The following is a 270,272-nucleotide window of genomic DNA, read 5'->3' on the forward strand; positions in this document are numbered from 1 at the left end:
ATATTTTACACTGAGCTTTAGCGAGGTGTAAAATGTAGTCAAATATAATGCCTACCCATGTTAAAATGAGCATAGAGCATGACATGAAGGAATTATTTCGATTCTAACATGACAAATACAAATTTATGGGTCGAAGCATACCAAAATACCATAAGACTGTTTGGCTGTTCCCGTTTCCTCCCGGAGGAGTTTGTATATTACATTTCATATTTGATAAATTTAAAAACTACGACCAAGATAAATATATATGTTATTTGATAAAAATGTATAATAAAAGTTTATGCTTGCTGCTTAAATGTAAATATTTAAAAGGATAACGATAGAAATAACGTTAATATAAAAAGTCTTTGCGCATGTGTCAAACATATTTTATGTGCTCATTAGAACACGGCTTTGTTAACAAAGCTTAATAAGGACGTCATATTAGAATAGATCATAAAATATATCCGTACACTAAATATAGTTGACCTATGGCATATAGTACTAGATAAAAAGACCAAAACTCAAAAACTTAACTTTGACCACTCAACCATGAAAATGAGGTCAAGGTCAGATGACATATGCCCGCTAGACATGTACACCTTACAATCATTCCATACAACAAATATAGTATCGATTGCATAAAGAATAAGAAAAACAGACCAAAACACAATAACTTAACTTTAACCACTGAACCATGAAAATGAGGTCACGGTCAGATGACACCTGCCAGTTGGACATGTACACCTTACAGTCCTTCCATACACCGAATATACTAGCCCTATTGCTTATAGTATCTGAGATATGGACTTGACCACCAAAACTTAACCTTGTTCACTGATCCATGAAATGAGGTCGAGATCAAGTGAAAACTGTCTGATGGGCATGAAGACCTTGCAAAGTACGTACATACCAAATATGATTATCCTATTATGTACTTATAATAAGAGAGAATTCAAAATTTACAAAAAATCTGAACTTTTTTTTCAAGTGGTCACTGAAAATTGAAAATGAGGTCAAGGACATTTGACATGTGACTGACAGAAACTTCGTAACATGAGGCATCTATATACAAAGTATGAAGCATCCAGGTCTTCTACCTTCTAAAATATAAAGCTTTTAAAAGCTAGCTAATGCTGCCGCTGCCGTAGCCGCCGGATCACTATCCCTATGTCGAGCTTTCTGCAACAAAAGTTGCAGGCTGGACAAAAACTATTAACTGCCATCTGGAATATAAAATGCCAGTTTGTCTCTAGCATTATATGTACTTGTATGTGTCTTCTGATCAGATAAAACATATCAATATATACATGAAACATGTATATGTATTGCCACTGCAGTCAATGAAGTGGCCTGAATAGAAACAATGATGTCTTACTCCATGCCAATTTTAACAGTTATATAAGTTATTTTACCTGAACTAGAAACAAAACTCTAAATTATACTGAAGTTGAGGTGCATTGACTCACTTGAATTTGTGTTCCAAACATAACTTGCAAATCCCCAAATACTTATCCTGAAAAAGACACATCTTCTTATTAACAATAATATGTGTCATTAAGAAGCCATACTCTGTGTATACTGGCATATTTCCATACTGCGGATTTATTTATTTTGGTGTGTACCAATTTCTGTGGATTGAGGAAAACTTGAATATTCATGAGTATTTAAATTCATGGTTTTGGCAAAGTTTGCATACATCCTTTTAGAAAATTTGTACCTTGTTGAACATTTAAATTTGTTGTTTCCTTGTAGAACATTTGTTTCCCTTGTTCCCACAAATCCATGAAAATTGGTATCCAACGAATATTAATGAATCCACAGTATTTAGCAAAACTGAATTAAGCCCACTTATTGTTACTTTAACTTGAACCAAAACCTAAACCAGATACATGACAAACAAATAGAAACAGACAGACCAAAAACATACTGCTCCTCTTCTATGGTAAGATGGGATGTAAACATATTTACTAATGTATTGACTATTGTTTTTACTGTGAGTCATGTGATCTCAACAGAAATATTTATGTCCTGCTCAATGCTCATGTCACATATAGACATAACAGACACTACCTTGCAAAATATGTCAAATATCTCAGTGGCTGGTGGTAAGCTATTCCCTACAAGCTTTTGTAAAGTGATCAATATCTGTGAAAACTGGGACATCCTATCAGGGTCTTGTTGTATCTCCTTCTTATCTGTAATTAAAATTTATAGATTTTATTAATAAACTAGAGGCTCTCAAGAGCCTGTATTGCTCACCTGATTCTACTTGGGTTTTTGAAATCATATAAAAAGATAAAATTTGGCTACAGAGTAACAACACTTGGCCAGCACTTCATTAAGAACAGGACATTTATGCTAAATTTGCTTTCATTCAATTCAGTGGTTCTCTGAAAGAAGTCATTTGTATGCATTTCCCATAGGGTCCTATGTTAAACTAAGTCCCCTGCTGGTGGCCATCTTGGATGATGGATCTGCTACAAAGTAACAACACATGGTCAGCACCTCATATGGAACATGCATGCCATGTTTGGTTTTATTTCATTCAGTGGTTCTCTAAAAGAAGTCATTTGTATGCATTTCCCATAGGGTCCTATGTTAAACTAAGTCCCCCACTGGCAGCCATCTTGGATGATGGATTGGCTACAAAGTAACAACACTTGGTCAGCACCTTATAGGGAACATTCATGCCATGTTTGGTTTAATTCCATTCAGTGGTTCTCTAAAAGAAGTCATTTGTATGCATTTCCCATTGGGTCCAATGTTAAGCTGAGTCCCCTGATGGCCACCATCTTGGATGATGGATCGACTACAAAGTAACAACACTTGGTCAGCACCTTATAAGGAACATTCATGCCATGTTTGGTTTAATTCCATTCAGTGGTTCTCTAAAAGAAGCCATTTGTATGCATTTCCCATAGGGTCCTATGTTAAAAAAAAGTCCCCTGCTGGCGACCATCTTGGATGATGGATCTGCTACAAAATAACAACACTTGGTCAGCACCTCATAGAGAACATTCATGCCATGTATGGTTTTATTCCATTTAGTGGTTTTCTAAAAGAAGTGTTTTGTATGCAGGGTCCTATGTTAAACTAAGTCCCCTGCTGGCGGCCATCTTGGATGATCGATCTGCTACAAAGTAACACCACTTGGTCAGCACCTTATAAGGAACATGCATGCGATGTTTGGTTTTATTCCATTCAGTGGTTCTCTCAAAGAAGTCATTTGTATGCATTTCCCATAGGGTCCTATGTTAAACTAAGTCCCCCGCTGGCGGCCATCTTGGATGATGGATCGGCTACAAAGTAACAACACTTGGTCAGCACCTCATAAGGAACATTCATGCCATGTTTGGTCTTATTCCATTCAGGGGTTCTCTAGAAGAAGTTCAAAATGTAAAAAGTTAACAATGACGATGACGCTGGACGAGGCATGCCAAGTGGTGAGAAAAGCTCACTTGTCCCTTCGTGCCAGGTGAGCTAAAAAATGAAATTGGGAGACTGGGGGATTCTTATATATGCATGCAACTGTAATTTGCATGTAAATCGAACCCAGTGGAACATCAATCAAAAAAGTCCTTAGTTCGGAGTGAAACTGATCTGGATGCACCAGTCTTAAGAAGGTCATGTGCACCAAAAACCTGAAATTTTTCAATTTTATCACTTTTTGACTTCAAATGGACCTGCAACCAGGCATAGTCGTTTCCAATTCTTATTTCAACAATGAACACACTCAGTAGTTATATGCCCTCGTGTTCACACTAATAGTAAATGTTTTAGGCCTCACAACTTTGTGTGTCAGACCTCAAAGGTAGCACAACCCTAAAAAAAAAACCTGGTTGTGTCCGATATCAATTTTTCAAGTTCGTATTTGATCTCAAACTGAACATTAAAACTGAGAAATATGACAATAAATCAAAAAGTGTAAGATTGAGAAAACATACATACACTTCGAAATAAATGATATAATCTTGACCTCCAAATGTATAAAGGTCACTAAAGGCTTTTTTTTAGCCAAATAATGGTGTTTATGGGTACGGCTGTAATATTACGGCCCCTGCATGGAAAGGGTTAATTTCTTTGAGAGTATGACAAAAATGTTTTGTTTTTTTGTAATTTTTTTTATCAAGAATAAACTTATATGTGAAAAGTTCTATATGATACTAGAATCCCATTTCTAAATATGGCAAGGTTTGGTACCAAATAAATCTGAGAAAAATAAAACACATGTATAATTATACAACACTGTATGCAAAAAATATAGTTTGCTGCTAAGTATATAAAAATACGACTGGAACTAAAGTCTATATATATCAGTTTCAGTGTTTGTTATTTCAAAAAAAGTTTTTAATTATATTTATCAAATGATTTGATAAATATAATTTAATATTCCAATTTTTTTTTTCATGGAGGATACATAAAGGCAAATATATTTTTCAACTTACGAGTTTTAAAATCTAAAAAAAATCTTTTCCAAGTATCCTTAGAGCTATCAGGTTTTCCAAAATCTCTTTGCTGGAAAGTAAAACAAATTTGCAATGAAAACAAAGATAAATTGTAATATTTTCTTCTATACAAACAAATTTTGTTCCTATAAGTTAGGTTTGTACCTACATAAAAATAAGACCTGTCTGAATTTGCTTACAAGATTTAAATCATCATTAGATTTGTAAGAACAGTCAGCAGGTCATTCCTTTTTTTGCTGGATATTGAAATTTAAAGTAAAAAAAAAAAGCTTACATTAAAGCCTCTTGATGAACAAAAGCAGACGAATCTTTAAATAGTTCTCACGGTTATCAATCTGCAAAGTTTTGGCCATGTAATTTCAGAGTACATGTATATGTATTTTGAAAATTGACTATCTAGATTGAAGGTTGTCATGCTTTTTCTTTGTTTAAAACAAACATTTTTTTTAAAAGGACCTACATTACATTTATCAGTACTACTGTGCATATTGCTGTGTGTCTGTTCATTTTACATTGGCTAGATGTATTAGGGGGGGTCTCTCAAAACACACACATTTTTGTGTCTGTCCCAAGTCAGGAATGGAGCCTTAGGCCTTTGTTAGTTTTATATCATTTTTTAATTTTAGTTTTTTGATATACATGTTTTGGGGTTATGCGTGACATCCATTTTCATTGAACTAGTACATATTAAGTTTATGGATCTGCTGAAGCCTGTGCAATAGCAGGCCCGAGAACACAGTTATTTCGTAGTGCATTTCTTTTAGACAATAAATTCAATTTAAAGAAATCACACCTGCTCTTTCTCCAAAAGATTTTTACAGTGTAGTGTACTACCAGTGAGACAAATAATATCAAAATTATAGAAACTTCTACCAGCTCTAACTCAAAATATTGACAATTCTGTGTTAAGGGGAGTAAAATTCAGTTTGACAGCTTCAGAAGTGATAAAATTTGACCTTTTTGCAATGGACCACTTAACATAAAGATTCAGTACCCAAATTTTTTTAACATGTAATCACATCCCCCTTCTTAATATTTCATGCATTTAATATCAAGAAAAAAATTGGGAAAGTGTATTGAATAAAAAATGCATGATACACTGGACTATATTAGTAGACACCGAAAACCGAAGGACGATAATTTTTTCCATGGCTAATAGGACAGAAAGACTTGATCAATCATTATAAAACTTTTCATAACCTAAGCTTAGGCAATTATGAGATAGTTTCATGGCCTTATGGCATATATTAGAGAAATTAGGGTCATTTTAGTATTGACATTTGGATGTTTATTTTTGACGTATAAATTATATATTTTCAACTGTCAAGATTTTGGCCTAAAAATATGAAATTTTGCAAACATTTGCTTTTTAAATGCTCTTGAATATAATAAATTAAGTATTAAAAGCATCTGAACACTTATTTTATTTATAAGATGTATTGTAATTATTCAAAAGTCAAATTTATATGAGCCTAAGCCTGAAAATAGAGATTTTCCAATTTAGGGATGCCTTTTATAAATATGCATTTTTCTCAGCCAAATTGAAGTTTTTGAAGTTTTTTAAGCCTAAATTATTCTTTCATATATATTAAATGTAATTTAATTGTATAGAAAAGTTACAAAAAGCATACCACATGAGTGTAAAATGGTCTTGGACCATGTAGTACTGAGAATTATTTAGAGTTGTTTTAGGTGGTAGCCCATATTGACATGTAAAAATGCACACAGAAGATATCAGAAATGAAAATGTGTTACTTTTTGGTCATTTCTATGTAAAGGTGTTATAATCCAAGAAGTCTAATTGCAAAAGAACTCTTGCATTCAAATTTTTTGAGAGACAATATGGTCTGATGGCCATTTTTTTCACTTTTCAATGGAAAACTTGCATTTAGTTTTAGTCTCAATAGGCATAAATTTGGACCACTTACTATAATACAGAAAAAAAATATATGGTAACCTATGAAAGGAGTAAGGTGTACCGAATATAGTAAAGTGCTTTTTTTACAGATTTAGTGAAATATTTGTGATGGACTACAGATTTGATGTACAAAGCTCTTCACATTTTCCATACATCAATTAGGCCGTTTAACCAGGGATATGCTGCACTTTTTCTGTGATAATCTATATTTCTCTATATTCAGAGTAAAAAAATGGCTATTTAAATTTGATTTAAGCATAGGAACACAAATATCAGGAACAAAAAAGCTGTCAGATAGAAAGTCAGCATGCCTCTTAGGCATAAAATGTAAACTGCATTAAAATGCTCATTATAGCCGTAGAATGCCAAAATGGCACATTTTAAAGAATTTCTGTAAACCAAAGATGTAAATCCTTTACTTTGATTGAGTTTGACAAATTGAAACCAGCAAGTCATTCAGGAAACTTGCCAAAATACAAAATCTAGATTTCAGGAATCCATCTCTTAGGCCCGAGAACACAGTTATTTTGTAGTGCATTTCTTTTAGACAATAAATTCATTTTAAAAAAATCGCACCTGCTCTTTCTCAAAAAGATTTTTACAGTGTAGTGTACTACCAGTGAGACAAATAATATCAAAACTATAGAAACTTCTACCAGCTCTAACTCAAAATATTGACAATTCTGTGTTAAGGGGGTGTAAAATTCAGTTTGACAGCTTCAGACGTGATAAAATTTGACCTTTTTGCACTGGACCAAATCACCACTTAACATAAAGATTCAGTACCCAATTTTTTTTACATGTAATTACATCCCCCTACTTAATAGTTTATGCATTTAATATCAAGAAATAAATTGGGAAAGTGTATTAAATAAAACATGCAAGATACACACTGTTTATACAAGGGACTATATTCGTAGACAACGAAAACCGAAGGACAATAACTGTGTCCTTGGACCAGCATATTTATTCTATATATCAAATAAATCAAATTCATAAGGTTTTTGTCACCACTAAAAAAATGATGTTTAACAAAAATCAATTTCGATTGGGTATTTAGATATTGTAGTCAATATTCAATTTTATTTGAAATCCCAGCACAAGAAGATGTACAATTTTCAGAATGTCTAGCTTTTGCAGCAAATTTGACATCAGGGAATTAATTTTAAAAAGCATATTACACCTATAGTATACACCAATTTTATTACAATCCTAACAAAGAAAGATGTTTCTCAAAATGTGTGATATATATACGGTAAACAAAAACTCAGTTTTTCTGCCTCAGAAAGCTTGTCCATTTTTACATAAATTGTTGTGGTCAACAACAAACAGTTCAAAATTTTATCAGCTTCTGAGTCATTTTTTTTAGGGATTTTTTGTTCATAAAAAAAATATTCTTCGTCATCTAGCGTCCTTGAGGCCCTAATAATTTATCAAGAAATATAAGCATTCCCAAATCAGCATGATGATCACTTCATAAAAGTTTGGAGTTTTTAGAGAAAAATGTGAAAATTTTAAATCACTCCTTGGTTTTTGCCAAGAAAGTGTGGATCTTATAACATGCAGAAGTCTGTTAATAATAAACATGTATCATCAGGGCTTTAGATAATTTGTTACTGGAAAATGTTTGGCAAGTTTTATTTTGCATGTTTTAGTTAGAATTACCTTGTGTTTAATGATAAGTCTTAACATCAACATTACACTATCCACTGGAATATTAGGAGATACATGCTGTAGGTAGCTACATTCTTCTTTGTGTACAGTCCAATCTTCTCTCTGTTATTAAATGTATATAAAACTATACATGTAGAACAATCATTTAAATCGAATGCTATAATAAAATGGACATTTAGAACAATATAGAAACAAGAAGTTTGAATTGTTTAAAATTTGCCATTTGGGGGCCATTTACTTTTTAGCTGACTATGCAGTATGGGTAACTCCTGGTTGAAGGCTGTTGGTGAACTGTAGTTGTTTATTTTTGTGTGATTTAGACACTTGTGGACAGTTGTCTCATTGGTATTCACAACACATCTTCTTATTTCATATATGAGAGCACATACATGTACATTGTAAAATTAAAATGTTCCATGTAATCCAATTTTCCAAGGAAAATTACTCCTGTAGTTTGTAAAAATAACTCATTAGTTGATCAGCATTGATTTTTTTTTAAATATTTTCAGACATTACTGATGAAATGTTGTATTTAAAAATGTGACAAGAAATGTCAGCATTGAAGCAGGCACCAACAAAATAGAGATTTCATCAGTGGAAATATTGTTTATATAAAAATACACTAAAATTCTCACCTGACATGAGACACTACAGTATTTCAACACACCACATTTAGAACATTTCTTTAAAGCATCACAGCTGAAATTTTAAAAAAATTAAGTGAAATTACTGAATATTAGTATGTTACTAAAAACAAGAAGATGTTAATTAGAGTTATATATAATTACTATCAGACACATAAAGTTGGTTAGAACATAAAGATATAAAAAAAAGACTTTTAATATGGAATGAAAGCTATAACTATTTTTACTTGCTTGGCTAAAAATGTTGGTAAAAGTTTGTGTTTTTACAATGCTTACATCTCTAGGGTTTTTTTTCCCATAAATATAATTCATCTTTGCAAAACGTATTTTTAAAAACAAATATATATATTTGTAGGATACTTTACTATAGACAAATGATAGACATGATAGATAATTTAGCTGATCTGTAAAAATAACATCTCTATGCCTTACATGTATATATCATGTACTGTAGTACGCAGCTAGATTAAATCTGAAGTGGAAAGGTAACACCCGGCCATCGAAAGCTTCATTTTTATGAAGCCTAGGTGGTCGTGTGGTCTAGTGGGACGGCTACAGTGCAGGCAATTTGGTGTCACGATATCTCAGTAGCATGGGTTCTAATCCTGGCGAGGAAAGAACAAAAAATGTGTGAACGCAAATTCACAGATCTAACATTGTTGGGTTGATGTTTAGACGAGTTGTATATATAAATATATATATATGTATATCAATCAGTCTAAAAATTTGCACAACGGTACTGATATAAGATGTTGTTATACTTTGACTGATATTAGGTGTAAAATAGATCAGTAACAATACAGGTAAGTTTTGGTCTATTGATTTCAATCCAAAATCCTGAATCTCATAATATAAACAAAACAATTTAATTCAATATACGTGACTGTGTATATTAACATTAAAATATGAGTGAAAAACAAAACTATTAGGATTTCTAATTGATGCTGTTTGGATGATGTACATTTAGTTCCTTTATCATGTTTATCCAAAAACTCTCCCGAACCTGTCGCTGGGCATCACTCCAGTGAATGTTCTGTTCAATCACTAGAATTTTCATGTGGTTAAAGTCATCAAGTTTGTGACCCAACTGTCTGAAATGCTGAGAAAATGGGAGAAGTGGCTTTTTAGAGATATCACTCCTTTGGCCATTGAGGCGTTTGTGGAAGGGCTGCTTTGACTCACCAACATAATGGAGGCCACAAACCGAACATTCTAGTATGTAAATAACATTCATACTTTTGCAGGTAATATTGCAAAATATCTTATAGTTATTTTCGGTTGCCTAACTGTGAAATGTTGATGAATGCTGCATCTGTAGGCAGCTTTTGCAGCATTTTTCTTCACATGAAAGATATATTCTCCTCAAGTACTTCTATTATCTGACACTTCAGCGGCACCAGCAGGTTCCACAGACTATTAAATTGCTTAAAAGCTACAATGGGAGGCTCTGGAAAAATCTTGGATAGTTCGGAATTCTCAACTGTTTTCCAATGCTCACAAATGACATCAAAGCTGTTTTTGAGAGTCGGGTGGTAAGTAAGAACACATGGAGTCCTTTTATTTTTATTTTTAACTTTATATTTCATTAGTTCACTCCTAGGAATTGATTCAGCTTTCTGAAAACTTTTATTGATATTTCTGTGTTTGTAGCCCCTTTTCAACAAGCGAGTTTCAAGTTGACGTAGTTGTCTTTTAGTTGTTTCTGTGTTGGAACATATTCACTTGACTCTTCATGCCTGACTGTACAGGATGCTCTTGGTTATAAGATTAGCAGGATGGCAACTTTTAGGGAACAAATATTGATGAGTGTCAGTAGGTATAGAATAAAATCTGTAGATATGAAGCCATCTGTGAGCAAACTTGAAGTATTCAGGAAGGTGATTTTGGATTTAAATTTCTCATGAGTAAATTTGTTACTTGGACTTGTATGTTGTTGGCATGAGTGATAAAAGTATCTAAATCCTTGTCGCTTTAATTCCATTTCATATTTATATAAGAAGTTTAATCCTAAATGAGAGATGATATTAGCAGTGTTTTAATTATTAATGTGATAACAGTATTTGAAATCATTTGAATACCATCTTTTATCAGAATGGGAAAACTGTTCAAAACACCGTTATCTTTTCTAAGAGCACAGCTCATAGTTTTAAGAATTAGTTATATATAAAGTTTAATTATGAGGAAGTAAAGTAGTTTTCAACTTATAAAAGTTAGCCAATTTAATCCACATGTATGAGGATAGTAATGCTCTTTTACTGTCAGGCGTCAAACGGTCATTTTCTGCTACCGTTAGAGTCAAATTGGTTTAAATTTTACAGTGATTCGTTAAAATATTCTTATTGTGATTCGTCAGAGGTCTCATATAACATGTATAATATTAGTTTTACAGCAACATTTTTGGAAAAAAACACCTAACAGAAATTCCACTGGAAACTTTGTTATAAACAATGTCATATTAATATATGTTCCTGTTGGAACAAATATTCTATACCATTTATTCCATTAGGAACATTTACTGTAATATTTATTCCAGTGGAAATGATATTCCAGAATATTGTTTCCATATTATGAAGGAACTTCTATTCCATGACAGAATGGGAAACAAGTTATTGTAACTTATATTAATCCCTTTCCACTTTGCAGGTGAGAGTGCTGCGCCTTGTAGTCATTGGTAGTGGTATAAGCCTGCTCTTTTTGGAAATCTACAAGGGTGTCTTTTAAGTGCAAGAGATATGGGTCTCTTTAAACATGGGTCATCCATTCATCTTGATTCGTCCCCTTCTGACGGACTATCATTTCCTCAAGACCATACTCACAAATGGTGTCAAGGGAGAGCCGAAACTTTAGTCCCTTAATTTTCATCCAGGAAAGGTAATCAAACCAGGAACCCTTGTGCTAGTAGTCTGATGCACTAATCACTATACCATGCTACCACCATTACTAAATGGAGAAGGAATGTATAGACCTCATAACGACATGTAACTATTGTAAGACATGCACAGCTTCTTTTACCTTTTTAAACAAGAACTACAGTTTATTGTTCGGTTACTTTGACTTAAAGTGTGAACATATGGCTTTGCAGACATAACAACATCACCGAGTTGAGTTGCCATTTTAAATATCGTTGCTTTTACCGCCACCTGATCTGTAATACAGTCACACTTGACAATAATCATGCACAACGCATTGCAGACGAATTTAATCGCTTACATCGTTGAAAAATTATAACATAAGTAAAAAAAATGACGGGCAAGACTTTCTTATTTTAAGCTTGCTTATGTCTATATCTTCGAATTGTGTTTGTTATTTTTAATCTTATATTTCAAACTGTGTTCAAATGGCTTTCATTTTTTTACTACAAAAGTATGATCACCTTAAATCAAACATTTTTTATCGTGCTCATAAGGAACAGAGAGTTAGATTGCCAATTTTGTCGTTACCGTTCCCTACTTTTTAGGCCCCTTTGTTTTGGACTACAGAAAATTCATAATTGATGTGATTGTTGGTCTGGTTGTCTTGAACAGAGTCGAAATGAATCACTTACTTGAACAGAAACGCCAACAAGTCCCTTATGGGGATGTGTGGAATAAGCCTTTTATTTATCTTGGACTAACTTATTGCAATGCTCATTTAAATAAATCCTTTTCGAAAAACCTAATTTTAGCATTGCACATTCTGTCTGATAAACTTCAAAATAACCTCTATGTCGGAGACCCATTATTTGACATTTATCAAGGAACATCAGAAGTACTAATGAAATCAAATGGAGATGTTAGATCTATTGTAGATGAAGGTCAAAGAAGAGCAGTAGAAAAACTAAATGAATATGTCATCAACATAGAGGAGGGTAGGTTACAGTCTTTAAATCCGTAAATAAGATCAGAGACATGTTAAACAAGATCACATGATTTCAACCATACAACTATCTCAACTTTTTATAACTAACATAAACTGATAAAAGAGTTTCCACAATTGATATGTGGTCAATCAGCATATACATATGTATACATAAAAAAGGAAGATGTGGTATGATTGCCAATGAGACAACTCTTCACAAAAGACTGAAATGACACAGAAATCAGCAACTATAGGTCACTATATGGCCTTCAACAATGAGCAATGCCCATACCGCATACATGTAGTCAGCTATAAAGTGCCTCAAAATGTAAAGGCATTCATCATACATCATTCATGTCATTGAAGAATTGGTTATTACATGTATTTCATATGTCTGTGTAAAACATATAGTTTGTTTACATTGTTATTCAGGTTGTACAGGAAATAGTTGAATGTGAAAGTCGTCTTATTATACTATAAAGTAAAACCTGTATTTAAAAAAAGACAAATGTGGCTCCTGGCCATGGTCAATTAGACATCTTTATGACTTATCATGCTGATCATTTTGGCCAAAAAGTTTGTTACATGTACATTTACTTCTGAACCTAAAATATTTTTCTAATCTTTATTGAAATTTGTGTTACAAATTGGTGACAACCACCAATTGGGAAATCATTCCCCAAATAAGTAACTATCCCTGATTATGATAAAAAAAAAAAACTAAAACAGAACAAATATTGCAGTGTCAGGTGATTATCCTGGTTTTTTTCCTGAGTTAATTGTATGTATTCGAGAAAAGTCAAACACTTTCAATAAGTAGAGCATGGCGAAATATTTTTTATGATGAATTCATGCTACAAAATGATACATTTACCAATCAAGGTGGGTGGTGGTGGGGGGCATATAATAGAATAGAATAGAATATTTTTATTTCCCAAATTACAGGGCCCATAAAGGGCATAAAATCAGATACAATTGATTTACATAATTAGTATACGTAACAACAGCAATATTAATAGAGGCATATACATATATAATTGGAATATAAGCATTGGTCAGAATCAAGCTAAAAACCACGTATATTGTGAATAAAAGAATAATAAAATTACATTATGAATGTATATGTATTTATTCTCAAATTATTTACTTGACTTAGGGTCAGTGTTCATGCCTAATCAAGCATGAACACTGACACAAAACAGTCACAAATATAACAACCCAGTTTTTCCATAAGAGTAACATTTTCTTGAAGAATTTAGAAGATTTATTTAAATTCATAAAATTATAACAATCGAATACATGTACATGTACATCCAAACTACTATATATCCAAACTACTACTATACCCAACACCCAAGTACCACTAAAATGACTAATTGGTGAACTATTTGATGTATTACAATAATGATTGGCCTTTAGTCTTTGGCTATAGATATGCAAAATATATTACTTGCAAACTTTAATTTACTTATTTTTCAGGTAAAAAACATGTACAATGTCTTGGTGAATTGGATCATCAAGATAAAGAAACTATTCAAACAGTTTTAGCATGTCATCTTTTTGCTCCTCTGTTATCTGATGGTAAAGCATTTGTTGATCATACAAATGGGAACTTCAAGGTCACTTCTCAGGAAGCTACTAATGGTGATAATGATATTTCCAGATCTAGGACAGAAAGCAGTGTATTAGAGGTTAATTGTCCATTCTGTAAACAGACTAGCATAAAAGCAGACAACACTAATTTTGGTAAATACAATGTACATGTATATATAAATATATATAACAAGTCAAAAAGGGTACAACATCACCATAAAATAACTATAAAATATACAAATATTAGATATTTCGGATAACAGATATCCTTCTTCAATAATAGCACGATGTCAAATGAATCATGTCAATTCAAATTGAGACTCTATCAAAATCTTGATTTATACATATATATAATGTTTTTTATTAGACTTTTTAATTTAAATTTTTCAGAGGATGATTTTTATTATAGTATTTGCACCTACATATGTATACTGGATGTATTTCTATAAAATTTAGAATTTAATACATGTACATGTACATCTAAGTTGTGTATACCTGTTCTATAATTTGTCAAATATTTAATGTAGTATAAATGTCTGAACATATTCTCTTCATATTTATCAAAGAGTAACAAATAAAAGATATGAAGAAATTACAAGTTAATGAAAAATTTCATTCCAATATTATTTAAAGGTGATTTTCAGTCATTGCCAGAATTTGCCGCTCAAATTAATTTGATATGGTGATGGTCTCTATCAGGTGTTATGGGACTTTGCCCATTTAGTATAGAACTTTAACTGCACCTTGTGAATGCATCTCTTGAATAAATCAATAAAGCTCCATGTTCTGTGAATTTTGAAAGATGGATCAATCCCTATATATTTCAGTTCACATAAAACCAAGTTTCAAGTGGATGAGACCACAACTTGCCTTAGACTATAACTTAAATGTGGAACAGAATGGACTAGTGGAACAAGGGATGGACATTGATTTATTTTAAATGGATTTATAGAGTAAAGTCCTTTTTCTAATCAGATTTTCTGCTACGCACTGTAAGGTATAACAATCACAAACTGTTCAAAAGAGGCATTGGTTACATTTTTTTGTACATAAACAGTTTGTTGTTGTTATACCATTCAATGCATAGGAAAGTCATTTTCTTCGTTTGATAATTTTACATTTCTGGTTACAGGATGTGAAGATTTGTGGCATGGAACAGCAGACATTGTCATTGAAGGAAATAATGGTTCTTTTCGGGAAATAGTTAAAATTATAACTGAAGATGTTGAAGAAGATGAAGATGGACCAGAATCAAAAAGATCAAAATTGATGGAAGAAGATAATCTTGAAGACATAAAACCTGAAATTGACAATTCAGTGACCACTGACCTTCTTGAGACTAATATATATGTACAAGTAATAAGTCAGACAATTTTAAATTCATTTTTGACAGTGAAACTGAACAAAGACTGTAGAAATTGTTTTATCCCATCTTTTTTTGTATCTTCAAAAAATCTGTATATAAATTTTTATAACGTTGAAAAAGATATACTACTTGTTCAGGATCAACCAATGACAATCTTTGATAAAAATGGGCATGTAGACTATTGGGCAATTCTATCTGTGTGGATGGCTCTTAATTTTGAAAAATTTCCATGCAAGTTTCATGGAGATGATTCTAAAAAGTCTGGTTTCCAAAATTGGCTGCAAAAACATGGTGTTCTTCAAAAATATAAAAGTGATATAACGAGTAAATTAACTTCTACAAAGAAGCCAAGACATGAAACAAGTAATAGCATTGTGAATCCTATGAGAGTTGCTGAACTTTTCTTGAAATTAATTCAGGATGAAAATATTGAAAACAAGTGAGGAATAAAATCAAAAAACAGACTCAATTTTATTATGGTGATATTTTGCTTTAAATTGCTACAGCAGTCCACAGTTATTTTGACAGGCCTGTAAAATTAGTATGGTCACAAATAACCAACTTGGAAGGCTTGACAAAATTATATATCTTTGTGCGGAACATCAATATTGTAATAAAATACAGATCTCAAAGAACATTTTATTGCTTTTATTTTCAAATAAAAAACAACAAAAGAGACAGTTGGTTCTGTGCTACTTTTATTATACAAATAAAGTTAAAAAGAACATGTGGTATGATACCAATAAGACAATTCTTCACAAGAGACCAAATGACTCAAAAATTCACAACTATAGTTCATGGTAGGGCATTCAACAATGTGCAAACAAAAGACAAATGTAAAAAAATATGAACGAGAAACCTAACAGCCTTATTTATGTACAACATAACAATAAAAAACAAATATATAACAGCAACAAATGTCAACCACTAAATTTATAAAAGGCTACCGATTTGCGACTTGCACATACAATGTGGCAGGGTTAAAGTTATTAGAAGAGGCCAACCCTCCCCTAACCTGGGAGAGTTATGTTATTGTCACTACAATATCTCCACCATGAAATGAAAATGTAAACACCTTTAGGTCACCATACAGCCTTTAAAAGAGGGGGTTAAAGATACCAGAGGAACATTCAAACTCATAGATCAAAAATGAACTGAGCCATGGCTAAAAAAGAAAACGACAAACAGAAAAACAATAATACACAAAACACAACATAGAAAACTAAAGAGTAAGCTACATAAACCCCACTAAATACTGAGGGGTGATCTTAGGTGCTCAGGAAGAGTAAGAAGATCCTGGTCCATATAAGGCACCCATTGTGTTTTTCATGTTATTACAAACCTCAATAAATAGTCCTATCGGTAGATTACATACATGGAAAGGGAATGGTATTGTAGTAAAATCATTAGGAACAAAACTGATATCAGTTGTGAAACCTTTATTCTATAATGGTCATCAAACTGGTGATGTTGTCCTTAAAATTTACGAAGGGGTGATTTTAACTTCACCATTTGGAACTCTTTGGCTTAATAGCTTCCTTGTGGTTAGTAATCTTCTATCAAGGAATCATAGGGAATATCATATCAGTTTGTAGATACATGTATATACTCAGTATGCAGGCGATGCTGGAATGTTGCTACATAGAAACGGAAAGTTGTTGGAAACTGAAATCATCTTTTTTGTTTTAAAGTTTTGTTTTGAACCTACCTCCATTGTCAATTTCAAGACTAATCTGTATCTGTTGTATCTCTAGTTTGATGGGATAAATGATAAACAAAGTCACCAAATTCTGAATTATTTAGTGAGAGAAACCTGTTTAAAGGTACCACTTAAGGGAGAGCAAAAATGTGGTCTTTTAATACAGGTTCAATTTATATGAAATGTTCTGAGGGAATACAAATTAATGGTTTTATGAGATGTTTTTGCTTAATTCAGGTGGTCTCTTAAGCAGGTTTGACTGTACTTAGCGAAAGGTGAAGTCTGTTTCAGATGTTTTGTTTGAATCAGAGTGATTTTTTACAATGTAGGATCTGTCCCTCTCTAAGATTCTTGTATCTACGTTGGCCATTATTTTTTTATGAAACGAATCAATATCAACTCGCTCAATTTGTCTAAGATTTTTTTGTTGCAGAAAGCTCGACATAGGGATAGTGATCCGGCAGCGGCGGCGGCGTTAGTTAACTTCTTAAAAGGTTTGTATTTTAGAAGGTGAAAGACCTGGATGCTTCATACTTTGTATATGGATGCCTCATGTTACGGAGTTTCTGTCAGTCACATGTCCAATGTCATTGACCTCATTTTCATGGTTCAGTGACCTCTTGAAAAAAAGTTCAGAATTTTTGTAATATTGAATTCTCTCTTATTATAAGTAATAGGATAACTATATATGGTATGTGCATACCTTGCAAGGTCCTCATGCCCGTCAGACAGTTTCACTTGACCTCGACCTCATTTCCTGAGCAGTGAACAAGGTTAAGTTTTGGTGGTCAAGTCCATATCTCAGATACTTTAAGCAATATGGCTAGTATATTTGGTGTATGGAAGGACTGTAAGGTGTACATGTCCAACTGGCAGGTGTCATCTGACCTTGACCTCATTTTCATGGTTCAGTGGTTATAGTTAAATTTTTGTGTTTTGGTCTGTTTTTCTTATACTTTATGCAATAGGTTTTATTTGACCATGACCTCGATTTCACGGTTCATTGCACAGTGTTAAGTTTTTGTGTTTTGGTCTATTTTTCTTAAACTATAATTAAGTAATAGGTCAACTATATTTGTTGTATGGAAGCATTGTTAGCTGTACATGTCTGCCTGGCATGGTTCATCTGACGTTGACCTCATTTTCATGATTCATTGGTCTTTGTTACGCTATCTTGGTTATTGTTAAGTTTATGTGACAGTTGTAATAAAGCTTTATTCTTAGGACTATCAACATAATCTCAATGATTAGTAAAGAAGGCGAGACATTTCAGTGTGTGCACTCTTGTTTAATACTATTGCAAGATGAAAGCGTTATAGATTGTAAGTACTAATTTACGCCTACTGTAGAATAGGCAGTTTCACAATAACTTTCAAGCCCGGCTTTGAATGCTGATAATATTGATGTTAATAATTTAGATTGAAGATTCATAGAGTACTTGAAATACCCAATAATGTCTGCAAGGGCACTTATTTAGTTTAGGTAGTCAATACAGTGATGGAAGATCCAGTTAAAAGATGAGCAAAACTTATATTGATTTCGGTAGACTAGAACCCTTTAAAATACCACTGTCGGATATTGTTGGTATTTTCATGGTCAGAGAAACTAGACAAAACACTAACAAGTTTAATCATTGTCAACGCACCTTAGGGATTATTCGATAGACCTACTACTTATTCGTGATGAGAAACTGATCTTTAATGTACTGTTAAATAATAAACGATCAAATAAGGTTAAGATCAGGTGAAACATGTTAGCTGGACATGTAAACATTGAAATGATCCTATAGACTAAACAATATTGAAAGACATAAATGTTTGTCATGATGGATGCCAACTGACTTCCTTTTCATGGTTCATCAGTAAAAATAAAGTTATTATAATTTGTAAATATGAAGTTAACAGTGGTATACCGATATTGAAATCGTGTAAATCGATTAATTAAAAGGTAATAATTTGTCAAAAAGTAAAATCACAAAAATACTGAACTTAGAGGAAAATCAATTTGGAAAGTCCATAATCACATGGCAATATCAAATAACAAAACGCATCAAAAACGAATGGACAAGAACTGTCATTTTCCTGACTTGGTACAGGCAGTTTCAAATGTAGAAAATGATGGATTAAACCTGGTTCTATAGTGCTAACCCTCTCACTTCAATGACAGTCTCATCAAATTCCGGGATATGTACATTGACTCGTGTTCACCGATTTAACTCAAATTCTCCTATTGATTTTATAACATTCTAAAATGTGTTTTCAAATTAAATGAGTCTAAAATACACAATTAAAAATGCACAGACTCGATAACATATATCAGCATTTTGTGTGAATGTCTAGATGTCATTTAAATAATCATCAAGATAACCCTCAAAGTTTGTCGATGTTCACATAACCCAATATAAACCTAAATATATATAGATAGTAAATTCATGCATGTGGACTTTTTGAGTTCTGTTTGATTATACCACAGCTTATTACATGTTATATGTTAAATATAAGAGTAATATTTTTTTTTATCTGTTACAGTATAAGAATTATTCTTGTTAGATCGAAGCAGTTAACGGGCCACTAGCTACGAGATATGCACAATTATCGCTATTATCTGTATTTTTCCTTTGATGTTTTTTTGTGATAATTTTCATATCACTCGTGTAGAGTGAGAATGAAAAATATCGCTAGTTTCTAAGGTCCTTAGCAACAGCGTATTAATGTAAATCATGCGCTAGAGTGTTGGCCAATCAGAAAAGATTAGTCGGAACTATACAAAAAAATGTAATCTGATGACTGCGCGCTTAAATGTCAACAACGCAAGATGATTTCCCTTTTTAATATTTTACCGTGAATTTCGCCGTTAAATAATTTATTGGAAGTTAATAAAAGTAATCAAATCATGTTTTTAACAAATAAAAAATGTCCTTTTTTACATATGTCTTCTTCAATTAGACAAATCATCGTAGGTCTGTCTGCATGTACATTTCTTCATGCATGTATATTTCTTCGTCTGCTTTGAAAATACATTATATATTCAACCGTTCGCTCCATTTTGATACGTAGAAACACTAAATTACAGCTTATCAACAGTGAAAATGGTCTTTGCCATATTTGAACACGCCGGATGGTCAGATGAGATATCTTTTTTCAAATGAATGAACTACCTGAGCGACTACATATTTATATCAAATAAGATTCCGCCAAAAAAAATAGTACCACAAAAGAAAATACATTATCATCGTATAAGATACTTTTTTTTACTGAAATTTAAATTGAGTGATATTCGAAAATACAAATAATAGCGATAAAAAGATTATTTATGTTTTTTTTAAACTCGATGCATTTTCTCATTCTAATCTCATCTCAGGGCTCCGCCCTTCGATGAGACGAGAATGAGAAAATGCATCTCGTTTAAAAAAACATAAATAATCTATAAATATATAAATTTGTTTGTTGCAATCATTAATAACAGTGAAATAATTAAATTAAAATCCACTTTTAGCCGTCAGTTTGGTTCAATTTTGTCCACAAAAAAAGGAAACATCGGTGATAAATTATTCACTTGCAATATTTCGACCTCATTGAATCTGTACTAGTGTTTATGTGACCTTTAATTCAATTCATTGGCTAGTGATTGTTTATGCAGGCATATGTTGTGTTCAGCGATTAAAAGGAAAATGTAAACAAAGGTGAACCATTTTGTTGACTGAATCATTGGATCCAAACAAAATATTCTTATACATTTTTGTACTTATAAAAACGATAATTAGATATAGGAAGATGTGGTGTGAGTGCCAATTAGACAACTCTTCATCCAAATATCATTTATAAAAGTAAACCATAATAGGTCAATGTACGGCCTTCAACACGGTAACCTATTTGTTAACCTATAACATGAAGTGACGTTAAAGTCAAATAGACCTAGAAAAATCTAATTGCATAAGGTCGCTTTCTATTTATGTTTATGTTTATATCGGGTTATGTTGTCACGGAATAGAACTTCCTTCATAATATAAGTTTCAAATGGAAAAACTATTCTGGAATATTATTTCCACAGGAATAACTATTACAGTAGATGTTCCTAACGGAATAAATAGTATAGAATAATTGTTCCGACAGGTATTATGACATCGTTTATAATAAAGCTTCCACTGGAACTTCTGTTAGGTGGAACAAATATACGCTGACAATGTGACCGTCGGTAGTCTCCGGAGGTCACTTCGATATTTAATTAGATTACGTTTGGGCTTTATTTATACACATGAAATACTGATATATACGTATTATTGAGTACATGCATTGATAACTGTTATGTGTATCTTCAAATTTATTGTAATTTTGAAATAAGTTTTAGTATGTTATAAATCAAATTTGAGAATTTAGGTCACATAGGTGAACATAAATTTGATAGTCAATGACCCTTTAACGAAATGGATTACCTTAGCTGTATTTGGCAAACTTTTTTGGACTTTTGGTTTCTCAATGCTTTTCAACTTTGTACTTGTTTGGTTTTATAAATATTTTGATATGAGCGTCACTGATGAGTCTTATGTAGACAAAACGCGCGTCTGGCGTATTAAATTATAATCCTGATACCTTTAATAACTATTAGGAATTTTAGTCCTCAATTCACTTCAACTTCGTAATTCATTTGGACTTTTTAACTCTTTTTGGATTCAAGCGTCTCTGATGAGTCTTTTGTAGACGAAACGCGCGTCTGGCGTATATACTAAATTTAGTCCTGGTATCTATGATGAGTTTTATTACCTTGTTTTCTTTCAATATTGACTATAATTCTTGTTTATCTAAATGCAACATATACATACGTTACCTCTAGCTAATAGGTTAAATTGAAGGTCACATACATATGGATTAAAAGAGATATAGTTCATTTTCATCATTTTTATCAGCAATGCTTCTTTTGACAAATTGAACTAACCTGGCTGCTACAGCCACTAATTGATCCATTTTATCCTTTTTTTTTAATAATTGAACAAAACATAATCATAATATTTTAAATCACGTAGCTAATGTCATTTTGGCATATCAAGGTAACAAACAAAATGTCCTGTACCGTACCAAGTCAGGAATATCACAGTTGTTACCACATAGTCCGTTTCTATGTATATTAACGTTTGCGTTTGTATCAGTTCAGTGTTTCTGTTGTTCCGCTGTTTTCCTCTGATAGTTGATGTATTTCACTTGGTTTGATTTGCTACCCGACTTTGTTTCAGTTAAATCGATGTATGACCATTAAACAACGGTATACTGCTTTTGCCTCCATTTAAACTTCATGAAAATGTCACAATATGTAACATTACAGATAATATCTAAGATTGCGAGAGAAAACAAAATAGTGGGATAAGACAGTCAACCAATTTGTGTTGATGATCGTATACGCAAATTTTAAGTATTTATTGTTTATTTCAGTCGTTTTCCGCATTACTCTGTTGGAACAGATTTTTGTAAGGATCGTACCCTTGCTATAAATGAAGTTTGTTTGATTAACCATGAACACGAACGATCATTACGTAATGTGTTAACGCAATACGGAGCAGCAGATGGTTTGTACTGCTGAAAAATGTGAAGTATTACGACGCTAGATTAAAACTGACGAGGAAAGGCGCACAGCCACCGAAAACTTTATTATTGTATATCCCAGGTGGTCGTGTGGTATAGCGCTACGGATACAGTGCAGGCGGTTTTGGATTTTAATAAGCGTAATCTATGTATTATTAGTAAATTTGCAAGTCATAGATTTCGTTACAAATTACTTAAAACCTTTAAATTATCGATATATATATCCCGTCTAGCGGGACGGCTGCAGTGCACGCGATTTTGTGTCACGATATCGCAGTAGCAGGGGTTCGAATCCCGGCGAGGGAAGAACAAAACGTTTGCGAAAGCGAATTTACAGATCTAACATTGTTGGGTTGATGTTTAGACGAGTTGTTTATATATACATGCATTTCAATATGGTTAAGGACACTTGTTAAAGAATATTTCAACACTATTAGTAACTTGTTTTTGTTCGAAGCGCACATATAGTAGATGTTTGAAGGCATGACCTTTGGTATGATATATCACACACATTGTTATAAGTCAAATATGTCACAATTCAAAATGCAAAAAAAAACACATTTCATAATTCAAATATCTCATCATATCATATAAAGCTATATTTATACATCACAAACCAAAAAAAAAAGACACACAGTACATATCAGAGAGTACTCGCAGTTAACGACAGTTCAAAGCCAATATCAGCTGATAAAAAAAACATATTATGTAAGACTAAAATAACAATCAGTACACATCCAACATGCAATGGATAAAGACGTCAATTAGCAGTCAGAGAAAAACATGGCATTGACCTGCGCAATGGCACAATATATGTATCCATAGATTGTAGTACCGTGAATTGGCATATGTGTACACAAATTATATCATAGTAAGGTTTAAATTGATACCAATAAATGCAATATTCAAAGATCTAATTACAGTGTTGAATTGATAACCTTTTAGATTACGTTTATTTAAAGGATTAATAAGTTTACACGGATTGTATATAAAGTTCTGAACTCGGTAAAACATCACCGTAATAGTTATATTGGATGTGATATTCCGTTTGAATATATATAGAGCCCAGGTGGTCGTGTGGTCTAGCGGAACGGCTGCAGTGCAGGCGATTTGGTGTCACGATATCACAGTAGCATGGGTTCGAATCCCGGCGAGAGAAGAACCAAAAATTTGCGAAAGCAAATTTACAGATCTAACATTGTTGGGTTGATGTTTAGACGAGTTGTATATATATTAATTTAAAGGTTTTAAGTAATTTGTAACGAAATCTATGACTTGAAAATTTACTAATAATACATAAATTACGCTTATTGAAATCCAAAACCTCACCACAGACATGTGACAGGCGTGTACAGACATGAAAGTCATATTTCTCAAGTAAATAAGCGTAATTAAATATAGACTTTGTAAAACTTTTATAAAAACCAATACTTCCTTATTCTGTACTACACCATATTTACATATTGTTCAGGCACGAATTTAAAAGGTTTTTATGGATTTTAAAATTCTTTTTGATGTTTAACCAATACTGTTCGAGTGTTTTATTTGAATTTCAGGTTTTTTCAGGGTTTTTTTCACGTAAGTCAGTTAAATTTAATGATAGATGTATTTGATTGTACGTATGAATGAATCTTTAAATACCTTTTTGAAAGAATTAGAAAGTTTTCTTTTATTACATCAAGGTTAGTTTATCTAATGTGTATTTGATTTGATCAATTTTAGAAATTATTAGGAAGTAGAAAAATTCCACTAAAGGTAATGTCTTTCTATCAGTTATTATGTTAATCATTATCTTCCAAAAGCTGAAATTCTAATATTAGATTAATTTCTTTTTAATAATATATATAATAGGATAACTAATCTATCGAGATGCTCGTAAAGACGTTTGTTTTAAAATGTTATTGTTATTTTGTTCAAGAGTCAGTGTAATCAAATGTGTGTAATCTGAATTGATTCACTACTTATATTCGAGGAAAACATTTCAAGCAACCCAGTTTCTGTGTTTGCTTAACATTTGAAAGTAGTGATCTAATATGCATTCACGAATTCATTCTAAAAACTAAAAATGTGGCCATAGTCAACGCTTTTAAAACAATGTGAAATTACTAAAAAAAAGAAGAAGCATTGATTACATATGATAATTTTTTTTTGCTATGATCATGAAAACATGATTACGAGTACTATCTTCAAGTTTTCTTTTAATACTACCCTGTGCACTTCATTGTGGAAACTTGTGCCATCATGAATGGTATTTCATTTTGAAATGAAGGCTTATGTCAGAATGACGCGAGATTGCCATAAGCCAATCAAAATAACGTATTATAATGAAACATATATCAAATGTAATTATTGCAATTTCATTTGTATGAATCAGGGATGGGGTAATTAAAAATGTAATGCATTCCAATTTTCAATTTGATTGAATTAAATGTGTAATTGAGCGGTGTTTTTTTAATTACATGTAATGGTAATTTAATTAATTACAATGTAAAACCACGTAATGGCGTTTACGATAAGGAGCTATGTTTAATTATATAAATTGTTAAATTATATTTATTTTTCAAATATTGATATCACATACATGAGGTCTTTAATTTATTCTGAAGTTTTTGTATTATTTATTTTGACCTACAGAAATTTTTTCTTAATAGTCTTATAATTCTTTTAAAAAATTGAGAATCATATATTAGTGTTGTTCAGTTTTTAAAAAAATCTTTGACTACATAGATTTTTTAAGTAATTAACCACCTTGTTAAACAGAAGCAAAAAATGTGTGAAAATATTTCTCACTTCATTTAGAATTTAAAATCACTTAACACAAATATTTTGTCAAATTAGTATATACAAAAGGTTTATAGAAATAAAAATTAACAGCTGTAAAAACACACAACAATTAATCATATTAAAATGTCTAGGGAAAATGCCATTATTACATTTTTTTTTATCTAATTAGCATAATATTGCTAATATTTAGACATTATATACATATTTTTGTAAGAGCATAAGTTCTTTTTATGTCAAAAATTGTTCAAATTCGACTAGTGAAAAGTAAAATAACAAAAATACTGAACTTAGAGGAAAATCAATTCGGAAAGTACATAATCACATGGCAAAATCAAATATCAAAACGCATCAAAAACGAATGGACAAGAACTGTCATATTCCTATCTTGGTACAGACATTTTCAAATGTAGAAAACGGTGGATTAAACCTGGTTCTATAGCGCTAACCCTCTCACTTTAATGACAGTCTCATCAACGATAAAACATGATTAATGACAATCTGATTTTTGCTTTTATTTGAAGCTGAACCTACTATTATAACACAACTATCAGATACTGTTATAGTAGTCTCTGTGATAAGGTGGTGATATATGTCGTCTACTACGGCTAAATTCGAAACTACGGTTAAATACGAAACTACGTTAAAATAACGCAGTTAAATATGTGGAGATTCAGATTATCCGATAAATCGGTAGTGACCAATCTCTGTGTTATAGTAGTCTCAGTTTTAAGTTATAACTTTATATTGAAGTAAAGTTTTTTTTTATTGCATTGATTGCAATCTAATTTACTGTGATAGACATGATATTAAGGGTACAAATCAAATCGGCTCCTGGTCAAATCGGCACCCAAAGAAAAATTCAAATCGGCACGCATTCCAAGTCAATTCGGCATTCAATAATATTTTATATAATATACATATAGAAATAAGTCTTAAAATGTATATATGATCTCTCAATTTTAAATTATTTGTTTAGATTGGATATATTCATTTATTACATCGTTTTTCTTCAAAAACGTAGCAAAACAATGGAGCCCTCACCCAAGCTGTTGTTCTAATTGTGAAAAAAATAGAACAATAAAAGGGAAAATAATGGGTCCCTTTCATCAATAATCATGGTAAAACTTAATGCCCTTTGTTACAGCCGGGGCATAAAAAAATGGAGAAAAAGACAGTATATAACCAATGTTAAATGAAAATGACTAAAAAAAATTATTAAAAAATAAAATTTTTATTCAATATATATCATCATATAATTTCAAATACAAAGTTATTCAACCCTCAAAAAATGTAAATAAGTCAATACAACTTAGATAACCCTTTCTCCATTTTCCTTTTTTTGCTTAAAATATCGAAAACAAAACATATAGTAAACATATCTAATATAGGTGCCGAAATGACTATATTTGGTGCCGATTTGACCAGGTGCCGATTTAACCAGGTGCCGATTTGACTATAATTCGATAGTAACAGTATAATTATAGATTAACAGTATTTTATTTTATCTTTATTATTATTTACTTTTCAATATTGTGACAAGCACACTTTTGAATACTAAAAAAACCCTCACATTTTTCATTAATCTATAATTTCTTTATTTATATTAATATAAAATAGAAAAAGATGAATACTTTTAGCTAGAGATAATTTGGATGGGGGTTCTGTGTATTCACATTATTTGCACAACTCTCCTTACTGATGCCATATTTTGGAATTTCCGTGACCTAAATGGTTCGCGAAAATTAATATTTTTATATATAGTATAGTAATCATGTGTAATTTAAGGTTTATGTACCCTTCTGTAGCCATTATTGTACGAACTTTTCAAACTTCAATTGTATCAAAACTACAATATAATGAATAATAGAGATATGCCATTTTGTATATATTCCAAGGGGAAACTTGATGCAAAGCAGTATTTTTTACTGTTTTATTGCATTTAATAGAAAAAGAGAACCTTGTGGCAAATAAATAAAGATTTTTATAACCTTTAGGCTAATATGGCCGTATTTAGACCCCAACGTTTACTCTGAGTACAGACTAACCTATGCACCTGCAACAGTTTTAAGTGTTGACAGGAACTAGATATATAACTTTTAAATGCATTTTATGTTTTAGAAAATTATAAACTTTTCTAGATTTTGCTATCCAGTTTTTTTCGTTCCTGCAGAAGGTGCAAAAATTAACTAAGTAGTGTTAACGATTGAGAAGCTCCCCTCATATAATCAATGTTGTGAGTAGTATTGATTTAAATGGACAATAGATGGACAATAGACACCTGTAAACAATAGGTGATTTAAACTGAGTGGACCGTATCAAATGAAAATCGGGTGTTTGTTAATTTTGTTATCTTCTGCAGACTGAAAAAATCCAGGTAAGTTTTTAATTTTCTGAAATGTATACTTCATATAACTTTATATATTTAGTTCCTGCCATGCCTTAAAACTTTCCTGGATGTACCAGTTTGTCTTTACTCATAGTAATTTTTGAGGTGTAAACACGGCCATACTTTTCAATTCCTAATGACGAATCTTAAATGACTTCATTTTTGAGATGTCAAAATACAATATCTGCCACACTAGCTCCTATCAAAAGGCTATTTAGAATTGCTGTCAAAGTGTTCAGACCAGGTGAGAGATGCAGACTAAATGACAAAACATTAAAACTACCAATGCTTATGAAAAAATGCAATTTTTAAAGTATACTCATCTGTTGTTATAACATGCATACAATAACAGTATACCGAATTGTCTGTTAAAAATGAATTCACAATATTCCGAAAACGAGAAAACTTCAATACGGAAAGCTCGCAATAAAATGACAAAATCAAAGGTCAAACACATCAAATGAATCGATAACAACTGCCATATTCCTGACTTGTTCAGGAATTTACTTCTGTAGAAAATAGTTGATTAAACCTGGTTTTATAACCAGCTTAACATCTCACTTGTATGACAGTCGCAGTATTAGATAATACACAGTACTGGATTAATAATAAGGAAAACGTTAGAGTAAATCAGTGCTAAAGTCTAAAAAAAAAATCTTTCCGTTTCTAAGTGATCATTTAAGACAAAAATTCATTTACTAATGACTGTTTTTTAAGAGATTTTTTTTCTAATTTGTATTTTTTCATGAATTAGTCATTTTCATATTTTATTAAAAGATCATGTACCCGTCTTTTTGTAGTTTAAACATAAAACGAATTGTTCAGAAACCTTATCGAATTAAGAATTGTGTATGATGGTTCTCTTTTATAGCGTTGTATTTTTGATGTTGCTGTATTTCTTACAATTTTGATCGCAGCTTTGAACCAGATCACATTTATTTTACACCTGTGAAAGTAGCGGAAGTATCTGAGGGGACATTGAAAGTCGAAGAAAAACTAACAAAGTCATTGCCAAAAAATCCACGAAAATCGACTAGAAGACACACAAGTCCTCGAAATCCTGCATAGATAACTAAGAATTGAGCAACGCGAGTCTCACAAAACACAATGGATGCACTTTGCTGATTTGAAATAGTGAGTTGTTGATGCCCAAATGTGGCACGCGTCGTGGTTCTTATGTAAGTGCAAGTCCGGAAAGATGTCTCATGAAGAATAAATGCACGTGTTTTGTTGCATTGTGTTCAAAATAACAAAAGAAACCAAGAGCCTGTTATTCAGTGGTTGTCGTTTGTTTATGTGTTACATATTTTTATTTTTTTTCAATTTGTTTTTTATATAACATAAGGCCGTTAGTTTTCTCGTTTGAATTGTTTTATATTTCGGTGCCATAGCACATTGTAGAAGGTCGTACGGTGACCTCTAGTTGTTAATTTCTATTTCAGTTGATGTCTCTTAAGGCGAGTTGTCTCGTTGGCAATCATTTCACATATTCTTTTTTATATTCAAGGGAAAGTCAAAACTGAAAATCCCTTAGTTAAAGTAAACTGGGAAGAATGTTCGCATGCTTTGGTTTTATCATTTTTAACTCGTTACCTGTATAAAAAGGGTTAAACTTTCGACATAAAACCGATGTGTATAACATAACAAATATCGACAATATCGTTAAACATCGTCAATATGTCATCCCCAAAATATTAGCACAATTGGTTTGATGTGACAGATATATTGCAAACTATTATGAAATTTTACAGGAAACATGCTGATTCTTATCTTGTTTATAATCGGTGCAGTTGGTATGTATTACATATAGTATCTTGTGTTGTTTAGAGAAATCGTGTTTATTGTTTCTATATATTTTGAGTAATTTGTTTTTAATTGTTTGTATCGATCTGAAGAGTAAATAAAATTTAGAATGAAAATGTGGAATATGTCAAAGAGACAACAACCTAACAAACGAGCATATAACAGCCAAAGGCAACTAGTTAGTCTTCAAAAAGTAAAATAACAAAAATACTTTCAAAAAAACACATTGAGAAAATCCCACACCCGAAAGGCAGGCTTCAGTTGAGGCCCCTAAATGAAAAAAAGCTGTTGTCATACTAAACTCAAAAACATGTAAAAGAACGAAAATTAAAATATACAAGACTAAGGCCGTGTTCACATTAACCTAAACTCGGTGTTGTGTTAGTGTAACTCACACATAACCTAACATAATTACGTTCCCATTGATAAAACTCAATGTTTACATGTAGTTTAAATCATGTTTTGTCTACATGCAGTCGATAGTCGATGTAGGCCTTGTGTAGGTTAAGTGTACACTAAACTAGACATTCAGAATTTAAATTTTCCCCATGTATATTTAAAAAAGAAACGATTTTTATATAAAATTGATACTTATAACACTTATTAATAAAATTCTTTACAGAAATATTTGTTTAAACTTGATATATTTATTTGTTATAAAAACACTTTACGTAGCCTATTAAAACCTTATCAAGACTCATCCATCATCATTGCCGAACACATTTGAAAAGGTCTCCAAATCAACGGGACGTACACACTGACAGAAATATTTGCCACTGGTCTTTACTCAAACAACGATTCACTCATCAATGCATTACTGAAAAAGGATGAGGTTAATTGTTTTCTTTATGTAGTATCACAGATCCGTTAAAATACAATTAGAAATAAAAAAAAAAAAACATACCCCCTCCCCCACTTTACCAAATTTCCCTTGGAGAAAATAATACCATTTGAAACAAACAGAAAAGATAGAAATGTAGTGATCCTTAACATCGCCATTCTTCGTCTGTAAGCACGCTGATGCAGCCTACGTTTATATGCGTAATCCAGACATCTTTTAAAAACTACTGCAAATCATCCAAAATGACTGTCTTAACGGACAAATATGGCTGTATTTACATGCCAAAAATTCGAGTTCGAGTCAGATTTTTTTTCTCGCGTGATATTCAGTTATATTTTGTTTTTTATCGATCGTACTAATTCAATACTTCACTATAATTTATGGGAAATTTTGGATTCAGAATATTAGTTCATTCCGTAATGATCTGTATGACCCAATCTTTTTTAATCAAATTGTGGGAACATGAAATTTATCTTAAAAGGAACAATATCCATAGAAAAGTACTTTACAGACTGTCGGCATCCCAATGGGAACAAACTGTGCCCCTCTACTTGCTGACTTGTTTCTTTATTAGTATGAGGCTGACTTCATGCAGGAACTTCTTAGGAAGAAAGATAAGAAGTTAGCAATATCCTTTAACTCTACTTTCCGCTATATAGATGACGCTCTTTCACTAAACAATTCAAAATTTGGTGACAATGTGGATCGCATCTATCCCATTGAATTGGAGATAAAGGATACTTCAGATACATTTAAGTCGGCCTTATATCTTGACTTACATCTAGAAATTGAAAATGAGGGTCGGTTGAAGACAAAGCTTTACGACAAAAGAGATGATTTCAGCTTTCCAATTGTGAACTTTCCATTTCTAAGTAGCAACATTCCAGCAGCACCTGCATACGGGGTATATATCTCCCAATTGATACGATATTCCCGTGCTTACATTTCCTATCATGATTTTCTTGATAGAGGGTTACTGCTCACAAGGAAGCTATTAAACCAAGAGTTCCAAATGGTGAAGTTGAAATCATCCCTTCGTAAATTTTACGGACGCCATCACGAGTTTGTTGACCGTTATGGAATAACCGTTTCACAAATGATATCGGATATGTTCCTTGCGTCGTAACTACAATCCCCTTCCCTTTCATGAATTTGACCTACCGAATTAGACTTTTTACCGGAATTGTAATTACATAAGCAACACGACGGGTGCCGCATGTGGAGCAGGATCTGCTTACCCCTTACCCTTCCGGAGCACCTGAGATCACCCCTAGTTTTTGGTGGGGTTCGTGTTGTTTATTCTTTAGTTTTTTATGTTGTGTCATGTGTACTATTGTTTTTTCTGTTTGTCTTTTTCATTTTTAGCCATGGCGTTGTCAGTTTGTTTTAGATTTACGAGTTTGACTGTCCCTTTGGTATCTTTCGTCCCTCTTCTTTTACAACATACATAGAAACATTTCTAATAGTGTATCCCACTTTTTTCTCTTTTTTTCCAACTCTACTAAATTTAAGGAAGCGCAATAAAGGACACGAGTCTATCAATTAATCCAAGAGAAGCCAAATCCTTTTTAACCAGAACAAGACGAAGTGCCGACGATTGCACAGACGAAGTTTGGTGTGAAGCAAACAGAAAATATTGCACGGTAAATATTTTGTTAAACATTATAACTTTTACACATTTATTGCGAATGTATAAGTCTTTTTCGAATGTACGTGAAAATTGTCACAAACGAAAGTGTATATATCATTACATTGGAACGAACCTCGATGCATCAACAAAGAAAGATGTCTTAAAATGTTCATAATAAAATTAACGGTACCTATTTTCTTGCACCAGATAAAAATTCCGAGACCGTTCAAAATCTTATGCACACACTACATCCTACACTTATGAATACAGGTATGGAAGAAGATCCAGAACGCAATTTTTGTTTGTTTTGACCGCAGAGAATATTTTTCACAAAAAAATTTGCGAAAAAAACTACATTGCATAAATATTTCTCTCAACTTTTAAGAGCCCACTAGTAAGTCAAAATACTTGCGGCATTTTGTATACTTATATTATATAAAAACATAGTTAGTTCAAATAATTACAACTACATTGCTTTATCCGATTTTAGCAACACTTTGAGGAAGGTCGTGAAGATTATTGTCCACTGCGTTCTACGCATTGTGGGGACGGAACAACTTGTTACCTATCTCAACCTTGCTACAATCCACATCATCCTATAGAAACGGGTTGTACAGGTAAGATCACATTGACCAGATGTGTCTCCAAGACAAAGGTATCAGGATTATAATTTAGTACACCAGACGCGCGTTTCGTCTACATAAGACCCATCAGTGACGCTCATATCAAAATATTTATAAAGCCAAACAAGTACAAAGTTGAAGAGTATTGAGGATCCAAAATTCCCAAAAGTTGTGCCAAATATGGCTAAGGTAATCTATGTCTGGGATAAAACAAAAATCCTTAGTTTTTCGAAAAATTCAAAAGTTTAGTAAACAGGAAATTTATAAAAAAAAAATGACCACATTATTGATATTCATGTCAACACCGAAGTGTTGTCTACTGGGCTGGTGATATCCTCGGGGACGAAACGTCCACCAGCAGTGGCATCAGTGGTAAAAATAGTTATCAAAGGTGCCAGGATTATAATTTAGAACGCCAGACGCGCGTTTCTTCTCCATAAGACTCATCAGTGACGCTCATATCAAAATATTTATAAAGCCAAACAAGTACAAAGTTGAAGAGTATTGAGGATCCAGAATTCCCAAACGTTGTGCCAAATATGGCTAAGGTAATCTATGCCGGGGGGAAAAAATCCATAGTTTTTCGAAAAAAAATCAAAAGTTTAGTAAACAGGAAATTTATAAAAATGACCAGATTATTGATATTCATGTCAACACCAAAGTACTGACTACTGAGCTGGTGATACCCACGGGGCGAAACGTCCACCAGCAGTGGCATCAGTGGTGAAAATAGTTATCAAAGGTGCCAGGATTATAAGTTAGTACACCAGGCGCGCGTTTCGTCTACATAAGACTCATCAGTGACGCTCATATCAAATATTTATAAAGCCTAACAAGTACAAAGTTGAAGAGCATTGCGGATCTAAAATTCCCAAAAGTTGTGCCAAATATGGCTAAGATAATCTATGCCTGGGATAAAAAAAAATCTTTAGTTCTTCGAAAAATGCAAAAGTTTTGTAAACAGGAAATTTATTAAATATTGATATTCAGGTAAAAACGTCAAACCCTTAATTCCAAAATTTTTTTCATCCAAAAGGTTTAAATTAATAGGGATTGTTATTGATAGACAGCCAATATTATGAAGGTTAGTTTGTGTAGCGATCTACAAAATTAATATGATTTCATGTACGTCTCTCTGGATTTACATTTAGCTCAACTGGATCAAAGGGTCATGTTACCTATTGCTATCATTTTGAGTCCGTCGGGCGTCGTAAACTTTCCAAAGTTTTAAAATAATCAGTTCATAAAAAAAAATTCAACCAAAGGCGTTAGATTACCACTTACAAATGCCTTAAGGAATTACAAACTTTAATATCGATTTTAACTGAACTTTCGGCTCTCCCTTGACACCATTTGCGAGTATGGTCTTGATGAAACGATGATAGTCCGTCGGAAGGGACGATAAATGGCTGACCCGTGTTAAGAGAGATTTATATTTCTTGCACTTTATAGACACCCTTGCAGATTTCGAAAAAGAGCAGGCTAATGCCGGTACAATGCAGCACTCGTATCCGCAAAGTGGAAAGGGATTAATTCGTCATTGAATAAAATGTCAGGTGACTCTGACTGTTAACTGACAATAACTAGTTTTCGACCAAAAGTATTGCAAATAATTAAACATTATTTTAGTCTTTCATTTGAAAATTGACGTATCAAAAAATAATATTTATATTAGTACAGAAAAAAGCCAGCTATTCCGTTTGACGTATTTTTTTACAATCATTGCGTCAATTAATGCACAGGTTGGAAATACCCATCAAAGATACCAAGCTGAAATTGTGTACACCAAGTGCAAATTATGTTTAAACATGACTTATAAAAATGAAAATAACACTATGAGCACGTTAGGTAGTGTGAATCCTCTGTAAGGTACGTAAGTAAATGGCAAATAAAAATATTAGTAATTGACTTGATTGACTTCACTATTTTTGCAGAAGATCTTTGTATGTCATTTCCTTGTGAAAATGGTGGAAACTGCAGTGTTGTTAATGCAACCCATATATCGTATACGTGTGCATGTGTTCCTGGATATAACCAGTCAACAGACTGTGCTACTGGTAAGTTCAATAGTTCTACATATGAATCCCATTGAGATGTTGAATAAAATATATTTGAATACAAATTGTACTTGTTATATGTAGTTTACATTCATAGTTTTGAGATTGAGTTCAGTTGGAAAATCGTTTACAACTGTTGATGCATTTATGTTAATGGGTACCGTTTTTATGTCGATTAATGAACATTTTAATGTTCGTGAATATTTAATTTCTATGTTTTGTGCGAGTCTGCATACAAGCCTTAATGAAATTTGCCGTTCCTTTAACAGTTAATTTTGTGGTTCACCTGTACAAACTAAATCCACGAAAATTGGTATCCAACGATATTAATATATCCACAGAATATAAATTAAAAGATATAAAAATGCAATATAAAATATACACCAGTAGCCAACAGGGCAAATCCACACATACAGCTGAGGGTGTACCAATGTAAATCTTATCATTCGCGATTACTGAACAATGTCGTAATGTTCATAAAAGTACAAAGCGGTTTATAATACCTCGAATTTGACATACACGATCATCGCATAACCAGTATCTATGAAAATGGGAGGATTTTTATTTTTCCAATGCTAACTTAGTAACAATATACAAGCCTCATATGCGTATGGGATGTATATATCCCCACGTATTCGCTATTCAAGAGCTTTCAGCTGCTACACTGACTTTGTTAAACGTCACCAGTACCCGAGTAGAAAGTTGATGATACGGGTTATGTCAAAGAACGTCTCGTCATTTTCTTGAAAAGGAAGTTCATGGCAAAGTACCGGGACCTTGTTGATAAATTTTCCGTATCAACTTCACAAATAATAATCGATGGTCTCGAGGAATAGATTCTGGGTACTGAATGTGTTTATAATCTTTATAACGTGTTATATTACCCTTTTGTTTGTTTCTATGAATATTACTTTGACTTTTTAGTCTGTTTTTGGTGATATCCATTTTACATGGCTCTGTACATATACATTCCGTCATTGTGGTATTGTGCTAGAGTTAATTTTTGTATTCTTGTCTTTGCTTTTTGCTTATGTTCTTTGTGTATATGCCATTTTGGAGTTTCTTTGTTACATATGACGTAATTCTGTACTGAAAATACCGTCATTGTGTTATTGTGCTATGGTAAACTCCTGTACTCTCAGTGACTCTAGGGTGAGTTTTTGTTTTCTTGTCTTTCGTTTTTACTAATGTGCTTTCTCTATATGCCTTTTTTGTGTTTCTTTGCTACATCTTGCTTTGTTTTATAGTGATTAAGATTATAAAATAATGTTGAATTATGTACCAAAATATTTTACATTTTTTTCAATTAAATAAAAAAAAAAAGATGTGGTGTGATTGATTATGAGACAACTCTCCACAAGACACCAAATGACTCAGACATTAACAACTATAGGTCACCGTACGGCAAACTATTTATATGTTTGTTTAGTTCACACATCGTTGTCAATATAAAGGAATTTCATGCGACTGTCATAAAAATGAGAGGATTAGTTATAGCTATAAACGAGGTTTAATCCACCATTTTCTACAAAAGAAAATGCCTATACCATGTCATGAATATGACAGCTGTTATCTCTTTGTGTGATGCGTTTGAGCTTTTGACTTTGCCTTTTGGTAAGGGACTTTCCGGTTAAAATTTTCCTCGGCGTTCTTTTTTTTATATCTTTACCATTTGATAATTATAAATCCCTAGGTTGAGTGTATTACATCACCAAGACCATAAACTAGGCATTCTCGGCAATCTTTTGAAAAATAGAAAAAATGCTAATAGTTTTGATATTGAATTACTATTTAACTGCTAAAACATATAATTATTGTGATATCTTTCGAATATCGTTTTGTGTTTACCCAATAATAGGTATCAAAACTATGAAAGTCTAAAACCAAGTACGTATAATTTTTTTTCTTTCTCAAAGACAAAAGTATTGGGAAATTGATAAACATATCGTTTAAGTAAAAAAATAAGCTTTTATTGGAACAAAACAATTAAAATATGATCATTGTCATACTTTATACTAGTACTTCATTTTGGGGTTAAACAAAATTCAAAGAAGCAGCACATACCTTTTAATGGCCAATACAACATCAACGAAAAGATAATCACTACCGAACTGTTTTATAACTGATTGACTGACAACTTCACTAAGACTAATATGCAACCGATTGATTTGTGATATATTTTTTTTTCGGTTTTTATAAATGAAACACTCATAATCATAATCCATGTGTTAACCCAAAATTCATTCTTTAATGATTTGTTTTTTCCTCCGATGCAAAATTATATTCTAAAATTTTCGTGGAAAATTATACACTTATTTTGCGAACAGGAATATATGTTGCACACACAGACCTGCTGACCTTCGACTAACGGTTGAAATCAATTTGATTGAAAGTTTGGAATAAGCACAGTAAATAAAACGAGCTGTTTGGTAAATTATGAACTCATTTTGATAACATTAACTTTAGTTTGGCTATGTTTTTGTCTTGTAGATTATGATGAATGTGCATCAAACCCATGTTTACACGGTGGTTCATGTGGTAATCATTTTAACCAATTTACATGTGATTGTACCAACCGTTTTGAGGGAATTATATGTGAAAAGGGTAAGTATATTTGTAAGATGAATGCACTCATATCCTGTTCAAATTAGAACCACAGGTCATTCATAGTTTGTATTGGAATTCGTGTTGTTTATTGTGCAGTTTTCTGTGTAACGCGTTATTATTATTTTTTTTCGCGTCAATTTTATTCTGGCCATGTTATTATCCTTTTTGTAAGATTTGTTCATTTCGATTGGACCATTATATCTGGTCCATCTTTAGTGTATAGAGTGCCTAATTTCTTCCGGTCATGATTTCAGATGTCATTGTATTGGCAAAAAAAAATTATACATACAAAAACAATAGTACACAAAACAAGACTTGTATACACTAACGATAGAGCAACATTAAACCCCACTGGAAGGGATATCAGATGCTCCGGGAGGTTAAACTTCATTGATAGTTGTGTCGTTTACATCATACCAGATCACTTAATTTTTATTTCAAGTTAATGAAATGTCCAATTAGGTTATACATTCCGTTATATGTTTAATGGGATTAATTCTGTCGGAATCATATTACGGAATTTGAATAAAAAATTATACCATGGTGGTACTCGACATCCATAATTATAAATGACGGCTAAAACAAAACAAAAAACTGTCAAGCATAAACCTATATCCCCTTCGTTTGATCAGTGATAAACAGTTGTCTCATTAGCAATCATACCACATCACCTTATTTTGATACGAGTCAAAACAGAAAGGTAAGCGTATTCGGTGCCACTGGCGACACATGTTTTTAATATTTCAACACTGGTGATGTTACGGTTGTTATTTAGACTCCATCAGACCTATTCTGATTGATACATAACTCTTGCATCATTCTGACATCACCAAATGTATTATACAACAATACATTTCAATCTTCTGTCTGAATATAGTTTGAAAGGAATGATATTAGGACACAGGGTTTCAAGTTACATGATATATAGCAGCCACATAGACATTACACTATAAAATCTTACAATAAACAATACACACTTGTAACTGAATACAATGTCAATATTTATTTCAGTCATAAGTAAAGTCTTTCAGTTATTTTTAAAAAAAAATCAAGTTCTGGAAGGAATTCAATAATATTAGTACTAAAAAGCAAATATGATTATTCAAGAGTCAACAGTGAAAATAAATTAGGTTCTTCTTTCAGACTGTAGACCTGGTCCTGCCGATATAGTGTTTATTGTTGACACATCAAGCAGTTTAAAGGGGGACGTAAATCGGTCCATTGCCTTCCTACGTGAGTTCGTAGACAAACTTCCAATTGGTGTTGATGACTTTCAAATTGCAGTAATTACCTTCGGAAGAGAACCTTATGTTTTGTTCGACTTAGATGACTATACGAATAAAGCGGATATTATTCGTGCCCTAGACTTAATTGAAGGGAGAGAAGAGGGGACACTAACTGTTCCAGCTTTGCAGAAGGCAGTCGAGGTAAAGTGAGCTGCAGTTCTGGTTGTTAATCTAGCATCTGCATAGAATTTCTACGTAGAATGTTTTTTATTGACTTTTATAGATTTATATTTAGCCAATATTTTTAGATTAAAATGGTCGATATATCAGTCAATTCCAACCTATTACGTTATAGTGTCATGAAGTTTCTATAAGAGCTGTTTATGTTCATAGTTTAGAGATTGAGTGAGCTTGTTTTTATATGCACGGTAAAAGTATTATTAATATTTCTTTCAATATTTTGGAATTTATTTTGTATGCTGTCGAATTGTCAGTTTTTATATATAATCATTTTGCTAATAATGAAACATTGTATTCATTATAACTGATTCCAAATTGTATATTACTTCTAGATATCGATGAGTTCTTCATCAGGGTCTCGTTTATCTTCTGCCTACCATTACATAATGTTGTTGTATGACGGACTCTCTTCTGATCCGAATGATGTATCAACGTTTGTACAGACATCCAGTATACCTATAGTAACGGTCGGAATTGGGCACTCTGTTCTTCATAATGAGCTATTAACTGTTTCCGGAGATGCCGAACATGTGTCAAGTCCTTCTCATTTTAACGACCTCTACAATAGATTTCTAAGGGAGATAATCCATACAGATTGTAACGGTATTTATGTATACATTTACGATGTGATTAATGACATTTATAGTATGTATTTAAAATGAGATACACATTGATATGTACTGATATCGCCCCAAAAATATATTGATTTAAAGATTTTATAATTCATCTTTATTTTCTAGGAAATTTATAAAAAAAAATAACCGGAACATTATGAATTAAATTAAATCTAAACAAAAGTCAAATGTGTTCGTGTTTGGAGGCTAGAACAGTGCAAGTGCAAAGGAAAATATTAAAACATTTTTAGTTAAAGAAAAACCGAAAACGCTATGGATAAAAAGCAAACCCACGAAAAATACTAAAACGGTACAATACAGAAGAACTGAGCAATTGAGCAACCCAAAAATAAAAAATACAAATGGTAAACTCATCTGGCTTAGAAGGATGGCCAGTTTCTTCTCCATAAGATGTAACTGTCGTGTTGTTATTTCTGAATGTTGTCATGCTTAATCTTTTCTCGTCTTATATACCTCTACCTCTGGCACACATTTGAATACGTGACCAAATAGATTCACTTTTTGTGTCCTGTACTTTATTCAGCTAAACAAATGCAATAATTCATAGCATCATATAACCAGCTCAAATGTCAGTACTTCAGTATTGAAACTGGTATTAGAGATAATTATCATAACCTTTCTTAATTAATACGTGTTTTGGAACATTGTTTTTCAAGTTGTTGGATTTCATCGATCCCGATGAAGGGAAATCTAATGAAACCAATGGGATTATTTTAATAATAGTTTTTTATGTGTGATCATAAGAGTTTGTAAATTTTATCAAAACTGAAAAAAACTATATCGTACTAGTTCCTTCACTTATCAACTGTTTTCTTAAAATGTACTGTACCAAGTCAGAAATATGCAGTTGTTATCAAATACTGGTAGTTCGTTTCTATGATGTGTTTTCCTCGGTTTTTGGTTAGTGACCCGTACTACAGTTAAATCAATTATGACATAATAGTTGGGGTTTATTTTGTCGAAGTCAAATACGAAACTTCAAAATTAATATTGTGTCAAATAATTTCATTTGAATGAAATGCGGTGAATACATCAATTAGACAACATGCAAATGACCCAAATAATACTAATGTGACAACTAACATGTCTTTAATGCGACAAATTACTAGTATTTTATGCGACAAATACTTAGTAACTAGTATTTGATGCGACAAATAACAATTCTTTAATGCCTCTATCTTATTTATTTGCAGATTGCACCCTACATACAGAAGCTGACGTTATTATTTTACTTGATATTAATAATAATCAAACCAATGAGAACTTAAACTCAAGACAAACATATGGCACTCGTGCTCTGATTGAAGCCATTGTTAATTATAACAGTGATGTAAACATAAGTATGTATTCCTACACAGAGGAACCAGATATTGTATTTCATTTCACAAACGACAAAGATGCCATGATAGCCAAAGCCCTCCATATAGGGAAGGATGTGTCATCAACCTCAACAAATACTACTCATGCCATGTTACACATCAGCGAAAGTGGGTTTTATCCTTTCCATGGCGGGAGATCTTCTGCGAAGAAATTTGTTGTACTGATTTCCGATGGTAACTGGATGAACACTGATGCCATTAAAATGGAAATAATCAAAATGAAACAAAGTTCAATCGAGGTATATGCAATTTTCGCAGGTGAAGATAGTAACATGGATAATCTTATTTACATTATGGATGATCCGGGCCACGTTTATTATGTGCATGATGAAAACTATGCAGACACAACAAGCTTAAACGTGTTTGCATCTCTTACATCTTACTATACCTGTGACAATGATATATTTACTAATCGCCAGTAAATCAAACAAAACAAAATATATTGCGTTTGTCATAGATTATGTAAGGGTCTGTAAACATTTTATATGTATTTAGGGAAAGACCTTCGAAAAGTAGTCGGATTACCGTACCTTTACCAATTCTCTGTTATTGCGAGTTCACTTTAACAAGCTTTAAAGCATTTATATCTTACCTTATTGGCCTATATATAATTCAAAATTTCATACTTTGTCGTCTTCGTGGCTATATAAAAACTGTTGCATATTATACTTTAATTAAAGTGTTTGTAGTTATGACTATCATTTCATGTTTGTTATTACATATGCATTGTAAGATATTCTCATATATTTTACAGAATGTTGAATATGTTGTTGAGTGTATGTCTAATTTACGTAAACCCATACTTCCTTCATATCATCTCAGATCGCAATTTGGCTCTACAGAATAAAATCTGTGTGTTCAATGTTTTATTTTTGATTACAGATGAATCTCCTCTCTCCCTCTCTCTTTTGTATTCTTTGAATTCAAATCAAACAAGGAAATATTTTGATAAATAAATAGCTAAAACATAGATAATATTTGATATTTTTTATACATTAGAGTTAACTTACTCATGTTGTTACAGACAAGAGGTGAAAAATTACTTTGAACTTGTAACGATTTTTATCTTTCTTCTTCCGTTTATACCCATATAATATATCAAAACCTCATATTATTATCATAATAATAATAACAAGAAATAGTAAAGCGCAATACCACACGACAGAGCTGATGGCTGGTTTAATTAACATTTGATAACATATTTCATATACAAAATACTAAACATCTTTATAATGTCCTCATATAAATAATGTAAATAGTTCAATAAACACCCACACGTGTGTAAAGCAAACCAATCTCTTAATGCAGGATAAAAAAATCTTAACAGTAGTATTTAAAAAATTTACGTGACCGCTCGAGTTCGGACGCAATAAATTATAAAACGTGTTGTTTTCCATTTTTTACATCACTGGGTCGATACCTCTGCTGGTGGACTATCAGTCCCCGAGGGTATCATCAGCTCAGTAGTCAGGGCTTCGGTACTGACATGATTTAACAAAGTTTACTTAAATTGTCTGTTTATATTTTTTTTGAAATTATTATGAAACTAAGGTTTCAACTCCCGCAGGCAAAGTTGGCTTTAGACGAATTAGGCTATTTATTTTAGGTATTTTTGACATGTAGCTCTTCAACGACGTTCGGTACTTATACATCTTCGAATTTCAAATATTTGACTTTGAGCGTTCCTGATGAAGGTAAATCCAGAAAAGCGCTTCGGACGCAATAAATTAAAACGTGTTGTTTTCCAATTTTTACATCACTGGGTCGATACCTCTGCTGGTGGACTATCAGTCCCGAGGGTATCATCAGCTCAGTAGTCGGTGCTTCGGTACTGACATGATTTAACAAAGTTTACTTAAATTGTCTGTTAATAAATTTTTGAAATTATTATGAAACTAAGGTTTCAACTCCCTCAGGCAAAGTTGGCTTTAGACGAATTTGGCTATTTATTTTAGGTATTTTTGACATGTAGCTCTTCAACGACGTTCGGTACTTATACATCTTCGGATTTCAAATATTTGGCTTTGAGCGTTCCTGATGAAGGTAAATCCAGAAAAGCGCTTCGGACGCAATAAATTATAAAACGTGTTGTTTTCCATTTTTTGACCCTGTCGTGTTTTTAAAATCAAACGATTGAAATTATATGTACTTGAATAAGACGTTGACCTATTTCATAAGGACTATCTATTAGTTTCTAGGTTTTGTAGACTTAAATATTCTTTTTATATTTTTTTTGGGTCACAAACTTATTCGAAAAAACGTATGTATCCAAACGAACATGTCTGAAATGTTCAGTTTAAGCTAAGTGAAATATATATACCATTTTAAATTAGTAATCGATTAATGTTCATACTGCTTGAAAAACTTGTGGTTTTGAATTTTGCTCTGTTTGAACATTAATAAAGAAACTTTTAATTTGAGTTTAAACTGCAACTTATGTCCACTTTTTTGTAAAGACCAATCTGTTGAATATTACACCGATACAGACCTGCTCCACTTATGACAGTCCATTATCTTTTTCCATGTAAAACAGATTTTTTTTAATTCCTTGTTATAAACAAAACAATATATAACTATCATCAAGGACATTGTCCTAACAAAATATTCCTAATCAAAGTTTTGGATGCCATAAAATTTATCAATAATAACCCAGTAAAACAGAAATAACTAATTATTCTTAGCATTAGTTTGTTCCAATATTCCTGTGAAATTGACAGTAAGACCTCTGATTTTGGAAGATCTGTCATAATATATTTTCGTTTGAAATTGATATATAAATATATATGTTGTGTACAAAATGTAATGTTGTACACATTACAAATTAAAATTTATCAGTGTTTTGTGAACTGTTTTACACAAATGGATGATGCAAGCACACATCTTTTTTTATTTGGTGATTTCTGTCAGATTTTCACAACTTCATCATACAGTCTAATACTGAGCATTGATACACAAAACATTTTAAGAGTACAAAACGACTTTTTATGGGTATAAATATAGTATAAGGATAAAATAAATTAGAATTTAAAACATTCAAGTATCCTCATTTAGAGTTTGAGGACAGGGAGACTAGCACTGAATGTTAGGTTGAAATATATAAATTTTGATTTAAAACATTAAAATAGTACATTTTAGAAGATAAATCTGTATCACCTAGTAATGCAAGATGGTATGTGTCAAAAAACTTGTTATAACTTGTACAAAAACTAAGTACAAATCATAATTTGTACAAACTTACATCTTGTACACAACATATACATATATACATAAATACTAGTATTTGATTATATTAAAGTAGTCTTAAGATGACCATTTCAAGCTTTAACTTACGACACACTTAAATAAGTCCTATCAGCCATCATGATTGCATGGATGTTTTATAATAACAAAATCATCAGAGTCAAATCTGTTTATTTTTACTAATTTTTATCGAGTTGTGCTGTTTCACCATTGTTCCAGGTATGGGGAGGGTTGAACGATCACAAACCTGTTTAATCCCGCTGCATTTTAATGTGACTTTTCCAAGTCATGAGCCTGTCAATTGAAGATTTTTTAAGCTCATGTCTGTTAAAAAAAAATTGCAAATTGTATCGTTTTGAATTAGACCGAAAGTTGCTCTTTGAATCGATTCAAATGTTTCTATATCGGCGTCTTTCATAGATAAACTGGATACATTTTATCACTGTTGAAGACGGTAACACATAATTGCTTATTTATCCTGCAATTGGATGTCCTACTATACAGATACAGCCCTACAGATATCGATATGCTGTATCTGTATACTATACAGATATCGCTTAAAATCTCTGCCCACTGCCGGACTGAGTATTGTTTGAACCTGTGTAACCTCAGAATGTGTATTCCAGTTGCATTCCAATGACGATGACAATTGTCGATTTCAAAACTTGAATGTGTATGATTGTGTTACAAAATCAACCATGTCAATTTCAACATGCATGTTTAGTGAATGTCAAGTCTGGAGCGTAGGCCAACTCGTACACTTCTGTTTTAAATTTGACAATGTTTTGTTATTTGTTTTTACTGTCGAAATTAGTTGTTATGTTTAAATAGATAATTATTCACTTTGAGTGATGTATTATTGTTGACCATTCCAGATTCTTTTTTGAGAACCCGTCTTCAGCGTAATATGTGATTTTGATATTACTACGCGGGCTACAAGGGATTACAAATCGAAAATAAATGCTAAATATCACGGTTAGTTTTTGTGTCTTTCAAAACACAAACAATATACAGAATTAATTGCAGTATAAAGACAATAACTATTTAGTGTCTTTAAATATCAGCTGTATTTGTACTTGGCTCGAAACAGGTGTAGTAGCTCGCTTAAAGCTCGCATACACCTTGTTTCCTAGCCTCGTACAAATACAGCTGATATTTAAAGACACTAAACAGTTTTTGTCTATATTCACGTTATTGTTTGATACTTGTCTCATTCACAACCATACCACATCTCGTTTCTATTATTTGTTTATATTTAATTTTAAGTTTGATCTTATTTACATTTATTACAGTGACCTCTACAGATTGATTATTGGTCTTCGTGAATATGTTAGGGTCGAATCTCAAGAGGATCACGAAATAAATATCTGTCTACACAGGAAACAACAAGTGCATCCCTATTACTTTGTTCAAACGTCAGATCGGGGGAAAAGGGATGGTTGTTTTGGTCTTTCGTACTTTTAATGTGTTTTTTTGGAGAATAGTTGTTAGTCAATTTCATGTCAAGATATCTTTCAAATTGCGTTTTTCCCGTACAAATTCTAAGTCACAATGCTTATAAATAAAAGTTTTAACGTCACAGTAATAGTTATTTACGGTACCAGGATTATAATTTAGTACGCCAGACGCGCGTTTCGTCCACATAAGACTCGTCAGTGACGCTCATGTCTAAAAAGTTATAAAGCCAAACAAGTACAAAATTAAAGAGCATTGAGGATCCAAAATTCCAAAAAGTTGTGCCAAATACGGCTAAGACTAACTACGCTTTTGATAAGAAAATCCTTAGTTTTTCGAAAAATTAAAAAAAATGAACACATAATTAATATTCATGTCAACACCGAAGTGTTGACTACTGAGCTGTTGTTAAATTACGTATTTTGCGCCGATTAACATTGAGTCAATCGTTGTAACTCACTCATAAAAACAACTCGAGATTGGTATAATATTTGTTGAAAACAAGCGATGTTTCGATATGCATTTACATGGTTATTTTAGTTGGTTGAAAATTTAAAAATCTGATAGTTAATTCATAAACAATGCTTAAATTGTGCAATGCGTTTAAACGGCGTTTGTATTGTATTGTATTTATGTTCGCATTTATTTATCTGTTTCTGAATAAAATATTGTTTACACTAAACGGCGTTTGCTTCATTCTGCTCTGTTTCTTTTTCCAACACTTTATACAATGCAACACTCCCTTCTGTATGTCCTAAACAGACAATATTCTTTAATTTGTTGTAATAAACGGTAAATGAACAATCAAGTCCATGACGATCTGTGAGTAAGATCTTTCTTTCTACTCCGTAATTTCGTATATCTGTCAGGTTATTAGACATTAGGCCTACAACGTATACGTTCTGATTACTGTCCACTGACAAACCTCTCTGGTAAGTCATAGAACGATTCTTGAATGCTCCGAGTTCATGTCCTGTCATACTATAGCAGTGTACTGTACTATTGTAAAAGTGTGTATAGTATATCCTGTCTATGCTTGTTGATATTTATAGATTATCGTTGATCATCTCAACGAGATTGATTTTCTCGCTTGAGCTGGTACAGCGAAAGTGAGAAAAGCAATCGAGTTGAGATGACCAATGATAATCTATTTATCGCTATTTAACCTATGACGACGTTGTCAATTTCATGTCAATTTCGTTAACAACGCCACGTGGCCTCCTTAGTTTCTAGTGATATTTTTTCCATCAGTCAAGCGAGAAGCATGATATGAAAATTATCACAAAAAAAGATCAAAGGAAAAATGCACAAAATAGCGATAAACAAATTTATCCTGCAATTGGGTGTCCTACTATACAGATACAGCCCTACAGATATCGCTATGCTGTATCTGTATACCATACAGATCTCGTGTTAAAGCTCCGCCCACTGTCGGACTGAGTATTGTTTGAACCTGTGTGACCTCAGAATGTATATTTCAGTTGCATTCCAAAGACGATGACAATTGTCGATTTCAAAACTAGAATGCGTATGATTGTGTTACAAAATCAACCATTTCAATTTCAGCATGCATGTTTAGTGAATGTCAAGTCTGAAACTCGTACGCTACTGTTTCAAAATTGACAATGATTGGTTATTTGTTTTCACTATTGAAATAAGTTGTTATGTTAAAATAGATAATTATTCACCTTGAGCGATGTATTATTGTTGACCATTCGAGATTCTCTTTTTGCGAACCCGTCTTCAGCGTAATATGTGATTTTGATATTCTATGCGGGCCTCAAGGGATTACAAATCAAAAATAATGCTAAATTATTAGTGTTTGTGTCTTTCAAAACACCAAAAATATACAGAATTAATTGCAGGATAAAAACAATGACTGTTTCAAGTCTTTAAAAGCTCGCATACACCTTGTTTCATAGCCTCGTTCAAATACAGCTGATATTTAAAGACACTAAACAGTTATTGTCTATATATATAGCACATGTGTAACATCGATATCAATTATAGTTGATATCTTCCGTTCTGAGTCCATAATCACAATGCATTGATGGTCTACAATAACACACACTTTCTGGTCCTGGTAAGAAATTCCCCAGCAGTCGTCACTACATTCTACCTTCATTTTCTCTATTAGTGTTTATAATCTCCATATATTTAGATACTCCATATGAAACAACAATACGGTCGCTATAAACTGCTGCAAGATCGAAAGGTCTATGATCAACAAGAATGTCACGAATATGTTTTCCTTTGTTATTATATTCCATTAACATACTTCCAGTATAGTCTGCAAATATAATTCTGTAGTCTGATAAGATGATGCAGCCAGTTATTGGGACTACACATCCTTTGATATAAAACTTCTGTTTCAACTGTAGACTAATATTACAAATATTTTGTTTTGAACCATGTGTCTGAGTCTTTGCCTGGCCAACATTTGTTTCAGTAACCCTAATTTCTCCAAATTGCGTTACCTCCTCCATAAATGAATTGATAAAAGGATCTATCTCTAATTTCATACTGGTATCTGTATGAAACCTTATATCTTTTTTTCGTGATCCAATCTGTTCACTTATTGCTTTGTTGCATTGATGCGTTCCTAAAAATACTTGAATGTCAGATGCAGAGTGTTTCATTTTAATTATTTGCTCTTTTAAGTTCTCTTTTTCTATCCTTTTTTGATTCAGTTGTCTAAGACTTTTTGTGTATTGTGATTGACAGTTTGCATGCTTTGATCTTAAATCTAATAGCAACTTTCTTTCGAGCTCATTTAAGTATTCATTCAGATTCAGTCGTGTGTCTTCTATCGTTTTTCTAATTGTTTGTTCGTCTTTGTCTACATTTTCCAAGGCAATTTCTCTGTTGTTTATAAAATACTTGAAGTTTTCCAAAGTTCTTGTTATTAATTGTTCTAAGTCTGCAGCTGACTGTTTTGCACGTTTTGATGCTTCTTCGATGGAGATAACGTTTGAAGAGGAACATGATTTATGTTCAGAAGCAATACAGGTTACACATACTGCAATTTCGTGCTTCTTACAGTAAAGATTTAGCTTTTTACCATGCATCCCACAATTCATTTTTATTGTAATGTCCTCAATTTTACGATAATCTTCCATTGAAATCATCGTGTGCTGTCTCAAAAATTTCATAGATTTGTGGGACTTCTCACATTCTTCATACAATCCTTCTTAACAATTGGTACACCATATTGTTACATTATTTGTTCTTTCATCATGTTATCACGCGTTCCACACTGTACGTTCAATAAAATACCATACTCGTATTCTTTTCCCCTGTTAGAATGTAAATTCGACAAATTAAAACATGATTTTTCTTAACTAAAGAAACGGTTATATCGGACTTGTTTATAATTATATTTAAACTAGAAGTTTTAAGAACTATTAGAACCATTAATTACTCACCAGACAACTTCCAAATCACAAGAGATCATTCTAACAGGTTAGATTTTGTTTGAACAGATACATGTACGGTTAATTAAGCAAGCAAACAGCAATTTCTTTTACAACTTACCAAACTCAAAGCATAATTTGAAATGCCCAAAAAAAAATCCGAGACGAATTCTTCTTTTCTAACACAATAGACGGATATATGAAATATGACTTAATCTGAATTTCAAATTATGAAAAAAAAATGCCAGCCTATACTTTGAAAAAATATGCGTGCTGCTTGTTACATAATATATTATGTTTCATTGTTTTCATATCTTGGTATACTGTGAAGAAACTTGTTGATTTTTTCAAGACCTTTGGTTGATATTTTTTTTTGTATCTGTATTTGCTACCCTCTAACAGCATATGAAAACACACTTTCTTAACATAAGATACAGTCCCTTCCAGTTTAGATGAACATTGGAAATATAATATAGTGTATTGCCAGTATAATATAATCTATTATATGTAAATGTAAATATAAACAGCATTAGCGCAGTTGTGGAAGGCAATTAAATAAAGGTACATATAAGACTAGGGGAAAAATGAATTATGAAATCCATATATATATTTCTTTCAAACATGCACACGTATAAAATTGTGGTTTTTATCCAACGCAGTCATAGATTTGAACGTAGTTTTCAATTTAGACTCGTATGTATATATATACAACTCGTCTAAACATCAACCCAACAATGTCAGACCTGTAAATTTGCTTTCGCAAATTTTTTGTTCTTCCCTCGCCGGGATTCGAACCCGAATATATATATACTTTTTATATGGCCTTTCCAAATACCGTTTCGATCCCTAACATCACTGAAGAGACATTTACTGTCGAAATCCGGATCTGGTGTACTAAAAAAGTATTGACACTGTATGTTTGTGGCATAACATCGTGGCCACAAGTTAAAAAAAAAATCTGTTTAGTATTAAACTTATATTAAGATCCATTTTGTTACATCTTGTGATCAATTTTATTTGGCAATCAGTTGTTCGACCTGTTAGTCAAATGCGTTCTGTTTAAATATACTTTTTCACTTTTTTGGTCTTTTGGAAAATGTTATTTGTGCTGTTTTTAGCCCCTTCTACAACAAAATTTGTTTTACATACACACGTATAAAAATTGCGGTTTTTATCCAACGCAATCATAGGTTTGAACGTACTTTTCAATTTAGACTCGTTTAAATATATATATAATTGCATATGTTGTGTCTGAATGTAAGGATGAGGATGTGTGAACATCGTCCAATCATTTTCAAAGCAGTATACGTGGTCTTTCCTTTAAGATCATGCAACATGTATACGTAGTTTATGTAAACAAGATGGATAAATCGCAGAAAAGTGCTGTCAACTTTTTCATAAAAAGTCTACGTCTTATCGCGTCGTCGGCAACTGCAAGCGCAGAGGATGATGATAATACGTAGACCTGCAGACATGTTTGGTCTGAGATTGAACCAAGCGGAGCGATGAAATAGCAACGTTACTAGTTAACAACGAACAAATTATTGCCTGATATCGTTTCCTGTGACATTAAATACGACTAGTATTTATTATGGAGTGTGATCATTTCTGGGCTAATAAATACCCGTTTCAAACTTGGTACAATATTAATTTTATTTAAAAAAAAAAAAGAGTTCAAAAGTCCCCGTAGTGCACATATTTATCTATTCTAATATACAGGGGCAGTTACTAAACAAAAAGCACTTTCTTTCTTTTTTTTATTTAATATCTAAAGAAAAATAAAAGCTTCAGGCCAAATGCAATGTTATATCAATTATGATTTATATTTATATATAAGGGGGCATAGTTGGTTAAATTTTTTGATCAGGACTTATTTTCGCGAGTGTCAAAGACAATGCTGATGATATAAATTTCACACAATCTGGCAACACATGACGAACGCCTGGCATTTCTGTCCGATGCAAGACAAGTAATAAAAAAAAATCCAATGCGGAGGCTCAAATTCTGGGAAAGGGGTTAGTCCAGCCCTGGCCTCAGTGACTTATTTTCATTTTTTTTTATTTTTTGTTGTTGTCAGGGCTGGACTAGGAAAGGGGTTATCACTTCCATATACAAAAGGGCCTTTGTAATGGGTCCATTTTGAGATTTTATATATTTCAATTGGATGTGAACTTTTAACATCACATATAACTGTATCTAATGATGGTAGTTACCGAGAAAACAACAAAATTCTGTTAGAAACTTTTATATTGATGGGTATTTTGAAATTAAACAAAAATCTAACCATTGTCGGATTGTAGGGGAGCTTTTCTTCATCGTTTGGCCAACTAGACTACTCCGAAAGGAGAATAACCTACTTTACATTGTTATGACTTCACAGTCGGTGAAGTTTACGATTACTATCTCTTCTGCCACATTCATGGTCAGTTTATTTTTTCCATGATACTTTTGATATAGAAATATTTATTAAAACTACTGCAATCCAATTCAATATATGTTTGGCATGATTGTTCTCTCCTTTTTCTGTTACGATTTAATAACAGGTAGTTATTTAGTATTGTTATCAATTTTTTTAAAACCTAAATTACACACTCAAAAGTGTTACTGATGTTTGAAGCTTTTATTTGAATGGATGCAGCCTGCATACGCGGATGCGGTATGCGGGGAAAGGGAGTTTTGGTGGTTGAAACTCCATCTTTTTCGATTTTTGTTTATTTTGTGGACGTTTTAGGGTGTTCCGTGGTTTGGACTCCCCTTTTGCAGAAAGGCGGTATTCGTAACTTGTTTAATATCGTCAATGATAGTATTAAATGATGATCCGATCATTCAACTGATTTCTTATAGTTTGGTCTTGTGCTGTGCTAGTTTTGGGGAGAAATGAGCGCACACAGACATTTTTAACCCTGCCAAATTCTTTATGTACCTGTTTCAAGTCAAGACCCCGCAGTTCAGTGGTTGTCGTTGGTTCATGTCTGTCATATATGTTTTTCGTAAATTGTTTTATTATGAATTAGGCTGTCAGTTAAATTCAAAAGGTATTGATTCTTATTTTTCATGTCGGGACCTTTTATAGCCGACTACAATTGTTTAAATCCATTTATTTTTTGAACTTTGACAATCATATCACATCTCCTTATTTTCATGTTGAAGATATAAATGTGGTTTGATAAAATGTTGTTTTCACTAAAAAAAAAAACTGTTTCGTTCGTTTGTCGGATGCTATAGTTGAAAAGTTCCTGTTCATGTTGAAGGATTTTGTGTTTTCTCTGTCTTTCAGATAACAAGTCCTCTCCCATCCTTGATAATATTTAATTTGACTGGAGCTTTTTCTACCAGTAATTAACAGACATCTCTTTGAAATTATACCATATCTTCTGATTTTAATATCATATAAAAAAGAAGATGTGGTACAATTGCCAATGAGACAACTATCCACAAAAGACCAAAATGACAAAAACATTAACAATTATAGGTCACCGTACGGCCTTCAACAATGAGCAAATGCCAATACCGCATAAAGTCAGCTACAAAAGGCATGTTTATTGACATATACTTGTCTTTTCTTGGATTAGTGATTAGCTACCACCATTCCACATTCGAATTCCTTTAACAAGTTACACTATCCCGATCCTGTGATCGAAAAATTCTTTGTTCAAATATGTATTTATTATTTTTTTTAAATTGCTGGTAAATAATATATTAAATAAAATTCAAAATATGCTACTTACCCTTCCAGTTCATCTAGTCACCTTTCGGTATATACAAATATTTATTTTATAAGAGGATTATTTTCATTTTTATTTTAGATTAGATTCTTAACATATTTTGTACTGTCGTTTTCTTTTTGTCTTGTATACTTATTCAGTGGTTGTTTGTTTATGGGTTACTTTTTTTTCGTTCATTTTTTAGATATAGGAAGATGTGGTGTGAGTGCCAATGAGACAACTCTCCATCCAAATAACAATTTAAAAATTAAACCATTATAGGTTAACGTACGGCCTTCAACACGGAGCCTTGGCTCACACCGAACAACAAGCTATAAAGGGCCCCAAAATTACTAGTGTAAAACCATTCAAACGGGAAAACCAACGGTCTAATCTATATAAACAAAACGAGAAACGAGAAACACGTATATATTACATAAACAAACGACAACTACTGTACATCAGATTCCTGACTTAGGACCGGTGCAAACATTTGCAGCGGGATTAAACGTTTTAATGGGCCCAAACCTTCTCCCTTTTTCTGAAACAATAGCATAACATCACAACATAGAAAAACATACGATAAAATATCAATTGGCAGACTTAACTCAATCAAAAAACGTATGATTACACAATGAAATAAGCCATTAGTTTTCCCGTTTTACATTGTTTTTTCGGGACATTTTATAGATGACTATGCGGTATTGGCTTTGTTTATTGTTGACGACCTTACGGTGACCTATGATTGGTAATTTCTTTGTCATTTTGGTCTCTTGTGGAGAGTTGTATCTTTGGCAATCATACCACACCTTCTTTTTATATCTATTGTTCACATTTTGTATTTGTCTCTGATATAGTCACATTAAAAGGGTCCTTGATAGAATCTTAATCGTCAAAATGACTAGTTTTGTGCTTATTTTCACTTAAAACACCATAGGACAGCAAGAAAGAACCAATGCAATGCATATGCAATGTATTTGATAAATTCGGCCAAGCAGTTATACAGGAAAGCTCCAAGTGATTGTACAGGAAGGCTCCGAGTAATATTACAGTAAACTTGCAAGCGATTGTACAGTCAAAAAAATATCCGACATGGAGAAAATGAATAAATTTGGATTTCTACTGGGACAATGGCTTTGAAACTTTCAGACAGGTAAGATTATATGTCAAAAAAGGTACATGTGAAAATTCATGTAGCAAACATCGATTTTTCGATGTTTATTTGACATTTTGGATCGCTGTTGTGTGACAATTTTGATCGTTTTACACGGAGCTCCACCATTCTAAGGAAAACGTTTGGATGCATACATCTTTCTTATTATTTTATTGGTTCATATTTACATAAAGAATGTTTTAGCTTTCAAAACTTGAAGCAAAAAAGTTATACAGGAACATAAGAGTTCATCAAAGTTTCCATCAAGCAACTTGTTATTTTGCAAATGTCGGAGCCCCGCTTGACAGATCCCGAATGACCAAATTATTAGAAAACCGTACAGTTCCGTTCCCACACTGTGGAATTGCATACTTCTTTTTGAAATTGAATAAGCCTTTTTGGTTGGAAGAATTTTTGAACAAATGTGCTTCAATTGTATCTTGGAATTACTAATACCATAGACATATACAATTGTGTTACGTATATGATATAATATTCTTTTATACGGGGGTTTAGATGGGGCCTACAGAATACAGGATATCGAATTAATAGGCTTGCTATAATGTTCGTCTATACATCACACATCAATTTGCCACTGTCCCGGCTTGCATATATAACCTGAATAGATAATTAAAGCATTTATAAATATGTTGGAGTGTGCCTAAGAACTGTATATCATATTTAGTGATACAAAGGAAAAATCAAAAACTCGAAACCGGCAATATAGCATATTTCTATAGAAATATAAAAAAAAATCAAGCCGGCAAAATAGCCTACGCCTTTTTCTTCTTAATAAAACAACTAATTCGGCCTTTTGTGAGATGATATGTCCACTAACAATATTAACATGTGCCAGGAACATATCCATAATAATTCTTTATTTGCAAAACAAACAAAAACCAATTTTGGTTATGGCAAATACATTAACAAAACAAACATGATCAAACATAATGAAAAATCTACAATATTATAAGAAATATGATTAATACAGTTATTGTTCGTGTTGATGGATTTAGTATAATCATGAGTTTATCAGTAAAATTAAGTGTATTAAAGGGGCACTAGCTGTCAAATTCATGGTCACCGATTTGACTCAAATTCTCAAATTTGATTTATAACAATGTAAAACATTTATCCAAACTACCAAAAGTCAAAAAGAAACAGTTTATAGAGCATGGGGCAGATAATATATAGGTTCGTTTCGTGTGAATTTTAGTCCAGACGTCATCTAATTAACTATCGATTTGACCTCAGATGAGCAAATGATACCCTGAAAAACACTAATTGGCGCAAAAGGACTGCTGCCTAAGCGATGTAAACATGAATAAAAATATGAATAGATTAAGCCAACACGTGCAATCGGATTTTTATAGGTCTGTTTTATTTTATTTTATAGATTCAACATATATCTTTCTCATTGTTTTTAACCATATACGAATGATTTTATATGGATCGAATAAGTAATCAAATGGTTTACCGTAGTTTCACTTTCATTGTTGACATTCTTTTTCTTTAAAAATAACCAGTACACGTACAATGCATGCGTTGTCAATCTCTAGCTAGGGGTTAAACTGAAGTTCACATGAATACGGATTTAATGAGGTCGACTGATTCACTTGCAAGTGAATTAGCAAATATCAATGTTTCTTCGCTTAATTTGACAAAATTGAACTATTTTGGCTGCTCAGTAAAAGCGAATTATTATTTCACTATTTCACTTTTATTATTGAATTAACAAAAAAAATATCTTACTTTAGATTTTTTATATATCTCGAAGCTAGCACCCCTTTAAAATTTACATATTTTTGTATATAATATTTTAGAAAGATTTCTCTTTTATTTTCATTTATTTTACAGGTAAAGAAAAAATGAAATTCATCGTCTAAGATATTACATATTTTACATTTTCTTTCATTTCGTGGTATTTTGATATATATCTTCCAGTTTCTATTAAGAGACAATGATCGCTTATTCTAAATTTGGTTAACATTTTTCTTGTTTCTTTACTTGGGTGTGGTAGGAATCTAGGTAATATTTCATTTGGTTATTTATATTAGATTTTAGAAATTTATATAGATATTTTTTATAATTTTCGTTTAAGTTATTTATTTTAGCATCAATAAGAGTTTGATGATAGTCGATATAACTCTTTTTTAAATGGGGTTTTAACATTTTAGCCTCTGTTTTGAAGTTTTATTTTCCTCAATAAGTTTTGATGTCAATACCTACAATTTTATTTATTTCATTATTAATTAATAAAATCAAATACAAGACGGGGACTTCCTATTCCGTCCGCAATTAGGCACCGTCCGTATTTACACGAATTTCCCCTACTGTTCCCAGCATGTGCTAACAAATTTTATTTACAAACAAAGACATGTGCTTTCAAATAGAAAATAGAAATACGCATGCGTGTGCGCATGTTTTATCACGTAGATACAACTACCAGTTCCTTCTGGTAATATTTTACGTGTGTAGTAATCTGTGGATGTGAAAATAGAAACAATAAGACTTTGCCATATTTTTGCCATTCTATTTTACAACAGTTGGATTATTGAAGGAGTGAACACTACAGTACAGTACTTTGATTCTAGAAATTTAAACGTGAAATTTTCATTCATAATTCGACCACGTGGTTTTCTACATAGCGTGTACATGTGTTTTCCCCTGTTTCCATAAGTGGAATACATACACTGTACGTCTTGCGTCATCTTATTAGTAAAGCGGAGATGTCTTCTTGAACTCGGACATATTTCAATTTATAATACACGTGTTGTACAACCTGCAGCCATGCCTTCAAAGGATAAATACGATGTTGTCGGACAGAATGAGAAATCTGCAAAAGATGCTAATAGTTCAAATTCAAGTATACCAAAGGATGAGGTCAAGTTACAACAGAAAATCAGTTTGTTGAATGGTGTAACTGTAATCGTAGGGAGTATCATAGGATCTGGTATATTTGTCAGCCCTAAAGGAGTTCTCGAAGGGGCTGGAAGTGTAGGCTTGTCTATAATAGTATGGGTTGGCTGTGGTTTATTTTCCATGGTTGGGGCATACTGTTATGCTGAACTTGGAACCTCTATAACAAGATCTGGAGCAGATTATGCTTATATTTTTGAAGCATTTGGACCATTTTTAGCATTTCTTAGATTATGGGTTGAATGTATGATTGTGAGACCATGTTCACAAGCCATTGTAGCTATGACTTTTTCGTATTATATTATTGAACCGTTGTTTCCAGATTGTGAGCAGCCAGACAATGCCATTAGACTTCTTGCAGCAATTTGTATATGTAAGTTATAAATGTACATGTACATGTAACTGTTTTCAAAGCTTTATAAGATTGATACATGTACAATGTAAGTTGTTGACCTTGTTTCAACTTCTTGCAATGTACTTGTATTAGATTTACCAAAGGAATATTATTAAAGGTATTCATAAAATGTAGAATGGAAATTAAATGGCGAATGTGTCAAAGAGACAACCTGACTATACGTCCCTATAGAGAAGAAAAACAGCCCAGCCCTTTAAAGCCAAAGGGTCTTCTGGGGGGTTCCTCATTTCCCGTTTTCACGACACAATAATTTGATTTTCATGTTTCACGCTTACGAAAAATCGGCAATCCCGCGTCACGCTTAGACCCCAATGAGACCCACCTTCAACACAGAGTCACAGTAAGAAAGTCCAGAAACCTAGAGGCCTGCATCAGCTGGCCCCTACATTTGTAAATAAGATGTGTGCTAGTTCAGTAAAAATGAACTAAAATTAAAAATCATACAAGAACTTGCATGAAATATTTGCCCTGGACATTAAGCAACCAAAAATCAATCATTCAAGACTAACAAAGGCCAGAGGCTCCTGACTTAGGACAGGTGCGTAAATGTGGCAGGGTTTAATCTTATGTAGCATGTTTAGTGAGTACTCAACCCTATACCTACAATGTATAGCCGATGTAGAAAAATAAATGAACAGCAACATATGCACAGTAAAACTCAGTTCAAAAGAAGTCCATGTCTGATTTCAGTACAAAATGTATGTTCTGGATTAATCAGTTTTATGTCCAGTTGCAATTATTACATGTCTATTCAGGGTGAGCTGGTGTTTTAAATGAGATGAAGGCACAAATGTAGCACAAAGGTGTCACAGCAAAAAATTTGGATATCCTTTCAAGAAGTCATAATGATTTGTGACTGAGCATGACTACGAATCCTTCTTTGAATAACGCTGGCATTCTTAGCAGAATATTTAAAGTCATTTTAGTGCTGAATTGTTATGCAAACAGCCATTAATCATATACAAGTAACGTAACATGTGTATCAACAACTAAATACATGCAAGTCTTAAAAATAAACTTTTGGAACCACCAAATGTTTGCTTTTTGTAAAAATTTGTATAGATACATGTAATTCTATTGGACAAACATGTACATTTGTGTACAATGTAGTACATACATGTATTGTTGCATCTTCAATAGCAAGTAAAACAAATCATTGTATATTTATATACATGTAAATTTTAGTAGTGTAGGATATCAGGATTTAACAGCATTCTGTTAGAGCTATTGTCAAAAATTATTGGAATGCACAATTCAATCAAAAATTGTTTGAGCATTGATTTTGTTGTTGAACTTGTTGATGATCACATTGAAAGGAGGTCTGAAGGTGACTTACGGAAGAGTCTGACGAACCACATGATCAACCTATAAAATCAATATTTCATCAATTAACACATTTTAATAGTTTCCTGGTTCAAAATTTATAATATATGAAATTTCATGTATTTGGTGATGGTTCTTTCAAGTCAAAGGATTATAAAATATACATACATGTAATATTAAATCAATTCTCTAGTAAAGGAAATTATTACAACACGTGGGTTAGAATCAATAAGGGGAATTAATGGAAGATTAATTTAGAAACGCATAATGTGATGTAAACAACATCAGTGTATGCATGACGTAGAGAAGGGTTTGGCATTCTGATGATGCAATAATTAGGTTTATCTGTGAAGCATTAGTTTTTTGTTACCAGTTTCATGCAGTTTTGTTTCTAATTAAGAAAATAAATTTGGTAGATCTTTACCTTTGATATTTGTTACACATGTACAAAGTAAATAAGTAAGGGTCAAGCAACATACATTACATGTACATACAATGTATAGTTAATTTTTTAAATCAATACAATTATTCACATGATTAACTATCAAAAGAATAAATAATAAACAGGAACAACATTAAATCTTAAAATGAAATAGTTGACTGTGACCTCCATGGCATTTTAGCCCGAGATACATTCTATATTTTCTAAAGATTGTTTTATGAAAGTATTTATACAATGTACATGTAACATAAACAAACCCTTTGTTTTCTTGTATATATATATACATGTATTTATTCGTTCTTTGTGCAAATTTATTCGTTCTTTGTGTAATCATACTTTTTTTGATTGAGTTAAGTCTGCTAATTGATATTTTATCGTATGTTTTTATATGTTGTGATGTTATGCTATTGTTTCAGAAAAAGGGAGAAGGTTTGGGCCCATTAAAACGTTTAATCCCGCTGCAAATGTTTGCACCTGTCCTAAGTCAGGAATCTGATGTACAGTAGTTGTCGTTTGTTTATGTAATATATACGTGTTTCTCGTTTCTCGTTTTGTTTATATAGATTAGACCGTTGGTTTTCCCGTTTGAATGGTTTTACACTAGTAATTTTGGGGCCCTTTATAGCTTGTTGTTCGGTGTGAGCCAAGGCTCCGTGTTGAAGGCCGTACTTTAACCTATAATGGTTTAATTTTTAAATTGTTATTTGGATGGAGAGTTGTCTCATTGGCACTCACACCACATCTTCCTATATCTATGTAAACGAATATTTAATCATTTAAAAAAAACAAATTTAAATTGATACACACATTAGTTTACATGTACATTTGTACATGTACATGTACAAAATGTACAACAAATTAATGGTTCTGTCCCCATTCATACATGATCAACTTTTATGATTGTCATATAAATGAAAATTTTAATTTGATAACGACAGATTCAATGCATGTACAAAAAATTGCACATGTATGTGTCAAAATTTCACAAAACATTTCTAATGCTAACCATTGTAATGTTGCACTAATACATTTGATTGAGGTTTTATCTAAAATTCTATATACCATTACTATTCTATATTCTGATATATGTAATATGTAATTAAAGAAATTGTGCATTGACTATCGGATACTAACATCATTTTCATTCTCTTTTATAGTGTTACTCACATTTATCAACTGTGCCGATGTGAAGTGGGCGACTCGAGTCCAAGATATTTTTACATATGCTAAAGTTGGAGCATTGATACTAATTATAATAACAGGATTTGTACAGTTAGGAAGAGGTAAGCATTTACACAACATAGGATTGAAGCAAATAAAATTCTTTGTTGCATAAGTCATAGAATAATGTATTAGCATTTTCAGGACATTCATACATTTATGATTTGGTCCAAATAGAATTGAATTGTAATATTTTATTAGTCATCTGTTCAAATAAAAAATATCACTTAACTGGACCAAACCAATTTTTACTGGCTTTTATCCATTAACCAGTGACCATGGAAATTACTGATGCTACACTTTTGATAAAAGTACCATTCAAAACAAAAGACAAATATATCATTATATATTGGACTAGTTTTTGGCATACAAAGTTCTGTTAGAAGTGCTCTACATGTACATTTCTTCAGTATATATACTTGCAATACAAGGTCATTTGATCAAAACAAAGCTTATCAGTGGTGAATAAGAAGACAGATCGGTTAAGGTCAAATTTGCCTATTACATTGTATTCATTCTTACAAGAAAGTGCTTAATGTACATGATGAAGTTCAGATCAGTCACCTTACATTTGTCAATGATCTCCACGTATATGAAAATTTGCATGTACATAGATATATAAGAATTGGTTTAAGTGCCAAGGAGACAGCCTTCTATTCAAGTAACAAATTATTAAAAGTAAAACATATAGGTTGATGAACAGACTTCAACATGAAGCCTTGGCTGATCATCAAGCTATAAAGGACCCCAAAAATGTCTGGAGTAAAATCATTCAAACAGGAAAACCAACAGTTTATTAACTTTAATCTATATTAAAAAACAAGAATCACATCAACAAACAACCCCTGAACAACAGGTTCCCATAATTTTGGACAAAAAGGTTACATGAACCTGTGACCAGTGAGTAATCTTGGAGACACACAAACTCGCTTTCATATATTTTTTATACAAATGAAAGTATTATCAGTTAACAGTAATTGAAATTATCATCAGAACAAAGATAGTCCAAAGGAGCAGGTTCAGTAAGGGCAGATTTTGGCCTCAAACTTCAGGTTCATCTAACGAAATATATTGGGCCTTTTTTAAACACTTTCAATTTCAATTGTCTATTTCAATTGATTCAACTAGTTGAAGTGAAAGATTTGTAACTGATTAAGTCATTCAAAATGCTCCGATTCTTACTGAACCTTCTCCTTTTGGCTTGATCTGTTATAGAAATTTTAAGAGTATGGTCATAGAAAATGTCTGTAATATGTAGGTTTATTTTATTGCATTATATATACATGTATATAAAAGAAGTAACTGTGCTCATGGTCAAATTTAAACAAAGTATATATAGTAGTTTCAAATTCACCAACAGTAAAAATTGACTCTTAAGGTTTATATGTTTTTCTATATTTGAATTAGTAACATTTATTTTTCAGGTGAACATGAAAACTTCCACAATCCTTTTGAGCACACAGAAACTAATATTGGTAAAATTGCCATGGCATTCTATTCTGGGTTATTTGCCTACAATGGATGGTAAGTTGAAATCATTATCAATTTGAAATTATCTAAGGTCAGTGGACTAGGTCAATATATTTCTGTAGAAATAATGTGCAATCTTCATTAGGCCCATTCTCAATGAATATTTATACTGAAACAAATACACCTGTTGTTCTAGCTGGAGGACAATTGTTAAACAAAAAAGGTTTATTAAACATTGGTTTTACAGTACACCTAATTGATGAACATTGTAAATGATGAAATGTATTTTTGTTAATTGACCAGCAGGTGGTTGATTGTTATACCTTTTTATTCCTATATCATGTATATGTCTGACACCTGAACAGGTGCCAAATAAGGTATTGTTTGTAAACATCAACTAATAAAAGAACTGTTAGGTGTATTTAATTCTTTGTTTAATATATGATGTCCATCATAAAGTATTTTTAAACTTGGCATTGATCCTCAAAATTTAAAATTGCATCATATAAAACATTTTTAGTTGTAAATCTAATGAAAGAAATTTTGGTAATAAATGAATGATGCAATTAAAATGACAGAAAAATATTTATAATTACAAGACTGTTTTGGCAGGCCTTCTTTATTTGGAATTATTTCTAATGTCTGAATGTCATAAAATAGTACTATTTATTACATCATCATAAGAATGAGGAAATGATGTGGTATGATTGCCAATGAGGCGTTAATTTGTGGGAAGTAAGCAACTATGCTTATTACATCACGTACATCATGCACTATACTACCGTGTACTTGTGTAACTACAATAAAAGTAAATTATGGTTGTGAGAATTTCCTTTTATCCCTAATTTTACGCTTTTCTGTGCACGTTTTGCCCAATGTCACAGAATCAAAGTATAAAGTCTATTGATCTCCAGAAGAGTATTTAATGATAAGACTACTGTCATGTAATGAGGACTTGTTGGACATTTTTAATTATAATGGTCCATGTTGCATTTTATAGTGCACCATTTTGTGCACAATGACAGATTTCTTCACATAATTCAAATTACAAACATGTAGGTAATTCATATACAGTTGGTCTGAACGTATCATTTACAAAAAACTGTACAATACAAAAATTTAAAGCTTTATACTTTTATTACTTTATTATGTCATTGCATTCAACCAAGTACATGTATGATAGAGTCATCATAAATTCAGGGCTGAAACAATAAATCTTGTACTAACAGGTTGTTTTGTCATGTCAGGGCTGATAGGTACTTATTGCATAAGCTGTGTTTTTTTTTGGTCAGAAACAGCAAGTTAATCACTTTCATTTCAGTGCTATTTTTAGGTTACTAAGTGAACATTTATAGTGTGTTCTTATGACTTTGGCTGATGATTGTATTATATTTTATTGTTTGCTTGACATTCTCTCTCTCTTCTTTTGTTTTGCAACTATCAACATCAAACAGTTCCTGTTTAAACAGGTTCTCAGGTCAGGGCTTTTGGTGATGACATTGTCTTATGAGATTTCACTCAGAAATAACACAGCCCTTTCTGAATCTTCACAGGATAACAGGTCAGGGATTTGGCAATTAATTACAATGTCTAGAGAGGACCAGCAAACCATTTCTGGTACTTGAGAGAAGAGTACATGCCATGGTTCTCCCTAGTAACTTTTATATGATTGTACTGCTTTACGAACAATTTCTATAGTTAAGCCTGAGGTTCACAAAGATTTTACTTAGACAGGTGTTGTAGCTCCACTAAGAAGAGTATTTTTACTGCTCTCTTCTTTTTGTCCTCCTGTCATACAGATATAAGATTTATTTCTAAACAATTATGCTCAACAATTCAATAAATATTTGTTGCATATTCACATCCTTCCTTTAAAACATCTGGGTCATTTTCACCTTAGAATATGCATATACATGTACATGTACTGGATTTGGGGACAATAGTATTGGGTCAGTGTGTAATATTGAGATAGACATATTGTGAAGGATTTATGATATCAAATCCAATCATATTATTTTAATGGATATAAAGCTGTGCACATATAACATGTAAAATAGAAATGACATTGTGCAATCCAACTGCACAACATACCCGAGATATCAAACATGACTTAAGATAAATTTGTAAATAAAACATATATACTGTAATACATAATGCACAGCAAGAGAAATTTGACTGATTCCTAGAATTTTAATGATATATCAGGAAGTATTTTTAAAAACCTTCTGAATAGAATAATACACATTACATACAATGATATAATAGAATAATACAAATTTCATACAATTATATAATAGTATAATGTGAAACTATTTAAACCTTCTCCGAAGGTTATCTTGGTTAAAGAGAAGTGTATTTTAATTTACTAGTAATACATTTTGTGACAACAAATATTTGACCAATTACTAAAAAAAAGTCTATTATTACTCTGCTATCATGGCTATGTTATATTGTTTTTTGTTTGAATTTTCTATGTTGTCAGAAGCAAGAATATTTTGTATACAAATCAAATAATTACAGATATTGTTGAGTGGGCCCTGGTGTTTTTAGGCTAAAAGCATTTATCTTCAGATAAGTTTATTTAATGTGCACCATAGGGTTTTTAGACTAAGATCATTTATCTTTAAGATGGGATTATTTGATATGCCAATTAATTGATTGTCTGCAGTTATTAACTTAATGTGATCTCCCTATTTCACTCATGTTAATCTTGATAAATAAAAGTATGGAAAGCCAATGGTTATAAATGGTTGTAGAACTCTAATGGTACATTTATTGCATGACTTGTGGATAAATCTGTTCAACAGTCAATATGGTTTCTATTGTTTGGTACATGATTAGGTAATCAAGTATAAGGTACACAGGCTTGGAGAATAATCATCAGGTTTTATTACACCAGTTTAAACTGCATTTATAACAAATTTTGATGAAAAATCAATCTGTTTTTATACGACCGCAAAATTTGAAAAAAATTTGGTCGTATATTGCTATCATGTTGGTGTCGTCGTCGTTGTCCGAATACTTTTAGTTTTTGCACTTTAACTTTAGTTTAAGTTAATAGAAATCAATGAAATTTAAACACAATGTCTATGACCACAAAAGGAAGGTTGGTATTGATTTTCGGAGTTTAGGTCCCAACAGTTTAGGAATTAGGGGCCAAAAAGGGACCCAAATAAGCATTTTTCTTGGTTTTCGCACCATAACGTTAGTATAAGTAAATAGAAATCTATGAAATTTAAACACAAGGTAACTGGTTTATGACCATAAAAGGAAGGTTGGTATTGATTTTGGGAGTTTTGGTCCCAACAGAATAAGGGGCCCAAAGGGTCCAAAATTAAACTTTGTTTGATTTCATCAAAATAGAATAATTGGGTTTCTTTGATATGCCGAATCTAACTGTGTATGTAGATTCTAAACTTTTGGTCCCGTTTTCAAATTGGTCTACATTAAGGTCCAAAGGGTCCAAAATTAAACTTAGTTTGATTTTAACAAAAATTGAAATCTTGGGGTTCTTTGATATGCCGAATCCAAACATGTACTTAGATTTTTGATTATGGGCCCAGTTTTCAAGTTGGTCCAAATCAGGATCTAAAATTATTATATTAAGTATTGTGCAATAGCAAGTCTTTTCAATTGCACAGTATTGCGCAATGTCAAGAAATATCTAATTGCACAATATTGTGAAATAGCAATTTTTTTTTTAATTAGTTATCTTTCTTTGTCCAGAATAGTAAGCAAGAAATATCTAATTGCACAATATTTTGCAATAGCAAGAACTTTTTTTAATTGGAGTTATCTTTCTTTGTCCAGAATCAACTTGAATCTTTGTTATATACAATATACAATGTATATTCACTTTTTACTACCAACTGATAAATTAAAATAATCTTTACCATTCAGTGATAACAAGCAGTTTTTTTACATCTTAATATTTTATGATGTATTTTAAATGAGTAGTTATTGTTGCAAACTCCATTAGAAATTTTAATTGAGATTAGTTTTGGAATAAGGGAAAGGGGGATGTGATTAAAAAAATTGGGTTCAATTTTTCTCATTTGAAATTTCATAAATAAAAAGAAAATTTCTTCAAACATTTTTTTGAGAGGATTAATATTCAACAGCATAGTGAATTGCTCTAAGAGAAAATAAAATTTTTAAGTTCATTAGAACACATTCATTCTGTGTCAGAAACCTATGCTGTGTCAACTATTTAATCACAATCCAAATTTAGAGTTGAATCCAGCTTGAATGTTGTGTCCATACTTGCCCCTACCGTTCAGGGTTCAACCTCTGCGGTCGTATAAAGCTACGCCCTGCGGAGCATCTGGTTTGAACTTGTATAGAAACAATCTGTTTTTATTGAGTTTGCAACTTTTCCAAGTTTGGTAACATTCATTTTCTACGGAAACCTTGCTTACAATTATTTATTATTAAAGTTGCCACATAAAAAAATCTTAGTTTTATTCTTTCTCTTAATGTTTTTTGTAACATTTTTTATATAATATTGAGAATGGAAATAGGGAACAAACCAAGCAAAGAGCAAAAAAAAACAGTTGAAGACCACCAATGGGTCTTCAACAAGGTGAGAAAATCCCTTACCCAGAGATGGTCTTCAGTTAGAATGTGTACTAGTTCAGTAAAAATGAAGGTGGCACAAAACTCCAAAACATATGTAGATGAACAAAAATTTAAAAAAAACAACATGCAAGACTATGTTAAATGAATTTAATTTTAAATTTTTCATTTATTACAGGAATTACCTAAACTTTGTAATTGAAGAATTGAAAGATCCCTACAAGTAAGTTTTATGTTTGATAAGAGGTCACAGGAATTCATTTTTCCTAGCCATGCTAGGGTTAGCGCTTTTGCCAAGGGCGAGCAAAGATGTCTGACAGAAATAGGCCAAATCAAGTTCATAGAATCTATGAAAATAGAAAAATCACATCAATAAAGGTTAATAAATGGAATGAATTTAAACATTTGTAAATGATTGGATCATGTTCTATGGAAGCTATATATGTAGTATGGGGATCACACACATGAGACACAAGTTACATGTATAGACATTAGACTTTTAGCTCCAATTCTGACACAGGAATATAAACCATATTTCTTGTTTAAGAAATAGTTTATATGATAAGTCCTGTGTGGTCTTTGAATTTCAGATTGAAATTTCGTTTGAAATTAGGAAAACAATCATTTTTTGCTCCTGGGTTGCCGTCCTTTGCAGTTAACACTGTTATTTCTATCACTTTGAATCCGTCAGAGTGAGTTGTTGTTTCATTGGAGGTATAGCGTTCTAGTGTTTTAAAAAAAATATGTGTTTAACAAAAAAATTGTCTAAAAGAATATATTCTAGAGCAACAATTTATAAAAATAGACCGAATGAATTAAAGAATGACAATAATAACGTTGTTAATGAAGTTATGAATGGGTGTCCTCATGAAAATTATGAGTCATTAATTCCACCATGTTATGGAATAAAGAGATCTATAGAATATTAATATTTTAACAACAAAATGACAACAATGTTAATGTAATGATTAGAGGTAACATCTGTTCTATTGTTTATTATATATGAATGAAATGTCAAAGTTCGCCTCATTCGCATAATGTTGTGACATATGTTCATTGATTATTATTGGTGTCGTACATGCATAGTCGTACATGCATAGTCGTACATTATACATCACTAAATAAAATGGACTTTGGTTGAACCCTTTAAAGTTAATCTCCACTAGGTTTCATTAAATCTGTTGGACCTAACATGCCCAGAAAATAATAATAAAAAACCTCCATTTATTCATAATTTCCTCTTACAATGACTTAAGTAGCTTGTTGAAGCTAATATTGAAAGAGCCCACTCTTGCATCAAAGTAGGCTAAAATTTGAAACCTTGGAAATCAATAGCTTGAGTATTAGAAGGTATATTGTGATTGATAATGCATAGGATATGTGTAGGAGAAGCTAGGCTGAGTAAATTATATATGACATACGTGGATTTAAAAGTCAATATTAAATCTTTATGTTTTATCATAGCAATCAAACATTTTGAAGCTCAGAAAGGTTTGATAAGATAAAAAAGAATCTTCATGAAATCTTTGAAATCTTTGATAAGATAAAAAAGAATCTTCATGAAATCTTTGAAAGATTTTAATTTAAGTTTCTCTAATTCTATGGAAATTTATCCCTTTCCAAACCCATTGCATAAAAAAATTTAACCAACATGTGGTTGCCAGTGATCTCAAAAGATCATTGGATGATTTTAAGGGTCATGACCTTTTTGGTTAACTGAATGAACAAAAATATGCTATAACAGGTGTTAATGATTTGATAAGATAAAAAAGAATCTTCATGAAATCTTTGAAAGATTTTAATTTAAGTTTCTCTAATTCTATGGAAATTTATCCCTTTCCAAACCCATTGCATAAAAAATTTTAACCAACATGTGGTTGCCAGTGATCTCAAAAGATCATTGGATGATTTTAAGGGTCATGACCTTTTTGGTTAACTGAATGAACAAAAATATGCTATAAAAGTGAAAGGCACTCGAAGGGGATTTTCTGTTAACAAAAAAAGAAAATGTATTTTTTAATCCTATACTCCACTCTTATCAATGTAAGAATCTATATATGAACAACATCTTTATAGACTTTATTAGAACCAGTGTCGGAGCATGCTTTGTTTCCATTTGAGAACTTGAACTAAAAATCAGAATTCTTGGCTGAGAAAGTCTTTATAATATGTATGTGAAAAGATAGTTATCTTATGCTGTCCAGATGGATAAATTTATCTGTAAATTTAACTGAAGTGATGAAGAATGTAAATATAAATATTTCCCCCCCCCCCTTTTTGATACACATACATGTAGTATTAAGTTTAGTTTATGTAATCTTTAAAGGGGCACTAGCTGTCAAATTCATGGTCACCAATTTGACTCAAATTCTCATATTTGATTAATAACAATGTAAAACATTTATCCAATCTATCAAACGTTTAAAATAAACAGTTTACAGAGCATGGGGTAGATGATATGTAAGTTCGTTTCGTGTGTATTTAAATCCAGATGCCATCTAATTAACTATCGATTTGACCTCAGATGACCATATAAGCGATGTAAACACAAATAAAGATATGAATAGGTTAAACCAGCACGTGCAATTGGATTTTTATAGGTCTGTTTGATTTGAATTTATAGATTAAAAATAAAAGTTTCTCATTGTTTTTAACCGTATAAGAATGATTTATGTGGATCGAATTAGTAATCAAATGATTTACCGTAGTTTCACTTTCATTGTTGACATTTTTGTTCTTTAAATAACCAGTTCACGTACAATGCATGCGTTGTCAGTCTCTAGCTAAGGGGTTAAATTGAAGTTCACATGAATTAGAATGATGATGACGTATTCACTTGCAAGTGAATCAGTCAAAAATTATGTATAATCGCTTATTTCAACAAAATTAAAGCAAATTGATTGCTAAAAGCAAATTATTATTTCTTTATTTCTTTATTCCAATTGAATTAATGATTAATCTTAAAAAAATCATACTTTATTTTTTTATATATATCGTAGCTAGTGCTCCTTTAAGCTTTGTAAAAAAATTGAAAAAGTGGCTGTCATTTTAATACAATTCTAATTGAATTTTGGCTTTTTTTTTTGAAAATCTAATCTCTTTCACCCAAATTTGATATTTATAAATTAGACAAAGTGGCTGTCATGTTAACAATTCTACTTGAAATTGGACTTCTTGGTGAAAAATAAATCTTTTTCATCTATTGATAATATTGATAAATGAAGTAATCTTAAGTTTTAATGTTGATAAGACAAATCATCTTCTCCTTTAAATTGAATAAACAGGAAATCTACAGATATGATACAAGTACAATTAGATAACCAAGTTGACTTCTTGACCGCTGTTGTTAACTTTGTGATAAATAAATAACTGACCAGTCAGGTTTTTTTTTAAATTTAAAAAAATAAAATGTGTCTAATTGTTCTAAATTTGTCCTGGATATATAAGGTCCTCATCATGACTATTGTGAACAAGAAAATTTAAAAGTAAAGTGCATCAATGTCTTAAAATACTCCAAATTAAATTGTAATTTGAAATGTAGAAAATCAATATGAAAATGCTGTGCAATTTGAGAACTAGAACTGGATAACATTTTCATAAAATTGGAATGAACTTGAATAACCAGTCCTACTATTAAACTTTAATGGGTTATCTAGCCAAATTTCTCAAACCAAATAGAAATATAAACTAAATAGAAAGGAGTAGATCCTACTCCTTTGGCTAAAGACTTGCATATCATTACATAACATTGATTTTGTTAGATATATATTGCTTGGCTCTCAGTTTAGTTAAGTTGTATGTTTTAGATACACCCTGAGGGTGTGATCCCTAATGAATGTATCCAATTTAGACAAAGATATTATTGTCAATGCAGAATGATAGTTTTCAATAGTTTTGGACAGGAGGGGGTCTTTCAGGAATTTGACTTGATGTTATTGAATAGCATAATACATATCAAATTCATCTTGGTGTTAATGTGAATAAAAGTTGAAGTTCATGTTAATGGGGCACAAAAACTATAACAAACAAAAACAAAAAGCCAACCAGAGGTCATTACCATTAACATCCGAGAGGTCAACATCTTGTCCAACATATGGCAAGCATTAAATCACCCTTAGCTTACAAAAGTGGTGAATTATTTTAAAAGAGATGAGCTGTCAATGTCAACATCAAATTCCCCATAAATGGCATTGACTACAAAAACACATTAAGATATGACCAGAAAAACAACCACTGTTATAACGATGAGAATTTTTCATTTTATTACAATTTAAGGGTATGATGTATACAAATAGATAAATTAAAATATGAATAATGAACTAATGAAAACGTTATATATTTGAGTTTTTCTAAATTTTAAGTTTTTTTCCCATTAAATCTTAATGCTCTTTATTTATACAATGTTATAAGCTGTTATTTGCTTTTAAGAGGAGGTCACCCTTGATAGGTTTTACTGTAAATAAAAATTTATTTAATCGTCATTAAAAAAAAATAATTTAAGAATTTGAATATTTCATAATCATGGATTTAGATCTTTTCAAACAAAACCCTAATACTTCCCAGGTCATGTGGGTGGACCATTTTATTGCTTTCAGTCGAAAAGCTCTTAACTATGCTTAAAGATCTGTTTAAATAGGTGAGAAGGAAATAAGGTCCATTGGGTTTCTCTTGTTATGAATTAATCCTTTCCTGTTTATTTCTAATACGGTTAATAAATAAGGGCAATAGTAGTAAATCCCTGTTTAATTGGCAACAGTCTTTAAAATGTTGTTTACATAAAGTAGGAATTTAATAGAACAAATATTTCTAGGTGAACTGCATACATTTCTACTTTATCTTTTTACAATAGTATTTGGATAACCATTATTCATAACCATTATTCAAAGTAACTACCTTTCAACATGAATTACTTGGAATCCTAATATTTTAAAAGTTCAAAATTAAAAAAATTAAAAAACAGGGCTTGGAAAGGATAAAAGAATTTTAGGTTTCATGATCTGTTAGATAAAATTTTGGCTGCATTTTTCCAGGAACTATATATCAAGTGTTTCCTGAAACTAACTGTTATTAAAGTTTTATTTGAGGTTGCTCATGTAGTAGGTTGTTTTTTATGCCCCACCTAAGAAAGAAGAGGGGCATTATGTTTTCTGGTCGGTCCGTCTGTGCCGTTTCAGGTTAATAGTTTTTGGTGAAGTTGAAGTCAAATCAACTTGAACCTTAGTAAACAAGTTCCTCATGATATGATCTTTCTAATTTTAATTTTTGACCCCAATTTCACGGTCCACTGAACATAGAAAATTATAGTGCAAAGTTCAGGTTAAATTTTTGGGGGTCAAGGTAGTTTTTGATGAAGTTGAAGTCCTATCAACTGGAATCTTAGTATTCATGTTCCCTATGATATGATCTATTTAGTTTGAATGCCCAAATTAAAGTTTTGACCCCAATTTCACGGTCCACTGAACATGGAAAATATTATTGCGAGTGGGGCATCTGTGTGTACTATGGACACATTCTTGTTTTAAAATTCTTTGCTTATCAATTTCTTGTTTTCCAAATATTTATATACATGTACTCTTACACTTAATGGCAATTAAAGAAATTTTGCCACATTAAAACATATAAACTTCTTTCCTGAATACAAAGCTTGTTATAAATATAATTTTAACATCATAAACCTAGACCTAGGTTAAGGGAAATTACTCTTAAAATCATCAGTATGTTTGTGTCAACCATTTTCATAAATATATTCTAAGCTTCTAGGTTAAATAGAGATTACTTCCAATCTGTTTCAGGTAAATGCTTAAAATACATAGATGATTCTTGACTTTTACAAACGCATAACTGATTTAATGAGTTATCTCCCTGAACCAAGGTCTACCCCCTTAAGTTGAGATTAGTTCATGTAATTAGTAAGTGATAGTCATCCATGGATATAAAAAGTTCATTGTCTGTACAGGTTAATTTGTAATTTCTAAACATTTATATGCTATACATTAGTTATGTAGTACATGTATAGTGTTATTAACTGGTTGTTTCTATATTGGTACTTTAATAGATTTGAGGTGAGCTGTATTGGATCCTAGAATCAACTTTTTTCGTTTTGGCCCTGTCTGAAAAGCAATATCAACTCTTGATTTATATTGACAGGCAACATCATCACTATTGCACTTGCTGATTTATCAATATTTGGGCTGATTTGATCATTTAATAATGTTTGCCTTTGTTTTAATTTACATCTCTTAAAAGAATATTTTATTACAGAAATTTACCAAAAGCCATCTGGATCTCTATTATCATGGTGATGACTGTGTACACTCTAGCCAATATTGCCTATTTCACCACTGTCACCAGAGTGGAGATCTTGAGTGGCAGTGCTGTTGCTGTAGTAAGTATACACTCTAGCTAAATTATGAAAAGCAGTAGAAGGCTGTGGCAAATCAGCATTCTACTTGAGATAATTAGTGGCAGTAAAAGAGTATGGCAAATCAGCATTCTATCTAAGGTCATGAGTGACACTGCTGATATTCTTCTCACAATGACTTTTTTCCTTTCATCAGATAAGAGTTTACGAGTGAAAATGTTGTTGCTGCAGCATTGTTATTTCCTATTCTACAAATTATAGATTACTGCACCAAGATGTATTGAAATATTAAACAAATGATATAAACTTGAAAATGGAAATGGGGAACATGTCAAATAGGAAGAGACAACAACCCGACCAAAGAGCAGATAATAGCCGAAGGCCACCAAAATACCTTTATAATGAAATTACAGATTGAAAAACAAATCCAGTAAAGACAACATAAATAAGATTACTTTTTCTTTTCACAGATGTTCTCCCAGAGGTTGTATGGTGTCATGTGGTGGATCATGCCGATCTTTGTATCACTCTCCACTTTTGGAGGTGTAAATGGTATCCTGTTTACCACCTCAAGGTTAGTATAATTCCCTACTGACTCAGTCTCTATTCTTCAGTTCTGATATCAACAGTTTTAATTATTATATATAGCAGAAACTTCCAAATACAAAGTTTAAACATGAAACAAAGGCTTTGTATCTCTTTTAAAAAGTAAAAGTTTGAATGTTAAACCAGTATAAAATTAGCATTGACTACATTTCTGAGGTCATTCCAGTCACTTGATCAGATAATGAACAATTATCATTAAAATCAAAGGTTTTAATAATATATTTGATTCAGGTGAAATTTTGCCCCCGATATGAATATTTTAAGGAAACAGTACAGCTTCTTACATTTATTTAATAATATTCCTTCAAATGTCTTCTCAAATGAACATTAAATATTTGAATATATGTCAAAGACACAATTTATCTTGTACCTTTTATGTTTTGATAAATGATTGCAAGTATGTAATGAAAATTAATTATAACTATGTATATTATTTAATTTCCAGATTATTTTACGTTGGTGGTAGAGAGGGCCACATGCCACAAGTGTTAAGTTATGTATCTGTAAAGAGATTGACTCCAATGCCAGCCTGTATATTTATGGTAAGTACAGATCAATCAATTACAAGTATAAACGAATACAGATTCTATTTCCATACCATGATAACAGTTTCAAAAGCAGGATTTTGTCTGAATGGGTTCATTTAAATCTGTATCCTTGTAGCACGATTAAATAAAAGTGCTAATTAAAAGTGAAAAATGATTTGACTTTTTACATAATAGTTTAGTTTAAGTTTAAACATATTTGTATATAGTGGATTGGGAAACAAGTTTTGCAACTTGTATCAATCCCAAAGGGTGCGAGTGCTGCCTTGTAGGGGCATTAGCCTACTCTTTTTCGAAATCTACAAGGGTGTCTTTAACGTGCAAGAGATATGGCTCTCTCTTAACACTGGTCAGCCATTTATCGTCCCCTTCCGACGGACTATCATCATTTCTCAAGACCATACTCGCAAATGGTGTCAAGGGAGAGTCGAAAATTGAGTTCCTGAAATTTTCATCCCGAATGGGAATCGAACTTGAAACCTTTGTGTTAGTAGTCTGATGCAGTAACCACTACAAAATACTGTAAACGATTGACAAGTCAAAAAATGTAAAATTACTTCCCTTAGATCACAAAAAAAGAATTCAAAATGGCTTTCCATCATGGTCGTACATGTTGTCATGTTAAAAGTTCCCAGTAAAACTGAAATATTTTTTAAATATTATGCTTTTTATAGTGCATTTATCTTATGTGTGCTCTGTTTTCATTGCTGTTTTCATGCACTATATAAACTGTCTATAAGTTCTTTAAAATGACTTTTTATTTTATTCACAGGGTATATTATCACTATTTTACCTGTTGTCAACAGATATGTATGCCCTAATTAATTATGTGGGCTTTGTCAACTGGTTAGCTATAGGAATGTCCATTGTAGTACTGCTGTACTTCAGAAAAACTAGACCAGAAATGAACAGACCTATTAAGGTAAGTCTAGAAATAAAACAAGTTACAGCTGATTTCATTTAGTGTGTATGCAAATGTAATAACTTTGGTTAGCTTGCTTGTTAGCTGAAACCTTGAAGTCATTATTAGGTCAGGTATACTATCCTCCTTTCAAAGTAGCCTGGTCCAACAGACAGATAGATTGATCATCTGTCTGACTAGTCTACCCTCGAAGAAGGGTATTATTCCTAACCTATTAATGACTTCATGGTTCAGCTAGCAAGCAAGGTAACCAAAGATATTACCTTTGCCTACACACTCAATGAAATTGGCTGTAATGTAAACATCAAATTGGTATGATGCAAGTGGTTCAAGTTCTCTGCATGAAAAAAAGAATAGGATACAGAGTTTACATGCTTTGTAACATGGCACAATATACCACATATATAAAGTAAAAATATATCTTAAAGTGTTATTGAAAAAAAAAAGTAAAATCCCCAAAATAGCGAATTCTGTGGAAAATTTGCAACAGTAATCAATTGAATAACTCCTACATAATATAAACATGCAACAATATAAGGAAATTAGTATCCAGTTGTATTAATAGTGACTTGTCTAATATTTCAGATATTTTTTGGCCCTGTTTATTTTTCTGGTGAACTTGTTCTGGCCTATATTATATGTGTGTATGACTATATTTTCCAGGTGAACTTATTCTGGCCTATATTATATGTGGCTATGACTGTTTTCCTAGTTGCTTTACCATTCTATGCCTCACCAAGAGAAACCAGTAAGTGATATCATAGTGATGCTCTGTAAAGTTGAAATAAATAATTAATTGTTACCATATAAAAAAAAATGTGGAATGATTGCCAATGAGACAACTCTCCATAAGAGACCAAATGAAACAGAAAAGAAACAACTATAGGTCAGCTATATAAGGCCCTGAAATTGAGAGTAAAAAATCCTTCTGTAAAAATGACTTCAAAGTCTGCCATCAACAGCATATTCACCAAAGGACAAGAACCTTTCAGATTTAACTAAATTTTATTTGGATTTAATGTATACACAGGTGCTTGTTTTCTTTATATCAATTGTTTGTTTGAAAGTTTTATATATGTAGTCTTTGTTTTATCTTCCTTGTTATGAGTGTTACATGTGTTCATTTTGTGATATTTGTTTTTTCAGCCTATGGTGTTAAAATGATCTGTACGGGTATTCCAGTTACATGTGTTTATTTTGTGATATTTGTTTTTATACCCCCGCTTTAAAAAGGAGGGGTATACTGTTTAACCTGTCAGTCAGTCCGTCCGTCCAATAAATATTTTTCGTCGCATTTTTCTCAGGAACTACAATACAAGGATTTCTGAAATTTGATTTTAGGGTTTATCTAAGTCAGCTATACCATGTGATGCGTTTTCAGATTGATCACTTGACAACTTCCTGTTTACCGAACACTTGTATGATTTTACACATGATAGCCAAGTTGAAAATTTTCGTCACATTTTTCTCAGGAACTGCAATACAAGGATTTCTGAAATTTGGTTTCAGGATTTATATAAGTCAGCTATACCGTGTGATGCGTATTCAGATTCATCACTCGACAACTTCCTGTTTACCGAACACTTGCATGTTTTTACACTATTGATATTATCCACTTGCAGCGGGGGTATCATCAGTGAGCAGTAGCTCACAGTTACTTGTTTTAGCCTATGGTGTTATAATGATCTGTACAGGTATTCCAGTTACATGTGTTGATTTTGTGATATTTGTTTTTTCAGCCTATGGTGTTATAATGATCTGTATGGGTATTCCAGTTACATGTGTTTATTTTATGATATTTGTTTTTTCAGCCTATGGTGTTATAATGATCTGTTCGGGGCTTCCAGTTACATGTGTTTATTTTGTGATATTTGTTTTTTCAGCCTATGGTGTTATAATGATCTGTATGGGTATTCCAGTTACATGTGTTTATTTTATGATATTTGTTTTTTCAGCCTATGGTGTTATAATGATCTGTACGGGTATTCCAGTTTATATCATATTTATAGCATGGAAAAATAAACCAAAGAGTCTAACTAATATAATAGGTAATTTTATGATTAAATATTCGTAAAAACATAAAAAATATATTATCACCTTGGGTTTTCTGAAATTATCTGTCAGACTAATGTCATAAATGTCTCATTGATTTAATTATTATTAATAGAAATAGGGTTGTTTGTATTTAAAAAAAGAAAGAACAAAGCCTTCAGTTGATATTTATAACCATTTCAGAAATTAAGATATGACTGCATAGAAATATAAAATGGGAGATTGCAGCTGTTCCTTTGATTCTCATTTACAAACCTGAAAAAAGGGGAACAACTCAAAAACAAACTAAAAAGTTGACGGTCAAATATAATGTTTATAAGGTATAATGATAAGGAGATGTTGTATGATTTAACAGACTAACAGACAATGATTCAAATATACAGGTCTACATACAAACTTCAAACAACAAACAAATGTATACCATATATAAAAACTGTTTAAAGAGAGAAACCGACCCAATATTTTCACTACAAAGTCTTAATCAAGAATATATAAAACACATGTATAAAATTTATTTTTAGCTCACCTGACCTGAAAGGTCAAGTGAGCTTTTCTCATCACTTGGCGTCCGTCGTCCGTAAACTTTTACAAAAATCTTCTCCTCTGAAACTACTGGGCCAAATTTTACCAAACTTGGCCACAATCATCCTTGGGGTATCTAGTTTAAAAAATGTGTCCGGTGACCTGGCCATCCAACCAAGATGGCCGCCATGGCTAAAAATAGAACACAGGGGTAAAATGTATATTTTGGCTTATATCTTTGAAACCAAAACATTTAGAGCAAATCTGACATGGGGTAAAATTGTTAATCAGGTCAAGATCTATCTGCCCTAGAATTTTCAGATGAATCGGACAACCTGTTGTTAGGTTGCTGCCCCTGAATTGGTAATTTTAAGGAAATTTTGCAGTTTTTGGTTATTATCTTGAATACTATTATAGATAGAGATAAACTGTAAACAGCAATAATGTTCAGCAAAGTAAAACCTACAAATAAGTCAACATGACCAAAATTGTCAGTCAACCCCTTAAGGAGTTATTGCCCTTTATAGTCAATTTATAACAAATTTTCGTCAGTTTTTGTAACTTGTACAAAAATCTTCTTCTCTGAAACTACATGGCCAAATTAAACCAAACTTGGCGATAATTATCATTGTGGTATATAGTTTGAAAAATGTGTCTGATGACACCGCCTACCAAACAAAATGGCCGACATGGCTAAAATTAGAACATAGTGGTAAAATGCAGTTTTTGATTTATATCTTTAAAACTAAGACATTTAGGGCAAATCTTTCAAGATTTAAATGTCCATCAGAATAAGATCTATCCCGTCGCAAATTTTCAGATGAATCTGACAACTCGTTATTGGGTTGCTGCCCTAAAATTGGTAATTTTAAGGAAATTTTGCAGTTTTTGGTTATTATCTTGAATACTATTATAGATAGAGATAAACTGTAAACAGCAATTTTGTTCAGAAAAGTAGGATCTACAAATAAGTCAACATGATACAAATTGTAAGAGTACCCCTTAAGGAGTTATTGCCCTTTATAGTCAATTTTGAACAAATTTTCGTCATTTTTGTAACTTGTACAAAAATCTTCTTTTCTAAAACTATGCGCCATATTAAACTAAACGTGGCCACAATCATCACTATGGTATCTATTTAAAAAAAGTGCCTAATGACCCCATCTACCAACCAAGATGACCGACATCAGTAAATACAGTAACAGGTGAGCGACACAGGCTCTTGAGAGCCTCTAGTTTTCATAGTTGATCAGATAATATTACTATGTATATAAAAAGAATATGAGGTATGATTGTCAATGGTTTATTTTAACATTATCTCTTTTCAGACAAAACTACATTACTTCTACAGAAGATACTAGTTATCATGCCTGAGGAGAATGTGGTCAGTATAACAGAGGAAATGAAGCATGAACATGCTACATAGACTAACATTTAGGAACTGTGTTCACACTGGTGATTTACATCATTGACATAGCTTTTTGTTGATTTCATGAAGATGAACTTACTTTATGTAAAGTATGCCACATTCAGATTGAAGTTTTGTTACTGAGATGTTTGGAATTCCAATCCAGTTAGTTAGTGATATGTAAAAATACTTTTAGGGGGTTTAATTTTTTTAGGATTTTTAATAACTTGCTTATATTAATGTTTATGATTTTTCAAAATATTGTTCAGTGTGTTCAAGTAAATATAAACATGGAATCATCTGTATAATACTAAAACATTTATGTAGCGCAACAATATTTTTTGAGCATTTCAGTTAACAGTGGAGGAGGGAAACAGGGAACTTGTGTAAGAGACAACAATCTGAACAAAGAGCAGAAAACAGGCCAAACCTTATTCAATACAGTTTAATAGCAATATACATAACTTTGGCTTCATACACAAAAATGTTTTGTAATAATTTTTTTCTAAACTAAAACTTGATTAAAATCCTGATTAATTTTTTCTTTGCTTTGAAGAAAAGGCTAAAACCGCCATGTAAAAAAAAAAAAATCTTAGTAGAAATGATTTTACTTTTTAAGGTTTGATAGTAATGTGCAGTGTATACAGCAGTGCTTCTCAAAAACCACTGTTCAAATCATTCCATTACTTATGGGTTTATAGCCATATTTAAAAAAAAATATTGTTTAGCTGTATATTTATGGATAATTTATTGAAACATTGTAATGTTATGTATATTTTTATTAATAATTTATATTGATGTATTTTTATTATGAAAAAATAACCATAGAACTTACATTTGTTTTCTTACTATCAGACTGTCTGGTATTTTATCAGTTATTGTTTTGTTTTGAATTTGTTTTTGAATATTAAAAACAAAACTTAATGCCAGGATTAAAATTTTGTACACCAGACCTCTATTTCATCTACAGAAGACTCATTATTTACACTTGAATAAAAAAAGACTAAAAGGGTTGAATAATATTGTTTCAATATTTATTATTGAATAAATGTATATTTAAAATGTACTATCATTTGGACATGTTATTTAATGCTTACTGTGACACAAATATTAACATCTGTTAGAAAACTTGTTTATTTAGTTATTTTTGTTGGATTTTATCAAATGCACTTTGTTATTGACATAACTAGTTTATAATTAGTTTTGGGAAAAGCCAGTTAACAGAAATGTTTATTTTTAGATCTGCTTTATTGCATATTTATTTCATTGCCAAATTTTTGGGTCCGCTTCAATTCATTAATTCATTGCCAAAATCAGATTTTTCACAACCAGTACATTTAGCATTATAATTTCATCTTTTGAATTTATTCAGTTTACTTAGTTTGTCTGCTCCCATTGAGTTTCTGTGTCCATTCTATGAATGTGAATCAGGCAGTCTTTTTGCATAGGTAATATTTAAGAATTTGATTTCGAGACAAAAGTCTTACAAAGGACTGAATATGAAAATAAGTTAGTCTACTGTACTTCCATGTAATTCAAGAGGTTTTTGCCTCATATAAATCAATATCATAGAAGTTATACATGTATTCTCATTTATTGCTGTGTGGCCTGTTTAAAATGTCCAACCTTATCTAACGCTAATATGTGCTTCAAATTGTAGAGGTCAACTTAACAGAATTGAACATTTGACTTTTAATGTGTTGTCTTCGTGGAAGTTATTCATGGGTCAGACAAATTATTATTTGTTAACACAACAAGGACAAACAGATGCTTCCAGTATGGTCCCCTATATGCCTATTCCGGTGTATATATAAATTTACCTGTTTCTATTTCCAGAATTGTGCTGTCTTGTTTATTCTTTGTGAATGAGTTTGTTTTACTGCTCATTAGATATTTTAGCTTGTTTACTTTTGTTTTATGTTAAGCCATGGATTGTTATTTGTTTACCTCCAAATCTCACAATGATTCTATGTTGAATTATTTTAGAATCTTATAAAGTGCCGATTTTATCCTTTTTGTTTTGTTTGTATTTTATATATTTGTTTGGTTTTTGCATTTTAGTTTGTTTTGTTTAATGCTGTGCATTTGATTAGCATACTTTGGTTTGTGTAATTCATAAATCAAGATCTCATTTTAGATAAAAGTAGTTACCGTACATCTACTGGTCAAGGTTTAAAAGTAGAGTTACCGTACATCTACTGGTCATGGTTTAAAAGTAGAGTTACCGTACATCTACTGGTCAAGGTTTAAAAGTAGAGTTACTGTACATCTACTGGTCAAGGTTTAAAAGTAAGAGTTACTGTACATCTACTGGTCAAGGTTTAAAAGTAGAGTTACCGTACATCTACTGGTCAAGGTTTAAAAGTAGAGATACCGTACATCTACTGGTCAAGGTTTAAAAGTAGAGTTACCGTACATCTACTGGTCAAGGTTTAAAAGTAGAGTTACCGTACATCTACTGGTCAAGGTTTAAAAGTAGAGTAACCGTACATCTACTGGTCAAGGTTTAAAAGTAGAGTTACCGTACATCTACTGGTCAAGGTTTAAAAGTAGAGTTACCGTACATCTACTGGTCAAGGTTTACTGTGCTTCACATATCATTTCTGAATGAGGCTAAAAGGTGAGAACTTAGAAAAAGTGTCAAGTTGTATGAATGATTGGGAGAGAAAGCATGGGTAGACAATTAATTTTATGGTTTCTGTTAATTCTGAAATGTGTTGTGTGCAGGAGATCAGTTTATGCATAATAAGTAAAATCCTGAAAAACAATCTTCATAAATTATGAGTTAAACTGATTACTTTTGACTTGGTTGTTTATTTGTTGCCATTCATAAAATTGTCTGATGTTTCAGATTTTAAAGCTAAAACTATTATTATTAAAAGGTAAATCAATTAACTATGTACTATATAATGTCAACTCCACATTGTTACTTCTATATATATTACAATTTAAAAAAATGTGTTTTTAAACATATTTTTTTTTCACATAGAAGATACATTTGTATATTTAACTTGATCTAGAGTTGTCCTTTCTTGGATGGTGTCGTGAATTAAAGAGTTTAAATGATGATTTCTGTTTTATAGTTCTGATCTCACTGCCACATTTACATTAGTAAATGGTGTATAATCTGTTGGTACTTTTACATCTATTTTTATTTATAATTGATTTTAGAAGTAATTTGTTATTTATAGTCATTGTTAATCATTAGTTAAGTAGTTTTCATTTAGTTGTTATTTTAGAATTCCAAAAATATTTTTTCCCTGTGTAAATTTTGCAAATTAAGATAAAGTTGTGAATTTTAACATTTAAACCGATCATGGATTTCTCACAACTACAATTAATAACATAAATAATTTATTTTCGTAGTTAACCCTAACAATTGTTTCTCAAGAGATAAGAGACTGATACTAATTTCATGATTTTATTGTATTTTAACATGCCTTTTTCATGACTATATGTGTTCATTGTTTGGATTTTAAACATAGCTCCACAGCTTGTATAAGTGTTTTATCATTTTTTGTCACTGTTATTCATGATTGAGGGCATTATTATTTTAAAGAATGAAATATTTTCAGCATTTATGGTTACTTTTTATAATCAAGGCAGCAGTTTGCACAATTAACACCAAGCAATATGACCTGGGTCCTTAGATTTTTTTCTGAAAAGAGACCTCAAATGTCATATACATATAAATAAAATGTAATATTATAAAAGTCTGATTAGTCAAAAAAGTCCCCCAAAAAAATTTGTAAAGAGACAGCTTGCCAATTTATTTACTGAATCACTTCTGTAGGTGTTTTAAACAAGATGGGGATAAATCGTATTTTAATGATTTGATTGATTAATATGATTTTCATATTTCAAGTGATTTCATTTTATCAACAACAACAAAAATCTGATTATAGAAACACAAGGTATATTAACATATGGGAAAATTATGAAAAGGGTTAAGATTATAGATAGTTAAAAAAAATATTACACAAACTGGGGATGCTTTATAATGTTGTGAAATGTCAGCAGTTCCTGCTCTACTCATGGAACAGGACATTTATTGTATTAATTCAATTACTAAGAATTATTGTCAAGTAAAGTATTCCAAGGAAACCATTTTGATAGAAAAACATCGTTCCATTATGTTTTAGGATTATTATAGAAATCCTGTGACAACAAAATGATGTTATTCTTGAAGCATTTGATATTTCACTGATTTGATGCATTTGGGTCCTTCATGTTTTGGTTCTTTTTTATAATTCATTAAAAAAAACTTGTATTACTACTACCGGGTCATCATTCTAAATATCACATGTATTCACATGGATTAAACATTTGCTGTGCTAAGTTTTTAAGTTTGCAGTTGAATATTTTGAAATATGTAAACACGATTTTTGAAAGTTCTGTATAATTTACTTTGATTATATTATACATGTAATCTAATTAACATAAAAAAAAATGTTTTTTTGTTCTAATATTAAAATATTTTAGGAAAATGTTCCTGGTTTAACACATGATTGCTAAAGAGAACAAAATGTTAGTATAATTCCATAAGCTTCAGATTTATTTATCATTTTTTTTTAAACAGAACTAATTAATATTTAAATTTAGCATTGTAGTACCAAAAAAAGTGACTTTGAAAGAATTTATTAAGGTGAATATTTGGCCTGCTCATTAATAATAAAATGTATGAGTATGACTCTGTAAAATCAATGACTGCTTAAACACTCTGGACAAACTTTTACTGCTTAAAGTATGTAGTAATTTATTCCCATGACACAATGACATGGGTTTGTACTCTTGAATTCCTCAGCTCTCACCAATGTATAAAGGATTTTTAACAAGTACAACATTTAAATATTTATAGTACATGTATTGTGCTAGATAATATCACTGAAATTAACAATATAGTACACAGACCTTGAATTCAAATTATAGACTATATATGAAAAAAGTTCACAACATAAAACTGGTTGATTTATTACATACCGGTATTCAATTTTTGTTTTATAGATAACTATTTTTGTAAATAACTATGAATGAAGTTTCTATTTATTGAGTGATTGTGCCGTGTATGAATCGATTATCATCATAACAATATCATTGCTGTCTATATATAGAATAAAGATATCAGTCAAAAAGTATGTGTTGGTGTTCATCATTTTGACTTACTTGCCAGTATGATTGGCATACCAAATGAAGCAGGAAATACTTACCCTTCCAGAGAACCTGATTTTGCTCTGGGTTTTAATATCAGGTCTAAAAGAGGAAAGTTTTAGTTTACATTGTTTGTTGTATCGATACAGATTTATAATGGTCTGTATACCTGTCTTTATATTGTCTCCTGGATTTACACTTTATTTGCTCAGTTGTCTCCTTGTCACATATAAAACAGAAGATGGGGTATGATTGTCAATGAAACCACTCTTCGCAAGACAACAAATGACACAGAAATTAACAACTATAAGTCACAGTACAGCCTTCAGTAATAAGAAAAGCCATAGTCAGCTTTAAAAGACCCTGAAATGAAAAACGTAAAACAATGCAAACAAGAAAACTAATATCATAATGTTTGTACCAAATAATGAAAGAAAAAAATATGTAACACAGCTACGAATGGCAACCACTGAATAACAGGCTCCTGACTATGGCCAGGCACATACATACAGAATGTTGTGTGGTAAGTTTGAAGGTGTATATATTCAAATTTGGAATAGTTCTTTAAGGTTTATGTACCCTTCTGTGGCCATTTTTATACGAACTTTTCAAACTTCAATTGTATCAAAACTACAGATATAATGAATAATAGTGATAGGCCATTGTGTACATATTCCAAGGGGAAACTTGATGCAAAGCATTATTTTTTACTGTTCCATTGCATTTAATAGAAAAAGAGGACTTTGTGGCAAATAAATCAAGATTTTTATAGAAAATCCACAGCCTTTATCCTTATACTCTCATATTTGGCAATTTGATGACTGATAGATATAGGATTATTGCATGCAGTGCTAGCATTAATTTCCTTAAAACAAGTTTATAAATGTAGTTATTGGTTAAAACAAATATAAATATGGCCAAAATCAAGTACACCTTTTAGGGTGCGCTCGACATTAGTGACTCAGCACGAGGTGTTTTGGAATTTACAGGTAGCTTAGAAACTTTTTGTAAAAAATAAACACTAGCACATCATAGAAAATCAAGTGAGTAATTTATGTTTCAAATTTTACAACAAAAAATCTCTATTAAAGGCTGTAGATTTTCTATAAAAATCTTGATTTATTTGCCACAAAGTCCTCTTTTTTCTATCATATGCAATGAAACAGTAAAAAAAAAAGCTTTGCATCAATTTTCCCCTTGGAATATGTACTAAATGGCCTATCTCTATTATTAGCTCACCTGGCCCGAAGGGCCAAGTGAGATTTTCCCATCACTTTGCGTCCGGCGTCCAGCGTCGTCGTTAACTTTTACAAAAATCTTCTCCTCTGAAACTACTGGGCCAAATTAATCCAAACTTGGCCACAATCATCATTAGGGTATCTAGTTTAAAAATTGAGTCCGGTGACCCGGTCAACCAATGGCCGCCATGGCTAAAAATAGAACATAGGGGTAAAATGCAGTTTTTGGCTAATAACTCAAAAACCAAAGCATTTAGAGCAAATCTGACATTGGTAAAATTGTTTATCAGGTCAAGATCTAACCGCTGTAAAAAATTCAGATGAATCGAACAACCCGTTGTTGGGTTGCTGCCCCTGAATTGGTAATTTTAAGGAAATTTTGCTGTTTTTGGTTATTATCTTGAATAGTATTATAGATACAGATAAACTGACAAGGCAAAAATGTTCATCAAAATAAGATTTACAAATAAGTCAACAGGACCAAAATGGTCAGTTGACCCCTTTAAGAGTTATTGCCCTTTATAGTCAATTTTTAACCATTTTTTTGTACATCTTAGTAATCGTTTACAAAAATCTTCTCTGAAACTACTGGGCCAAAAAAAAAAAAAACTTGCCCACAATCATCATTGGAGTATATAGTTTAAAAAGTGTGTCCGGTGACCCGGTCAATCAACCAAGATGGCCGCCATAGCTCAAAATAGAACATAGGGGTAAAATGCAGTTTTTGGCTTATAACTCAAAAACCAAAGCATTAAGAGCAAATCTGGCATGGATTTAAATTGTTTATCAGATCAAGATCTATCTGCCTTGAAAGTTTTAGATGAATCGAACAACTCGTTGTTGGGGTGCTGCCTCTGAATTGGTAATTTTAAGGAAATGTTGCTGTTTTTGGTTATTATCTTGAATAATATAATAGATAAAGATAAACAGTAAACAGCAATAATGTTCAGCAAAGTAAGATTTACAAATAAGTCAACACGACTGATATGGTCAGTTGACCCCTTTTGGAGTTATTGCCCTTTATAGTCAATTTTTTACATTTTTCATTAATTTTTGGTAGATTTTCAGAAAATATTTTCCACTGTAATAACTGGGCCACTTCATTATAGATAGAGATAATTGTAGCAACAAGAATGTTCAGTAAAGTAAGATCTGCAAACACATCACCATCACCAAAACACAATTTTGTTATGAATTTATCTGTGTCCATTGTTTAATATGCACATAGACCAAGGTGAGCGACACAGGCTCTTGAGAGCCTCTAGTTCATTGTATCTGTAGTTTTGATACAACCGAGGTTTGAAAAATTCATACAAAAATGGCTACAGAAGGGTACATAAACCTTAACAGTTCAACATAAGAACAAATTAAAGATCGTTAAAAAAAGGCATAACTCTAACAAATCGATATAAGTAGAAATGCATTTACATGTACAAATGTATATAACAAAAACAGAGCTTCAATTGAAAAAAAAAGTTTATGTGTTCCATCCATGGCAATGTCAAACAAACAATTCGAAAATTAAAAATGACTGCTTCTCCTCACACAAACTTAAGGGGAAAGAGCAAAGATTAATTAAATTGCAGTCAAGATAATGATTAATCGGGTAGGTTGACAGTGCTTCTTGGTGACTCACTTTGTGAACTACATGTAGCAACGTAAAATCTGACCCATCTTTTCTCAATTTCTTTTCACATAACATGACCACTCAGGAAGATGTACTTTATTTTGTCACTTGACTTTATTTGTATTATTATTACAACTTATTATCTTAAACATTTTATGCTAGATGGCAGAATTTAAAAAAAAAGAAAGCAGCAACTAACTTACTTATCCAAACGGCATGTGAACGTCATGCCACTTGTTATCAAACGTCTGTTGTCTGTCAACTATTACAAGTTCCAATTGAAACCAAAAATTAAAACAATCATTTTTGTAGAATATAGTTAATAATTGTGTCCACTGATTCAGGCACATGGCTACCAAGGCTATAATTGAATTTGGGATAAAAAGCGTGCATTGTCAACAGTTATAATCGAGTGACAAAAATCTGGCAGGACAGCAAATTCAAAATGTCCATTTTTCCCAAAACTTTAGACGGCTTGCTTATACGTTTCAGCCCTTAAACGTATACTTGATCATTACGTTTGTTTGTTTGACTATCTTGAAGAAGCATGAAAATAATATTAAGAGGAACATTAAGCAGCAGGGTAAACATAGGAGGTATTTTCTTTAAAAGAAAATTATATTTTTTCTTGTATTTTTGCCAGAAAATTCAGTTGATAGTAAAAAATAATAATTGGCAAAACTTATCAGCAGAACAAAATCTATATAATAAGTCAATATGGGCAAAATCATATATCAACTCTTCAAACGAGTTACTGGCCTTGAAAGACAATTTTGATTTCGTTTATCTTTTTTGCGAAAACAAGGACAAATGGAAGATATATTATAATGACGGGCAGAAATGTTCTAAATGAGATCTGCCTATTTCCCATTTACACCAAAACTCAAGAAAACTTCTTATGTGTGAGTGAAAATTAAGCCTGGTACAACCAATTTCGCGATTTCGCCCTTGAAAATATAAATGGGAGAAACGCTAAAAAGCAGAATTGACTACATCCGAATTCCATATATATATATAAGATTTATTGCCATTGATATTTAAATATTAAAATATACGATATTTTAAAGCATGAATTATTTTACATAGAATATGATACTTCTGTTGTACGTATGAAATTAAGTGACAGATGTATTTTTACAATTGAAGTTTCTTAAACTTATCTTTTTACACTTATTTATGTATCTTATTGAACGCTTTCTATTAATCAATATATATAATACATTATGATACATTTTTTAGTATGAAACGACAGACAGCCATAAGTTTAATTCATGTTTATAAATTAACGGTTTCGACACTTTGAATTGTCAGAAAAGAATGTTTTTAACCAAGAATAGACTCATATAGCTGTTTAGGCAAAACCATTCGTAACTTTTGGATCCTCCATGCTAGCTCTTCAACTTTTTATTTTTATTTTGTCTTTTAACCTTTTTTTATTCGAGCGTCACTGATAAGTCTGTTTTACACAGAACGCGCGTCTGGTGTTAGGTTGTGTTTTTAGCCACATATTAAACGATACTGGTCAATTTCATTTAAATACACATAAGACTTTTTGGAGAAAAAATTGATTGCTTATATTGAAAATCACTGAAGGATGACTGGAGCGGGTCCCCTAACTCTAAGGCAGTCGGCGGGTTCCAACTTATAAAAATTTCTGGATCCGCCACTGATGTGCATTTCACAATAACAAGGCGAATTCAAAACCTTCCTTCAAAACCCAGTATATGATATACATGTATATATGATTACCACTAGACCTTTTCAACATCTCTCGACACCGACTAATGACACCTACAGTTTACAGGTAAAATGGATGGGTCGTCTCAAAGACAAAAACCTTCATGATTATCAATACGTTACATATTGGATTGGCGTCCGCCGATGTTATATATATACTCGGTGCAAGAAAATTGGTACCGTTAATTTTATTCAAAATATATATCAACCAAATAGATAAATAAATATATGTATCTGTCATATAGTTTTCTTATTTTGTATGTCTCATGTTGAATTGATTAAAACAAATTCAGCAACCATTCTGCATCCTGGTCCGCTTCTCTTCAATTTTATGATTATGTGAGTCTTTTACCAAATATTTGCCTCAAGCCAATAACGATTTATTTGATGGTGTAAAAGATTTGATAAAATTTCCAAAAATTATAAGAAAAAAGTAAATACTGGACTGTCCGTATGTCCGTATCACACTTGTGAACACGACCAAATTGGTATTTTTCAACCGGTCTTCACCTTAGTTGATGTACATATCCAATTTCTGAATGGATAATCACATATATATTTTGAAGGTCTAATGAAAATATCACATCTATTTTTTTTTTTTTATCAACGGCGGATTTCTCCGCTTCAAGATATTTTATTAGAGTTGGTGTTTTCACGATGAATTTTAAAGAAAAAAAATATAATTGACTTCTTGTTTTAATGTTACAACATCTAAGCAGTACATATTTTTTTACATACATGCCTATGGAATTTATATTTCAAGTCAGTGTTAGTTAACACTATAGAGCTAGTTGACATTGCAAAATCAATATGGTCAGTGCTAAGCAGGGGCTTGGATACCAACGGCTGATGTCCCGAAAACAACATACCTTGTCCCTTCGTCATATTGTTCTTCCCCTGTTCCTGGAAATGACCTTTCGATTTCTTACAAACATTTGAAACACTGTCATTGCTGTATTTTGTTTTGTTTTCACCGGGTCAGAATGTGTTTCTCTATATCCATTTTGCGGAACAAAGTTTTGTACCTTTTCAGACACTTTAGAAACATGTGCCGCCTTTGTCAACAGACATAATAATTGTTAAATTAAATTTTAACCACAATTAAGCATGATTTGTTCTTTAATTTTTCACCAGGACAGCTAGAAGCTCAACGTCTCAAAAGATAAACTATAAAAAAAAAATCAATGCTATTTGGACTTTGTAGAAAAATTGTATCATTGTCAATGAAAGTTATAAAATCAATAATTATTTCATTTTTTTTTTATTTTTGAGACGACCCTTCACATTTTACCTGTCGTAGTCGTTCTCAACTGTAGGTGTCGAGAGATATTGAAAAGGTCTATTAATGACTTCATCGTAAACTAATCGATAGTTAAATGTAATGGGGGTATAATTTTATTGAAGCATAACAAACTATACCTGTACACAAATAAACACATGTTTTCAACTGATTTAAACTGTTATATCATGTGGCTCTTAAAATGTTTGTTTTTACAGACGATCATTTCTATACACATGAATTAGATTGACGAGTAGCGACAATTACTTGTATATAATATCTGATGTTATCCAAATTTGGAGTTTTCTTAATTCTTGTCAAAGTATGCTCATCGATAAATCGTAAGTATAATGTTGCTCAATACTGAACGGTTATTTATAGTCTTTTGGTTTAGCACTAGACACTGTGCATGCCACACCCCTAGCCATGGGTTGGAGATTGAAGCCTAATTATTAAACCCAGACGGTCATATGGCCACAATTACCCATCATCTCCCCCCTTTTTTTCAGAGAAACTTTAGCTATGTCCTCGATTCATTGTATGAAATGATTGTATGGTGCACGTGTCTGTCTTGCAGGGTTCTTCTGACCTTGATCCCCCTTTTCATGGTTCATTGTTAAACGTTAAGCTTGTCAGGTCGGTTCGCTGTTTAGATACTACGAACACAAGGTTAACTAATCTATTATACTTGGTGTATGCAATGATTGTAAAGTGAACATGTCCGTCTGGCAGGAATGGATTCATATGACCTTGACTTCAATTGATCATAACTTATAATAAAGTGTATTTGATGGCGTAAGTAAAATTGTTAATCGACTATTTTCAACAGAAGTTCAATATTGACCAATAAAGCAGACAAGACATTTCAACGTATGCGCACTTTGTCAGTTTATGAAGTGGCCCTAAGTTGTGATACAAACCATCAGTTTTAACGAATTTAATATACTTTTACCTGGTTTTTTTTCTTCATTAAAATTACACTTTTTCTACAGCATATTTATGAGAAACAATTGTCTGACAATGGAGATCCGCAAACTTGTACGTCTGTTCATTTCTAATATCTATGATAGCAATATATGCCTTATCATCGGGAAAATGTAAAATAGTTCAACGTTTCACCAGTGAAAGTCGTAGGGTCATTATGTGGTTAAAATAAACAATTTCTCTGAAATACAAAACTAAATATTTGTACATTGAACACAAAAATAAATATAGTTGAATGGTATATATAGATCATTTACATCTTAAAAGTAAAACACCACGTGACGGCACTTTTCTGGATAAAACAGTTTTGAATAATGTGTGCCTTTCAGATGATACTTTCAGTAATCAATCAGAAAACAGTTATATTTTAAAATTGTATATTGGAACTCATTTGCTAAGTAGCATGTTGATTGTAATTAGAGCAATTCATAAAACATTTTTTTGTAAAACACTCACATCATTAGCTTCATGATACGATCTTAGAAAAACAATAAAACAGATCATATTTCGTATACTAATTTCATGGCTGACTGATTACTAGAAACCTAGTGTCCATTGCTTCCATGGTTCAACCACTGCGTGAAAAACATTTTGTGTTGTCCTGTGAATTTCAAACTTATAGGGAATAATGTGATATTAACTTTATATATCAAGGGGTATAGTCCATCAGCTGGTAGGGCAACAATTCAGTTCTGTGTTACACCCCAGGGTACCGCAATTATTTTGTATAAATTTAAAAAGGAATATCTGAAGAATATTTTAAGAGGTGTTAGACTTTTGAAAAAGTGTCCAAAAGGGGTTGAAAGGGGACTTATTTATTAAAGGGTATATCAAACCATTTGTTTTGCACATATTTACAAAAAAATGTAAAAATAACCAAGTATTAAGAACTATACTGTTTATTAAATGGAGCACATCCTATCTTATTAAAACGCAGGCTAATTTTTAGTTAATTTTTAAATCGTAGAGGACGAAGAATAAAAGGGGGAGGGTAATTTCCAAAAGTTATGATTTTGAATGAAAAGTAGCATACGTACTAATTTTCTTGATAAAATGGTATATGTTTTCACATTGAAACATAGATAATAAAGTAAATAAAAGCTGTTGAAAAAAATCAAAGGTTAGAAACAAAACAAAGAATCAACGAAAAACACAAACATAAGCAACCAGAAATGCACGATTCTGTCACAAATTTATACATCACATTCATGAAATAACTCACATATCAAAACACACAAAACTGTCAGGGTTTCTAGATTTCTATTTTTTTTTAAATTGAACAATCGAATCACTATATTTTAAGGTCACGCAGAAGGTCAATCCGTAGAATCATCATCATTTTGGTCACCTGCATCTACCGAATTATCATTTCCATCATCTTCGTCGTCATCGTTAGCAATATCAACCTTGTTGAACACATGCACATCTTTTTTTTGCACAACCAGCTTTACATGAACAGCACATCAGAATTATCAAAGCATCTAACGCTGGTTCGTCTAGCAAATTGATACTGATCAAAGCGCTCTAAACAATCCAACCATATAGTTGTTTGGCAACAGACCAGTGTTGTGTTTAAGAGCAGATTTCCAAATCTTCGTCTGAAAGTTGGCTTGTGTAATGTGCTTTAACATTGCATCTTTTGCATTTCAAAACGTTCTGATCTTTATTCATCGATATTTTTAATTGCGTAGCCATATATAGAACAACTCTTCACCAACATATTCAAAGGTTTCAACAAGATGGAGTATACCTTCTGTAAACTCCACATAACGTGTCAAAAAGCCGAATGCTTTACTTATTTTCTTTACCAGACAAAAGTCTTATTGAATCACAACCTGTATTGGCGTGAAATCCTGGCAGTTTTCTACAAACATTCTCACCAAATTTCGCACACATTGATTGCACATTTAATAATCTGCATTTGGTAGATGTATCTGTCAGACTTACAATGTTAGAATTGATATGCAACTGTGAAAATAGTTAGCCAATACTTCCACATCAGTGTCAGAAGGTTTTTTTAACAAGGGAGTCGTAACCTTTGTCAGCCGCGTGTTTTTGCATTAAGAAACATTTTTTTGTCGGCTTCTTCCTGTTAGATTATAAGCTAAAACCATTCTACGCTATTTCATTTGCAACATATATTTTGTGGCACATACTTCCATGTGACACAAATAAATCAATACATTCAAGTGTAAATCTAAAGGATTGTTTACTCTTTTCAAATCCAAAAAATTCAACAAAAGCAACTTTGTTTCCCCCAACTAACAAACATTTCTTCCATTCCCAAGAACACGATTGTGATGGTTTAGAACTAATCGTAATGATTTGCACTCCCAAGGACCTGCCATTCTAATTTCTTTATGAATATTGTGGGATACTTATCAGTGACAAAATCAATGCGGGAGCACTTTTCGAAACTAAAAGGATGGTTTTTAAAATAATAATTGCCAAATCGAAAAAAAAGTGCTTGATGTACAGTAGTTGTCGTTTGTTTATGTAATATATACGTGTTACTCGTTTCTCGTTTTGTTTATATAGATTAGACCGTTGGTTTTCCCGTTTGAATGGTTTTACACTAGTAATCATGGGGCCCTTTATAGCTTGTTGTTCGGTGTGAGCCAAAGCTCCATGTTGAAGGCCGTACTTTAACCTATAATGGTTTACTTTTTAAATTGTTATTTGGATGGAGAGTTGTCTCATTGGCACTCACACCACATCTTCCTATATCTATTGGTATCCTAGTAATGGTTTGAATAAGTGCCATGTCATTAAATATCCACATGCTTTCCTAAGGAATGAGCCTTTTTGAAAAGACCACTCAGGACAGATTTTAATTTTCCATTACATGTGTACCATCAAAGTTTGCAAGAGACATTGGAAGAGGACCTAACTCAAACTGGAGAACCAACTATCTTGTCTGGGCTATGACAAGCAGGCGACATTTTTTTTCATCTGCTCTCAATGTTTTGTTGTTCCTATCAGCCATTAACTGCTTGCCTTTTATTTCCTTTTTTAAAAATGTAAGCAATGATTTTCTTTTGAGTGCTTTGAAGATATCGGTTGACTTTTGAATAAGCCGTTCCGTAATGAAAATTTGTGAAGTAAATTTTCCCTTTTCATACGCGTTTAGAAGGTCGCACATTAATTCCGAAGAAGCAACATAACCCGAGAACAAGCCATATAACTGCTCAGATGTTGTAATGGAATTGGCCAGCTTTGCAGTGTCTGAAACAATTTCAAAACAACAGTTTGGTCTCGCTTCATTCGAGTTTATCTGAGTTCTTTGGGGGCGAATGTTTCAGGGTTAAACATTCCTACCGAATCTCGACATTTTAAGGATATTGAAGCTCTTTCATGTGCATGATTTTAGCAACCAACGTTTATCAGAATCTTTATTTTAAACTGAAACCAACAAAACTAATTTTTTTTTGTATCTCTAAGAAACTTAAGAAAGTAAAAAGTATTGCTAAATCCCACAACTGACTATTTGACGTTCGTTCAAAGCGATGTTTGTCGATTGAATGACTTAACATTCTTAAGTCAATCACTACATAGCTAAAACACAAAATGTTATCAAGCACACCTTTATTGAGTTCGATAGAGTGCACCTTTTCTGAACGCACAAAAAATCCCCTTAATTTGTAATGTTTTCATAAATATTTCGTTTTACATTCACTTTTTAAAATAATTTGTCTCACAAAAACATCTGACAATTAAAAGTTTGTTTTCAGTTGCATTTTTTGATAATTGATAATGCTTATGTGTGAATGCATTGTACATGTTGTATACCGAATCAAAGACGGTAATTTGATGATTTCCGGTATTTCATGAGTATATGCACGTACATATATTTTATAAAATAATTCATATTTTAGACGATATATCAATACTGATAATGATTTAAACATTGCATAAGGATTAATTCTCAAGTTTAATTACCTACAACGTGTAATTGTTTAACGAATTTCTTTATGAAAGGAGAAAATATGCCTTAATTTGAACCCAAAAATTCGGATTGTTTGTAATGTTTTTTAATATTAGTTTTGTATCTGTTTTAGTTGTTTAAACCTATACTTTATTTTTTTTTAATCTCTATATATTAAAAACTTTAATTAAAAATTACTTAGTCTGATTGCTTAATGAGGGGACCATTGGAAGGGACGTTTTTAATCCTCTTTTGGACACTTTTTTTTAGTCTAACACCTTGTATTCTATCAATAAGAAGATGAAGTTGAATTCTATCCAAAAAAAATCGCGGTACCCTGGGGTGTAACACAAACTCCTTAACTAGCGCGCTTTTGAGAACTAGCTGATGGACTAGTACAATCAAAACCACGTGATGGATATACACACACCTGAAGTAACAGTCAAGCAGACCGCTTGAAAGGTAAGTAGTCGTATTGACTTGTTTATATCAATAAAATTTAATAAATAAGGTAGTGCACCGAATGTCGAATACTATCTAGTTTTGAAATACCCAATTATCCTTGCTGGAAAGCGTGCAGCTAATGCTAACACTTCGACACAGTTCTAAAATTTCACCAGATAACTGTGTCGAAGTGTTTGCAATAACTGCACGCTTTCTAGCAAAAACAATTGTGTTTTTTTAAACTACATACTATCCGACATTCGGTGTGCCAACTTATTAATCAAAATTTAATTGAAGGAAATGCAACTACTAACCTTTCAAGCGGCGAGTTCAACTGTAACTTCCGGTGTGTGTATATCCATCACGTGATTTTGATTGTACCCCTTGTATATGTTCACACATGTTCCTTGTAAGGGATACATGGTCGTTAGCATTGGTTCATTTGATCACAACCTTATTTCATTAGTGATCAGGTCAAGTCCGTATCTTATATAATATAAGCAGAAGGTCAACAATACACAGGCACTTGTCTCTAAAAAAAATGTCCTATATACCCTTAAGTTATATTAAGGTATACTAGAACACACCCGCGAAATCGCGGGCATTCAGAGCGTATTTGAAAGGATGTAAAGTGTTGTAGGAAGAATTTTGTAAAAGATTTAATGACTTGAGAATATCAGGAAAAGTATCAAAAGTCATAGGTACTTAGGGACAGGGAAATGTTTTTATTTAACCCTCCTCCTTTGTTTCCAAAATTCCCATTTTTTTTCTATTAATTTCATTATGAACATACATTTAGTGTAATACATGTATTATGAACATTCCAGTCAGGAGCCTGTAATTCAGTGGTTTAGTGATATTTGTTTTTCGTTCATAATTTTGTACATAAATAAGGCTGTTAGTTTTCTCATTTGAATTGGTTTACATTGTCATTTCGGGGCCTATTATATCAGACTATGCAGTATCGGCTTTTGCTTATTGTTGAAGGCCGTAAGGTGACCTTTAAATGTTAATTTCGGTGTCATTTTGGTCTGTTGTGGAGAGCTGTCTCATTGACATTCATACCACATCTTCTTTTTTTTTGTAAAACATTTAGTGACTTGAGAATTTCAGAAAAGGTATTAAAAGTCATAGGTAACATGTTTGGGACAGGATAATTGTTAAAAATCCTTTTTTTTTTGTTTCTTCTCTATTAATTTTAATGACACATGAATAATTTTAGCGCTTATCTGTATATTATGAATATTCATTAAAGGGGAGTCGGGCAGAGGCGGATTTAGCCCCCCCCCCCTTTTTTCTGGAAAATATATAGGGAATCACTGAAGAATGGCCCCTGCGTATGAAAATTTCCGGATCCGCTACTGCGGAGGGGCCCTGATCCCAATATCCTGGGCTTTAAAACATGAAATCCCAAGGTTCTGAATTTATTATACAAATTAAATATCTCGACATCCCGAAATTTGAAAAACGAAATCCTGGACCCCGAAATGGTCAATCCTGAAATTTCGATCTTAAAAACACCCGTTCCAGTCGTCCCGAAAGTGTATTTTCTTTTTCCAGTCAATTTTCAGTTTAATAATTGATCCACAGCGGTCATTGATTAAGACCCTCTCTATTTAATAAACCCTTTGACTGCCGTGGATAGTAAACTTGAAAATGATATCAGACAGAAAATACACTTTATTCGTAGTATATGTATTTGTTTCAAAGTAAAAAGAAAAACGCACACCGGAGGTATAATCTGACTTAAATTTCGTGCAATGACGGATATAAGACAAAAAATACACTGTATTCGTAGTATTAATGCATGTTCAAAGTATACAGAAAAACGCAAACCGGAAGTCTAATTTGACTTAAAATTTCGCCCAATGACGGAAACATATCCGGACGTCTTTTTTCTCGTTTTTCACCCAAAATAACTCAATCTGAATAATCAACTGAATGGATGACAAATGCGATCATGCACTGCACCCATAGGACACAGAGGCATGATGATTAATTTATTGTGGAAAGAAGAGAAGCGACACCCAAAATGAGGTCTTCTCGTTTAATAGTAAAGATAGGAATTTTTTTTTGAGACAAGTGCCTGTGCAACAATATTAGATGTATGAAACTTTGTAACGTGTACATGTCTCTGACTAGTAGATTTCATCTGACATTGACCTCATTTTCATTTATATATGTTACAGTAAATAGGTGAAATTAGGAATTACATGTAATTACTAAAATTTAGGAATTACAGGTAATTCCCGATGCACTTAGTTAATACAAGTAATTCATTAAACGGTAAAAGTTGAGCATTATACAGATAGTTTTTGACCAATTTCAGCAGACATGGTAATCAGAAATGGAATATTCTCCCAAAGCATTATGTTTTAACTTTTTAAAGAAAACTTTGAATTTGAAGAATATTTAGACTTATTGCCTTATAAAGATAAGATAATGTTATGTAGGTTAAGAACTGGAATGAACTGTTATGTGCATTAGCTTGGAGATATAAAAAAAATATGTCTTTTTGTTGTTGTTTTACCAAACACTTTCATTAAAATTAATTTGGCTCGTTTCATTTTCAATTTTTTTTGTCAAAGTATTAACTTTTGTCGCTTTAACAAAGATATAAAAAAATCAAATTTTTTGAACCAACCATTTTATCAGAAAAATTACACTGGTTATATATAGAAGTTTGAACAACACCAATTTTGATCACCGAGAAGCTTAATATTAAAACGTTAGCTGACTTTACAGAGTTATCTCCCTGTAGTGTTAGGTACCACCTTAAATCATTAATACAAATGTGAAATTATAATTCACTGTTAGCAGGCAATCTGATTTTATTTTGTTAAATTAGCCGAGAAACAAGGTTGATGAGTTGTGCACTTGCGAGTGAATATTTTGACCTTCAATTCAACCCTAGCTGAAGATGGGTTATCAATGTATTAAGCTATTAAAATTGTATCAATATATTAAGCTATAAAAATTGTAAGGGTTTTGCAAAACAAATAGTCTCGCCTACTTTTTCTGTTAATCGCAGGCTCAACAAAAATGAGGAAAACATATTAAAATTTTCCTCTAGATACTATCTTTTGACTAGTACTGTAAGAAGCTTCTGTCAAAATTGGGTAAAAATCCAGGATGGTTTATAAAATCTGTTTTAAAAACTTTAACTGTGTATGTAATGTTAACTGGGGAAAAACTAGTCTAATTAGCTATATAAGTGTAACGTGTACATGTACATGTCTTACAGGACTCATCTGACCTTGATCTTATTTTTAAAGTTAAACTTTGATGAAAAGTTTCCATTGTTATGTTTTGTTTTAGAAAATATACACAACAGGTCAACTTTATTTGGGTATTGTATGGAATAATTGAATGGTGAATATTTTGTCTGATAGATTTATTCGGCATTAACCTCATTGTTGGTTTGGTTCATGAGTCAATGTAAAGTATTCATAGTTAGATACTGTTATCAAACTATTAACTCTATGAGCTTTTTGGAATAATTGCAAGGTAAAAACGATGTCTGACAGGGTTCATCTGATCTTGACCTAATTTACATGGATCATTGGTAATGCTGATTTTATTTGAATCGTAAATCAAAACCTTCAAATAACACAATTGCAAACCAACATAAATGCAATCATGATATGTAAAGTAGGACGAGACATATCAGCGTGAGCACTCTTTTTAAAATAAATCATGAATGTTTGCAATTTTAAATTTTTTTTTGTGGGCAAATTTAGGAAGCTTTTAGTGCGCATGAATTCAGATAATCATGGAATAACGTCATACCTATGAAAAGTTTGAATTTCAAACATTGAAGAAATATTGAGCAATCTTGTTCAAGTTAAAGAACTGTGGCTTATCATCATTACCTAAAGGTATGAATAATCTTTGGGATAACCCAAATATTTCGCATATATACTTATGAACTATGTGTAGTCTATCGTAAAAGATAGTATGTTGTTACTTTATCTTAGTACTGTTCTATTGTTGGTACAAGAATCGTCAGCAGTCGAATGTAAGTACCATGAAAGTATTCAACTCAAATAGTATCCAACTTCTTACTAATCTTCCATGATTACATTTTTTTTCTTTTTAATTTTCAGTTAATCTTAATACATCATCTAGTGGGTACTACAATGTCAACTTAAATTTTTTCCGATGGCTTCAAAGTGCTCCTACATATTTCATAGTGGATGGGACACGGTACAACTTAAGCGATAAATCGTTATATAGCAACGCGAGCTATGGTGGGAATGGTGTCGATGAATTTGGATTCTATCAATCAATTAGATATCGATACTATGTCGGAAAGACGATAATCGATTGTTCTATAAATACCTACGATACCGGAAATCATATTGTGTTTGAGCAGGTGAGTATTTTCATCTTACTTTCTATGTTGATATCAAGGATTATGCATCTATGTAATTAATAACTTGATTTTTTTAACAGATATAGTCAGTACAATAAGTGTATACATATGTATTTCCATAAACACTTTCAAATGTTACGGGGTATTCAAAACAACGACAAAATAAAACTCAAAGGCCCCAAGAAAATCTGGATTCTTTCTGGAAAAATGTTTCAAAATCTTCCTGGAAATGTTTGAAATGTTTGAAATTCGACATAACAAAATTTATGGCTTCGAGAAATTTAATTCATGGTCCCTACAGCAAAATGAAAATAACGTTACTTCATTGGTTGGATTTCAATCTTTGTATTAACCAATCACAACATTAAGGTGTATACTTTAACCAAAATATACTAGATATTCGGAAATTGTAAGTTCTGACTGAACAAGGCCGAATTCACTTAAAAACTAATAAGTCATAGTAAACAGGGACGAGATAAGTGAAAACAGTGGGACCAATTAACCGGAATCTCACAGCGAGCACAAGGACACTCCGTCTTCCAAATGAGAGTAGATGGTTAGAGACTGACAATTGAATATCAATGCATATAGTTGTTTGACATGAAGGTTTTTAACGCTCATTTTAGAAATTTGTAACTGGTGTTACGAACTCGAGGCCACAGTCATGTTCTGGAGATTTGCATTGTTATCAACAGACGACAGGGACATTTCCATCATTCTATCTAAAGAAAGGTCAAGTGAAAAACCTTGGTTATCTGAACTTTGGAGGAAGCATGCTTGGTAACAGTGAAGTACAAACGGGACAGTACGTATTTCTGAATTCATTAAGTTCTCATAGATTGCTTTCAGTATTAGTTATCTTTGATTGACAAAGTAATTTGAAGTTGCAAAAATGCCAAAAAAAGTCGAAAGACGAAACAAAACTTGTCTAAAATAAAAAATAAAAAGGGCATACAATCGTTTACTATTTTGATTTGACATAAATATTTACTAGTAGAGGACTTTTAGAAAAATTCGTCAACCCAGTGTCCCGCCTACTTTTGCTGTAAATCGCAGGCTCAACAAAAATGAGAGAACAAAATCAACAAGAATATTGCTCTTGATACTATCTTTTGATTGTAAGAAGCTTCTGTCCAAGTTTGGTAAAAATCAAGGATAGTTTATGAATCTAATTTTATTTTTTTTTAAACTTTAACTGCAGACTGTATGTTATGTTAACTGGAAGTCCATTTATAAGTAAAATACAGATTCATAAGTACAAAATATTTACAAAATTTCCTTCTAGATACTAGCTTTTGATCATAAACAAGCTTCTGTCCAAGTTTGGTACAAATAAAAAATAGTACAAGAAAGTTATTAAAATTTCTAAAAATTTAATCACAGAGTGATTGTGATGGTTCCTGGCAGAAAAGGAGTAGGTTCGGTAAGACCCCTTTTTGGCCCCAAAATATAGCAGTTTTACAAAATTGTGATAATGTAATCGTTAAGCCATTTTGTGGAAAGTGGAATGATTCTGCTACATAAATATGGGCTGTTTACAATTTTAGCATTTTAGTAACATTTTAGACGGCATCTGTCTAAATTGAAAGTGGCCGCATTCGTGTTCATTCATGATATTTAAGTATATGTTGTATTTGATGATAATACATAATATATATAAAGGTTGAGGATGAACACGGATGCGGCCACTTTCATTTTTGACAAAAACGATCTGAAAAGTGACGATTTTTGGCAGATTTGATAGATTTTTCATATTTAAGCTTGAATCGGAGCGTTTATGATGACTTAAGCAGTAAAAATCTTTCACAAACACTTATTGAATCAATTGAAATAGCCACTTAAGTGTTTAAAAAGTGTCTAAAATATTTCGTCAGATGAACTTGAAAATTGAGGCCAAAATCGGCCTTACCGGACCTACTACTTTAGGTCAATTTAAAGTAAAATACGGAAAAATGGATTTATCATTTTACAAAATTTACTTCTTGATACTATCTTATGATCATAAACAAGCTTCTGTCCAAGTTTGGTACAAACCCAGGATAGTTTGAAAGAAAGTTATTAAAATTTTAAAAACTCTATCCACAGGCACAGAGTGAATGTAATGTTTTCCCGCAGAAAAACTAAGTCCATTTTATAAGTAAAGTACGGAAAAAAAAGGAATTTTATTTTTACAAAATTTACTTCTGAATACTATCGTATGATCATAAACAAGCTTCTGTCCAAGTTTAGTAGAAATCCAGTATGGTTTAAGAAAGTTATTAAAATTTCAAAAACTTTAACCACAGAGTGAATATTTGTGGACGCCGCCGCCGACGACGACACTGACGACGACGGAATGTAGGATCGCTTAGTCTCGCTTTTTCGACTTAAGTCGAAGGCTCGACAAAAATGATGATCTTGCTTTTGTAAATTCGGGAAATGTGTTGAAAATCATATCAGTAACCATTCTAAATCGGGAAAAAAAACCTGGTTTTTCAGATGGGATAATACAACAGCAAAGTTAACAGATGGAATGGGAGGTGGACCGATTGCTATCTTTGATGAAATGGGGAATACAGTTATTATATCACCGTTGGATAATTTTATGAGCTCATCGTTCTGGCATGAAGACTATCCTGGAGGACGTATCAATTTCGGTGTTATGGGTGGGGCTAAATCTATTCCAGCCAATTACCGACAACGATTTATATTACTTGCTTCGAGTTCTATCAATCAGGTAAGAAAAAATTCAATTGGTTGGTTGAAATTGGCCTTCTTGATGTCCAGCGGTCAATATTTCTTGCATGTTAAAGACTATAAATTCCAAAGTTAACAACATATTCAATTGTAAGGTCCTGCAATAGAGATCTAATGGGATGAAGGCAGGAAATTTTGACTGCAATTCGAAAACAGGATTTATTTGGATACGGACAGAAACCTTGCAACAGGCCACTTACGTACCCCTTTAAGTGTTGTTTTTACCTTGCAGTTATACGTGGCACTCTCATTATACACGAGGCAAGTGATTTAACGTCACCATTCTGACAAGCATTACATATTTTCACAGATTTCTATTTCTTTTAACACTGGGCGATATGCATACACGTCCAGAAGACAGTAAGTACCAAGCTGAAAAAATAAATAAAAGTATACCACCATACAAAAAGCTTTAAATCGTGATGCTACAGAATTTGTGAATTATATTAAACATATGACGCAACCTTTGAATTATACATAGACAGAAAACAGATGTCACTGAATACCATAAACAAATATAAAAATGCAAAATATATAAATACTGCCTACTTTAATAAAGGATGACGAATATAACTGAAAGCAATCTCATATAACTTTTAAATCTGTTGTATATGGTTGATAAAAAAAATCATGGCTTGCCTTCAGAAACTCAAGTATCACCATTTTACTTCTCTTGCACACAGTTACACCTTATATGAATAAGGAGATGTGCCGGTATGATTGCCAATGAGACACATATCCGAGTTCAAAGTTCAATTGAAGTAGATGTTAGCAATAATAGACAACTGATCGGTCTATAACAATAATGAGAAGGGGAAAAATACCGTATAATCGGCCATAAAAATCCTCGACATGAAAAAAACTATGTTTTCTTTGCACTCCGATAATTTGGTCTATCATATAAATCAATTCTATATTATTATTAACATTCCAAAGGCATTCCAAGAACTTGGCAAAGCCCTTAGGAAAGTATCTGGTGCTGCACCAAAGAAAGAATTTTATCGTCAAAATGATGTTACTCTGAAATACTTGGGATATTGGACTGATAATGGTAATTATAATAGTGCAGAAAGTCGTAGATCTGCATAACTCGTAATTATAATAGTGCAGAAAGTCGTAGATCTGCATAACTCGTAATAGTAGATCTGCATTACTCGTAATTATAATAGTGCAGAAAGTCGTAGATCTGCATAACTCGTAATTATAATAGTGCAGAAAGTCGTAGATCTGCATAACTCGTAATTATAATAGTGTAGATCTTCATAACTCGTAATTATAATAGTACAGAAAGTCGTAGATCTTCATAACTCGTAATTATAATAGTGCAGAAAGTCGTAGATCTTCATAACTCGTAATTATAATAGTGTAGATCTTCATAACTCGTAATTATAATAGTGCAGAAAGTCGTAGATCTTCATAACTCGTAATTATAATAGTGCAGAAAGTCATAGATCTGCATAACTCGTAATTATGATAGTGCAGAAAGTCGTAGATCTTCATAACTCGTAATTATAATAGTGCAGAAAGTCGTAGATCTGCATAACTCGTAATTATAATAGTGCAGAAAGTCGTAGATCTGCATTACTCGTAATTATAATAGTGCAGAAAGTCGTAGATCTGCATAACTCGTAATTTTCATAGTGCAGAAAGTCGTAGATCTTCATAACTCGTAATTATAATAGTGCAGAAAGTTGTAGATCTGCATAACTCGTAATTATAATAGTGTAGATCTTCATAACTCGTAATTATAATAGTGCAGAAAGTCGTAGATCTTCATAACTCGTAATTATAATAGTGCAGAAAGTCATAGATCTGCATAACTCGTAATTATAATAGTGCAGAAAGTCATAGATCTGCATAACTCGTAATTATAATAGTGCAGAAAGTCGTAGATCTGCATAACTCGTAATTATAATAGTGCAGAAAGTCGTAGATCTGCATAACTCGTAATTATAATAGTGCAGAAAGTCGTAGATCTGCATTACTCGTAATTATAATAGTGCAGAAAGTCGTAGATCTGCATAACTCGTAATTATCATAGTGCAGAAAGTCGTAGATCTTCATAACTCGTAATTATAATAGTGCAGAAAGTCGTAGATCTTCATAACTCGTAATTATAACAGTGCAGAAAGTCGTAGATCTGCATAACTCGTAATTATAATAGTGCAGAAAGTCGTAGATCTGCATAACTTGTAATTATAATAGTGCAGTAGGACACAGATCTGCCGAACTTTTATTTTGATAATATTGATTAATTGCTGTTTACTTAACGTCCAGTGGCAAATATTTCGTCCATGTTCAGGACGAGAACGAGTTTAAAACAATAAATACAATAGGTAGGTCTTCTTATAGAGGTCATCCGGGACGGTGGTTGGGGAAGTTTGGACTGACACTGGAAAATGAGGATATACTGGATATGGACATACATTTTGTCTTGCAACAGAACACCTACGGACACCTCAAAGATTTGTTGCAAGGGTTCTTAACGTGAAAAGACTGTGGTATTCTCTTTACACGAGGCATCGGACTTAACTTCCACATTCTGACCTGACATATTGAATAATAACAGCTTAAAATATGCACGACAATATTTTCATTGGTGGATTGGATTGCAGTCATTGAAAAATACTTTTTGTTATTCTTAACTCACTCATTATTTTTGATAAAACAGACTTTTGGACGGATGTAATATATTTGTGTTAATTTTAATGACTTGACACATAGGAAAATGCTTGATCTTATTATTTACTTGGTAATGCCAAAAGAGCGACGAAAGATACCAGAAGGACATTCAAACTAATATGTCGGAAGACAATGCCATGGCTAAAAAGACCAATAGACAAACAATATTACACAAAACACAACGTAAAGAACTATAGACTGAGCAAGATGAACCCCACCAAAAACTGGAAGTTTTCTCCGGTGATCCGGAAGGAGAGCACACCCTGCTCGAAATGTGACATTCGTCAGCATATTCAGCGAAAGCAAAATACTAGCATAAGTTTTTCGTCCAACCATAAAAATAGAAGTGCTTCATATTTAAGATGATGTCGACCTTAGTGAAAACAAATCATTTATTTTATTTATAGGTGCTTACTACTATTACAACACAGAAGCGAATAAGACATACGAACAAACAATGAAAGACGTATTTGATTACGCACGACGTGAAAAGATACCGTACAGGTTTGTGTCAACTATAGCTTAAAATTTATAAGCATATCCAGCTTCAGTTTCAGTAACAGTGAAAAAAAAATCAGACAGAACTTGTAAAATAAATGTTGTTGTAAAAAAATATCCATCGAGTCTTTTCTTATTCAGCATTTTTCATATATACTTTGAAGTAAATTTTACCGTACAGTTGTGGTTTATTTATTATATAATGTATTATATTAATACATTATTTGTTTATATCTCCAGTTAGATTACTGGTGGTATTTATTAAATAATGTAAATTATATTTGTTTATTTACCAGATATCTCCAGTTAGATTCCTGGTGGTATACCAAAGGATCTGGAGAGGGTGTAAAAGATTGGACAGCTAGACCTGATGTCTTCCCTCATGGAATTCAGTATGTTTCTTGGTATCATTTTTATGTTTTATGTTTCGTGAAACAGTTTTATTTAAGTTTCTTTGTATAGTTTTCTATCTCTTGGTACAGTTCTTATATTCATGATATAGTTTTCAATATTTCTTCTTTAATGTTTTATATTTTTCATATTTATGTTTCCTTGTAGGGTGTTGTATGGTTTTTTTTTTGTATTCTGCGTCGTTTGAACTCTAGTGGATAGTTGTTTCATTGACTTATTTCCTTAATTGTATACTGCATTATTACTTTTTTTTAGATCTGTCCACCAGTATACTAGATGGCCAATGGGAGCACATAATAGATATTGGTGAGTGATTAGTTCATCGAGAAAAATGTAAAGTTTACACAAGGATTTGTATACCTTACCATCCAAGTTCATGGTTTACATTTGTTCATCTGTTAAAATAAAATACTCGAGTCTTTCATATAGTATTGCATCGGCATTGGAACAACAACACTGCATCTCCGAATACACCGATTTTTTTCATGCGCCCGGTGATCATGTAGTTGCGGACTAAGACGTGACAATAAGCGTGTTGGTCTAGTATACAAAGTGGAGTTTATATCCATATCATATTACACATATAACATAATCTGGTCCTGATCCTGAATACTACTATGCATTTAACTTGTCACTGGAGGTCAAGCAACCTTCAATCAATTCATCATCCGATTTCCTTTTGATATCGTGGTATTCAAGATTGATGTTCAAAGGAATGGTCCAAACCGTAAAATACATATGTAAAGGACATACATTTTTACATGGCGTACAGCAACTAATGATACGGAAACACTAATCGCATTGACACAAATATAAAAACTAGAGTGTCGCTCACCTTGGTATATGTGAATTAAACAAAGGAAGCAGACAGTTCATGACAAAATTGTGTTTAGGTGATTGTGATGTGTTTGTACATCTTACTTTACTGAAAATTCTTGCTGCTTACAGTTATCTCTATCTATAATGAACTTGTCCGTGTAGTTTCAGTGGAAAATGTTAGTAAAAATATCTCTTTCTATAATAATATTCAAGATAATAACCCAAAACAGCAAACTTTCCTTAAAATTACCAATTTAGGGGCAGCACTCTAACAACGAGTTGTCCCATTCGTCTTAAAATTTCAGGGCAGATAGATCTTGACCAGATAAACAATTTTACCTCTTGTCAGATTTGCTTTAAATGCTTTGGTTTTTGAGTAATAACCAACAACTGCATTTAACCTCCATGTTCTATTTTTAGCTGTGGCGGCCATCTTGGATGGTTGGCCGGGTAAAAAAACACAAACTTTAAACTAGATACATCAATGCTGATTGTGGCCAAGTTTGGATTAATTTGGCCCGGTAGTTTCAGAGGAGAAGATTTTTGTAAAAGACCATGGATATTTACGATAAATGGTTAAAAATTGACTATAAAGGGCAATAACTCCTAAAGGGGTCAACTGACCATTTTGGTTATGTTGACTTATTTAGAAATCTTATTTTGCTGAACATTATTGCTGTTTACAGTTTATCTCCATCTATAATAATATTCAAGATAATAACCAAAAACAGTAAAATTTCCTTAAAATTACCAATTTAGGGGCAGCAACCCAACAATGGGTTGTCTGATTCATTTGAAAATTTCATGGCAGATAGATCTTGACCTGATAAACAATTTTACCCTTGTCAGATTTGCTCTAAATGCTTTGGTTTTTGAGTTATAAGCCAAAAACTGCATTTTACCCCTATGTTCTATTTTTAGCCATGGCGGCCATCTTGGATGATTGGCCGGGTAAAAAAACACTAACTTTAAACTAGATACATCAATGATGATTGTGGCCAAGTTTTGTTTAATTTGGCCCAGTAGTTTCAGAGGAGAAGATTTTTGTAAAAGTTAACGCCGGACGCCGGACGACGGAGGACGACGGACGACGGACGCCAAGTGATGAGAAAAGCTCAATTGGCCCTTCGGGCCCGGTGAACTAAAAATAAAAAGGAAGAGGACAAAGGGACAAACAGCAATCTAATTAAAATATTGATCTCTGATTACGTTATACTACTTTTAGATTGTGACAAACAGTAGTCTATAAAACTATACTAGTATACAGGAACCTAAAGGCGGAGCAACACAGAATAGCAAGCATTAGCTTGGGATCCTGGCTCACCGCTCGACAGCAACACTATAAGATTGGGTCAGGGTAACAGGCTAAGCAAGCAGCTCCTGATTCGGAAGTGATAACTGTTAAAAAAGATTTTTGGAAATAGGACATTTGTTTTTATATAATCTTAATGCATAGATATTATTTGTATATATAGCTATATTTAAAGTGGGACAAAATATAAGACATTAGTATCTATGGTATCATTTTAATATAAACAACGAATTTTAGGTCAGTTGATAATGTGTACGCAAAACAGAATGGAGGAAAATATAATTTTGTGATGGCCCCCTTAGTGGCTGTTCCTAATGATACCGTAAGTTAATGGTATTATTATAGTTAACCCTTAGCAGCGATTTTTGTTTATAATTATGATACATAAGTGAAATCATGTGATCCATTAATTGATTATTTCGCGATAGCACGGTACTCTATTTGGTGTTTTTTTACGATAATATCAGAACGGTACTGTTAGTAAATGTTCCGAACGATACCATTATAAAACGACTATTTATTGGCCTTTAGTACTGTTTCTTGTGATATCGTAATAAAATAACGCATGTTAGCTAGTTCTAATGATTTAGGATCAAATGCAGTACTACAGTAATAAAAACAAATCAATTTAACAATATGCATCTTGAAAGTTGGAAGTTTCTGGTGATGTAAAACCTTGTAGAACTTTGACAGGCTGATTTCTCAGACTGATTCCTAAAATAATCTTTTGAAGAAAATGTTTAAAATCCACCAGTATACATGTAATTGTTTGTTTATACTTTTGAAGTTATATTTCATATGTTATTCTTTGTTTTAACGTCAATGTCTATTTCCAGAGTTTTTGGTATGATTTGATGAAAAATGCTACCAGCTGGGGTCTCAAAATGTATGAACAGGTAATATTTTAGTGTTCGTTAGCTGTCTATTTGTTGGTCATGATTAATTTTCTAATTACCTTAAATTTCTAATAGCCAACTGTTAAAGTGGATATGGTTTTAACAAAATACGTAATTTGGTAACGTTGAAATAATTCTACATATAAAATACAGAGGTGTGGTCTGTTTGCCTATGAAACAACTATTTACAAAAGTGTAAATGAAGTGGATTGAAGCAACTGTATAGGTCACCTTACGGTATTCCAGAAGGTGAAGCAACACTTATATCATATAATTAGCTACAATAGTGATGGCTCCGACATGACAATAAATGAAACAATGCAAGTTAAAAAAAAAACATCGACCTAATTTATGAGTTCGCTTTCGAAGAAATTACTAATTAATAACTCCAATTTATAAACAAATTAAAGTTCTGTCCGCGACAACCTGTCAACTACATTGTTATTTATCAGCATTCAAACCAACCAGAAACGTTATTCAGCTTGTAAATATAAAACAAATACAGATAAACAAAAAGATGCCTCGAAGTCAACATACAGTCTTCAACAAAAGCCATGTGTTTATGACAAATGCCAAGCTCTACGTCGCCCGGTTCTAAAAAAAAATCGAATAAACTGAATACATGAACTCTGGTTGAATCAACTAATCATACCACATCTCCTTATTTTTTGCCTAATGATTGATTATCGATTTAAAAACAGAATACCAGAAAACTGTCCTTCATAATCACGATAACTTAATTGTGATTAATACAATACTTTAAATGCACTGCTCAGCTGGTTCCATCATCAGATGGATCCCCTCTTCTCGTCTGTTTCAAAGGGGTGCGCCGACTGAGTTGATCAGACTCAGTCAGGAACCAGTTAACTCTTCAACTGCTCTTCTTTCTTCTTCCATACCCAACCAGAAGCTTCCTCTGCCTGTCCCCCAACTTTTTCAACCAATCCTTTTCTTACAGGTTCATTTAGTCCTAGGGACCACAAGGCTTTCCAAAATGTTTGAGAAACAAAGCCTCAACAGCCTACCTCTACTTGAAAATACCATGTCCTCCAATTCTTCTCTTGGATGTCTGTTACCAATTCCTAGTACTTGGCAAGCTTCTCTCATGGGCTTCTGCCAGTCTTGTTTCCCATTGTACTGTTAGCTCTACAAGAATGATCTGTCAGCTGATTCTGGACCCAGCACAATGTCAGAGGGTTGTTGTTAAAATCTCTCTTTTAAAGGATGGTCTTTCCCCCAACGTCGGCCTGAATCTCCCAGTCATTTGCTGTTGCTAGAATACCACTGGCTTTGCTTTATGTGTTTCTTGACGACTCTCCACCGCCTTTGATGAAGTTGATGAACTTTGGACCCTTCTCAATCATTGTCTTCTCCCTCCTCTGTGTGTCCAAGACTGCTGTTATTTCTCGAAGGACTTGGTCATGGCGCCATGTGTATCAACCATCCTTCAGAGCTGTCCTGCAAACGACGAAACATATTCTAGGTTTGCTGGCTTATCGCACAACTTACAACTAGTGTCTTCAATCAGTTTCTACATTGTAGGTTTGTGGGTGTTGCATGGTAGTACGTCGTATACTGATCTTAATAAGAAGCTTATCTTCTGCCCGTCCATGCTACACATCTCGTGCCAACTTATCTTTCGTGGCCTTGTCATTTCCCATTTCATATATTGCCCTTATTCCTAACTTTGCAGAGAAATACAAAAGAGAAAAACCAAGCAGGTTTCAAGTTGCATAACCTCCATGTGTCTATGCTTTGATTGAAATCTATTTTGTTTTACATTGTTAAAGGATCTTGAAGTAGTACATAAACTTTAACCTTTTTAGTAGAAATTATTTGTTTTCTCATTTAAAAGGATTGGCTGAATGTTGAGACATTATTATCCAATGACCTGGCAGAAGATCTATCTTTAGGAGAACGATGGTTGACAGAAATGGGAAACGCAGCAGAATTCAACAATATTACTATCCAGTACTGTATGTCCTTGCCTCGACATGGATTGATGAGCACTAAAATTCCAGTAGTTACACAGGTAAGAAGTAACAAACATTGTAAAAACAACGACAACAGAATAACAAAAAAATAGGAATTGGAAAACCGAATGTTGTGCATATACTTATGATTTAGAAAAAAAGTTGATTTTTTGCAGTCAATCTCTTTGTGTTTCAGATGATAGCCTTATTCTTAATTTGATGGGATGGGATTTCCCCTTAGGCCTGGAACATGATCTTATACAAATTTCCGTTTCTTTTATTTTATGATTTGATTATGGATAAAAAAAAGAAAGAAGAAATACCGTTGTAGGACAATGAATGGAATGATTATAAGGAAAACTTCCAACCTTGATTTAAATGCAATCGTGTGTTCCATCAAAGAATACAAATGTTGCAGTTGGACATTGAGATTTACTTCCATCTTCTTCTTGCTTTCAGGAGTAAGTTCATGGGAATTATATTGTAATTTCTAAAAACTGATTGATTATTCGATCTCATAGTTGTGTTGGTATTTGATTACATGTTTTGAGAGTTTCCTGTACATACAGATGCAAAGAATCTAGATTTCCACACATCGAAACGCAAAAATATGCAAACAACACTTTATAAATTTCATGCGTCCGAAGTGCTTTTCTGGTTTTACGTTCAACAGGAACGCTAAAAGACGAAACATTGAAAGCAAAGGATGTATAAAAACCAAAACAGTCTAAGAGTTATATAACCAGAAGGACATGCAATAATCCATTTTAGATCAAATTTACTCCATGGACTTAAAATCCTTTAGTTACTTGATAATTTTTAAATTGATAGAGGAATGATTTAAGAAAGGTTTAATTGTCATAAATCATGTCAATACCACTATATCGTCTAAAATAATGCCCTCGCATAATCAATCATTGTTAACTCTTTTCCGTACAGGCACGTGCTAGTGAGGACTATCATGTTCAAGAAGATCAATGGAAAATAGGTGTATCATCTATGTTTGCATATGCACTTGGATTGGTTCCATCTAAAGACACCTTCTGGACTACAACTGTACAGAACGGCAACCCAAAATACCCAAGTAAGTCACGAATTCACAAAGGACAATAAGAAACGTCTGTCAAATTGGGCTGGATACATTATGGCATATATATATACACGAATTCCGGTCATACATTAAAATCAAATGTAAACTTAGGAGATTGCAATTCTAATGTTGTGGTTGGTCGTTGCCTATGATATTTTTAATAATTAAAATCAGTCAATTGTTAATCAATTATCATTGGTATCGTGTATCTTATATTTAAGTGATATGTATACATTTCTAGAGAAGCAAGAATTATGGCCTGCTTTACAAACAGTAGTTGCTACATTGAGCATGGGTCCAGTTGGTCCGGGTGATATGATTGGAGCTACTAACAAAGATCTTTTAATGAGGTAAGATTTAAGTCTTATCTGAATACTATAAGTAAGTCATTTTGGATTTAGTTTATGAGAGGTGAAATTATACGTTTCAAACTAGCGACAGACATCTGCTACAAAAGGTAACAACTTTTACCATATGTGAAAATCATAGTGATTATTTATATTCTTAATATATGTAAAACCAGTTTCCATTAAAGTATGGGACGGGTTAAAGGTCTCGTTTTTGTTCTGTTCTGATATCTATTAAATTTCCCCTCAGAATTTTCATGACTTATATATATAATTAAAATACTTAAAAAATGTATTACAGATGCTGTAACATGGAAGGTTTAATACTGAAACCATCTAAGCCAGCAACGGCAATGGATCTTCAAATTATAAAGGTAATAATTTCTAAAGTCATTATATCGAAATATGGGATTTTAAAGAAAAAACATTTAAACTCCAAAAGAAATGAACGAAACAGTATCTACATAAAATCATTCGGATTACTTTTTGGTGAAAGAATGTTTAAAATGTACAACTGTGAAGACCTGGTAAATAAAGAATACAATTTCAACTGTTAATTCCACGTTTTTCTGAACTTTGTATAAAGTGCCCCCACCACTAGAACATACGTAGCCAATGTAAATGAACGGACAGTCGCATGTATTATAGAATAGAATCTTACATTGAACTTTGAAAGGACGCTAATATAAACATTTGGTGTGTTGTTGTTTGCCTTGGAAAATTTCACTTTAAATGAATTAATTTGAAAAACTAACATTATAGGCAGCATTCCCAGACTTTAATGGGCCAGACGGTCAAGTTTGGACCTCCATGTCAGAGATATATGGTGACAAAACTACTCAATTTGGCATACTATTAGCTGCTAATATGTCTAAACCATACAAACTTAGAGCCTACCAAACAGAATTCCCGTATCAAGTAAGTAAACGGAATAATTCATTATGAATTTCAATAAAAATCTACTAGATAAAATTGAGAATGGAAATGGGATATGCATCAAAGAATCAACGACCCGACCAAAGAGCAGAAAAACAGCCGAAGGCCAACAATGGTTCTCCAATACAGCGAGAAAATTCCACAACCGTAGACTCCTTAACAAAAATATGTACTAGTTTAGTGATCATGGAACGTCATACTAACTCCGAAAATATATAAAAGAAACTAAAATTAAAAATCATACAAGACTTACATAGGCCAGAGAGTCCATACTTGGGACATGCGCAAAAATGTGTCGGGGTTAAACATGTTTTTTGACATCTCATCCCTCTCCCAATATACCTTCAGCCAATGTAGAAAAAACACACATGTAGGAATACGCACAGTAAAACTCAAGTTTAAAAGAAGTCAGAATATGTGACAAAAGAAACTAAACAAAATGACCATGATGTTTACTTGGATCATCAGCTATGCCATTATTTGCCTCTTCATTTCCATCACAAATGATATCACGATCTGTTTCATCTTCAGTACTAGTACAATCATTGTTTTCCTCAAATTCTTTAAAAGATGAATCAAACTGAAAAAAGGAGGGCAAAATCAAATACATGAATGGGAAGCAAAATTCTGCTAATTTACATAACTTTTAAGGATTAAATACACACACACACATATATATATATATATAAAGTCATGGAATACATATACAAAAATATGCTTCAGGATGCATATGTGTCAATATTAATTATTGTACTGGGTGTACATGTAGGCACTAAAAAAGAGAACCATATGATATATGTGCTTTTCTTATTCTTTCAATTGGGTCGGTGTATGCTATACCGGCTAATAAAAGATGGAGATAAAATTCCCAGGGCAAACGATGATTGAATTCATGTAAATGAAATAACACTTTTTAATTTTTGTACATAGACACCTTTATGGCTTTAAGCATCTGATATTGCCATAGAAATCATATATACACGAAATTATAATAAATTACACCAGTATTGTAACGAAAAATTTTTAATTAATTTCTTAAAAACACTAAAACAAATGATTTATAGACATGTGTATGGTGAACGTCCGACATCTTTTTAAATCAAAATATTTTAAATAGACAATTAGAACTTTTTACATTGTTTAGAAATCACAGCAAATACTTACGTTTGTGGTCTTAAATATCTTGTGATCAAATATTGAAGGCAATGGGTGATCTTTTGTTGGACCTCTCTTCGTTATGAAATGCTCTGAACAAAGCCTTGAACAACTTGTTGGCTTCCATTGTTTGCGACTGACACGGCATTGCCATATAGATTTGTGTCTTCTATTTACAGGAAACCTATGTAAAGTCACAGTATTGTCATTTATGCTTTTGCCACTATAGTTATGGCAATTTGTTGCACAACAGTATAGTTTTCCCATGACTATATCTCGCTATAAACTGACTTTATCCACCGTGCAACCAGTTACGTTTCAGTTTGCCGGTTACCTACCGGAAGCACTTTTACCACTATCTCCTTTCACAGGAGAGTTCCAAATTTCAGGGAAGATAACCTAGTTATCGGAAAGGGCTATAAGTATTTTTCAATGGCATATTAAGTTATAACATTTCTAAATTTAAATGCGGCATCAGTTGTATTGTTCTCATCATTGCCCATAATCAATGACATTCGGGAAAGGGTTCAAATTAATAGAAATTACTAAAACAAACATGCATATGTGCAGTGACACACTCAACTGATAACGGTTGACCAACTCTATAAAGGCAAACATATCCGTGATTAAATATGAGAGTGTTTGTGGTCTAGCTGTCATGTAAATCCATGAATTAAAAATAAGATGGTGTGTAGTTAGTAAACTGTACAAATTCTGACACCATAAGATGGTGATAATGGCATGTAACTGTCAGAAAAAGGAAATGAGATATATGTTTTAGTTAGAGACTGAAATCTTCACGTTTGTCATATATCTTCTTCTAATGCTTATTGACAATTACAGGTCAAGGTATAAACAAGCTTTGGGTTAACTCAGTAATGTGACTTGTCAATAACTTATATCTCAGTATTAAAGATGGGGAAAATATCGTTTTTAAACATTTAATTGATGAGGATATTTCAAAAACTGAAATACATGAAATGACAACGCAAATTCTTTCATTTAAACCATTACACAATTTTTGCTTTTTTCCGATAACAGAAAAAAATCCAAAATGAGGCTGTATATATTCCTGGGACTATAGTAGAGTCCATATTCCTTACAATAAATGTTGTTTTATGTGAATTATGGCAGTTTTGGGAAGAAATATTGTGTAACTACTGTCCAACTTACATTTTCATTACTTCTTTGCAGTTAACATTAGAAGTAAAATAATACTTATAGAAGGCTTTCACAGAGAGTCGAACTATGAAGTGTCATGACAAAACTGCAGTTATTGCAATACTTATGTTTTGTCTACAAATGACTCATCAGTGACGCTAGAATAAACAAAAGTTCACCATTTTGACTGAGAAGCACTCTTCTGACTGTTGTGAGCACTTAAGGACGTTCAAAATTAGTTTTTAAAAATAACAAATAAATGTAGATTTTTGTAATTTTCTGTGTCTGTGTTGTTACGGTTTACACAGAAGACGTTGATTTCATTAACGATTTATACCGTTTTTTTTCTTTTGTCCTTTTCAGTTTTACGACAGCATAGTGTTTCCATACAACAAACCAGAGGCAGGAATGTCTTTCAAAAAATCACCACTTAATCTGAACGGATGCACTAGTGATCAATTCTGTTTGTTTTACCTATCACCAATAATTATTGTGTAAGTTATTTATATATAGAAGGATGTGGTATGAGTGCCAATGAGACAAGTTCAGACAACTCTCCATCCAAGTCAAAATTTATAAAAGTAAACTATTAGAGTTCAAGGTACGGTCATCAACACGGAGCCTTCGCTTACAACGAACAGCAAGCTATAAATTAAGGCCCCAAAAAATTAATAATGTAAAACCATTCAAACGGGAAAACAAACGGTCTAATATATCGAGAAACGAAAAACAATTATGAACCACATCAACAAACGACAACTACTGAACATCAGATTCCTGATTTGTATTTTTGCTAAGGATCTTTAAAACTAGTTGTTGCTTGCATAGTATTTTGTATAAAGACAACTGTACGTAAGGGAAACGTGATCGGAAAGTCTACACATACATTTTCTACTCATTTGATATCCCACCAAATTTATTCTGTAGGTAAAAGATATTAACAAACGTCCAGTGGTCAATTTAAAGCTGTTGGACTGTCACAAAGTAGAACAGAAATATTATGACATATATATGTTAATAGATGCCATAAAGAAAAAAAATACCCCACTGTAAAAGATTGTTAATAATTTCAAAACAAAAATTCTGTATAAAGCATTTTAGAACAAATACTGTTGTCTATCGCTTTAACATATATTTTATTTAAGTCACCTTGTTCATGTATATGCATCTACGAATTACATGCCCTTTTCTTATCGCAGAGGACAACATACCATTGCGATATATGGCGAACATGACAAATTTGTTCCAATGTCTCCCCAACGAGTAACAGATGTTATATATACCGAGGACGATATGGTTCTTCAATTGGTTGGTGTACCATCAGAGAAAGTTGTCCTATCGTATCTGTTGGACGGCGTGCAGAAAAATATCACTACAGTCTTCAGTACTTCTCGAACAGCTCACATCAGCCTCGTTTTAGGAAAGACTAAACATGTGACAATTGCACACCAAAGACCATTTACAGGATCTTTCAATGGATTTGGAAAGAGAGGCGTATGATTGTTGAAATAAATATTAAAATGGAAATTATGAACAAACTAGATAATTTTCTCTTAATTTATGATTTCTTGCAAAATGAAAAAAAAACTGACTTGTATCTTTATGGTTTAATTATTGAAATTTGAATAATGATTTGAAGATTTATTACTTAAGCGTAAGATAACAAATTGTTGCCCCTAAATGCAGTATTTACAATACTTACTAAGCTTGATGACACATTATTATGCAAAACAGAGCAAACTTTAGCTGAATTTAAGAAAAAAAAGACGAAACAACAAACAAAACTACTAAACAAATCCTTTGCAACAACAACACTTCCAGAAAGCTAATCGCCCAGCAAATCTAGCCCCACACAAAAATACCTTAGAAATCTGCTGGTGTTTAGGAATAAACCGTACTTGCTCCGCCAGACGCTGACTGCTCATGCCATAAACAAAAATCGGTGAAAGAAATGAAAACAGAAAAGAGATGAATAATTTTACTGCAGCTAATATCATATAGCACAGGTCATATCCGACACCTATATTTTATAACGGTAACGAAACCATAGTGGCGTTCATAGAAATGACTTTAACATAAATATTTACCATTTTTTTTGTTCAATGGCTTCCTTTTATGCTGTAATCCTTGGTGAGAATGGTGGCAACAAAGACAGTATGTCCAGAGGTAACCGTGAAAGGCTGCTTCTTCCACTTCACCCAGTGTTTATGGCGAAAGTCATAGAAATTTAAATTACAGTCCTATTATAAAGAAAATGAAGACATTACTTAAGTAATACGACGAGCCGCAGTACTACTGGTACCTCTTGTTCCATCCCACCTTGTTGGCGATGTTTGGCTAAACACTTTAGAAGACATTGGAGAAGCTGAAAACATACCCACTACAACTTTATTTACAGATTACGTGACAGAGTTTTGGGTTGAAAACTACCGCTTTCTATGGAACCACTATTACACCTGAGACTACAATAACACATGTGTTATAGTAGTCTCAGATTACACAGAAGGACCCCGCACCATGCACAAATCACCTGGAAGGATGGCACAAAAAACTTAAGAAGCGACTCAAAGTTTCAAACACGCCCACCCCAACCTCTACGAGATCATTCAGATACTGAAGAAGACAAAGGCACCAACATAATTCAACAGTATGCAGCAGGAGGAACCTGCCCACCTTGAAGACGACGATACAGAGTAATAGACACCAGACTCATAGACAGATACCAATAAGGACACATACACGTGGTAGATTACTCTGACGCAAAATCTCATCTTCTCCAATTGAACTAAACAATGAATTGATATATTGTTAATTGTGACTTTGTACATTTATAAATTTATAAATGATTTGTTACTTTTGATGTATATGTAAAAGATTGTTTTTCTCATCTTTTTACATATAGTGCCGTTATTATTTTTTTTGCTTCATTAATTCCCTCATGCAATGCATTTATAAAATTGATTAATTTATCAAATTATGTTTGCAATAACAGAGAACTCAGTGTATAAATATATTTCTGTCGTGAAAATCATTCAGAAACTAATGAACCTAAAGTCATTTTTATAACTGAATATCATTTTTAATCGTTTTTTTGTGACAAAAATGTCGGTTATTAATTTGGGGATGTACGGCGGCCGGCCGGGCGGGCGCCCGGGCGGCAATCAAATGTTATCCGTGCATTAACTCATGAACCGTTCAACCAAAGCTTTTAAAGTTTTAATATGTTGTTACTGACAACCAAATGAAGGTCAAGTTCATTAATGGCGGTTTTGACTTTTACCGTTCAGGAGTTATGTTTCTTGAAAGATTGAAAAATGGAGTTTCCAGTCTTGTCCGTGCATTTACGCATGAACTGTTCTAACAAAGCTTCCCAAATTTTCATATGTTGTTACTGATGACAAAATAGAGGTCAAGTTCAATAATGACGGTTTTGACTTTTACCGTTCAGGAGTTATGGTTCTTGAAAGATTGTAAAATGACGTTTCCATTCATGTTGTTGCATTTACTCATGAACCATTCATTATAAGCTTTTCAAATTTTAATATGTTGATACTGATGACAAAATGAAGGTCAAATTTGATATTGACGATTTTCACTTTCACCATTCATCAGTAATGGTTCTTGTGATATTGCCAGGACACAAATAAATGTAAATAAATCCGGTTTGCTGACGTTGTGACAGCCTCTTGTTCAGTTATTTGCTGTATATGTATGTTGAATGAATTGGTTGAATTGATATTAAATTACTGAAAGTATTTGATTTTTTAAATTATTTTTCTATACAAAAAACAACCTGAATATCTAGAAAACACTTACAAACTATATACCTAAGTTGGAACAGACTATACAATTGTATGGTCATTAAACATTTTGTCTTTTTTTGTTTTCTTAACTAATAGATAATTGGTAGAATTAAAAGTGGGCAAACCAGAAGTAAACCGTAACCCTTAATCCCGAAAAAGTATAAACACATATAAAGGATATAACATATCGTTTGGTATGCCTAATAGTTTGTATGTCAGGTTTAAGGCAAAAAAACATACAGCTAGGTTCTCAAGCAGCACAAGGCAGTGAACAGTGGCGCTCTCTCCAGCTTGGAAATAGCATATTAAGTGAACATTATCATGTGGAAATACTATATGGCGCCTGTCTCTCAGATTGTTAAGGTGTTCACCAATTCCTGTCTTCCATGTAAATAGTTACTTCATAATAAATCAAATCTGACATAAATCATTTCCTTTAGGTCAAAATTGTTATCGAAGTTTACACAAACATTGAAGACTAGAAGGATACTCTGATTAATTCAAAGCAAATTATATATCCTTTTGTCAATACTATAATCCCAGTTCACACATACAAAGCAAAACGTTCTTCGTATTCCAAGTTTAAAATGAATAACAATGGCTTAATAATAACGATATCAAAGATACGTGTTTGATTTTATTCGTCATTTGTACTTTATTTTATCCGTATACTGCATATAATAATTATCGAAATGCGACGACGCCAATCTAATTTTAATGTCCATGAATTTTGAAGCGTTCGGGTGAAAACACATTTTTCTACAGCATTTGTGGAAGTGAGAGTGCAATAATCAAAATGTACGATAATATAATAATACAATTGAGAATGGAAATGGGGAATGTGTCAAAGACACAACAACTCGACCATAGAACAAACAACAGCAGAAGGTCAACAACAGGTCTTCAATGCAGCGAGAAATTCCCGCAGCCGGAGGCGTCCTTCAGCTGGCCCCCAAACAAATATATATACTAGTTCAGTGATAATGAACGCCATACTTAGCCCCAAATTGTACACAAAAAACTAAAAAAAAAAAAATACAAGACTAACAAAGGCCATAGGCTCCTGACTTGGGACAGGCGCAAAAATGCAGCGGGGTTAACAGGAGGAGATCTCAACCCCCTATACCTCTAACCAATATAGAAAAGTAAAAGCATAACAATACGCACATTAAAATTCAGTTTAAGAAAAGTCCGAGTCTGATGTCAGAAGATGTCACCAAAGAAAATACACAAAATGACAATAATACATAAATATCTACAGACTACTAACAGTTAACTGACATGCCAGTTCTGACTTCAATTTTTAAACTGATTGAAAGATTATGTCTTCATCATATGAATATCAGGCACACTCCTTCTCGTTAGGGGTTTAGTATTATTCCATCAACACATATATGAGAAGAACATAACTCGTGTCATGCCAGCAACTGTTTAAAAAAAAAAATGTTTTTAGTTCCTATGCAAAGACACTATAAGTGAATCAATATTAACGTCAAAACATGCAATCTTTAATGACCTAACATCAGTTTCGTAACTATATCCCTTCTTAATAAGTCTATTTCAAGGTTTTGTTAGCTTATGAGGAGAATAGTGACATTTTTGTGATTTATAAATAATATTTCCATTAAACTGAATATGGATGTGAAATACCTGAACGTATAAGAAGTCTGCATGTTGAGCTATATTTACGAACGATGTCCTTAAACCGATGATAAAATTTAGTAAATGTTTTGACTAATTTGTGATTTCAAAAAATAATTTTTCAGTAATACATAAATTTCTCTCGTTAAAATCTAAAACATTGTTACATACACGAGCGAATCGTACAAGTTGAGACCGTATAAACACCGTAAGATGATGACAAGGGGACGTCACCATATAAAAATGGATAATTAACGATAGGAAATGAAAAATCATCTCTTTTATCATAAATTTAAGTATTAAGCTTACCGTTAATGATATAGATATCAAGATCGAGAAAAGGGCAGTGGTCATTGGTAGTATTAGCTTTATTTAAAGTAAGTTCAACATGATATATTTCTTTACTGAAGTCGTCATTATTGAGAGCCAAAATATTATCCAAATATCTAAAAGTATTATTAAATTTGTGTATAAGATGTTGTTTCGATGGGTCTTTGCTGATTTTTGTCATAAATTGTAATTCATAACAATACAAAAACAGGTCCGCATAAGTACAATCTGAAAATATTTGCAACACTGTTTAACTTGGAAAATAGAGATTTCTTGACATCTGTTCACTTACTCGATGCGTATCTCATCTAATTAAAATCAAACATAGATTTCCCCAAAAAATCTTGATAAGCTCACGAATTATTACTCTTTCTTGTATAAAATTTAACTTATCACTAATGGTACTAGCTAACTAATCAACTAATTATATCCTAATTATGTGTAGTGCTTCTTATGAATGCGTTTTGTGAAATATAAATGTAAGGTGAGATATTGCAATTTCTTAGCGTCCGTCATCGAGAATTTACTCCTTAAAAACCGACAACATTAGGGTATTTGGTATTAAGTTTGTATTTTTGCTTATCTAGCCACTTGGTGCCAATATAACCAGCATTTTATAATAAGAAACGATTAAAATACTAGTCATTGTGGAATATTTGGAAACCATATGACTATAAAATAAGATTTGGAAATAAGAAAGTCAGATTCAAAAGGTCAAGAATCGCTGTTCCTTTACTGTGTACATACTGATTTTGTGTCATGGACGGATACCCTAAATTCCTTTTTTTACCTGTTATAACAGGTTGCAATAAAGATGAATACGAATGTCATTTTATAGCCAATTGAAAAATTTGGTGATTTTTTTTTTACACAATAGGCTTATCTTTTTAAAACTCTTCAAACCTGTATCTGCTCCAGTTTTTACCAATTTCAATGGTACAAGGTTAAATATATTTACTTGGTGTAGAGATAGGTCAATGTTGTGTTTTTATTTATATGTATCATATTGACATGCACTAAGAGACATTGCATTTATAGGAAGTCAAGCTCGACTGCTATCATCTTCAGAGGTGTTCACAAGATATATTTGTGTACGTCTACGTTGTTTTGTAGTTTAGCGTCTTATAAAGTGTGTAAGAAAAAAAATTATGAAAAGAAGTAATTAGAGTAAAATGTTATTTAGAAGAAATTAATTGATGAGTAAAATTCGTTAGCTCACTTAAAAACTGAATAAAGCCCCAAAAGTTATATGTTAATTTTGTTATTGAAAAGGTTATTGATTTATCATTCGACCAACTCGTCAACGAACTGAATAAAATCTCAAAAGACTTTTTTTTATACTTTTGTGAGTAAAAGACAGAGTTTGCATATCAATAAACATCGTTAAATTCACTGAAAGTATCATAACTAAACTGAATTAACAGTAATTGTCAAAATGATGCAAAAAAGAATGGAAAAATAACAGCGTTTCTTTTAAACTGAATATCACGTTTTGGAGCTTTGATTTTGCGTCAATTGGCATTTCATTTGCGCAAAAATAAACTTCCATTTGCGGCCACAAACCAAATTTTATTTGCGCCAATTAATACAGGCACGTATCGTTGTGTTACTTTATACACTGTAGATCATGTAATGCAGTTTTCCCTATTTAGGTTATATCTAAACTAGGATCCTTTATAAAAAAAAGTAAATGGAACCGAGGACAGGGGACCCTTTAATATTTACCTGAATTTGTGTATATATTTTGAGTTAGTTATTGTCTTTATTTGTTTTTGTTGTTGTTATATTATGTCACAAACTGTAAAGTTTATATGGCAATAAAACTTTGAATTTGAATTGAATTTATATAATGAATTGTCAGAGAAATGAGAAATTGTTTCATTTTTCTTTTTTTTTATGTAGAATTCCTATTAAAACATTGCAGGACACCGTTGTCTTTGTCATATTTGTTTGACTACTTACCATAAAATGTATGTAATGAAATAGACACTTCGGAGTCAATTACACTAGCTATATGTATATATAGTGACTTACTTATAAGGTAGACATTGTTTTGTTCTATTTGTACAGTCTGATGGTCAGTAGGTCAAGTCCATTACCATCTTAATTATGCTTGAAAAGGAATTTAATCATGAATCTTTCGTTATTTTGTGAATTTGATTAGACCATCTAAAGTACATGTTCAGTGCATCAATATCATAAATTAAGCGGAAAAAAGCATTAGTAATGTAGAATCTCTTTTAAAAAAATCGTGTCTTCCTGTAACAAAAATATAATGACGAATACTACTAGAAAATAAAGAATGCGCGGCTAAATATAAGATTAGGATAATAAAGAAATAAATACCACCTCCTGATGTGGATTTGCTTTATGTGTTGAAGATCCATTGGTGGCCTTCAGCTGTTTTCTGCTCTTTGGTCAGGTTGTTGTCTCTTTGACATATTCCCCATTCCAATTCACAATTTTATTGTATATTTGTAGCTTGTTCAAAAAACAGCGTGAGTTTTTTGACTTTTTTAAATGATATATATTTTTTTTTTATATCTTTTATACCTTCACCATTTTCTACATATCGATGATAAATGATACTCGTCTTCAATTAACCTATCGTTCCACAATGTACAATATGTTATGTTTATATTATAAATGCACCTGTTAATGTGGATGCATTTTACATTTACCAACTATGATTTAAACTCATAAAAAGTAAAATAACAAAAATACAGAACTCCGAGCAATATTTTAAAGCGAAAGCTCCTAAGCAAATTTCAAAATAAAAAGCTCAAGCACATCAAATCAACGTATAACAACTGTCATATTCCTGACTTGGTACATGCATACAGTCGCATAAAGTTCAAAGTATGACTCTTACTTTTTTTTTAATCAAAATGTGGATCTAAACCCTCTACACACTCTGGTTTTGTAACTTTAAAACCGCAGAATGATAAAAAAAAAAAAAAAAAAAAGGAAAGGTGCACGATGTCAACAAGAAGCTTTGGCTTTCCATCGACAAGTATTACAAATATCCCATATACACACTGCTGTTCTAGTTTAAAAATGGAAGTTGCTTACCTCCAGACTGTAAAAGTTTTGAATGATCGTTCCATACAACCACATCTTCTTATTTTAAGATTTGATGGTTTGTCAATATTATTTGAAACTTACTTTTAGTTATAAAACATTGTTCTACAAGAGAACATAATTTTACAAACATCTTGTAAATGGAGGTTCTTTATCAACCTTGCTCAATTTTCTTTGTTTTCTACTTGTATTTTAAGTATACTTATTTGACCTATTATACACTTTTTGATGTTTATTTGTACATTTGTTAGATCAATTTGTAATTTTGTAATATGAGAAGGGAGACTACTCCCTTTACCCTTTTTGGGACAACGAGATGAGCCAATGAATTGACATCTCATAAGTCATGCTTCCCACACTAGCCAAATCTTCCCAATGGCCCACATGCCAGGCAGACAAGCAAACAATACCAATCTTACTGGATGTTTTAAAAGTTACATTGCAGTCGATTTCTGATTGTTTTTTCTGTTTTTCTGCAACAGTCGATTTCAAATGTTTTCAACCAGTACATTAATTTTCCAGGAAAAGATGAACCTAGAGTTCATCACTTTTTTACCCTTTGGGAGTGTTTCCTTAACTTCGGAATTTATAAAGTCAAACACTAGGAAAATGATTTTTATTTTGTAATGATTGCGTCAAACTTTTTCTATATATGAGACAATATCTGAAAAAGTCGATTTTTGGCAATAAGAAAAAACAAACAAAATAATCTTTAGAACCGGTATTTTAATAGCACGAATCGAAGAACACACATTGTGGATCTGGGAACTGTTGTCTGTAATTCGAATAATTGTTTAATAAGGAAGCAATGGCTATTTTAAAAATGGTACAAACAAAATCCAGTTCTTTCCTGTTACCAAAGTGAACCAATTTTAAAAAGTTTCTAATGGGAATAAAAAATAAGTTTAAGACACTATTTGTGGTTTACTAGTATATCCTGCAATAGTTTATCAAATGTCAATTATAGATTTTAGCATTTGCAATACAAAAGGTTTAGAAATATACTTAAATATAGTCAGATATTTCGGTAACATGAAAGAATCTTGAGTAACAGGACAACGGTAACAGGACAGAGTTGGTAACAGAAAGGATTTTTCTACTTTATTTTAAAGTTTAAGAAAAATACATCATTTTAGATTGGTCACAATTGGAAGATAACAGCAAACAATGTCATTTATCCTTTGAAACTGTATTTGCAAGATGAAAAATCTGCCTAGGTAATGAAAAATTCTAAAATAAATGTCTTGCTGTTACTATCTACTATACTAGCATTGCACAATGTTCTCTGCTGTTATCAAAGTGGAAAACCCTATTTTTTTTATTCAATATACTGTATATTATTTTGAAATTTGTTTGATAAGGTGGTGATAACTTAAATTAAATGAAATGGTTGGCATTGGGTAGATAAACTTTTCGATTCTTTAGTGAAATTGTCTTTAGCATCCTTCCTGTTACTGATGATGGTTATGCTGTTACTTTTTATCAGGTAAGATGACAGAACGTAACAGAAAGGAATTATGCGATAGTTTTTGTCCTTTTTATCACATTAAATGTAAGTGTATGTCCTGTGACATATAACATTTAAAAAGATGATATAAAAACACACTTAATGTTGTGGTGCACACTTAAAATTATTCTCAGAAAAGGCTATAACAGGAAAGAACACCATAAAGTATTTTTCTATAAATTCGTACCTTGGATGGGCTTGAATTTTCAAACCTGGCCGCCTTTCTATCTATTTCTTTGTACTAATGCATTCAGGAAATGATGCTCTTCAAAATACATAATGGGAAAATAACTCTAGGTCTTGTAAACGTTTCCACAGGTAAAAAAAACCTAGTGGTAACAGGAGGGAAATCACCCCTGGGGACAATTTTTTTTTGTCTTAAAATTTGCATTTTTTTTTTACATGCTCTAGTTATAATATAAATAGACAAATTAGGGGCAAGTTTATTATATAATATATCATATTTGTGAGAATTGGACGCCTGTTGAATTAATTTGGATATTATTTGAATGATTTAGTTTTCAAAAAAACACAGGGGACAATATGATTTTAGGGGGGGGTTGAACATTTAAATTACAATATTTTATTGGAAGAAACACAAGAATGAGTGTTTAATTGGCAGGGGTTGGTGCATTATATAATTTAGTTTATACTGAAACTTAAAATTTAAAAAAAAAGATGGTTGAATAAAAAAAATAATTGCTGGTGAAGTGGGGGACATGGAAAGTAGACTTTTTCAGATATTGTCTCATATAGATAACAAAAGGTCAGTTCTTTCTACCCTCCCCTTTTTACACACACAACTTTGCAACCTGACTTGACACCATTTTTGTAAGCATGGGAATACTCACATATTCTGTGTTTAAAACAAATTCAATTATATATCGCCAATTTAAATACTATTAAATGGGATGATTTTAAAAGATTTTAATAATAATTTTGTTCCTTAGTGTTTTGAGGTTCGACATAATTAGGGCCCCGCCGAAAAGGCGGGTCGCCCTATAGTGATCAGTCTGTCCGTCCGTCCGTCCGTCCGTCTGTCCGTCCGTCCGTCCGTCCGTCCGTCTGTCCGTCCGTCCGTCCGTCCGTCTGTCCGTCCGTCCGTCCGTCCGTCCGTCCGTCTGTCCGTCCGTCTGTCCGTCCGTCCGTCTGTCCGTCCGTCTGTCCGTCCGTCCGTAACACTTTCGTGTCCGCTCCATATCTAGAGAACCATAATGATTTCATACTTTATACTTTACATGTATATTAACCACCACCAGAGGGTGTGTCATGATGTATGTACAACTTCCTAGGTCAAAGGTCAAGGTCAAAAACTTTGGTTTCAGTTGACAACCCTGTGTTCTTTGGTGAAGATCGTGTCCGCTCCATATCTAGATAACCGTTATGATTTTATACTTAATACTTAACATGATTATTAACCAACACCCAAGGGTGTGTCATGATGTATGTACAACTTCCTAGGTCAAAGGTCAAGGTCAAAACCTTTGGTTTCAGTTGACAACCCCGTGTCCTGTGGTGAAGATCGTGTCCGCTCCATATCTAGATAACCGTTATGATTTCAAAGTTTATACTTGTCATCCATTTTAACCACCACCAGAGGGCGTGTCATGATGTATGTACAACTTCCTAGGTCAAAGGTCAACGTCAAAAAAACTTTGGTTTCAGTTGACAACCCTGTGTTCTGTTGTGAAGATTGTGTCCGCTCTATATCTTGAGAACCATTATGATTTCAAATATTATACTTGACATCCATTTTAACCAACACCAGAGGGTGTGTCATGATGTATGTACCACTTCCTAGGTCAAAGGTCTGTCTGTCTGTTGGTCTGTCCATCGCTAACAAATGTGATCCACACTATATTTTGAGAGGACAGCTGTTATTATTTCATACTTTATACCTGACAAACATTTTCAACTTAACATATATATTAAATGTGTCATAATGTATGCATCCTAGGTCAAAGGTCAGTCCGTTGGTCTGTCCATCCGTTCGTTGTTCTTAACAAATTGTGTCCGCTTTACCTCTCGAGAACCGTTAATATTTCATACTTTATACTTGGTGGGTCATAATATATTGAAGGCATAATTCTAAAAATATGTGACAAATATCAATTGGGCAGCATCTTTAAACATTGTTCAAACATCAATCCATATATCCAGAAGTCACCTTAGAGTAGTCAACAATGAGTTCACATCATGCAGTCATATCACTATTATACTATGAAAGTAAGTTGAGAATATTTATCAGTTTTAACTTAAAATCTTAGATTAAAATCACATGTGAGACTATGTAATAACTTCCAAATAATGCTTCATATCAGATTATCCATACAACTTATTTACGCCACATTATTGACAGCGGGGCCCAAAGAGATGGCTCCCATCTCAATGAAATCTAGTTTCTCCAAGCTATTACTTTCGGTGTAAAGCCGTTCGGTGGACATAGTTGATTCAAAGGTAGTTTGTTTTTTTTACCGATTTTAAGATCAAAGAAGTGTATGAAGAAAATACATTTCATAGGTTAAAGTAATCGACCTGGTCAGCAACTGGAACAGACCAACAAGGTCAAAATTAAACGACTGAGAAAATATCAAACTAATTGATAATACAAACATAAAAATAGTTCAACATACAACCATTGGTGGCTTTCAGATGTTTTCTGTTCGTTTGTCGGATTGGACGCATTCCCATTTCAATTCTCAATTTTATATTTCCAAAGATATGTTTTTCAAAGTGCACAATTTTTAGCTAGGTCGAAAAGTCTCAAAGTAACTTAAAATCTAATACAAGCAACATCAAAGGTTATCGGAAAGGGTGTTCAGACACAATTAAAAAATTCGGAAAATATATGAATAATTGGTACAATAAAGGAATAAGAAGATGTGGTATTATTGCCAATGAAATATGTCTCCACAAGAGACTAAATGACATAAAAGTTACAGCTATATGTCATCATACGGTCTTCAACAATAAGCAAATCCAAGCCAAAAAGTGAGCTTTTTACAAACTAATACGAATATTCAATATCAAAAGGGGTTTTTCCCGCCTCTTCTTTGTTTTGTGTACCTACCAAAAAGACGTCATTTACTAAACAAGGCTGAACATTCTGATTTTATTTTGGTTAGCAACAATAATGATATTAACCTCATACAATGTTGACCTAAAATATGTAGGTATCATAACTATTGAAATATTTTAACTTCCAATGCATTATTTGGTAAACAGGCAGTGCTCTACTTTGTAAATACTTTAACGTTAAGTAAATACTAAAATTATCATCCTTAATACTTAGTGTCCATACTCATAATTGTAAACCATCTTAACTTGAATGACATATGTATAAATAAAAAGGTTATATTGATAGTAACTTATATTCCGTTGGAAAGTGTGGGATGCATTTACCTTGCCAACATCAATATGACAACGGAGTATTATTTGTTTATTTGACCCAACAACTTATAACATATTATATTTTTATTTAACAAAATGGTTGAAATTAATTATATTATTAAATATTAATAAAGACTGACACATTAACAAATGATTACTTAGATTTATAATGACGTCCAATTTTCAACAGTTTTAATCTTTAATTTTTTTTTCATAATTTTATTTTCTTATTTGTCCTCATGCCGTATTCTGTTGTTTTTTTTTTAATGTTTTTTGGGGGGTTTTGGTAATCAAATTGCTATTAAAAAGATTTTTGTTTGCACTCATCTTGTATTTTGTTTTCAATGTTTTATGCGTGTTTTAGTTTTATAGTGTATTTCATTGATGTTTTTTTTATTATGTTTGCTCATGTTGTATCTGCCTTTACTGTCATATTTGTTCTTATGTCGTCTTCTTGTTTTGTTGTGTATTTGCGCACAAGTCTTATTTGGTATTTTCTTATTCTGTATACCTGATAATTTATTTGTTCACATATCTTATTCTATGCTAGGTTTTTTACTTGTTCTTCTTGTCTTGTTCCATTTTGGTTGGTTTGTTTATTTGTGTTTCTAGTCTCATTCTCTTTTTGGTTAGTTTACATGTGCTTTTTTCTTTTTTCCGTTTTGATTTGTTTATTTGTGCCTCTTGCATTATTCTGGTTTTTTTCAATTCTTATTTTTCGTTTCGTTTTGATATTTGTATTTGTGTCGTTTTCTGTTTTGGTTGGTTTAGTTTATCTTTTTGCCTTATGCCGAGTTGGTTGGTTTATTTGCGATTCGCCTTGATCTGTTTTGGTTTACTTTAATGTGCTTTTTACTTATTCTTTTTTAAGTTATTTATTTGTGCTCATGACTTATTTTGTTTTGGTTTATTTAATTGAGCGTATGTGTTTTTCTGTTTTGTTTTATAATATGTGTGCTGTCTTATTTGGCTTTGTTTTAGTTTTTGTGGTACTGTCTTATTCTGTTTTACTTACATGTATTTGTTCCCATGACTTGCTCTGGTTTGATTTATTATTGGTGGTCATGACTTCTTCTGCGCATTTTGCCTGACTTTCAGGTGTTTTTTTTTAAATTTGTGTTCAATGTACATTTGTTTTGGTTCATCTATTTGTGTTGGTTTGATAGTATGTGCTCATGTCTTTTCTGTTTTTTTGTTTTATTATTGTGTGTCCATTTCTTTTCTGGTTATGGTATAAATCATCTGTGCTCATGACTTATTCTGTTTGATTATTTTTGCTCATATACATGGCCTCAGGTCTATAGACTTTGTGGGAGTCCATTTGTCTATCAATATCTTAATTTCCTGCCAGATTTCTTCGGAAATTCTACCAACCGAGGAATAAATTATATCGCATTGTTTTCTATTTGTTCTATCAGACACTGAGTTGACGGTTTACAATTTATTTCAATGATTGTTTTAATTCTAATATGACAACTGATATGACTTAGGTGCAGAGTATTCTATTTCTTCTTTGAGAAGGACAACTACCACACTTTTAGTTGTTTTACTTACGAACAAAAAGGCAAACATATTGCCTTTACCCGAGAGTCATGTTTCATATGTATATCTATTGAGGGAATGGCACGCATACGAGTTTTGAGATTTAAGGGGTAAAATAATGTGGAATATATAGGATAAACAAGTATTAATGTATGATATAAGGGGTACACAAATGTGGGTGTGGGATAAAGTGTTAAAAAAAATGAATCTATGGAAAAACGTGGGTAGCGCGGTAAACCTCCGAAAGCGGGATTTGGGACATAAGTACCCCCATGTCACCCTCTTTTTCATGACAGGATGGTATAAAGTATCGACAACGCAATTTAAATAAAACAAAAAATGCATATAAATTCTTAGATAACTAGGCAGAAAATGATGTGTTTTACAACAGAAAGTGTGATTGATACAAACTAATAAATATTTCTAATCCCTCAAACTCCCATTTTAAGTAGAAAATCATTTTCTTTCAATTTCCTGACAAATTATAACGTACTAAAATGGCTTGAAAAGTGTAAATAGTACAATGATGTATATTACTCTATATTTGTAAACCGCGTAATGCTCATATTTTGGTAGTTTATAGAAAGTGTTTCCTTAAGTAAACAAAGTGGATTTGATGTGATACACACCCACGACATATATTTATACCAAAGAAGAGATGCTGTACTAGCTGTTAAGATCATTCATAATTTCGGAAACAATGTTTGCATCAGTTCTTGTCACAGGTAATGGATTCTTACAAATATTTTCTACCTTTTTTGTATTCATAATTGTTTTATTTTCATTTTTAAAATTGAAAACTTCCGCATCTCGAAGAGAACACAAGTGTATTTTATATGTTTCGTACGTTTAAACAGATATTAGTGAATGATAAAACCAGAATTGTAATTTCTTGTTTAACTAATTTAACTTAAAAAAATGGAAAAAACTGATTTTTGTCTTTAAAAGTAAGGTCAAATATTAAAGCCAATGTAGACGCATAATCCTGCGTTTGGTTTCCATTGAATTTATCGTAAGGAGGCGCATATTTTTTTTAAGCGAGTATATTACGAGACATTCATTTTAGAAGGGGATTAGTCAAATACATTAAAAGTGTCTCAACTTGTCTTGCAGTCCCTTTTCGGCTTCTCAATTTTTTTTCATTGTTTGGTAAAAATGGACAGTAACTGAAAAATTAAACAAAAAGAAACATTTTAAAATTATCAAAACGCATGCAGAAAATGTAAATGTTTGTCATGCATCAATGGGACATCAACCGTACAGCATAAATAACAGTCTGCCATATTAGTGACTGTGAATTTGTTATTTTTTGTGGGATACCAATTACCATGGATATCATGGATAAAGGTGTCCCACGAATTCAAATGGTCAACGAAATATAAATGTTCTATAGGCTTGTATTTAGACTTTGGAAAAACCACGAAATCAAATATCCACGAAAATTGATACCCATGAAAATAAATGAATCCTCAGAGTAACACTATGTGTAATCGTATACTGCATATTTTGTGTTGACTTTTTCTAATGTCTTTTAACCTTAACAATATTTGATCTGTAAAAATAAATCGGCTATATGATATACCAAACAGTAATAAAGATTTATTGTTCCGATAGCTTTAGCTGTTGGATTAGTATTTGGATCCCCAACAGACAGACTTACTAAAGCAATAAAAGCTCAAGAATTCAGCTGCTACTCCTGTGTTGATTTACCCGAGGGAGAGACATGTGACCAGACCACTGTTTGTCAACCTGGCCATGTAAGTGTTTATTATTTTAAAAATGCATCATAGGATGGGATATAACGATACGGGTCTCATTCAACAAAATACCTGTTCAACAGAAACAATAGAAAAATAAAAAAATAAAAATAAAAATTAGCAACGCATTTTTTTTAAATTAATTCTATCGCTCTAACATCATCAATCTTTCATGAAAATTTAATTCTACCCGTCAGAAACTTTGTGATTCACAGAAACTTATTGACGATTTTTAAATTATTAAAAAAATGAAGGTATAATGCCATTTACAAATCACGTTAATTCAAACTATGACCATATGAACAAAGTTAGACTCTTAACAAACTGGTATCAGTTATAACGTTTGAGTTTTTCTATTACTTTTATTGACAATCTTAAATTTGTGTGTTCTTTTTTATTTATGCATTTATTCGTCCTGAATACTAATGAAACATTTGTCACATGATACTAAGCCAATAACTATTAATCGAAGTATCTACTATCTAAGAGAATGACAAACTTGGAAGTTGTTTCATTTTTTATGATCATGAAACATTTTAAAGCCAACTTCAATTTTTACACGGTATCAAATATATTTTTTTATCTTTGAAAAATACAGCACTTTAGCATTCTTCATACCATAAAACATTAGTTTGACCTGACGCAAAAGAGTAAAAAAAAATATGATACATATTAAAATTTGCACGGTGGATATGTGTCACTAAGAGAACAGCCAAACAACACAGAAAACTAAAAAGAACATATGGAGAAATAAACATAATCAATCATGTATTATTTCTCTACTAATGCTTTATATAATTTCAGGAACATTGTATGACCCAGCATCACTATGAAGAAGATGGTACCAAACTAATAACAACTGGGTGTAGTCACATGCATGTAAGTATTCATACTTTTATTTACGGTTTGAAGTTGTTTTTTTCTCCCTCCAAATTGTGTTTCTGTGCTATTTTCTTCTTGTTAATTAACACTGAGCCCTCAATTGTCTTTAAGTTTGTTTTATGCCAGCTTGACACAATATACTAGACATTTTCACGTGACAGGTAATCAGTAATTCATACATGTAGACTACATGCTTGATGGTTTTCATTATCAGTGATAAAAACACAACCGTTTCGTATGGTGGCCGGATGCGTTTTCGTGTTTTCTTCCTTCACTTTGCAAACGCGAAATCGGGAAATCGGCAAATCGAGAAATCGAGAAAGCGAAATCGATATAGGAAAATAAGGAAATCGAGAAATCGAGAAAGCAAAAACGCGAAAACACGAAAGCGGAAACGCAAAATGAATTTCTTGATTTCGCGTTTTTGCTTTCTCGATTTCCCGATTTCCCGCTAATTCGATTTCTCGATTTCTTGATTTCCCAAATTTCTCAATTTATCGATTTCTCGATTTTGCTCTATCGATTTCTCGATTTTGCTTTATCGATTTCTCGATTTTGCTTTCTCGATTTCTCGATTTCCCGATTTCCCGATTTCTCGATTTTATAGAGTTAAGGTGATGTGGTTTGATGGTTGCCAGTGAGACAACTACACACAAAAATTAAAATGAAGTGGATGTTAGCATCTAAAGGCAGCCGTACGGTCTTTGGAAATTAGAGAAACGGAAAAAACAATACCGTACAAATGTATATTCGGCTACAAAGGGCCCCGACATGAAAAATATTAAACAGTTCAATTAAAAAAAACTTACCATTGCATTCATATATATTCAGATAAACATGCCGTAAAAAATACGTTCTTTAATCGGGTTTAGTCATGCATGCCATAAATTTGTCCAAAATATGTGTAATTGATAGTTTAATGGGTTTTTTATTTAACGAATACGATGTAATTGGCCTCTTGTTTCTTTTGACCTTTTTTGTAATTTTTACAGATTTGTATGAACAAAGAAGAAAACAATGCCGAAGAGTGTTATTGGGATGAGAGTGGAGATTTTGAAGGATCTTGTACCTATTGTTGTGAAGACAGTTTATGTAACACAGTAGTCTCCCCTCACGATGACGATGACTGTGGTGAGTAAATACAAGTCAAAGTTCACCAAAAAATCTCGTTTAAAAACATCTCGTAGAAATAAAACATATGCTGGACAACAGTTTAAATGAATTGAACAGTTTATATATGTCCTGTTCAGATGGGATATTTGCGATAAATACCAACTAATAAAAAATACGGTAGTCTTTGTACAAGCACAAAAGGGTACAACGATAGAGTAAAGATAAAGATGGTATAAATACTCCTAAGGTTTGAAATAATTGTGTTGAGCTAAACCAATACATAGATAAAAACTGTTCTCAAAGAAGATAAAAGGACAGCATTGTTTTACTTAAGACGGGGATGTAAGAACTATTGAATCATGATGATCTCACACTTGTTTTTCAGACGACCGTGACGATAAGGGAAACTGTATGAAAAATTTACCTGCTGCAAAACCAAATTCGAAAGGTGCCAAACCCAACTCAAAAGCCACTAAACCAAACTCCAAAGGAAAACCTACAAAACCAAATTCGAAAGGTGCAAAACCCAACTCAAAAGCCACTAAACCAAACTCCAAAGGAAAACCTACAAAACCAAATTCGAAAGGTGCAAAACCCAACTCAAAAGCAACTAAACCAAACTCCAAAGGGAAACCTACAAAACCAAATTCAAAAGCTACTAAACCGAACTCTAAAGGAAAACCAGCAAAGCCAAACTCAAAAGCAACTAAGCCAAACTCAAAAGGAAAACCTACAAAGCTGAGTTCCTGAAATTTTCATCCCGAATGGGAATCGAACTTGAAACCTTTGTGTTAGTAGTCTGATGCAGTAACCACTACAAAATACTGTAAACGATTGACAAGTCAAAAAATGTAAAATTACTTCCCTTAGATCACAAAAAAAGAATTCAAAATGGCTTTCCATCATGGTCGTACATGTTGTCATGTTAAAAGTTCCCAGTAAAACTGAAATATTTTTTAAATATTATGCTTTTTATAGTGCATTTATCTTATGTGTGCTCTGTTTTCATTGCTGTTTTCATGCACTATATAAACTGTCTATAAGTTCTTTAAAATGACTTTTTATTTTATTCACAGGGTATATTATCACTATTTTACCTGTTGTCAACAGATATGTATGCCCTAATTAATTATGTGGGCTTTGTCAACTGGTTAGCTATAGGAATGTCCATTGTAGTACTGCTGTACTTCAGAAAAACTAGACCAGAAATGAACAGACCTATTAAGGTAAGTCTAGAAATAAAACAAGTTACAGCTGATTTCATTTAGTGTGTATGCAAATGTAATAACTTTGGTTAGCTTGCTTGTTAGCTGAAACCTTGAAGTCATTATTAGGTCAGGTATACTATCCTCCTTTCAAAGTAGCCTGGTCCAACAGACAGATAGATTGATCATCTGTCTGACTAGTCTACCCTCGAAGAAGGGTATTATTCCTAACCTATTAATGACTTCATGGTTCAGCTAGCAAGCAAGGTAACCAAAGATATTACCTTTGCCTACACACTCAATGAAATTGGCTGTAATGTAAACATCAAATTGGTATGATGCAAGTGGTTCAAGTTCTCTGCATGAAAAAAAGAATAGGATACAGAGTTTACATGCTTTGTAACATGGCACAATATACCACATATATAAAGTAAAAATATATCTTAAAGTGTTATTGAAAAAAAAAAGTAAAATCCCCAAAATAGCGAATTCTGTGGAAAATTTGCAACAGTAATCAATTGAATAACTCCTACATAATATAAACATGCAACAATATAAGGAAATTAGTATCCAGTTGTATTAATAGTGACTTGTCTAATATTTCAGATATTTTTTGGCCCTGTTTATTTTTCTGGTGAACTTGTTCTGGCCTATATTATATGTGTGTATGACTATATTTTCCAGGTGAACTTATTCTGGCCTATATTATATGTGGCTATGACTGTTTTCCTAGTTGCTTTACCATTCTATGCCTCACCAAGAGAAACCAGTAAGTGATATCATAGTGATGCTCTGTAAAGTTGAAATAAATAATTAATTGTTACCATACAAAAAAAAATGTGGAATGATTGCCAATGAGACAACTCTCCATAAGAGACCAAATGAAACAGAAAAGAAACAACTATAGGTCAGCTATATAAGGCCCTGAAATTGAGAGTAAAAAATCCTTCTGTAAAAATGACTTCAAAGTCTGCCATCAACAGCATGTTCACCAAAGGACAAGAACCTTTCAGATTTAACTAAATTTTATTTGGATTTAATGTATACACAGGTGCTTGTTTTCTTTATATCAATTGTTTGTTTGAAAGTTTTATATATGTAGTCTTTGTTTTATCTTCCTTGTTATGAGTGTTACATGTGTTCATTTTGTGATATTTGTTTTTTCAGCCTATGGTGTTAAAATGATCTGTACGGGTATTCCAGTTACATGTGTTTATTTTGTGATATTTGTTTTTATACCCCCGCTTTAAAAAGGAGGGGTATACTGTTTAACCTGTCAGTCAGTCCGTCCGTCCAATAAATATTTTTCGTCGCATTTTTCTCAGGAACTACAATACAAGGATTTCTGAAATTTGATTTTAGGGTTTATCTAAGTCAGCTATACCATGTGATGCGTTTTCAGATTGATCACTTGACAACTTCCTGTTTACCGAACACTTGTATGATTTTACACATGATAGCCAAGTTGAAAATTTTCGTCACATTTTTCTCAGGAACTGCAATACAAGGATTTCTGAAATTTGGTTTCAGGATTTATATAAGTCAGCTATACCGTGTGATGCGTATTCAGATTCATCACTCGACAACTTCCTGTTTACCGAACACTTGCATGTTTTTACACTATTGATATTATCCACTTGCAGCGGGGGTATCATCAGTGAGCAGTAGCTCACAGTTACTTGTTTTAGCCTATGGTGTTATAATGATCTGTACAGGTATTCCAGTTACATGTGTTGATTTTGTGATATTTGTTTTTTCAGCCTATGGTGTTATAATGATCTGTATGGGTATTCCAGTTACATGTGTTTATTTTATGATATTTGTTTTTTCAGCCTATGGTGTTATAATGATCTGTTCGGGGCTTCCAGTTACATGTGTTTATTTTGTGATATTTGTTTTTTCAGCCTATGGTGTTATAATGATCTGTATGGGTATTCCAGTTACATGTGTTTATTTTATGATATTTGTTTTTTCAGCCTATGGTGTTATAATGATCTGTACGGGTATTCCAGTTTATATCATATTTATAGCATGGAAAAATAAACCAAAGAGTCTAACTAATATAATAGGTAATTTTATGATTAAATATTCGTAAAAACATAAAAAATATATTATCACCTTGGGTTTTCTGAAATTATCTGTCAGACTAATGTCATAAATGTCTCATTGATTTAATTATTATTAATAGAAATAGGGTTGTTTGTATTTAAAAAAAGAAAGAACAAAGCCTTCAGTTGATATTTATAACCATTTCAGAAATTAAGATATGACTGCATAGAAATATAAAATGGGAGATTGCAGCTGTTCCTTTGATTCTCATTTACAAACCTGAAAAAAGGGGAACAACTCAAAAACAAACTAAAAAGTTGACGGTCAAATATAATGTTTATAAGGTATAATGATAAGGAGATGTTGTATGATTTAACAGACTAACAGACAATGATTCAAATATACAGGTCTACATACAAACTTCAAACAACAAACAAATGTATACCATATATAAAAACTGTTTAAAGAGAGAAACCGACCCAATATTTTCACTACAAAGTCTTAATCAAGAATATATAAAACACATGTATAAAATTTATTTTTAGCTCACCTGACCTGAAAGGTCAAGTGAGCTTTTCTCATCACTTGGCGTCCGTCGTCCGTAAACTTTTACAAAAATCTTCTCCTCTGAAACTACTGGGCCAAATTTTACCAAACTTGGCCACAATCATCCTTGGGGTATCTAGTTTAAAAAATGTGTCCGGTGACCTGGCCATCCAACCAAGATGGCCGCCATGGCTAAAAATAGAACACAGGGGTAAAATGTATATTTTGGCTTATATCTTTGAAACCAAAACATTTAGAGCAAATCTGACATGGGGTAAAATTGTTAATCAGGTCAAGATCTATCTGCCCTAGAATTTTCAGATGAATCGGACAACCTGTTGTTAGGTTGCTGCCCCTGAATTGGTAATTTTAAGGAAATTTTGCAGTTTTTGGTTATTATCTTGAATACTATTATAGATAGAGATAAACTGTAAACAGCAATAATGTTCAGCAAAGTAAAACCTACAAATAAGTCAACATGACCAAAATTGTCAGTCAACCCCTTAAGGAGTTATTGCCCTTTATAGTCAATTTATAACAAATTTTCGTCAGTTTTTGTAACTTGTACAAAAATCTTCTTCTCTGAAACTACATGGCCAAATTAAACCAAACTTGGCGATAATTATCATTGTGGTATATAGTTTGAAAAATGTGTCTGATGACACCGCCTACCAAACAAAATGGCCGACATGGCTAAAATTAGAACATAGTGGTAAAATGCAGTTTTTGATTTATATCTTTAAAACTAAGACATTTAGGGCAAATCTTTCAAGATTTAAATGTCCATCAGAATAAGATCTATCCCGTCGCAAATTTTCAGATGAATCTGACAACTCGTTATTGGGTTGCTGCCCTAAAATTGGTAATTTTAAGGAAATTTTGCAGTTTTTGGTTATTATCTTGAATACTATTATAGATAGAGATAAACTGTAAACAGCAATTTTGTTCAGAAAAGTAGGATCTACAAATAAGTCAACATGATACAAATTGTAAGAGTACCCCTTAAGGAGTTATTGCCCTTTATAGTCAATTTTGAACAAATTTTCGTCATTTTTGTAACTTGTACAAAAATCTTCTTTTCTAAAACTATGCGCCATATTAAACTAAACGTGGCCACAATCATCACTATGGTATCTATTTAAAAAAAGTGCCTAATGACCCCATCTACCAACCAAGATGACCGACATCAGTAAATACAGTAACAGGTGAGCGACACAGGCTCTTGAGAGCCTCTAGTTTTCATAGTTGATCAGATAATATTACTATGTATATAAAAAGAATATGAGGTATGATTGTCAATGGTTTATTTTAACATTATCTCTTTTCAGACAAAACTACATTACTTCTACAGAAGATACTAGTTATCATGCCTGAGGAGAATGTGGTCAGTATAACAGAGGAAATGAAGCATGAACATGCTACATAGACTAACATTTAGGAACTGTGTTCACACTGGTGATTTACATCATTGACATAGCTTTTTGTTGATTTCATGAAGATGAACTTACTTTATGTAAAGTATGCCACATTCAGATTGAAGTTTTGTTACTGAGATGTTTGGAATTCCAATCCAGTTAGTTAGTGATATGTAAAAATACTTTTAGGGGGTTTAATTTTTTTTTGGATTTTTAATAACTTGCTTATATTAATGTTTATGATTTTTCAAAATATTGTTCAGTGTGTTCAAGTAAATATAAACATGGAATCATCTGTATAATACTAAAACATTTATGTAGCGCAACAATATTTTTTGAGCATTTCAGTTAACAGTGGAGGAGGGAAACAGGGAACTTGTGTAAGAGACAACAATCTGAACAAAGAGCAGAAAACAGGCCAAACCTTATTCAATACAGTTTAATAGCAATATACATAACTTTGGCTTCATACACAAAAATGTTTTGTAATAATTTTTTTCTAAACTAAAACTTGATTAAAATCCTGATTAATTTTTTCTTTGCTTTGAAGAAAAGGCTAAAACCGCCATGTAAAAAAAAAAAAATCTTAGTAGAAATGATTTTACTTTTTAAGGTTTGATAGTAATGTGCAGTGTATACAGCAGTGCTTCTCAAAAACCACTGTTCAAATCATTCCATTACTTATGGGTTTATAGCCATATTTAAAAAAAAATATTGTTTAGCTGTATATTTATGGATAATTTATTGAAACATTGTAATGTTATGTATATTTTTATTAATAATTTATATTGATGTATTTTTATTATGAAAAAATAACCATAGAACTTACATTTGTTTTCTTACTATCAGACTGTCTGGTATTTTATCAGTTATTGTTTTGTTTTGAATTTGTTTTTGAATATTAAAAACAAAACTTAATGCCAGGATTAAAATTTTGTACACCAGACCTCTATTTCATCTACAGAAGACTCATTATTTACACTTGAATAAAAAAAGACTAAAAGGGTTGAATAATATTGTTTCAATATTTATTATTGAATAAATGTATATTTAAAATGTACTATCATTTGGACATGTTATTTAATGCTTACTGTGACACAAATATTAACATCTGTTAGAAAACTTGTTTATTTAGTTATTTTTGTTGGATTTTATCAAATGCACTTTGTTATTGACATAACTAGTTTATAATTAGTTTTGGGAAAAGCCAGTTAACAGAAATGTTTATTTTTAGATCTGCTTTATTGCATATTTATTTCATTGCCAAATTTTTGGGTCCGCTTCAATTCATTAATTCATTGCCAAAATCAGATTTTTCACAACCAGTACATTTAGCATTATAATTTCATCTTTTGAATTTATTCAGTTTACTTAGTTTGTCTGCTCCCATTGAGTTTCTGTGTCCATTCTATGAATGTGAATCAGGCAGTCTTTTTGCATAGGTAATATTTAAGAATTTGATTTCGAGACAAAAGTCTTACAAAGGACTGAATATGAAAATAAGTTAGTCTACTGTACTTCCATGTAATTCAAGAGGTTTTTGCCTCATATAAATCAATATCATAGAAGTTATACATGTATTCTCATTTATTGCTGTGTGGCCTGTTTAAAATGTCCAACCTTATCTAACGCTAATATGTGCTTCAAATTGTAGAGGTCAACTTAACAGAATTGAACATTTGACTTTTAATGTGTTGTCTTCGTGGAAGTTATTCATGGGTCAGACAAATTATTATTTGTTAACACAACAAGGACAAACAGATGCTTCCAGTATGGTCCCCTATATGCCTATTCCGGTGTATATATAAATTTACCTGTTTCTATTTCCAGAATTGTGCTGTCTTGTTTATTCTTTGTGAATGAGTTTGTTTTACTGCTCATTAGATATTTTAGCTTGTTTACTTTTGTTTTATGTTAAGCCATGGATTGTTATTTGTTTACCTCCAAATCTCACAATGATTCTATGTTGAATTATTTTAGAATCTTATAAAGTGCCGATTTTATCCTTTTTGTTTTGTTTGTATTTTATATATTTGTTTGGTTTTTGCATTTTAGTTTGTTTTGTTTAATGCTGTGCATTTGATTAGCATACTTTGGTTTGTGTAATTCATAAATCAAGATCTCATTTTAGATAAAAGTAGTTACCGTACATCTACTGGTCAAGGTTTAAAAGTAGAGTTACCGTACATCTACTGGTCATGGTTTAAAAGTAGAGTTACCGTACATCTACTGGTCAAGGTTTAAAAGTAGAGTTACTGTACATCTACTGGTCAAGGTTTAAAAGTAAGAGTTACTGTACATCTACTGGTCAAGGTTTAAAAGTAGAGTTACCGTACATCTACTGGTCAAGGTTTAAAAGTAGAGATACCGTACATCTACTGGTCAAGGTTTAAAAGTAGAGTTACCGTACATCTACTGGTCAAGGTTTAAAAGTAGAGTTACCGTACATCTACTGGTCAAGGTTTAAAAGTAGAGTAACCGTACATCTACTGGTCAAGGTTTAAAAGTAGAGTTACCGTACATCTACTGGTCAAGGTTTAAAAGTAGAGTTACCGTACATCTACTGGTCAAGGTTTACTGTGCTTCACATATCATTTCTGAATGAGGCTAAAAGGTGAGAACTTAGAAAAAGTGTCAAGTTGTATGAATGATTGGGAGAGAAAGCATGGGTAGACAATTAATTTTATGGTTTCTGTTAATTCTGAAATGTGTTGTGTGCAGGAGATCAGTTTATGCATAATAAGTAAAATCCTGAAAAACAATCTTCATAAATTATGAGTTAAACTGATTACTTTTGACTTGGTTGTTTATTTGTTGCCATTCATAAAATTGTCTGATGTTTCAGATTTTAAAGCTAAAACTATTATTATTAAAAGGTAAATCAATTAACTATGTACTATATAATGTCAACTCCACATTGTTACTTCTATATATATTACAATTTAAAAAAATGTGTTTTTAAACATATTTTTTTTTCACATAGAAGATACATTTGTATATTTAACTTGATCTAGAGTTGTCCTTTCTTGGATGGTGTCGTGAATTAAAGAGTTTAAATGATGATTTCTGTTTTATAGTTCTGATCTCACTGCCACATTTACATTAGTAAATGGTGTATAATCTGTTGGTACTTTTACATCTATTTTTATTTATAATTGATTTTAGAAGTAATTTGTTATTTATAGTCATTGTTAATCATTAGTTAAGTAGTTTTCATTTAGTTGTTATTTTAGAATTCCAAAAAAATTTTTTCCCTGTGTAAATTTTGCAAATTAAGATAAAGTTGTGAATTTTAACATTTAAACCGATCATGGATTTCTCACAACTACAATTAATAACATAAATAATTTATTTTCGTAGTTAACCCTAACAATTGTTTCTCAAGAGATAAGAGACTGATACTAATTTCATGATTTTATTGTATTTTAACATGCCTTTTTCATGACTATATGTGTTCATTGTTTGGATTTTAAACATAGCTCCACAGCTTGTATAAGTGTTTTATCATTTTTTGTCACTGTTATTCATGATTGAGGGCATTATTATTTTAAAGAATGAAATATTTTCAGCATTTATGGTTACTTTTTATAATCAAGGCAGCAGTTTGCACAATTAACACCAAGCAATATGACCTTGGTCCTTAGATTTTTTTCTGAAAAGAGACCTCAAATGTCATATACATATAAATAAAATGTAATATTATAAAAGTCTGATTAGTCAAAAAAGTCCCCCAAAAAAATTTGTAAAGAGACAGCTTGCCAATTTATTTACTGAATCACTTCTGTAGGTGTTTTAAACAAGATGGGGATAAATCGTATTTTAATGATTTGATTGATTAATATGATTTTCATATTTCAAGTGATTTCATTTTATCAACAACAACAAAAATCTGATTATAGAAACACAAGGTATATTAACATATGGGAAAATTATGAAAAGGGTTAAGATTATAGATAGTTAAAAAAAATATTACACAAACTGGGGATGCTTTATAATGTTGTGAAATGTCAGCAGTTCCTGCTCTACTCATGGAACAGGACATTTATTGTATTAATTCAATTACTAAGAATTATTGTCAAGTAAAGTATTCCAAGGAAACCATTTTGATAGAAAAACATCGTTCCATTATGTTTTAGGATTATTATAGAAATCCTGTGACAACAAAATGATGTTATTCTTGAAGCATTTGATATTTCACTGATTTGATGCATTTGGGTCCTTCATGTTTTGGTTCTTTTTTATAATTCATTAAAAAAAACTTGTATTACTACTACCGGGTCATCATTCTAAATATCACATGTATTCACATGGATTAAACATTTGCTGTGCTAAGTTTTTAAGTTTGCAGTTGAATATTTTGAAATATGTAAACACGATTTTTGAAAGTTCTGTATAATTTACTTTGATTATATTATACATGTAATCTAATTAACATAAAAAAAAATGTTTTTTTGTTCTAATATTAAAATATTTTAGGAAAATGTTCCTGGTTTAACACATGATTGCTAAAGAGAACAAAATGTTAGTATAATTCCATAAGCTTCAGATTTATTTATCATTTTTTTTTAAACAGAACTAATTAATATTTAAATTTAGCATTGTAGTACCAAAAAAAGTGACTTTGAAAGAATTTATTAAGGTGAATATTTGGCCTGCTCATTAATAATAAAATGTATGAGTATGACTCTGTAAAATCAATGACTGCTTAAACACTCTGGACAAACTTTTACTGCTTAAAGTATGTAGTAATTTATTCCCATGACACAATGACATGGGTTTGTACTCTTGAATTCCTCAGCTCTCACCAATGTATAAAGGATTTTTAACAAGTACAACATTTAAATATTTATAGTACATGTATTGTGCTAGATAATATCACTGAAATTAACAATATAGTACACAGACCTTGAATTCAAATTATAGACTATATATGAAAAAAGTTCACAACATAAAACTGGTTGATTTATTACATACCGGTATTCAATTTTTGTTTTATAGATAACTATTTTTGTAAATAACTATGAATGAAGTTTCTATTTATTGAGTGATTGTGCCGTGTATGAATCGATTATCATCATAACAATATCATTGCTGTCTATATATAGAATAAAGATATCAGTCAAAAAGTATGTGTTGGTGTTCATCATTTTGACTTACTTGCCAGTATGATTGGCATACCAAATGAAGCAGGAAATACTTACCCTTCCAGAGAACCTGATTTTGCTCTGGGTTTTAATATCAGGTCTAAAAGAGGAAAGTTTTAGTTTACATTGTTTGTTGTATCGATACAGATTTATAATGGTCTGTATACCTGTCTTTATATTGTCTCCTGGATTTACACTTTATTTGCTCAGTTGTCTCCTTGTCACATATAAAACAGAAGATGGGGTATGATTGTCAATGAAACCACTCTTCGCAAGACAACAAATGACACAGAAATTAACAACTATAAGTCACAGTACAGCCTTCAGTAATAAGAAAAGCCATAGTCAGCTTTAAAAGACCCTGAAATGAAAAACGTAAAACAATGCAAACAAGAAAACTAATATCATAATGTTTGTACCAAATAATGAAAGAAAAAAATATGTAACACAGCTACGAATGGCAACCACTGAATAACAGGCTCCTGACTATGGCCAGGCACATACATACAGAATGTTGTGTGGTAAGTTTGAAGGTGTATATATTCAAATTTGGAATAGTTCTTTAAGGTTTATGTACCCTTCTGTGGCCATTTTTATACGAACTTTTCAAACTTCAATTGTATCAAAACTACAGATATAATGAATAATAGTGATAGGCCATTGTGTACATATTCCAAGGGGAAACTTGATGCAAAGCATTATTTTTTACTGTTCCATTGCATTTAATAGAAAAAGAGGACTTTGTGGCAAATAAATCAAGATTTTTATAGAAAATCCACAGCCTTTATCCTTATACTCTCATATTTGGCAATTTGATGACTGATAGATATAGGATTATTGCATGCAGTGCTAGCATTAATTTCCTTAAAACAAGTTTATAAATGTAGTTATTGGTTAAAACAAATATAAATATGGCCAAAATCAAGTACACCTTTTAGGGTGCGCTCGACATTAGTGACTCAGCACGAGGTGTTTTGGAATTTACAGGTAGCTTAGAAACTTTTTGTAAAAAATAAACACTAGCACATCATAGAAAATCAAGTGAGTAATTTATGTTTCAAATTTTACAACAAAAAATCTCTATTAAAGGCTGTAGATTTTCTATAAAAATCTTGATTTATTTGCCACAAAGTCCTCTTTTTTCTATCATATGCAATGAAACAGTAAAAAAAAAAGCTTTGCATCAATTTTCCCCTTGGAATATGTACTAAATGGCCTATCTCTATTATTAGCTCACCTGGCCCGAAGGGCCAAGTGAGATTTTCCCATCACTTTGCGTCCGGCGTCCAGCGTCGTCGTTAACTTTTACAAAAATCTTCTCCTCTGAAACTACTGGGCCAAATTAATCCAAACTTGGCCACAATCATCATTAGGGTATCTAGTTTAAAAATTGAGTCCGGTGACCCGGTCAACCAATGGCCGCCATGGCTAAAAATAGAACATAGGGGTAAAATGCAGTTTTTGGCTAATAACTCAAAAACCAAAGCATTTAGAGCAAATCTGACATTGGTAAAATTGTTTATCAGGTCAAGATCTAACCGCTGTAAAAAATTCAGATGAATCGAACAACCCGTTGTTGGGTTGCTGCCCCTGAATTGGTAATTTTAAGGAAATTTTGCTGTTTTTGGTTATTATCTTGAATAGTATTATAGATACAGATAAACTGACAAGGCAAAAATGTTCATCAAAATAAGATTTACAAATAAGTCAACAGGACCAAAATGGTCAGTTGACCCCTTTAAGAGTTATTGCCCTTTATAGTCAATTTTTAACCATTTTTTTGTACATCTTAGTAATCGTTTACAAAAATCTTCTCTGAAACTACTGGGCCAAAAAAAAAACAAACTTGCCCACAATCATCATTGGAGTATATAGTTTAAAAAGTGTGTCCGGTGACCCGGTCAATCAACCAAGATGGCCGCCATAGCTCAAAATAGAACATAGGGGTAAAATGCAGTTTTTGGCTTATAACTCAAAAACCAAAGCATTAAGAGCAAATCTGGCATGGATTTAAATTGTTTATCAGATCAAGATCTATCTGCCTTGAAAGTTTTAGATGAATCGAACAACTCGTTGTTGGGGTGCTGCCTCTGAATTGGTAATTTTAAGGAAATGTTGCTGTTTTTGGTTATTATCTTGAATAATATAATAGATAAAGATAAACAGTAAACAGCAATAATGTTCAGCAAAGTAAGATTTACAAATAAGTCAACACGACTGATATGGTCAGTTGACCCCTTTTGGAGTTATTGCCCTTTATAGTCAATTTTTTACATTTTTCATTAATTTTTGGTAGATTTTCAGAAAATATTTTCCACTGTAATAACTGGGCCACTTCATTATAGATAGAGATAATTGTAGCAACAAGAATGTTCAGTAAAGTAAGATCTGCAAACACATCACCATCACCAAAACACAATTTTGTTATGAATTTATCTGTGTCCATTGTTTAATATGCACATAGACCAAGGTGAGCGACACAGGCTCTTGAGAGCCTCTAGTTCATTGTATCTGTAGTTTTGATACAACCGAGGTTTGAAAAATTCATACAAAAATGGCTACAGAAGGGTACATAAACCTTAACAGTTCAACATAAGAACAAATTAAAGATCGTTAAAAAAAGGCATAACTCTAACAAATCGATATAAGTAGAAATGCATTTACATGTACAAATGTATATAACAAAAACAGAGCTTCAATTGAAAAAAAAAGTTTATGTGTTCCATCCATGGCAATGTCAAACAAACAATTCGAAAATTAAAAATGACTGCTTCTCCTCACACAAACTTAAGGGGAAAGAGCAAAGATTAATTAAATTGCAGTCAAGATAATGATTAATCGGGTAGGTTGACAGTGCTTCTTGGTGACTCACTTTGTGAACTACATGTAGCAACGTAAAATCTGACCCATCTTTTCTCAATTTCTTTTCACATAACATGACCACTCAGGAAGATGTACTTTATTTTGTCACTTGACTTTATTTGTATTATTATTACAACTTATTATCTTAAACATTTTATGCTAGATGGCAGAATTTAAAAAAAAAGAAAGCAGCAACTAACTTACTTATCCAAACGGCATGTGAACGTCATGCCACTTGTTATCAAACGTCTGTTGTCTGTCAACTATTACAAGTTCCAATTGAAACCAAAAATTAAAACAATCATTTTTGTAGAATATAGTTAATAATTGTGTCCACTGATTCAGGCACATGGCTACCAAGGCTATAATTGAATTTGGGATAAAAAGCGTGCATTGTCAACAGTTATAATCGAGTGACAAAAATCTGGCAGGACAGCAAATTCAAAATGTCCATTTTTCCCAAAACTTTAGACGGCTTGCTTATACGTTTCAGCCCTTAAACGTATACTTGATCATTACGTTTGTTTGTTTGACTATCTTGAAGAAGCATGAAAATAATATTAAGAGGAACATTAAGCAGCAGGGTAAACATAGGAGGTATTTTCTTTAAAAGAAAATTATATTTTTTCTTGTATTTTTGCCAGAAAATTCAGTTGATAGTAAAAAATAATAATTGGCAAAACTTATCAGCAGAACAAAATCTATATAATAAGTCAATATGGGCAAAATCATATATCAACTCTTCAAACGAGTTACTGGCCTTGAAAGACAATTTTGATTTCGTTTATCTTTTTTGCGAAAACAAGGACAAATGGAAGATATATTATAATGACGGGCAGAAATGTTCTAAATGAGATCTGCCTATTTCCCATTTACACCAAAACTCAAGAAAACTTCTTATGTGTGAGTGAAAATTAAGCCTGGTACAACCAATTTCGCGATTTCGCCCTTGAAAATATAAATGGGAGAAACGCTAAAAAGCAGAATTGACTACATCCGAATTCCATATATATATATAAGATTTATTGCCATTGATATTTAAATATTAAAATATACGATATTTTAAAGCATGAATTATTTTACATAGAATATGATACTTCTGTTGTACGTATGAAATTAAGTGACAGATGTATTTTTACAATTGAAGTTTCTTAAACTTATCTTTTTACACTTATTTATGTATCTTATTGAACGCTTTCTATTAATCAATATATATAATACATTATGATACATTTTTTAGTATGAAACGACAGACAGCCATAAGTTTAATTCATGTTTATAAATTAACGGTTTCGACACTTTGAATTGTCAGAAAAGAATGTTTTTAACCAAGAATAGACTCATATAGCTGTTTAGGCAAAACCATTCGTAACTTTTGGATCCTCCATGCTAGCTCTTCAACTTTTTATTTTTATTTTGTCTTTTAACCTTTTTTTATTCGAGCGTCACTGATAAGTCTGTTTTACACAGAACGCGCGTCTGGTGTTAGGTTGTGTTTTTAGCCACATATTAAACGATACTGGTCAATTTCATTTAAATACACATAAGACTTTTTGGAGAAAAAATTGATTGCTTATATTGAAAATCACTGAAGGATGACTGGAGCGGGTCCCCTAACTCTAAGGCAGTCGGCGGGTTCCAACTTATAAAAATTTCTGGATCCGCCACTGATGTGCATTTCACAATAACAAGGCGAATTCAAAACCTTCCTTCAAAACCCAGTATATGATATACATGTATATATGATTACCACTAGACCTTTTCAACATCTCTCGACACCGACTAATGACACCTACAGTTTACAGGTAAAATGGATGGGTCGTCTCAAAGACAAAAACCTTCATGATTATCAATACGTTACATATTGGATTGGCGTCCGCCGATGTTATATATATACTCGGTGCAAGAAAATTGGTACCGTTAATTTTATTCAAAATATATATCAACCAAATAGATAAATAAATATATGTATCTGTCATATAGTTTTCTTATTTTGTATGTCTCATGTTGAATTGATTAAAACAAATTCAGCAACCATTCTGCATCCTGGTCCGCTTCTCTTCAATTTTATGATTATGTGAGTCTTTTACCAAATATTTGCCTCAAGCCAATAACGATTTATTTGATGGTGTAAAAGATTTGATAAAATTTCCAAAAATTATAAGAAAAAAGTAAATACTGGACTGTCCGTATGTCCGTATCACACTTGTGAACACGACCAAATTGGTATTTTTCAACCGGTCTTCACCTTAGTTGATGTACATATCCAATTTCTGAATGGATAATCACATATATATTTTGAAGGTCTAATGAAAATATCACATCTATTTTTTTTTTTTTATCAACGGCGGATTTCTCCGCTTCAAGATATTTTATTAGAGTTGGTGTTTTCACGATGAATTTTAAAGAAAAAAAATATAATTGACTTCTTGTTTTAATGTTACAACATCTAAGCAGTACATATTTTTTTACATACATGCCTATGGAATTTATATTTCAAGTCAGTGTTAGTTAACACTATAGAGCTAGTTGACATTGCAAAATCAATATGGTCAGTGCTAAGCAGGGGCTTGGATACCAACGGCTGATGTCCCGAAAACAACATACCTTGTCCCTTCGTCATATTGTTCTTCCCCTGTTCCTGGAAATGACCTTTCGATTTCTTACAAACATTTGAAACACTGTCATTGCTGTATTTTGTTTTGTTTTCACCGGGTCAGAATGTGTTTCTCTATATCCATTTTGCGGAACAAAGTTTTGTACCTTTTCAGACACTTTAGAAACATGTGCCGCCTTTGTCAACAGACATAATAATTGTTAAATTAAATTTTAACCACAATTAAGCATGATTTGTTCTTTAATTTTTCACCAGGACAGCTAGAAGCTCAACGTCTCAAAAGATAAACTATAAAAAAAAAATCAATGCTATTTGGACTTTGTAGAAAAATTGTATCATTGTCAATGAAAGTTATAAAATCAATAATTATTTCATTTTTTTTTTATTTTTGAGACGACCCTTCACATTTTACCTGTCGTAGTCGTTCTCAACTGTAGGTGTCGAGAGATATTGAAAAGGTCTATTAATGACTTCATCGTAAACTAATCGATAGTTAAATGTAATGGGGGTATAATTTTATTGAAGCATAACAAACTATACCTGTACACAAATAAACACATGTTTTCAACTGATTTAAACTGTTATATCATGTGGCTCTTAAAATGTTTGTTTTTACAGACGATCATTTCTATACACATGAATTAGATTGACGAGTAGCGACAATTACTTGTATATAATATCTGATGTTATCCAAATTTGGAGTTTTCTTAATTCTTGTCAAAGTATGCTCATCGATAAATCGTAAGTATAATGTTGCTCAATACTGAACGGTTATTTATAGTCTTTTGGTTTAGCACTAGACACTGTGCATGCCACACCCCTAGCCATGGGTTGGAGATTGAAGCCTAATTATTAAACCCAGACGGTCATATGGCCACAATTACCCATCATCTCCCCCCTTTTTTTCAGAGAAACTTTAGCTATGTCCTCGATTCATTGTATGAAATGATTGTATGGTGCACGTGTCTGTCTTGCAGGGTTCTTCTGACCTTGATCCCCCTTTTCATGGTTCATTGTTAAACGTTAAGCTTGTCAGGTCGGTTCGCTGTTTAGATACTACGAACACAAGGTTAACTAATCTATTATACTTGGTGTATGCAATGATTGTAAAGTGAACATGTCCGTCTGGCAGGAATGGATTCATATGACCTTGACTTCAATTGATCATAACTTATAATAAAGTGTATTTGATGGCGTAAGTAAAATTGTTAATCGACTATTTTCAACAGAAGTTCAATATTGACCAATAAAGCAGGCAAGACATTTCAACGTATGCGCACTTTGTCAGTTTATGAAGTGGCCCTAAGTTGTGATACAAACCATCAGTTTTAACGAATTTAATATACTTTTACCTGGTTTTTTTTCTTCATTAAAATTACACTTTTTCTACAGCATATTTATGAGAAACAATTGTCTGACAATGGAGATCCGCAAACTTGTACGTCTGTTCATTTCTAATATCTATGATAGCAATATATGCCTTATCATCGGGAAAATGTAAAATAGTTCAACGTTTCACCAGTGAAAGTCGTAGGGTCATTATGTGGTTAAAATAAACAATTTCTCTGAAATACAAAACTAAATATTTGTACATTGAACACAAAAATAAATATAGTTGAATGGTATATATAGATCATTTACATCTTAAAAGTAAAACACCACGTGACGGCACTTTTCTGGATAAAACAGTTTTGAATAATGTGTGCCTTTCAGATGATACTTTCAGTAATCAATCAGAAAACAGTTATATTTTAAAATTGTATATTGGAACTCATTTGCTAAGTAGCATGTTGATTGTAATTAGAGCAATTCATAAAACATTTTTTTGTAAAACACTCACATCATTAGCTTCATGATACGATCTTAGAAAAACAATAAAACAGATCATATTTCGTATACTAATTTCATGGCTGACTGATTACTAGAAACCTAGTGTCCATTGCTTCCATGGTTCAACCACTGCGTGAAAAACATTTTGTGTTGTCCTGTGAATTTCAAACTTATAGGGAATAATGTGATATTAACTTTATATATCAAGGGGTATAGTCCATCAGCTGGTAGGGCAACAATTCAGTTCTGTGTTACACCCCAGGGTACCGCAATTATTTTGTATAAATTTAAAAAGGAATATCTGAAGAATATTTTAAGAGGTGTTAGACTTTTGAAAAAGTGTCCAAAAGGGGTTGAAAGGGGACTTATTTATTAAAGGGTATATCAAACCATTTGTTTTGCACATATTTACAAAAAAATGTAAAAATAACCAAGTATTAAGAACTATACTGTTTATTAAATGGAGCACATCCTATCTTATTAAAACGCAGGCTAATTTTTAGTTAATTTTTAAATCGTAGAGGACGAAGAATAAAAGGGGGAGGGTAATTTCCAAAAGTTATGATTTTGAATGAAAAGTAGCATACGTACTAATTTTCTTGATAAAATGGTATATGTTTTCACATTGAAACATAGATAATAAAGTAAATAAAAGCTGTTGAAAAAAATCAAAGGTTAGAAACAAAACAAAGAATCAACGAAAAACACAAACATAAGCAACCAGAAATGCACGATTCTGTCACAAATTTATACATCACATTCATGAAATAACTCACATATCAAAACACACAAAACTGTCAGGGTTTCTAGATTTCTATTTTTTTTTAAATTGAACAATCGAATCACTATATTTTAAGGTCACGCAGAAGGTCAATCCGTAGAATCATCATCATTTTGGTCACCTGCATCTACCGAATTATCATTTCCATCATCTTCGTCGTCATCGTTAGCAATATCAACCTTGTTGAACACATGCACATCTTTTTTTTGCACAACCAGCTTTACATGAACAGCACATCAGAATTATCAAAGCATCTAACGCTGGTTCGTCTAGCAAATTGATACTGATCAAAGCGCTCTAAACAATCCAACCATATAGTTGTTTGGCAACAGACCAGTGTTGTGTTTAAGAGCAGATTTCCAAATCTTCGTCTGAAAGTTGGCTTGTGTAATGTGCTTTAACATTGCATCTTTTGCATTTCAAAACGTTCTGATCTTTATTCATCGATATTTTTAATTGCGTAGCCATATATAGAACAACTCTTCACCAACATATTCAAAGGTTTCAACAAGATGGAGTATACCTTCTGTAAACTCCACATAACGTGTCAAAAAGCCGAATGCTTTACTTATTTTCTTTACCAGACAAAAGTCTTATTGAATCACAACCTGTATTGGCGTGAAATCCTGGCAGTTTTCTACAAACATTCTCACCAAATTTCGCACACATTGATTGCACATTTAATAATCTGCATTTGGTAGATGTATCTGTCAGACTTACAATGTTAGAATTGATATGCAACTGTGAAAATAGTTAGCCAATACTTCCACATCAGTGTCAGAAGGTTTTTTTAACAAGGGAGTCGTAACCTTTGTCAGCCGCGTGTTTTTGCATTAAGAAACATTTTTTTGTCGGCTTCTTCCTGTTAGATTATAAGCTAAAACCATTCTACGCTATTTCATTTGCAACATATATTTTGTGGCACATACTTCCATGTGACACAAATAAATCAATACATTCAAGTGTAAATCTAAAGGATTGTTTACTCTTTTCAAATCCAAAAAATTCAACAAAAGCAACTTTGTTTCCCCCAACTAACAAACATTTCTTCCATTCCCAAGAACACGATTGTGATGGTTTAGAACTAATCGTAATGATTTGCACTCCCAAGGACCTGCCATTCTAATTTCTTTATGAATATTGTGGGATACTTATCAGTGACAAAATCAATGCGGGAGCACTTTTCGAAACTAAAAGGATGGTTTTTAAAATAATAATTGCCAAATCGAAAAAAAAGTGCTTGATGTACAGTAGTTGTCGTTTGTTTATGTAATATATACGTGTTACTCGTTTCTCGTTTTGTTTATATAGATTAGACCGTTGGTTTTCCCGTTTGAATGGTTTTACACTAGTAATCATGGGGCCCTTTATAGCTTGTTGTTCGGTGTGAGCCAAAGCTCCATGTTGAAGGCCGTACTTTAACCTATAATGGTTTACTTTTTAAATTGTTATTTGGATGGAGAGTTGTCTCATTGGCACTCACACCACATCTTCCTATATCTATTGGTATCCTAGTAATGGTTTGAATAAGTGCCATGTCATTAAATATCCACATGCTTTCCTAAGGAATGAGCCTTTTTGAAAAGACCACTCAGGACAGATTTTAATTTTCCATTACATGTGTACCATCAAAGTTTGCAAGAGACATTGGAAGAGGACCTAACTCAAACTGGAGAACCAACTATCTTGTCTGGGCTATGACAAGCAGGCGACATTTTTTTTCATCTGCTCTCAATGTTTTGTTGTTCCTATCAGCCATTAACTGCTTGCCTTTTATTTCCTTTTTTAAAAATGTAAGCAATGATTTTCTTTTGAGTGCTTTGAAGATATCGGTTGACTTTTGAATAAGCCGTTCCGTAATGAAAATTTGTGAAGTAAATTTTCCCTTTTCATACGCGTTTAGAAGGTCGCACATTAATTCCGAAGAAGCAACATAACCCGAGAACAAGCCATATAACTGCTCAGATGTTGTAATGGAATTGGCCAGCTTTGCAGTGTCTGAAACAATTTCAAAACAACAGTTTGGTCTCGCTTCATTCGAGTTTATCTGAGTTCTTTGGGGGCGAATGTTTCAGGGTTAAACATTCCTACCGAATCTCGACATTTTAAGGATATTGAAGCTCTTTCATGTGCATGATTTTAGCAACCAACGTTTATCAGAATCTTTATTTTAAACTGAAACCAACAAAACTAATTTTTTTTTGTATCTCTAAGAAACTTAAGAAAGTAAAAAGTATTGCTAAATCCCACAACTGACTATTTGACGTTCGTTCAAAGCGATGTTTGTCGATTGAATGACTTAACATTCTTAAGTCAATCACTACATAGCTAAAACACAAAATGTTATCAAGCACACCTTTATTGAGTTCGATAGAGTGCACCTTTTCTGAACGCACAAAAAATCCCCTTAATTTGTAATGTTTTCATAAATATTTCGTTTTACATTCACTTTTTAAAATAATTTGTCTCACAAAAACATCTGACAATTAAAAGTTTGTTTTCAGTTGCATTTTTTGATAATTGATAATGCTTATGTGTGAATGCATTGTACATGTTGTATACCGAATCAAAGACGGTAATTTGATGATTTCCGGTATTTCATGAGTATATGCACGTACATATATTTTATAAAATAATTCATATTTTAGACGATATATCAATACTGATAATGATTTAAACATTGCATAAGGATTAATTCTCAAGTTTAATTACCTACAACGTGTAATTGTTTAACGAATTTCTTTATGAAAGGAGAAAATATGCCTTAATTTGAACCCAAAAATTCGGATTGTTTGTAATGTTTTTTAATATTAGTTTTGTATCTGTTTTAGTTGTTTAAACCTATACTTTATTTTTTTTTAATCTCTATATATTAAAAACTTTAATTAAAAATTACTTAGTCTGATTGCTTAATGAGGGGACCATTGGAAGGGACGTTTTTAATCCTCTTTTGGACACTTTTTTTTAGTCTAACACCTTGTATTCTATCAATAAGAAGATGAAGTTGAATTCTATCCAAAAAAAATCGCGGTACCCTGGGGTGTAACACAAACTCCTTAACTAGCGCGCTTTTGAGAACTAGCTGATGGACTAGTACAATCAAAACCACGTGATGGATATACACACACCTGAAGTAACAGTCAAGCAGACCGCTTGAAAGGTAAGTAGTCGTATTGACTTGTTTATATCAATAAAATTTAATAAATAAGGTAGTGCACCGAATGTCGAATACTATCTAGTTTTGAAATACCCAATTATCCTTGCTGGAAAGCGTGCAGCTAATGCTAACACTTCGACACAGTTCTAAAATTTCACCAGATAACTGTGTCGAAGTGTTTGCAATAACTGCACGCTTTCTAGCAAAAACAATTGTGTTTTTTTAAACTACATACTATCCGACATTCGGTGTGCCAACTTATTAATCAAAATTTAATTGAAGGAAATGCAACTACTAACCTTTCAAGCGGCGAGTTCAACTGTAACTTCCGGTGTGTGTATATCCATCACGTGATTTTGATTGTACCCCTTGTATATGTTCACACATGTTCCTTGTAAGGGATACATGGTCGTTAGCATTGGTTCATTTGATCACAACCTTATTTCATTAGTGATCAGGTCAAGTCCGTATCTTATATAATATAAGCAGAAGGTCAACAATACACAGGCACTTGTCTCTAAAAAAAATGTCCTATATACCCTTAAGTTATATTAAGGTATACTAGAACACACCCGCGAAATCGCGGGCATTCAGAGCGTATTTGAAAGGATGTAAAGTGTTGTAGGAAGAATTTTGTAAAAGATTTAATGACTTGAGAATATCAGGAAAAGTATCAAAAGTCATAGGTACTTAGGGACAGGGAAATGTTTTTATTTAACCCTCCTCCTTTGTTTCCAAAATTCCCATTTTTTTTCTATTAATTTCATTATGAACATACATTTAGTGTAATACATGTATTATGAACATTCCAGTCAGGAGCCTGTAATTCAGTGGTTTAGTGATATTTGTTTTTCGTTCATAATTTTGTACATAAATAAGGCTGTTAGTTTTCTCATTTGAATTGGTTTACATTGTCATTTCGGGGCCTATTATATCAGACTATGCAGTATCGGCTTTTGCTTATTGTTGAAGGCCGTAAGGTGACCTTTAAATGTTAATTTCGGTGTCATTTTGGTCTGTTGTGGAGAGCTGTCTCATTGACATTCATACCACATCTTCTTTTTTTTTGTAAAACATTTAGTGACTTGAGAATTTCAGAAAAGGTATTAAAAGTCATAGGTAACATGTTTGGGACAGGATAATTGTTAAAAATCCTTTTTTTTTTGTTTCTTCTCTATTAATTTTAATGACACATGAATAATTTTAGCGCTTATCTGTATATTATGAATATTCATTAAAGGGGAGTCGGGCAGAGGCGGATTTAGCCCCCCCCCCCTTTTTTCTGGAAAATATATAGGGAATCACTGAAGAATGGCCCCTGCGTATGAAAATTTCCGGATCCGCTACTGCGGAGGGGCCCTGATCCCAATATCCTGGGCTTTAAAACATGAAATCCCAAGGTTCTGAATTTATTATACAAATTAAATATCTCGACATCCCGAAATTTGAAAAACGAAATCCTGGACCCCGAAATGGTCAATCCTGAAATTTCGATCTTAAAAACACCCGTTCCAGTCGTCCCGAAAGTGTATTTTCTTTTTCCAGTCAATTTTCAGTTTAATAATTGATCCACAGCGGTCATTGATTAAGACCCTCTCTATTTAATAAACCCTTTGACTGCCGTGGATAGTAAACTTGAAAATGATATCAGACAGAAAATACACTTTATTCGTAGTATATGTATTTGTTTCAAAGTAAAAAGAAAAACGCACACCGGAGGTATAATCTGACTTAAATTTCGTGCAATGACGGATATAAGACAAAAAATACACTGTATTCGTAGTATTAATGCATGTTCAAAGTATACAGAAAAACGCAAACCGGAAGTCTAATTTGACTTAAAATTTCGCCCAATGACGGAAACATATCCGGACGTCTTTTTTCTCGTTTTTCACCCAAAATAACTCAATCTGAATAATCAACTGAATGGATGACAAATGCGATCATGCACTGCACCCATAGGACACAGAGGCATGATGATTAATTTATTGTGGAAAGAAGAGAAGCGACACCCAAAATGAGGTCTTCTCGTTTAATAGTAAAGATAGGAATTTTTTTTTGAGACAAGTGCCTGTGCAACAATATTAGATGTATGAAACTTTGTAACGTGTACATGTCTCTGACTAGTAGATTTCATCTGACATTGACCTCATTTTCATTTATATATGTTACAGTAAATAGGTGAAATTAGGAATTACATGTAATTACTAAAATTTAGGAATTACAGGTAATTCCCGATGCACTTAGTTAATACAAGTAATTCATTAAACGGTAAAAGTTGAGCATTATACAGATAGTTTTTGACCAATTTCAGCAGACATGGTAATCAGAAATGGAATATTCTCCCAAAGCATTATGTTTTAACTTTTTAAAGAAAACTTTGAATTTGAAGAATATTTAGACTTATTGCCTTATAAAGATAAGATAATGTTATGTAGGTTAAGAACTGGAATGAACTGTTATGTGCATTAGCTTGGAGATATAAAAAAAATATGTCTTTTTGTTGTTGTTTTACCAAACACTTTCATTAAAATTAATTTGGCTCGTTTCATTTTCAATTTTTTTTGTCAAAGTATTAACTTTTGTCGCTTTAACAAAGATATAAAAAAATCAAATTTTTTGAACCAACCATTTTATCAGAAAAATTACACTGGTTATATATAGAAGTTTGAACAACACCAATTTTGATCACCGAGAAGCTTAATATTAAAACGTTAGCTGACTTTACAGAGTTATCTCCCTGTAGTGTTAGGTACCACCTTAAATCATTAATACAAATGTGAAATTATAATTCACTGTTAGCAGGCAATCTGATTTTATTTTGTTAAATTAGCCGAGAAACAAGGTTGATGAGTTGTGCACTTGCGAGTGAATATTTTGACCTTCAATTCAACCCTAGCTGAAGATGGGTTATCAATGTATTAAGCTATTAAAATTGTATCAATATATTAAGCTATAAAAATTGTAAGGGTTTTGCAAAACAAATAGTCTCGCCTACTTTTTCTGTTAATCGCAGGCTCAACAAAAATGAGGAAAACATATTAAAATTTTCCTCTAGATACTATCTTTTGACTAGTACTGTAAGAAGCTTCTGTCAAAATTGGGTAAAAATCCAGGATGGTTTATAAAATCTGTTTTAAAAACTTTAACTGTGTATGTAATGTTAACTGGGGAAAAACTAGTCTAATTAGCTATATAAGTGTAACGTGTACATGTACATGTCTTACAGGACTCATCTGACCTTGATCTTATTTTTAAAGTTAAACTTTGATGAAAAGTTTCCATTGTTATGTTTTGTTTTAGAAAATATACACAACAGGTCAACTTTATTTGGGTATTGTATGGAATAATTGAATGGTGAATATTTTGTCTGATAGATTTATTCGGCATTAACCTCATTGTTGGTTTGGTTCATGAGTCAATGTAAAGTATTCATAGTTAGATACTGTTATCAAACTATTAACTCTATGAGCTTTTTGGAATAATTGCAAGGTAAAAACGATGTCTGACAGGGTTCATCTGATCTTGACCTAATTTACATGGATCATTGGTAATGCTGATTTTATTTGAATCGTAAATCAAAACCTTCAAATAACACAATTGCAAACCAACATAAATGCAATCATGATATGTAAAGTAGGACGAGACATATCAGCGTGAGCACTCTTTTTAAAATAAATCATGAATGTTTGCAATTTTAAATTTTTTTTTGTGGGCAAATTTAGGAAGCTTTTAGTGCGCATGAATTCAGATAATCATGGAATAACGTCATACCTATGAAAAGTTTGAATTTCAAACATTGAAGAAATATTGAGCAATCTTGTTCAAGTTAAAGAACTGTGGCTTATCATCATTACCTAAAGGTATGAATAATCTTTGGGATAACCCAAATATTTCGCATATATACTTATGAACTATGTGTAGTCTATCGTAAAAGATAGTATGTTGTTACTTTATCTTAGTACTGTTCTATTGTTGGTACAAGAATCGTCAGCAGTCGAATGTAAGTACCATGAAAGTATTCAACTCAAATAGTATCCAACTTCTTACTAATCTTCCATGATTACATTTTTTTTCTTTTTAATTTTCAGTTAATCTTAATACATCATCTAGTGGGTACTACAATGTCAACTTAAATTTTTTCCGATGGCTTCAAAGTGCTCCTACATATTTCATAGTGGATGGGACACGGTACAACTTAAGCGATAAATCGTTATATAGCAACGCGAGCTATGGTGGGAATGGTGTCGATGAATTTGGATTCTATCAATCAATTAGATATCGATACTATGTCGGAAAGACGATAATCGATTGTTCTATAAATACCTACGATACCGGAAATCATATTGTGTTTGAGCAGGTGAGTATTTTCATCTTACTTTCTATGTTGATATCAAGGATTATGCATCTATGTAATTAATAACTTGATTTTTTTAACAGATATAGTCAGTACAATAAGTGTATACATATGTATTTCCATAAACACTTTCAAATGTTACGGGGTATTCAAAACAACGACAAAATAAAACTCAAAGGCCCCAAGAAAATCTGGATTCTTTCTGGAAAAATGTTTCAAAATCTTCCTGGAAATGTTTGAAATGTTTGAAATTCGACATAACAAAATTTATGGCTTCGAGAAATTTAATTCATGGTCCCTACAGCAAAATGAAAATAACGTTACTTCATTGGTTGGATTTCAATCTTTGTATTAACCAATCACAACATTAAGGTGTATACTTTAACCAAAATATACTAGATATTCGGAAATTGTAAGTTCTGACTGAACAAGGCCGAATTCACTTAAAAACTAATAAGTCATAGTAAACAGGGACGAGATAAGTGAAAACAGTGGGACCAATTAACCGGAATCTCACAGCGAGCACAAGGACACTCCGTCTTCCAAATGAGAGTAGATGGTTAGAGACTGACAATTGAATATCAATGCATATAGTTGTTTGACATGAAGGTTTTTAACGCTCATTTTAGAAATTTGTAACTGGTGTTACGAACTCGAGGCCACAGTCATGTTCTGGAGATTTGCATTGTTATCAACAGACGACAGGGACATTTCCATCATTCTATCTAAAGAAAGGTCAAGTGAAAAACCTTGGTTATCTGAACTTTGGAGGAAGCATGCTTGGTAACAGTGAAGTACAAACGGGACAGTACGTATTTCTGAATTCATTAAGTTCTCATAGATTGCTTTCAGTATTAGTTATCTTTGATTGACAAAGTAATTTGAAGTTGCAAAAATGCCAAAAAAAGTCGAAAGACGAAACAAAACTTGTCTAAAATAAAAAATAAAAAGGGCATACAATCGTTTACTATTTTGATTTGACATAAATATTTACTAGTAGAGGACTTTTAGAAAAATTCGTCAACCCAGTGTCCCGCCTACTTTTGCTGTAAATCGCAGGCTCAACAAAAATGAGAGAACAAAATCAACAAGAATATTGCTCTTGATACTATCTTTTGATTGTAAGAAGCTTCTGTCCAAGTTTGGTAAAAATCAAGGATAGTTTATGAATCTAATTTTATTTTTTTTAAACTTTAACTGCAGACTGTATGTTATGTTAACTGGAAGTCCATTTATAAGTAAAATACAGATTCATAAGTACAAAATATTTACAAAATTTCCTTCTAGATACTAGCTTTTGATCATAAACAAGCTTCTGTCCAAGTTTGGTACAAATAAAAAATAGTACAAGAAAGTTATTAAAATTTCTAAAAATTTAATCACAGAGTGATTGTGATGGTTCCTGGCAGAAAAGGAGTAGGTTCGGTAAGACCCCTTTTTGGCCCCAAAATATAGCAGTTTTACAAAATTGTGATAATGTAATCGTTAAGCCATTTTGTGGAAAGTGGAATGATTCTGCTACATAAATATGGGCTGTTTACAATTTTAGCATTTTAGTAACATTTTAGACGGCATCTGTCTAAATTGAAAGTGGCCGCATTCGTGTTCATTCATGATATTTAAGTATATGTTGTATTTGATGATAATACATAATATATATAAAGGTTGAGGATGAACACGGATGCGGCCACTTTCATTTTTGACAAAAACGATCTGAAAAGTGACGATTTTTGGCAGATTTGATAGATTTTTCATATTTAAGCTTGAATCGGAGCGTTTATGATGACTTAAGCAGTAAAAATCTTTCACAAACACTTATTGAATCAATTGAAATAGCCACTTAAGTGTTTAAAAAGTGTCTAAAATATTTCGTCAGATGAACTTGAAAATTGAGGCCAAAATCGGCCTTACCGGACCTACTACTTTAGGTCAATTTAAAGTAAAATACGGAAAAATGGATTTATCATTTTACAAAATTTACTTCTTGATACTATCTTATGATCATAAACAAGCTTCTGTCCAAGTTTGGTACAAACCCAGGATAGTTTGAAAGAAAGTTATTAAAATTTTAAAAACTCTATCCACAGGCACAGAGTGAATGTAATGTTTTCCCGCAGAAAAACTAAGTCCATTTTATAAGTAAAGTACGGAAAAAAAAGGAATTTTATTTTTACAAAATTTACTTCTGAATACTATCGTATGATCATAAACAAGCTTCTGTCCAAGTTTAGTAGAAATCCAGTATGGTTTAAGAAAGTTATTAAAATTTCAAAAACTTTAACCACAGAGTGAATATTTGTGGACGCCGCCGCCGCCGACGACACTGACGACGACGGAATGTAGGATCGCTTAGTCTCGCTTTTTCGACTTAAGTCGAAGGCTCGACAAAAATGATGATCTTGCTTTTGTAAATTCGGGAAATGTGTTGAAAATCATATCAGTAACCATTCTAAATCGGGAAAAAAAACCTGGTTTTTCAGATGGGATAATACAACAGCAAAGTTAACAGATGGAATGGGAGGTGGACCGATTGCTATCTTTGATGAAATGGGGAATACAGTTATTATATCACCGTTGGATAATTTTATGAGCTCATCGTTCTGGCATGAAGACTATCCTGGAGGACGTATCAATTTCGGTGTTATGGGTGGGGCTAAATCTATTCCAGCCAATTACCGACAACGATTTATATTACTTGCTTCGAGTTCTATCAATCAGGTAAGAAAAAATTCAATTGGTTGGTTGAAATTGGCCTTCTTGATGTCCAGCGGTCAATATTTCTTGCATGTTAAAGACTATAAATTCCAAAGTTAACAACATATTCAATTGTAAGGTCCTGCAATAGAGATCTAATGGGATGAAGGCAGGAAATTTTGACTGCAATTCGAAAACAGGATTTATTTGGATACGGACAGAAACCTTGCAACAGGCCACTTACGTACCCCTTTAAGTGTTGTTTTTACCTTGCAGTTATACGTGGCACTCTCATTATACACGAGGCAAGTGATTTAACGTCACCATTCTGACAAGCATTACATATTTTCACAGATTTCTATTTCTTTTAACACTGGGCGATATGCATACACGTCCAGAAGACAGTAAGTACCAAGCTGAAAAAATAAATAAAAGTATACCACCATACAAAAAGCTTTAAATCGTGATGCTACAGAATTTGTGAATTATATTAAACATATGACGCAACCTTTGAATTATACATAGACAGAAAACAGATGTCACTGAATACCATAAACAAATATAAAAATGCAAAATATATAAATACTGCCTACTTTAATAAAGGATGACGAATATAACTGAAAGCAATCTCATATAACTTTTAAATCTGTTGTATATGGTTGATAAAAAAAATCATGGCTTGCCTTCAGAAACTCAAGTATCACCATTTTACTTCTCTTGCACACAGTTACACCTTATATGAATAAGGAGATGTGCCGGTATGATTGCCAATGAGACACATATCCGAGTTCAAAGTTCAATTGAAGTAGATGTTAGCAATAATAGACAACTGATCGGTCTATAACAATAATGAGAAGGGGAAAAATACCGTATAATCGGCCATAAAAATCCTCGACATGAAAAAAACTATGTTTTCTTTGCACTCCGATAATTTGGTCTATCATATAAATCAATTCTATATTATTATTAACATTCCAAAGGCATTCCAAGAACTTGGCAAAGCCCTTAGGAAAGTATCTGGTGCTGCACCAAAGAAAGAATTTTATCGTCAAAATGATGTTACTCTGAAATACTTGGGATATTGGACTGATAATGGTAATTATAATAGTGCAGAAAGTCGTAGATCTGCATAACTCGTAATTATAATAGTGCAGAAAGTCGTAGATCTGCATAACTCGTAATAGTAGATCTGCATTACTCGTAATTATAATAGTGCAGAAAGTCGTAGATCTGCATAACTCGTAATTATAATAGTGCAGAAAGTCGTAGATCTGCATAACTCGTAATTATAATAGTGTAGATCTTCATAACTCGTAATTATAATAGTACAGAAAGTCGTAGATCTTCATAACTCGTAATTATAATAGTGCAGAAAGTCGTAGATCTTCATAACTCGTAATTATAATAGTGTAGATCTTCATAACTCGTAATTATAATAGTGCAGAAAGTCGTAGATCTTCATAACTCGTAATTATAATAGTGCAGAAAGTCATAGATCTGCATAACTCGTAATTATGATAGTGCAGAAAGTCGTAGATCTTCATAACTCGTAATTATAATAGTGCAGAAAGTCGTAGATCTGCATAACTCGTAATTATAATAGTGCAGAAAGTCGTAGATCTGCATTACTCGTAATTATAATAGTGCAGAAAGTCGTAGATCTGCATAACTCGTAATTTTCATAGTGCAGAAAGTCGTAGATCTTCATAACTCGTAATTATAATAGTGCAGAAAGTTGTAGATCTGCATAACTCGTAATTATAATAGTGTAGATCTTCATAACTCGTAATTATAATAGTGCAGAAAGTCGTAGATCTTCATAACTCGTAATTATAATAGTGCAGAAAGTCATAGATCTGCATAACTCGTAATTATAATAGTGCAGAAAGTCATAGATCTGCATAACTCGTAATTATAATAGTGCAGAAAGTCGTAGATCTGCATAACTCGTAATTATAATAGTGCAGAAAGTCGTAGATCTGCATAACTCGTAATTATAATAGTGCAGAAAGTCGTAGATCTGCATTACTCGTAATTATAATAGTGCAGAAAGTCGTAGATCTGCATAACTCGTAATTATCATAGTGCAGAAAGTCGTAGATCTTCATAACTCGTAATTATAATAGTGCAGAAAGTCGTAGATCTTCATAACTCGTAATTATAACAGTGCAGAAAGTCGTAGATCTGCATAACTCGTAATTATAATAGTGCAGAAAGTCGTAGATCTGCATAACTTGTAATTATAATAGTGCAGTAGGACACAGATCTGCCGAACTTTTATTTTGATAATATTGATTAATTGCTGTTTACTTAACGTCCAGTGGCAAATATTTCGTCCATGTTCAGGACGAGAACGAGTTTAAAACAATAAATACAATAGGTAGGTCTTCTTATAGAGGTCATCCGGGACGGTGGTTGGGGAAGTTTGGACTGACACTGGAAAATGAGGATATACTGGATATGGACATACATTTTGTCTTGCAACAGAACACCTACGGACACCTCAAAGATTTGTTGCAAGGGTTCTTAACGTGAAAAGACTGTGGTATTCTCTTTACACGAGGCATCGGACTTAACTTCCACATTCTGACCTGACATATTGAATAATAACAGCTTAAAATATGCACGACAATATTTTCATTGGTGGATTGGATTGCAGTCATTGAAAAATACTTTTTGTTATTCTTAACTCACTCATTATTTTTGATAAAACAGACTTTTGGACGGATGTAATATATTTGTGTTAATTTTAATGACTTGACACATAGGAAAATGCTTGATCTTATTATTTACTTGGTAATGCCAAAAGAGCGACGAAAGATACCAGAAGGACATTCAAACTAATATGTCGGAAGACAATGCCATGGCTAAAAAGACCAATAGACAAACAATATTACACAAAACACAACGTAAAGAACTATAGACTGAGCAAGATGAACCCCACCAAAAACTGGAAGTTTTCTCCGGTGATCCGGAAGGAGAGCACACCCTGCTCGAAATGTGACATTCGTCAGCATATTCAGCGAAAGCAAAATACTAGCATAAGTTTTTCGTCCAACCATAAAAATAGAAGTGCTTCATATTTAAGATGATGTCGACCTTAGTGAAAACAAATCATTTATTTTATTTATAGGTGCTTACTACTATTACAACACAGAAGCGAATAAGACATACGAACAAACAATGAAAGACGTATTTGATTACGCACGACGTGAAAAGATACCGTACAGGTTTGTGTCAACTATAGCTTAAAATTTATAAGCATATCCAGCTTCAGTTTCAGTAACAGTGAAAAAAAAATCAGACAGAACTTGTAAAATAAATGTTGTTGTAAAAAAATATCCATCGAGTCTTTTCTTATTCAGCATTTTTCATATATACTTTGAAGTAAATTTTACCGTACAGTTGTGGTTTATTTATTATATAATGTATTATATTAATACATTATTTGTTTATATCTCCAGTTAGATTACTGGTGGTATTTATTAAATAATGTAAATTATATTTGTTTATTTACCAGATATCTCCAGTTAGATTCCTGGTGGTATACCAAAGGATCTGGAGAGGGTGTAAAAGATTGGACAGCTAGACCTGATGTCTTCCCTCATGGAATTCAGTATGTTTCTTGGTATCATTTTTATGTTTTATGTTTCGTGAAACAGTTTTATTTAAGTTTCTTTGTATAGTTTTCTATCTCTTGGTACAGTTCTTATATTCATGATATAGTTTTCAATATTTCTTCTTTAATGTTTTATATTTTTCATATTTATGTTTCCTTGTAGGGTGTTGTATGGTTTTTTTTTTGTATTCTGCGTCGTTTGAACTCTAGTGGATAGTTGTTTCATTGACTTATTTCCTTAATTGTATACTGCATTATTACTTTTTTTTAGATCTGTCCACCAGTATACTAGATGGCCAATGGGAGCACATAATAGATATTGGTGAGTGATTAGTTCATCGAGAAAAATGTAAAGTTTACACAAGGATTTGTATACCTTACCATCCAAGTTCATGGTTTACATTTGTTCATCTGTTAAAATAAAATACTCGAGTCTTTCATATAGTATTGCATCGGCATTGGAACAACAACACTGCATCTCCGAATACACCGATTTTTTTCATGCGCCCGGTGATCATGTAGTTGCGGACTAAGACGTGACAATAAGCGTGTTGGTCTAGTATACAAAGTGGAGTTTATATCCATATCATATTACACATATAACATAATCTGGTCCTGATCCTGAATACTACTATGCATTTAACTTGTCACTGGAGGTCAAGCAACCTTCAATCAATTCATCATCCGATTTCCTTTTGATATCGTGGTATTCAAGATTGATGTTCAAAGGAATGGTCCAAACCGTAAAATACATATGTAAAGGACATACATTTTTACATGGCGTACAGCAACTAATGATACGGAAACACTAATCGCATTGACACAAATATAAAAACTAGAGTGTCGCTCACCTTGGTATATGTGAATTAAACAAAGGAAGCAGACAGTTCATGACAAAATTGTGTTTAGGTGATTGTGATGTGTTTGTACATCTTACTTTACTGAAAATTCTTGCTGCTTACAGTTATCTCTATCTATAATGAACTTGTCCGTGTAGTTTCAGTGGAAAATGTTAGTAAAAATATCTCTTTCTATAATAATATTCAAGATAATAACCCAAAACAGCAAACTTTCCTTAAAATTACCAATTTAGGGGCAGCACTCTAACAACGAGTTGTCCCATTCGTCTTAAAATTTCAGGGCAGATAGATCTTGACCAGATAAACAATTTTACCTCTTGTCAGATTTGCTTTAAATGCTTTGGTTTTTGAGTAATAACCAACAACTGCATTTAACCTCCATGTTCTATTTTTAGCTGTGGCGGCCATCTTGGATGGTTGGCCGGGTAAAAAAACACAAACTTTAAACTAGATACATCAATGCTGATTGTGGCCAAGTTTGGATTAATTTGGCCCGGTAGTTTCAGAGGAGAAGATTTTTGTAAAAGACCATGGATATTTACGATAAATGGTTAAAAATTGACTATAAAGGGCAATAACTCCTAAAGGGGTCAACTGACCATTTTGGTTATGTTGACTTATTTAGAAATCTTATTTTGCTGAACATTATTGCTGTTTACAGTTTATCTCCATCTATAATAATATTCAAGATAATAACCAAAAACAGTAAAATTTCCTTAAAATTACCAATTTAGGGGCAGCAACCCAACAATGGGTTGTCTGATTCATTTGAAAATTTCATGGCAGATAGATCTTGACCTGATAAACAATTTTACCCTTGTCAGATTTGCTCTAAATGCTTTGGTTTTTGAGTTATAAGCCAAAAACTGCATTTTACCCCTATGTTCTATTTTTAGCCATGGCGGCCATCTTGGATGATTGGCCGGGTAAAAAAACACTAACTTTAAACTAGATACATCAATGATGATTGTGGCCAAGTTTTGTTTAATTTGGCCCAGTAGTTTCAGAGGAGAAGATTTTTGTAAAAGTTAACGCCGGACGCCGGACGACGGAGGACGACGGACGACGGACGCCAAGTGATGAGAAAAGCTCAATTGGCCCTTCGGGCCCGGTGAACTAAAAATAAAAAGGAAGAGGACAAAGGGACAAACAGCAATCTAATTAAAATATTGATCTCTGATTACGTTATACTACTTTTAGATTGTGACAAACAGTAGTCTATAAAACTATACTAGTATACAGGAACCTAAAGGCGGAGCAACACAGAATAGCAAGCATTAGCTTGGGATCCTGGCTCACCGCTCGACAGCAACACTATAAGATTGGGTCAGGGTAACAGGCTAAGCAAGCAGCTCCTGATTCGGAAGTGATAACTGTTAAAAAAGATTTTTGGAAATAGGACATTTGTTTTTATATAATCTTAATGCATAGATATTATTTGTATATATAGCTATATTTAAAGTGGGACAAAATATAAGACATTAGTATCTATGGTATCATTTTAATATAAACAACGAATTTTAGGTCAGTTGATAATGTGTACGCAAAACAGAATGGAGGAAAATATAATTTTGTGATGGCCCCCTTAGTGGCTGTTCCTAATGATACCGTAAGTTAATGGTATTATTATAGTTAACCCTTAGCAGCGATTTTTGTTTATAATTATGATACATAAGTGAAATCATGTGATCCATTAATTGATTATTTCGCGATAGCACGGTACTCTATTTGGTGTTTTTTTACGATAATATCAGAACGGTACTGTTAGTAAATGTTCCGAACGATACCATTATAAAACGACTATTTATTGGCCTTTAGTACTGTTTCTTGTGATATCGTAATAAAATAACGCATGTTAGCTAGTTCTAATGATTTAGGATCAAATGCAGTACTACAGTAATAAAAACAAATCAATTTAACAATATGCATCTTGAAAGTTGGAAGTTTCTGGTGATGTAAAACCTTGTAGAACTTTGACAGGCTGATTTCTCAGACTGATTCCTAAAATAATCTTTTGAAGAAAATGTTTAAAATCCACCAGTATACATGTAATTGTTTGTTTATACTTTTGAAGTTATATTTCATATGTTATTCTTTGTTTTAACGTCAATGTCTATTTCCAGAGTTTTTGGTATGATTTGATGAAAAATGCTACCAGCTGGGGTCTCAAAATGTATGAACAGGTAATATTTTAGTGTTCGTTAGCTGTCTATTTGTTGGTCATGATTAATTTTCTAATTACCTTAAATTTCTAATAGCCAACTGTTAAAGTGGATATGGTTTTAACAAAATACGTAATTTGGTAACGTTGAAATAATTCTACATATAAAATACAGAGGTGTGGTCTGTTTGCCTATGAAACAACTATTTACAAAAGTGTAAATGAAGTGGATTGAAGCAACTGTATAGGTCACCTTACGGTATTCCAGAAGGTGAAGCAACACTTATATCATATAATTAGCTACAATAGTGATGGCTCCGACATGACAATAAATGAAACAATGCAAGTTAAAAAAAAAACATCGACCTAATTTATGAGTTCGCTTTCGAAGAAATTACTAATTAATAACTCCAATTTATAAACAAATTAAAGTTCTGTCCGCGACAACCTGTCAACTACATTGTTATTTATCAGCATTCAAACCAACCAGAAACGTTATTCAGCTTGTAAATATAAAACAAATACAGATAAACAAAAAGATGCCTCGAAGTCAACATACAGTCTTCAACAAAAGCCATGTGTTTATGACAAATGCCAAGCTCTACGTCGCCCGGTTCTAAAAAAAAATCGAATAAACTGAATACATGAACTCTGGTTGAATCAACTAATCATACCACATCTCCTTATTTTTTGCCTAATGATTGATTATCGATTTAAAAACAGAATACCAGAAAACTGTCCTTCATAATCACGATAACTTAATTGTGATTAATACAATACTTTAAATGCACTGCTCAGCTGGTTCCATCATCAGATGGATCCCCTCTTCTCGTCTGTTTCAAAGGGGTGCGCCGACTGAGTTGATCAGACTCAGTCAGGAACCAGTTAACTCTTCAACTGCTCTTCTTTCTTCTTCCATACCCAACCAGAAGCTTCCTCTGCCTGTCCCCCAACTTTTTCAACCAATCCTTTTCTTACAGGTTCATTTAGTCCTAGGGACCACAAGGCTTTCCAAAATGTTTGAGAAACAAAGCCTCAACAGCCTACCTCTACTTGAAAATACCATGTCCTCCAATTCTTCTCTTGGATGTCTGTTACCAATTCCTAGTACTTGGCAAGCTTCTCTCATGGGCTTCTGCCAGTCTTGTTTCCCATTGTACTGTTAGCTCTACAAGAATGATCTGTCAGCTGATTCTGGACCCAGCACAATGTCAGAGGGTTGTTGTTAAAATCTCTCTTTTAAAGGATGGTCTTTCCCCCAACGTCGGCCTGAATCTCCCAGTCATTTGCTGTTGCTAGAATACCACTGGCTTTGCTTTATGTGTTTCTTGACGACTCTCCACCGCCTTTGATGAAGTTGATGAACTTTGGACCCTTCTCAATCATTGTCTTCTCCCTCCTCTGTGTGTCCAAGACTGCTGTTATTTCTCGAAGGACTTGGTCATGGCGCCATGTGTATCAACCATCCTTCAGAGCTGTCCTGCAAACGACGAAACATATTCTAGGTTTGCTGGCTTATCGCACAACTTACAACTAGTGTCTTCAATCAGTTTCTACATTGTAGGTTTGTGGGTGTTGCATGGTAGTACGTCGTATACTGATCTTAATAAGAAGCTTATCTTCTGCCCGTCCATGCTACACATCTCGTGCCAACTTATCTTTCGTGGCCTTGTCATTTCCCATTTCATATATTGCCCTTATTCCTAACTTTGCAGAGAAATACAAAAGAGAAAAACCAAGCAGGTTTCAAGTTGCATAACCTCCATGTGTCTATGCTTTGATTGAAATCTATTTTGTTTTACATTGTTAAAGGATCTTGAAGTAGTACATAAACTTTAACCTTTTTAGTAGAAATTATTTGTTTTCTCATTTAAAAGGATTGGCTGAATGTTGAGACATTATTATCCAATGACCTGGCAGAAGATCTATCTTTAGGAGAACGATGGTTGACAGAAATGGGAAACGCAGCAGAATTCAACAATATTACTATCCAGTACTGTATGTCCTTGCCTCGACATGGATTGATGAGCACTAAAATTCCAGTAGTTACACAGGTAAGAAGTAACAAACATTGTAAAAACAACGACAACAGAATAACAAAAAAATAGGAATTGGAAAACCGAATGTTGTGCATATACTTATGATTTAGAAAAAAAGTTGATTTTTTGCAGTCAATCTCTTTGTGTTTCAGATGATAGCCTTATTCTTAATTTGATGGGATGGGATTTCCCCTTAGGCCTGGAACATGATCTTATACAAATTTCCGTTTCTTTTATTTTATGATTTGATTATGGATAAAAAAAAGAAAGAAGAAATACCGTTGTAGGACAATGAATGGAATGATTATAAGGAAAACTTCCAACCTTGATTTAAATGCAATCGTGTGTTCCATCAAAGAATACAAATGTTGCAGTTGGACATTGAGATTTACTTCCATCTTCTTCTTGCTTTCAGGAGTAAGTTCATGGGAATTATATTGTAATTTCTAAAAACTGATTGATTATTCGATCTCATAGTTGTGTTGGTATTTGATTACATGTTTTGAGAGTTTCCTGTACATACAGATGCAAAGAATCTAGATTTCCACACATCGAAACGCAAAAATATGCAAACAACACTTTATAAATTTCATGCGTCCGAAGTGCTTTTCTGGTTTTACGTTCAACAGGAACGCTAAAAGACGAAACATTGAAAGCAAAGGATGTATAAAAACCAAAACAGTCTAAGAGTTATATAACCAGAAGGACATGCAATAATCCATTTTAGATCAAATTTACTCCATGGACTTAAAATCCTTTAGTTACTTGATAATTTTTAAATTGATAGAGGAATGATTTAAGAAAGGTTTAATTGTCATAAATCATGTCAATACCACTATATCGTCTAAAATAATGCCCTCGCATAATCAATCATTGTTAACTCTTTTCCGTACAGGCACGTGCTAGTGAGGACTATCATGTTCAAGAAGATCAATGGAAAATAGGTGTATCATCTATGTTTGCATATGCACTTGGATTGGTTCCATCTAAAGACACCTTCTGGACTACAACTGTACAGAACGGCAACCCAAAATACCCAAGTAAGTCACGAATTCACAAAGGACAATAAGAAACGTCTGTCAAATTGGGCTGGATACATTATGGCATATATATATACACGAATTCCGGTCATACATTAAAATCAAATGTAAACTTAGGAGATTGCAATTCTAATGTTGTGGTTGGTCGTTGCCTATGATATTTTTAATAATTAAAATCAGTCAATTGTTAATCAATTATCATTGGTATCGTGTATCTTATATTTAAGTGATATGTATACATTTCTAGAGAAGCAAGAATTATGGCCTGCTTTACAAACAGTAGTTGCTACATTGAGCATGGGTCCAGTTGGTCCGGGTGATATGATTGGAGCTACTAACAAAGATCTTTTAATGAGGTAAGATTTAAGTCTTATCTGAATACTATAAGTAAGTCATTTTGGATTTAGTTTATGAGAGGTGAAATTATACGTTTCAAACTAGCGACAGACATCTGCTACAAAAGGTAACAACTTTTACCATATGTGAAAATCATAGTGATTATTTATATTCTTAATATATGTAAAACCAGTTTCCATTAAAGTATGGGACGGGTTAAAGGTCTCGTTTTTGTTCTGTTCTGATATCTATTAAATTTCCCCTCAGAATTTTCATGACTTATATATATAATTAAAATACTTAAAAAATGTATTACAGATGCTGTAACATGGAAGGTTTAATACTGAAACCATCTAAGCCAGCAACGGCAATGGATCTTCAAATTATAAAGGTAATAATTTCTAAAGTCATTATATCGAAATATGGGATTTTTAAGAAAAAACATTTAAACTCCAAAAGAAATGAACGAAACAGTATCTACATAAAATCATTCGGATTACTTTTTGGTGAAAGAATGTTTAAAATGTACAACTGTGAAGACCTGGTAAATAAAGAATACAATTTCAACTGTTAATTCCACGTTTTTCTGAACTTTGTATAAAGTGCCCCCACCACTAGAACATACGTAGCCAATGTAAATGAACGGACAGTCGCATGTATTATAGAATAGAATCTTACATTGAACTTTGAAAGGACGCTAATATAAACATTTGGTGTGTTGTTGTTTGCCTTGGAAAATTTCACTTTAAATGAATTAATTTGAAAAACTAACATTATAGGCAGCATTCCCAGACTTTAATGGGCCAGACGGTCAAGTTTGGACCTCCATGTCAGAGATATATGGTGACAAAACTACTCAATTTGGCATACTATTAGCTGCTAATATGTCTAAACCATACAAACTTAGAGCCTACCAAACAGAATTCCCGTATCAAGTAAGTAAACGGAATAATTCATTATGAATTTCAATAAAAATCTACTAGATAAAATTGAGAATGGAAATGGGATATGCATCAAAGAATCAACGACCCGACCAAAGAGCAGAAAAACAGCCGAAGGCCAACAATGGTTCTCCAATACAGCGAGAAAATTCCACAACCGTAGACTCCTTAACAAAAATATGTACTAGTTTAGTGATCATGGAACGTCATACTAACTCCGAAAATATATAAAAGAAACTAAAATTAAAAATCATACAAGACTTACATAGGCCAGAGAGTCCATACTTGGGACATGCGCAAAAATGTGTCGGGGTTAAACATGTTTTTTGACATCTCATCCCTCTCCCAATATACCTTCAGCCAATGTAGAAAAAACACACATGTAGGAATACGCACAGTAAAACTCAAGTTTAAAAGAAGTCAGAATATGTGACAAAAGAAACTAAACAAAATGACCATGATGTTTACTTGGATCATCAGCTATGCCATTATTTGCCTCTTCATTTCCATCACAAATGATATCACGATCTGTTTCATCTTCAGTACTAGTACAATCATTGTTTTCCTCAAATTCTTTAAAAGATGAATCAAACTGAAAAAAGGAGGGCAAAATCAAATACATGAATGGGAAGCAAAATTCTGCTAATTTACATAACTTTTAAGGATTAAATACACACACACACATATATATATATATATAAAGTCATGGAATACATATACAAAAATATGCTTCAGGATGCATATGTGTCAATATTAATTATTGTACTGGGTGTACATGTAGGCACTAAAAAAGAGAACCATATGATATATGTGCTTTTCTTATTCTTTCAATTGGGTCGGTGTATGCTATACCGGCTAATAAAAGATGGAGATAAAATTCCCAGGGCAAACGATGATTGAATTCATGTAAATGAAATAACACTTTTTAATTTTTGTACATAGACACCTTTATGGCTTTAAGCATCTGATATTGCCATAGAAATCATATATACACGAAATTATAATAAATTACACCAGTATTGTAACGAAAACTTTTTAATTAATTTCTTAAAAACACTAAAACAAATGATTTATAGACATGTGTATGGTGAACGTCCGACATCTTTTTAAATCAAAATATTTTAAATAGACAATTAGAACTTTTTACATTGTTTAGAAATCACAGCAAATACTTACGTTTGTGGTCTTAAATATCTTGTGATCAAATATTGAAGGCAATGGGTGATCTTTTGTTGGACCTCTCTTCGTTATGAAATGCTCTGAACAAAGCCTTGAACAACTTGTTGGCTTCCATTGTTTGCGACTGACACGGCATTGCCATATAGATTTGTGTCTTCTATTTACAGGAAACCTATGTAAAGTCACAGTATTGTCATTTATGCTTTTGCCACTATAGTTATGGCAATTTGTTGCACAACAGTATAGTTTTCCCATGACTATATCTCGCTATAAACTGACTTTATCCACCGTGCAACCAGTTACGTTTCAGTTTGCCGGTTACCTACCGGAAGCACTTTTACCACTATCTCCTTTCACAGGAGAGTTCCAAATTTCAGGGAAGATAACCTAGTTATCGGAAAGGGCTATAAGTATTTTTCAATGGCATATTAAGTTATAACATTTCTAAATTTAAATGCGGCATCAGTTGTATTGTTCTCATCATTGCCCATAATCAATGACATTCGGGAAAGGGTTCAAATTAATAGAAATTACTAAAACAAACATGCATATGTGCAGTGACACACTCAACTGATAACGGTTGACCAACTCTATAAAGGCAAACATATCCGTGATTAAATATGAGAGTGTTTGTGGTCTAGCTGTCATGTAAATCCATGAATTAAAAATAAGATGGTGTGTAGTTAGTAAACTGTACAAATTCTGACACCATAAGATGGTGATAATGGCATGTAACTGTCAGAAAAAGGAAATGAGATATATGTTTTAGTTAGAGACTGAAATCTTCACGTTTGTCATATATCTTCTTCTAATGCTTATTGACAATTACAGGTCAAGGTATAAACAAGCTTTGGGTTAACTCAGTAATGTGACTTGTCAATAACTTATATCTCAGTATTAAAGATGGGGAAAATATCGTTTTTAAACATTTAATTGATGAGGATATTTCAAAAACTGAAATACATGAAATGACAACGCAAATTCTTTCATTTAAACCATTACACAATTTTTGCTTTTTTCCGATAACAGAAAAAAATCCAAAATGAGGCTGTATATATTCCTGGGACTATAGTAGAGTCCATATTCCTTACAATAAATGTTGTTTTATGTGAATTATGGCAGTTTTGGGAAGAAATATTGTGTAACTACTGTCCAACTTACATTTTCATTACTTCTTTGCAGTTAACATTAGAAGTAAAATAATACTTATAGAAGGCTTTCACAGAGAGTCGAACTATGAAGTGTCATGACAAAACTGCAGTTATTGCAATACTTATGTTTTGTCTACAAATGACTCATCAGTGACGCTAGAATAAACAAAAGTTCACCATTTTGACTGAGAAGCACTCTTCTGACTGTTGTGAGCACTTAAGGACGTTCAAAATTAGTTTTTAAAAATAACAAATAAATGTAGATTTTTGTAATTTTCTGTGTCTGTGTTGTTACGGTTTACACAGAAGACGTTGATTTCATTAACGATTTATACCGTTTTTTTTCTTTTGTCCTTTTCAGTTTTACGACAGCATAGTGTTTCCATACAACAAACCAGAGGCAGGAATGTCTTTCAAAAAATCACCACTTAATCTGAACGGATGCACTAGTGATCAATTCTGTTTGTTTTACCTATCACCAATAATTATTGTGTAAGTTATTTATATATAGAAGGATGTGGTATGAGTGCCAATGAGACAAGTTCAGACAACTCTCCATCCAAGTCAAAATTTATAAAAGTAAACTATTAGAGTTCAAGGTACGGTCATCAACACGGAGCCTTCGCTTACAACGAACAGCAAGCTATAAATTAAGGCCCCAAAAAATTAATAATGTAAAACCATTCAAACGGGAAAACAAACGGTCTAATATATCGAGAAACGAAAAACAATTATGAACCACATCAACAAACGACAACTACTGAACATCAGATTCCTGATTTGTATTTTTGCTAAGGATCTTTAAAACTAGTTGTTGCTTGCATAGTATTTTGTATAAAGACAACTGTACGTAAGGGAAACGTGATCGGAAAGTCTACACATACATTTTCTACTCATTTGATATCCCACCAAATTTATTCTGTAGGTAAAAGATATTAACAAACGTCCAGTGGTCAATTTAAAGCTGTTGGACTGTCACAAAGTAGAACAGAAATATTATGACATATATATGTTAATAGATGCCATAAAGAAAAAAAATACCCCACTGTAAAAGATTGTTAATAATTTCAAAACAAAAATTCTGTATAAAGCATTTTAGAACAAATACTGTTGTCTATCGCTTTAACATATATTTTATTTAAGTCACCTTGTTCATGTATATGCATCTACGAATTACATGCCCTTTTCTTATCGCAGAGGACAACATACCATTGCGATATATGGCGAACATGACAAATTTGTTCCAATGTCTCCCCAACGAGTAACAGATGTTATATATACCGAGGACGATATGGTTCTTCAATTGGTTGGTGTACCATCAGAGAAAGTTGTCCTATCGTATCTGTTGGACGGCGTGCAGAAAAATATCACTACAGTCTTCAGTACTTCTCGAACAGCTCACATCAGCCTCGTTTTAGGAAAGACTAAACATGTGACAATTGCACACCAAAGACCATTTACAGGATCTTTCAATGGATTTGGAAAGAGAGGCGTATGATTGTTGAAATAAATATTAAAATGGAAATTATGAACAAACTAGATAATTTTCTCTTAATTTATGATTTCTTGCAAAATGAAAAAAAAACTGACTTGTATCTTTATGGTTTAATTATTGAAATTTGAATAATGATTTGAAGATTTATTACTTAAGCGTAAGATAACAAATTGTTGCCCCTAAATGCAGTATTTACAATACTTACTAAGCTTGATGACACATTATTATGCAAAACAGAGCAAACTTTAGCTGAATTTAAGAAAAAAAAGACGAAACAACAAACAAAACTACTAAACAAATCCTTTGCAACAACAACACTTCCAGAAAGCTAATCGCCCAGCAAATCTAGCCCCACACAAAAATACCTTAGAAATCTGCTGGTGTTTAGGAATAAACCGTACTTGCTCCGCCAGACGCTGACTGCTCATGCCATAAACAAAAATCGGTGAAAGAAATGAAAACAGAAAAGAGATGAATAATTTTACTGCAGCTAATATCATATAGCACAGGTCATATCCGACACCTATATTTTATAACGGTAACGAAACCATAGTGGCGTTCATAGAAATGACTTTAACATAAATATTTACCATTTTTTTTGTTCAATGGCTTCCTTTTATGCTGTAATCCTTGGTGAGAATGGTGGCAACAAAGACAGTATGTCCAGAGGTAACCGTGAAAGGCTGCTTCTTCCACTTCACCCAGTGTTTATGGCGAAAGTCATAGAAATTTAAATTACAGTCCTATTATAAAGAAAATGAAGACATTACTTAAGTAATACGACGAGCCGCAGTACTACTGGTACCTCTTGTTCCATCCCACCTTGTTGGCGATGTTTGGCTAAACACTTTAGAAGACATTGGAGAAGCTGAAAACATACCCACTACAACTTTATTTACAGATTACGTGACAGAGTTTTGGGTTGAAAACTACCGCTTTCTATGGAACCACTATTACACCTGAGACTACAATAACACATGTGTTATAGTAGTCTCAGATTACACAGAAGGACCCCGCACCATGCACAAATCACCTGGAAGGATGGCACAAAAAACTTAAGAAGCGACTCAAAGTTTCAAACACGCCCACCCCAACCTCTACGAGATCATTCAGATACTGAAGAAGACAAAGGCACCAACATAATTCAACAGTATGCAGCAGGAGGAACCTGCCCACCTTGAAGACGACGATACAGAGTAATAGACACCAGACTCATAGACAGATACCAATAAGGACACATACACGTGGTAGATTACTCTGACGCAAAATCTCATCTTCTCCAATTGAACTAAACAATGAATTGATATATTGTTAATTGTGACTTTGTACATTTATAAATTTATAAATGATTTGTTACTTTTGATGTATATGTAAAAGATTGTTTTTCTCATCTTTTTACATATAGTGCCGTTATTATTTTTTTTGCTTCATTAATTCCCTCATGCAATGCATTTATAAAATTGATTAATTTATCAAATTATGTTTGCAATAACAGAGAACTCAGTGTATAAATATATTTCTGTCGTGAAAATCATTCAGAAACTAATGAACCTAAAGTCATTTTTATAACTGAATATCATTTTTAATCGGTTTTTTGTGACAAAAATGTCGGTTATTAATTTGGGGATGTACGGCGGCCGGCCGGGCGGGCGCCCGGGCGGCAATCAAATGTTATCCGTGCATTAACTCATGAACCGTTCAACCAAAGCTTTTAAAGTTTTAATATGTTGTTACTGACAACCAAATGAAGGTCAAGTTCATTAATGGCGGTTTTGACTTTTACCGTTCAGGAGTTATGTTTCTTGAAAGATTGAAAAATGGAGTTTCCAGTCTTGTCCGTGCATTTACGCATGAACTGTTCTAACAAAGCTTCCCAAATTTTCATATGTTGTTACTGATGACAAAATGGAAGTCAAGTTCAATAATAACGATTTTGACTTTTACCGTTCAGGAGTTATGGTTCTTGAAAGATTGAAAATGATGTTTCCAGTCGAGTCCGTGCATTTTCTCATGAACCATTCAACCAAAGCTTTTAAAATTTTAATATTTTGTAACTGACAACAATACGAAGGCCAAGTTCATTAATGGCGATTTTGACTTTTACCGTTCAGGAGTTATGGTTCTTGAAAGATTGAAAAATGGAGTGTCCAGTCGTGTCCGTGCATTTACGCATGAACTGTTCTATCAAATCTTCCCAAATTTTACTATGTTGTTACTGATGACAAAATAGAGGTCAAGTTCAATAATGACGGTTTTGACTTTTACCGTTCAGGAGTTATGGTTCTTGAAAGATTGTAAAATGACGTTTCCATTCATGTTGTTGCATTTACTCATGAACCATTCATTATAAGCTTTTCAAATTTTAATATGTTGATACTGATGACAAAATGAAGGTCAAATTTGATATTGACGATTTTCACTTTCACCATTCATCAGTAATGGTTCTTGTGATATTGCCAGGACACAAATAAATGTAAATAAATCCGGTTTGCTGACGTTGTGACAGCCTCTTGTTCAGTTATTTGCTGTATATGTATGTTGAATGAATTGGTTGAATTGATATTAAATTACTGAAAGTATTTGATTTTTTAAATTATTTTTCTATACAAAAAACAACCTGAATATCTAGAAAACACTTACAAACTATATACCTAAGTTGGAACAGACTATACAATTGTATGGTCATTAAACATTTTGTCTTTTTTTGTTTTCTTAACTAATAGATAATTGGTAGAATTAAAAGTGGGCAAACCAGAAGTAAACCGTAACCCTTAATCCCGAAAAAGTATAAACACATATAAAGGATATAACATATCGTTTGGTATGCCTAATAGTTTGTATGTCAGGTTTAAGGCAAAAAAACATACAGCTAGGTTCTCAAGCAGCACAAGGCAGTGAACAGTGGCGCTCTCTCCAGCTTGGAAATAGCATATTAAGTGAACATTATCATGTGGAAATACTATATGGCGCCTGTCTCTCAGATTGTTAAGGTGTTCACCAATTCCTGTCTTCCATGTAAATAGTTACTTCATAATAAATCAAATCTGACATAAATCATTTCCTTTAGGTCAAAATTGTTATCGAAGTTTACACAAACATTGAAGACTAGAAGGATACTCTGATTAATTCAAAGCAAATTATATATCCTTTTGTCAATACTATAATCCCAGTTCACACATACAAAGCAAAACGTTCTTCGTATTCCAAGTTTAAAATGAATAACAATGGCTTAATAATAACGATATCAAAGATACGTGTTTGATTTTATTCGTCATTTGTACTTTATTTTATCCGTATACTGCATATAATAATTATCGAAATGCGACGACGCCAATCTAATTTTAATGTCCATGAATTTTGAAGCGTTCGGGTGAAAACACATTTTTCTACAGCATTTGTGGAAGTGAGAGTGCAATAATCAAAATGTACGATAATATAATAATACAATTGAGAATGGAAATGGGGAATGTGTCAAAGACACAACAACTCGACCATAGAACAAACAACAGCAGAAGGTCAACAACAGGTCTTCAATGCAGCGAGAAATTCCCGCAGCCGGAGGCGTCCTTCAGCTGGCCCCCAAACAAATATATATACTAGTTCAGTGATAATGAACGCCATACTTAGCCCCAAATTGTACACAAAAAACTAAAAAAAAAAAAATACAAGACTAACAAAGGCCATAGGCTCCTGACTTGGGACAGGCGCAAAAATGCAGCGGGGTTAACAGGAGGAGATCTCAACCCCCTATACCTCTAACCAATATAGAAAAGTAAAAGCATAACAATACGCACATTAAAATTCAGTTTAAGAAAAGTCCGAGTCTGATGTCAGAAGATGTCACCAAAGAAAATACACAAAATGACAATAATACATAAATATCTACAGACTACTAACAGTTAACTGACATGCCAGTTCTGACTTCAATTTTTAAACTGATTGAAAGATTATGTCTTCATCATATGAATATCAGGCACACTCCTTCTCGTTAGGGGTTTAGTATTATTCCATCAACACATATATGAGAAGAACATAACTCGTGTCATGCCAGCAACTGTTTAAAAAAAAAAATGTTTTTAGTTCCTATGCAAAGACACTATAAGTGAATCAATATTAACGTCAAAACATGCAATCTTTAATGACCTAACATCAGTTTCGTAACTATATCCCTTCTTAATAAGTCTATTTCAAGGTTTTGTTAGCTTATGAGGAGAATAGTGACATTTTTGTGATTTATAAATAATATTTCCATTAAACTGAATATGGATGTGAAATACCTGAACGTATAAGAAGTCTGCATGTTGAGCTATATTTACGAACGATGTCCTTAAACCGATGATAAAATTTAGTAAATGTTTTGACTAATTTGTGATTTCAAAAAATAATTTTTCAGTAATACATAAATTTCTCTCGTTAAAATCTAAAACATTGTTACATACACGAGCGAATCGTACAAGTTGAGACCGTATAAACACCGTAAGATGATGACAAGGGGACGTCACCATATAAAAATGGATAATTAACGATAGGAAATGAAAAATCATCTCTTTTATCATAAATTTAAGTATTAAGCTTACCGTTAATGATATAGATATCAAGATCGAGAAAAGGGCAGTGGTCATTGGTAGTATTAGCTTTATTTAAAGTAAGTTCAACATGATATATTTCTTTACTGAAGTCGTCATTATTGAGAGCCAAAATATTATCCAAATATCTAAAAGTATTATTAAATTTGTGTATAAGATGTTGTTTCGATGGGTCTTTGCTGATTTTTGTCATAAATTGTAATTCATAACAATACAAAAACAGGTCCGCATAAGTACAATCTGAAAATATTTGCAACACTGTTTAACTTGGAAAATAGAGATTTCTTGACATCTGTTCACTTACTCGATGCGTATCTCATCTAATTAAAATCAAACATAGATTTCCCCAAAAAATCTTGATAAGCTCACGAATTATTACTCTTTCTTGTATAAAATTTAACTTATCACTAATGGTACTAGCTAACTAATCAACTAATTATATCCTAATTATGTGTAGTGCTTCTTATGAATGCGTTTTGTGAAATATAAATGTAAGGTGAGATATTGCAATTTCTTAGCGTCCGTCATCGAGAATTTACTCCTTAAAAACCGACAACATTAGGGTATTTGGTATTAAGTTTGTATTTTTGCTTATCTAGCCACTTGGTGCCAATATAACCAGCATTTTATAATAAGAAACGATTAAAATACTAGTCATTGTGGAATATTTGGAAACCATATGACTATAAAATAAGATTTGGAAATAAGAAAGTCAGATTCAAAAGGTCAAGAATCGCTGTTCCTTTACTGTGTACATACTGATTTTGTGTCATGGACGGATACCCTAAATTCCTTTTTTTACCTGTTATAACAGGTTGCAATAAAGATGAATACGAATGTCATTTTATAGCCAATTGAAAAATTTGGTGATTTTTTTTTTACACAATAGGCTTATCTTTTTAAAACTCTTCAAACCTGTATCTGCTCCAGTTTTTACCAATTTCAATGGTACAAGGTTAAATATATTTACTTGGTGTAGAGATAGGTCAATGTTGTGTTTTTATTTATATGTATCATATTGACATGCACTAAGAGACATTGCATTTATAGGAAGTCAAGCTCGACTGCTATCATCTTCAGAGGTGTTCACAAGATATATTTGTGTACGTCTACGTTGTTTTGTAGTTTAGCGTCTTATAAAGTGTGTAAGAAAAAAAATTATGAAAAGAAGTAATTAGAGTAAAATGTTATTTAGAAGAAATTAATTGATGAGTAAAATTCGTTAGCTCACTTAAAAACTGAATAAAGCCCCAAAAGTTATATGTTAATTTTGTTATTGAAAAGGTTATTGATTTATCATTCGACCAACTCGTCAACGAACTGAATAAAATCTCAAAAGACTTTTTTTTATACTTTTGTGAGTAAAAGACAGAGTTTGCATATCAATAAACATCGTTAAATTCACTGAAAGTATCATAACTAAACTGAATTAACAGTAATTGTCAAAATGATGCAAAAAAGAATGGAAAAATAACAGCGTTTCTTTTAAACTGAATATCACGTTTTGGAGCTTTGATTTTGCGTCAATTGGCATTTCATTTGCGCAAAAATAAACTTCCATTTGCGGCCACAAACCAAATTTTATTTGCGCCAATTAATACAGGCACGTATCGTTGTGTTACTTTATACACTGTAGATCATGTAATGCAGTTTTCCCTATTTAGGTTATATCTAAACTAGGATCCTTTATAAAAAAAAGTAAATGGAACCGAGGACAGGGGACCCTTTAATATTTACCTGAATTTGTGTATATATTTTGAGTTAGTTATTGTCTTTATTTGTTTTTGTTGTTGTTATATTATGTCACAAACTGTAAAGTTTATATGGCAATAAAACTTTGAATTTGAATTGAATTTATATAATGAATTGTCAGAGAAATGAGAAATTGTTTCATTTTTCTTTTTTTTTATGTAGAATTCCTATTAAAACATTGCAGGACACCGTTGTCTTTGTCATATTTGTTTGACTACTTACCATAAAATGTATGTAATGAAATAGACACTTCGGAGTCAATTACACTAGCTATATGTATATATAGTGACTTACTTATAAGGTAGACATTGTTTTGTTCTATTTGTACAGTCTGATGGTCAGTAGGTCAAGTCCATTACCATCTTAATTATGCTTGAAAAGGAATTTAATCATGAATCTTTCGTTATTTTGTGAATTTGATTAGACCATCTAAAGTACATGTTCAGTGCATCAATATCATAAATTAAGCGGAAAAAAGCATTAGTAATGTAGTATCTCTTTTAAAAAAATCGTGTCTTCCTGTAACAAAAATATAATGACGAATACTACTAGAAAATAAAGAATGCGCGGCTAAATATAAGATTAGGATAATAAAGAAATAAATACCACCTCCTGATGTGGATTTGCTTTATGTGTTGAAGATCCATTGGTGGCCTTCAGCTGTTTTCTGCTCTTTGGTCAGGTTGTTGTCTCTTTGACATATTCCCCATTCCAATTCACAATTTTATTGTATATTTGTAGCTTGTTCAAAAAACAGCGTGAGTTTTTTGACTTTTTTAAATGATATATATTTTTTTTTTATATCTTTTATACCTTCACCATTTTCTACATATCGATGATAAATGATACTCGTCTTCAATTAACCTATCGTTCCACAATGTACAATATGTTATGTTTATATTATAAATGCACCTGTTAATGTGGATGCATTTTACATTTACCAACTATGATTTAAACTCATAAAAAGTAAAATAACAAAAATACAGAACTCCGAGCAATATTTTAAAGCGAAAGCTCCTAAGCAAATTTCAAAATAAAAAGCTCAAGCACATCAAATCAACGTATAACAACTGTCATATTCCTGACTTGGTACATGCATACAGTCGCATAAAGTTCAAAGTATGACTCTTACTTTTTTTTTAATCAAAATGTGGATCTAAACCCTCTACACACTCTGGTTTTGTAACTTTAAAACCGCAGAATGATAAAAAAAAAAAAAAAAAAAAGGAAAGGTGCACGATGTCAACAAGAAGCTTTGGCTTTCCATCGACAAGTATTACAAATATCCCATATACACACTGCTGTTCTAGTTTAAAAATGGAAGTTGCTTACCTCCAGACTGTAAAAGTTTTGAATGATCGTTCCATACAACCACATCTTCTTATTTTAAGATTTGATGGTTTGTCAATATTATTTGAAACTTACTTTTAGTTATAAAACATTGTTCTACAAGAGAACATAATTTTACAAACATCTTGTAAATGGAGGTTCTTTATCAACCTTGCTCAATTTTCTTTGTTTTCTACTTGTATTTTAAGTATACTTATTTGACCTATTATACACTTTTTGATGTTTATTTGTACATTTGTTAGATCAATTTGTAATTTTGTAATATGAGAAGGGAGACTACTCCCTTTACCCTTTTTGGGACAACGAGATGAGCCAATGAATTGACATCTCATAAGTCATGCTTCCCACACTAGCCAAATCTTCCCAATGGCCCACATGCCAGGCAGACAAGCAAACAATACCAATCTTACTGGATGTTTTAAAAGTTACATTGCAGTCGATTTCTGATTGTTTTTTCTGTTTTTCTGCAACAGTCGATTTCAAATGTTTTCAACCAGTACATTAATTTTCCAGGAAAAGATGAACCTAGAGTTCATCACTTTTTTACCCTTTGGGAGTGTTTCCTTAACTTCGGAATTTATAAAGTCAAACACTAGGAAAATGATTTTTATTTTGTAATGATTGCGTCAAACTTTTTCTATATATGAGACAATATCTGAAAAAGTCGATTTTTGGCAATAAGAAAAAACAAAAAAAATAATCTTTAGAACCGGTATTTTAATAGCACGAATCGAAGAACACACATTGTGGATCTGGGAACTGTTGTCTGTAATTCGAATAATTGTTTAATAAGGAAGCAATGGCTATTTTAAAAATGGTACAAACAAAATCCAGTTCTTTCCTGTTACCAAAGTGAACCAATTTTAAAAAGTTTCTAATGGGAATAAAAAATAAGTTTAAGACACTATTTGTGGTTTACTAGTATATCCTGCAATAGTTTATCAAATGTCAATTATAGATTTTAGCATTTGCAATACAAAAGGTTTAGAAATATACTTAAATATAGTCAGATATTTCGGTAACATGAAAGAATCTTGAGTAACAGGACAACGGTAACAGGACAGAGTTGGTAACAGAAAGGATTTTTCTACTTTATTTTAAAGTTTAAGAAAAATACATCATTTTAGATTGGTCACAATTGGAAGATAACAGCAAACAATGTCATTTATCCTTTGAAACTGTATTTGCAAGATGAAAAATCTGCCTAGGTAATGAAAAATTCTAAAATAAATGTCTTGCTGTTACTATCTACTATACTAGCATTGCACAATGTTCTCTGCTGTTATCAAAGTGGAAAACCCTATTTTTTTTATTCAATATACTGTATATTATTTTGAAATTTGTTTGATAAGGTGGTGATAACTTAAATTAAATGAAATGGTTGGCATTGGGTAGATAAACTTTTCGATTCTTTAGTGAAATTGTCTTTAGCATCCTTCCTGTTACTGATGATGGTTATGCTGTTACTTTTTATCAGGTAAGATGACAGAACGTAACAGAAAGGAATTATGCGATAGTTTTTGTCCTTTTTATCACATTAAATGTAAGTGTATGTCCTGTGACATATAACATTTAAAAAGATGATATAAAAACACACTTAATGTTGTGGTGCACACTTAAAATTATTCTCAGAAAAGGCTATAACAGGAAAGAACACCATAAAGTATTTTTCTATAAATTCGTACCTTGGATGGGCTTGAATTTTCAAACCTGGCCGCCTTTCTATCTATTTCTTTGTACTAATGCATTCAGGAAATGATGCTCTTCAAAATACATAATGGGAAAATAACTCTAGGTCTTGTAAACGTTTCCACAGGTAAAAAAAACCTAGTGGTAACAGGAGGGAAATCACCCCTGGGGACAATTTTTTTTTGTCTTAAAATTTGCATTTTTTTTTTACATGCTCTAGTTATAATATAAATAGACAAATTAGGGGCAAGTTTATTATATAATATATCATATTTGTGAGAATTGGACGCCTGTTGAATTAATTTGGATATTATTTGAATGATTTAGTTTTCAAAAAAACACAGGGGACAATATGATTTTAGGGGGGGGTTGAACATTTAAATTACAATATTTTATTGGAAGAAACACAAGAATGAGTGTTTAATTGGCAGGGGTTGGTGCATTATATAATTTAGTTTATACTGAAACTTAAAATTTAAAAAAAAAGATGGTTGAATAAAAAAAATAATTGCTGGTGAAGTGGGGGACATGGAAAGTAGACTTTTTCAGATATTGTCTCATATAGATAACAAAAGGTCAGTTCTTTCTACCCTCCCCTTTTTACACACACAACTTTGCAACCTGACTTGACACCATTTTTGTAAGCATGGGAATACTCACATATTCTGTGTTTAAAACAAATTCAATTATATATCGCCAATTTAAATACTATTAAATGGGATGATTTTAAAAGATTTTAATAATAATTTTGTTCCTTAGTGTTTTGAGGTTCGACATAATTAGGGCCCCGCCGAAAAGGCGGGTCGCCCTATAGTGATCAGTCTGTCCGTCCGTCCGTCCGTCCGTCTGTCCGTCCGTCCGTCCGTCCGTCCGTCTGTCCGTCCGTCCGTCCGTCCGTCCGTCCGTCTGTCCGTCCGTCCGTCCGTCCGTCCGTCTGTCCGTCCGTCCGTCCGTCCGTCTGTCCGTCCGTCTGTCCGTCCGTCCGTCTGTCCGTCCGTCTGTCCGTCCGTCCGTAACACTTTCGTGTCCGCTCCATATCTAGAGAACCATAATGATTTCATACTTTATACTTTACATGTATATTAACCACCACCAGAGGGTGTGTCATGATGTATGTACAACTTCCTAGGTCAAAGGTCAAGGTCAAAAACTTTGGTTTCAGTTGACAACCCTGTGTTCTTTGGTGAAGATCGTGTCCGCTCCATATCTAGATAACCGTTATGATTTTATACTTAATACTTAACATGATTATTAACCAACACCCAAGGGTGTGTCATGATGTATGTACAACTTCCTAGGTCAAAGGTCAAGGTCAAAACCTTTGGTTTCAGTTGACAACCCCGTGTCCTGTGGTGAAGATCGTGTCCGCTCCATATCTAGATAACCGTTATGATTTCAAAGTTTATACTTGTCATCCATTTTAACCACCACCAGAGGGCGTGTCATGATGTATGTACAACTTCCTAGGTCAAAGGTCAACGTCAAAAAAACTTTGGTTTCAGTTGACAACCCTGTGTTCTGTTGTGAAGATTGTGTCCGCTCTATATCTTGAGAACCATTATGATTTCAAATATTATACTTGACATCCATTTTAACCAACACCAGAGGGTGTGTCATGATGTATGTACCACTTCCTAGGTCAAAGGTCTGTCTGTCTGTTGGTCTGTCCATCGCTAACAAATGTGATCCACACTATATTTTGAGAGGACAGCTGTTATTATTTCATACTTTATACCTGACAAACATTTTCAACTTAACATATATATTAAATGTGTCATAATGTATGCATCCTAGGTCAAAGGTCAGTCCGTTGGTCTGTCCATCCGTTCGTTGTTCTTAACAAATTGTGTCCGCTTTACCTCTCGAGAACCGTTAATATTTCATACTTTATACTTGGTGGGTCATAATATATTGAAGGCATAATTCTAAAAATATGTGACAAATATCAATTGGGCAGCATCTTTAAACATTGTTCAAACATCAATCCATATATCCAGAAGTCACCTTAGAGTAGTCAACAATGAGTTCACATCATGCAGTCATATCACTATTATACTATGAAAGTAAGTTGAGAATATTTATCAGTTTTAACTTAAAATCTTAGATTAAAATCACATGTGAGACTATGTAATAACTTCCAAATAATGCTTCATATCAGATTATCCATACAACTTATTTACGCCACATTATTGACAGCGGGGCCCAAAGAGATGGCTCCCATCTCAATGAAATCTAGTTTCTCCAAGCTATTACTTTCGGTGTAAAGCCGTTCGGTGGACATAGTTGATTCAAAGGTAGTTTGTTTTTTTTACCGATTTTAAGATCAAAGAAGTGTATGAAGAAAATACATTTCATAGGTTAAAGTAATCGACCTGGTCAGCAACTGGAACAGACCAACAAGGTCAAAATTAAACGACTGAGAAAATATCAAACTAATTGATAATACAAACATAAAAATAGTTCAACATACAACCATTGGTGGCTTTCAGATGTTTTCTGTTCGTTTGTCGGATTGGACGCATTCCCATTTCAATTCTCAATTTTATATTTCCAAAGATATGTTTTTCAAAGTGCACAATTTTTAGCTAGGTCGAAAAGTCTCAAAGTAACTTAAAATCTAATACAAGCAACATCAAAGGTTATCGGAAAGGGTGTTCAGACACAATTAAAAAATTCGGAAAATATATGAATAATTGGTACAATAAAGGAATAAGAAGATGTGGTATTATTGCCAATGAAATATGTCTCCACAAGAGACTAAATGACATAAAAGTTACAGCTATATGTCATCATACGGTCTTCAACAATAAGCAAATCCAAGCCAAAAAGTGAGCTTTTTACAAACTAATACGAATATTCAATATCAAAAGGGGTTTTTCCCGCCTCTTCTTTGTTTTGTGTACCTACCAAAAAGACGTCATTTACTAAACAAGGCTGAACATTCTGATTTTATTTTGGTTAGCAACAATAATGATATTAACCTCATACAATGTTGACCTAAAATATGTAGGTATCATAACTATTGAAATATTTTAACTTCCAATGCATTATTTGGTAAACAGGCAGTGCTCTACTTTGTAAATACTTTAACGTTAAGTAAATACTAAAATTATCATCCTTAATACTTAGTGTCCATACTCATAATTGTAAACCATCTTAACTTGAATGACATATGTATAAATAAAAAGGTTATATTGATAGTAACTTATATTCCGTTGGAAAGTGTGGGATGCATTTACCTTGCCAACATCAATATGACAACGGAGTATTATTTGTTTATTTGACCCAACAACTTATAACATATTATATTTTTATTTAACAAAATGGTTGAAATTAATTATATTATTAAATATTAATAAAGACTGACACATTAACAAATGATTACTTAGATTTATAATGACGTCCAATTTTCAACAGTTTTAATCTTTAATTTTTTTTTCATAATTTTATTTTCTTATTTGTCCTCATGCCGTATTCTGTTGTTTTTTTTTTAATGTTTTTTGGGGGGTTTTGGTAATCAAATTGCTATTAAAAAGATTTTTGTTTGCACTCATCTTGTATTTTGTTTTCAATGTTTTATGCGTGTTTTAGTTTTATAGTGTATTTCATTGATGTTTTTTTTATTATGTTTGCTCATGTTGTATCTGCCTTTACTGTCATATTTGTTCTTATGTCGTCTTCTTGTTTTGTTGTGTATTTGCGCACAAGTCTTATTTGGTATTTTCTTATTCTGTATACCTGATAATTTATTTGTTCACATATCTTATTCTATGCTAGGTTTTTTACTTGTTCTTCTTGTCTTGTTCCATTTTGGTTGGTTTGTTTATTTGTGTTTCTAGTCTCATTCTCTTTTTGGTTAGTTTACATGTGCTTTTTTCTTTTTTCCGTTTTGATTTGTTTATTTGTGCCTCTTGCATTATTCTGGTTTTTTTCAATTCTTATTTTTCGTTTCGTTTTGATATTTGTATTTGTGTCGTTTTCTGTTTTGGTTGGTTTAGTTTATCTTTTTGCCTTATGCCGAGTTGGTTGGTTTATTTGCGATTCGCCTTGATCTGTTTTGGTTTACTTTAATGTGCTTTTTACTTATTCTTTTTTAAGTTATTTATTTGTGCTCATGACTTATTTTGTTTTGGTTTATTTAATTGAGCGTATGTGTTTTTCTGTTTTGTTTTATAATATGTGTGCTGTCTTATTTGGCTTTGTTTTAGTTTTTGTGGTACTGTCTTATTCTGTTTTACTTACATGTATTTGTTCCCATGACTTGCTCTGGTTTGATTTATTATTGGTGGTCATGACTTCTTCTGCGCATTTTGCCTGACTTTCAGGTGTTTTTTTTTAAATTTGTGTTCAATGTACATTTGTTTTGGTTCATCTATTTGTGTTGGTTTGATAGTATGTGCTCATGTCTTTTCTGTTTTTTTGTTTTATTATTGTGTGTCCATTTCTTTTCTGGTTATGGTATAAATCATCTGTGCTCATGACTTATTCTGTTTGATTATTTTTGCTCATATACATGGCCTCAGGTCTATAGACTTTGTGGGAGTCCATTTGTCTATCAATATCTTAATTTCCTGCCAGATTTCTTCGGAAATTCTACCAACCGAGGAATAAATTATATCGCATTGTTTTCTATTTGTTCTATCAGACACTGAGTTGACGGTTTACAATTTATTTCAATGATTGTTTTAATTCTAATATGACAACTGATATGACTTAGGTGCAGAGTATTCTATTTCTTCTTTGAGAAGGACAACTACCACACTTTTAGTTGTTTTACTTACGAACAAAAAGGCAAACATATTGCCTTTACCCGAGAGTCATGTTTCATATGTATATCTATTGAGGGAATGGCACGCATACGAGTTTTGAGATTTAAGGGGTAAAATAATGTGGAATATATAGGATAAACAAGTATTAATGTATGATATAAGGGGTACACAAATGTGGGTGTGGGATAAAGTGTTAAAAAAAATGAATCTATGGAAAAACGTGGGTAGCGCGGTAAACCTCCGAAAGCGGGATTTGGGACATAAGTACCCCCATGTCACCCTCTTTTTCATGACAGGATGGTATAAAGTATCGACAACGCAATTTAAATAAAACAAAAAATGCATATAAATTCTTAGATAACTAGGCAGAAAATGATGTGTTTTACAACAGAAAGTGTGATTGATACAAACTAATAAATATTTCTAATCCCTCAAACTCCCATTTTAAGTAGAAAATCATTTTCTTTCAATTTCCTGACAAATTATAACGTACTAAAATGGCTTGAAAAGTGTAAATAGTACAATGATGTATATTACTCTATATTTGTAAACCGCGTAATGCTCATATTTTGGTAGTTTATAGAAAGTGTTTCCTTAAGTAAACAAAGTGGATTTGATGTGATACACACCCACGACATATATTTATACCAAAGAAGAGATGCTGTACTAGCTGTTAAGATCATTCATAATTTCGGAAACAATGTTTGCATCAGTTCTTGTCACAGGTAATGGATTCTTACAAATATTTTCTACCTTTTTTGTATTCATAATTGTTTTATTTTCATTTTTAAAATTGAAAACTTCCGCATCTCGAAGAGAACACAAGTGTATTTTATATGTTTCGTACGTTTAAACAGATATTAGTGAATGATAAAACCAGAATTGTAATTTCTTGTTTAACTAATTTAACTTAAAAAAATGGAAAAAACTGATTTTTGTCTTTAAAAGTAAGGTCAAATATTAAAGCCAATGTAGACGCATAATCCTGCGTTTGGTTTCCATTGAATTTATCGTAAGGAGGCGCATATTTTTTTTAAGCGAGTATATTACGAGACATTCATTTTAGAAGGGGATTAGTCAAATACATTAAAAGTGTCTCAACTTGTCTTGCAGTCCCTTTTCGGCTTCTCAATTTTTTTTCATTGTTTGGTAAAAATGGACAGTAACTGAAAAATTAAACAAAAAGAAACATTTTAAAATTATCAAAACGCATGCAGAAAATGTAAATGTTTGTCATGCATCAATGGGACATCAATCGTACAGCATAAATAACAGTCTGCCATATTAGTGACTGTGAATTTGTTATTTTTTGTGGGATACCAATTACCATGGATATCATGGATAAAGGTGTCCCACGAATTCAAATGGTCAACGAAATATAAATGTTCTATAGGCTTGTATTTAGACTTTGGAAAAACCACGAAATCAAATATCCACGAAAATTGATACCCATGAAAATAAATGAATCCTCAGAGTAACACTATGTGTAATCGTATACTGCATATTTTGTGTTGACTTTTTCTAATGTCTTTTAACCTTAACAATATTTGATCTGTAAAAATAAATCGGCTATATGATATACCAAACAGTAATAAAGATTTATTGTTCCGATAGCTTTAGCTGTTGGATTAGTATTTGGATCCCCAACAGACAGACTTACTAAAGCAATAAAAGCTCAAGAATTCAGCTGCTACTCCTGTGTTGATTTACCCGAGGGAGAGACATGTGACCAGACCACTGTTTGTCAACCTGGCCATGTAAGTGTTTATTATTTTAAAAATGCATCATAGGATGGGATATAACGATACGGGTCTCATTCAACAAAATACCTGTTCAACAGAAACAATAGAAAAATAAAAAAATAAAAATAAAAATTAGCAACGCATTTTTTTTAAATTAATTCTATCGCTCTAACATCATCAATCTTTCATGAAAATTTAATTCTACCCGTCAGAAACTTTGTGATTCACAGAAACTTATTGACGATTTTTAAATTATTAAAAAAATGAAGGTATAATGCCATTTACAAATCACGTTAATTCAAACTATGACCATATGAACAAAGTTAGACTCTTAACAAACTGGTATCAGTTATAACGTTTGAGTTTTTCTATTACTTTTATTGACAATCTTAAATTTGTGTGTTCTTTTTTATTTATGCATTTATTCGTCCTGAATACTAATGAAACATTTGTCACATGATACTAAGCCAATAACTATTAATCGAAGTATCTACTATCTAAGAGAATGACAAACTTGGAAGTTGTTTCATTTTTTATGATCATGAAACATTTTAAAGCCAACTTCAATTTTTACACGGTATCAAATATATTTTTTTATCTTTGAAAAATACAGCACTTTAGCATTCTTCATACCATAAAACATTAGTTTGACCTGACGCAAAAGAGTAAAAAAAAATATGATACATATTAAAATTTGCACGGTGGATATGTGTCACTAAGAGAACAGCCAAACAACACAGAAAACTAAAAAGAACATATGGAGAAATAAACATAATCAATCATGTATTATTTCTCTACTAATGCTTTATATAATTTCAGGAACATTGTATGACCCAGCATCACTATGAAGAAGATGGTACCAAACTAATAACAACTGGGTGTAGTCACATGCATGTAAGTATTCATACTTTTATTTACGGTTTGAAGTTGTTTTTTTCTCCCTCCAAATTGTGTTTCTGTGCTATTTTCTTCTTGTTAATTAACACTGAGCCCTCAATTGTCTTTAAGTTTGTTTTATGCCAGCTTGACACAATATACTAGACATTTTCACGTGACAGGTAATCAGTAATTCATTCATGTAGACTACATGCTTGATGGTTTTCATTATCAGTGATAAAAACACAACCGTTTCGTATGGTGGCCGGATGCGTTTTCGTGTTTTCTTCCTTCACTTTGCAAACGCGAAATCGGGAAATCGGCAAATCGAGAAATCGAGAAAGCGAAATCGATATAGGAAAATAAGGAAATCGAGAAATCGAGAAAGCAAAAACGCGAAAACACGAAAGCGGAAACGCAAAATGAATTTCTTGATTTCGCGTTTTTGCTTTCTCGATTTCCCGATTTCCCGCTAATTCGATTTCTCGATTTCTTGATTTCCCAAATTTCTCAATTTATCGATTTCTCGATTTTGCTCTATCGATTTCTCGATTTTGCTTTATCGATTTCTCGATTTTGCTTTCTCGATTTCTCGATTTCCCGATTTCCCGATTTCTCGATTTTATAGAGTTAAGGTGATGTGGTTTGATGGTTGCCAGTGAGACAACTACACACAAAAATTAAAATGAAGTGGATGTTAGCATCTAAAGGCAGCCGTACGGTCTTTGGAAATTAGAGAAACGGAAAAAACAATACCGTACAAATGTATATTCGGCTACAAAGGGCCCCGACATGAAAAATATTAAACAGTTCAATTAAAAAAAACTTACCATTGCATTCATATATATTCAGATAAACATGCCGTAAAAAATACGTTCTTTAATCGGGTTTAGTCATGCATGCCATAAATTTGTCCAAAATATGTGTAATTGATAGTTTAATGGGTTTTTTATTTAACGAATACGATGTAATTGGCCTCTTGTTTCTTTTGACCTTTTTTGTAATTTTTACAGATTTGTATGAACAAAGAAGAAAACAATGCCGAAGAGTGTTATTGGGATGAGAGTGGAGATTTTGAAGGATCTTGTACCTATTGTTGTGAAGACAGTTTATGTAACACAGTAGTCTCCCCTCACGATGACGATGACTGTGGTGAGTAAATACAAGTCAAAGTTCACCAAAAAATCTCGTTTAAAAACATCTCGTAGAAATAAAACATATGCTGGACAACAGTTTAAATGAATTGAACAGTTTATATATGTCCTGTTCAGATGGGATATTTGCGATAAATACCAACTAATAAAAAATACGGTAGTCTTTGTACAAGCACAAAAGGGTACAACGATAGAGTAAAGATAAAGATGGTATAAATACTCCTAAGGTTTGAAATAATTGTGTTGAGCTAAACCAATACATAGATAAAAACTGTTCTCAAAGAAGATAAAAGGACAGCATTGTTTTACTTAAGACGGGGATGTAAGAACTATTGAATCATGATGATCTCACACTTGTTTTTCAGACGACCGTGACGATAAGGGAAACTGTATGAAAAATTTACCTGCTGCAAAACCAAATTCGAAAGGTGCCAAACCCAACTCAAAAGCCACTAAACCAAACTCCAAAGGAAAACCTACAAAACCAAATTCGAAAGGTGCAAAACCCAACTCAAAAGCCACTAAACCAAACTCCAAAGGAAAACCTACAAAACCAAATTCGAAAGGTGCAAAACCCAACTCAAAAGCAACTAAACCAAACTCCAAAGGGAAACCTACAAAACCAAATTCAAAAGCTACTAAACCGAACTCTAAAGGAAAACCAGCAAAGCCAAACTCAAAAGCAACTAAGCCAAACTCAAAAGGAAAACCTACAAAGCCTAATTCAAAAGCTACAAAACCAAACTCTAAAGGGAAACCATCAAAGCCAAACTCAAAGGCGACTAAGCCAAACTCAAAAGGAAAACCATCTAAGCCAAACTCAAATGGTAGACCTACAAAACCAGTGCGTCCAAGACCTTCTAAGACACCATCTGCAACTCAAGCTCAACAAACAAAACCACCTGCAACTAATTCTCCTCAAACCAAACCACCTGCAACTAGCGCACCACAAACCCAACCACTTGCAACTAACGCGCCACAAACCAAACCACCTGCAACTAACGCACTACAAACCAAACCACCTGCAACTAACGCGCCACAAACCCAACCGCCCGCAACAAACGCACCTCAATCCCAACAACCTTCCACGCAATTGCCCACACCATCAAAAGGGAGCGGAGGTTCTTCATGGAATGGTGATTCTTCAAGCCTAGAACATCATGGTAATCGTCCTTCATGCCATTCACACAATGGGCGTCCATGTTGTAAAAATCATGGTGGACCTGCAATAAATGTTGACGTCCATGTCCATATAGATGGTGGCAGTTATGGATTTGGCAATTGTCCAGCTTGCAACAACAATGGTGGTAAATCTACTAAACAACCAGTAGTCAATATGCAAAAAACAGGTAATGTGAATAAATAATATTTTAATGTTCAAATTAAACTCATTGAAAGTATTGCAGCAGTAGTTTAATAACTAATTCGAGTACTGATTATATCAGATAAAGTATCAGATATAAAAAAAAAGGTGTCGAGAAAGTGTTTTTGAATATTTTTTAATGCCCCTTTCTTTTATGGGCATTATGTTTTCTGGTCTGTGCGTTCGTTCGTCCGTTCGTCTGTCCCATTTAAGGTTAAAGTTTTGTTGGTCAAGGTAGTGTTTGATGAAGTTGAAGTCCAATCAACTTGAAACGAGGTACACATGTTCCTTATGATATGATCTTTCTAATTTTAATGCCAAATTAGAGATTTCCCTCCATTTTCACGGTCCATTGAACATAGACAATGATAGTGCAGGTGGGGCATCCGTGTACTGGGGACAAATTATTGTTTATCTAAGAAATACAGATGCATAAAATATGTATGTCTTTTCAATTTTACAGATCTATTTAGTTTTGTGTAAATTAAATATATTGACTTCTTTTTACATTTTCGAACAATGCTTCACTTTTAGTTTTGAAGCACGATATTATTTTGTAATTGTATCTTTATTTGTAGGATCACATTTTTTTTTTTATTTTATGGACTCGTTGATTTATCAGTAGTTGGAGGAATGTTATAACATTTGAACAACGGTGAATTATAAGTTTTGCAAGGGTGTCATCGTCTACAAATGAATCTACACATCTATATTTCTGTTTTTTTTTAAATCATTATCTTAATATAACTGAACTTTCCTGACTTTATGATGTGCTTTACTTATGAATTATCTATCAACTTGTCAGTGACAATAATGATTTCATTGCACAAAAAATATCTTTGATTCGAAAAAAGTAAAAATTACATGGAGTTAATTTATCTTCTTTTGAAATTTTGCTAATTGGATAGGTTTCTTTATAACTGAATTTCCGCTACGTAAAAGGAAATTACGGACAAATATGCCAATCTTCAATCTACATTTTCGGCCGATTCGAGCTCCCTAAATTGATGATTGTTTTAGACATATTTTTGAAGTCTATGTTTTGTCATCTTATTTTGTTGGGTTTCTGTCTCAATTACTTTTTCCCTGCAAGGTATCCCATATCAAAAAGCAAACATTGTACATTTTAATAATTTTACGTTACAAGAAATTTCATACAAAAATTATTCGATAAATGTAAGAAATTAACATTATTTTCATGTTCAATTTAGAAGATTTTTCGAACGTTTTTTTCCTCTGCTAAATACGCACATAAGAAAATTATGATATAAGTCACATTGATTATTTGATGAAATATCACGATTCTGCTTAAAACATTTAGCTGTTAAAAAAATGGTGTACGGAAAAAAAAGTAAAAACACAAAAATACTGAACTCTGAGGAAAATTCAAAAAGAATGAGAATTGTATATATCTAACCCAAACGAAGCAGATTTAGTCATCAGTTGAAATACTTTTGTAGAACATTATAATAGAATACGAACTTGCAAATATCGTTCGTCTTTAATATATTTGATGCCAACTATTGTCAATGTTGTTGCCACTTACAACAGAGACATGATCTGTCTATAGTAAATCATAATAAATTTCATTGTTTAAAAACTTCTCATATCAGTTTCATTGGTAATCATACATATCTCCTTCTATTTACACCATACCTTATATTATATTTTATTTACTACCCGAGACCTTTTGCCTGAATACTAGTATGACAAGTCAATGTTAACTTGACACAAAATTGGGTTTCTATGTCAGCAGACGACAAAAGAGTAATTGTTGTATCTTTTCACATGGTTGTCTGCTTAGCTTCTTTTTTGTGTTGGTATACCTTGCTCCTTCGTTCTATTAGTTTTTTTTATCCTTTACCACAAAGAAGCATCTTTCGACAGGCTGTTTCTGGTCAGTTCATTTATGCTGTTTTCTTTTAAACGTGTTTTCGTTGGGTTTTTTGCCGTTACCTTAATTTTGTAGTTTTATTACAAGCTTTTATTGAAACAATTCAAATTGTTTTTTCGTTTGAATACTTCAAGTTTATGGTATTTATTGATATGTCGAAAGCTTAAATTCTATTTTTAAAATATGACGGCTAATTTTGATCAGACTGTATACCTTAATATCTTTTTAATTTAAAAGTATAACCAAATAGAAAACCATAGAACAAAAATAATCTACCATCTCTTGACAAGAATCATCAGCATTGATGACCAAACAGCCTTTTCATCTACCAGTGATTTTTATTAAAATTTTGTGTGAAGGTATTTCATGATTTGAGGAATAAAATATGCTGAAAAAAATTGGGGGTCACCGAAATTGTTTTGTCGCTATAGCAACCTCAGTTTCTTTTTTTTTTTTTTCGTGTTTTCCCGAATATTAACATAATATGTGCTTGTTATATAAACTCTCCAAAAAGTACTTTATATCAAACCTACAAGCATAATTCTTGTTTCACGTTAAACAGTAGATTTGTAGTTTCTTTACATAATTTCATTTGCATCAATAAAATTAAGAACTATCATTTATAAAAGCTAATAGGCCTTTGTCTTTGTTGTCAGTTGCAACAACGCCCACTAAGTTGAAAGCATTAGTAACTACTGAAAAACCAACAACTGAAAAACCAACAACTGAAAAACCAACAACCGAAAAACCAACAACTGTTAAAACACCACCAGCAACTAAAAAACCAACGACAGAAAAACCAACTACTGAAAAGCCAACGACAGTCAAAACACCTCCAACAACTGTAAACCCAACGACAGAAAAACCAACAACAGTAAAAACGCCACCAACTACGACAGCAGTTTTACAAACTACAGACAAACCAACTACACCAAAAGCACAAACCACGAATGCTACATTAACCACAGAGCAGCCTACAACAATAAAGACGCCACCAACTACAGATCAACCAACAACGACAAAAATGCCACCGACTACAGACCAACCAACAACGACAAAGATGCCACTCACTTCAGACCAACCAACAACGACAAAGATGCCACCCACCACAGACCAACCAACAACGACAAAGATGCCACCCACTACAGACCAACCAACAACGACAAAAGTGCCACCCACTACAGACCAACCAACAACGACAAAAGTGCCACCCACTACTGAACAACCAACAACGACAAAAGTGCCACCCACTACATACCAACCAACAACAACAAAAGTTCATCCAACTACTGATAAACCAACAACTGCACCGACTTTTATTCAAACAACTATTTTATCTACAAATATTCATACTTCTACAGGTCAAGCAACTACTGACAAACCAACAACTGAAAAACCTACAACTGAACAACCAACCACAGTTCAACCGACTACAGATAAACCAACTACAGCTAAACCAACCACTGTCCAACCAACCACAGATAAACCAACAACTATTCAACCAACCACAGCTAAACCGACAACTTTCCAAGCAACAACAGCTAAACCGACAACTGTTCAACCAACCACTGCTAAACCAACAACTGTTCAACCAACCACAGCTAAACCGACAACTGTCCAAGCAACAACAGCCAAGCCAACAACTGTTCAACCAACTACGGATAAACCAACCACTGTCCAACCAACCACAGATAAACCAACAACTGTCCAACAAACCACAGCAAAACCTACAACTGTCCAACCAACCACAGCTAAACCAACAACTGTTCAACCAACTACCGCTAAGCCAACCACTGTTCAAGTAACCACTGCTAAACCAACAACTGTTCAACCAACGACCGCTAAACCGACAACTGTTCAACCAACGACAGCTAAACCAACAACTTCCCAACCAACAGCTAAACCAACAACTGCTCAACTAAAAACAGTTCAACCAACTACCATCCCAACTACTCAAAAACCAAGTTTGTATTTTTTTTTAGTAATTTGAAATAGAACTTTATCTTTATTGTTAATCATGACAAGAAAGACCAAAAATATATATGAAAAATTATGATCTTTTTTATATTTTAGCAATGATAAATATTAATAAACTAACAAATTTCAAGAAAAAATAATAAAAATATAATCTTTGATGCATGCAATTTTATGCGATTCAGTAATTATCGATATAAACTAAACTTATACTGGAATACATTTCGTGTTTTCAATACCAATGTTATGCAGCTGCAGTATGTTATTCTTCATATGTAGATATTTCGTATTTTTCATATATTGCTGTGCTTTGAAAGTTTACCCTCTTTGGATCTTTGGAAGTTTTCTCTCTCATAAACTTATCTTTAATCCATAAGTATGTTGTATAAAAGATATGTTTGCGTGGGTTTAGCGCTATTTTTTTAATGCTTGTCATAGAAAGGTTTGGTTGGCATACTTCAGTTGTTTGTTTAACTTTTTGATCAAGCATTTTTATTAAGATTGACATCTGCAATCAATAAATAGGCATGGCTTACATTATACTTTAATGTTGTATTATGTTCAGTATAACGCAGTATATTGTGTACAAGCTGAAACCCTGCCTATCAATGGATTGCAGGTGTCAGTCTTAATTATAATACTTAACAAACAAGACAAGCATGCCAAACAAACTTTTTAAAAACAACATGCATCAAATATATCAAATGATCAAATCCCTCAAGTTTGAATTTATATGAATTTCGAATATTAAAAAGTGAACAACATTTTTTGCAGTGAGATAAAATAAATAAGTTGAAAAATGTTTGGAACGTTGCATCAAGACATATCAATACATTGGAGTGGATCAATTTGTATTATCTTGAAATTAAAAAAAACCAAACCCACATATACCAAACACGTAGGACTTGAAAAACAAGCAGAAGTGAGAGAATATAAAGATGGGGGGATTCAAATATTTAGCACAGATACCTTCATGTTAAACTTGTACTTTCTACTCTTTAGATTTCCTATGCTTTGATAGGCAGTTAAGATTTGATGGGTTTTGAATTTTTATATAAATCAATAGAATTCACCTGTGTTTACCCTAAAAAATTATGCTTACTCGTAAAATGCTTACTCGCAAATGTAATGCAACATTTACGCTAATTGTTTCTCCTTTTCATTTTGATAAAATAAAAAAATAAATGTATGAACAAATAAACCGATTGAACATCGAAATATATTATATTTTCCTTTTTTACTAGGTTTTACTTGCTACACATGTAAAGATCAAGAATGTCAAGACCAAAAACTCACAAGTTGTTCCTCTGGCTCTGAATATTGCATGACAACCATTCAGCAAGACAAAGATGGCAAAAGAATATTTACGAAAGGGTATGTATATCAAGCAGTGAACTTTAATCATAATACTTTTCAATTATAGATTAATAATTCAAATTTGGATGTAACGCGTCTTCTGATTGACTGACATTATTTTGTTATCAGCCCATAGACATAATTTAGTCATGTAACCGTGAAGTCATCAACGTTTTTTCATGGTTTTCTACGGTTTAAAATGGAATTTAGAATTAAATTATAAGGAATAACTGTAATGTTTTTTCTGTCTATTCGAAATAACATAAAAAAAATGTGGTGCACACTGTTAAATAGCCCGCTACGCGCGTTATTCAGTGTGCACCAAATTTTTTATGTTATTTCTTCATAGACAGAAAAAATATTACAGTCATTTCTTAAATGAATACAGAATAAAATAACAAAAATACCAAACTCCAAGAAAATCCACCGCTGGTACATTTGTTACATACAAAAGACACTTCGGTGTGCCATCCCTAGTTGGGCCGTTAATTTTCTTGTCTGAATTGTTAAATACATTTGTCATTTCAGGGCCTTTGTAGCTCACTGTGTGGTATGAAATTAACTCATTATTGAAGGCCACCCGGTGACCTATAGTTGTAATTTCTGTGTCATTTGGTCTCTTGTTGATAGTTATCTCATTGGCAATCATATACACTCTTGTTTTTATATGACTGGTGAATTTTCTAGAGCCGTAATGTATACTTTGTTCATTAAACAGAAAAAAATTAATGGCCAATTATAATTGTCAAAATTGAATCAATTTATATTACTATATATACATCCGTACTTTGATATTTCAATTAAGTATATCACTGCCAGTATGAAAATAAGGAAATGTTGTATGATTACAAATGAGATGGAAGTTAGCAATTATAATTATATGTCGCCGTACGTAATTCAAGCCAGATATAAAGGTCTTAGTATTAAAAAATGCAATTCAAACAAGAAGCCAACGGACAGATTTATTTCAAAACATTAAATGAAAACATACATATACAGCTGAAGGACACCTACGGGTGCGGGAATTCTCGCTACATTGAAGACCCATTGGTTGCCTTCGGCTGTTGTCTGCTCTATGGTCGGGTGGTTGTCGTTTTGACATATTCGCCATTTCTTTTCTCAATTTTATATATAACAGACAGCAAACAACGACAACCAATGAATTATTAGGCTGATTATACATTATGTTTTTTTCAACTCTTATCATGAAATAGTCGTATCATCAGGTGAACATAAGGTGATAGTACGGTATGCTCTTACAATCTATGTACAATGTACATGCCTTACTTAGTACTGCAGTCCGCATAAAATATTTTGAGATAAAAAAAAAACACATTTAAATGGAAATGAAAGAAATTAATATGTATATGCTTGGCTTTCAAATAGTCGGCTTTGGACGTCCTGATGAAGGAACGTCTACAAAAGTGCTGCATGCAATTTATAAAAGTGTTGTTTTTATTTTTCAAGATGTGTAACAGAAAGCGTGTGTAAGAATAAATGGTGGTTAGCTACTGCACCAAACCCTGATTGTCTTCTTAACATGGATGACGGACCTACTGGATTACCAAACCAAGCAATGACATGTAGTTTCTGTTGCGTCACCAAAGAATGTAATGAACACGCAGTTCCGGAATTCTCAACATTTTACACCTCTACAAGAAGGCGATAAACTATGAGAAAATTTACATGTTCTTATTTAATTCATTCCAAGTGATTATGTATATTGTATTCTTAATCGCGTCATTGGTGAAATTGCTCAAAATGGAAACTTAACAACTAACAATAAATGATACGAATAACTCAAATGTAGACATTTTAACCTTGAAACAAACTTATTTATACTATACATGAGACTAATTCAACAACCATGTACACATATATATATATATTCACTAAATAAGGGAGATTAAAATTATGAGAATCAAAAATTTGGTGTTCTGTTGTACTCTTTTACAAGGAGAAATATTGTTCTCCAATACAGGACAACTTTCTGTAAATATGTTTTTTTTTATCTTGACTTGTTTTTTTGAATAAAATACGTCGTGTTATGTTGTGTTTTAAAAGCTTTCTTTGTTTTTATGTGAAAACTTTAGTGGAAAAGTTAAATTAAGTTTTATTCATGTAGTGACCTTCATTAACTTCCCGGCTTTCAAATGCTGAAACAGTTGATACTTTTGTCAGATACAAACGAAACATAAAGAGACTGTTGATTTTTAATTTTGTTATGGTACATGTACTTATAAAGTTTTTGTGTCAAATGTTTGCTTACAACTAACAAAAGCTAAGAAAATACTTGAATAAGTTGTTGGAATAGAAACGGATACAGAAATAAACATGATATCAAAAATACTAAATGAACTTAACTTTCGTGTTTAAATCAGTTCTAAAATCATACTGGCAAAATTGAAGAGCACAACCGGAAAGACCTACAAAGTAAAATAACAAAAAAACTGAACCACGAGGAAAATTCAAAACGGCAAGTCCCAACTCAAATGGCAAAACCATATGACAGACTTGGCAAAGACATTCTCAAATGTAGTAAAGGGTGGCCGATTAAACCTGGTTTTATAGCGTTTTTACCAATTAATTATAGCGTTTTTACCTCTTACGACTTGTTGAGTGATAACTACTGTTAAAATGTTGACCGTTAGCGAATACTGTTCATAGTTACAGAATATTTACAGTCATAGTCCTGACATGGAAAACCCTTCTTAAGGAGGCTGTAAGTTACACCAGATTTTAAGCCACACATACCTCACATTGTATGAAAGTTATATGTTATCTCTTTCCGAAGCACATGTTCTTAAAAGAGAATGATTTTGCTATAATTTGCCTGAAGGAAAAGGTATAATTTACAAATGTTTAAAAAGTAAAATCACAAAAATACTGAACTCCGAGGAAAATTCAAAACGGAAGGTCTCTAATCAAATGGCAATCTCAAATGAATAAACACATCAAACGAATGGACAACTGTCATATTACAGACTTGGTTCAGGCATTTTCAAATGTTGCAAATGGTGGATTGAACCTGGTTTTATAGCGCCCAGTCAGGTCGAAGAGATATTAGATTTAAAAAAAAAACTTAACAGAAAATGTCCTAGAATAAAAAATGTTAACAACTGGAATATAAATCAGGATGGGACAGTGACACACGTAAACAAAATCAATACATGTATGACCCTTGGAAAATGGCAACATCAAAAGCTCAGATACATCAAACGAATGGCTTAAATACCGTCATATTCCTGATATAGAAAATTGCAGTACTAGTAACTGGTGTGGCTAGACGTCATTTGAACAGGAAGAAACAAAGAAATGACATCAAACAAAATACAATGGCTGTTTTACAAACTTCTTGTAGCAATTTTAACTGAATTGGAGATAAATATACTCAGTACTCCACAAACGGTAATATTTACTAGTAAATCTAAAAAAGGAAACCACAATACTCAATCAACATCTTTGGTGAAGTCCATATATATTTGGGTTTTTTTCTCATGTCAGTTTGTACTCTTTTTATGTATTATGATCTTTACGGGTAAATAAAAAAAGTAAAATCACCAAAATACTGAACTTCGAAGAATATTCAATCGGAAAGTCCCTAATCACATTACAAAATCAAATGACAATACACATCAAACGAATAGATAACAACTGTCATATTCCTGACTTGGTACAATAGTTGGTTTACGAAAAGTGCATTTTGTATTCGTTTTCGTATACCTACAATATCAAACATGATTGTTTATGAGACAACTTTTCCAATAAGTCCGATGGTAGGGATTGAAACAATTACAAATGTTCATGTAATGTTATTCAGTTTTGCCTTTTTCTCCTCCTCTTGTTAGCTTGAAAACGAGTACATAAGGCCCACTGTTTCAAAATGACATTGATCTTTTGTATATATGAAGATTAATTGTACAGTTACCGAAAGTTTCGGACCCAATCATCTCTAGGTATATGTTTATTGCATATTTGAAATGATTATGTGAAAAATAACTTGAATGGAAACATTTGTAAATATCACGGTAGGATCATACTTTATCGGTCGTCCCACTGTCTATATCACTCTGTTCAGGTCTTAATATTATTCCGTATCATGTCTTTGTGACGTCAAATACGTTGACCCGGCCTTAATAACTTTGACCCGGACATATCAGCGACGTCATAATGTTTGAACCGACGTTAATAACTTTGACCCGAACTTATCGAGTCATCTTTTGTGTGCTGGTGAAACAAAGAAAACACTTCTGAAACACGCAAATATAGCCCGATAAATCGATTATCAGATTATCTGCATATTGATATTGTAAAATATCAGCTGCTTGACATTATATGAAGGCTTTTTGATCTCGTTCGCTACGCTCACTCGACAAAAAGCTTCATATTATGTCTCGCAGCTGATATTTTACGATATCAACATGCAGATAACCTGATAATCGGTACGTATCGCACGCCTTTAATTGATACTAAACAATCAACAGATGTGTTACGAATTGTATGCGATTTATATCATGACCACCATCAAATCAACATGTTATTTTCATAAATTTCAGTTTTTATTTTTTTTAACTTATCTTAATTTAAAAAAACCCAACTAAGATAATGACAAACTGGTCGCCCTATTCTACATATTTTTCGAGACACAGTTCACTAATAAATGATGGTATATGATGTGCAAAAACTCGCCAGCAATAAGTAAAACGATATGAAGATAATTAATAAATATGACATTTATTTTCATAGACATAAACACATTATGTAAAGAGATATTACCCACTAAATATACCATATTAGCAACTGTGTAAATAATGGTTAATATCAAAATATGACTAATCTAATTGGATACATGAATAAGGTAATGTTTCCAAGTTTTCTGTCCATGTGTTCGTCTATGCTTTTATTTAACAGCAAATACCTATTGCATAAACAGATAACTCGTGTAATTTTTTTAGCCTGGTCTATAATTGTCAGAATTATTTGAAATACTAAAGATTTTCTTATCCCAGACATAGATAACCCTTAGATAGTAACATTTTCTAACAAAGATTTTTTTTACAAAAGAATTTTTTTCCAGTTTATATAGAACAGGAATATAGATATCCCTAGAAAATTACCCATACCTATTTTCAGAAATATTCAACAATTCTGGGGAAAATGTTATAAAACATTAAAAAATACCGTAACAACTTTTTCCAACAAATCATTTTAATCATATATCTAAATAAAAATGAGACTAAGTGTCAATGAAATAGCTATTGTGGAGGTGCATCATAGGAAGGTTGATCAAGATAAAAGACTTTGTAACGTTTGTTACTCGAATTTAATTGAAACTGAAAATCATTTTCTGATGGAATTTGCAGCATTCGAACAACAACAACAAGCAATGCTAAAATCTGCTTTTAAAATATGTAATTTATTCAAAAACCTAAATACAGATTATTGACGTATAAAGAAATATGCAATTCTGAGACTTAAAATGTTTTACCAATGTTTTACAATTAGAAATCAACTGATACAGTAAAATACATATTAACACTAGACCTTTTTAACAATTATCTACTTCAAAAATGTTTTACCAATGATTTACAATAAGAAATTAACTGCTATAGTTAAATTTATATTATCAATAGCATGATCAATATTTTTTAGCTTGTATGTCTAGTTGTACTGATTATATGTAACGTTCCCTTTATGGGCCGATAATTGGTTTACTAAAGAACTCATATTCGTATACCTACATGTCAAATAAGGAGGTGGTATGACTGCTAATGAGATTGCTATTTCAAATGTGTGAATTGAAGCAACTATGACTGTATTTGTATTGTTACTTTATCACGTTCTTTTTCCACTCGTGTTTCAAAAACAAGTACACCAAGACCACTTTATTAAATACATCAAGCTTTATTATATATGAAGATTAATAGTTCAATTTTTCATAAACATATCACCGATGCATCTTTTTTTTTTATTAAAAAAATTTACAGCAAAAATGCTTATTGATATCTAAAAGCATGAAAACATAATAAACAAGTATTTCCAAAAACGAAAAAAGTAAAATAACAAAAATATCAAGAAAAAATTAAAAATGGATAGCAAACTATCAAAAAGCAATTCACATAATTGGACCACAAACTTGAAAAAACAACACTTTCCTAACTAAACAGATAGTGTACAGCTTGACTATGTGATCGACCGTAGCTACTCCAGTCCATTTTTCAAGAAAGAGGATAGTATTAATATGCATAACCTATCGGCCAGATTATGTTATAAACTTCACACACATAGGATCAGACTATTAAAGCTCTAGAAGAAGCAGAAGAAGAAGAAGATTTGTACAATTTGAAGTTTAGTATGGCGTTCATTATCACTGAACTAGTATATATTTGTTTAAGGGTCAGCTGAAGGACGCCTCCGGGTGCGGGAATTTCTCGCTGCATTGAAGACCTGTTGGTGACCTTCTGCTGTTGTCTGTTCTATGGTCGGGTTGTTGTCTCTTTGATACATTCCCCATTTCCATTCTAAATTTTATTCTGTTTAACAAAAATCGCCTCAGAATAAAATCTATTTCTTCTTCGTTTTTATTGATGCATTACCATACGATCATTACATCAAAATATGCTTCATAAACATACATAAGTTATAACTTTGATTACTGTCAGCAGCATACAACAGGCATGACTACACGTGCTATTCGTAACAATGTAAAAACAATGTATAGAAAACTTGATATCTTGATATAACTTTTGATTTCATGATTTTAGTTAAATAATTTATTTATAATTGTATACTGCATTCCAAAATCAATCAGAATTCCGATAGCTATTAAATGTGATAACTATTTACACCACTGGGTCGATGCCACTGCTGGTGGACGTTTCGTCCCGAGGGTATCACCACCCCAGTAGTCAGCACTTCGGTGTTGACATGAATATCAATTATATGGTCATTTTTATAAATTTCCTGTTAACAAAACATAGAATTTTTCGTAAAAACTAAGGATTTTCTTACCCCCAGGAGTAGATTACCTTAGCCGTATTTGGCACAACTTTTTGAATTTTGGGTCCTCAATGCTCTTCAAACTTTGTATTCGTTTGGCTTTTTTACTATTTTGATCTGAGCGTCACTGATGAGTCTTATGTAGACGAAACGCGCGTCTGGCGTATTAAATTATAATCCTGGTACCTTTGATAACTATTCGGAAGACTCCGTATACATACTATTAGTATTTAATTGAAGTTATATTTATCTCACGATGCTAGTATTACAAGACTAGCAATTGTTTTACATCAATCCAACACTAATTTAGTGTTTCGGTGGTTTTTGTATTATATGCTAATGTAACATTTATGAATGGGTTTGAGCATTGAAGTTCCAACATCATCAGGTATTTACCTATCTGTTTATTTCCATTTTGTCGTTGTCAACACATCTGCTATATGTTTATGCTTTTTTAAAAATATTATTGGTTTAATTGAAAATAGTTTGTTACATACTGCATCCTGTTTTAGTAGATCCCAATCTTTACTAATGCATTGTTTTAAATTATAAATGCATGGATTGAATTTCGTTGCCAATACTAAAGGATTTCCTTTGTGTACTTTTTTTTTAATGTAACCCGGATTTTTTTTTTTATCGTTTTATGAGTTTCGAATAAATAAAGGCAACAGTAGTATACCGCTGTTCAAAACTCATAAATCCATGGACAAAAAACAAAATCGGGGCAACAAACCAAAACTGAGGGAAACGCATTAAATATAAGAGGAGAACAACGACACAACACCGAAACGCAACAGCACACAGAAACGGACCAAGCAACAGACAATACACTACGAGAATAACAAATATAACATCAAAACCAAATACATGAATATGGGATAGACAAGTACCGTGCCACGTCTTATCTCAAAAATAAGAGAAAACAGAAACGAACAGCGGTATACTTCTGTTGCCTTTATTTCGAAGTGGAGAATGACATTCATTTTTCATTAAACTTTATTGCTAATGGGCATGCGGACACCCCCTTTTGTGTGTGTTCCCCCTTAATGAAGACCCATTGATGGCATAGGGCTGTTTTCTTTTCTTTGAACGGGGTGTTGTCTCTTTGAGAATTCCCCGTTTCCATTCTCAACTTAATATTACACCAGAAAACGCCAACATTTTTTGGAAAAATATCATTACAGAAAAAAATATTGTAAAAACTATTTTCAACCAGCATATTTGTACGATGTTTAATAAAGAGGTGTAGCATGAGTGTTAATGAGACAGTTATTCAACGATACAATGGTGAGGATTGAAGCAACTATGCATTTTTTTGTATTGTAATTTGATCATGATTTTCCTTTTTTTTTATATGAGCTAGAAATCGAGTACACGGAGCCCCTTTTTTTATATCAATGTCCAATCCTATTGATATCTAAAAGTAATTATAGACTTATATTTTATTACATATTTGAATTTAACAGGTGCAAAGTTGTGTGTTCTTTTGTAATAAAATTACGGTAGATGTTGTATGATTGGTATTGTATTAAACTCTTCACCATAGTCTACAAATATATAAAGACAAAGAAAATGTCAAATGATAATTTAGGTGAATGTAATACAAAGACTCAACTGCTGAATAAAAAGACAAGAATAAAACTAATCAGTTTATTCGAAAGTGATTTTCTTAGAAACAGAAACGATATCAATAGTGTTATTACAAACTGATTATTTGATATCAACAATTGGGTACATAATGGTACCATAATAATAAATATAAAATAAATAGCCTTACTGACTGATTACATTTATAAGTCAATTTTTCCATGTCTTCTGTCCATGCGTTTGTCTGCTTTTTTTTTAACAGCAACATACATGTTGCCTAAAAAGATGACTTGTGTAGAAAATTATAACCGGATCTAAAATTGTCTGTATTAATATTGTTGTCCAACTGATCTGATATAATGTTTCAAAGTAGTCTGGTCTGCCAGAATTAATAAGCATGAAAGTTAACAAAGGAAGATGTGAACTAACGTGAACAGAAACAAGAAGACATATCGCCTTGTATGCCTGTATTTTTTTCTTAAAAGCACGCTGTACAGACGTTGCGGGACACGACAACCCGTTGAGTGGTCGTACGTTTAAAACATTAGTCGCCAATCCTATTGTTTTTAGAGTTTTTTTAATCCGATAAAGTGTAGCAAAACAAAATGGAATTGCGGCTATGAATATACATGAAAGTGTCCATACTCCTTGTAGTTGTGCGACACTTACTTGAATGCTCGTTACAAGACAGTTTGTATTATCCATGTTTCCAAAGTAAACGGCTGACGAACATACACTTATCACAAGGCCTATATCAAAGGTTAACACAAAATATCCCATTATCACACGACGTTTCTGTAATAAACTTGTGGTCATTGGAAACGAGGCTTGAAATCTATCGGCGGCTATTACTGCAAGTTGGAATGACGAGGCAGCGTACGTGGAAGCTGCAATGGTGTCAAGTATAATACAGTGATATTTTGATCCATTTGTATTGGCCAAAGCGGTTATGAAATCCGAAGCAAAGGTTGCTACCAATATTGCATGAAGACCGCTTATAGTAAATACAAATCTATAATACAAACTGCCATAGAGTTCTTTGGTTTTGATGAAGATACAGAACGTAACGACGTTTTCGAACAATGAAATTATTGAAAATGGAAAATTTATCCAGTTGATAACAGAAATATCATTGTGAGAAAAGATCGAAGAACTGTTTTCTGAAGTATTCAAAGTTACCAACATGTTTAGTTGTTCACATATTAAACAAAAAGTGACGAGTGTCGGGAATATAACATATATCATAGCATATGTATAACACAATGTGATAACAATCGTTCAACAAATCATTTGCCTACATTACGCATATGGAGGTGTAATATGATTGCTAATGATATAACTATTCAATATAGTATAATGACGTGGACTGAAGCAATTGATTATGTGTTTGTATTGTTATTGAATGAATTGTTATTGAATCCTTTTTTCACCTAACAGTCGTTAACAGACTTAATTGGACGAGCCTTAGAACCAGGAAGAAAAACACGAGGCTTCGTTAAAAATATTTTATAACGAGTACAAAATTATTTCTGTTTTAGACACCTACAAATAGGGAAAAATATATGTTTCACACATTAACAAAAGTGGTATATTGAAATATTAATTCGCTATTAGCAGTCGGTTTTGTTTAATTTTGCCAATACAAGCTTTCAAGTCAGCCTCGTTCGATTTCGTATTCAGGCGACCTTATTTTAACCATAAGTTGGAGATCAGTCATTCAACGCATGTGCTAAGAAAGAGTAACAAATGTCAACACTCAAAATTGAAACAACAGTGAGCCAACAGGGAGAATCAAATTTATGACTGATTGGTATAGGCTTGAACAATCTAATATTAAAAATTTTGTGCATCAGCTCGCTGCACATGATTTTTATATCCTTTATATCATGTATATGATATATGGTAATATGATAACATTAAGAATCCACATATCTACGAAATGAAGTGTTTGGATCAGTACAATACCTTTCTAATGAGTCATATGTATCTTCATCATGGTGCATACACGTTATTCTATACATGAAATGTATTTTTGAAAACAAATCGAACGTAGACATCGTTTCCTATCACGCCTTATTTTCTTTCTTTATGAAAACAGTCGACGACATACTTTCCTGAGATAATTTTTATGCATAACTTTAAAAACAATATCAATGTATTTGTTTTTGTTCTCAAGGGTTATTGATTTTAAATTTCATCAACATTATCTTTTATTTTTTATTTTTTTTATTATTTTTCGAAAATTCTCAATGACCGATCAGACAATTGTTTTGAGTTGACAAAATGTCTCTTTTTTTACAATTTGGAAGCGGGAAATATCCATTTTTTGTCAAGTTTTGTTTTCAAATGTCCTTTTTTTCGTAACTCTAAAACCAAATGGTCACTCATTTTCGTACTAGCAGAATGTTTTTGATTATTGAAATTGGCATCATTATTCATTCATTTTATTTTGATATTTTATCATTAATTTTCCAGGTACATTATCGTGCTTTTCGTGATGTAGTCTTTTCAAATTATAAAACATTATCCAAATTGTACTATGGTCTAATATATTCTCACGTAGCCTTGCAACTAGATAAGAAATTAAAAAAAAAAATTTTCTTTAAAGGATCATTAAAAGATTTAAAAACAACAAAACATAGACAGAGAAACATAAGAGAAATAGAGATTTGCAGCCAATTAAAGATCATAGATCGTTATATCATAATTATACTTTAATTTTCATAATACAAAATTTTCTTATTAACATTGTCTTTTAAAAGGTTGTAACGTACGAATAATCTTACGAAACGGAACAATTGCAGCAATGGTAATATATCATATTACTTTTAAGGTTTCATATAATTTGATGAATCACTGCAAAAGGGTCGTTACTTTTTTTCACAGGAAACGTACATCACTCAACGTGCAACAGCTTCAATTATCAAAGAGGGTTTAATCAGAACAATCAGAAATTACAGAAAACCAAGTAGCAAAGGACAGGATTCGACCTTTCAAATTAAAACTGTTTATATTATCTTTAATAATTATGATATGTAAACTATTGATGCACAATTTCCAAAATGTTTTACCTGTAAATATTCTTTTCTACAAAATTGATTCATTTCAGTGGCGTTAGGAAACTTGAAAACGTCACGGTTCCTAACACAATATTCACAGTACCGTTAACGGAATTGTATATGAATAAATTATCACTCTAAAGTATTTCACCATAATTTTCTTGTTGTCATATCAAAAATATCATTTCAATGATGATAATAACAAACTTGCTAAAGCCTCCTTTATCATCATATTAAAATGAAATAACTACAGTTGATAAAGAGCGATTTTAGAATTGAATTTTAGCACGTAGATGATTCGCAAACAGTGTGAAGCTATAAGTTTCAGCCGAAGTTTACACCATCTTTAAATTATTACTTAACAACATTTCGTTCTGATTCGTTGCTTATTGGTGTGTCTAAGAATCTTTTGGCTAGGACAAGTTTTTGACTTGGGAACATGTCACGAAGGGGCGAAGAAAGTACAAAAGGATGGTCTGACAGTATGGGCATTCAAGTCCCGATTGAGTATGTTACTATAAGATATGTCAACATAGATACAACATTTCATATTTCGATGCTTTAATCTGTATAACATGATTGAATTTTGACTTAAATTAGTTCTTTTGTATAATAGTGGTCAAATCATGTCATCAAATATGTCGTTAAATATAATTTACGAAAATGATAGCTATGATATGTTACGCTTTCCTTTCAATCTCTTATTCATCACCCGAAGAACATAGCTAATTCCTTGCAAGGTCGCATTTTGTATTATATTACTAAAAGTAATGAAATAGAAACCAAAAAACATATAGCCGAGAATTTACAAGATATGTTTGTTAAAAAACCCACCTCAGTAATGATTTCTTTAAGAAATAAATATGTTATCGATAATTAAGAAAATGCGATGCACTCAATTTCTTCCTTGAAAGGTTACACGTGTGGAATTTATTAGACTCAAAAACTGCTCTATTTGTTGAAGTGCATAAAAGTCATTGATTGACCAAAACATTTCGCACTGAACATAGTTGACTTTATAAGTCACTTTTCCATATAGTTAATGGAAAAAATGAATAGAAACAGGTGCATTACATAAAAAGATATTCTATTCACACAAGCATTTTTGTATGATATATGCACAAGTAACATCGGGGTGTTTTCGCTTATTTTCGCGGATAGAACAAAATCGCCAAAATAAATTCCGCCAATTAATAAGTGAATATGCAAAGGTATTGATAAATGTGTTGAAACCGCCAAAACTATAACCTAATACCCGCTGTACGGTATTATATAGACATATAAGATGTGGTAGGGATGCGAATGAGACAACTCTCCATTCAAGTCACAATTTGTAAAAGAAAAACTATTATAAGTCAAAGTACAGTCTTCAACAGGAAGCCATTGCTCATACCGGTCAGAAAGCTATAAAGGGGACCAAAAATTACTAGTGTAAAACCATTCAAACGGGAAAACCAACAGTATAATCTACATAAAAAAAAACGAGAAACACGTATGAACCAAATCAACAAAAAGGTACCAACTTCACCATTACCCGAAACAATAGTGTAACATCACAACATAGAAAGACATACTATAAAATATTAATTTAAATGACTTAACTCAGTCAAAAGAAATATTATCACAAGTATGAATAAATTTGATATATGACACAATGTACAAAATCATAAAAATAATATGTCTGTTTGTTTTGTTTGTCAATTTAATAGAATTCTGTGTGACGGTCATACAAGTGAGAGGTGTAACTAGCTATAACCTAGGGTTGATCCACCATTTTTAACATAATGAAAAATATGTACAAAGTCAGAAATATGGCAGTTGTGTAAATAGAACTTTAAACTTTTGGTTGTTTTTAAAGGGGTTTACCTTAACATACTTTGAATGGTTTTACACTAGTAATTTTGGGGCCCTTTATAGCTTGTTGTTCGGTGTGAGCCAAGGCTCCGTGTTAAAGGCCGTACTTTAACCTATAACGGTTTAATTTTTAAATTGTTATTTGGATGGAGAGTTGTCTCATTGGCACTCACACCACATCTTATTAAATATCTATTTGGACAAACTTTCTGTTGATTTGTTAAGGACCACAAATCAAAGGCTTTCTCCTGGATAGGTCAGATAGAAAAAAAAACAGTTTTGTGTCCTATGAAGCAAAAACAAATACTGCCCATAAATGCCATCGTACATTAGGTTTCAACTTCCTCAGGCAAAGTTGGCCTCAGATGGATTTGGCTGCTTTCAGGTTCTTTGTTATTAATAGTTCTTTATAGCTTTTGGTCCTTATACATCCTTGGCTTTCAAATATTCGACTTGAGAGTTACTGGTAAAGATAAATCCAGAATAGCGCCTCGAACAGATGACATTCATATACATCTGATGATGGACAAGCAGTCCCAAAGGTATCATCTGCTCAGTAGTCATGACTTCGGTACTGACATGATTCATAACAAATTATCTAATATTGTCACTGATGAGTCTTATGTAGACGAAACGCGCGTCTGGCATACTAAATTAAAATCCTTGGACCTTTGGTAACTATTGCCCGTTTTGAAATTTTGAAATTTTACGGAAACTAAGGTTTCAAAACTGAGAAAAATTTAGTCTTCGATGGATTTGGCTATTTTAAGTCCATTTTGGTTGATATTTTTCTAACGTTTTCGGCCCCTATACAGTCTTGAATTTCAAATATTAAGCATTGAGCGTAACTAGTGAAGGTTAATTTTCAAAAGCTCTTCAGACACATAAACTTTCTACCTCAGGCATAGATTATCTTAGCTGTATTTGGCAAAACTTTTAGGAATTTTGGTCCTCGATGCTCTTCAAATTCGTACTTTATTTGGTCTTTTTAACTTTTTTGGATTCGAGCGTCCCTGCTGAGTCTTTTGTAGACGAAACGCGCGTCTGGCGTTTACTAAATTTAGTCCTGGTATCTATGATGAATTTATGTATATCGTGTTGTTTCATTTTTTTGACTGTAAATATTTCGATGAAAACAGAAAACTTGGTATGTTAAATTTTTATTTTCAAAAGATTCATTTAGCTAACCACAGGAATATTAAGATTTTTATTTTCTGTATCTATGTATAATTACATTTTATTAGAGATAATTAAAGATGTATAAATCTATAGTAAACTGTTTTGTCGTATTTGTTAATATCTTGTCGTAAAAACAAAAACGTCAGCAAAGTTTGATCAAGTTATCGTCCTGCTTCTTCTTGTGAATATCAACTAAAATATAAAAAAAAGAATAAAATAGCGTTTAGTAATGATCAATTAGTATTAAAAAAATTATAAGATGTGGTATGATTGCCAACGATTAATGTGGTACCTTACACTACAGGGAGATAACTATGTAAAATAAGATAAATATTTTAATCACATTGTATTGTTAAGTAAATATTAAGCTTCTCAATGATCAAAATTAGTATTTTTCAAACTGCTATGCATTCAACAATTTTTTTTCGAGGAAGTTTTTTGAAACTTTTACATTTTTTTCAAATGGTCAAAGTAAATATTTCTTCATAATTTTATGAAAATTAAACGAGCCAAATTAATTTTAGTCAAGGTTTTGGGTACCACCTTAACTAACAAAAGAAGGTCAAGGACAAAGATCTTATTAAGCCAATGGCAGTTGATGTATCTCCGCTGCATTTTACAGCAACCATCAGAAGCTATATGTAATAAGTAATAATATCAAGATGGAGTTAATGTCGACTGAAACTAATAGTAAGACCCCACAGTGTTGCGAAGCAAACATTTCGTTATGTTAAGCTTATCATGATTTAGTTCCACAAGGTTTGCACACATCGTAGACATGCTGGCAACTCTGATATCTGTAATCGAATACAGTACCGACAGCACAGTTGTACTTAAATTGTCTACCATAGTAGCACCAGATATATCCCCTGCAGCCTAGTGTAGGGTAATACTTATTCATCTTCCGGCTACATTCAACGACCTGGCATGTCTTTTTGTTGAAACCATATCTAGCGTTTGGGCAGATTCCGTCCTTTATAAACCTTTCGCCCTTGCAAAGCATGTACCAAGGAGATCCTGCTCCAGTTTTCTCTGTGTGAGGATTGGCACCATCTGGATACCCTTCACAATTTGGATGATGCAACTCACAGGGTGGGCCAATATTTCCAGCGCCAGGATAGGAACGATATTGACCTGAGAAAATCAAATAATGAAAAAATAATTAGAAGTGATTTTAAGACAACTCTTTGTATATAAAGATTAAATGAGAATGTCATTCATGATAATATCCGATTGAGTTAGCCTGTTAAGTAGGATCTGTTTACCATTCTTAGTACCTAGATTCAGCCCATAATTTTGTTCAAGTATCTGTTACTCTGTCGGGGCCTAATATAGCTGACTAGGCGGTGTATGCTTTGCTCATTGTCAAAGGCCGTATGTTGGCTTATAGTTGTTAATTGACAGTCATACAATATCTTCTATTTTCATATATAGTTATCTATGCTCACTTTTTTCGATTTTTGCTATGGTGTTGTTGTTTCTCTTCGAAAAATTAATTTTGATTATCCTTTGAGTTTCTCCTGACTCTTTTTTTTAATTCAGACTGATGTACCTCCTACTTATAGGCCTGGCAGGAAGATATTTTTTAACAATAGGGTATAAGATTTTGCAATACATATATAAAGGCAGCAGTAGTATACTGCTGTTCAAAACTCAAAAATCCATATATATCCGTGATACAGTGTAACGTGAAAAAGGCAATGTAGCTATTTTAATGAAAATGTTGTGTCACTACTTTTTTGTCAAATGAATATTATGATTTTGTGTCATGCATTAATACTCTTCTTTTTCGTTGTTATTTGTAACGAGTTCACGACCTTTATTTATTTCTGAGGACATTTCATCTTAATAAATTTGATTTTTTTTTTTGCCAAGAACGTCGAGTGTCAAAATGTAATGATCGGATTAATGTTCCTACCCAAACAAGTGCGTTTATGCACAATCGATAGTCATGCTTGGGATTAACATAACACAATTATTTGACATTTTGTGAATAAATTGAAACTATAAAGAAATAATATAAAAAAACCAAGAAAATTCAGCACAACATACGTACAGTAAGATTTAAACTCTATCCTGGATCCACACTTGACATACTTGAAGTCTCGACATGTGTTCGTCTTTGTTGAGAATAATTTCGGATACGGACAAATCTTCGATTTAGCAGGATCAGAACAGTCGTAATACAGATGACAAAATCCAGAATCCGGAAGTAAACCCGATTTCCTCGTGGAACATGCCTGTTGCCTTTCTGGAAGGTAAAAAAAAATGCTATGCTATTCCATACGTAATATATCTGTATAATTAATAAATAATAAAAAACTAAGAAAATGCACCACAGTGACTGTTTGATATAATATTGGAACTCCTTTTTCAATTTTTATTATTAGTTACCAACATTTATGACTATTTTATGTTCTAACATATATAGACATTTACTGTTTAAAATTCCAAATGAGATAAATTATAACAATAAGTACGTGATGTATAGTGTGCTATTCAATACAACTCAGCTGACTGAAAATTATTTAAAAAAATGTTTTGTTATCCATTAATATTCCTCAATTACAATTACATATGCAGTCATCCATTTTCTCTACATATGTACTCGTTTATCATTTAGGTTGATTATTTGCTATCAATTTGCTGCGTCGATTCGAGCCAAACGCGCGTTTGGCGCAAAACTAAATTTTCAATCCTTGTATCTATGATGAGTTTATTCACGATACCATTTGCATTGATGTAGTTGAATTCATTATATGTTTTGATAAATAAAGAACAGCTAGTTAAGATAAAAGAAAAATCATAAAATCTGATGCACTTCAGTTTAATATTATTACAAGATCTCTTCCTTTTCTATAATCTATTGTTATAGCAATTATGGTTGTAATATGAACCGTATGTTTTCTTTTGTTTTTCGAGTTTATTGACTGCTGATATCTGATATTTAGCAAGGCGTGCAATATAATAGGAAAGCAAAGTATGGGGAGCTCAGACCAGAGCATCTCGGAAGATATTATGACATTAACTAAGACGCATCTTCGGAATAATAGAATATTAAACAACATTAAGGACGGACACCGGATTGTAGGTAAGGGGCGTGACCCTCAATATGCTGAGCGTATAGAGTTGTTTTCTTCTGTAATTGATCAGAATATATCAGTTTCTATTGAGGTGGCCACTCCCATTATAGCATTGTCATAATCTGCAACTTAAACTTAAACCAAAGACCATGTGATTTTTCAACAAATTTTAACAATGTAGACTCAAGTTAATAAAATAAGGGGAGCCAAGGACTATTATATAAAGATACAAGGAGGCCTTTATATTATATAGGAAGCGTAGGTCCTTATGCCCCCCTCACCTTTTTCTCTCCTTGTGCCTGTGACACTAGATTAAACGTATTCTCTTCCATTTTTGTTGTGTCTGTTTTATTACCATGTACATGATATGTATCTTGTATAATTATTAGCATGATTGAATGTTGATTCACTCAACACTTGGACTTACTCTGTATTATTTTGTCAAAGCACATTAAGCAATCGACAATTCATAATTCTAGTACTAGTAGTCGATTTTCCATGGTTTTATTTTTTTAGAAAGGTCGATATACCTTCAAGAATTTTTTCATTGATTTTACATTTTATATCTTAAATACGTTGAACATCCTATTGGCTTTGAAAGAGGTAATAAAATATGTATGTTTATCGAAAAAAAGATTGTGCTGCTATCCATCATTGGATGCTAAGATCAATTTTTCTTTTTCTCTTTTTATTTTGGTATTTAATTTTTATTGAATACGTTAAATTGCCAATGACGTGTTATTACTTGTATTGATGCTTTAATACTTACTTTGTAATTTCCGTAAACATTCAGAGCTAGTGGTCATTACACACGATGAACCAGATAGCTGTAAATCATTCCTATGTCGACAGGAATAGACACGAGCAGTCCCTCTACAATCAATCGATGTTGCACAATCGTCGCTCGTGACCATACCATTTTTTGCTATATGTTTACAATATGAAGAATCTAATTTAACTACACTTGGATTCAAGAACATATAGGAAGAACAAATCCCCAATAACAAAGAAAATGTTTGTATGAGTAATACAGCGCAAAACAACTTCATCTTTTAAAGATCGTACCTTCTGAAATGTACGTTCACCAAAAATGACACATTACAATGTATATTTCACAACAGCTTGTTTATATAGAACTGAAATAGTCACGTCATCCATAGATTAAGGAATTGCGAACTTTCAACGAATTTTACAGCATTGATAAATCCATAAAAATCGATTTATAAACAGCGCATTATCTGAGAGGGTAAACAGGAATCTGTCATTTTAAATTCCTGACCCTACTACCTTAGTCCTATTACCTTTTTATCATTCTTAGAAGACAATCGGTCAAATGAACTTTACATTATTTTCCTATTTTAACCTCTTCCCCCGATTTATTATCGATTTTTCTTTCTGTTCCATATCTTTTTGTGTCCCTCCCCCTGACTGCAACTTACCTACCCCTCATTTACTAATAACCCAATCCAACTCCTCATATGTATTTGATTTTCTTTAGAAAATTAAAAAATCTCTATTTGTACAAATGTTAAAAATAAAATATAAAAACGTACACATCTATGATATTTTTACCTGGGAATGAGGGGCTATTCAAATGAAGGGTTGAATTTTGTTGTTCAAATCGAAAAGATACGTTTTGATATTTTTCCAACTACTAAAATCTAGTTAATGATCTTTTGCATCAGAGCAAAGCGAAACTGGCCATGGAATTGTTCGACTCTGTTGACCGACTTGTATTCAAATATAATACTTTTAGTATACTCCGCTAATCTTGTTTTTCATTAGCTTTTGGTGAGTCTACTACCATGTTTTTTCTTTTAATATCTTAACCATTGATATATCATATGAACTTTTCATTCTTCACGAGTCTGTCAAAAGCATGTAATTTAGTGGCTTTTATTGGGTGCTGTCAGCCGTATTTTTTTCATCAATTGTTTAAGAAATAATTGTTGCTAGCTATACTTTATTGTAGTTTTAACATGGGTAGGCATTATATTCGTGATTATTTTTGCCCGAGCGATAGTGAGGGCTATTGCATCAATTAGTTAGATTCTGATTAGGACAATTAAGGTAATTTCTATGTCCGATGTGTATAAGGGTAAAGCAATTGTGAAGGCTCTTCCATGAATCACCCTTTTCTGTTTGTAAAGAAGCAAACGGCTGATTTCAGATGAGGAGTATTTGAACAGCCAGCATGAACGGTTGTCGTATCTAGGTCAAATATGTCAATTTCGGAATGCAACACAGTCATAATAAATGAATTAGTAGCAAAATGTGCATCGTTTAAGAGATTTGAAGTGTTTTAAGTTAAAGAAACATATTAAATGCATACCAATTTGATAAAATTCATTATTCTGCAGTAGTCGATTTACGCATGTACAAAACAAAATTATTGGATTTAGAGCATGGGTTTATTCATAAAGCGAAAGAAGCACGTTAATTAGAATTAGGTATAAATTAGTTTTCTGTTATTGTAGATTATTTCGAATTTTTTTGGGTCAAATGTCTATTCCAAGGCAGAAACATGACAATTGTTTTCCAGTCGTTCCGTTGATTGATACCGTTTGAGTTTGTCAGTTTTTATCCACTTTTCCTTTTTGAATTTGCTATGGACTTCGGTATTTTTGCCTATTTTGCAAGATTTTTACCTTCGTTTGTTTTTCTTTTTAGACAAAATATTCGTTCAGTGTCTTTTTTTGTAGCTGAATTTTTATTTTCTAAAGTATACCAAATATTAAATGTTGATTCAATAGTGAATCATAAAAATTAGGTTTGAGCCTACTTAAAACTAACCAGGATTTTGTAATGAGGAATACATGTACCTTAATAACACCAATTCTTATGTAATGGAATTTGATGCGACTGTCATAAAAGTGAGAGGTTTAGGTAGCTATAAAACCAGGTTCAATCCACCATTTTCTACATTAGAAAATGCCTGTACCAAGTCAGGAATATGACAGTTGTTATCCATTCGTTTGATGTGTTTGGACTTTTGATTTTGCCTTTTGATTTTTGATTTTCCTTTTTGAATTTACCTCGAAGTTGAGTATTTTTGTGTTTTTACTTTTATCTTTTCTTAACTTCACTTCAATAAAATAGAACAACTGATGTTTTGCTCTATTCCTTCACATTTTTAGAACAACTGTACAATAATACATGCCTACTATGCATACTGTTAAAAAAGAACGTCCATACGGATATATAAACCAACATTGGTACAGTCAAACTGATACTTTGTGCACAATGACATCATTGTAAGACTTTTATATTTGAGTTAGTTTCGATTTATATATCATTGTGTAAGCTATTCATATCGACAACAACTTTAAAAGTAGAGATAGAGTATGTCTTTATTCAAGTTATATAACATGTGTAAGTTAAAAAAACCAATGAACAACCTTTATATATATATCACACATTTTAAACTACAGATATCAATTCTAACCTTGTGATACAAAGGAGTTACTTAAAACTTATATCTAGTATGATATATCATAATATGTATTAAAAGAGAAAATAAAATTATTTCTTTTTCATCATATATTTATTTTAATTTTTAGCAAAATCTTATTTCGGTTTCCATCATTATTTGGGGTTTTCTTTCTTTCCTTGATATCATTTTTATATTTTTTTCTTGTTTATGCAACTGATTGATAAAAAAAAATGAAAGGGTATCAGAAATTGTAGTTATTGAGTCTGAAACAACATCAACAGGTATGGGATGCCAGGAGATATTGGGTGGAATTGGGCAGATAAACTAGATTCATTTTATTTTTGTGGAAACTAATAAAAAATATCGTATACCATTTAATGTATAAAAAATGTCTACAAAAATGTTTGTGCTAATTACTAAAAATGTATATAACATATATTGAATAAACATTTTTATTGTATATTTTTAAAATTCCTCTGTTTAGAATATGTATAATGCTGGAGGATTTTACCAATAAAGATATAAGTGTAAAATTAAAGATGACAGTTTTGTCGCATTTCTTAAAATCTTGTAGTAGAGATGAAAAGATATTCACGAAAACTTTTTCCTCGGCAGAGTGAGATTAGGAAATATCGTCCTGATTCTGTCTTATTCTGGTTTTCAACTGAAAGAAAAAAAAACTCGACTATAAAATAGATTAGTATTACGTGGAATATTGACACTCGTTATAAACAAATAGGATATAATTGTCATTGACAAACTTGTATGCGGATCAATAGACAAAGGTTTAAAAAAGAATATATTCACTAACAGTCTTTATTTTATGTATCGGTCTTTAATAGTACAGCATTAATTAAATGTTATGTGTGATATGTTAACCAGGTAAATTTAACATGTCTTCTGTTCAGATACGGAATCAGCAAAAATAAAAACGATAATTGTTCTGATGAAGGTAACGATGGAAAAGCGATTCGGAGACACACAACACATACAGTGTTGTTTTCATTTTTATTGCATTGGGTCGAAATCGCTGCTGGTGGATTGTCAATCAACGTGGTCAGTACTTCGGTGCTGGTTTGATTTATAACAACCCTTTCCTAAATTATATGTTGATAAATTTATAAATTGTCAGGTTAAAAAAAGGTTTCAACTTCCTAATGCAGAGCTGACCTTAGATGAATTTGCCTATGTTTTTATACAGCTCTTCAGCTGTTTTTGTTTTTAAACAACATTGGCTTTCAAATATTTAGCTTTAAACGTTCCTGATGAAAGTAAATCCGAAATTTTTACCTTAGTTTTATTTCATTTGTACAGCATTCTGGTGGATTATCTGTCCCCGGGATATCATCAACTCAGTAGTCAGTACTTTGGTTCTGACTTAATTTGTCAAATAAAGGCAACAGAAGTACACAGGTGTTCAAAAGTCATAAATCAATTAAGAGAAAACCAATCCGGGTTACAAACATATAATGAGGGAACAAATCAACTATAAGATTGGGGGGAAATGAACAACAGGAACACTTAAGAGCATCACAAACAAACGCCAACATACATAGAATGAACTATTCGTTAACAACTGCCATATTCCTCACTTTTTACAGGACATTTTAAGAAACAATTGTGGGCTGAATCTGGTTTTATTGTTAGCTAAACAAACCTTTCTTAAATTGTCCGTTTATGAATTTATGAACTATTAAGAAACTTAAGATTCAAAAAAAGAGGGACGAAAGATACCAAAGGGACAGTCAAACTCATAAATCTAAAACAAACTGACAACGCCATGGCTAAAAATGAAAAAGACAAACAGAAAAACAATAGTACACATGACACAACATAGAAAACTAAAGAATAAACAACACGAACCCCACCAAAAACTAGGGGTGATCTCAGGTGCTCCGGAAGGGTAAGCAGATCCTGCTCCACATGCGGCACCCGTCGTGTTGCTTATGTGATTACAAATCCGGTAAATAGTCTAATTCGGTAGGTCAAATTCATGAAAGGGAAGGGGATTGTAGTTACGACGTGAGGAACATATCCGATATCATTTGTGAAATGGTTATTCCATTACGGTCAACCAACTCGTGATGGCGTCCGTAAAATTTACGAAGGGATGATTTCAACTTCACCATTTGGAACTCTTGATTTAATAGCTTCCTTGTGAGCAGTAACCCTCTATCAAGAAAATCATTATAGGAAATGCAAGCACGGGAATATCGTATCAATTGAGAGATATATACCCCGTATGCAGGTGCAGCTGGAATGTTGCTACTTAGAAATGGAAAGTTCACAATTGAAAAGCTGAAATCATCTCTTTTGTCGTAAAGTTTTGTCTTCAACTTAGTCGTGTAATGTTGACCTTAGATGTTTTAGATATGTCCGATTTCTGTCATATAACGCTTCTAGTGTTTCAGTTTTTATACATCTTTGGCTTTTGAATATACAGCTATGAGTATTCCTAATGTAGTTAAATCCAGAAAAGTGTTTCGAACACATGAAATTCATAAAGTGTTGTTTTAATTTTTTCTAGACGGTTATATATAGTCTGATGAAACAAATCAACAAGTAGTATGTCTATAGAAAAAAATAGAGAATACGACTAACATGCATACTGATTATCATGTTCATGATTGAAATGCGAGAGAGGCAAAGATACTAAGTCAAAAATAAACTGACAACGTCATGGCAAAAGGGAAACAGAATGAAAGACAAACAATAATATACAAATCACACCAAGAAAAAACTAGACTAAAAACACAAACCATACCAAAATACAGAGGTGATCTAGTACGTAAAATTCACCGTATATTCCAAAAATTGGTGAATCATTATAGCTACTCATCATTGTGATGTGCATATGTTATATATAGGTATGGTATCCTTGAAAAGCGGTAAAGGGTCCTGGTTTTTTATTAACCTATTCTGCATGTGTTTTGGTCTATATGTTATGCTAAGCTTACCATGACTGGGTTCCACAAGGTTTACAGACATCGTAGGCATGCTGACAACTCTGTCGTGTGAAATCAAACAAAGTTCCAATAGCACAATTGTATCGGAATTGTCTCCCATAGTAACACCAGATATATCCCCTACATCCTAGAGTAGGGTAATACTTATTTATCTTCCGGCTACATTCAACGACCTGGCATGTCTTTTTGTTGAAACCATATCTGGCGTTTGGACAGAGTCCTTCTTTTATAAATCTTTCGCCCTTGCAAAGCATGTACCAAGGCGATCCTGCTCCAGTTTTCTCTGTATGGGGATTGGCTCCGTCTGGATACCCTTCACAATTTGGATGATATAACTCACAGGGTGGGCCTCGAACCCCATGTTGGGGTGGATAGTATTGACCTAGTATAAACAAATAATAATTTAATCATAAGTGATCATTATAGTATTTTAACAAAATATGTCGTTTAATTTTTTAAAACAAAAAGTCAACGAAATCACATTACTAGTATACAATTAACACAAATTTAGTCAGCCTTCTCAATGTACCATGACAGGTTTAAGAAGAGAATGTCCTGGGGTTTCATCGCGTAAAACTGACAGTGTTTGTTGCGACCCTCTCGAAAGCGCTTTTTATATTTTAGATCCGCACCATTCTTTATATTAAACTTATTATCTTGTCAAATTAAGTGTCATAATTGATTACACAGATAATACTGGTCAATGTTTTATTTTGTATACGGAACAGAAAGGTTTTAGCTTACAGTGTGTGTTGCAATAACAAGACATATCAAGCAAGCATAGCTCCGAATATTTTATGGTAAATTACTTAGTGTATTTACCTTTTGAATAGGATTAATAAAGAAAGTTTAACTTTTATTTGACATATTTGGAGAGTCCAAAAATTTATTCTTTTTTTTTCATTAGACAGCATATGACATTCAACTGGTAACTTTAAAATATGTGTAGAACTTCGAATGGTTTACTTAGTATTTAGTGTTTAAAACTGTCTTCAAACTTACTGCAGTATGTTATAATTTCTTTATTTTTAAAACGCACAAATTACACTTATAAGAGGGCCAAATGCATGACAATTACATATAATAACAATAATATAATGACGACATTAAAATTGACATAAAAAATAAAAATATACAAAAACATTAAACACAACAAATGACCTAAAGTGCCCCCTGTCCTCAGTTCCATATACTTTTTAATAAAGGAGCCTTAATATTTCACTTGCTGACTAGTGTTTGGATTATGTATATATTTCATTTCATTATAAGAAAAATCTTTGTATTGAGTTTTTTAATCATTAAAAAGACTTGTCTTAAATTATCATTTATTTTACATATTAGAAAGAAATGGGATTCATAATCTAGAACTTTGCACTTATTACAAGTCTTTGAGGGCGTGGAATATTTTTTATATCTTCCAGTTTCAATAGCGAGGGAATGATCACTTATTCTAAATTTGCATATTAGTGTTCTTGTATCATGTTTGGGTATGTCAAATAAACTATAAGATTGTTGTTGATTTTCGCAAACCAAACTTATTATGCCTGTAAATCTTATGATATTTTATGTAAATTGCTATACGTAACATGCGTTTGCTTGTCTTGTGGTGAACTACAACAACCGGAAGGTAATAATTCTTAAAATATGTTTGTATTATACGTTTGTCAAATCTCTTGAAATACAATCATATAAAGTAGAAAATGGAGTACAGCTCCATGTTTGACATACTTACAGTAAGATTTAAACTCTATCCTAGATCCACACTTGACATTCATGAAGTCTCGACATGTGTTCGTCTTTGTTGAGAATAATTTCGGATACGGACAAATCTTCGATCTCACAGGGTTAGAACAGTCGTAATACAGATGACACAATTTCGAATCTGGAAGTAAGCCCGTTTTTTTCTTTGAACACGTTTGTTGTCTTTCTGGAAGATAAAAAACATTACAGTTTAAAAGGAATAAATCCCGGTGCCATAGGTGTAATTATTTGATAAAAGGTTTCTCAATTGCTGATTGCACACATTCTGGGATGAACAAATCAAAAGTATACTAATAACAACCAGGTCTAATAACTATGTCTTCCTTTTTTATCAGATGTTTGTTTGACGTGTTTGATGCAAAAAACTCATTCATAACAAGATACTAATTTACGATACAAAGATCATGTATATATCCATTGATGTTCAAACTTGATATCAAGGGAACATTTTGTGGACCATTCTTAAGCTTGATATAATAACTTGGATGATAACCATATAGTAGTCAGCACTTTTTGTGCTGACATGAATTATCATTTATATGGTTATATTCATAAATTAACCATGTTAACTGTTTACAAAATTTAGAATTTTTGAAATACTAAGGCTTTTCTACCTCAGGCATAGATTCCCTTAGCTGGATTTGGCAAAACTTTTAAGAATTTTGGTCCTCAATGCTCTTCAACTTCGTACTTTTTTTGCCTTTTTAACTTTTTTGGCTTCGAGTCTTTTGTAGACGAAACGCGCGTCTGACGTATATACAAAATTTAGTCCTGGTAGCTGTGATGAGTTTATTAATAACAATGACGCCTCTTTCCTAATATTCTGTGATTATCTATTACATATGCAAGTTCTATACATTTATTATCTTTTTCTTTAAAAAAAATGTCTCATGATTCATGTTTTGTTTTGTTAACTTACCTTGTAATTGTCTTGAACATTCTTCAGATCTTGCGGTTTCTGAACACGTCGAACCATTCAGTTTTGAACCACTGTAACGGTGAAGACAAGAAACAAAGCGTGCAGTCCCCCTACAATCAATTTTGGCTCCACAATCATCGCTGGTAACTAAGCTGTTAGCAATATTTTGACAATATGAAACATTCAATCTGGTTGTCCTTGGGTAATCAAAGAAGTTTGGCATACGATTAAAACCATAACCCCCTATAAATGACAATGTTTGCAGGAATAGTACAACGCAAACATGGCAAAAGAACTTCATCATTTAAAGATCGAACCTTCTGAAATGTGCATTCACCAACATGACACATTACTATGTATATTACACAACAGCTTGTTTATATAGAATTGAAATCGTCACGTCATCCCTAGATTATGCAAAGGCAAACTTTCAAATAATTTGACAGCAGAAAAATCCAGTTAAAAATATTATGCAAATGGTGTTTGGTTTCCTGTTTTTGTTATGGGAAACGAACCTGACGTAAGGATACTATAGTATCTATATGTCGGTTTATAATTACAGTGACAAGGGAGTGACGAACTACTTGTACACAGAGAGCTATATGATTATATTTTTTATTTCATTCTGTTTGATATGGGGAAAAAAATAACAAATACACGCTTTTAAATTATTTAGATAGAGGCCATACATATAAGGGAATTCTTTCTTTTTTTTAGGTGAGGGAAGGGTCAGTTCATCATTACACTTTTTGTGCTGACATGAATTGTCATTGATATGATTATATCTATAGATTTACTGTTTAAAATTTTTTGAAATTTTTGAAATACTAAGGAGTTTCTACCTCAGGCATAGATTACCTTAGCTGCATTTGGCAAAACTTTTAGGAATTTTGGTCCTCAATGCTCTTCAACTTCGTACTTTATTCGGCCTTTTTAACTTTTTTGGATTCGAGCGTCACTGATGAGTCTTTTGTAGACCGTCGAAACGCGCGTCTGGCGTATACTAAATTTAGTCCTGGTATCTATGATGAGTTTATTTGTAATGAACAAACATGGAATTCATTATTTGTGGCTACTCTATTCGTGAAATACTAAAACCATCAGAAATATCGATTACTCCAAAGTTAATTTCAAATTTTAATTTGTGTTTGGTTGATCTTGCTTCGAAGTGCAATACATATCATTACCTATAATTACATGTATGTTTCATTTAAATCCGTTATGTTGATTGGCTAGTAGAACACTCCAATATCACATTTCATTTCCGTTTAAAATACAACAGCTTTGACTGCATGTGCTATCCCTGCATAAATAAATGCATAGAAAATAAACAGCTGCGCCATAAGCGCATAATACGCCCGTCGTGTTATCAAAGAATAAGTTTGATAACTTCTTAATGTTATATTAGAAATCAATAATAATAAAAAAAAAATTAAAAAAAAACAACAATGAAAAGTCATCTTTATAGATATAAATCAGTGACCAAAGCTTCACGATAACTGCAAAAACTTGGAAACGTAAAATCTGAAATTGATAAAAATTGAAAGGGAGCTTGCCACTATAGATATAAACAATACACCAAAACCAAAATTTCAAGAAAACTGCTCAAAGCATTTTTGAGTTATTGTACGAAAACTGGGAAATCCGTTTTTTGTAATGATCGAAAACGTAAAATCTAAAAAAAAAAATGAAAAATTGAAAAGGAGGTCATGTAAATATATATAAACAATTGACCAAAGTTTCTTGCATATTGGTGAAAGTGTTTTTGAGTTATTGTCCGAAAATTGGGAAATCCCCCTTTTTGTAATAAATTAAATCCCAAAACTCGGAAACTTAAAATTAAAGTTTCATTCAAATTGGTTAGAGCGTGTTTGAGATCATGTCCGACATGTTGACGACGAACAAACGGACGGACGGACGGATGAACAAAGGTATAATACAATACGTCCTGTAAACGGGCGTATAAAAAACAAAAAATAACTTCATTATTTACTCTTCATTCCATGGTAGTAGCATATACAAATTAATACTAAGATCTACTAATTTAAAAGTATTCCACGTCCATGCTTCTTTTTCTATGATTTTATTATCCGTGATATAAATCGTACGTTGATTGTGTGCACATTGTTAGTACGAAGCGTGGCATGAAATCAAAAAATGTTTTGATGATCAACGCTTTCGCATCCCAATAAAATTATACATTAAAAATAATATATAAACAAAACCGCGGCAAATTCTTTGATATATAACTCTTATAATTTTATGGTTGCGACATACACATGTAACATAAGAGTTGCCTTCTTCAATGATTTTATATGTTGTAAAAGTGTTGAACGTGCGAACAATATCAGTATGAAGCGCTTCCGCGCTCCAATCAAAATGTAATCTAACTGCTTCTTTGATCACGGAATTTCCGTTTTGAAATTTCCTCGGAGTTCAGTATTTTTGTGATATTACTTTTTATAATTTTATAGGTTTTAAAAGCGTTTATAGTACTGACCCTTTAAGAATGTATTTAACGCCTCGAATTCGTGCTTCATACAAAATAGTCATGTAAGCTTTTACACCCAAATAAAATTATAAAAAGAAGCATTCAAATCTTAATGTACGTGTTCGGCCTTCAGTTTGATAGATTAAGTGACATCAGTTTCAAGAGGGCGACTACGTACTGACTGACATTCATTGCTGTAGACATTTGTGTCATTTTGAGGGCGAAACTGTCGTCAGCGGGTTGTCAAATCTTTATTGAAGAAGAGTATTGCGCCATCGAGTACTGAGTACGAAATAACACCATTATATAATCCTCTTGGTTTTTATCTAAGAAAGAAATTGTTGCAATCATAATCATTGATTCTTTTTAACCCACCATTTAAAAATGTCCTGTACCAAGTCAGGAATATGGCCATTGTTATACATCATAGTTCGTTTATGTGTGTGTTACATTTTAATGTTGTGTTTCTGATGTGTCGTAGGTCTCCTCTTATATTAGCTGCGGAACCGGTCCTAATGTTATTTTTTTGTTATTTGCTATGGCCGGGTCCGCAAATAGTAAAAAAAATAACATAAGGACCTAAGATCTACGGTTCCGAATCTACTCTTATTTTTGACTGACGGTGTTTCCCTCAGTTTTAGTTTGTAACCGACCGTGATGGTAACCCGAAATTTCGAACAGCGGTATTTTCTTGTTTTCGCGAGTTCTTATAGTGTTTAAATTATTATTTTCAAATACAAAAGTTCTTCGTATGTCTTCTACGAATTTTCTTATATCAGTTCAGGAACATATATTGTAATATATTGTAATGAATACTGTTCCCAGATCAGATATGATTGAATAAGTCAAAATTTTCATTTTCCGAAACTCTTAATTTATGATCATCTTTTTAACGTTCATCTTATTTTAAATTACCCAGACCATACGAGTACTTTTAAGGTCGTGAACATCTATATAGGCCTTTCTCTCTGCAGTGACAAAATGCAAGGGTCAAAAACTACAAAGCACTTACTTTACTAAATGTGATGATCCAAATAATCATTAATTAAAAAAATCTTCTTTTAAACAAAAAATGGTTCTCAAATAATTGTATATTAATTCGCATGTTTTATTAATGATTATTAATTCATCATAATTATAATCGTAGGAAGCACCAAAGGGTACCGTGGCACACCTTTAAATTATTATAAATTCCCGTTAATTCATTAGACCAGAGACATATAATAGTGTATTATATGTCTCTGATTAGACTAATTTAAAAATTCAGATTGCGAAACTTTTATGTATTTTTCGAAATTATCTCCCCTTTCCGGATGTGAAAAATAAAAACAAGTGCTTTGACATTTACCCACATTTGTCATTTCCAATAACAACAACGTTAAACAGAGCTGACGATAATTGCATCGAGAAAACTATATAAAAAAATATTTGATGCAAACATGCATGAGGCAAATAAACCCACGAATTGTTCAATATGGCAGGTGACACGCCGCGACAGACTGACATGGTTTCCTGACGGCTGCCATTGTCGACCCTGACGCCTGCGAAGGTCATGTCCTGACAGCCTACCTCTGTACGGCGACAAATTGTCTGTTAGGAACCTGTAAGGTAAACAGAATCCAGAAGATATGAGAAAATTGTCGAGTTCATATAAAAAGGGTTGAAAGGTAAATACAAAATACAGACACCGGCGAAGAGCTCTATAATATAATTTCAAATATTCATGACATCATTTGTCTGACAAATAATGTCAGTGACATGTCTAATTATATAAGTAATAAAGTATACATTTACATAAACCTAACATAATAGTATATTGCATACTTTACCAAGACAATGCTGTTCAAATTTGTACCTATTTTGCCAATATTAATGCAATTGTTCAAGTCTTCTTTCTCATTATCCCCCTCTATTAAATTAAATGAGGATATGAATGCCCTTTACCATGTTTACAGTCGGATATCAAACGGTGATTTGTTGGCTACCGTAATCGTAAAATAAGTCAAAATCTTACTGTGATGTTTCAAATGTCAGAGGCCTCAAATTATTCTAATTACATGTACCATTATTTTAGAGAAAAAATTTACTTCCGTCAAAACCAATCATGCAATGGACATGATGGAATTCATGTATTTATTGTCTAAAATAAATGGCACATTTAATTGTCATGAACCAAAAAATACAGATGAGATCAAACATGTCCTTTGGCAAGATCTTACCATAATTTGCCATGAAGGAATCCCAATTTATAGAAGATAGTAATGGCTTATTATGCCCTTTAACGTCTGGTGTCAAAGGGTAGTAATCGGCTACTGTAAACATCAAATTGGTTAACATTTGATCTGTCAAAATATCCACATTGTGATTCATCAGCGCGGTTTTGAATAATAAATGTTACCATCATTTTTGGAAAGAAATTAGTGTGATTTGTCAAAATCAGTTGATTTTTTTATCGTCTGACAACACGTACATGTACATCAAACATTACAGTGAACATCATTTGGCAAGAATTTTTACAGTTATCATCATGAAGGTACCCCACTATGACCCTCTAATAAGATCCTATTGTTTAATGTTATAACAAATGGTTATGGGCTTTGCTCATTGTTGAAGACCGTACGGTGACCTATAGTTGTTAATGTTTGTGTCATTTTGGTCTTTTGTGGATAGTTGTCTCATTGGCAATCATACCACATCTTCTTTTTTATATGACACTATAACTTATAAAATTTTGTTAACTATATATTGAACTCAAATTTATACAAAAGTAAATTTAAAAGCAAAACTAAAAATGCACATCAACTCAGTGAGCAGTTAGAGACATACCACATTATTTTAATGTTTAAACAGAATCATTTATTATGATCATGATTTAATATTATAACTGTAAAATAAAGCTTTCGTGTCTATCAAGCCCTACAGTATTTAAAAAAAATTACCAGAATTTAAAATTAAATATATATACATTGTATATACATTTTGGATCTCCTGTAGTTGGTGAGCGCAATACTGGTATATTGTAACTTTAAAAAAAAAAACCACTGGTACATAACTGATATACCAGTATTGTAATTGTATTGTTGATAATATTTTAAGGTATTTTAAAAATGTTTATCATAAATATAAACCACCTTCAATTAGTCAGTACTACTTGCACACATTGAAGAAGTACATGTAAATATTAATATACTTATTCAGACCTGCCAACTATCCCTATTTTTGTGGTATTGTCCCGATTTTAATACCTCAACCAGTCACCCTATAATCATATCAGGATCATAAAACAAGTCGAAATCCCGATTTTCAAAACCTGAAAAAAGTATTTATTTCATATTTTGAAGTTTTTCTCATATTGTGTATTACATTTGAAGGCCTTGCGCAAGTACTTCAGATCTATGCACAATTATTTTCTTTGTTGGATCAATAAGATGAAACATTGAACTCTAATAACAAATTATGAACTTTACGAGAGAAAAGTCATTAAAAGTATGTTTTTATGTATATACATTGTATGTCTCAAATCTAGAGATTGTAAAAAAAGTACTGTTATATTTATACAAGTAAATTTTTTGTAGAAAATTAAGGGGATATTATTCAAACACCATTGGAACAATGAACATTATTTACAAATAAAAAAATACTTGTAAAAGTAGTAATACCGGTTACCCTTAACAATTTTATTAGAAGTTGTCAAGATTATTGAGTGTGCATTATCATGATTGTTATTGTACTTAAATATTTATATATATATACAGTAGTAAGTACAATCTTTAGTCAAAACTTTTTTTCATAGCTTAATAAAAAAGTTTTAAAATTAGTAAAACACTGAATAAAAATGTGATAATAAATTATAACTCCTCTTGGTAAAGGGGAGACAACTCCAGGTATTCAAACGAAGTAAAGTATGATTGTAAAAATAAGATAACATGAATCCATTTATGTTTTTTCAGGAAATTTTCAGTACAATGTACCACCAAATTCTGGAGATGATATTTTAAGGAATATGAAGACATAACTTAAGTATGGAAGATATCAAGATAATCAAGACAGAACCTCAAATTAATTTGTTGGAGCATTCGTTTCAAAATGTAAAGAAGTTTGCTGAAATTTTATATAAATGTAAGCTTTGTACATCTTTACCATCAATTTTAACATCTGAAGAAAGTTTTCTTACCCATGTTAACAATACACACTACCAAGAGAGTGATGCCCTCAAGAAGTGTAGAAATTGTAGGCTGAAATTCCGCACAAAGGAAGATCTATGGTCTCATCAGAAGTTAATGCACTCTGATTTTGGGAGTGAAGAGGAAAGTTCTGATGATGAGAACGGAAAATTTGAAATTGCGTGGCAAATAACTACAGACCATGCTGATTTAAATAGTGCTGATCAGCTGAAGCGAAAGAAAGGAAAAAAGGAAAAACACAGCAGAAAACAAAAGAAATTGAAAAATTTGGCAGCTGAAGATGTGGAACAAGATCCTCATGTAGTTATAACTCATGGTATTGAACAAAGCATATCTCCAGCACCACAGAATGATTCAGCAGATCTTAAGAAACTGACCAATCAGATCACTTCAGACGCTAGTCCTAAAGCAAGTATGGGTAGCAATGGAAATGTGTATAGTTCTACTCCAGAATTTGGCAAATATACAAAATTAATACGTGAAGGTGGAAATATAGTGTATTTTTGTCAAGTTTGTAATTGGAAATCTCAAATGAAAGTTATGTTTACAGAACATTGTAAAAGTACTGCACATTTAGTTAAAGTTACCGTAGCAGAACAAAATGACAGCCACGATAAAAATACAAACGAAAATTCTTCACAAAACAAATATGAAAAAAGAGGACATTTCATGTCATTTTTGGATGAAAAAATTAACTATTACATCAACAAAAGACTTTCTAGTGAATCAATTAATCCGGAAATAGAGGAAAAAGATAACCAATTGAAAACAAGGAAAGAATCTCCAACTACTACAAATGATGAACATGTGATAAGTGTGGAAATAAAGAGAGAACCTGAGGATGTTCCAGACAATGTATCAATAGATAAAGATCAGATGGAGACTAAAAACAATGTCCACACAAACAGACGAAAGAGAAAAGTCATTAGTAGATTACTGAAAAACAGTGAAATAGACAATGACAACTGGTCAGATGATGATTCAGACAGTATACCACAACCAACAACAAACAAACAATCCCGACAGTATATAGACAGCTGTAGTGATTCTCAATTCAAAATACAAAAATCTACTGCACAGTTCTCTCCCTTGAATCTCAAGACAATAGAGGATGAATCTCAAAGTAGTAAAACAGACGAACAAAGTATTGTCAGTGAAGAGAAGGAGACCGCAGGAAGGGATCAGTCTGCGGGGAATGGTAAACATGAAATGGTGGTGAAAGATGTTATATCTAAAGCTTTAGATAGTGAACTATATCGTAGCAGCATGTATATGTACAGATGTTCCTTGTGTCCATTTGTATGTAACGATATCACAGAATATAGGTAAAGTTGTACTTACTCTATACATTTTGTACATGTACTGAAATACTTTGTAAATTACTCTTTGGAAATATACAGGAATTGATTTGTCCTATGCAATTGTATTAAAAAAAAAAAATCAGCATCTTTAAAGATAACAATTTGTGAAGTTAAGGGAAGCATGCAGGAATAATATATTATGTACATAAAAAAATAACAAGAAGAAAATGTATTGTCTAATTAAACATGTTAAAAGCCCTTCATTGGCAACATAACATTTACATTAACAGTACACTATGAGTCTTTGATTTTGAATAACACAATTGCACAATGAAAGAAAAATACTACTCATATACATGTATACTTACATGCATTTTTTTATCTCATATAAATCACTGACTCTTTTTCAGACAACCATCTTTAACATGTATATGATATGATGAATGCATAATACATGTATGTACGTATATTAATGTGAATAAACCCACAATTTTTCAGAAAGGTTTACTTGCAGACAGGGGTACTACTTGTACAAGTGTATTTTATTTACTTAAAGAAGTGAAAAAAATATACACATATAAGTAAATAAATAATGTTTGAATAATCTCCCCTTAATTTTCGAAAAAAATTACTTGTATACTCTTACAATCCAACAAAAATCCTCAAGTTTCAAGATGTAAAATCATGCCTTTCAAATTTTTTCCCAGGTTTGCTCAAATTTTTTCATTAAAGTTCAATGTTTCATCTCATTATTTCATCAAAGAAACTGATTGAGCAAAGATCTTGTATATTTGCGCAAGGCCTTCAAAAATTGCTCCTTTGGGGCTTGTAAATGAGCAGTGTTAAGAAGATAACAAACAAATGGGACTTTCATTGTCCATGAAATTACACTTAAATGATTAGTAAAGACATCTGTAAAGGGTACACAATTTAAAATTCTATTAGAGCAAAGAAATCTTAAGAATTCAAGAAAAGAAGAAAGGATGATTTTTTTACTTGTACAAGTAAAAAATTCTGAATGCTTAAGGGACATAACTAAGCCAATTTTTTTTTTACCTATACAAGTAAATAAAATTCACTTATTTAAGTATCCTACAAATTTACTTATATGTGTATATTTTTTTTTTACTTAAATAAAATACACTTGTACAAGTAGTACCCCTGACTGACTTGTTTGTATTTATATTTCAATCATGTATGGCTCAATCAGTTTATTTTGTTGTTTTCATCCAGTTTGCTTCTAATCATTAATTAAATATGAATCCCTATTTATTTTACTCAGGGTTCATTTTGAAACAGAACATGAGCCAGAACAACACACAGATGTAGTGACAGAGTCTGGGTACACTGACTGTAAAACAGAGCAGTGGAAAGTACTGAGGATTAAAGAGCTACTACCTGGTTAGTAACTCCTGAACAAAAAGTCAAAGCTTATATTGTTAATAGCTGGTGTAAAAAAAATATGCTGAAACAAATCATAAGTAAACATATACATACTAGCTTTGCCATTTGAGAAGTCTACAGATAGTATGCCAGAACAAATTTAAATATTTTGGCCCATAAAATATGTCATTTTGAAGCTAATCACACAATAAACATGATAAAATTACTGACATACTAAGTGTTTTGATTATGCTTATATTTGGCTAGAAAATGTTGTACTTTTTATTACAAATGTTAAATAATCTCATCAGTTTGAGAAGTCTCTGAAGTTTGACCAGTAATAAAAAAATTATGATGTGAAGCCGCAGCGTACAGTTATCATGGTTATATAAATGTTTCATTAAAGTCAGATTTTAGCCTACAGAGTTCAAAACTTTTTCTCAACATGTATGACTTGTGCATGTTGATTTTCAGATGAATATTCCCATTTCTAGGATAAGTTACTCAATACAAAGAGTTATATATATATATATATATATATACAGTATTAATATATTCATTTAGGCTCTCCTGGGTAATTCATGTACTATATATCATTTAGTTTAATATGTAAATCGTTATATTAATATATATGTTGTGTATATTCCTGACCATATGAGTATTTGGACCATATACATATACTCGTACGGACCGACCATACACGCATGGTCCAGTACGAGCTGACAAAACATGGGATTGAATCATATGGGTGTTAGGGACGACATCAAAAGTTCTATGTAGGATAAAGACTTAATTCAAATAGCTTTTTCACTGACCTCCCTCCCCCTCTTAACTTAATTTGGGAAAAAATTGATTTACCAATAGGGATATATATAAAAATCGATTTTAGATATACAAAACTTGCAGAATTTTAACCCCCACCCCCAAACTATTTGATTTAAGTTTTTTTATCCTACATCAATCTTTTGATGTCGTCCCTTATTTCATGTATTTAAACAATTTATCACAATCTTGATTTTTAGTTTTACAAATTGTTATTACAATTAGATAGATAAATAGAACAATTGAAATTATACTCGCCCAAGGCGACACTTGCTATAACAAGTAACGTAATATTTTTTACATTTATGTTTGCAGTTCATGTATGTTCCTTTGCATTTGCATTTTTTTGTAAAGTTGCTAAACATTCTAAAACAACTGATCTACCATATTATGTTTACTTCAGATATCTTCAATTTCAGTGATCATAATTCAATTAATGTATTTATAACTGATCAACATGCATGACATGCTCAATACAAGAGATAACAGTTGATTAGCGTGATTTTTTACAAATAGTTAGAATATAAAGTTTTTATTTCAATTACGCATTTGTATCTAATTAACTTGACCAACTTCTTAATATTAGTCAGACCGTATGAGTATTTTGAAAAAAGTATGCATACGGTCCAGACAGTTTGGAACATGTATATATATATATATATATTTACTTTAACTTGAATAATTAAGTAGTGTCTAAAGTTATATATATATATATATATACAGTTTACATAGATATGTTTAAGTATTTACATATTATAATTTAATAAAATTTTAACAAGTCTTTTTTGTTACAGACATAATTGTGGCTCATCCCAGAGGAAATGTTTCACGAGACCTTTTACTACAGAAAGCCAGTATGGTAGCAAGTGAGCCAGAGATAGCTTTGTGGGGACCAGCATGTAACAAAGCTTTACGAGAATTGTTTCCTGATAGTTTGGCACAGCGCAAAGGAAAATTCAAAAAATATCCTTTTTAATTAATCAATGAAGGCATTGTGTGTCTTATGATATCACTTTAAGTGTAAGTGTTGACTGCTATTTATAATTGAACACTTACATTTACAAAAAAGTAATTTCATTTCGTAAAAATAATATATTGATTTAAGCAATTAATTAATGCAAATTAATCAGGTTCAGTCCTGTACTATTGATTTATTTATTTTCTTTTGTACAAAATTTTGTATTCTGATTTTGTTTAACACTTAAATTTATGGTTCACCTTCAATACAGATCAAAGATACTATTATTGGCCTTGTCAATATTCAACATACAACATAGGTTTACCGTTATTGGCCTTGTCAATATTCAACATAGGTTTACCGTTATTGGCATTGTCAATATATATACAGATCAACATAGGTTTACTGTTATTGGCCTTGTCAATATTCAACATAGGTTTACCGTTACTTTAAAAGTTGAATAACTTTTAATAGTTTTTCCTTTACTGTTACACTTTAGAAACAATATTATTATTAAGTTTTTTTATCCTACATCAATCTTTTGATGTCGTCCCTTATTTAAACAATTTATCACAATCTTGATTTTTAGTTTTACAAATTGTTATTACAATTAGATAGATAAATAGATCAAAAGAACAATTGAAATTATACACTCGCCCAAGGCGACACTTGCTATAACAAGTAACGTAATATTTTTTACATTTATGTTTGCAGTTCATGTAAATCTATGTAAACTGTATATATATATAACTTTAGACACTATTAAACAATAAGCATTCTTACAAACAGAAAAACACTTTGAAAAGCCATTTCCTTAACATTGTCACAACGTATTTCTTTGGTGTAGCCTTGATAGATCAGGTACAGCAGGAGGAAGCAGCATCAGCAGAAGGAAATGATGTAGATTTCTCTCCTCTCAGAGATATGACACAGGACATGGATAAAATACTACAACATCTACATAGTAAGATCTATATAATAAATATTTATATAGGAGATGATTTGGGTTTTCTATTAGTGTCAAACCTCCACGACAGTTTTGTAGTAGTGTTTCTGCCTTGAGTATGACCAGATTAAACCAAAGTCTTTTAAATTGGTATTTGCTATTCTCTGCAAGCACAAGACATTAAGGAGTACAAGCAATGCAGTCAGCTCATAGTCAGAATAATGTGTAGAGGTAGTTTAAAATGTCTTCCTACAAATTATTACCTTGCCAACTAGCAAATTGAAATTATAACAAAGCAACCTGTCTAGAGCCTTATGTCCCACTGGGGATGAAGAAGTAAATTTCAGTCTAGTATAACATGTATATAGCAGTGTAAATATTCAGTCTGAACTAAATTTCAACTACTAGTCCCAAAACCAATATTCAGATATTTTTCTGCGTTAAAACAAACTTTTTGCTGATACTAGTCCAAAAAGAACATAAAACATCAGACTGGTGGCTAATTGTGCAGACTGTATTCATATCTCAGTTATATTTTCTTTTCTTAATATTCATTTAAATTAATTTGCTGCCAGATAAAAATAAGCTATCCATCTAGTAGCATCTAAGTTTACTTCATATATTGTATTGCCTAATGATAAATGTGTATCCTTTTTTTACATACAGTTTTAGTTTTTAATATACATTGTACTGTAAATTGGAAATTTTGGCATCAGGATATTTTGGTGTGTTTCTAGTGGAAGACATGTGTTTTATTTTGGCATGTGTAATTTTGGTGCTTCATCTGACAATTGATATGTTTAATTTTAACAACAGTAGTGAGCAATAAGTATTCTTTTATTTCAGCAATAGTACAATGGAGGGGTGATTTAGAAGCTGGTGTTTCTCGAGATGATGTATTACATATACTTGGACGTAAGATAGATGACCCAGAAGTCCAGCACTGGGGTGTACAGTGTAATAGAGCAATCAGAATACTCTTCCCACATGTACAGATGAAACGCAAAGGAAAATTCAAAACATATCCTTTTAATATATAACTGATTTTCCATATAATGTATGGTATAAAGGCTTATTTGTCATATTTAGATTAACTAATTCAGGAAACAATCTTAATTAAAAGTTTAAAAAAGTAGGTTTTATTGATTATGTAAATATTCAACATTCTAATGAAATACTTGAAAAAAACATAGGCCTTCTGGTGATATATCACAATACATGCAATAGGAGTGGGACTTCATGGCATAATATCAAAATTGGTAAAAAAAAAAGATATAGGCAATTGATAATGTATTTTAGGAGAGGTAATTGATTTAAATATAGGGATGTGGGGTATATATTATCAACCCAAAACACTAAATAAAAAAAATAATTTTGTGATCATGTAAAACTATTTTTGATAAAAGTCATATTGATTCTATGCAGTGTTGGGTGCTGTTAAACAAGCTAATATGTCTAATATGTTACAACATGCAGAATGAAAATACATCACTTACATATGATTTTCCTGAACTTTACCACTACAGTATATTTTGGAGTAACATTTTCTGATCAGGTGACAAAAGAGGTAAGACAATAATTACAAAATAATAAAAAGAAAAAACAGGTCTTTAAAATATGATCATCAAATATCAGATGATCACATTTTATTTAAAGACCTGTTATCAGGTATCTGTCTTGGAAGTGAGACCATCTAAAATATGAGATATAGTCAAAACTCTATTAATGGTTTAATTGACTAAGGCCAAGAAAAAAAATCTGAGTTTCCGGTAACCTGACCGACCCTGTTTTTTAGCCCGACCCTAATTTTTTTATTGGTATCAACCGACCCTGTTTTTGACACAGGCTTCAGTTCATCTACATAATAATTTATCTAACTTGCTTTTATTGGCACAGAAAGCCAGTAAAACATTTTATTAATGTCAAAAGGTATTCTAAATAGGTTGAAATCCAAGAAATTAGCACAGCAGGTGCTTCAAAAACACTGCAAATGGCTGCACTTCCAGTATTTGCAACTAATTATGGCCCGGACTTGGAAAAACGATGATAATTTTCCAAATTTCGTTTACAATGTCAAAAAAGAAGAAAAAAAATTGACCTACCGACCCTATTTTTCAAAATGATGTTACCTGAAACACAGATATTTTTTTTCTAGGCCTAAACCAAAAGTAAGTGAGATATAACATCTAAAACAAGTTTCCCTTTTCAAACAAACACTTTCCTCTGAGATTGTAGATTTGTATGTGACTCTAATATTGATATAAGTAATCTAAGCTATGAAGGCCAATTTCCACTACACAGTGAGTACACTGGTTCTTTTTAGTTTTTAGACAGATTTCCATTGAATACAGGGTTCTGTTTGGTCAGATTTACACTATACACACGATTCTATTAAGACAATTTGATTTTCATTGCATTGTTGTTTTATTGCAATGATACTTAACAGTCACTTATGAAATGTGGTGCCTGATGAAATGACACAAGAAATTAAAGTTTTTGGTATGAAATAACCAACAAGACTGCTACCTTTTCTCCTTTAGGTTTATAAGTAAAATAGGTTCATTAGATTTGAAAAGCAGAAAATCCAATAAATATTTGCCTCACTTGCAAGTGAATAATTAGACCTCATCAAATCTGTATTCATGTGAACTTCAATTTAACCCCTTAACTAAAGATGGACAACGCATGCATTGAATGCTTACTGGTTATTTATTTCAACATTGAAAGTGAAACAAAGGTAAATCGTTTGATGACTGAATCGATCCAAAAAAAAAACTTTCTTATACAGGTAAAAACGATGAGAAACACATGTTATCAATCTATAAAATTAAACAGACCTTTACAGATCCATTTTATTTTTAGGACTTTGCATCCTTAACTGCACCAAAATCAAGACCACAGAAACCGGTAGTTAAAGATGATGGGGTTAGTAATAATATATTTCTATATTGTACACATTATTTGTCCATCATTTAAACTGCTGATATATAATGATGACTCACAGATCATGTTTGAGTTCCATTTTGGCTGTCTGACTTTGGGAAGAATTACACCCTTTCACTTAAAATTTCAGAAAATTATTCTTTTCCAAATACATGTAAGGACGGTAGTCATGGTAGCGGATTATTATAATTAAGAGAACATACTGTAATCTCTGGCCTTTATCAATAAATTTAGAGTCTTTTATTTAATCAAAAAGACACTATATGATGAAACTATTAGTTGTCTCTGGGATAGTAAATTCAACATGTATGTCTTATGAAGGACATGATTAAGATTTGTGCATATCACTTTAGAGGGTAAGATGCAAAATTTTTTTTTTTAATTAAATCAGTCGTATGCATTTTATGCACATTGTAAAAAACATTTCAAATCAATTACTGTCGACACCGAGGTTAATCATTCTTTTGTATAAATGGATAAATGAATTTACTTTTTCATTCCCTTCAAATTTAAATACATACTATAACCATTTGTTTTGTCTAAACAACAGCATTCTTATGTAATAAAAGACATTCAGATAAATTGTGCATCTACATTTTATATGCCATTTAACTAAAAATTTAACAAAATATATTACAAAATAACACAGTATGCTGCTGCAGAACCAAAAGTATGACCTCATATAATCTGTAGGTGTTTGTATCTTTGATCACTTGTTTACTTATTTAATTTATTTCAGATCAAGCCAAAACTAACATGGAGAGATGCCATTAGAACTATAGGAGGTAAAGCTTTTACAGCTCAAGACAAGAAATCCATTATTACCAAAGGTTGGGGTCCATTGATGAGCCTAGGGGGTCCTTCGACCACTGACACGAAAGAGACAAGCTCATCTCCCAGTATGTTCATGCAAGATCAAGGACTTGCTCCGCCAAATGTCACATCTGAAATGATAAATTTGGCACAGCCATTTAAAGAATCTCCAGACCTGCCACCAAGAAGTGGTGGCTCTTCACAAAATATGTCATTACTCAGGTATCATCTAACATCTGATGAGTTTAATAAGTACTACAAATTTGGTGCTGAGTTGGAAAAAACTATATGGAGTAGTAGAAAAGAACTAGAACAGGCCAAGGAGGATCGTGAAAAATTGGCAGCAGGTGGAGACACTGTCAACAGTCAGATCTCAAATAGTGGAGATGAAAAGAGCAATGATGCTGATGATGAGAGTAGCCAGAGTACATTAGGTGATGGAAAAGCTTCATCATTCTTCAATGAGAAATCAGATAATCCAAACGTTATAAAGACTGATGATGGTATTATGTATATAAAACAAGAAGTTGATTCTGATCAAGACAGCTGATAGTTGTAGATAAATGTGTTAGACAGTACATATGTATAAGTAAAAGAGGACAAAGTCCTAATTACTAATAGAAACTTTACTATGGAATTCAACATCTTTATATTTTTTGTCTGCACTTCTGCAATCACACTGTTATTTCATTCCCATTTCATTCTTTTCTTTTAGAAATTGTGGTAAAACCTCTATAGATGTATGAATTATTTGAAACAAAATTGAATCAAGATTATTAAAAAGTTTGATGTGTCGAGGAAGTCTTCACCAAAAACTTTTTCAACTACCAGTCAGCAGACCTGTATTCTGACAATTTTTCTTATTGGTCCAAAGTTTTTCAATCACTTACTATACTAAATGAAATTTTATTAGTCTGGGGCATATATAGGACCCATGCAGACTGGTGAAGACACCAACTAAAATTTGTATAATTTATTTGTAAACTTCATTTTAATACATTTTCAAGTTATGCCATAAATAAGTACTTATTAGTTCACGCCTAAATCATGAGGTCAGTGATGTAGGGTATTCCCTCTTCAGGGGCATCCAGACACTTATAAAAGGAGGGGTTCCCAACCCAGGTCAAAAAGGGGGGGGGTCCAACTATATGTCCCCATTCAAATGCATTGATTGTTGTTAAAAACAGTATGATCATAACATTATGATTTTATGTAGTGTAATATATTTCACAATGTGAAAAAAAAATATGATTTTAGTAAGGAAATTAAAAATTGTTTGACAAATTTATTTAATTTTTGAAAAAGTTATTATTCTGGTATGGACTTCAGTATCATATGTATTTCACATGCCAATCATTTTTTTTAAATTTCTCACAAACTTCAGTGTTTTTGTAGCATTTGTGTTGAGAACTTTTACATGAAAATCTCTTGTTGTTTATCTCTGTCTGTAAGACTTGTTTTACTGCCTCTAACTATTTTGTTGTATTTGGACTTTATATATCATGTATACAGTGACTTTTGAAGATGATTGTAATGCACTGTTTATCTCCACAAGAAAAGGTTCAAGTTATTTTTCTTTTTAACATTTTTAATAAATATTGGTATTAAATGTGAGATAATTTCTCAATAAAAAATGAATGTAGTTATAAATCAACTCATTGTATAGATACATATGAAATATTCAAAATGTATTAAGGCAACTTTATTCCTTTAAAATGAATGTGGGAGCGAACAAGTATTTTTTTTAATTTTTTGGACCATTGGTTGTTGGACATTAAAGGTTGTATGCAAAGTTAAGGTATGTTTTTTTAAGAGGTGGTACAAACCATCTGGTTTATATTTATGCTTGAAATTCACAAAAATTGGTACTCCACAAATAATAATAAATCTGCAGTAAAGTGAAACATTTTCTCCAAAAATCCTTCTTATAAATGAAAAGTATTTTCCATAAAAGTAGACAACAAACTAAAAGAGTGGAAAGTTTCTTCTGACTTCATTCTACAAGGGCACTAATTTATTTTAAAAATAATATCTGTTATGTTCTATATATATATATATATATATATAAGATTGTGATACTGTTTCTCTGTTTTGTTTCATCAGTTTACTTTGTACATCTTTTCTAACATATTTAATAAACTTTATTTTTATGTTATTTACTTTTTACTTATGATTAAAAATGGATGTGGCAGTCATCTCTGTATCAGAAACAAAGATGATTACAATTTTTAAATTTATAAATTTTGTTCTCTCCTTAGCAGCAAAATTCCAACTTCACCTGAGTATACATATTTCATCTTTTACAATATTTAAGATCTTGAACTTGCTTCTCAGACTTTGTAGAATGTCATTGATGTCTTATGCAAAACATTATTGAACTATAGGGTTTTGTTGAAGCATTTTGCTTTTTCTTAACCAAAAAAATCTTCCAGAAGTGCAAACACCTAAAAATTAAATATTCAGTGTCTCAATGTCTAGTTAACACAAGATGACCTTGAGTTATAGATTCTAGGTGCTGAAGGTGTATATATTTTTATTAAACCCTGTCCTGATGAAGTTTCCACTCTGTCCATCCGTCTGTCTGTCTGTCCATCTGTCAGTCCAGCAAATCCCGTATTCCAAACTGTATTTCTTCATAATTGAAGATATTGATTTGATATTTGGTATATAGTTTTATCTTGGCAAGTCAGTTCAAGTTCAAATTTTGTTCCAGTCTGATTTTATGCAGTTATGGTCCTTGGACTTAAATAATTCACTTAATCCGTTTCAACATTATTAAGCCCCACCTATGCCCCACTTACGATAGTAGAGGGGCATTATGCTTTCTGGTCTGTCTGTCTGTCCGTCCGTCTGTCCCGCTTCAGGTTAAAAGTTTTTGGTCAAGGTAGTTTTTGATAAAGCTGAAGTCCAATCAACTTGAAACTTAGTACAAATGTTCCATCTAATTGTACCCAATTTCACGGTCCATTGAACATGGTAAATGATAGTGCGAGTGGGGCATCTGTGTACTTTGGACACATTCTTGTTTTATGTCAGTCTTTAAAGATATTGTCTTGATATTTTTTTGACATATTGTTTACACCATGACAAGTTATAGATCAAGTTAGAATTTTTGTTCCAATACAATGAATTTTTAACCAGTAGGGGACGATAAAAATGAAAATGGAAATTAGGAATATGTTTAAGAGACTACAACCCAACCAAAGATCAGACAACATGTAACATGCAATACTGGCAGAATACTTGTTTGCAATGTGAATTACTCATTATCAAAGTAAGATAACTATGTACATGAGGTATGGTAAATGGATTCCTTGCAAGTTTACATGTTAGTCAGAAAGACTTACACTTCATTTCATGGATCAGTGACCAAGGTTAGTTTATGTGATCAGAAGCTGTAAGCAGTACAATGTAGTTCCACTTTATTTGATGTATGGAATGATTGTAAGGTCAACATGTCTGTCAAACAGGTATCATCTTCCCTTGATCTCATTTTTATGGTTAATGGATCAGTGATCAAAGATCAAGGTTATGTGATTCTTAATAAGTGTATAAAATGAAAACAAGGTGTACCAGTACATGTCTGTCTGGCAAAGTTCATCAGACTTTTACCTAATTTTCCCAAGGTTTCCTGATTAAGTCTGTTTCAGATACTTCATGCAATAGGGTCATATAAATTTGATGTATGTATGATTACAAAGATCATAGATGTGCCTATCTATTTGGTATGGTTCATTTGATATTGACCTCATTTCATGGTTAATTGGTCAGTTCTAGATTTTTTATTTATGGTTTGGTCTGTTTCTTGTATGCTAAAAGCAATAGCCCGGCTATATTTGGTGTATGGAATAATTGTAAGGAGTTCATGTCTGTCTGACTGATATTAAGATTATGTAATCAGAAGTAAACTGGTACATGTAGTTGTTAAATATCTCCGAAATTCAGAAAAAAAGAATCAAACTTTGTATGCTTGGAATCGGTGTAAGATTATTATTTTATTCAAAAAATAATTTGAGACAGGTGAAAAGAACTTCCAATTGTTGGACATCTCTAAACAGATTGGTTTAAAACTTTAATAAAATGTAAGTTTATTTCACTAGAGGTGTATTCCTCACTTTGATTTCACAATATTAGTGAAATTTTGCAGATTTTTATGTTGGTACTGTTAATCAAAGTGTGAATAATCAATTTAGAATAGTTGATTTTTTTTATTTCATATATTTTGTGCTATACATGTGTAACACTCAAGGAAGAAAATGATAATTTTTCCAATTTTGTCTCCATGTTGTATTGATCTGCTACATTGTATATGCAAGTAGAATTTCATCGTCATTGCCTAACAGCTCCCTTGTTATCTATTACATGTATGAAGATTTGATGGTCATTTGAGAAATACACCAAGATTTATTCTTATTCATCTAATTGTTGGTTGTAGTTGGTGGTTGTTCATGTAAAACTGATAATCCTAAGTCTGTCCACTTTTGTTCCTGTTCAGTAAGTGTCTCGTTGGTTGGTCCATTATCTGGTTCTAGTTCTGGTAATTCCATCTGTGGAACATTGATATCCTCCATTGGTAGTTTATCTTTTCTCCATTCTTCATCCACTAAGTCCATTAATCTTCCGTCTCTACAAACTTCACTGTCCATTTTGTTGTCTACAAAAAAAAACGACTAAGAATATTAAAAAAGTCTTTATGTACATAAAAAATTGCTGGTTTTTTTTTTATATACATATGTGTATGTGTCAAGCATAGAAGAGATTTGTAACTGTTATATTAACAGAGAAATCTATACACATTCTGGTTTACATTTACAATGAACACATGTACACAATATATAATTTCTTTCAAATATCAATCATTTATGGGCAGACTTACTTTTTCGTTTTATTCGTAAAAATTTCATTATAGGCACTGGCTATGGTTACATGGAAATGTAACATTAATAAAAGTATTATTGTTACATTGGAAACTAATTGCCGGAATGCAAAGTTGGGTAAGGAAATGATTTATTACGAATGTAACAATAATTATTGAGGCTACGGTTAAATTGTGTTATTGTTACATGACAAACAGCAATGCACGTATACACGCTAGATTTATTAAACTTAAATCTTCTAAAGTTTTGTTGCTTAATTCTTTCATATGTACTGAATAATATACTTGTAATAATGATAAATAATGAAATTATTATTCAACAAAGACGAAAAAAATGGGTCTCACTAATTAGCGACAACAAGCGTCAAGAAGCGACAACAAGCGTCAAGAAAACATTTTTTTTTATTAGATATAAAGAAATTTGTATGTAGTCTTATGTTTTTTTTTATAAATTTCATGCAGATAGTCTATGTCTAATTAAAATGTTTTATTATATAGATAGACGAAGAAATGAAACATTTGTGAGGAAGAAAGAGATTGTGAAGTTTATATTAGTATATGGGTAGATGAAGAAATTAAACATTTGTGAAGAAGAAAGAGATTGAGCTTCTTTTTTTTATTTTTAAATATGAAGAATATGTATAAGATAATGTATTATCTTAATCTTTCAGTCAGAATGTGCGAATTGTTATGCGTTTACTTTTCTACATTTGGCTAGAGGTTGAGGGGGAGGGTTGAGATCTCACAAACATGTTTAACCCCGCCGCATTTTTGCGCCTGTCCAAAGTCAGGAGCCTCTGGCCTTTGTTAGTCTTGTATTATTTTAATTTTGGTTTCTTGTGTATAATGGCTTCAGTCAGCTTGGTAGAGCAAAGATGCACACTCTATAAAATTGAAACAAAAACAAAAAAATGGTCAACTTTCCTTTGAAGGATTTATTTAAACAAAAACGTGAAATATTTTTTCCTTTCTAACTGTTTAATTTATTGTTTTTGATAGGAACAACATTAGTGGCTTCACCCTAAGGTATTAACAGTACACACAATGTGGAACATCAAATGGGATTAACGACGCACGTGTCCCCTGTTTAATTGCTACAATAACATCCAATTAACACCTTCAACTTTGAACACGCGTCAGACTATACAATTACACGTGCCAGAATATACAATCATTGTGAATAGTGAACACCTGTTGAAAACTCAAGATTGTCATTAATTTCCTTTCATCTTCAATCAATATGCATAAACATGATAAATATCGTTTAATGAGTCAATAAACAAATAAAAAGATGAAAACATTCACATTTCAATTTTCTTTTCCTCTTGTTTAATTTCAGTTCTTTGTATTTCACAATATGTGTCAATATTTTCAGGACAATGATGCACAAATAATTCATTTTGCGAGCTTAATATATATTGCAGAGTTTTAAAAAAAAAATCATAAGATAAATAATATGTTCTAAACACACAAGGAAAAGTAATCTCTTAATACAATAATTAAACGTAATACTGGCATTTATACACAATAGATGATAAAATAAATATGTAAATATAATGTTTCATTTTTTTCTATCAATTTTAACTTTCTTGTCGCTTAAATTATTTTCTTTTGCATACTCTTTTAATTTATATTGCAATAATTAATTTTAATTAAAAAAAAATGTTTTCTTGTCGCTAAATAGTTTCTTGTTGCTTGTTGTCGCTAAATTAATTTTTGTTGTCGCTTCTTGTCGCTAAAATTATTGTTGTCGCTAATTAGTGAGACCGAAAAATATAGTTCAGGTTTGTTGTTGAAAACTGAGGCTGAGAAAAGTGTCCTATTTATATGGATAGTCGACCTTCCTATGGATAGAAACAAGTGCATGTGTTCATTTTACTGAAAAAATAGGCATTGACATAAAATATTTCCCCATTTCCATTCTCAATCTTATTCCACATATATATTTTTTAAGAAGACTGTATGATTAACATGATTAACTTGTGCCTCATCCCTTTTGCACATTTCAGCAAATAATATAAGTTTAAATTAAACTATTTCTTTTGTGCCGAAATGACATAAGGTGCCGATTTAACCAGGTGCCGATTTGACTAGAATAAAAGTTATTTTGACAACAACTGAAAAGGTTTTGTTATCCTTACTAAATTTTAACAGGGACCCAATGACAGTACTTACTACTATTTATTCTGATATATAAGTTGGAGAATATAATACAGTTGTTGTTTTATTTAATCTATAAACTTTAAAAATAAAAACAATGTATTTGATTCTTCGTTCAAGGGAGATAATTCATCATGTAGAGTTAGCTCCACTTGGACCTGCGCACTTCGAGGGCACCTTGGAGACGCACCAACAAACTTAAAATAGGACAACAAACTGTGCGAAAGATTGTCCGTCTATAATCATCAAGATGCCGGTTGGAGGAAACGCCGTTATGCAGCGGCCTGTTCAGGAACAAATTGAAGAACTCAAGGCAAAGATCGCACTCCTTGGTGAGACGAGACTAAAAAAATATATGATTTGACAATAATTCAGGTCCAAAAATTATTCTTTACAAATATTGTGTCAATATGGCCATGTTTATGGCACAGAAATTACTCTGATATGGACTTTATTAATTCTTACGGCATGACTAAATTATTAAAGTTATTTTTTTGGAATAGATTTGAATCACAGGCACTTGTTTCTGTCAATATGGGGTTTACTATCCATACGGCATACCAGTACAAAACAGTTTTTTTTTGTACTGGTATGGATTGTAAATTCAAGAAAAACTGATTTCTAGGGATAAGATATTTACTTTACTCTTTACACTATACACCTTAACTTTATCACTATAAAAATAATTTGGAAATGTGCATGTTGGACATTGATGTACCATAGCTACAACAATCCCTTTTCCATTGGAATTCTAGTCAAATCGGCACCTGGTTAAATCGGCACCCGGTCAAATTGGCACTCAGTATAGTCAAATCGGCACCTAGTCAAATTGGCACCTGGTTAAATTGGCACTTTATATAGTCAATTCGGCACCCATGTTAGATTTGTTTAATATACATATTTTAACAGTAATTTCAGGAAAAACAGTAAAAATAAGGAAGGGGTTGTCCAGAAATATTCACTTAATTTTATTCACATTTTTTGGAGTTGATGTATATACATATATTTCTCTTAACTAAATGCGTATTTTAGTTATATATACAATGATCAAGGATTTGTATAGTTATCACTATACAAATCCTTGCAATGATATATGAGGTACAGTACTGGATATTTTTTATGCACTTTTTAACAGTTGAACATTTTGCAGGATTGTTGGTTTAATGCTGTTTAAACTCTCCTGAAAAAACACCTTGAATTGCTAATTATTTTGCATGAAATTATTGAAAGGGACTCATAGTTTTCCATTCTATTGCTTCTATTTGTCTCATTGTTAAACATTTAGCTTGTGTAAGGGCTTCTTAGTTTCTTATGAAGTTTTAGAAAAATAAAACATTTATAAATACCTTTAACATTCTACTGTAGAGTTACTTATCAAAACATCAGTGATAGAATGTTTGGAAAACTTTAAATAATTAACCTATGTTTTCTAACTGCTTGATGTTTTTTTAATTTAATGATGTACATTTAATGCATGATAAAATCCAAGGATTTGTATAGTTATACTAACTATACAAATCCTTGATAAAATCCAAACCCCAAAATAGATCAAGAATTTATACATTTTAAAATCATTTCTACATATATAATATCAAATATTTTTGGATGCCGATTTGACCAGGTGCCGATTTGACTTTTTCTATGGGTGCCGATTTGACCAGGTGCCGATTTGACTTGTAGTGTCAGATATTTTGTATTATAGCATTAAAATTTTACTGGAACCTTTCAGGCTTTGTGATGCCCACTTGATCTTATATATGTGTAAGAAAATAAGGTAAACGGACAGAAAGTCACAGGACAAAAAGTCACAGGACATAAAGTCACAGATTTGATAGGACAAAAAGTCACAGGACAAAAAGTCACAAACATTTTTTGACAATTGTTTGAATATATAAGAGAAATATCTTGAAACATTTACTTTTTAATACATATATTCATATTAAAGTCAATGAAATATATCTTTTTACTTGAAAAATGAAGATTTATTTAATTTAATCATACAAAGGACATATTTCTTGGCACTATGAAGCCATTCAAGTGCCAATCTACTTTGACATTTTGTTTTCTTAACAATTATTTGATCATCTTTGATATTTTTTTGATAAATTTTGCTTATAAAGTTGGTTAATATACAATACTTCAAGAAAAATACAAAAATGTTTTTGTAAAATTAAGCATTTTTTATTCAAAGAAAATAATCAGAAAAAATGAATTGTGACTTTTTGTCCTGTGACTTTTTGTCCGTGACTTTTTGTCTGTGACTTTTTGTCCTGTGACTTTCTGTCCTACATTCGAAAATAATATCAATTCCCAGCACTACCCAAAATATTTATCCTTCTGTTTATCAAACTTTTAATTTATAAAAGTGTACATAAAAAGAAATAACCAAACTGGTAATATTTGAATATTGTTTAATAATTGTTCTATGTACATTTTGTAGAGGGTGATCGAAAGGCATACTATGAGACATCTCAACATGCTATGAAACACAATCAAGACACTGTCACAAAACTAAGAAAAGAAGATAAAGAATTAAGAAAGAAACTTAGTGATTCCTTGTCTGTAAGTATAACATAGTTCCATTACCTGTCTTAACATATTCTAGCTTTTTTCAACTTTTGGTTTGGTGTTTGATGTTATTTGAGGTTCTTACTTGTAAAATGAATCAACTTGCTATATCACTATCAGGTTATTTGCTTCATATAAATTATTATGGTAATTAAGCCTTGAATATATTTCACAGCACAACATTGCATGTATATATTGTAAAACTTTTTTGTTGAAATTTCAATTCCAGTTATTTTTGTTTCTTTTTTCATGTTGTTCACTTTATCATCATGATCATCAGAGTTTTAGACATTTGTAAAAAAAAAATTAAAAAAATACAAGACTCTGTCACCCAGTAATGAGATTTCATGCCATCTCAAACAAGCTAGAAACTGGATATTTTACTGTTTGATGTGTGAGATTACCCTGTTTTACAGTCTTCGATTTCATAATGTTAGATTCAGTCACTATTTCTCTTTTTATTTGTATAATTATAATTTAATATTTTATTTTAAATTGCAGCAAGATCAGCATGTCATTAATAAAGCTTTCCAAGACAAACCTGTACAGAGAGCTGAATTCAAAAATAAAACTGGAGATGTAAGTATCAATTGTAAAATAATATATATCTTTCAAAACTTATCAGAAATGATAGCTGAAAAATGTGGATGATCATCATTGCATTGTACTAAACAGAATTATAAGCAAAATATATATCAACAATAAATAGAGACCTGTTGAAGTTGACCACGTCAAACCACACAGATATTCTTGTTTGAAATGCAGAGAACCCTTGGTGGCTAATAGATTTTTCCTCATGGGACGATCGTCTGAATGTCTAAAAAAAACTTTAGAAGAATAATTCTGTTAGGTTTTATCCAAAGTTATAAAAGGTCTCAAGCTTCTATTGCAAAACATACAATCAGAATTTAATAAAAAAAAAAACTTGCATATGAAGTGAGTTTAACATTGACTATACAAAAAATATAAACTATTGTCAAATTATTTATTTGTTTGTAGCAAGCAATTACAGTAATGAAACACAAATTATGTGATTCAAAGAAGAAACTAAATGCATTGAAACACCAGTCTGCCCAGAAACAAAAAAAGATAGAAATCTTACAGACCCGTTATGATCAGATGCAGAAAGACTCAGCTGATGCTGTCTCTACAGATAAAGGAGAATCGGTTGATGCTCAGGTAGATTGATATTAATATGCAGTAACAAATCACATATATGTCATTAGGGTTTTTTAGGGGGCACCCAGGCTGTCAAATAAAGCAGAAAAAATTAATAAAACAGCATTTAGTGGGGGGAAAACATAGATAATAGAGACTGCAATACATTTTGAAGGCAATACAGATGTAAATGACTAATTGATAACATTTCATTTAGTTTGCATTCAATTTTACTGTAATTCTTATTTCTGGGTCCTAGTATTGTGAATTGTTTAAAATCATAGATGCAGTAAATCAGTATTTTTGATTTAGTTTTTTGTTGTTTAATGCAAAAAATATTTTCTGAGCCTCAGCTCCCACTTTTGTCCTTGCGATACAAAACTACTGTTGTAATTTAAAACATTGCCTAGACATATATTACATTCTTTGATATTTCTTTATTATAAATTCTGGGTTTTTTTAGCAACTTTTCGTTTGCTTAGAATAGCGGCTAGCATCTTGCATCTTTGTGTACATGAAGTATCAATTTTTGCACATAGACTTTTTTTAATTCTTTATTAAAGAAATAAGCAAATTCAATGATAAAACCTTCAAAGGGAGATAATATATTTATTGAGTTGTTTTTTCAGACCCTTAGATACCTGGAAAACAGTTATGACAAAACAAAACTGAAGATGGATGAAGCCACACATTTGTACAGGATTTACCAGGATATTAATAGAAAATTATGTGTGGTAAGTGTAACAATGTTAACCAACTTGTGATGAAGTGGTTATGGCTATAAAGTGGTTTATGTTTAAGTGAACTGTAATGTTATTTGAAATAAATTTTCTGACTCGATCTTAAACCTTTAAGACAATATTCAAAATGTTCAATATAATGTTTCTATCGTTAGAAAAACAAGTATTTCAGAAGATATATAAAATACAGATTTTTTTATAAACAAAATAACTCTACCGAGCATTAGCATTTTATGTTGTTATGTCCCATAAGAGAGAAGCAGCGTACAAGTCTTAGAGGCAACAGTACTTTGAGAGAAAAAAACATTTCCACTTTAGTTTCATTCTTTTTAAGTCTATTATTTACTTAAGGAATTGTAATGCTTTGATTGTTACAGGAAGCAGAAAAATTCCCAAGTGTATTGGACTCAATGGAGTGTGAGATCAGAAGTGTCAAAGCAGAATTAAAGGAACTCAAAGCCATGCATGATGATGCTCAGATCTCTAAAACAGCAGCACAGGAAGAATTAGCTAAACATGAAAAGATTGTATACTCAGAAAGGAAACAGAGAGAAATAGAATTACAGAAAATGAAGAAAGAAGCTGAGGAAAAGAAAATACAACATGAAAGAATAGAAAGAAGAATTGTAAGATTGTTATTTCCCTTCAGGAGATACATTTTTAGGAAATCATAATTTTTGTCTTATAATTTTCAAATATATATCTTATAAAGATCAAAAACAAAACAAATAAAAGATTGAAAAAAAGACATGTTGTTAATTTCAAAATTTATCATAAATAGATCAAATTAGTTAAATTTCATTTTAACTTGACTAACAGAGAAGTATATTTATGCATATGTACATCTGTTCAATTCTTAACACTGTAGCAACAGAGAGGGTCTATACAACAAGATGAACTAACACCACAGGAGAAACAAGCCTTACAGGGTGAAGAACAACAACAAAAGATTACATCATATGAAGAAGCTTTCAGAAGAATTAAAGAAGCAACTGGTGTTTCTGATACAATGGTAAATTACACATACAGTTTATCATTTTAACTGTTGGATATTTTCATTAGATTAACAGCAATTGAAAAAAAAGAAGATAAATTTGTTTATTTCATAACAGTTCTGTTTTTAAACCAGTTTAAACATCACAGGACAGCATGCAATACAACAGTTATTTGTTTTTCAATACAATCAGCCAACAATAATTAACAATTTATGGCACAGTAATCAATTATTTATTGCTGAACACATATTGAACTCAGATAATTTTAATAAGCTACATAGCATATTCAGTCGCCAATGATACAACAGTTAGTATAAACATTAAAAAACATGCAATCTAAATGGTGTGATTGACTAACTTATCAGAAAAGTTCATCAAGGCCACTTTTGTTTATGTTTTCATTAGAACTTTAGTACAATTTATAATATGGGAGAAAGAGCAACTATTCAGATATGAAAGAATTGAAATCAAAAGAGAAGCAATTAATTCAAACTTAGTAAATAGTTGATACATTACCTGATATTTAGCAAATACCAACGAATAAACAATTGATTGTAAATGTTTACAGGAAGTTGTAAGGCGTTTTGAAAACCAAGGAGATACTACAAAACATCTTGAAAATCTGCAGAAAGATAATGAAAAGGGTATAACAAGACTGAAGGAGGATAAGGAGAAATTACAACAAGAATTTGAAGAAATGAAATATTCTGGTGATGCTAAATTGTCAAGGTAAGATGTCTGTGATAACCACAGAGTGAACACCTGGAAGACCATATCTCCTTCAAATAATAATCAAGCACAAATGTCAATAAAAAAAACCTACCTGAGACTTAAAAGAACTACCAATCACCTAACCCTTCTAGGGTCTTCAGCCAGGGTCTGGTCCAACCTTTCATTGCATTTTGATTTGAAGTTGTTCTAAACCATATTTTGATTTAAAGGGGGTCGCATTGGGGGGTTCTGATCCTGGATCCTGCTTATGTTTTGACAGATTCCCGTATCCCGCTTACGCTATGTACTTAAGCAATTCTCATTTTTCGTAATTTCCCAGGTCCCGCTAGACCCCATTTCCTTTTTTCACAGCACAATAATTCGACTTTCACATGTCACGCTTAGACCCCAATGAGAACCACTTTAAATGCACAAAAATATTCACCTAGAGCTGCTTCTTAAAATCTTTATCTTTTGGTCTCCTGTGGGTAGCTGTTGTCTCATTAGCAATCATACCATACCTACTTACTTGTATATCAATTATTAATTATGGCTTGATTTTGAGTTAGAAAATTTAGTTCAGATTTGAAATTGTTTAAATTTGATATTGTAGTGGAGAAAGAATGCTTGAAGATTTCCAGGGCCATTTACAGAAAGAGGAGGATAGACGAGGTGATGCTGAGGAGGAGTTACAGAGGAATAGTACAATAATGGTGTCCGTCAAGGCTGGGGTGGAACATTTAACAGACAAGTTATATCTTCTTAAAGCTGTAAGTTTCTACAGAAGGGTATATTCAACTGAGGTCTTTGTTTTAATGCTGAATTAAAGGAATTGTAAAGTTTTGGTTTCAGATAGTTTATGCTAGATTTTGCTGTGTTCTCCCTGAAAATTTATATAATCAGTTTTTTTTAATGGTATCAGTTGAAAGCTTCATCTGAATTTTCTTGTTTAAATAAAATGTTGTAAAAGGTTTATATGGAAACTGCAAATATTTATTTTTAGTCATAACAATAAATACAGTTCATATTTCTTATTTTCTCATTTGTATAAAAGATATGAAAAAAGTTCTGAGACAACTCCACACCTTTTGCCATTTTTGTGGAAAATGTTCTTTTGTAATGTAGTACTGTGCTGTGAATATGATAGTGTTACAGCACTTTAAAAAAAAAGTAGTATCAGGATTTAAACATTTATGGAAAGAACACTTGAATAACCTGAAAATATTAGTTGGTTTTTATGTAATGCTAAATTGCTGGTGTTGTGCCATCTTAAGCACTATATTTCAAATAACAAAAAGTGAAGTTGTGTCAAAATTAGATATAAAAAATAGTAAGTATTCCAGATGCTCAAATTCTGAATATTTTTTATTCAAATCACTATTTAAATAATTTGATATTGAACTATGAATTTGACAATTTCAGAGTTATAAAGTAAGTTTTTTTTTAATCTCCATGGTAACCTTAACCATCTGTATATGATTATATATTTAGAATTTATATATTCAATATTTTTATGATAAACTACAGGCAGAATATAAGAGAAAGGTAGTATAGAATCCTGTAGAAATGTTTATGTTACAATTGAATTGTTAAGTTTGATAGACAAAAATTAGTTCTTCCGTGATTTTATGTTCCTCTGCAGGGATCTCCATGGCCTGTTTAAAGATGGCGCACCGCCATCGTTCAAATGTCTTGCGCCATCGTCAAATGACTCGCGCCATCGTTAAATTGCCTTGCGCCATCGTTAACTGTCTTCCGCCATCGTTTAAAACTTCATCGTTTTTTGTAGCCCGACGCCATTTTTTTTATCAATTATAATCAAATGCATGTAATTGCATAACCCTTAGGCTTTTTATGTTATAATCCAATACAGTTCTAACGCCTGAGGGATATCCGGATTAAGATCGCTAATCACTTGTACCTGAGCTTGTACAGGTAGATCAACAAACCAGACAGGAAAATACTATCTGAGGATAGACGACCAATTGTCGAATTAATCAACTAAGTTTCAGCAAATGATTATGATAATTTAGATTAAATAAATTAATTAATAATCCAGTTACAAAAAAAAGTTTAACAAGTCGAACACGTGCTTTATTTTGACTTACGCAATCAGCATCCCCCTTTTTTAAGAAGTACAAAATAAGACGGAAACAGTAAATATTATTTCATCGCAAATAACTCGAGTACTGCTGTTACGATAATTTAAAATTACTTTAAAAGTTTAAAAGTAAAAACTATAAATATTTCCTATATAGAAATATCGTATCGTAATTCCGAATTCATTTCGTATATTACAATCAAATTGATACATCCGCGTTTCCGGTTTCTATTCAGACTCGAAAGATGCATGTTGCACAGCATCAATTTGCCAGATAAAGTCATTAAAAACCTCTTCATTTGTCAACGTTTGCTTTACAAATCTCTTTAACCTTTTACATAACCTGTACGAATCGTTTTGTTGTTGCTGCAAATCAGCCATACCGGTAATGGGTTCTGAATTTGACAGTGTCCATGAAAAATAAGCTCCACATGATGGCACATCATATGATTTTTAACCGCCATAATAATTACCAAAAATAAAATACAAGAAATCTACATGGGGACCTTCATGACAGCTTTTGGTCATTCTCGACTAAGGGGGGACCATGAAGACTTGGCATTTGAATGGTTAAAAACGGCAATAAATGAAAATATTGATACTTCTAATTCTATAATGAAAATACAAATAAATATAATTTAAATAAGCAATGAATTAGCATGTTCACCATTCCCTGTATGGAGGGATAAAATACTTCTGATCGCGTTACACTGTACAGCATAGACACGGTTTGTAATGGTGAAAGTTCCTCCATGGTTCAATTTTCATCCATGGAGATCCCTGCCTCTGTTGTTTAGTTATTCTTCCATCAAAGTTTTTTTTATCGCTCTATGTTGATTGTCTTTTAAAGCCATTCAAGCCTTGAGCATATTAAATCTTTAGCTTCTGGGGTCAGTTGATATACATATTAAGATTGGGTAGAGCAGCTTCTCTTTCTTTTACTCTTACCAAAATCATGTTATATCAGATGATTTTAATACAAAAATGTTTTATTTGGGACTTTGCTGTTTGAAAATAAAAAGAATTTTTCCATAATGCTGACTTTTTTTTTTAAATTTTAAGGCTTGGTTTATTTGTAGAACTTGCTTGATTATGCAAAAATACACATCAGTACTGAAATTTAAAGCAGCAAATTGTTTCATGCATTGGTATTTTAAGGTTTCTACTAACTTTCCAAGCAAGATATTAGATAAAAGATGAATGCTGTTCCTAAGGGTTTCACTTAAATTTTATTAGAGATAGTTATCTGTGAATGGAATAACAATTTGAAATTATGAGACAGACAAATATTGTTAGTTTTTATACGACCGCAAAATTTGAAAAAATTTTCGTCGTATATTGCTATCATACTGGCGTCGTCGTCGTCGTCGTCGTCGTCCGAATACTTTTAGTTTTCGCACTCTAACTTTAGTAAAAGTGAATAGAAATCTATGAAATTTTAACACAAGGTTTATGACCACAAAAGGAAGGTTGGTATTGATTTTGGGAGTTTTGGTCCCAACATTTTAAGAATTAGGGGCCAAAAAGGGCCCAAATAAGCATTTTCTTGGTTTTCGCACTATAACTTTAGTTTAAGCTAAAAGAAATCTATGAAATTTTGACACAAGGTTTATGACCACAAAAGAAAGGTTGGGATTGTTTTTGGGAGTTTTGGTTTCAACAGTTTAGGAATTAGGGGCCAAAAAAGGGCCCAAATAAGCATTTTTCTTGGTTTTTGCACTATAACGTTAGTATAAGTAAATTGAAATCTATGAAATTTAAACACAAGGTTTATGACCATAAAAGGAAGGTTGGTATTGATTTTGGGAGATTTGGTCCCAACAGTTTAGAAATAAGGGTCCCAAAAGGTCCAAAATTAAACTTTGTTTGATTTCATCAAAATTGAATAATTGGGGTTCTTTGATATGCTGAAATTAACTCTGTATGTAAATTCTTAACTTTTGGTCCCGTTTTCAAATTGGTCTACATTAAGGTCCAAAGGGTCTTAAATTAAACTTAGTTTGATTTTGACAAAAAATGAATCGGTTAGGTTCTTTGATATGCTGAATCTAAAAATGTACTTAGGTTCTTGATTATTGCCCCGTTTTCAAGTTGGTCCAAATCGGGGTCCAAAATTAAACTTTGTTTGATTTCATCAAAAATTGAATATATGGGGTTCTTTGATATGCCAAATCTAACTGTGTATGTAGATTCTTCATTTTTGGTCCTGTTTTCAAATTGGTCTACATTAAAGTCCAAAGGGTCCAAAATTAAACTTAGTTTGATTTTAACAAAAGATGAAATCTTGGGGTTCTTTGATATGCTGAATCCAAACATGTTCTTAGATTTTTGATTATGGGCCCAGTTTTCAAGTTGGTCCAAATCAGGATCTAAAATTATTATATTAAGTATTGTGCAATAGCAAGTCTTTTCAATTGCACAGTATTGCGCAATGGCAAGAAATATCTAATTGCACTATATTGTGAAATAGCAAATATTTTTTTAATTAGAGTTATCTTTCTTTGTCCAGAATAGTTTGCAAGAAATATCTAATTTCACAATATTGTGCAATAGCAAGATTTTTTTTTAATTTGAGTTATCTTTCTTTGTTCAGAATCGACAAGAAATATCTAATTTCACAATATTGTGCAATAGCAAGATTTTTTTTAATTGGAGTTATCTTTCTTTGTCCAGAATCAACAAGAAATATCTAATTTCACAATATAGTGCAATAGCAAGAATATTTTTTAATTGGAGTTATCTTTCTTTGTCCAGAATCAACTTAAATCTTTGTTATATACAATATACAATGTATATTCACTTTTTACTACCAACTGATAAATTAAAATAATCTTTACCATTCAGTGATAACAAGCAGTTTTTTTACATCTTAATATATTATGATGTATTTAAATGAGTAGTTATTGTTGCAAATTCCATTAGAAATTTTAATTGAGATTAGTTTTGGAATAAGGGAAAGGGGGATGTGATTAAAAAAATTGGGTTCAATTTTTCTCATTTGAAATTTCATAAATAAAAAGAAAATTTCTTCAAACATTTTTTTGAGAGGATTAATATTCAACAGCATAGTGAATTGCTCTAAGAGAAAACAAAAAATTTAAGTTCATTAGAACACATTCATTCTGTGTCAGAAACCTATGCTGTGTCAACTATTTAATCACAATCCAAATTTAGAGCTGAATCCAGCTTGAATGTTGTGTCCATACTTGCCCCAACCGTTCAGGGTTCAACCTCTGCGGTTGTATAAAGCTACGCCCTGCGGAGCATCTGGTTACAACATTAAATAGTCCTAGACCTTTGACTTGTACATGTATATTTGAACCCCTATGTAAATAGTTATCTTATTTCCAGTCTGTAGTGATATGATATATGTAAACATACATTTATTAGTAGTAATTCTGTACAAAGTAGGTTTGCATTCTTTGATTCTCCTCTCAATTTATTTGCTCTTTCTGTAGAGAAAATATAATGCATTGTACTGAAAGTGAGATCTAGTGAGAAGCAATTCAAAATACAACAAGACCTTTTCAGTTTCATTCTGAGGCTTGATACTCCATTCAATGCTCAAAGTGTATTCATATTACTTGTACAGATAGAAAGATATAAAATAAAGCATTCATACTTTCAAGGGCTCTCTGTTGACCTCAAATTAAGAAAATTACCTTAAACAAAAAAAATATTGGGAACAAAATTGATACAAGATCAATTTGAATGTGTTATTTATGTTAAAGAACGTTAGTTAACCACATGATTATTAAGAAAGATCCAGGATAAAACATCATGTTTGTAGGTAGTATCATTCAACCAAGGCTTTGTTTGGAAAAGTGGATCTGAATAAAAGCTTTGAGATCTATCATATGGTATTTAGTATATCAGGATAGAAAGATATAAAAAAAAAAAGCATTCATACTTTCAAGGGCTCTCTGTTGACCTCAAATTAAGAAAATTTAATAAAGTTTCAGATAGAATAAATTTTATATTGATTGATAGACTTTTCTTCTTTGGAATAGGACATTTTATTTTTATTCATTTTTACTACAATTAATTTGCATACTAATGAAAATCTTGATGAGCATAACTATGATCATTTTAATCAATGACATTGTTTTCATTATAGACCAAAGGTCATGTGCCTACTGCCAAGATACCACAGACATCAGATGAATATGTCCTAGATCAGTTATCAACATGTGAGGAGAAGCTACTGAAATTATTAGAGGAGTTAGATGGTAAAGATCTGAATGAAGTCTTCAAACAGATGGAGGAGGAAGAGGTAAGAATTCATAGTAGGGCTGATTAAGACAGTATTGTGAAGAGGGGCATTTAGATTTGTTAATAATAACACTTTTAATTAATGTAGAACTAAACCAGGTATCCCCCTTTAGTGATTTTATGATCAGGGCTCACTGATGTGACAACTTTCTAGGTTTAATTTGAAATTGTCAAGTTTTTTTGTGTCAATTTGGTCTTGGCTTAATGCTGTTAATTTCAACAACATGAATTTATTTGAAATAACTGTTATGTCCTATTTATGTTTGAAATTTCTCTTACATGAGAGTGGTGAAAGATAACCATAAAATAAGATAAAGTTGCTTACATAGTTTTCAAGGTAAAACATTTTTTTTATATGAAATCTCCTTCTAAACTTCTGAAGTTATAGATATCTTACACTAATCTGACAGCAAAAAAATCTTTTGTTTATTGTTAATTGGTGAACAGATGTTTCTTGTACTTTTTTGTCATTAAAACAAAAGCTCAATTTAGTTTTTTGTTTATTTCAGTATCATGCTAGTTTTGATTCTAAATTACCGACACATAACACAAGAGTTAAATTACCACAGAAAGAACGAGGGGATGCTGTATTTGAAGGTATGTATCAGTTTGTTTTATTTTTGTTCCGTGTCAAATGCATCAGGGGCAAAGTAAAAGTAATCATCTGTCTGTTACACATTTTATCTTGTATTAAAACTTTCAAACTGAGTCATCACATAACACAAGAGTTAAATTACCACAGAAAGAACGAGGGGATGCTGTATTTGAAGGTATGTATCAGTTTGTTTTATTTTTGTTCCGTGTCAAATGCATCAGGGGCAAAGTAAAAGTAATCATCTGTCTGTTACACATTTTATCTTGTATTAAAACTTTCAAACTGAGTCATCACATTCTATTAACCATACCATACTCTCATTTTGATATGACAATTCTTGTAAAATTTATTGGACTCAGCTTTTTTATTAACTATTACATTTCATGATTTGATGTTGTTGGACTCTTTGTGCGATGGTAACCATTGTGAATGGACACAGGTTCACACTGATTGACCTAAAAGGCCCCAAAGGTTAAACAATTCAAAGAGAAAAATAACAACCTAATTTATGTAAAAAAATATGTAAAACAGCAAAAAACGACAACCCTGGACTTACAGGCTACAGTTGGTATTAAATATTTAGAATTTGAATTTAAAATAATCATGAGAGGGGATAAGTTGTCATTCAAAATGGCTTTAATTTTTCTTCTACTGTAAATTATAGAGATCACTTGCATTTACATATGTATAGAAAGTTAATTATATATTTTATTTTTACAGATGACGAAGACAGCGGTGAAGATGATGGAGAAGTTCCGAACAGAAATGCAATTAAGAAACAATCTCAGTTTATAGTAGACTCTAAAACCAAACGTAGAACAACCAAAAAGAAGAAGAAGACTAAATAAATGAGTCAAATATCTTACAGACAGTGACTGTTTTCTCTTCAAATTTGTTACAAGCTGCTGGTTATGAACATTGTATTAAAGGCAATTTATGGATGCCTTAAAATTGTATTTGGACAGATTAAATCTATGAAATAATTCAGGAGAGAAGTGAAATCTGTTTTAAACTTTTGAAAAAAAAAGAGCAAATGGTTAATTTGAAATATCTATTCATCACTTTTGAATACATCCAAATGTTTGTTGTCAAATCTTGATAGATTTTATGTATCCCATATTTTAATCAGTGTTTTTGTAATAAAATTCTGACAAAAAAAAGAGGTACAATTTAGTTTCAGGAACTATGAAATAAGAGCTGAATTTGTGTTACTATTGTATAAAAACATACCTTTGAACAATTATTTATTTTATTTTATGATGATAGTAAAAGTTTTTAGACCATTTGATTGATGTGAGCTCAAATTTTGTTGCACATAATGGACACATAAACAATTAGAACAAGTATATTGTAATTTAGATGACTTTTAACCAACAAAAAAAAGAAATTGAAAAAAAAATCTAATATAATGGCTTTAAATTATATTGGAGAAAAGCCAAATTGTTTTAATTCTTAAAATGTTGTTATTTTTATTAGACATTTATGTACTATTTTATTATGTTAAAAATCTCTGTGATCATGTTACTATTTAAAAAACTAAAAATATTTGAATAAATGATTTTGAAACCTTTGTGAATTGTGTAACTAGATCAAGGATATCAGAATAGGAAGTCTAACTTTTAAATCTGATATACAACACAAACACCACAAAAGAACTACCAAAGAGGGGGTGGGGTTCTCATGAGTGCTAGAAGGGTAAGCAGTACCTGCTCCAGATCTGACATCGTGGGGTTCTCATGAGTGCTAGAAGGGTAAGTTGTACCTGCCCTAGATCTGACATCGTGGGGTTCTCATGAGTGCTAGAAGGGTAAGCAGTACCTGCTCCAGATCTGACATCGTGGGGTTCTCATGAGTGCTAGAAGGGTAAGTTGTACCTGCCCTAGATCTGACATCGTGGGGTTCTCATGAGTGCTAGAAGGGTAAGCAGTACCTGCTCCAGATCTGACATCGTGGGGTTCTCGTGAGTGCTAGAAGGGTAAGTTGTACCTGCCCTAGATCTGACATCGTGGGGTTCTCATGAGTGCTAGAAGGGTAAGCAGTACCTGCTCCAGATCTGACTTTGTGGGGTTCTCGTGAGTGCTAGAAGGATAAGCCGTACCTGCTCTAGATCTGACATCGTGGGGTTCTCGTGAGTGCTAGAAGAGTAAGCAGTACCTGCTGCAGATCTGACATCGTGGGGTTCTTATGAGTGCTAGAAGGGTAAGCAGTACCTGCCCTAGATCTGACATCGTGGCCGGGTTCTCATGAGTGCTAAAAGGGCAAGTTGTACCTGCCCTAGATCTGACATCGTGGGGTTCTCATAAGTGCTAGAAGGATAATCAGTACCTGCTCCAGATCTGACATCGTGGGGTTCTCATAAGTGCTAGAAGGATAATCAGTACCTGCTCCAGATCTGACATCGTGGGGTTCTCATAAGTGCTAGAAGGATAATCAGTACCTGCTCCAGATCTGACATCGTGGGGTTCTCATAAGTGCTAGAAGGATAATCAGTACCTGCTCCACATCTGACATCTGTTGTGTTGCTCATGTAAGCACAAATCAGAGTTAACTCTTGAGTAATAAGTAGATGTGTTATGATGCCAAGGATACAACAGAGTTATAATGACATGGATTAGAGCAATTATAGGTCAGTGTAAGGCCTTCAACAATGAGCTAAACCTTTACTGTTTAGTAAGCAAAAAAGGTCTGGCATTAAAAAGTATGAAACAATTCAATATACAATCTAAAAGCCAAACCATGATTAATGACACAACAATGGACGAAATAAACAGATTTAATAGGCAGCAGCAAATTAATTTAGGTTTCTGACTAGGGGCACACCCAAAAAAGGGTTAAAGAAGCACAAAAAAATAATATTACAATGATTGAATCAAAGTACCAATTAAAGATGACTCACATTTACTGAAAGCTATTTCAAAACCAGTAATCATAATCATTAGATAAATCATGTTCTCATAGGATACTAATCTGGCAGCGGCTGTGTACATTTTTTTTTATAAAGCTTTATATGTCAGAAGATAGAGGGCCTGACTATCTTGTATGTAAGCGATGACATTGAGAATGGAAACCTGTGTGTTTTGAAGTTTCTGTTTGTCATATGACCTCAGCTGCTACCTACAAATACTAATTATTTTATCACATACATTTTTTACTTATGAGTGATAGGATAAAGTCTACATGTCGGTCGGACAGGGTTTACCTAACATAAACCTCATATCATGCATGGATTCGGCAGTAACATGACTTTCAACTCCTTAAGTAATACTAGTAGATTAATTGCATTTGGTGTATGTAATGATTGCATGGTGTACTTGTTTGTTTAGTTGGAAGCATCTGGACTTAACCTTATTTTCATGGTTTATTGGTCAATGTTTAGTTTACGTTTTTACATCATTTTCTCAGATGTTGTAAGCAAATTATTTCATATGTAACATAATTTTGGTGTACGAAATGAGCATTTATTAATTCATGGCTGATTGGACAATGGTAGTTTTGTTTCTAAATACCCTTTTCTATAGGTCAACTACATTGATTGTGTTAGATGACAGATATTAATGTATATGTTAGTCTGGCAGTGCCCACAATGGCATTATATATAAGAGATCCTGAGAAAATTTCAGTAATTTAAGAATTTTCGAAATAAGGGTATAGGAAAATTTTCAAATACACATATGACACCAAATTCAACGATTTGTTAAGTGAACCCAAACCTAATTCAGATTAAAAATAAATATGTGGTGCACGATGGCATATATTTATTGAAAAGATATTGATAAGGGATTTTGGAGAAGTGGGTATAGGACCAGACTGACTGATTATTGGGTGACACTGAAATATGATGCTTAAAAAATGTGATACCCTACTTTAACCTGGAAAAACGTCCCTGTGCAATTCTAAATAAAGATATCCACAGATTGTAGTACCGTGAATGTCCATGTAAATATGTATGTATAATAATAATATTAAGTATGGGTTTAATTTACTGATAACAAAATTAATATGAATACCAATAAAAATAAAAAGCTGTGCTATGAGCGCATAATAAGCCCGTCATCTTTTCAACAAGAAAAAGTCATTTTTTATCAATATCATATCAGAAATTTATAAAACAAATTAAGGGTACTTATCTTAATAGAAATAAACCAGTTATTAAAGTTGCATGAAAACTGCTCAATTTTTTTTAGGTATTGTCCGAAAACTGGACCCCCTTTTTTCTAAATAAAATTCCCATAACTCGGAAAAGTGAAATCTAAAATTTATAAAAATCGAAAGGGAGAATTCATCAATAGACATAAACAATTCACAAAAGTTTCACGTTTTGAGGGCACGACATGACGGATAGACGGACAAATGTTATACCGTAAAATGTACCGTAACATTCAAGGATATAATTAGAGTTGAATTGGTAACATCTTAACATAAGTTTATATATGTAAAGGATAAAGTTCATCCAGATCGTATCTAAATTACCGGACACGGTAAACAACATCACCGTAAAAATAAGTTCACAATTTGATCCATAATAAGTCGACCGTGAATACATAAAGATACAGCCACGTCAATCGAAATGACACGCTTTTGTATGTTGAAGTAACCTATACCATAACTCCTTGAAGGACCAGTACACAGAGTGTCAGTATGTGTCTAGTTATAAGGCAAAATGTCTGCCCCTATCCTCTGTGTCCTCATTTTCAACTGGCAGTACACATTTTGCCCTCCATCCCAGCCATGATTACTTCAGATTTTTTGTTATTTTTCTAATATGAATAATAATGAAATATTTGTCACTGGACGTTCAAGGATAACACGCGGAAAAGGCATTGTTATGTCAATGGAAAGACAACTTAATGGTATAATTTTGAAATAAAATATGAGAAGTCTTTAGAAATGATCTGAAAAAACTA

At 32.1% G+C, this 270,272-nt stretch overlaps 17 protein-coding genes across 22 annotated transcripts in view; 10 read left to right on the top strand and 7 right to left on the bottom strand.

Annotated features, from left to right (window-relative positions):
• LOC134707952 (histone-lysine N-methyltransferase SMYD3-like) overlaps nt 1-11,902 on the bottom strand; it is a 20,539-nt gene extending 8,637 nt beyond the window's left edge. The window contains exons 1-5 of the mRNA XM_063568135.1: nt 11,697-11,902; nt 8,676-8,739; nt 8,032-8,142; nt 4,428-4,497; nt 2,053-2,177 (exon numbers count right to left, since the gene is read on the bottom strand). Of these exons, the coding sequence (XP_063424205.1) occupies nt 2,053-2,177; nt 4,428-4,497; nt 8,032-8,142; nt 8,676-8,739; nt 11,697-11,860 (534 nt within the window). The 5' untranslated portion in view covers nt 11,861-11,902. The remainder of the gene's footprint in view (nt 1-2,052; nt 2,178-4,427; nt 4,498-8,031; nt 8,143-8,675; nt 8,740-11,696) is intronic.
• Nucleotides 11,614-16,124, top strand: LOC134707953 (uncharacterized). Of its 2 annotated transcripts, none has more exons than XM_063568137.1 (3): nt 11,614-11,671; nt 14,001-14,267; nt 15,247-16,124. In XM_063568137.1, the coding sequence occupies exons 1-3, from the start codon at nt 11,629-11,631 to the stop codon at nt 15,921-15,923; spliced, it is 987 nt and encodes a 328-aa protein (XP_063424207.1). In that variant the 5' UTR covers nt 11,614-11,628; the 3' UTR covers nt 15,924-16,124. The 2 variants fall into 2 exon arrangements, with proteins under 2 accessions (XP_063424207.1, XP_063424206.1); XM_063568136.1 differs by lacking the exon at nt 11,614-11,671 and adding an exon at nt 12,107-12,531 and having other exon boundaries at nt 15,247-16,120.
• Nucleotides 16,125-24,449: 8,325 nt separating this feature from the next.
• Nucleotides 24,450-41,611, top strand: LOC134705390 (von Willebrand factor A domain-containing protein 2-like). Its single transcript, XM_063564129.1, has 9 exons — nt 24,450-24,507; nt 29,674-29,715; nt 32,079-32,209; nt 32,687-32,813; nt 34,754-34,876; nt 37,367-37,480; nt 38,627-38,910; nt 39,282-39,552; nt 40,778-41,611. The coding sequence occupies exons 2-9, from the start codon at nt 29,679-29,681 to the stop codon at nt 41,383-41,385; spliced, it is 1,695 nt and encodes a 564-aa protein (XP_063420199.1). The 5' UTR covers nt 24,450-24,507; nt 29,674-29,678; the 3' UTR covers nt 41,386-41,611.
• A 6,155-nt stretch (nt 41,612-47,766) lies between these two features.
• LOC134705995 (uncharacterized) lies at nt 47,767-48,786 on the bottom strand. Its single transcript, XM_063564708.1, has one exon. The coding sequence runs from the start codon at nt 48,784-48,786 to the stop codon at nt 47,767-47,769; it is 1,020 nt and encodes a 339-aa protein (XP_063420778.1).
• A 7,587-nt stretch (nt 48,787-56,373) lies between these two features.
• On the top strand, nt 56,374-83,841 carry LOC134707955 (large neutral amino acids transporter small subunit 1-like). The gene is made up of 11 exons (XM_063568138.1): nt 56,374-57,220; nt 60,185-60,310; nt 61,673-61,772; nt 66,472-66,516; nt 72,555-72,678; nt 73,125-73,228; nt 73,706-73,802; nt 74,578-74,727; nt 75,391-75,475; nt 76,683-76,775; nt 78,630-83,841. The coding sequence occupies exons 1-11, from the start codon at nt 56,719-56,721 to the stop codon at nt 78,725-78,727; spliced, it is 1,524 nt and encodes a 507-aa protein (XP_063424208.1). The 5' UTR covers nt 56,374-56,718; the 3' UTR covers nt 78,728-83,841.
• A 6,050-nt stretch (nt 83,842-89,891) lies between these two features.
• Nucleotides 89,892-117,426, top strand: LOC134707956 (uncharacterized). The gene is made up of 17 exons (XM_063568139.1): nt 89,892-90,079; nt 99,198-99,466; nt 100,093-100,271; nt 101,945-102,182; nt 103,139-103,253; nt 105,292-105,388; nt 105,679-105,774; nt 106,049-106,099; nt 108,162-108,246; nt 108,761-108,820; nt 110,676-110,852; nt 111,733-111,877; nt 112,125-112,233; nt 112,532-112,604; nt 112,993-113,148; nt 115,846-115,976; nt 116,682-117,426. The coding sequence occupies exons 1-17, from the start codon at nt 90,022-90,024 to the stop codon at nt 116,980-116,982; spliced, it is 2,340 nt and encodes a 779-aa protein (XP_063424209.1). The 5' UTR covers nt 89,892-90,021; the 3' UTR covers nt 116,983-117,426.
• Nucleotides 113,582-114,737, bottom strand: LOC134707957 (peroxynitrite isomerase THAP4-like). Its single transcript, XM_063568141.1, has 2 exons — nt 114,331-114,737; nt 113,582-113,746 (listed from the first exon to the last, which is right to left on the bottom strand). The coding sequence occupies exons 1-2, from the start codon at nt 114,586-114,588 to the stop codon at nt 113,597-113,599; spliced, it is 408 nt and encodes a 135-aa protein (XP_063424211.1). The 5' UTR covers nt 114,589-114,737; the 3' UTR covers nt 113,582-113,596.
• A 13,940-nt stretch (nt 117,427-131,366) lies between the features above and the next one.
• LOC134705996 (S-antigen protein-like) lies at nt 131,367-135,278 on the top strand. Its single transcript, XM_063564709.1, has 5 exons — nt 131,367-131,501; nt 132,391-132,533; nt 133,338-133,412; nt 134,408-134,546; nt 134,914-135,278. Exons 1-5 carry the CDS (start codon nt 131,477-131,479, stop codon nt 135,276-135,278), a joined length of 747 nt encoding a protein of 248 aa, XP_063420779.1. The 5' UTR covers nt 131,367-131,476.
• A 306-nt stretch (nt 135,279-135,584) lies between these two features.
• On the top strand, nt 135,585-144,869 carry LOC134707958 (large neutral amino acids transporter small subunit 1-like). Its single transcript, XM_063568142.1, has 4 exons — nt 135,585-135,754; nt 136,418-136,502; nt 137,710-137,802; nt 139,657-144,869. Exons 1-4 carry the CDS (start codon nt 135,641-135,643, stop codon nt 139,752-139,754), a joined length of 390 nt encoding a protein of 129 aa, XP_063424212.1. The 5' UTR covers nt 135,585-135,640; the 3' UTR covers nt 139,755-144,869.
• Nucleotides 144,870-150,919: 6,050 nt separating this feature from the next.
• On the top strand, nt 150,920-178,436 carry LOC134707959 (uncharacterized). Its single transcript, XM_063568143.1, has 17 exons — nt 150,920-151,107; nt 160,226-160,494; nt 161,121-161,299; nt 162,972-163,209; nt 164,166-164,280; nt 166,319-166,415; nt 166,706-166,801; nt 167,076-167,126; nt 169,189-169,273; nt 169,788-169,847; nt 171,703-171,879; nt 172,760-172,904; nt 173,152-173,260; nt 173,559-173,631; nt 174,020-174,175; nt 176,873-177,003; nt 177,709-178,436. The coding sequence occupies exons 1-17, from the start codon at nt 151,050-151,052 to the stop codon at nt 178,007-178,009; spliced, it is 2,340 nt and encodes a 779-aa protein (XP_063424213.1). The 5' UTR covers nt 150,920-151,049; the 3' UTR covers nt 178,010-178,436.
• LOC134707960 (peroxynitrite isomerase THAP4-like) lies at nt 174,609-175,764 on the bottom strand. The gene is made up of 2 exons (XM_063568144.1): nt 175,358-175,764; nt 174,609-174,773 (listed from the first exon to the last, which is right to left on the bottom strand). The coding sequence occupies exons 1-2, from the start codon at nt 175,613-175,615 to the stop codon at nt 174,624-174,626; spliced, it is 408 nt and encodes a 135-aa protein (XP_063424214.1). The 5' UTR covers nt 175,616-175,764; the 3' UTR covers nt 174,609-174,623.
• Nucleotides 178,437-192,744: 14,308 nt separating the features above from the next.
• Nucleotides 192,745-204,574, top strand: LOC134707961 (mucin-2-like). 2 transcript variants are annotated; one of them, XM_063568145.1, is made up of 8 exons: nt 192,745-192,877; nt 193,767-193,909; nt 194,714-194,788; nt 195,784-195,922; nt 196,290-197,273; nt 199,838-201,145; nt 202,400-202,529; nt 203,979-204,574. In XM_063568145.1, exons 1-8 carry the CDS (start codon nt 192,853-192,855, stop codon nt 204,178-204,180), a joined length of 3,006 nt encoding a protein of 1,001 aa, XP_063424215.1. In that variant the 5' UTR covers nt 192,745-192,852; the 3' UTR covers nt 204,181-204,574. The 2 variants fall into 2 exon arrangements, with proteins under 2 accessions (XP_063424215.1, XP_063424216.1); XM_063568146.1 differs by having other exon boundaries at nt 200,543-201,145.
• A 13,349-nt stretch (nt 204,575-217,923) lies between these two features.
• On the bottom strand, nt 217,924-221,353 carry LOC134707962 (uncharacterized). Its single transcript, XM_063568147.1, has 3 exons — nt 221,042-221,353; nt 219,246-219,440; nt 217,924-218,323 (listed from the first exon to the last, which is right to left on the bottom strand). Exons 1-3 carry the CDS (start codon nt 221,319-221,321, stop codon nt 217,929-217,931), a joined length of 870 nt encoding a protein of 289 aa, XP_063424217.1. The 5' UTR covers nt 221,322-221,353; the 3' UTR covers nt 217,924-217,928.
• A 2,251-nt stretch (nt 221,354-223,604) lies between these two features.
• Nucleotides 223,605-229,816, bottom strand: LOC134707964 (uncharacterized). Its single transcript, XM_063568149.1, has 4 exons — nt 229,352-229,816; nt 228,404-228,598; nt 226,663-227,053; nt 223,605-224,369 (listed from the first exon to the last, which is right to left on the bottom strand). Exons 1-4 carry the CDS (start codon nt 229,653-229,655, stop codon nt 224,366-224,368), a joined length of 894 nt encoding a protein of 297 aa, XP_063424219.1. The 5' UTR covers nt 229,656-229,816; the 3' UTR covers nt 223,605-224,365.
• A 3,347-nt stretch (nt 229,817-233,163) lies between these two features.
• Nucleotides 233,164-247,361, top strand: LOC134707965 (uncharacterized). 2 transcript variants are annotated; one of them, XM_063568151.1, is made up of 9 exons: nt 233,164-233,450; nt 235,793-237,351; nt 238,610-238,728; nt 240,327-240,495; nt 241,318-241,454; nt 242,283-242,455; nt 242,956-243,003; nt 244,299-244,361; nt 245,119-247,361. In XM_063568151.1, the coding sequence occupies exons 2-9, from the start codon at nt 235,865-235,867 to the stop codon at nt 245,740-245,742; spliced, it is 2,820 nt and encodes a 939-aa protein (XP_063424221.1). In that variant the 5' UTR covers nt 233,164-233,450; nt 235,793-235,864; the 3' UTR covers nt 245,743-247,361. The 2 variants fall into 2 exon arrangements, with proteins under 2 accessions (XP_063424221.1, XP_063424220.1); XM_063568150.1 differs by having other exon boundaries at nt 233,164-233,509; nt 245,119-247,358.
• Nucleotides 247,362-249,380: 2,019 nt separating this feature from the next.
• Nucleotides 249,381-268,731, bottom strand: LOC134707967 (anaphase-promoting complex subunit 13-like). Of its 2 annotated transcripts, none has more exons than XM_063568156.1 (2): nt 268,713-268,731; nt 249,381-249,846 (listed from the first exon to the last, which is right to left on the bottom strand). In XM_063568156.1, the coding sequence occupies exon 2, from the start codon at nt 249,836-249,838 to the stop codon at nt 249,611-249,613; it is 228 nt and encodes a 75-aa protein (XP_063424226.1). In that variant the 5' UTR covers nt 249,839-249,846; nt 268,713-268,731; the 3' UTR covers nt 249,381-249,610. The 2 variants fall into 2 exon arrangements, with proteins under 2 accessions (XP_063424226.1, XP_063424225.1); XM_063568155.1 differs by lacking the exon at nt 268,713-268,731 and adding an exon at nt 252,244-252,389.
• Nucleotides 252,341-266,938, top strand: LOC134707966 (outer dynein arm-docking complex subunit 3-like). Of its 2 annotated transcripts, XM_063568152.1 has the most exons (13): nt 252,341-252,560; nt 254,669-254,790; nt 255,298-255,375; nt 255,796-255,975; nt 256,584-256,688; nt 257,072-257,320; nt 257,563-257,706; nt 258,258-258,418; nt 259,014-259,170; nt 259,928-259,945; nt 264,619-264,774; nt 265,283-265,370; nt 266,089-266,938. In XM_063568152.1, exons 1-13 carry the CDS (start codon nt 252,479-252,481, stop codon nt 266,214-266,216), a joined length of 1,668 nt encoding a protein of 555 aa, XP_063424222.1. In that variant the 5' UTR covers nt 252,341-252,478; the 3' UTR covers nt 266,217-266,938. The 2 variants fall into 2 exon arrangements, with proteins under 2 accessions (XP_063424222.1, XP_063424224.1); XM_063568154.1 differs by lacking the exon at nt 259,928-259,945 and having other exon boundaries at nt 252,342-252,560.
• Nucleotides 268,732-270,272: the final 1,541 nt, after the last annotated feature.

The sequence above is a fragment of the Mytilus trossulus genome, chromosome 2 (assembly GCF_036588685.1).
Source record: "Mytilus trossulus isolate FHL-02 chromosome 2, PNRI_Mtr1.1.1.hap1, whole genome shotgun sequence".
Lineage (NCBI taxonomy): Eukaryota > Metazoa > Mollusca > Bivalvia > Mytilida > Mytilidae > Mytilus > Mytilus trossulus.

Coding starts and splice junctions, on each gene's coding strand:
- LOC134707953 (XM_063568136.1), top strand. CDS start 12,216: ATGAATCACTTACTTGAACAGAAACGCCAACAAGTCCCTTATGGGGAT. Junction 12,532..14,000: donor TGTCATCAACATAGAGGAGG/GTAGGTTACAGT, acceptor CTTATTTTTCAG/GTAAAAAACATGTACAATGT. Junction 14,268..15,246: donor AGCAGACAACACTAATTTTG/GTAAATACAATG, acceptor TTCTGGTTACAG/GATGTGAAGATTTGTGGCAT.
- LOC134705390 (XM_063564129.1), top strand. CDS start 29,679: ATGCTGATTCTTATCTTGTTTATAATCGGTGCAGTTG. Junction 29,716..32,078: donor GTTTATAATCGGTGCAGTTG/GTATGTATTACA, acceptor ACTAAATTTAAG/GAAGCGCAATAAAGGACACG. Junction 37,481..38,626: donor GGGAATTATATGTGAAAAGG/GTAAGTATATTT, acceptor TTCTTCTTTCAG/ACTGTAGACCTGGTCCTGCC.
- LOC134705995 (XM_063564708.1), bottom strand. CDS start 48,786: ATGATTTCAATGGAAGATTATCGTAAAATTGAGGACATTACAATAAAA.
- LOC134707955 (XM_063568138.1), top strand. CDS start 56,719: ATGCCTTCAAAGGATAAATACGATGTTGTCGGACAGAATGAGAAATCT. Junction 66,517..72,554: donor GAATTGAAAGATCCCTACAA/GTAAGTTTTATG, acceptor ATTTTATTACAG/AAATTTACCAAAAGCCATCT. Junction 73,803..74,577: donor TGCCAGCCTGTATATTTATG/GTAAGTACAGAT, acceptor TTTTATTCACAG/GGTATATTATCACTATTTTA.
- LOC134707956 (XM_063568139.1), top strand. CDS start 90,022: ATGTTATCCAAATTTGGAGTTTTCTTAATTCTTGTCAAAGTATGCTCA. Junction 99,467..100,092: donor ATCATATTGTGTTTGAGCAG/GTGAGTATTTTC, acceptor CGCTCATTTTAG/AAATTTGTAACTGGTGTTAC. Junction 105,389..105,678: donor CGTGAAAAGATACCGTACAG/GTTTGTGTCAAC, acceptor TTTATTTACCAG/ATATCTCCAGTTAGATTCCT.
- LOC134707957 (XM_063568141.1), bottom strand. CDS start 114,588: ATGGGAAAACTATACTGTTGTGCAACAAATTGCCATAACTATAGTGGC. Junction 113,747..114,330: donor AGATATTTAAGACCACAAAC/GTAAGTATTTGC, acceptor TCCTTTTTTCAG/TTTGATTCATCTTTTAAAGA.
- LOC134705996 (XM_063564709.1), top strand. CDS start 131,477: ATGTTTGCATCAGTTCTTGTCACAG. Junction 131,502..132,390: donor TGCATCAGTTCTTGTCACAG/GTAATGGATTCT, acceptor TTGTTCCGATAG/CTTTAGCTGTTGGATTAGTA. Junction 134,547..134,913: donor TCACGATGACGATGACTGTG/GTGAGTAAATAC, acceptor CTTGTTTTTCAG/ACGACCGTGACGATAAGGGA.
- LOC134707958 (XM_063568142.1), top strand. CDS start 135,641: ATGTATGCCCTAATTAATTATGTGGGCTTTGTCAACTGGTTAGCTATA. Junction 136,503..137,709: donor TGCCTCACCAAGAGAAACCA/GTAAGTGATATC, acceptor TTGTTTTTTCAG/CCTATGGTGTTATAATGATC. Junction 137,803..139,656: donor GAGTCTAACTAATATAATAG/GTAATTTTATGA, acceptor ATCTCTTTTCAG/ACAAAACTACATTACTTCTA.
- LOC134707959 (XM_063568143.1), top strand. CDS start 151,050: ATGTTATCCAAATTTGGAGTTTTCTTAATTCTTGTCAAAGTATGCTCA. Junction 151,108..160,225: donor AGTATGCTCATCGATAAATC/GTAAGTATAATG, acceptor TTTAATTTTCAG/TTAATCTTAATACATCATCT. Junction 172,905..173,151: donor CGGCAACCCAAAATACCCAA/GTAAGTCACGAA, acceptor ATACATTTCTAG/AGAAGCAAGAATTATGGCCT.
- LOC134707960 (XM_063568144.1), bottom strand. CDS start 175,615: ATGGGAAAACTATACTGTTGTGCAACAAATTGCCATAACTATAGTGGC. Junction 174,774..175,357: donor AGATATTTAAGACCACAAAC/GTAAGTATTTGC, acceptor TCCTTTTTTCAG/TTTGATTCATCTTTTAAAGA.
- LOC134707961 (XM_063568145.1), top strand. CDS start 192,853: ATGTTTGCATCAGTTCTTGTCACAG. Junction 195,923..196,289: donor TCACGATGACGATGACTGTG/GTGAGTAAATAC, acceptor CTTGTTTTTCAG/ACGACCGTGACGATAAGGGA. Junction 197,274..199,837: donor AGTCAATATGCAAAAAACAG/GTAATGTGAATA, acceptor CTTTGTTGTCAG/TTGCAACAACGCCCACTAAG.
- LOC134707962 (XM_063568147.1), bottom strand. CDS start 221,321: ATGAAGTTGTTTTGCGCTGTATTACTCATACAAACATTTTCTTTGTTA. Junction 219,441..221,041: donor ATGTTTACGGAAATTACAAA/GTAAGTATTAAA, acceptor TTTACCTTCCAG/AAAGGCAACAGGCATGTTCC. Junction 218,324..219,245: donor GATAGAGTTTAAATCTTACT/GTACGTATGTTG, acceptor TGATTTTCTCAG/GTCAATATCGTTCCTATCCT.
- LOC134707964 (XM_063568149.1), bottom strand. CDS start 229,655: ATGATGAAGTTCTTTTGCCATGTTTGCGTTGTACTATTCCTGCAAACA. Junction 228,599..229,351: donor ATGTTCAAGACAATTACAAG/GTAAGTTAACAA, acceptor TTTATCTTCCAG/AAAGACAACAAACGTGTTCA. Junction 227,054..228,403: donor GATAGAGTTTAAATCTTACT/GTAAGTATGTCA, acceptor TGTTTATACTAG/GTCAATACTATCCACCCCAA.
- LOC134707965 (XM_063568151.1), top strand. CDS start 235,865: ATGGAAGATATCAAGATAATCAAGACAGAACCTCAAATTAATTTGTTG. Junction 242,456..242,955: donor AACGCAAAGGAAAATTCAAA/ACATATCCTTTT, acceptor CTGAACTTTACC/ACTACAGTATATTTTGGAGT. Junction 243,004..244,298: donor CTGATCAGGTGACAAAAGAG/GTAAGACAATAA, acceptor TTTTATTTTTAG/GACTTTGCATCCTTAACTGC.
- LOC134707967 (XM_063568156.1), bottom strand. CDS start 249,838: ATGGACAGTGAAGTTTGTAGAGACGGAAGATTAATGGACTTAGTGGAT.
- LOC134707966 (XM_063568152.1), top strand. CDS start 252,479: ATGCCGGTTGGAGGAAACGCCGTTATGCAGCGGCCTGTTCAGGAACAA. Junction 255,976..256,583: donor GAGAATCGGTTGATGCTCAG/GTAGATTGATAT, acceptor TTGTTTTTTCAG/ACCCTTAGATACCTGGAAAA. Junction 265,371..266,088: donor AGGGGATGCTGTATTTGAAG/GTATGTATCAGT, acceptor TTATTTTTACAG/ATGACGAAGACAGCGGTGAA.